The 243793-nt window shown below is 43.4% G+C and overlaps 11 protein-coding genes and 6 gene segments (V, D, J or C); 11 read left to right on the top strand and 6 right to left on the bottom strand.

The window, feature by feature from the left end:
- Window positions 1-12500: 12500 nt before the first annotated feature.
- On the top strand, window positions 12501-15457 carry LOC139341867 (Ig lambda-2 chain C region-like). The segment is given in 3 exon segments: window positions 12501-12540; window positions 14144-14227; window positions 15138-15457. Coding segments are annotated over 3 exon segments (444 nt in total).
- Window positions 15458-20224: 4767 nt separating this feature from the next.
- Window positions 20225-21824, bottom strand: LOC139341868 (Ig kappa chain V region 3547-like). The segment is given in 2 exon segments: window positions 20225-20535; window positions 21797-21824. Coding segments are annotated over 2 exon segments (339 nt in total).
- Window positions 21825-33302: 11478 nt separating this feature from the next.
- On the bottom strand, window positions 33303-34902 carry LOC139341869 (Ig kappa chain V region 3547-like). The segment is given in 2 exon segments: window positions 33303-33613; window positions 34875-34902. Coding segments are annotated over 2 exon segments (339 nt in total).
- An 8329-nt stretch (window positions 34903-43231) lies between these two features.
- On the top strand, window positions 43232-65304 carry LOC139341871 (Ig lambda-2 chain C region-like). The segment is given in 3 exon segments: window positions 43232-43286; window positions 63734-63817; window positions 64736-65304. Coding segments are annotated over 3 exon segments (459 nt in total).
- A 2037-nt stretch (window positions 65305-67341) lies between these two features.
- Window positions 67342-76521, top strand: LOC139341872 (Ig lambda-2 chain C region-like). The segment is given in 3 exon segments: window positions 67342-67396; window positions 75200-75283; window positions 76202-76521. Coding segments are annotated over 3 exon segments (459 nt in total).
- A 5253-nt stretch (window positions 76522-81774) lies between these two features.
- On the top strand, window positions 81775-87804 carry LOC139341873 (Ig lambda-2 chain C region-like). The segment is given in 2 exon segments: window positions 81775-81796; window positions 87485-87804. Coding segments are annotated over 2 exon segments (342 nt in total).
- A 4357-nt stretch (window positions 87805-92161) lies between these two features.
- On the bottom strand, window positions 92162-104247 carry LOC139342472 (serine/threonine-protein kinase PAK 2-like). Of its 4 annotated transcripts, none has more exons than XM_070979588.1 (15): window positions 104012-104247; window positions 99077-99270; window positions 98888-98994; window positions 98190-98337; window positions 98081-98097; window positions 97858-97971; window positions 97599-97722; window positions 97431-97494; window positions 97221-97269; window positions 96836-96948; window positions 96612-96729; window positions 95556-95655; window positions 95233-95429; window positions 94784-94921; window positions 92162-94644 (listed from the first exon to the last, which is right to left on the bottom strand). In XM_070979588.1, exons 2-15 carry the CDS (start codon window positions 99252-99254, stop codon window positions 94558-94560), a joined length of 1554 nt encoding a protein of 517 aa, XP_070835689.1. In that variant the 5' UTR covers window positions 99255-99270; window positions 104012-104247; the 3' UTR covers window positions 92162-94557. The 4 variants fall into 4 exon arrangements, with proteins under 4 accessions (XP_070835689.1, XP_070835692.1, XP_070835690.1 ...); XM_070979591.1 differs by lacking the exon at window positions 104012-104247 and adding an exon at window positions 101049-101227; XM_070979589.1 differs by lacking the exon at window positions 104012-104247 and adding an exon at window positions 99483-99788.
- Window positions 104248-105227: 980 nt separating this feature from the next.
- Window positions 105228-115219, top strand: hltf (helicase-like transcription factor). Of its 2 annotated transcripts, none has more exons than XM_070978994.1 (24): window positions 105228-105365; window positions 105796-105998; window positions 106120-106286; window positions 106473-106615; window positions 106750-106835; window positions 106986-107057; window positions 108080-108271; window positions 108430-108504; window positions 108603-108663; window positions 108816-108893; window positions 109000-109047; window positions 109222-109323; window positions 109431-109522; window positions 109754-109897; window positions 110130-110262; window positions 110393-110528; window positions 111457-111636; window positions 112617-112732; window positions 112914-113095; window positions 113244-113366; window positions 113833-113945; window positions 114054-114234; window positions 114391-114471; window positions 114576-115219. In XM_070978994.1, exons 2-24 carry the CDS (start codon window positions 105801-105803, stop codon window positions 114717-114719), a joined length of 2847 nt encoding a protein of 948 aa, XP_070835095.1. In that variant the 5' UTR covers window positions 105228-105365; window positions 105796-105800; the 3' UTR covers window positions 114720-115219. The 2 variants fall into 2 exon arrangements, with proteins under 2 accessions (XP_070835095.1, XP_070835097.1); XM_070978996.1 differs by having other exon boundaries at window positions 105321-105384.
- Window positions 115220-115231: 12 nt separating this feature from the next.
- gyg1a (glycogenin 1a) lies at window positions 115232-125159 on the bottom strand. The gene is made up of 7 exons (XM_070978997.1): window positions 125018-125159; window positions 122203-122338; window positions 121950-122124; window positions 121570-121732; window positions 119764-119890; window positions 118652-118889; window positions 115232-117156 (listed from the first exon to the last, which is right to left on the bottom strand). Exons 1-7 carry the CDS (start codon window positions 125157-125159, stop codon window positions 116992-116994), a joined length of 1146 nt encoding a protein of 381 aa, XP_070835098.1. The 3' UTR covers window positions 115232-116991.
- Window positions 125160-128877: 3718 nt separating this feature from the next.
- pls1 (plastin 1 (I isoform)) lies at window positions 128878-137079 on the top strand. The gene is made up of 15 exons (XM_070979427.1): window positions 128878-128965; window positions 130201-130361; window positions 130448-130577; window positions 131613-131745; window positions 132214-132295; window positions 133179-133344; window positions 134136-134278; window positions 134362-134457; window positions 134827-135022; window positions 135212-135290; window positions 135977-136091; window positions 136196-136329; window positions 136456-136579; window positions 136706-136839; window positions 136941-137079. Exons 1-15 carry the CDS (start codon window positions 128896-128898, stop codon window positions 137077-137079), a joined length of 1902 nt encoding a protein of 633 aa, XP_070835528.1. The 5' UTR covers window positions 128878-128895.
- Window positions 137080-138180: 1101 nt separating this feature from the next.
- On the top strand, window positions 138181-154837 carry atr (ATR serine/threonine kinase). Its single transcript, XM_070979859.1, has 48 exons — window positions 138181-138322; window positions 138490-138581; window positions 139094-139246; window positions 139368-140281; window positions 140371-140513; window positions 140743-140913; window positions 140999-141162; window positions 141326-141478; window positions 141610-141808; window positions 141889-142145; window positions 142254-142450; window positions 142550-142650; window positions 142807-142978; window positions 143292-143447; window positions 143595-143789; window positions 144217-144312; window positions 144408-144497; window positions 144579-144674; window positions 144815-144945; window positions 145061-145204; window positions 145370-145463; window positions 145607-145732; window positions 145858-146064; window positions 146215-146328; window positions 146437-146552; window positions 146671-146791; window positions 146956-147093; window positions 147175-147346; window positions 147483-147649; window positions 147844-148008; window positions 148352-148443; window positions 148644-148735; window positions 148857-149034; window positions 149143-149328; window positions 149587-149746; window positions 149936-150115; window positions 150346-150488; window positions 150607-150704; window positions 150861-151090; window positions 151266-151400; window positions 151888-152088; window positions 152300-152443; window positions 153017-153167; window positions 153254-153410; window positions 153600-153753; window positions 153910-154061; window positions 154158-154263; window positions 154366-154837. The coding sequence occupies exons 1-48, from the start codon at window positions 138270-138272 to the stop codon at window positions 154537-154539; spliced, it is 7830 nt and encodes a 2609-aa protein (XP_070835960.1). The 5' UTR covers window positions 138181-138269; the 3' UTR covers window positions 154540-154837.
- Window positions 154838-155554: 717 nt separating this feature from the next.
- LOC139342541 (endophilin-B1-like) lies at window positions 155555-162048 on the top strand. The gene is made up of 10 exons (XM_070979683.1): window positions 155555-156127; window positions 156302-156443; window positions 157850-157978; window positions 158069-158202; window positions 158442-158534; window positions 158700-158783; window positions 158888-158911; window positions 159143-159232; window positions 159497-159597; window positions 160223-162048. The coding sequence occupies exons 1-10, from the start codon at window positions 156071-156073 to the stop codon at window positions 160821-160823; spliced, it is 1455 nt and encodes a 484-aa protein (XP_070835784.1). The 5' UTR covers window positions 155555-156070; the 3' UTR covers window positions 160824-162048.
- Window positions 162049-165396: 3348 nt separating this feature from the next.
- Window positions 165397-167803, top strand: LOC139342592 (pentraxin-related protein PTX3-like). The gene is made up of 2 exons (XM_070979786.1): window positions 165397-165965; window positions 166930-167803. The coding sequence occupies exons 1-2, from the start codon at window positions 165830-165832 to the stop codon at window positions 167562-167564; spliced, it is 771 nt and encodes a 256-aa protein (XP_070835887.1). The 5' UTR covers window positions 165397-165829; the 3' UTR covers window positions 167565-167803.
- Window positions 167804-170118: 2315 nt separating this feature from the next.
- slc35g2a (solute carrier family 35 member G2a) lies at window positions 170119-175466 on the bottom strand. The gene is made up of 2 exons (XM_070980076.1): window positions 175166-175466; window positions 170119-171702 (listed from the first exon to the last, which is right to left on the bottom strand). Exon 2 carries the CDS (start codon window positions 171674-171676, stop codon window positions 170321-170323), a length of 1356 nt encoding a protein of 451 aa, XP_070836177.1. The 5' UTR covers window positions 171677-171702; window positions 175166-175466; the 3' UTR covers window positions 170119-170320.
- Window positions 175467-183575: 8109 nt separating this feature from the next.
- Window positions 183576-225888, top strand: stag1a (STAG1 cohesin complex component a). Its single transcript, XM_070978693.1, has 32 exons — window positions 183576-183746; window positions 211460-211677; window positions 212003-212123; window positions 212247-212402; window positions 212546-212642; window positions 212726-212802; window positions 213600-213804; window positions 214115-214266; window positions 214431-214504; window positions 214656-214779; window positions 214960-215058; window positions 215182-215261; window positions 215425-215532; window positions 215718-215832; window positions 216031-216148; window positions 216385-216488; window positions 216734-216826; window positions 217331-217624; window positions 217756-217826; window positions 217943-218111; window positions 219133-219225; window positions 220302-220476; window positions 220605-220744; window positions 221199-221300; window positions 221398-221546; window positions 221861-221989; window positions 222098-222300; window positions 222378-222546; window positions 223141-223257; window positions 223366-223480; window positions 223594-223674; window positions 224313-225888. The coding sequence occupies exons 2-32, from the start codon at window positions 211649-211651 to the stop codon at window positions 224334-224336; spliced, it is 3783 nt and encodes a 1260-aa protein (XP_070834794.1). The 5' UTR covers window positions 183576-183746; window positions 211460-211648; the 3' UTR covers window positions 224337-225888.
- Window positions 225889-226993: 1105 nt separating this feature from the next.
- Window positions 226994-232655, bottom strand: pccb (propionyl-CoA carboxylase subunit beta). The gene is made up of 15 exons (XM_070978694.1): window positions 232380-232655; window positions 231396-231515; window positions 231226-231294; window positions 231086-231142; window positions 230852-230965; window positions 230562-230672; window positions 230308-230416; window positions 229941-230061; window positions 229753-229834; window positions 229531-229654; window positions 229328-229435; window positions 228795-228895; window positions 228117-228215; window positions 227922-228021; window positions 226994-227819 (listed from the first exon to the last, which is right to left on the bottom strand). The coding sequence occupies exons 1-15, from the start codon at window positions 232623-232625 to the stop codon at window positions 227698-227700; spliced, it is 1683 nt and encodes a 560-aa protein (XP_070834795.1). The 5' UTR covers window positions 232626-232655; the 3' UTR covers window positions 226994-227697.
- A 4704-nt stretch (window positions 232656-237359) lies between these two features.
- On the top strand, window positions 237360-238866 carry enpp6 (ectonucleotide pyrophosphatase/phosphodiesterase 6). The gene has a single exon (XM_070979773.1). The coding sequence runs from the start codon at window positions 237360-237362 to the stop codon at window positions 238707-238709; it is 1350 nt and encodes a 449-aa protein (XP_070835874.1). The 3' UTR covers window positions 238710-238866.
- The last annotated feature ends 4927 nt before the right edge of the window (window positions 238867-243793 follow it).

A 243793-nucleotide genomic window follows, 5' to 3' on the forward strand; every position in this document is an offset into this window, starting at 1 on the left:
TTTCTGCTGTGTTGACTGACAGATGTGAGTCCTGCAGTGTTGAACTCACAGGACTATAAACCTTCTCAGTTCACTGGAGGATCAGCTGACCATGCAAAGCCTCCTCTCTATGGAAATCATCTCTCTGCTCACAACACACTCAAGGTAACGCGGATTTAAAATGTTTGAATGTAGCTGTAAAAGCAGATTGTTTGTCCTTCTTAATATAAAACTATTTGTGTTAATACTGTTGGATGTTTGTTACTCTTAGTGGATATTTTCTCACATCAACTGTTTTCTTGAAAAGATGAAATGTTATTCTTCAAATTTAACTTAAAGCTGCATTTTCGAAAATGTCTGAGCGTTTCAGTTTTATTTAGATTCATTGTGGTTCTGCTTGATGACTCTTGTGTTGTGTTCACTGGACCAGTTATCCTCATCATCAGTCTCTTCATCGACCCTCTGCACCTGCAGAAGGTCGTTTTCACTTCAGTCCAACTGAAGGAGGTTTTTGTACAGCTCTGAATCACTGTGTGAACACTCCATAACCATGGTCACCAAGACAGTAGTAATCTCCAGCATCTTCAGCCTGAACACCACTGATGGTCAGAGTGTAGTGAGAACCAGATCTACTGCCACTGAATCGAGACGGAGTTTCTGAGAAGTGAGTTGAGGCTCTGTATATAAGAAGTTTGGGAGTCTGTCCAGGTTTCTGAAGGTACCAACTGAGATCAGCACCAATATCTGAACTCCCTGTGGCGCTGATGGTCACAGTCCCTCCAAGACTAACTGACTTGAATTTGTCAGTCTGAGTCAGAAACTTGTTGGCAGAAGACTCTGAAATGAGGAAAGAAAAACATGTTTAAAGGCATCTGAAGCAGCAGCTCAGGTTTTAAAAGAAGACAACAACAAACATGTTCAAAGCAAAAGTAAAGACGAGAGAAGCGACTGAATTTACTCTGAACATGTTGAAAATCTCTCACCCTGACTCAGAAAACCCAACATGACAATCAGAGTTATTGGCAACATCATCCTGATGCAGTTTTCAGTGTGAGTGCATGAAAACAGTTCAGACTCTCTGTGACACAAGAACTTAAAGTGTGAGGAGCAGTGATGCATCAAAGTCATGCAAATATAGTGAAGAAGGCAAACACACACCTGTTCATGTGAAACAGACACAGCAGAGGTGAGGTGGAGCCACACTTCATCATCTTGACCATCATTCAGACATTAAAGGTCCATCTAGAAAATCTCGACTTTATTTTCTTCTTTATGTTTCATCTCTTCATTGTCAACAATCTCCTTGTCACTTCTTTTTGTTCTCCTTATTAACATATCTATAGCACCCCCTGCTGGCAGACTGGATCAACACTAAACTCAATGTGAGCTGACTGGAGATTTGCGGTGATGATTTTAAAACTTCACTCAATCAGTTTTTTGACCTCAGTAATCTCCCACTTTATATTTGGATGAACACTGTATTTACAAATCTTGATGTTAAGTATTTATGCTGTCTGATTATTGAAAATGACCTGAATGTAATAACTGTATTTTCAAACACAGCAGGAAGCAGCAGACAAGACTGTGCTGACCTCACACAGCAGTGTCTCCTCCATTGTCAATAAACACTCAAACTCAGCAGCAAACGTGACCTGTTGTCCAAACTACTCAGGCTGCTTGAAAGATCCATCATCACCACCAGCCTAAGTACATATAACCTGTAACTACTCATATAACCAGAGAGAGCAGTAATAGTCAAGGGCAAGATTTTTAATTCCACCTCAACATCTGTCTTCAAGACCACAAAAGGAATCCCTGACTCTCCTCCAGTTCTCCTCAGAGTCCTTTCTGCCTCGACCGCAATGATCATCTACCACAGATCACGATTAGCTAAGGAGCCAAAAGGCTAAACACCTGGTTTGGGGGATGGCGACTAACTTTAACTGGTCCCCACAAAGCAAACTATACCTGTATTTGTCATATACACTGAGTTGTGTAGAAGTAACTGCATTTCATTTGCACCTGTTTGGAAAAGGGTTTGATGCTGCATGAACCACCTCAGCAACTCAGCACAACCATCATCTCTTCCAGCACTGATGTGAAACACACTGATCCATCCAGACCTGCTGTTGTGAATCATTTCATCCTTCAAGATGTGGAACAAACCAATACAATCGGGAAGTGGGGGTGTGACTTTTTGAGGTATGATCCATAAGATCATGACATATGATTAAAACTACAAGCCACACCAGCTTGGATGGCCATGATATGTCTAATCATCTCACGTTTGTATTGTAAATATGATGTAAAAGCCAGGAACCAGTTAGCTTATCTTAGCATAAAAACTGGAAACAGGGAGAAACAGCTAGCCTGTTGATGGGCAAGTAAATCATTCCATCAACATCTGTAAGTGTCAGTAATTAAGAGATTCCCATTGGGAAGAGTTTGTGACCCTCGGACAGAGCCAGTCTAGAAGATTCCCCCCTTTGGTGATTATTTGTGCTTCACTAAGCTAACGGGTTATTGGCTGTAGCTTCACATGGAAATATTTTACAAGATTTATTTTTTTCATAATTTCAACTGGCACAACAATCTGTGGGCTGCTGGATATTATAGCAGTGACTTGGTGACATGGAATGAATATAAAAGTATGATAAAAAGATTGGAGGAGCTGTGAATGGATTGAGTGTAAATAGATAATGTTGTTATGGTTTGTGTATTTGCTATTTTGGTTATTTTTTATTGTTTATTTGTTATTTAACAATTACAATGATTGTGATAGGCCACATGGATGTGGCAGTGATATGTGGTATGTTAGATGAGCACCTTTACCTGTGTGGCAGATAGACACAATGAGTGAGAGAGGGGGTGAGTGGGTCACCATACTTTTTGTTGACCGCTGTTTTAAATGCTGTTTGAAAACTGTAAATTATTTTGAGTGTATTATCGCCATGTTATTCTGAGTTTATTGTTTTCCTATAATAAAAGTTATGAATGTATTTATGATTCAGCTTATCTTTCTTTGGAAGCAGAACAAGGCCCTAACTCAGCCTCTCAACGACTTTTACTTTTCAGTTTCCAGTAGGCAAGGCCTAGTCACTACAAAGATGAATACACCATTATATGAGTGTGAATGTGTAGTTTGTGCTTGGTGAGGTTACTGTCAGCTCTGTGTTCAGTGCTCTGTGTCAGAGTCTCTTCCTCTTCAGCAGCTGCAGTCGCTTCCTGCTGTAACAGCTCAGTGTCTCTGCAGTCTGACTGAGGGAGGTTTTTGTACAGCTACAAATCACTGTGTGAACACTCCACCACTGTGTGCACTCTGACAGTAATAAACTGCTGCATCTTCAGTCTGAACTCCACTGATGGTCAAAGTGAAGTCGGAGCTGCTTCCACTGCCACTAAACCGAGCTGGTGTTCCTGAATGTTGTGTGCTTGCAAATTTTATCAAGAGCTTTGGAGGCTGTCCAGATTTCTGTTGATACCAGTGCAAATACTCTCCAGCACTGCTTCTATAAACAGGTTTGCTGGTTTTACAGGTGAGAGTGACAGTGGATCCTGCAGTCGGTGTCACTACTGGAGGCTGAGTCACAGTCACCTGACCGCTGCATCCTGCAGACAAAAACACATCATTCATTTATCAGCACAAAGAAATGAGAGAAAAGGCAGCACATCATGTTTGAAATGTTGCTGAGAGAATCAACCTGTGAAACAGCAGCAGGCCAGCGTCCAGATGAGGATGGTGATGAGAGTCATGCTGCTTGTGCTTTCTGCTGTGTTGACTGACAGATGTGAGTCCTGCAGTGTTGAACTCACAGGACTATAAACCTTCTCAGTTCACTGGAGGATCAGCTGACCATGCAAAGCCTCCTCTCTATGGAAATCATCTCTCTGCTCTCAACCCACTCAAGGCAACGTGGATTTGAATCTTTTGAATGTAGCTGTAAAAGCAGATTTTTATGTTTCGTAAAATAAAACTGTTAGTGTTAATACTGTTGAATGTTTGTGGCAATCAGTGATTATTTTCTAACAACTGTTTTGTTGTTGAAATTTAATTCTGCATATTTAACTTAAAGCAGCACTTTCGAAACTGTCTCTGAGTTTTCAGTTTTATTTGGATTCACTGAGTTTGCTTCGCCAAACATTTCCTGGATCTGTTGTTCACTCTGCACAGAGCAACAAGTGTGCCTCAGCTAAGACTCTCAGAGACGTCAGGTAGCGCTCCTCTTGGATTCATAACCAGCCTGTTACATTTTAATGGATTAAACAAGGAAGAAACCTCAGGAGGGGCAACAAAGGAGGGTCCCTCTCACAGGACCATCAGAAATGCCAGAGATGTCAAGTGCAGAGAAGAGACCAAGAGACTTAAATTACAGTGCAGACAATCAGGGTGACAAATTAGACTGTAAACATACATGAAGAATGTAGATCTGGGAGGTCATCAAGTAACTTTCAAGTGATGAAGACCATGGAGCAGCTGCTGCTACACCACCTGAGGCCACAGGTGCACCACGCCCTTGACCCTCTGCAGTTTGCTTACCAAGAGAAGGTGGGAGTGGAGGATGTCATTGTCTACTTGCTACACCGATCCCTCTTCCACCTGGACAGGGGCAGCAGTGCGGTGAGGATTACTTATCTGGACTTCTCCAGTGCCTTCAACACCATCCAGCCTCTGCTCCTCAGAGATAAACTGACAGAGATGGGAGCAGACTCACACTTTGTGGTCTGGATTACAGACTATCTGACAGGCAGACCTCAGTACTGTATGTGGGGGACTGCAGATCTTACACCGTGGTTTGCAGTACAGGAGCACCGCAGGGGACCGTGCTCTCTCCTGACCTGTTCACCCTGTACACATCTGACTTCCAATACAACTCAGAGTCCTGCCACGTGCAAAAGTTCGCAGACGACACTGCTGTCGTGGGCTGTATCAGGAGTGGACAGGAGGAGGAGTACAGGACGCTGATCCAGGACTTTGTCACATGGCACGACTCCAACCACCTGCACCTCAACGCCACCAAGACCAGGGAGATGTTGGTGGACGTCAGGAGACCCAGGCCTCATCCGGAGCCTGTGACCATCAAAGGGGACTGTGTGGAGATTACCTGGGAGTGCAGCTCTGGACTACCAACACAGATGCTCTGTGCAGCAGTGTGCTGGGGAGACAGCATCAAAAAGAGGGACGCTGGACAAACTGGTGAGGAAGGCGGGCTCTGTGGTGGGCACAGAGCTGGACATCCCAACATCTGTGGCAGAGCGACGGGCGCTGAGCAGGCTCCTGTCAATCATGGACAATCCACTGCATCCGCTGCACAGCGTCATCTTCAGGCAGAGGAGCAGCTTCAGTGACAGGCTGCTGTCACTGTCCTGCTGCACTGACACACTGAGGAAGTCGTTTCTCCCCCATGCCATGCAGCTCTTTAACTCCTCTCAGGGAACGTTAAACATTAATGTCAACGTTCCTCAATGTTCTGACTGGAATCTGTACAACACTCTGTTCAACATGCACCTTCACTTGCATTGTGTTTCCACTGGACATCTGAACTCTGGACATCTCATTTAAGCTCATTTGAACACTTGACCTTTAAACTTGCATTCTGTTGCACTGGCCATCTTCACTTTTAATCCTGTTTGCATTGGACATGTGGACATTTTCACCTTTAACTTTTAATTCTTGGCTTGCTGTGCTTTTAGATTATTTTTTAGATGCCTTTTACTTAAAATTTCTGGAATATGCTGGAACTTGTGAATTTCCCTTGGGGATGAATAAAGTATCGATCTATCGGTCGATCGATCTGTTTATCTTTCAGGAGTCAGCAGACATAAAAGCTGAGCCGCATGACCTACCTCATCTCCACCATGGAGACCTGGAACGAGGCTCGTACTCAGAGGGAGAGAGAGACAAGAGGACAGACTGAAGCTCCTGGAGGATGAAGATCTGAACTTAATTAACTGATGTGACACCACACATGTGACAGGAGAGACAGTCAGATCAGAAATCTCCATCCTGCATGAGAGAATCCAGTCCAGGATGTTACCGCTGCAGTGAGCAGGTTCATGTCCGAGCTGAGTGAAACCAAAAGCATCAAGAAGAGCCAGAAAGGCTTTACTGAGAGCTTCAGAGGCCTCATTCAGCTGAACACTGAAATCACCAAAGACTCAAATCTCATTTCTTCCCTTGCCTGCTTGCTTGCCTTTCTGCCTCTTGATTTTCCTATGTGCTCAGGGGCCATGCTCTCACCTGTCTCACTCCATGCCCTGTCAGTCTGCGTCCTTGGAAAGGATTGGATCTACATCCATCTGACCGACTCCCACTCAAGTCCTCCTCAAGCTCAGAAACTCATTGACTCATTGTTCTCAGTCACAATGAAATACTTTGAATCTTTCTGATCTCACGATGGAAATGCAAGTGATTATGTGGAAAATGAACATATTGCGTTTTCAGTTCTAACAATGATAGTATCGCAGTTCTCGAAACAGGGAAAAAAAATGCATGTATGATATAAATGTGTAGTTTGTGCTTGGTGAGGTCGCTGTCAGCTCTGTGTTCAGTGCTCTGTGTCAGAGTCTCTTCCTCTTCAGCAGCTGCAGTCACTTCCTGCTGTAACAGCTCAGTGTCTCTGCAGTCTGACTGAGGGAGGTTTTTGTACAGCTACAAATCACTGTGTGAACAGATTAGCACTGTTTATATAGTGGTAACTCTGACAGTAATAAACTGCTGCATCTTCAGTCTGAACTCCACTGATGGTCAAAGTGAAGTCGGAGCTGCTTCCACTGCCACTAAACCGAGCTGGTGTTCCTGAAAGTCGTGTGCTTACAAGTTTTATGAGGAGCTTTGGAGGCTGTCCAGATTTCTGTTGATACCAGTGCATATGTTCTCCAGCACCGTCTCTATAAACAGGTTTGCTGGTTTTACAGGTGAGAGTGACAGTGGATCCTGCAGTCGGTGTCACTACTGGAGGCTGAGTCACAGTCACCTGACCGCTGCATCCTGCAGACAAAAACAAATCATTCATTTATCAGCACAAAGAAATGAGAGAAAAGGCAGCACATCATGTTTGAAATGTTGCTGAGAGAATCAACCTGTGAAACAGCAGCAGGCCAGCGTCCAGATGAGGATGGTGATGAGAGTCATGCTGCTTGTGCTTTCTGCTGTGTTGACTGACAGATGTGAGTCCTGCAGTGTTGAACTCACAGGACTATAAACCTTCTCAGTTCACTGGAGGATCAGCTGACCATGCAAAGCCTCCTCTCTATGGAAATCATCTCTCTGCTCTCAACACACTCAAGGTAACGTGGATTTGAATTGTTTGAATGTAGCTGTAAAAGCAGATTTTTATGCTTCGTAAAATAAAACTGTTAGTGTTAATACTGTTGAATGTTTGTGGCAGTCAGTGATGATTTTCTACCAACTGTTTTGTTGTTAAAATTTAATTCTGCATATTTAACTTAAAGCAGCCTTTTAGAAACTGCGAGTTTCTTCTAACTCAGAAAACCCAACATGACAATCAGAGTTATCTGCTCCTCAGAGATAAACTGACAGAGATGGGAGCAGGCTCACACATGGTCGTCTGGATTACAATCTATGTGACAGGCAGACTTCAGTATGTGAGACTGGGGGACTGCAGATCTGACACTATGGTTTGCAGCACAGGAGCACCGCAGGGGACCGTGCTCTCTCCTGTCCTGTTCACCCTGTACACATCTGACTTCTAAGACAACTCAGAGTCCTGCCACGTGCAAAAGTTCGCAGATGACACTGCTATCGTGGGCTGCATCAGGAGTGGACAGGAGGAGGAGTACAGGACGCTGATCCAGGACTTAGTCATATGGTGCGACCCCAACCACCTGCACCTCAACACCACCAAGACCAGGGAGATGGTGGACATCAGGAGACCCAGGCCTCATCCGGAGCCTGTGCCCATCAAAGAGGACTGTGTGGAGATTGTACGGACCTACAAATACCTGGGAACGCAGCTGGATGACAAAATGGACTGGACTGCCAACACAGATGCTCTGTGCAGGAGAGGACAGAGCCGACTGTACTTCCTCAGAAGGCTGGTGCCCTTCAACATCTGTAAAAAGATGCTGCAGATGTTGCCCCCAACTTTGGTAGCAAGTGCCCTCTTCTACGCAGCAGTGCGCTGGGGAGGAAGCATCAAAAAGAGTGACACTACACGTCTGGACAAACTGATGAGGAAGGTGAACTCTGTGGTGGCCACAGAGCTGGACAGCCTGACATCTGTGGCAGAGGAGCAGCTTCAGTGACAGGCTGCTGTCACTGTCCTGCTGCACTGACAGACTGAGGAAGTCGTTCCTCCCCCATGCCATGCGGCTCTTTAACTCCTCTCAGGGAACGTTAAACATTAATGTCAACATTCCTCAATGTTCTGAATGGAATCTGTACAACACTCTGTTCAACATGCACCTTCACTTGCATTCTGTTTGCACTGGACAGTTAAACTCTGGACATCTCATTTAAACTCATTTGAACACTTGACATTTAAACTTGCGTTCTGTTGCACTGGACATCTTCACTTTTAATCCTGTTTACACTCAAAATGTGGACATTTTTACTTTTAACTTTGAATTCTTTACTTGCTGTGCTTTTACATTATTTATTGCATGCCATTTACTTGGAATATGCTGGAACTTGTAAATATCCTTTGGGGATGAATAAAGTATCTATCTATCTATCTATCTATCTATCTATCTATCTATCTATCTATCTATCTATCTATCTATCTATCTATCTATCTTTCAGGAGTCAGCAAACATAAAAGCTGAGCCACATGACCGACCTCCTCTCCACCATGGAGACCTGGAAAGAGGACAGACTCAGAGACGGAGAGAGAGACAAGAGGACAGACTGAAGCTCCTGGAGGATAAAGATCTGAATTTAATTAGAAACTGATGTGACACCACTCATGTGACAGGAGAGACAGTCAGATCAGAAACCTCCATCCTGCATGAGAGAATCCAGTCCAGGATGTTACCGCTGCAGTGAGCAGGTTCGTGTCCGAGCTGAGTGAAACCAAAAGCATCAAGAAGAGCCAGAAAGGCTTTACTGAGAGCTTCAGAGGCCTCATTCAGCTGAACACTGAAATCACCAAAGACTCAAATCTCATTTCTTCTCTTGCCTGCCTTCCTGACTCTTGATTTTCCTGTTTTTCGTGTGCTCAGGTGCGTTACTCTCACCTGTCTCCGTAATGGAAATGCAAGAGATGCTGATGATCACAGTTATTGAAATAGGAAAAATGCATGAATGTGAATGTGTAGTTTGTGCTTGGTGAGGTTACTGTCAGCTCTGTGTTCAGTGCTCTGTGTCAGAGTCTCTTCCTCTTCAGCAGCTGCAGTCGCTTCCTGCTTTAACAGCTCAGTGTCTCTGCAGTCTGACTGAGGGAGGTTTTTGTACAGCTACAAATCACTGTGTGAACACATCAGCACTGTTTATATAGTGGTAACTCTGACAGTAATAAACTGCTGCATCTTCAGTCTGAACTCCACTGATGGTCAAAGTGAAGTCGGAGCTGCTTCCACTGCCACTAAACCGAGCTGGTGTTCCCGAAATTTGTGTGCTTACAAGTGCTATTATGGGCTTTGGAGGCTCTCCAGATTTCTGTTGATACCAGTACATATCTTCTCCATCACTGTCTCTATAAACAGGTTTGCTGGTTTTACAGGTGACAGTGACAGTGGATCCTGCAGTCGATGTCACTACTGGAGGCTGAGTCACAGTCACCTGACCGCTGCATCCTGCAGACAAAAACAAATCATTCATTTATCAGCACAAAGAAATGAGAGAAAAGGCAGCACATCATGTTTGAAATGTTGCTGAGAGAATCAACCTGTGAAACAGCAGCAGGCCAGCGTCCAGATGAGGATGGTGATGAGAGTCATGGTGCTTGTGCCTTCTGCTGTGTTGACTGACAGATGTGTGTCCTGCAGTGTTGAACTCACAGGACTATAAACCTTCTCAGTTCACTGGAGGATCAGCTGACCATGCAAAGCCTCCTCTCTATGGAAATCATCTCTCTGCTCTCAACACACTCAAGGCAACGTGGATTTAAAATGTTTGAATGTAGCTGTAAAAGCAGATTGTTTATCCTTCTTAATATAAAACTATTTGTGTTAATACTGTTGGATGTTTGTGATATTTTCTCACATCAACTGTTTTCTTGAAAAGATGAAATGTTACTCTTCAAATTTAACTTAAAGCTGCATTTTCGAAACTGTCTGAACGTTTCAGTTTTATTTAGATTCATTGTGGTTCTGCTTGGTGACTCTTGTGTTGTGTTCACTGGACCAGTTATCCTCATCATCAGTCTCTTCATCGACCCTCTGCACCTGCAGCAGGCCATTTTCACTTCAGTCCAACTGAAGGAGGTTTTTGTACGGCTCTGAATCACTGTGTGAACACTCCATAACCATAGTCACCAAGACAGTAGTAATCTCCAGCATCTTCAGCCTGAACACCACTGATGGTCAGAGTGTAGTGAGAACCAGATCTACTGCCACTGAATCGAGACGGAGTTCCCGAGAAGCGACTTGAGGCATCATATATGAGAAGTTTGGGAGCCTGTCCAGGTTTCTGAAGGTACCAACTGAGATCAGTGCCAATATTTGAACTCCCTGTGGCGCTGATGGTCACAGTCCCTCCAAGACTAACAGACTTGAATTTGTCAGTCTGAGTCAGAAACTTGTTAGCAGAAGACTCTGAAATGGGGAAAGAAAAACAATGTTTAAAGGCATCTGAAGCAGCAGCTCAGGTTTTAAAAGAAGACAACAACAAACATGTTCAAAGCAAAACTAAAGACGAGAGAAGCGACTGAATTTACTCTGATTGTCATGTTGGGTTTTCTGAGTCAGGGTGAGAGATTTTCAACATGTTCAGAGTTATTGGCAACATCATCCTGATGCAGTTTTCGGTGTGAGTGCATGAAAACAGTTCAAACTCTCTGTGACACAAGAACTTAAAGTGTGAGGAGCAGTGATGCATCACAGTCATGCAAATATAGTGAAGAAGGCAAACACACACCTGTTCATGTGAAACAGACACAGCAGAGGTGAGGTGGAGCCACACTTCATCATCTTGACCGTCATTCAGACATTAAAGGTCCATCTAGAAAATGTTGACTTTATTTTCTTCTTTATGTTTCGTCTCTTCATTGTCAACAATCTCCTTGTCACTTCTTTATGTTCTCCTCATTAACATATCTATAGCACCCCCTGCTGGCAGACTGGATCAACACTAAACTCAATGTGAGCTGACTGGAGATTTGCGGTGATGATTTTAAAACTTCACTCAATCAGTTTTTCTACCTCAGTAATCTACCAATTTATATTTGGATGAACACTGTATTTAGAAATCTTGATGTTAAGTATTTATGCTGTTCTGATTATTGAAAATGACCCAAATGTAATAACTGTATTTTCAAAGACAGCAGGAAGCAGCAGACGAGACTGTGCTGACCTCACACAGCAGTTTCTCCTCCATCGTCAATAAATACTCAAACTCAGCAGCAGACGTGACCTGTTTTCCAAACTGCTCAGGCTGTTTGAAAGATCCATCATCACCACCAGCCTCAGTACATATAACCTGTAACCACTCATATAACCAGAGAGAGCAGTAATAGTCAAGGGCAAGATTTTTAATTCCACCTCAACATCTGTCTTCAAGACCACAAAAGGAATCCCTGACTCTCCTCCAGTTCTCCTCAGAGTCCTTTCTGCCTCGACTGCAATGATCATCTACCACAGATCACGATTAGCTAAGGAGCCAAAAGGCTAAACACCTGGTTTGGGGGATGGCGACTAACTTTAACTGGTCCCCACAAAGCAAACTATACCTGTATTTGTCAAATACACTGAGTTGTGTAGAAGTAACTGCATTTCATTTGCACCTGTGTGAAAAAGGGTTTGATGCTGCATTAACCACCTCAGCAACTCAGCACAACCATCATCTCTTCCAGCACTGATGTGAAACACACTGATCCATCCAGACCTGCTGTTGTGAATCCTTTCATCCTACAAGATGTGGAACAAACCAATACAATCGGGAAGTGGGGGTGTGACTTTTTGAGGTATGATCCATAAGATCATGACATATGATTAAAACTACAAGCCCCACCATCTTGGATGGCCATGATATGTCTAATCATCTCATGTTTGTATAGTAAAAATGATGCTAAAGCCAGGAACCAGTTAGCTTATCTTAGCATAAAAACTGGAAGATTCCCCCTTTGGTGATTATTTATGCTTCACTAAGCTGACAGGTTATTGGCTGTAGCTTCACATGGAAATATTTTACAAGATTTATTTTTTTCATAATTTCAACTGGCACAACAATCTGTGGGCTGCTGGATATTATAGCAGTGACTTGGTGACATGGAATGAATATAAAGTATGTTAAAAAGATTGGAGGAGCTGTGAATGGATTGAGTGTAAATACATAATGTTGTTATGGTTTATATATTTGCTATTTTGGTTATTTTTTATTGTTTATTTGTTATTTAACAATTACAATGATTGTGATAGGTCACATGGATGTGGCAGTGATATGTGGTAAGTTAGATCAACACCTTTACCTGTGTGGCAGATAGACACGATGTGTGAGAGAGGGGGTGAGTGGGTCACCGTACTTTTTGTTGACCACTGTTTTAAATGCTGTTTGAAAACTGTGAATTATTTTGAGTGTATTATCGCTACGTTATTCTGAGTTCATTGTTTTCCTATAATAAAAGTTATAAATGTATTTATGATCTCAGCTTATCCTTCTTTGGAAGACCGTCAAACAAGGCCCTAACTCAGCCTCTCAATGACTTTTACTTTTCAGTGTCCAGTAGGCAAGGCCTAGTCACTACAAAGATGAATACACCATTATATGAGTGTGAATGTGTAGTTTGTGCTTGGTGAGGTCGCTGTCAGCTCTGTGTTCAGTGCTCTGTGTCAGAGTCTCTTCCTCTTCAGCAGCTGCAGTCGCTTCCTGCTGTAACAGCTCAGTGTCTCTGCAGTCTGACTGAGGGAGGTTTTTGTACAGCTACAAATCACTGTGTGAACACATCAGCACTGTTTATTTCATGGTAACTCTGACAGTAATAAACTGCTGCATCTTCAGTCTGAACTCCACTGATGGTCAAAGTGAAGTCGGAGCTGCTTCCACTGCCGCTAAACCGAGCTGGTGTTCCTGAATGTCGTGTGCTTACAAATCCTATTAGGAGTTTTGGAGGCTGCCCAGACTTCTGTTGATACCAGTGCATACACTCATCATCATCGCTGTCTCTATAAACAGGTTTGCTGGTTTTACAGGTGAGAGTGACAGTGGATCCTGCAGTCGATGTCACTACTGGAGGCTGAGTCACAGTCACCTGACCGCTGCATCCTGCAGACAAAAACAAATCATTCATTTATCAGCACAAAGAAATGAGAGAAAAGGCAGCACATCATGTTTGAAATGTTGCTGAGAGAATCAACCTGTGAAACAGCAGCAGGCCAGCGTCCAGATGAGGATGGTGATGAGAGTCATGCTGCTTGTGCTTTCTGCTGTGTTGACTGACAGATGTGAGTCCTGCAGTGTTGAACTCACAGGACTATAAACCTTCTCAGTTCACTGGAGGATCAGCTGACCATGCAAAGCCTCCTCTCTATGGAAATCATCTCTCTGCTCTCAACACACTCAAGGCAACGTGGGACACAAAACCAGGAGAAATACTGTTTGGATTGACACCATCTATGATCTTAATGGAACACAAGGAAATATTTATATTACAAGTGCAGTTGAGGATTTAAGGACAAGTTTGTGTCCACTGTGGTTGGTATGATGTGTCTGTTTGTCTGCCTTTCATTTACTGACAGGGTTCACTGCAGATAAATAATGTCATTCACTTCTTTTTTTTTATGAGTTTGGAAATGATCAGAATTAAAAAGCATCATCTTCATTTAACCAAGTATCAACTGATAGAAAACTGTGAAAAAAAAAAAGACTTTATTACAAGAAGACTGTCATCGTTTGTCTGTCAGGTGCAGAAAACTAAAGAAAAATGAAAGAAATAACCTTCATTTATACAATAATTTCAATCCATATCACTTAAAATGCTTTGCAGATTCAGGAAAATATAATTTTATTTCTGTCAGAGACTTTTTTCAGTGTGTAGATGCTTGTTGACAGTGCAGGAGGTTTTTGTACGGCCACTTCATCAGTTTGTATCACTGTGGTGGACTTTTGGTGGAGGAACCAAACTCATCATTGACTGTAAGTATCACAGATTTATCATTTTTACAACATGAAATATCAAACTTATTGTGTAAAATGAGCTAATTACAAAAGAAATTATTGAAGGTGTTTCAAATGTGTGTATTTATTGTTATTTATCAAACTTGGCTGAAATCGCAATTTGGCTTTCAATGTGTAAAGATTAATTTTAATATTCTGTTTCTGATAATATTAAGGTTAAATAAATGCCAAATAAGTTAAATTTTCCCGTATTTTTATTTTCATTTTAGTTTTTATTCGACAAAATGTACTTGTGGAATTGGTCTTAGGAAAACTTTAATGCTAAAAAATAACACCACATTTCTTAATTTTTAGATTCAAACAGTTATTAAAAGAAAATCTGTCTATAAAACAAATAAGTGAGTTTATCTGTAGATGTAGTCCAGCTGTAGTTTGTGTTCACAGTTCGTTAGTTTAAAGTGGTGAAAAGGAAGTGAAACAGACAGATGACAAAGTCTTTAACTGGATTCAGACATTACATTTTAAAAAACTAGAAAATCATTGAAGGCATGAATTATTTACTGTCAAACATTATAAATTAGACATGAAGATTTAATTTCATGATCATTATTCTCAATATTTCTTTATATTTACACTCATGTTGCATATGATTGTCTAATTCTGAGTGATTTGTGATGAGCGCCTCAGTCGAAGATTCATCAGTTTAAATGTGAAAATGAGATCAAGTTTGAGCATTTAGTTTTATTTGTTAGCGCCTCATTTGGTCCCATCTGTCACCTCCTCTCCTCTGTCTGATCACAGTATGGTGCACACAGCTCATCCACAGTCGTGTTAACCTCTGTCATGTATGCTCAGTGTGTGGTGTTGAGCTGTGTGTCCTACAGTGGGAGTTAATCTGCTCCTCGTGTGTCTCTGCTCTCCCCTCCAGCTGGCTCCACGGTCAGGCCCTCGGTCTCTCTGCTTCCCCCCTCCTCTGAGCAGCTCTCCGGGGGCTCGGCCACGCTGGCCTGCCTGCTGAGCGGCTACTCTCCTCAGGGAGCCGTGGTGAGCTGGGAGGTGGACGGTACGCAGGTGACAGAGGGGGTCCTGAGCAGCTCCGAGGAGGAGAAGAGCGGACGCTACAGCAGCAGCAGCACCCTGAGCCTGAGCAAGGAGCGCTGGATGGAAGGAGAGCTGTACTCCTGCAAGGTCCTCCATAAGGGCCACAGCCAGACCCAGTCCCTCCACAGGAGCCAGTGTGAGGCCTAGAGGGGCCCAGGACAGGAGCTCCGTGCTGGGAGGGAGCAGGAGGAACACACCTGCTGCTCTCATCAATATGACTTTTCATGTTTGCAGAGGAAACTAAAGCTTTGTGTGACAGAGAACAACACTGCTGTAAAGTGTTGGACAACAACGACTTAGAGAGAAATGTGTGTAGCTCAGCAGCTGGATGTGAGTGTGCTTCATAACTGTCATGTTGATGGTTGATGTTTGTGCTAATAAAGCTTGAAGTGATGAACAACTTGATGAAGTGTTTGGTCTTTTATTTCATGAAGAGCAGCAAGAAATTAAATGCTTTTATAACTTCAGCTGATTCGCTCTTGGACCTGTCCCCCCTGGCCTGACCGTCTGCTCAAATGATTGGATCTCTCACATTTGTCTGTGTTACTCTGTTGGAAAGATCATTAAACTGATTCAACTCTTCATCATCTCCCACCTCTTTCTCTGAGTCACAGTGTTTGGGTCTGTTTCTTGATGAAAACCTCACAACTTCAGTGATTGTACAGGTTCAACAAACAAAATGCAACATGTGCGTCTCTGAGCTTTAGTGGTGATGTTCAGCTGATTTTTGTACCTTTGGATGGAGCCAGGCTCGATGGTTACCAAGACTCCAGTCATCACACAAAGCTAAGCTAAGCGGCCACTGGCTGTCGTCTCATGTTTGATGGTCAGAGATGAGAGTGGCATCAGTCAGCAAAAATATGAACAACCTCTGACAAAGATAAATGTGTTTGTTCAAAGGAATAAATGACATGTTCAGAGTTATGTGGATTACGGTGTCAGTGGAAAGAGATGGAAAAACAAATGATACTAATGTGTGGAAAATAAACATGAGATGTTGGTGATCATCACAATGTTAGTTTCACAGGTACTGACATGGAAAAAAACTATGTAAAAATATAAAACACAAATATATGAGTGTGAATGTGTAGTTTGTGCTTGGTGAGGTTACTGTCAGCTCTGTGTTCAGTGCTCTGTGTCAGAGTCTCTTCCTCTTCAGCAGTTGCAGTCGCTTCCTGCTGTAACAGCTCAGTGTCTCTGCAGTCTGACTGAGGGAGGTTTTTGTACAGCTACAAATCACTGTGTGAACACCCAAGCACTGTTTATGTAATGTTCACTCTGACAGTAATAAACTGCTGCATCTTCAGTCTGAACTCCACTGATGGTCAAAGTGAAGTCGGAGCTGCTTCCACTGCCACTAAACCGAGCTGGTGTTCCTGAATGTCGTGTGCTTGCAAATTTTATCAGGAGCTTTGGAGGCTGTCCAGATTTCTGTTGATACCAGTGCATACAGTCTCCAGCACTGCCACTATAAACAGGTTTGCTGGTTTTACAGGTGAGAGTGACAGTGGATCCTGCAGTTGATGTCACTACTGGAGGCTGAGTCACAGTCACCTGACCGCTGCATCCTGCAGACAAAAACAAATCATTCATTTATCAGCACAAAGAAATGAGAGAAAAGGCAGCACATCATGTTTGAAATGTTGCTGAGAGAATCAACCTGTGAAACAGCAGCAGGCCAGCGTCCAGATGAGGATGGTGATGAGAGTCATGCTGCTTGTGCTTTCTGCTGTGTTGACTGACAGATGTGAGTCCTGCAGTGTTGAACTCACAGGACTATAAACCTTCTCAGTTCACTGGAGGATCAGCTGACCATGCAAAGCCTCCTCTCTATGGAAATCATCTCTCTGCTCTCAACACACTCAAGGCAACGTGGATTTGAATCTTTTGAATGTAGCTGTAAAAGCAGATTTTTATGCTTCGTAAAATAAAACTGTTAGTGTTAATACTGTTGAATGTTTGTGGCAGTCAGTGATGATTTTCTACCAACTGTTTTGTTGTTAAAATTTAATTCTGCATATTTAACTTAAAGCAGCATTTTAGAAACTGTGAGTTTCTTCTGACTTAGAAAACCCAACATGACAATCAGAGTTATCTGCTCCTCAGAGATAAACTGACAGAGATGGGAGCAGGCTCACACCTGGTGGTCTGGATTACAGTCTATCTGACAGACAGACCTCAGTATGTGAGACTGGGGGACTGCAGATCTGACACCGTGGTTTGCAGCACAGTCGCACCGCAGGGGACCGTGCTCTCTCCTGTCCTGTTCACCCTGTACACATCGAACTTCTAAGACAACTCAGAGTCCTGCCACGTGCAAAAGTTCGCAGATGACACTGCTATCGTGGGCTGCATCAGGAGTGGACAGGAGGAGGAGTACAGGACGCTGATCCAGGACTTTGTCACATGGTGCGACTCCAACCACCTGCACCTCAACACCACCAAGACCAGGGAGATGGTGGTGGACTTCAGGAGACCCAGGCCTCATCCGGAGCCTGTGACCATCAAAGGGGACTGTGTGGAGATTGTACAGACCTACAAATACCTGGGAACGCAGCTGGATGACAAAATGGATGGACTGCCAACACAGATGCTCTGTGCAGGAGAGGACAGAGCCGACTGTACTTCCTCAGAAGGCTGGTGCCCTTCAACATCTGCAAAAAGATGCTGCAGATGTTGCACCCGACTTTGGTAGCAAGTGCCCTCTTCTACGCAGCAGTGCGCTGGGGAGGAAGCATCAAAAAGAGTGACGCTACACGTCTGGACAAACTGGTGAGGAAGGTGAACTCTGTGGTGGGCACAGAGCTGGACAGCCTGACATCTGTGGCAGAGGAGCAGCTTCAGTGACAGGCTGCTGTCACTGTCCTGCTGCACTGACAGACTGAGGAAGTCGTTCCTCCCCCATGCCATGCGGCTCTTTAACTCCACTCAGGGAACGTTAAACATTAATGTCAACATTCCTCAATGTTCTGAATGAAATCTGTACAACACTCTGTTCAACATGCACCTTCACTTGCATTCTGTTTGCACTGGACAGTTAAACTCTGGACATCTCATTTAAACTCATTTGAACACTTGACATTTAAACTTGCGTTCTGTTGCACTGGACATCTTCACTTTTAATCCTGTTTACACTCAAAATGTGGACATTTTTACTTTTAACTTTGAATTCTTTACTTGCTGTGCTTTTACATTATTTATTGCATGCCATTTACTTGGAATATGCTGGAACTTGTAAATATCCTTTGGGGATGAATAAAGTATCTATCTATCTATCTATCTATCTATCTATCTATCTATCTATCTATCTATCTATCTATCTATCTATCTATCTATCTATCTATCTATCTATCTATCTATCTATCTATCTATCTTTCAGGAGTCAGCAAACATAAAAGCTGAGCCACATGACCGACCTCCTCTCCACCATGGAGACCTGGAAAGAGGACAGACTCAGAGACGGAGAGAGAGACAAGAGGACAGACTGAAGCTCCTGGAGGATAAAGATCTGAATTTAATTAGAAACTGATGTGACACCACTCATGTGACAGGAGAGACAGTCAGATCAGAAACCTCCATCCTGCATGAGAGAATCCAGTCCAGGATGTTACCGCTGCAGTGAGCAGGTTCGTGTCCGAGCTGAGTGAAACCAAAAGCATCAAGAAGAGCCAGAAAGGCTTTACTGAGAGCTTCAGAGGCCTCATTCAGCTGAACACTGAAATCACCAAAGACTCAAATCTCATTTCTTCTCTTGCCTGCTTGCCTGCCTTCCTGACTCTTGATTTTCCTGTTTTTCGTGTGCTCAGGTGCGTTACGCTTACCTGTCTCCGTAATGGAAATGCAAGAGATACTGATGATCACAGTTATTGAAATGGGAAAAATATATGAGTGTGAATGTGTAGTTTTTGCTTGGTGAGGTTACTGTCAGCTCTGTGTTCAGTGCTCTGTGTCAGAGTCTCTTCCTCTTCAGCAGCTGCAGTCGCTTCCTGCTGTAACAGCTCAGTGTCTCTGCAGTCTGACTGAGGGAGGTTTTTGTACAGCTACAAATCACTGTGTGAACACATCAGCACTGTTTATTTCATGGTAACTCTGACAGTAATAAACTGCTGCATCTTCAGTCTGAACTCCACTGATGGTCAAAGTGAAGTCGGAGCTGCTTCCACTGCCACTAAACCGAGCTGGTGTTCCTGAATGTCGTGTGCTTACATATTCAATTAGGAGCTTTGGAGGCTGCTCAGATTTCTGTTGATACCAGTGCATATACTCATTTCCAAGAATGTCTCTATAAACAGGTTCGCTGGTTTTACAGGTGAGAGCGACAGTGGATCCTGCAGTTGGTGTCACTACTGGAGGCTGAGTCACAGTCACCTGACTGCTGCATCCTGCAGACAAAAACAAATCATTCATTTATCAGCACAAAGAAAAATGCTGATAAGTCCTGCAGTCCTGCAGTGTGGAACTCACAGGACTATAAACCTTCTCAGTTCACTGGAGGATCAGCTGACCATGCAAAGCCTCCTCTGTATGGAAATCATCTCTCTGCTCTCAACACACTCAAGGCAACGTGGATTAAATTGTTTGAATGTAGCTGTAAAAGCAGATGTTTTATGCTTCTTAATATAAAACTGTTAGTCTTATTCCTGTTGAATGTTTGTGGCAATCAGTGATTATTTTCTAACAACTGTTTTGTTGTTGAAGTTTAATTCAGCATTTTAACTTAAAGCAGCATTTTAGAAACTGTCTGTGAGCTTGTTTCAGTTTTATTTAGATTCATTGTGGTTCTGCTTGATGACTCTTGTGTTGTGTTCACTGGACCAGTTATCCTCATCATCAGTCTCTTCATCGACCCTCTGCACCAGCAGCAGGCCGTTTTCTCTTCAGTCAAACTGAAGGAGGTTTTTGTACGGCTCTGAATCACTGTGTGAACACTCCACTACCATGATAGCCAAGACAGTAGTAATCTCCAGCATCTTCAGCCTGAACACCACTGATGGTCAGAGTGTAGTGAGAACCAGATCTACTGCCACTGAATCGAGACGGAGTTCCCGAGAAGCGACTTGAGGCATCATATATGAGAAGTTTGGGAACCTGTCCAGGTTTCTGAAGGTACCAACTGAGATCATCATCAATGTCTGAACTCCCTGTGGCGCTGATGGTCACAGTCCCTCCAAGACTAACAGACTTGAATTTGTCAGTCTGAGTCAGAAACTTGTTGGCAGAAGACTCTGAAATGGGGAAAGAAAAACATGTTTAAAGGCATCTGAAGCAGCAGCTCAGGTTTTAAAAGAAGACAACAACAAACATGTTCAAAGCAAAAGTGAAGACGAGAGAAGTGACTGAATTTACTCTGAACATGTTGAAAATCTCTCACCCTGACTCAGAAAACCCAACATGACAATCAGAGTTATTGGCAACATCATCCTGATGCAGTTTTCAGTGTGAGTGCATGAAAACAGTTCAGACTCTCTGTGACACAAGAACTTAAAGTGTGAGGAGCAGTGATGCATCAAAGTCATGCAAATATAGTGAAGAAGGCAAACACACACCTGTTCATGTGAAACAGACACAGCAGAGGTGAGGTGGAGCCACACTTCATCATCTTGACCATCATTCAGCCTTTTATTCAGACGAGGTCGCTTCCAAAGTTTGGAATTCAGGACTTTTTAAATTGTTTCTCTTTATTGTCAACATTCCTGTTTTACGTTTATCTTGTTCCACATGACTTTGGTTTCATTCACAGACAAATGGCGTCCCCTGCTGGCAAGCTGCATCAGTTCATCATCTTGACGATCATTCAGACATTAAAGGTCTTGTCTCTTGTCTGTCTGTCACTTGTCAGTCAAGTCTGTGTCTGTGTTGCTGCAGGGCGTGGCTGGCAGGTTGGGCTCGGCCTCTTGAACACGCCTGCGGCAATCAATCAATCAAAACTCACCTGCTCACTCAGTATATAAGCACCAGGGTTTCAATAAATACTCATCGTATTGTCTGCTTTGCTTCGTGGTAACGACCAGACCTAAACATCTTGTTCAGTACTCTTATCAGTCTTTTGTCTTGCCTGTCCATCTGCCTTTCTGACTGTTTTTGTCCTGTTTGTGCTCAGCTGCCTGGCCCTCACCTGTTATCATCCATGCCCTGTCTGTCTGTCTACTCTCACAGAGAACTTGGACCTGTCAGCGCTCAAGCTCAGTACAACCGACTCTGCCTCATCTGAACTCAGTCTTTGCTTATTTTCATGAAACTGTTAAAACTGTTTGCTGCCACTCTGCCTCTCATCTGCTCACCTACTCAGCCAGCACTCTTCAACATTCAACCACGCCCACCTGTTCAATCACCTGACGCACACCTGGGACTCATCACCAATCAGTACAATACTTAAGCCGCTCTCTTCCACTCACTCATTGCCAGATTGTTCTTCCCCTTCATGTAAGACTCTCCAGCATTGTTCTTTGCATTGCTTTCCTGGTATTGACCTCACCTCTCCCTCACCTTGCCTGTCCTCCACATCCCTGGTCATCACCTTTGCTTTGTGTCTCTGACTACGTCTCCAGCCTTGACCGTTCTGGATTCAAGATTCAGTGGAACTGTTTGTTGTTTGCTTTGCCAAACATTTCCTGGATCTGTTGTTCACAAACATAATATGTTTACAATCTATGAGGAATCTATGAATCCATGAAGAAAGTGGATGTGGGAGGACATCAAGGAATTTTCAGGTGTCACAAAACAGATAAAAGCTGAGCCACATGACCAACCTCCTCTCCACCATGGAGACCTGGAAAGAGGACAGACTCAGAGACGGAGAGAGAGACAAGAGGACAGACTGAAGCTCCTGGAGGATGAAGATCTGAACTTAATTAACTGATGTGACACCACACATGTGACAGGAGAGACAGTCAGATCAGAAACCTCCATCCTGCATGAGAGAATCCAGTCCAGGATGTTACCGCTGCAGTGAGCAGGTTCATGTCCGAGCTGAGTGAAACCAAAAGCATCAAGAAGAGCCAGAAAGGCTTTACTGAGAGCTTCAGAGGCCTCATTCAGCTGAACACTGAAATCACCAAAGACTCGAATCTGCTTTCTTCCCTTGCCTGCTTACCTGCCTTCCTGACTCTTGATTTTCCTATTTTTCACGTGCTCAGGTGCATTACACTCACCTGTCTCTGAAATGGAAATGCAAGAGATGCTGATGATCACAGTTTTTGAAATAGGAAAAATGTATGATATAAATGTGTAGTTTGTGCTTGGTGAGGTTACTGTCAGCTCTGTGTTCAGTGCTCTGTGTCAGAGTCTCTTCCTCTTCAGCAGCTGCAGTCGCTTCCTGCTGTAACAGCTCAGTGTCTCTGCAGTCTGACTGAGGGAGGTTTTTGTACAGCTTCAAATCACTGTGTGAACACTCCACCACTGTGGTAACTCTGACAGTAATAAACTGCTGCATCTTCAGTCTGAACTCCACTGATGGTCAAGTGAAGTCAGAGCTGCTTCCACTGCCACTAAACCGAGCTGGTGTTCCTGAATGTCGTGTGCTTACAAATCCTATTAGGAGCTTTGGAGGCTGTCCAGATTTCTGTTGATACCAGTGCATACACTCATCATCATCACTGTCTCTATAAACAGGTTTGCTGGTTTTACAGGTGAGAGTGACAGTGGATCCTGCAGTCGGTGTCACTACTGGAGGCTGAGTCACAGTCACCTGACCGCTGCATCCTGCAGACAAAAACAAATCATTCATTTATCAGCACAAAGAAATGAGAGAAAAGGCAGCACATCATGTTTGAAATGTTGCTGAGAGAATCAACCTGTGAAACAGCAGCAGGCCAGCGTCCAGATGAGGATGGTGATGAGAGTCATGCTGCTTGTGCCTTCTGCTGTGTTGACTGACAGATGTGAGTCCTGCAGTGTTGAACTCACAGGACTATAAACCTTCTCAGTTCACTGGAGGATCAGCTGACCATGCAAAGCCTCCTCTCTATGGAAATCATCTCTCTGCTCTCAACACACTCAAGGCAACGTGGATTTGAATCTTTTGAATGTAGCTGTAAAAGCAGATTTTTATGTTTCATAAAATAAAACTGTTAGTGTTCATACTGGTGAATGTTTGTGGCAATCAGTGATTATTTTCTAACAACTGTTTTGTTGTTGAAATTTAATTCTGCATATTTAACTTAAAGCAGCACTTTCGAAACTGTCTCTGAGTTTTCAGTTTTATTTGGATTCACTGAGTTTGCTTCGCCAAACATTTCCTGGATCTGTTGTTCACTCTGCACAGAGCAACAAGTGTGCCTCAGCTAAGACTCTCAGAGACGTCAGGTAGCGCTCCTCTTGGATTCATAACCAGCCTGTTACATTTTAATGGATTAAACAAGGAAGAAACCTCAGGAGGGGCAACAAAGGAGGGTCCCTCTCACAGGACCATCAGAAATGCCAGAGATGTCAAGTGCAGAGAAGAGACCAAGAGACTTAAATTACAGTGCAGACAATCAGGGTGACAAATTAGACTGTAAACATACATGAAGAATGTAGATCTGGGAGGACATCAAGTAACTTTCAAGTGATGAAGACCATGGAGCAGCTGCTGCTACACCACCTGAGGCCACAGGTGCACCACGCCCTTGACCCTCTGCAGTTTGCTTACCAAGAGAAGGTGGGAGTGGAGGATGTCATTGTCTACTTGCTACACCGATCCCTCTTCCACCTGGACAGGGGCAGCAGTGCGGTGAGGATTACTTATCTGGACTTCTCCAGTGCCTTCAACACCATCCAGCCTCTGCTCCTCAGAGATAAACTGACAGAGATGGGAGCAGACTCACACTTTGTGGTCTGGATTACAGACTATCTGACAGGCAGACCTCAGTACTGTATGTGGGGGACTGCAGATCTTACACCGTGGTTTGCAGTACAGGAGCACCGCAGGGGACCGTGCTCTCTCCTGTCCTGTTCACCCTGTACACATCTGACTTCCAATACAACTCAGAGTCCTGCCACGTGCAAAAGTTCGCAGACGACACTGCTGTCGTGGGCTGTATCAGGAGTGGACAGGAGGAGGAGTACAGGACGCTGATCCAGGACTTTGTCACATGGCACAACTCCAACCACCTGCACCTCAACGCCACCAAGACCAGGGAGATGTTGGTGGACGTCAGGAGACCCAGGCCTCATCCGGAGCCTGTGACCATCAAAGGGGACTGTGTGGAGATTACCTGGGAGTGCAGCTCTGGACTGCCAACACAGATGCTCTGTGCAGCAGTGTGCTGGGGAGACAGCATCAAAAAGAGGGACGCTGGACAAACTGGTGAGGAAGGCGGGCTCTGTGGTGGGCACAGAGCTGGACATCCCAACATCTGTGGCAGAGCGACGGGCGCTGAGCAGGCTCCTGTCAATCATGGACAATCCACTGCATCCGCTGCACAGCGTCATCTTCAGGCAGAGGAGCAGCTTCAGTGACAGGCTGCTGTCACTGTCCTGCTGCACTGACACACTGAGGAAGTCGTTTCTCCCCCATGCCATGCAGCTCTTTAACTCCTCTCAGGGAACGTTAAACATTAATGTCAACGTTCCTCAATGTTCTGACTGGAATCTGTACAACACTCTGTTCAACATGCACCTTCACTTGCATTGTGTTTCCACTGGACATCTGAACTCTGGACATCTCATTTAAGCTCATTTGAACACTTGACCTTTAAACTTGCGTTCTGTTGCACTTGACATCTTCACTTTTAATCCTGTTTGCATTGGACATGTGGACATTTTCACCTTTAACTTTTAATTCTTGGCTTGCTGTGCTTTTAGATTATTTTTTAGATGCCTTTTACTTAAAATTTCTGGAATATGCTGGAACTTGTGAATTTCCCTTGGGGATGAATAAAGTATCGATCTATCGGTCGATCGATCTGTTTATCTTTCAGGAGTCAGCAGACATTAAAGCTGAGCCGCATGACCTACCTCATCTCCACCATGGAGACCTGGAACGAGGCTCATACTCAGAGGGAGAGAGAGACAAGAGGACAGACTGAAGCTCCTGGAGGATGAAGATCTGAACTTAATTAACTGATGTGACACCACATATGTGACAGGAGAGACAGTCAGATCAGAAATCTCCATCCTGCATGAGAGAATCCAGTCCAGGATGTTACCACTGCAGTGAGCAGGTTCATGTCCGAGCTGAGTGAAACCAAAAGCATCAAGAAGAGCCAGAAAGGCTTTACTTAGAGCTTCAGAGGCCTCATTCAGCTGAACACTGAAATCACCAAAGACTCAAATCTCATTTCTTCCCTTGCCTGCTTGCTTGCCTTTCTGCCTCTTGATTTTCCTATGTGCTCAGGGGCCATGCTCTCACCTGTCTCACTCCATGCCCTGTCAGTCTGCGTCCTTGGAAAGGATTGGATCTACATCCATCTGACCGACTCCCACTCAAGTCCTCCTCAAGCTCAGAAACTCATTGACTCATTGTTCTCAGTCACAATGAAATACTTTGAATCTTTCTGATCTCACGATGGAAATGCAAGTGATTATGTGGAAAATGAACATATTGCGTTTTCAGTTCTAACAATGATAGTATCCCAGTTCTCGAAACAGGGAAAAAAAATGCATGTATGATATAAATGTGTAGTTTGTGCTTGGTGAGGTTACGGTCAGCTCTGTGTTCAGTGCTCTGTGTCAGAGTCTCTTCCTCTTCAGCAGCTGCAGTCGCTTCCTGCTGTAACAGCTCAGTGTCTCTGCAGTCTGACTGAGGGAGGTTTTTGTACAGCTACAAATCACTGTGTGAACAGATTAGCACTGTTTATATTGTGGAAACTCTGACAGTAATAAACTGCTGCATCTTCAGTCTGAACTCCACTGATGGTCAAAGTGAAGTCGGAGCTGCTTCCACTGCCACTAAACCGAGCTGGTGTTCCTGAATGTTGTGTGCTTACAGATCGAATTAGGAGCTTTGGAGGCTGTCCAGATTTCTGTTGATACCAGTGCATACAATCACCACTACACCATGAGGTAACAGGTTTGCTGGTTTTACAGGTGAGAGTGACAGTGGATCCTGCAGTCGATGTCACTACTGGAGGCTGAGTCACAGTCACCTGACCGCTGCATCCTGCAGACAAAAACAAATCATTCATTTATCAGCACAAAGAAATGAGAGAAAAGGCAGCACATCATGTTTGAAATGTTGCTGAGAGAATCAACCTGTGAAACAGCAGCAGGCCAGCGTCCAGATGAGGATGGTGATGAGAGTCATGCTGCTCGTGCTTTCTGCTGTGTTGACTGACAGATGTGAGTCCTGCAGTGCTGAACTCACAGGACTATAAACCTTCTCAGTTCATGGAGGATCAGCTGACCATGCAAAGCCTCCTCTCTATGGAAATCATCTCTCTGCTCTCAACACACTCAAGGCAACGTGGGACACTAAATCAGGAGAAATACTGTTTGGATTGACACCATCTATGATCTTAATGGAACACAAGGAAATATTTATATTACAAGTGCAGTTGAGGATTTAAAGAGAAGTTTGTGTCCACTGTGGTTGGTATGATGTGTCTGTTTGTCTGCCTTTCATTTACTGACAGGGTTCAATGAGGATAAATAATGTCATTCACTTCTGCTTATTGTGAGTTTGTAAATGATCAGAATTAAAAAGCATCATGTTCATTGAACCAAGAATCAACTGATAGAAAACTGTGAAAAAAAAAATGACTTTATTACAAGAAGACTGTCATCGTTTGTCTGTCAGGTGCAGAAAACTAAAGAAAAATGAAAGAAATAACGTTCATTTATACAATAATTTCAATCCATATCACTTAAAATGCTTTGCAGATTCAGGAAAATATAATTTTATTTCTGTCAGAGACTTTTTTCAGTGTATAGATGCTTGTTGACAGTGCAGGAGGTTTTTGTACGGCCACTTCATCAGTTTGTATCACTGTGGTACACTTTTGGTGGAGGAACCAAACTCATCATTGACTGTAAGTATCACAGATTTATAATTTCTACAACATGAAATATCAAACTTATTGTGTAAAATGAGCTAATTACAAAAGAAATGATTGAAGGAGTTTCAAATGTGTGTATTTATTGTTATTTATCAAACTTGGCTGAAATCGCAATTTGGCTTTTAATGTGCAAAGATTAATTTTATTATTGTGTTTCTGATAATATTAAGGTTAAATAAAAGCCAAATAAGTTACATTTTCTCATATATTATTTTCAGTTTAGTTTTTATTAGACAAAATGTGCTCGCGGAATTGGTCTGAGGAAAAGTTTAATGCTAAAAAATAACATCAGATTTCTTATTTTTACATTCAAACAGATATTAAAATGAAATCTGTTTATAAAGCAAATAAGAGAGTTTATATGTACATGCAGTCCAGCTGTAGTTTGTGTTCACAGTTCGTTAGTTTAAAGTGGTGAAAAGGAAGTGAAACAGACAGATGACAAAGTCTTTAACTGGATTCAGACATTACATTTTGAAAAACAACAAAATCATTGAAGGCATGAATTATTTACTGTCAGACATTATAAATTAGACATGAAGATTAAATTTCATGATCATTATTCTAAATATTTCTTTATATTTACACTCATGTTGCATATGATTGTCTAATTCTGAGTGATTTGTGATGAGTGCCTCAGTCGAAGATTCATTAGTTTAAATGTGAAAATGAGATCAAGTTTGAGCATTTAGTTTTATTTGTTAGCGCTTCATTTGGTCCCATCTGTCACCTCCTCTCCTCTGTCTGATCACAGTATGGTGCACACAGCTCATCCACAGTCGTGTTAACCTCTGTCATGTATGCTCAGTGTGTGGTGTTGAGTTGTGTGTTCTACAGTGGGAGTTAATCTGCTCCTCGTGTGTCTCTGCTCTCCCCTCCAGCTGGCCCCACGGTCAGGCCCTCGGTCTCTCTGCTTCCCCCCTCCTCTGAGCAGCTCTCCGGGGGCTCAGCCACGCTGGCCTGCCTGCTGAGCGGCTACTCTCCTCAGGGAGCCGTGGTGAGCTGGGAGGTGGACGGTACGCAGGTGACAGAGGGGGTCCTGAGCAGCTCCGAGGAGGAGAAGAGCGGACGCTACAGCAGCAGCAGCACCCTGAGCCTGAGCAAGGAGCGCTGGATGGAAGGAGAGCTGTACTCCTGCAAGGTCCTCCATAAGGGCCACAGCCAGACCCAGTCCCTCCACAGGAGCCAGTGTGAGGCCTAGAGGGGCCCAGGACAGGAGCTCCGTGCTGGGAGGGAGCAGGAGGAACACAACTGCTGCTCTCATCAATATGACTTTTCATGTTTGCAGAGGAAACTAAAGCTTTGTGTGACAGAGAACAACACTGCTGTAAAGTGTTGGACAACAATGACTTAGAGAGAAATGTGTGTAGCTCAGCAGCTGGATGTGAGTGTGCTTCATAACTGTCATGTTGATGGTTGATGTTTGTGCTAATAAAGCTTGAAGTGATGAACAACTTGATGAAGTGTTTGGTCTTTTATCTCATGAAGAGCAGCAAGAAATGAAATGCTTTTATAACTTCAGCTGATTCGCTCTTGGACCTGTCCCCCCTGGCCTGACCGTCTGCTCAAATGATTGGATCTCTCACATTTGTCTGTGTTACTCTGTTGGAAAGATCATTAAACTGATTCAACTCTTCATCATCTCCCACCTCTTTCTCTGAGTCACAGTGTTTGGGTCTGTTTCTTGATGAAAACCTCACAACTTCAGTGATTGTACAGGTTCAACAAACAAAATGCAACATGTGCGTCTCTGAGCTTTAGTGGTGATGTTCAGCTGATTTTTGTACCTTTGGATGGAGCCAGGCTCGATGGTTACCAAGACTCCAGTCATCACACAAAGCTAAGCTAAGCGGCCACTGGCTGTCGTCTCATGTTTCATGGTCAGAGATGAGAGTGGCATCAGTCAGCAAAAATATGAACAACCTCTGACAAAGATAAATGTGTTTGTTCAAAGGAATAAATGACATGTTCAGAGTTATGTGGATTACGGTGTCAGTGGAAAGTGATGGAAAAACAAATGATACAAATGTGTGGAAAATAAACATGAGATGTTGGTGATCATCACAATGTTAGTTTCACAGTTTCTGACATGGAATAAAAATAAAACTATCTAAAAATATGATATACAAATATATGAGTGTGAATGTGTAGTTTGTGCTTGGTGAGGTTACTGTCAGCTCTGTGTTCAGTGCTCTGTGTCAGAGTCTCTTCCTCTTCAGCAGCTGCAGTCGCTTCCTGCTGTAACAGCTCAGTGTCTCTGCAGTCTGACTGAGGGAGGTTTTTGTACAGCTACAAATCACTGTGTGAACACTGGACCACTGTGGAAACTCTGACAGTAATAAACTGCTGCATCTTCAGTCTGAACTCCACTGATGGTCAAAGTGAAGTCGGAGCTGCTTCCACTGCCACTAAACCGAGCTGGTGTTCCCGAAATTCGTGTGCTTGCAAATTTTATCAGGAGCTTTGGAGGCTGTCCAGATTTCTGTTGATACCAGTGCAAATACTCTCCAGCACTGCCACTATAAACAGGTTTGCTGGTTTTACAGGTGAGCGTGACAGTGGATCCTGCAGTCGATGTCACTACTGGAGGCTGAGTCACAGTCACCTGACCGCTGCATCCTGCAGACAAAAGCACATCATTCATTTATCAGCACGAAGAAATGAGAGAAAAGGCAGCACATCATGTATGAAGTGTTGCTGAGAGAATCAACCTGTGAAACAGCAGCAGGCCAGCGTCCAGATGAGGATGGTGATGAGAGTCATGCTGCTCGTGCTTTCTGCTGTGTTGACTGACAGATGTGAGTCCTGCAGTGTTGAACTCACAGGACTATAAACCTTCTCAGTTCACTGGAGGATCAGCTGACCATGCAAAGCCTCCTCTCTATGGAAATCATCTCTCTGCTCTCAACACACTCAAGGCAACGTGGATTTGAATTGTTTGAATGTATCTGTAAAAGCAGATTGTTTATCTTTCTTAATATAAAAATATTTGTGTTAATACTGTTGGATGTTTGTTACTCTTAGTGGATATTTTCTCACATCAACTGTTTTCTTGAAAAGATGAAATGTTATTCTTCAAATTTAACTTAAAGCAGCATTTTAGAAACTGTCCGTGCGCTTGTTTCAGTTTTATTTAGATTCATTGTGGTTCTGCTTGATGACTCTTGTGTTGTGTTCACTGGACCAGTTATCCTCATCATCAGTCTCTTCATCAACCCTCTGCACCTGCAGCAGGCCGTTTTCACTTCAGTCACACTGTAGGAAGTTTTTGTAGGGCTCTGAATCACTGTGTGAACGTTTCATCACTGTGGTAGCCAAGACAGTAATAATCTCCAGCATCTTCAGCCCGAACACCACTGATGGTCAGAGTGTAGTTAGAATCAGATCTACTGCCACTGAATCGAGACGGAGTTCCTGATAAGCGATTTGAGGTTGTGTATATAAGAAGTTTGGGAACCTGTCCAGGTTTCTGAAGGTACCAACTGAGATCATCAACAATGTCTGAACTCCCTGTGGCGCTGATGGTCACAGTCCCTCCAAGACTAACAGACTTGAATTTGTCAGTCTGAGTCAGAAAATTGTTGGCAGAAGACTCTGAAATGAGGAAAGAAAAACAATGTTTTAAGGCATCTGAAGCCGCAGCTCAGGTTTTAAAAGAAGACAACAACAAACATGTTCAAAGCAAAAGTAAAGACGAGAGAAGCGACTGAATTTACTCTGAACATGTTGAAAATCTCTCACCCTGACTCAGAAAACCCAACATGACAATCAGAGTTATTGGCAACATCATCCTGATGCAGTTTTCAGTGTGAGTGCATGAAAACAGTTCAGACTCTCTGTGACACAAGAACTTAAAGTGTGAGGAGCAGTGATGCATCAAAGTCATGCAAATATAGTGAAGAAGGCAAACACACACCTGTTCATGTGAAACAGACACAGCAGAGGTGAGGTGGAGCCACACTTCATCATCTTGATGATCATTTGGCCTTTTATTCAGACAAGGTTGCTCCCAAAGTTTGGAGTTCAGAACTTTTTAAGTTGTTTCCCAATACAACTCAGAGTCCTTGCCACATGGATAAGTTCGCAGACAACACTGCTGTCGTGGGCTGTATCAGGAGTGGACAGGAGGAGGAGTACAGGACGCTGATCCAGGACTTTGTCACATGGCACGACTCCAACCACCTGCACCTCAACATCACCAAGACCAGGGAGATGGTGGTGGACGTCAGGAGACCCAGGCCTCATCCGGAGCCTGTGACCATCAAAGGGGACTGTGTGGAGACTACCCGGGAGTGCAGCTCTGGACTGCCAACACAGATGCTCTGTGCAGCAGTGTGCTGGAGAGGCAGCATCAAAAAGAGGGACGCTACACGTCTGGACAAAATGGTGAGGAAGGCGGACTCTGTGGTGGGCACAGAGCTGGACAGCCTGACATCTGTGGCAGGGCGACGGGTGCTGAGCAGGCTCCTGTCAATCATGGACAATCCACTGCATCCGCTGCACAGCGTCATCTTCAGGCAGAGGAGCAGCTTCAGTGACAGGCTGCTGTCACTGTCCTGCTGAACTGACACACTGAGGAAGTCGTTCCTCCCCCATGCCATGCGGCTCTTTAACTCCACTCAGGGAATATTAAACATTAATGTCAACGTTCCTCAATGTTCTGACTGGAATCTGTACAACACTCTGTTCAACATGCACTTTAACTTGCATTGTGTTTCCACTGGACATGTGAACTCTGGACATCTCATTTAATCTATCTATCTATCTATCTCTTTCTATCTTAGCTTTGTGTGATGACTCCAGTCATCACCTGTCTCTGTAAATGGAAATGCAAGAGATGCTGATGATCGCAGTTTTTGAAATGGAAAAAAATATATATGAGTGTGAATGTGTAGTTTGTGCTTGGTGAGGTTACTGTCAGCTCTGTGTTCAGTGCTCTGTGTCAGAGTCTCTTCCTCTTCAGCAGCTGCAGTCGCTTCTTGCTGTAACAGCTCAGTGTCTCTGCAGTCTGACTGAGGGAGGTTTTTGTACAGCCACAAATCACTGTGTGAACACTCCACTGTGGAAACTCTGACAGTAATAAACTGCTGCATCTTCAGTCTGAACTCCACTGATGGTCAAAGTGAAGTCGGAGCTGCTTCCACTGCCACTAAACCGAGCTGGTGTTCCTGAATGTCGTGTGCTTACATATTCAATTAGGAGCTTTGGAGGCTGTCCAGATTTCTGTTGATATCAGTGCATATACTCATTTCCAAGAATGTCTCTATAAACAGGTTCGCTGGTTTTACAGGTGAGAGTGACAGTGGATCCTGCAGTTGGTGTCACTACTGGAGGCTGAGTCACAGTCACCTGACCGCTGCATCCTGCAGACAAAAACAAATCATTCATTTATCAGCACAAAGAAATGAGAGAAAAGGCAGCACATCATGTTTGAAATGTCGCTGAGAGAATCAACCTGTGAAACAGCAGCAGGCCAGCGTCCAGATGAGGATGGTGATGAGAGTCATGCTGCTTGTGCTTTCTGCTGTGTTGTCTGACAGATGTGAGACCTGCAGTGTTGAACTCACAGGACTATAAACCTTCTCAGTTCACTGGAGGATCAGCTGACCATGCAAAGCCTCCTCTCTATGGAAATCATCTCTCTGCTCTCAACACACTCAAGGCAACGTGGATTAAATTGTTTGAATGTAGCTGTAAAAGCAGATGTTTTATGCTTCTTAATATAAAACTGTTAGTCTTATTCCTGTTGAATGTTTGTGGCAATCAGTAATTATTTTCTAACAACTGTTTTGTTGTTGAAGTTTAATTCAGCATTTTAACTTAAAGCAGCATTTTAGAAACTGTCTGTGAGCTTGTTTCAGTTTTATTTAGATTCATTGTGGTTCTGCTTGATGACTCTTGTGTTGTGTTCACTGGACCAGTTATCCTCATCATCAGTCTCTTCATCGACCCTCTGCACCAGCAGCAGGCCGTTTTCTCTTCAGTCAAACTGAAGGAGGTTTTTGTACGGCTCTGAATCACTGTGTGAACACTCCACTACCATGGTAGCCAAGACAGTAGTAATCTCCAGCATCTTCAGCCTGAACACCACTGATGGTCAGAGTGTAGTGAGAACCAGATCTACTGCCACTGAATCGAGACGGAGTTCCCGAGAAGCGACTTGAGGCATCATATATGAGAAGTTTGGGAACCTGTCCAGGTTTCTGAAGGTACCAACTGAGATCATCATCAATGTCTGAACTCCCTGTGGCGCTGATGGTCACAGTCCCTCCAAGACTAACAGACTTGAATTTGTCAGTCTGAGTCAGAAACTTGTTGGCAGAAGACTCTGAAATGGGGAAAGAAAAACATGTTTAAAGGCATCTGAAACAGCAGCTCAGGTTTTAAAAGAAGACAACAACAAACATGTTCAAAGCAAAAGTGAAGACGAGAGAAGCGACTGAATTTACTCTGAACATGTTGAAAATCTCTCACCCTGACTCAGAAAACCCAACATGACAATCAGAGCTTTTGGCAACATCATCCTGATGCAGTTTTCAGTGTGAGTGCATGAAAACAGTTCAGACTCTCTGTGACACAAGAACTTAAAGTGTGAGGAGCAGTGATGCATCAAAGTCATGCAAATATAGTGAAGAAGGCAAACACACACCTGTTCATGTGAAACAGACACAGCAGAGGTGAGGTGGAGCCACACTTCATCATCTTGACCATCATTCAGCCTTTTATTCAGACAAGGTCGCTTCCAAAGTTTGGAATTCAGGACTTTTTAAATTGTTTCTCTTTATTGTCAACATTCCTGTTTTACATTTATCTTGTTCCACATGACTTTGGTTTCATTCACAGACAAATGGCGTCCCCTGCTGGCAAGCTGCATCAGTTCATCATCTTGACGATCATTCAGACATTAAAGGTCTTGTCTCTTGTCTGTCTGTCACTTGTCAGTCAAGTTTGTGTCTGTGTTGCTGCAGGGCGTGGCTGGCAGGTTGGGCTCGGCCTCTTGAACACGCCTGCGGCAATCAATCAATCAAAACTCACCTGCTCACTCAGTATATAAGCACCAGGGTTTCAATAAATACTCATCGTATTGTCTGCTTTGCTTCGTGGTAACGACCAGACCTAAACATCTTGTTCAGTACTCTTATCAGTCTTTTGTCTTGCCTGTCCATCTGCCTTTCTGACTGTTTTTGTCCTGTTTGTGCTCAGCTGCCTGGCCCTCACCTGTTATCATCCATGCCCTGTCTGTCTGTCTACTCTCACAGAGAACTTGGACCTGTCAGCGCTCAAGCTCAGTACAACCGACTCTGCCTCATCTGAACTCATTCTTTGCTTATTTTCATGAAACTGTTAAAACTGTTTGCTGCCACTCTGCCTCTCATCTGCTCACCTACTCAGCCAGCACTCTTCAACATTCAACCACGCCCACCTGTTCAATCACCTGACGCACACCTGGGACTCATCACCAATCAGTACAATACTTAAGCCGCTCTCTTCCACTCACTCATTGCCAGATTGTTCTTCCCCTTCATGTAAGACTCTCCAGCATTGTTCTTTGCATTGCTTTCCTGGTATTGACCTCACCTCTCCCTCACCTTGCCTGTCCTCCACGTCCCTGGTCATCACCTTTGCTTTGTGTCTCTGACTACGTCTCCAGCCTTGACTGTTCTGGATTCAAGATTCAGTAGAACTGTTTGCCATGTGCTTTGCCAAACATTTCCTGGATCTGTTGTTCACAAACATAATATGTTTAACAATCTATGAAGAATCTATGAAGGAAGTGGATGTGGGAGGACATCAAAGAATTTTCAGGTGTCACCAAACAGATAATAGCTGAGGCACATGACCAACCACCTCTCCACCATGGAGACCTGGAAAGAGGACAGACTCAGAGAGAGAGACAAGAGGACAGACTGAAGCTCCTGGAGGATGAAGATTTGAATTTAATTAGAAACTGATGTGACATCACTCATGTGACAGGAGAGACAGTCAGATCAGAAACCTCCATCCTGCATGAGAGAATCCAGTCCAGGATGTTACCGCTGCAGTGAGCAGGTTCATGTCCGAGCTGAGTGAAACCAAAAGCATCAAGAAGAGCCAGAAAGGCTTTACTGAGAGCTTCAGAGGCCTCATTCAGCTGAACACTGAAATCACCAAAGATTCAAATCTGCTTTCTTCCCTTGCCTGCTTACCTGCCTTCCTGACTCTCGATTCTCCTGTTTTTCACGTGCTCAGGTGTGTTACTCTCACCTGTCTCTGAAATGGAAATGCAAGAGATGCTGATGATCACAGTTATTGAAATAGGAAAAATGTATGATATAAATGTGTAGTTTGTGCTTGGTGAGGTTACGGTCAGCTCTGTGTTCAGTGCTCTGTGTCAGAGTCTCTTCCTCTTCAGCAGCTGCAGTCGCTTCCTGCTGTAACAGCTCAGTGTCTCTGCAGTCTGACTGAGGGAGGTTTTTGTACAGCTACAAATCACTGTGTGTACACCCAAGCACTGTTTATGTAATGGAGACTCTGACAGTAATAAACTGCTGCATCTTCCGTCTGAACTCCACTGATGGTCAAAGTGAAGTCGGAGCTGCTTCCACTGCCACTAAACCGAGCTGGTGTTCCTGAAAGTCGTGTGCTTACAAGTTTTATGAGGAGCTTTGGAGGCTGTCCAGATTTCTGTTGATACCAGTGCAAATACTCTCCAGCACCGTCTTTATAAACAGGTTTGCTGGTTTTACAGGTGAGCGTGACAGTGGATCCTGCAGTCGATGTCACTACTGGAGGCTGAGTCACAGTCACCTGACCGCTGCATCCTGCAGACAAAAACAAATCATTCATTTATCAGCACAAAGAAATGAGAGAAAAGGCAGCACATCATGTTTGAAATGTTGCTGAGAGAATCAACCTGTGAAACAGCAGCAGGCCAGCGTCCAGATGAGGATGGTGATGAGAGTCATGCTGCTTGTGCTTTCTGCTGTGTTGACTGACAGATGTGAGTCCTGCAGTGTTGAACTCACAGGACTATAAACCTTCTCAGTTCACTGGAGGATCAGCTGACCATGCAAAGCCTCCTCTCTATGGAAATCATCTCTCTGCTCTCAACCCACTCAAGGTAACGTGGATTTAAAATGTTTGAATGTAGCTGTAAAAGCAGATTGTTTATCCTTCTTAATATAAAACTATTTGTGTTAATACTGTTGGATGTTTGTTACTCTTAGTGGATATTTTCTCACATCAACTGTTTTCTTGAAAAGATGAAATGTTATTCTTCAAATTTAACTTAAAGCTGCATTTTAGAAACTGAGCGTTTCAGTTTTATTTAGATTCATTGTGGTTCTGCTTGATGACTCTTGTGTTGTGTTCACTGGACCAGTTATCCTCATCATCAGTCTCTTCATCAACCCTCTGCACCTGCAGAAGGTCGTTTTCACTTCAGTCCAACTGAAGGAGGTTTTTGTACGGCTCTGAATCACTGTGTGAACACTCCATAACCATGGTCACCAAGACAGTAGTAATCTCCAGCATCTTCAGCCTGAACACCACTGATGGTCAGAGTGTAGTGAGAACCAGATCTACTGCCACTGAATCGAGACGGAGTTTCTGAGAAGTGAGTTGAGGCTCTGTATATAAGAAGTTTGGGAGCCTGTCCAGGTTTCTGAAGGTACCAACTGAGATCATAACCAATATCTGAACTCCCTGTGGCGCTGATGGTCACAGTCCCTCCAAGACTAACTGACTTGAATTTGTCAGTCTGAGTCAGAAACTTGTTGGCAGAAGACTCTGAAATGAGGAAAGAAAAACATATTTAAAGGTATCTGAAGCAGCAGCTCAGGTTTTAAAAGAAGACAACAACAAACATGTTCAAAGCAAAAGTAAAGACGAGAGAAGCGACTGAATTTACTCTGAACATGTTGAAAATCTCTCACCCTGACTCAGAAAACCCAACATGACAATCAGAGTTATTGGCAACATCATCCTGATGCAGTTTTCAGTGTGAGTGCATGAAAACAGTTCAGACTCTCTGTGACACAAGAACTTAAAGTGTGAGGAGCAGTGATGCATCAAAGTCATGCAAATATAGTGAAGAAGGCAAACACACACCTGTTCATGTGAAACAGACACAGCAGAGGTGAGGTGGAGCCAAACTTCATCATCTTGACCATCATTCAGACATTAAAGGTCCATCTAGAAAATCTCGACTTTATTTTCTTCTTTATGTTTCGTCTCTTCATTGTCAACAATCTCCTTGTCACTTCTTTTTGTTCTCCTTATTAACATATCTATAGCACCCCCTGCTGGCAGACTGGATCAACACTAAACTCAATGTGAGCTGACTGGAGATTTGCGGTGATGATTTTAAAACTTCACTCAATCAGTTTTTTGACCTCAGTAATCTCCCACTTTATATTTGGATGAACACTGTATTTACAAATCTTGATGTTAAGTATTTATGCTGTTCTGATTATTGAAAATGACCTGAATGTAATAACTGTATTTTCAAACACAGCAGGAAGCAGCAGACAAGACTGTGCTGACCTCACACAGCAGTGTCTCCTCCATTGTCAATAAACACTCAAACTCAGCAGCAAACGTGACCTGTTGTCCAAACTACTCAGGCTGCTTGAAAGATCCATCATCACCACCAGCCTAAGTATATATATATAACCTGCAACCACTCATATAACCAGAGAGAGCAGTAATAGTCAAGGGCAAGATTTTTAATTCCACCTCAACATCTGTCTTCAAGACCACAAAAGGAATCCCTGACTCTCCTCCAGTTCTCCTCAGAGTCCTTTCTGCCTCGACTGCAATGATCATCTACCACAGATCACGATTAGCTAAGGAGCCAAAAGGTTAAACACCTGGTTTTGGGGATGGCAACTAACTTTAAATGGTCCCCACAAAGCAAACTATACCTGTATTTGTCAAGTACACTGAGGTGTGTTGAAGTAACTGCATTTCATTTGCACCTGTGTGAAAAAGGGTTTGATGCTGCATTAAGCACCTCAGCAACTCAGCACAACCATCATCTCTTCCAGCACTGATGTGAAACACACTGATCCATCCAGACCTGCTGTTGTGAATCATTTCAACCTACAAGATGTGGAACAAACCAATACAATCGGGAAGTGGGGGTGTGACTTTTTGAGGTATGATCCATAAGATCATGACATATGATCAAAACTACAAGCCACACCAGCTTGGATGGCCATGATATGTCTAATCATCTCATGTTTGTATAGTAAAAATGATGCTAAAGCCAGGAACCAGTTAGCTTATCTTAGCATAAAAACTGGAAGCAGGGGGAAACAGCTAGCCTGTTGATGGGCAAGTAAATCATTCCATCAACATCTGTAAGTGTCAGTAATTAAGAGATTCCCATTGGGAAGAGGTGTGACCCTTAGACAGAGCCAGTCTAGAAGATTCCCCCCTTTGGTGATTATTTGTGCTTCACTAAGCTAACGGGTTATTGGCTGTAGCTTCACATGGAAATATTTTACAAGATTTTTTTTTCATAATTTCGACTGGCACAACAATCTGTGGGCTGCTGGATATTATAGCAGTGACTTGGTGACATGGAATAAATATAAAAGTATGTTAAAAAGATTGGAGGAGCTGTGAATGGATTGAGTGTAAATAGATAATGTTGTTATGGTTTATGTATTTGCTATTTTGGTTATTTTTTATTGTTTATTTGTTATTTAACAATTACAATGATTGTGATAGGTCACATGGATGTGGCAGTGATATGTGGTAAGTTAGATAAACACCTTAACCTGTGTGGCAGATAAACACAGTGAGTGAGAGAGGGGGTGAGTGGGTCGCCGTACTTTTTGTTGACCGCTGTTTTAAATTCTGTTTGAATGCTCTGAATTATTTTGAGTGTATTATCGCCATGTTATTCTGAGTTTATTGTTTTCCTATAATAAAAGTTATGGATGTATTTATGATCTCAGCTTATCTTTCTTTGGAAGACCGTCAAACAAGGCCCTAACTCAGCCTCTCAACGACTTTTACTTTTTGGTGTCCAGTAGGCAAGGCCTAGTCACTACAAAGATGAATACACCATTATATGAGTGTGAATGTGTAGTTTGTCCTTGGTGAGATTACTGTCAGCTCTGTGTTCAGTGCTCTGTGTCAGAGTCTCTTCCTCTTCAGCAGCTGCAGTCGCTTCCTGCTGTAACAGCTCAGTCTCTGCAGTCTGACTGAGGGAGGTTTTTGTACAGCTACAAATCACTGTGTGAACACATCAGCACTGTTTATATAGTGGTAACTCTGACAGTAATAAACTGCTGCATCTTCAGTCTGAACTCCATTGATGGTCAAAGTGAAGTCGGAGCTGCTTCCACTGCCACTAAACCGAGCTGGTGTTCCCGAAATTCGTGTGCTTGCAAATTTTATCAGGAGCTTTGGAGGATGTCCAGATTTCTGTTGATACCAGAACATAGCCTCACCATCAGACCATCTATAAACAGGTGTGCTGGTTTTACAGGTGAGAGTGACAGTGGATCCTGCAGTCGGTGTCACTACTGGAGGCTGAGTCACAGTCACCTGACCGCTGCATCCTGCAGACAAAAACAAATCATTCATTTATCAGCACAAAGAAATGAGAGAAAAGGCAGCACATCATGTTTGAAATGTTGCTGAGAGAATCAACCTGTGAAACAGCAGCAGGCCAGCGTCCAGATGAGGATGGTGATGAGAGTCATGGTGCTCGTGCTTTCTGCTCTGTTGACTGACAGATGTGAGTCCTGCAGTGTTGAACTCACAGGACTATAAACCTTCTCAGTTCACTGGAGGATCAGCTGACCATGCAAAGCCTCCTCTCTATGGAAATCATCTCTCTGCTCTCAACACACTCAAGGCAACGTGGATTTGAATCTTTTGAATGTAGCTGTAAAAGCAGATTTTTATGCTTCGTAAAATAATACTGTTGAATGTTTGTGGCAGTCAGTGATGATTTTCTACCAACTGTTTTGTTGTTAAAATTTAATTCTGCATATTTAACTTAAAGCAGCATTTTAGAAACTGTGAGTTTCTTCTGACTTAAAAAACCCAACATGACAATCAGAGTTATCTGCTCCTCAGAGATAAACTGACAGAGATGGGAGCAGGCTCACACCTGGTGGTCTTGATTACAGTCTATCTGACAGACAGACCTCAGTATGTGAGACTGGGGGACTGCAGATCTGACACCGTGGTTTGCAGCACAGTCGCACCGCAGGGGACCGTGCTCTCTCCTGTCCTGTTCACCCTGTACACATCTGACTTCCAATACAACTCAGTGTCCTGCCACGTGCAAAAGTTTGCAGATGACACTGCTATCGTGGGCTGCATCAGGAGTGGACAGGAGGAGGAGTACAGGACGCTGATCCAGGACTTTGTCACATGGTGCCACTCCAACCACCTGCACCTCAACACCACCAAGACCAGGGAGATGGTGGTGGACTTCAGGAGACCCAGGCCTCATCCGGAGCCTGTGACCATCAAAGGGGACTGTATGGAGATTGTACGGACCTACAAATACCTGGGAGTGCAGCTGGATGACAAAATGGACTGGACTGCCAACACAGATGCTCTGTGCAGGAGAGGACAGAGCAGACTGTACTTCCTCAGAAGGCTGGTGCCCTTCAACATCTGCAAAAAGATGCTGCAGATGTTGCACCTGACTTTGGTAGCAAGTGCCCTCTTCTACGCAGCAGTGCGCTGGGGAGGCAGCATCAAACAGAGTGACGCTACACGTCTGGACAAACTGGTGAGGAAGGTGAACTCTGTGGTGGGCACAGAGCTGGACAGCCTGACATCTGTGGCAGAGGAGCAGCTTCAGTGACAGGCTGCTGTCACTGTCCTGCTGCACTGACAGACTGAGGAAGTCGTTCCTCCCCCATGCCATGCGGCTCTTTAACTCCACTCAGGGAACGTTAAACATTAATGTCAACATTCCTCAATGTTCTGAATGAAATCTGTACAACACTCTGTTCAACATGCACCTTCACTTGCATTCTGTTTGCACTGGACAGTTAAACTCTGGACATCTCATTTAAACTCATTTGAACACTTGACATTTAAACTTGCGTTCTGTTGCACTGGACATCTTCACTTTTAATCCTGTTTACACTCAAAATGTGGACATTTTTACTTTTAACTTTGAATTCTTTACTTGCTGTGCTTTTACATTATTTATTGCATGCCATTTACTTGGAATATGCTGGAACTTGTAAATATGCTTTGGGGATGAATAAAGTATCTATTTATCTATCTTTCTATTGATCGATCTATCTTTCAGGAGTCAGCAAACATTAAAGCTGAGCCACATGACCGACCTCATCTCCACCATGGAGACCTGGAAAGAGGACAGACTCAGAGACGGAGAGAGAGACAAGAGGACAGACTGAAGCTCCTGGAGGATGAAGATCTGAACTTAATTAACTGATGTGACACCACACATGTGACAGGAGAGACAGTCAGATCAGAAATCTCCATCCTGCATGAGAGAATCCAGTCCAGGATGTTACCGCTGCAGTGAGCAGGTTCATGTCCGAGCTGAGTGAAACCAAAAGCATCAAGAAGAGCCAGAAAGGCTTTACTGAGAGCTTCAGAGGCCTCATTCAGCTGAACACTGAAATCACCAAAGACTCAAATCTCTTTTCTTCCCTTGCCTGCTTGCCTGCCTTCCTGACTCTTGATTTTCCTGTTTTTCATGTGCTCAGGTGCATTACACTCACCTGTCTCCGTAATGGAAATGCAAGACATACTGATGATCACAGTTATTGAAATAGGAAAAATGTATGATATAAATGTGTAGTTTGTGCTTGGTGAGGTTACGGTCAGCTCTGTGTTCAGTGCTCTGTGTCAGAGTCTCTTCCTCTTCAGCAGCTGCAGTCGCTTCCTGCTGTAACAGCTCAGTGTCTCTGCAGTCTGACTGAGGGAGGTTTTTGTACAGCTACAAATCACTGTGTGAACACCCAGGCACTGTTTATGTAATGGAGACTCTGACAGTAATAAACTGCTGCATCTTCAGTCTGAACTCCACTGATGGTCAAAGTGAAGTCGGAGCTGCTTCCACTGCCACTAAACCGAGCTGGTGTTCCTGAAAGTCGTGTGCTTGCAAATTGTATTAGGAGCTTTGGAGGCTGTCCAGATTTCTGTTGATACCAGTGCAAATACTCTCCAGCACTGTCTCTATAAACAGGTGTGCTGGTTTTACAGGTGAGAGCGACAGTGGATCCTGCAGTCGGTGTCACTACTGGAGGCTGAGTCACAGTCACCTGACCGCTGCATCCTGCAGACAAAAACAAATCATTCATTTATCAGCACAAAGAAATGAGAGAAAAGGCAGCACATCATGTTTGAAATGTTGCTGAGAGAATCAACCTGTGAAACAGCAGCAGGCCAGTGTCCAGATGAGGATGGTGATGAGAGTCATGCTGCTTGTGCTTTCTGCTGTGTTGACTGACAGATGTGAGTCCTGCAGTGTTGAACTCACAGGACTATAAACCTTCTCAGTTCACTGGAGGATCAGCTGACCATGCAAAGTCTCCTCTCTATGGAAATCATCTCTCTGCTCTCAACACACTCAAGGCAACGTGGATTTGAATCTTGTGAATGTAGCTGTAAAAGCAGATTTTTATGCTTCGTAAAATAAAACTGTTAGTGTTAATACTGTTGAATGTTTGTGGCAGTCAGTAATTATTTTCTACGACTGTTTTGTTGTTGAAATTTAATTCTGCATATTTAACTTAAATCAGCACTTTCGAAACTGTCTCTGAGTTTTCAGTTTTATTTGGATTCACTGTGGTTCTGCTGGATGACTCTTGTGTTGTGTTCACTGGACCAGTTATCCTCATCATCAGTCTCTTCATCAACCCTCTGCACCTGCAGCAGGCCGCTTTCACTTCAGTCAAACTGAAGGAGATTTTTGTACGGCTCTGAATCACTGTGTGAACACTCCACTACCATGGTAGCCAAGACAGTAGTAATCTCCAGCATCTTCAGCCTGAACACCACTGATGGTCAGAGTGTAGTGAGAACCAGATCTATTGCCTCTGAATCAATTCAATTTCAATTCAATTCAATTTTATTTGTATAGCGCCAAATCACAACAGAAGTTGTCTCAGGACACTTTCCATATAGAGCTGGTACAGACCAAGCTCTTTTATCTACAAAGAAACCAACAATTCGAATCGAGACGGAGTTCCTGAGAAGCGATTTGAGGCTCTGTATATAAGAAGTTTGGGAGCCTGTCCAGGTTTCTGAAGGTACCAACTGAGATCATCATCAATGTCTGAACTCCCTGTGGCGCTGATGGTCACAGTCCCTCCGAGACTAACAGACTTGAATTTGTCAGTCTGAGTCAGAAAATTGTTGGCAGAAGACTCTGAAATGAGGAAAAAAAAACATGTTTGAAGTCATCTGAAGCAGCAGCTCAGGTTTTAAAAGAGGACAACAACAAACATGTTCAAAGCAAAAGTAAAGACGAGAGAAGCGACTGAATTTACTCTGAACATGTTGAAAATCTCTCACCCTGACTCAGAAAACCCAACATGACAATCAGAGTTATTGGCAACATCATCCTGATGCAGTTTTCAGTGTGAGTGCATGAAAACAGTTCAGACTCTCTGTGACACAAGAACTTAAAGTGTGAGGAGCAGTGATGCATCAAAGTCATGCAAATATAGTGAAGAAGGCAAACACACACCTGTTCATGTGAAACAGACACAGCAGAGGTGAGGTGGAGCCAAACTTCATCATCTTGACCATCATTCAGACTTAAAGGTCCATCTAGAAAATCTCGACTTTATTTTCTTCTTTATGTTTCGTCTCTTCATTGTCAACAATCTCCTTGTCACCTCTTTTTGTTCTCCTCATTAACATATCTATAGCATCCCCTGCTGGCAGACTGGATCAACACTAAACTCAATGTGAGCTAACTGGAGATTTGCGGTGATGATTTTAAAACTTCACTCAATCAGATTTTTGACCTCAGTAATCTCCCACTTTATATTTGGATGAACACTGTATTTACAAATCTTGATGTTAAGTATTTATGCTGTTCTGATTATTGAAAATGACCCGAATGTAATAACTGTATTTTCAAACACAGAGGAAGCAGCAGACGAGACTGTGCTGACCTCACACAGCAGTGTCTCCTCCATTGTCAATAAACACTCAAACTCAGCAGCAAACGTGACCTGTTGTCCAAACTACTCAGGCTGCTTGAGAGATCCATCATCACCACCAGCCTAAGTACATATAACCTGTAACTACTCATATAACCAGAGAGAGCAGTAATAGTCAAGGGCAAGATTTTTAATTCCACCTCAACATCTGTCTTTAAGACCACAAAAGGAATCCCTGACTCTCCTCCAGTTCTCCTCAGAGTCCTTTCTGCCTCGACTGCAATGATCATCTACCACAGATCACGATTAGCTAAGGAGCCAAAAGGCTAAACACCTGGTTTGGGGGATGGCGACTAACTTTAACTGGTCCCCATAAAGCAAACTATACCTGTATTTGTCATATACACTGAGGTGTGTAGAAGTAACTGCATTTCATTTGCACCTGTTTGGAAAAGGGTTTGATGCTGCATTAAGCACCTCAGCAACTCAGCACAACCATTATCTCTTCCAGCACTGATGTGAAACACACTGATCCATCCAGACCTGTTGTTGTGAATCATTTCATCCTTCAAGATGTGGAACAAACCAATACAATCGGGAAGTGGGGGTGTGACTTTTTGAGGTATGATCCATAAGATCATGACATATGATTAAAACTACAAGCCACACCAGCTTGGATGGCCATGATATGTCTAATCATCTCACGTTTGTATTGTAAATATGATGTAAAAGCCAGGAACCAGTTAGCTTATCTTAGCATAAAAACTGGAAGCAGGGGGAAACAGCTAGCCTGTTGATGGGCAAGTAAATCATTCCATCAACATCTGTAAGTGTCAGTAATTAAGAGATTCCCATTGGGAAGAGTTTGTGACCCTCGGACAGAGCCAGTCTAGAAGATTCCCCCCTTTGGTGATTATTTGTGCTTCACTAAGCTAACGGGTTATTGGCTGTAGCTTCACATGGAAATATTTTACAAGATTTATTTTTTTCATAATTTCAACTGGCACAACAATCTGTGGGCTGCTGGATATTATAGCAGTGACTTGGTGACATGGAATAAATATAAAAATATGTTAAAAAGATTGGAGGAGCTGTGAATGGATTGAGTGTAAATACATAATGTTGTTATGGTTTATGTATTTGCTATTTTGGTTATTTTTTATTGTTTATTTGTTATTTAACAATTACAATGATTGTCATAGGTCACATGGATGTGGCAGTGATATGTGGCAAGTTAGATGAGCACCTTTACCTGTGTGGCAGATAGACACGATGTGTGAGAGAGGGGGTGAGTGGGTCGCCATACTTTTTGTTGACCGCTGTTTTAAATGCTGTTTGAAAACTGTGAATTATTTTGAGTGTATTATCGCCATGTTATTCTGAGTTCATTGTTTTCCTATAATAAAAGTTATAAATGTATTTATGATCTCAGCTTATCCTTCTTTGGAAGACCGTCAAACAAGGCCCTAACTCAGCCTCTCAATGACTTTTACTTTTTGGTGTCCAGTAGGCAAGGCCTAGTCACTACAAAGATGAATACACCATTATATGAGTGTGAATGTGTAGTTTGTGCTTGGTGAGGTTACTGTCAGCTCTGTGTTCAGTGCTCTGTGTCAGAGTCTCTTCCTCTTCAGCAGCTGCAGTCGCTTCCTGCTGTAACAGCTCAGTGTCTCTGCAGTCTGACTGAGGGAGGTTTTTGTACAGCTACAAATCACTGTGTGAACAGAGCAGCACTGTTTATATAGTGGTAACTCTTACAGTAATAAACTGCTGCATCTTCAGTCTGAACTCCACTGATGGTCAAAGTGAAGTCAGAGCTGCTTCCACTGCCACTAAACCGAGCTGGTGTTCCCGAAATTAGTGTGCTTACAAATTTTATTAGGAGCTTTGGAGGCTGTCCAGATTTCTGTTGATACCAGAACATATACTCTCCATTACTGTTTCTGTGAACAGGTTTGCTGGTTTTACAGGTGAGAGTGACAGTGGATCCTGCAGTCGGTGTCACTACTGGAGGCTGAGTCACAGTCACCTGACCGCTGCATCCTGCAGACAAAAACAAATCATTCATTTATCAGCACAAAGAAATGAGAGAAAAGGCAGCACATCATGTTTGAAATGTTGCTGAGAGAATCAACCTGTGAAACAGCAGCAGGCCAGCGTCCAGATGAGGATGGTGATGAGAGTCATGCTGCTTGTGCTTTCTGCTGTGTTGACTGACAGATGTGAGTCCTGCAGTGTTGAACTCACAGGACTATAAACCTTCTCAGTTCACTGGAGGATCAGCTGACCATGCAAAGCCTCCTCTCTATGGAAATCATCTCTCTGCTCTCAACACACTCAAGGCAACGTGGATTTGAATCTTTTGAATGTATCTGTAAAAGCAGATTTTTTCTTTTTCTTAATATAAAAATATTTGTGTTAATACTGTTGGATGTTTGTTACTCTTAGTGGATATTTTCTCACATCAACTGTTTTCTTGAAAAGATGAAATGTTATTCTTCAAATTTAACTTAAAGCTGCATTTTAGAAACTGTCTGTGAGTTTGTTTCAGTTTTATTTAGATTCATTGTGGTTCTGCTTGATGACTCTTGTGTTGTGTTCACTGGACCAGTTATCCTCATCATCAGTCTCTTCATCGACCCTCTGCACCTGCAGCAGGCCGTTTTCACTTCAGTCAAACTGAAGAAGGTTTTTGTACGGCTCTGAATCACTGTGTGAACGCTCCATCACTATGGGCACCAAGACAGTAGTAATCTCCAGCATCTTCAGCCTGAACACCACTGATGGTCAGAGTGTAGTGAGAACCAGATTTACTGCCACTGAATCGAGACGGAGTTCCTGAGAAGCGATTTGAGGTTGTGTATATCAGAAGCTTGGGAGCCTGTCCAGGTTTCTGAAGGTACCAACTGAGATCATCATCAATGTCTGAACTCCCTGTGGCGCTGAAGGTCACAGTCCCTCCAAGACTAACAGACTTGAATTTGTCAGTCTGAGTCAGAAAATTGTTTGCAGAAGACTCTGAAATGAGGAAAGAAAAACATGTTTAAAAGCAACTGAAGCAGCAGCTCAGGTTTTAAAAGAAGACAACAACAAACATGTTCAAAGCAAAAGTAAAGATGAGAGAAGCGACTGAATTTACTCTGAACATGTTGAAAATCTCTCACCCTGACTCAGAAAACCCAACATGACAATCAGAGTTATTGGCAACATCATCCTGATGCAGTTTTCAGTGTGAGTGCATGAAAACAGTTCAGACTCTCTGTGACACAAGAACTTAAAGTGTGAGGAGCAGTGATGCATCAAAGTCATGCAAATATAGTGAAGAAGGCAAACACACACCTGTTCATGTGAAACAGACACAGCAGAGGTGAGATGGAGCCACACTTCATCATCTTGACCATCATTCATACATTAAAGGTCCATCCAGAAAATCTCGACTTTATTTTCTTCTTCATGTTTCGTCTCTTCATTGTCAACAATCTCCTTGTCACTTCTTTATGTTCTCCTCTTTAACATATCTATAGCACCCCCTGCTGGCAGACTGTATCAACACTAAACTCAATGTGAGCTGACTGGAGATTTGCAGTGATGATTTTAAAACTTCACTCAATCAGTTTTTTGACCTCAGTAATATACCACTTTATATTTGGATGTTTGGAACACTGTATTTGGAAATCTTGATGTTAAGTATTTATGCTGTTCTGATTATTGAAAATGACCCGAATGTAATAACTGTATTTTCAAACACAGCAGGAAGCAGCAGACAAGACTGTGCTGACCTCACACAGCAGTGTCTCCTCCATTGTCAATAAACGCTCAAACTCCAAACTTCCAAACTGCTCAGGTTGCTTGAAAGATCCATCATCACCACCAGCCTAAGTACATATAACCTGTAACCACTCATATAACCAGAGAGAGCAGTAATAGTCAAGGGCAAGATTTTTAATTCTACCTCAACATCTGTCTTCAAGACCACAAAAGGAATCCCTGACTGTCCTCCAGTTCTCCTCAGAGTCCTTTCTGCCTCGACTGCAAAGATCATCTACCACAGGTCACGATTAGCTAAGGAGGCAAAAGGCTAAACAACCGGTTTGAGGGATGGCGTCAAACTTTAACTGGTCCCCACAAAGCAAACTATACCTGTATTTGTCATATACACTGAGGTGTGTAGAAGTAACTGCATTTCATTTGCGTGACTTTTTGAGGTATGATCCATAAGATCATGACATATGATCAAAACTACAAGCCACACCAGCTTGGATGGCCATGATATGTCTAATCATCTCATGTTTGTATAGTAAAAATGATGTTAAAGCCAGGAACCAGTTAGCTTATCTTAGCATAAAAACTGGAAGCAAAAAACAGCTAGCCTGTTGATGGGCAAGTAAATCATTCCACCATCATCTACAAGTGTCAGTAATTAAGAGATTCCCATTGGGAAGAGTTTGTGACCCTTGGACAGAGCCAGTCTAGAAGTTTCCCTCTTCAGTGATAAACTAATCTAACGGGTTATTGGCTGCAGCTTCACATGGAAATTTTTTCAGTTATCCATAACTTCAACTGGCACAACAATCTGTGGGCTGGTGGATATTATAGCAGTGACTTGGTGACATGGAATAAAAATAAAAATATGTGAAAACTACTGTAGGAGCCATGAATGGATTGAGAGTAAATCGATAATGTTGTTATGGTTTCTGAATTTGCTATTTTGGTTATTTTTAATTGTTTATTTGTGATTTAATAATTACGATGATTGTGATAAAAGTTATGAATGTATTAATGATCTCAGCATATCTTTCTTTGGAAGCACATCACACAACTGTCAAGCAAGGCCCAACCTCAGCCTCTTAGCGACTTTTACTTTTCAGTTTCCATTAGGTTAGACCAAGTCGCTACAAAGATTAAATACACCAGGATATGAGTGTGAATGTGTAGTTTGTGCTTGGTGAGGTTACTGTCAGCTCTGTGTTCAGTGCTCTGTGTCAGAGTCTCTCCCTCTTCAGCAGCTGCAGTCGCTTCCTGCTGTAACAGCTCAGTGTCTCTGCAGTCTGACTGAGGGAGGTTTTTGTACAGCCACAAATCACTGTGTGAACACCCAAGCACTGTTTATGTAATGTTCACTCTGACAGTAATAAACTGCTGCATCTTCAGTCTGAACTCCACTGATGGTCAAAGTGAAGTCGGAGCTGCTTCCACTGCCACTAAACCGAGCTGGTGTTCCCGAAATTCGTGTGCTTACATATTTTATGAGGAGCTTTGGAGGCTGTCCAGATTTCTGTTGATACCAGTGCATACCCTCCTCTCCACCACTGTATGTATAAACAGGTTTGCTGGTTTTACAGGTGAGAGTGACAGTGGATCCTGCAGTCGGTGTCACTACTGGAGGCTGAGTCACAGTCACCTGACCGCTGCATCCTGCAGACAAAAACAAATCATTCATTTATCAGCACAAAGAAATGAGAGAAAAGGCAGCACATCATGTTTGAAATGTTGCTGAGAGAATCAACCTGTGAAACAGCAGCAGGCCAGCGTCCAGATGAGGATGGTGATGAGAGTCATGCTGCTTGTGCTTTCTGCTGTGTTGACTGACAGATGTGAGTCCTGCAGTGTTGAACTCACAGGACTATAAACCTTCTCAGTTCACTGGAGGATCAGCTGACCATGCAAAGCCTCCTCTCTATGGAAATCATCTCTCTGCTCTCAACACACTCAAGGCAACGTGGATTTGAATCTTTTGAATGTATCTGTAAAAGCAGATTTTTTCTTTTTCTTAATATAAAAATATTTGTGTTAATACTGTTGGATGTTTGTTACTCTTAGTGGATATTTTCTCACATCAACTGTTTTCTTGAAAAGATGAAATGTTATTCTTCAAATTTAACTTAAAGCTGCATTTTAGAAACTGTCTGTGAGTTTGTTTCAGTTTTATTTAGATTCATTGTGGTTCTGCTTGATGACTCTTGTGTTGTGTTCACTGGACCAGTTATCCTCATCATCAGTCTCTTCATCGACCCTCTGCACCTGCAGCAGGCCGTTTTCACTTCAGTCAAACTGAAGAAGGTTTTTGTACGGCTCTGAATCACTGTGTGAACGCTCCATCACTATGGGCACCAAGACAGTAGTAATCTCCAGCATCTTCAGCCTGAACACCACTGATGGTCAGAGTGTAGTGAGAACCAGATTTACTGCCACTGAATCGAGACGGAGTTCCTGAGAAGCGATTTGAGGTTGTGTATATCAGAAGCTTGGGAGCCTGTCCAGGTTTCTGAAGGTACCAACTGAGATCATCATCAATGTCTGAACTCCCTGTGGCGCTGAAGGTCACAGTCCCTCCAAGACTAACAGACTTGAATTTGTCAGTCTGAGTCAGAAAATTGTTTGCAGAAGACTCTGAAATGAGGAAAGAAAAACATGTTTAAAAGCAACTGAAGCAGCAGCTCAGGTTTTAAAAGAAGACAACAACAAACATGTTCAAAGCAAAAGTAAAGATGAGAGAAGCGACTGAATTTACTCTGAACATGTTGAAAATCTCTCACCCTGACTCAGAAAACCCAACATGACAATCAGAGTTATTGGCAACATCATCCTGATGCAGTTTTCAGTGTGAGTGCATGAAAACAGTTCAGACTCTCTGTGACACAAGAACTTAAAGTGTGAGGAGCAGTGATGCATCAAAGTCATGCAAATATAGTGAAGAAGGCAAACACACACCTGTTCATGTGAAACAGACACAGCAGAGGTGAGATGGAGCCACACTTCATCATCTTGACCATCATTCATACATTAAAGGTCCATCCAGAAAATCTCGACTTTATTTTCTTCTTCATGTTTCGTCTCTTCATTGTCAACAATCTCCTTGTCACTTCTTTATGTTCTCCTCTTTAACATATCTATAGCACCCCCTGCTGGCAGACTGTATCAACACTAAACTCAATGTGAGCTGACTGGAGATTTGCAGTGATGATTTTAAAACTTCACTCAATCAGTTTTTTGACCTCAGTAATATACCACTTTATATTTGGATGTTTGGAACACTGTATTTGGAAATCTTGATGTTAAGTATTTATGCTGTTCTGATTATTGAAAATGACCCGAATGTAATAACTGTATTTTCAAACACAGCAGGAAGCAGCAGACAAGACTGTGCTGACCTCACACAGCAGTGTCTCCTCCATTGTCAATAAACGCTCAAACTCCAAACTTCCAAACTGCTCAGGTTGCTTGAAAGATCCATCATCACCACCAGCCTAAGTACATATAACCTGTAACCACTCATATAACCAGAGAGAGCAGTAATAGTCAAGGGCAAGATTTTTAATTCTACCTCAACATCTGTCTTCAAGACCACAAAAGGAATCCCTGACTGTCCTCCAGTTCTCCTCAGAGTCCTTTCTGCCTCGACTGCAAAGATCATCTACCACAGGTCACGATTAGCTAAGGAGGCAAAAGGCTAAACAACCGGTTTGAGGGATGGCGTCAAACTTTAACTGGTCCCCACAAAGCAAACTATACCTGTATTTGTCATATACACTGAGGTGTGTAGAAGTAACTGCATTTCATTTGCGTGACTTTTTGAGGTATGATCCATAAGATCATGACATATGATCAAAACTACAAGCCACACCAGCTTGGATGGCCATGATATGTCTAATCATCTCATGTTTGTATAGTAAAAATGATGTTAAAGCCAGGAACCAGTTAGCTTATCTTAGCATAAAAACTGGAAGCAAAAAACAGCTAGCCTGTTGATGGGCAAGTAAATCATTCCACCATCATCTACAAGTGTCAGTAATTAAGAGATTCCCATTGGGAAGAGTTTGTGACCCTTGGACAGAGCCAGTCTAGAAGTTTCCCTCTTCAGTGATAAACTAATCTAACGGGTTATTGGCTGCAGCTTCACATGGAAATTTTTTCAGTTATCCATAACTTCAACTGGCACAACAATCTGTGGGCTGGTGGATATTATAGCAGTGACTTGGTGACATGGAATAAAAATAAAAATATGTGAAAACTACTGTAGGAGCCATGAATGGATTGAGAGTAAATCGATAATGTTGTTATGGTTTCTGAATTTGCTATTTTGGTTATTTTTAATTGTTTATTTGTGATTTAATAATTACGATGATTGTGATAAAAGTTATGAATGTATTAATGATCTCAGCATATCTTTCTTTGGAAGCACATCACACAACTGTCAAGCAAGGCCCAACCTCAGCCTCTTAGCGACTTTTACTTTTCAGTTTCCATTAGGTTAGACCAAGTCGCTACAAAGATTAAATACACCAGGATATGAGTGTGAATGTGTAGTTTGTGCTTGGTGAGGTTACTGTCAGCTCTGTGTTCAGTGCTCTGTGTCAGAGTCTCTCCCTCTTCAGCAGCTGCAGTCGCTTCCTGCTGTAACAGCTCAGTGTCTCTGCAGTCTGACTGAGGGAGGTTTTTGTACAGCCACAAATCACTGTGTGAACACCCAAGCACTGTTTATGTAATGTTCACTCTGACAGTAATAAACTGCTGCATCTTCAGTCTGAACTCCACTGATGGTCAAAGTGAAGTCGGAGCTGCTTCCACTGCCACTAAACCGAGCTGGTGTTCCCGAAATTCGTGTGCTTACATATTTTATGAGGAGCTTTGGAGGCTGTCCAGATTTCTGTTGATACCAGTGCATACCCTCCTCTCCACCACTGTATGTATAAACAGGTTTGCTGGTTTTACAGGTGAGAGTGACAGTGGATCCTGCAGTCGGTGTCACTACTGGAGGCTGAGTCACAGTCACCTGACCGCTGCATCCTGCAGACAAAAACAAATCATTCATTTATCAGCACAAAGAAATGAGAGAAAAGGCAGCACATCATGTTTGAAATGTTGCTGAGAGAATCAACCTGTGAAACAGCAGCAGGCCAGCGTCCAGATGAGGATGGTGATGAGAGTCATGCTGCTTGTGCTTTCTGCTGTGTTGACTGACAGATGTGAGTCCTGCAGTGTTGAACTCACAGGACTATAAACCTTCTCAGTTCACTGGAGGATCAGCTGACCATGCAAAGCCTCCTCTCTATGGAAATCATCTCTCTGCTCTCAACACACTCAAGGCAACGTGGATTTGAATCTTTTGAATGTATCTGTAAAAGCAGATTTTTTCTTTTTCTTAATATAAAAATATTTGTGTTAATACTGTTGGATGTTTGTTACTCTTAGTGGATATTTTCTCACATCAACTGTTTTCTTGAAAAGATGAAATGTTATTCTTCAAATTTAACTTAAAGCTGCATTTTAGAAACTGTCTGTGAGTTTGTTTCAGTTTTATTTAGATTCATTGTGGTTCTGCTTGATGACTCTTGTGTTGTGTTCACTGGACCAGTTATCCTCATCATCAGTCTCTTCATCGACCCTCTGCACCTGCAGCAGGCCGTTTTCACTTCAGTCAAACTGAAGAAGGTTTTTGTACGGCTCTGAATCACTGTGTGAACGCTCCATCACTATGGGCACCAAGACAGTAGTAATCTCCAGCATCTTCAGCCTGAACACCACTGATGGTCAGAGTGTAGTGAGAACCAGATTTACTGCCACTGAATCGAGACGGAGTTCCTGAGAAGCGATTTGAGGTTGTGTATATCAGAAGCTTGGGAGCCTGTCCAGGTTTCTGAAGGTACCAACTGAGATCATCATCAATGTCTGAACTCCCTGTGGCGCTGAAGGTCACAGTCCCTCCAAGACTAACAGACTTGAATTTGTCAGTCTGAGTCAGAAAATTGTTTGCAGAAGACTCTGAAATGAGGAAAGAAAAACATGTTTAAAAGCAACTGAAGCAGCAGCTCAGGTTTTAAAAGAAGACAACAACAAACATGTTCAAAGCAAAAGTAAAGATGAGAGAAGCGACTGAATTTACTCTGAACATGTTGAAAATCTCTCACCCTGACTCAGAAAACCCAACATGACAATCAGAGTTATTGGCAACATCATCCTGATGCAGTTTTCAGTGTGAGTGCATGAAAACAGTTCAGACTCTCTGTGACACAAGAACTTAAAGTGTGAGGAGCAGTGATGCATCAAAGTCATGCAAATATAGTGAAGAAGGCAAACACACACCTGTTCATGTGAAACAGACACAGCAGAGGTGAGATGGAGCCACACTTCATCATCTTGACCATCATTCATACATTAAAGGTCCATCCAGAAAATCTCGACTTTATTTTCTTCTTCATGTTTCGTCTCTTCATTGTCAACAATCTCCTTGTCACTTCTTTATGTTCTCCTCTTTAACATATCTATAGCACCCCCTGCTGGCAGACTGTATCAACACTAAACTCAATGTGAGCTGACTGGAGATTTGCAGTGATGATTTTAAAACTTCACTCAATCAGTTTTTTGACCTCAGTAATATACCACTTTATATTTGGATGTTTGGAACACTGTATTTGGAAATCTTGATGTTAAGTATTTATGCTGTTCTGATTATTGAAAATGACCCGAATGTAATAACTGTATTTTCAAACACAGCAGGAAGCAGCAGACAAGACTGTGCTGACCTCACACAGCAGTGTCTCCTCCATTGTCAATAAACGCTCAAACTCCAAACTTCCAAACTGCTCAGGTTGCTTGAAAGATCCATCATCACCACCAGCCTAAGTACATATAACCTGTAACCACTCATATAACCAGAGAGAGCAGTAATAGTCAAGGGCAAGATTTTTAATTCTACCTCAACATCTGTCTTCAAGACCACAAAAGGAATCCCTGACTGTCCTCCAGTTCTCCTCAGAGTCCTTTCTGCCTCGACTGCAAAGATCATCTACCACAGGTCACGATTAGCTAAGGAGGCAAAAGGCTAAACAACCGGTTTGAGGGATGGCGTCAAACTTTAACTGGTCCCCACAAAGCAAACTATACCTGTATTTGTCATATACACTGAGGTGTGTAGAAGTAACTGCATTTCATTTGCGTGACTTTTTGAGGTATGATCCATAAGATCATGACATATGATCAAAACTACAAGCCACACCAGCTTGGATGGCCATGATATGTCTAATCATCTCATGTTTGTATAGTAAAAATGATGTTAAAGCCAGGAACCAGTTAGCTTATCTTAGCATAAAAACTGGAAGCAAAAAACAGCTAGCCTGTTGATGGGCAAGTAAATCATTCCACCATCATCTACAAGTGTCAGTAATTAAGAGATTCCCATTGGGAAGAGTTTGTGACCCTTGGACAGAGCCAGTCTAGAAGTTTCCCTCTTCAGTGATAAACTAATCTAACGGGTTATTGGCTGCAGCTTCACATGGAAATTTTTTCAGTTATCCATAACTTCAACTGGCACAACAATCTGTGGGCTGGTGGATATTATAGCAGTGACTTGGTGACATGGAATAAAAATAAAAATATGTGAAAACTACTGTAGGAGCCATGAATGGATTGAGAGTAAATCGATAATGTTGTTATGGTTTCTGAATTTGCTATTTTGGTTATTTTTAATTGTTTATTTGTGATTTAATAATTACGATGATTGTGATAAAAGTTATGAATGTATTAATGATCTCAGCATATCTTTCTTTGGAAGCACATCACACAACTGTCAAGCAAGGCCCAACCTCAGCCTCTTAGCGACTTTTACTTTTCAGTTTCCATTAGGTTAGACCAAGTCGCTACAAAGATTAAATACACCAGGATATGAGTGTGAATGTGTAGTTTGTGCTTGGTGAGGTTACTGTCAGCTCTGTGTTCAGTGCTCTGTGTCAGAGTCTCTCCCTCTTCAGCAGCTGCAGTCGCTTCCTGCTGTAACAGCTCAGTGTCTCTGCAGTCTGACTGAGGGAGGTTTTTGTACAGCCACAAATCACTGTGTGAACACCCAAGCACTGTTTATGTAATGTTCACTCTGACAGTAATAAACTGCTGCATCTTCAGTCTGAACTCCACTGATGGTCAAAGTGAAGTCGGAGCTGCTTCCACTGCCACTAAACCGAGCTGGTGTTCCCGAAATTCGTGTGCTTACATATTTTATGAGGAGCTTTGGAGGCTGTCCAGATTTCTGTTGATACCAGTGCATACCCTCCTCTCCACCACTGTATGTATAAACAGGTTTGCTGGTTTTACAGGTGAGAGTGACAGTGGATCCTGCAGTCGGTGTCACTACTGGAGGCTGAGTCACAGTCACCTGACCGCTGCATCCTGCAGACAAAAACAAATCATTCATTTATCAGCACAAAGAAATGAGAGAAAAGGCAGCACATCATGTTTGAAATGTTGCTGAGAGAATCAACCTGTGAAACAGCAGCAGGCCAGCGTCCAGATGAGGATGGTGATGAGAGTCATGCTGCTTGTGCTTTCTGCTGTGTTGACTGACAGATGTGAGTCCTGCAGTGTTGAACTCACAGGACTATAAACCTTCTCAGTTCACTGGAGGATCAGCTGACCATGCAAAGCCTCCTCTCTATGGAAATCATCTCTCTGCTCTCAACACACTCAAGGCAACGTGGGACACAAAATCAGGAGAAATACTGTTTGGATTGACACCATCTATGATCTTAATGGAACACAAGGAAATATTTATATTACAAGTGCAGTTAAGGATTTAAGGAGAAGTTTGTGTCCACTGTGGTTGGTATGATGTGTCTGTTTGTCTGCCTTTCATTTACTGACAGGGTTCACTGCAGATAAATAATGTCATTCATTTCTGCTTTTTATGAGTTTGTAAATGCTCAGAATTAAAAAGCATCATGTTCATTTAACCAAGTATCAACTGATAGAAAACTGTGAAAAAAAATGACTTTATTACAAGAAGACTGTCATCGTTTGTCTGTCAGGTGCAGAAAACTTAAGAAAAATTCTCTTCTCAGTTCACTGGAGGATCAGCTGACCATGCAAAGCCTCCTCTCTATGGAAATCATCTCTCTGCTCTCAACCCACTCAAGGTAACGTGGATTTAAAATGTTTGAATGTAGCTGTAAAAGCAGATTGTTTATCCTTCTTAATATAAAACTATTTGTGTTAATACTGTTGGATGTTTGTTACTCTTAGTGGATATTTTCTCACATCAACTGTTTTCTTGAAAAGATGAAATGTTATTCTTCAAATTTAACTTAAAGCTGCATTTTAGAAACTGAGCGTTTCAGTTTTATTTAGATTCATTGTGGTTCTGCTTGATGACTCTTGTGTTGTGTTCACTGGACCAGTTATCCTCATCATCAGTCTCTTCATCAACCCTCTGCACCTGCAGCAGGCCGTTTTCACCTCAGTCAAACTGAAGGAGGTTTTTGTACGACTCTGAATCACTGTGTGAACGCTCCACCACCATGGTAGCCAAGACTGTAGTAATCTCCAGCATCTTCAGCCTGAACACCACTGATGGTCAGAGTGTAGTGAGAACCAGATCTACTGCCACTGAATCGAGACGGAGTTCCTGAGAAGCGACTTGAGGCTGAGTATATAAGAAGTTTGGGAGCCTGTCCAGGTTTCTGCAGGTACCAACTGAGATCACCACCAATATCTGAACTCCCTGTGGCGCTGATGGTCACAGTCCCGCCAAGACTAACAGACTTGGATTTGTCAGTCTGAGTCAGAAACTTGTTGGCAGAAGACTCTGAAATGGGGAAAGAAAAACATGTTTAAAGGCATCTGAAACAGCAGCTCAGGTTTTAAAAGAAGACAACAACAAACATGTTCAAAGTAAAAGTAAAGACGAGAGAAGCGACTGAATTTACTCTGAACATGTAGAAAATCTCTCACCCTGACTCAGAAAACCCAACATGACAATCAGAGTTATTGGCAACATCATCCTGATGCAGTTTTCAGTGTGAGTGCATGAAAACAGTTCAGACTCTCTGTGACACAAGAACTTAAAGTGTGAGGAGCAGTGATGCATCAAAGTCATGCAAATATAGTGAAGAAGGCAAACACACACCTGTTCATGTGAAACAGACACAGCAGAGGTGAGGTGGAGCCACACTTCATTGTGCTGACGATCATTTGGCCTTTCACTCAGACGAGGTCGCTCCCAGAGTTTGGAATTCAGGACTTTTTAAGTTGTTTCTCTTCCACATTCCTGTTTTACGTTTGTCTTGTCCCGCATGACTTTGGTTTCATTCACAGACAAATGGCGTCCCCTGCTGGCGAACTGCATTGCTTCATCATCTTGACGATCAATTAGACATTAAAGGTCTTGTCTCTTGTCTGTATGTCCCTTGTCAGTCAAGTCTGTGTCTGTGTTGCTGCGGGGCGTGGCCGGCAGGTTGAGACCAGTCTCCTGAACACACCTGCACACACTCATCAATCAAGACCCACCTGCTCACTCAGTATATAAGCACCAGGGTTCCAATCAGTACTCGTTGCATCATCTGTCTTGCATCGTAGTAACAACCAGACCTGAACATTGTGTTCAGTACTCTTGTCAGTCTTTTGTCTTGCCTGCATCTGCCTTCCTGACTGTTTTTTTCCTGTTTGTGCTCAGGTGCCTGGCCTTCACCTGTTACCACCCTTGGACCTGTCAGCACTCAAGCTCAGTACAACAGACTCTGCCTTGTCTGAATTCATTCTTTGCTTATTTTCATGAAACAAACTGTTTACCTCCTCCTGCCTCATCTGTCTGGTCCTGGTACCTCAGGTCATAGACTTAGACTCACTATATACATGTATATTAAAAGAAAGAGCAGAATATTGTGACATATACAGTGTGTAAAAATAAACAGCAGGAATACACACTGAGATTACTGTGAAGTGTATTCATGAAGAATGACCTGAGGTGTGAACAGAAGTTTAAAAATGCTCATTTTGAGCTCAGCAGTCTGATGATCTGGGGGACAAAGGCTGTTGCAGAATCTGTTGGTCCTGCACTGAATACTGCAGAACCTCTTTCCAGAGGCCAGCAGGGAGACCAGACCATGGTGGGGGTGTGGGGAGTCACTGATGAGGTTTCTGGCACGGGACATGCAGCGTTTAGGTGCGATGTCCTGAATGGAGGGGAGAGAAGTCCCAATGATTGTTGTCCCTGATATTTCTTCTATGTTACATTCATTAAAGTGGAATGTGCTGATATCGGACCCCAGACCATGCTGAAGAATCAGGTCATTTTTCAGTACAGCTTTGGCATGTAGACTTACCAGTCAATGAAGTGTTTAGTGGAACAAGAGTATTTCTATCGTTAGAATATTTTAGGGGTCTGTGCATGTACAATATAGTGTTTGGATACATTTGTGATTATCATAGATATTTTGTTTGTAAAATGATGGAATATAATGAGCTTCAGAGGTATGTTATGCTGATTTTTTTTTTATTATTTATTTATTTATTTTTACCTCAGGACAGAGCCAGACTAGTTCTTTACCTCGGCATTTTTAAGCACCAAGAAGCCTGAATGCTAAGCTAAGCTAATGCCAAGCTAAGATAATCTAAGCTAACAGGCCACTGGCTGTAGGTTCTTATTTAACGGACTGTGGTGATATGCAGTTTCCCCTCCTTTTCCCTTTCGTGTCTTGTGTTTGTCCTCTCCCTCTGTCTCCAGTCTGTCTGGTGTGTGTGTGTGTGTGTGTGTGTGTGTGTGTGTGTGTGTGTGTGTGTGTGTGTGTGTGTGTGTCCCTGCAGGGTGTGGCTGACAGGTTGGGCTCGGCCTCCTCCTCCCCTGAACGAGCTGCACTCAATCATTGAATCAAGACTCACCTGCGGCCACAGTGAATAAGCACCAGCTCTCCACTTCCTGAATTGTCTGTTAATCCACGTGGTAATGACTGAGACTCCTGAAGAAACGCCAAAGTATATTTCTGCTTTCTTCAATTCAATTCAATTCGAATTGATTTAATTCAATTCAATTCAATTTGTATAGCACCAAATCACAACAAAAGTTGTCTCAGGACACTTTCCATATAGAGCTGGTACAGACTGAGCTCTTTTACAGAGGCCCAACAATTCCCTAATGAGCAAGCACTTGGTGACAGCAGCAAGGAAAAACTTCCTTTTAACAGGCAGAAACCTCAGGCAGAACCAGACTCTGGGTGGGCGGCCATCTGCCTCGACTGGTTGGGTGAGAGAGAGAGAGAGAGAGAGAGAGAGAGAGAGAGAGAGAGTGAGACAGACAGACAGACAGACAGACAGACAGACAGACAGACAGACAGACAGACAGACAGACAGACAGAAATGCAGTCAGAGAGAGTGAGACAGACAGCGAGAGACAGACAGACATGCAGTCACAGTAACAGTGACAGTGGATGTAATAGCAGTTGCAGTGGGTGTCAGGCAGGGCCATGGCAGGAGACGTAGCTGTAATCCACAATCCAGATTCAGCCACTGTTCATGGGAACCTGCGAGATGACAAAGCACAAAGCACTTTCTTCCCTTGCCTGCTTGCCTGCCTTCCTGAGTCTTGATTTTCTTATGTGCTCAGTTGCGTTGCCCTCACCTGTCTCCGTAATGGAAATGCAAGTGATACTGATGTCCAGTCAAGGCCAAAATTATTCATCCCCCTGGCAAATTCTGACTTAAAGTTACTTTTATTCAACCAGCAAGTTTTTTCTTGATTGGAAATGACACAGGCGTCTCCCAGAAGATAATAAGACGATGTACAGGAGGCATCGTCGTTGTGGAAAAAAATATTTCTCAGCTTTTATTTACATAAAAAGTGGCATGTCCAAAATTATTCATACCCTTCTCAATAATCAATAGAAAAGCCTTTATTGGCTGTTACAGCAATCAAACGCTTCCTATATTTGCTGACCAGCTTTTTGCATGTCCCCACTGGTATTTTTGCCCATTCGCCTTTAGCAATGAGCTCCATCTCTTTCAGGTTGGAGTCTCCTTGCCATCACCCTGATCTTTAGCTCCCTGCACAGATTCTCACTTGGATTCAAGTCAGGACTCTGGCTGGGCCACTGCAAAGTGTTAATGTTCATGTTTTTGTCTGTCACCACTGTTGCTGTGTGTGTTTTGGGTCCTTGTCGTGCTGAAATGTCCACAGGTGCCCAAGGCCAAGCTTCTCTGTAGACTGCCTGATGCTGTTGTTGTTGAGAATCTGGATGTATTGCTCTTTTTTCATGGTGCCGTTCACTTTGATTAGGTTCCCTGGACCATCAACTGAAAAACACCCTCAAAGCTTTAGGTTCCCACCACCATGTTTGACAATGGGGATGGTGCTCTTGGGGTTGAAGGCTTCTCCTTTTTTACGCCAAATGAAGAATACATCACTGTGGCCAAACAATTCAATTTTGTTTCATCTGACCATAAACCAGAAGACCAGAAGTCTTCTTCATTGTCCAGATGAGCATTTGCAAAGGCCAAGTGGCCTTTTGTGTGCCATATCTGGAGAAGTGGCGTCCTCCTTGGTCTGCATCCGTGGAACCCAGCAGTGTGCAGTGTCCGTTGGACTGTCTGCCTTGAGACATTGCCACCGGCAGAGCCCATATTCACCAGGATGGCCCTGGTGATGATTCTTTTTCACCTCTCTCACTATCCTCCTGGCCAGCACAGGTGTCACTATGGGCTTCCGACCACGTCCTCTGAGATTTTCCACAGTGTGGAACGTCTTGTAATTTTTTTAATAATACTTTGCACTGTAGCCACTGGAACCTGAAAACATTTAGATATGGCCTTATAGCCCTTTCCTGTCTTGTGAGCATCCACAATGCACAGCCGCGGGTCTTCAGTGAGCTCCTTTGTCTTAGCCATGACTGTCCACAAACCAACTGCAGAGAGCTGTTGTTTTTCACTTTTTGAGTTGATTAAAAGCTGAAAGATTAACAGCTGTTCCCAATGAATCAGGGTTAGGATGCTTAAGAACAGCTTGGACTATTTGGAATGGTATAGAACTTTGGATTTTCCCATAGACTGTGACAGTTTGCAAAGGGTATGGATAATTTTGGACATGCCAGTTTTAGTTCAAAAGTAAATAAAAGCTGAGAATTTTTTTTTTTTTTCCACAATGATGCCTCTTGTACATCGTCTTGCTGGTTGAATAAAAGTAACTTTAGTTCAAATTTTGCCAGGGATATGAATAGTTTTGGGCATTATTGTATATAGAAGAATGAACATAATGGATTGTTGGTTTTAACAAAGATTGCATCACAGTTTTTGAAATTGGAAAAATGTTTGAATGTGAACATGTAGTTTGTGCTTGGTGAGGTTACTGTCAGCTCTGTGTTCAGTGCTCTGTGTCAGAGTCTCTTCCTCTTCAGCAGCTGCAGTCGCTTCCTGCTGTAACAGCTCAGTGTCTCTGCAGTCTGACTGAGGGAGGTTTTTGTACAGCCACAAATCACTGTGTGAACACATAAGCACTGTTAATTTGATGGAGACTCTGACAATAATAAACTGCTGCATCTTCAGTCTGAACTCCACTGATGGTCAAAGTGAAGTCAGGGCTCCGTCCACCACCACCAAACCGAGCTTTTGTTCCTGAATGTCGTGTGCTTACAGATCTAATTAGGAGCTTTGGAGGCTGTCCAGATTTCTGTTGATACCAGTGAAGACATGGACTCCCAGCACAATATAAAGTAACATGTTGGCTAATCTTGCAGGTGAGAGTGACAGTGGATCCTGCAGTCGGTGTCACTACTGGAGGCTGAGTCACAGTCACCTGACCGCTGCATCCTGCAGACAAAAACACATCATTCATTTATCAGCACAAAGAAATGAGAGAAAAGGCAGCACATCATGTTTGAAATGTTGCTGAGAGAATCAACCTGTGAAACAGCAGCAGGCCAGCGTCCAGATGAGGATGGTGATGAGAGTCATGGTGCTTGTGCTTTCTGCTGTGTTGACTGACAGATGTGAGTCCTGCAGTGTTGAACTCACAGGACTATAAACCTTCTCAGTTCACTGGAGGATCAGCTGACCATGCAAAGCCTCCTCTCTATGGAAATCATCTCTCTGCTCTCAACACACTCAAGGCAACGTGGGACACAAAATCAGGAGAAATACTGTTTGGATTGACACCATCTATGATCTTAATGGAACACAAGGAAATATTTATATTACAAGTGCAGTTGAGGATTTAAGGACAAGTTTGTGTCCACTGTGGTTGGTATGATGTGTCTGTTTGTCTGCCTTTCATTTACTGACAGGATTCACTGCAGATAAATAATGTCATTCACTTCTGCTTATTGTGAGTTTGTAAATGATCAGAATTAAAAAGCATCATGTTCATTTAACCAAGAATCAACTGATAGAAAACTGTGAAAAAAATGACTTTATTACAAGAAGACTGTCATCGTTTGTCTGTCAGGTGCAGAAAACTAAAGAAAAATGAAAGAAATAACTTTCATTTATACAATAATTTCAATCCAGATCACTTAAAATACTTTGCAGATTCAGAAAAATATGATTTTATTTTTGTCAGAGACTTTGTTCAGTGTGTAGATGCTTGTTGACAGTGCAGGAGGTTTTTGTACGGCCACTTCATCAGTTTGTATCACTGTGGTGGACTTTTGGTGGAGGAACCAAACTCATCATTGACTGTAAGTATCACAGATTTATCATTTTTACAACATGAAAGATCAAACTTATTGTGTGAAATGAGCTAATTACAAAAGAAATTATTGAAGGAGTTTCAAATGTGTGTATTTATTGTTATTTATCAAACTTGGCTGAAATCGCAATTTGGCTTTCATTGTGCAAACATTAATTTTATTATTGTGTTTCTGATAATATTAAGGTTAAATAAATGCCAAATAAGTAAAATTTTCTCATATATTATTTTCAATTTAGTTTTTATTAGACAAAATGTGTTTGTGGAATTGGTCTGAGGAAAAGTTTAATGCTAAAAAATAACATCAGATTTCTTATTTTTACATTCAAACAGTTATTAAAATAAAATGAAATGAAATCCATTTATAAAACAAATAAGTGAGTTTATCTGTAGATGTAGTCCAGCTGTAGTTTGTGTTCACAGTTCGTTAGTTTAAAGTGGTGAAAAGGAAGTGAAACAGACAGATGACAAAGTCTTTAACTGGATTCAGATATTACATTTTGAAAAACAAGAAAATCATTGAAGGCATGAATTATTTACTGTCAGACATTATAAATTAGACATGAAGATGTAATTTCATGATCATTATTCTAAATATTTCTTTATATTTACACTCATGTTGCATATGATTGTCTAATTCTGAGTGATTTGTGACGAGTGCCTCAGTCGAAGATTCATCAGTTTAAATGTGAAAATGAGATCAAGTTTGAGCATTTAGTTTTATTTGTTAGCGCCTCATTTGGTCCCATCTGTCACCTCCTCTCCTCTGTCTGATCACAGTATGGTGCACACAGCTCATCCACAGTCGTGTTAACCTCTGTCATGTATGCTCAGTGTGTGGTGTTGAGCTGTGTGTCCTACAGTGGGAGTTAATCTGCTCCTCGTGTGTCTCTGCTCTCCCCTCCAGCTGGCTCCACGGTCAGGCCCTCGGTCTCTCTGCTTCCCCCCTCCTCTGAGCAGCTCTCCGGGGGCTCGGCCACGCTGGCCTGCCTGCTGAGCGGCTACTCTCCTCAGGGAGCCGTGGTGAGCTGGGAGGTGGACGGTACGCAGGTGACAGAGGGGGTCCTGAGCAGCTCCGAGGAGGAGAAGAGCGGACGCTACAGCAGCAGCAGCACCCTGAGCCTGAGCAAGGAGCGCTGGATGGAAGGAGAGCTGTACTCCTGCAAGGTCCTCCATAAGGGCCACAGCCAGACCCAGTCCCTCCACAGGAGCCAGTGTGAGGCCTAGAGGGGCCCAGGACAGGAGCTCCGTGTGTGTGTGGGTGGGGGAGCAGGAGGAACACACCTGCTGCTCTCATCAATATGACTTTTAATGTTTGCAGAGGAAACTAAAGCTTTGTGTGACAGAGAACAACACTGCTGTTAAGTGTTGGACAACAACGACTTAGAGAGAAATGTGTGTAGCTCAGCAGCTGGATGTGAGTGTGCTTCATAACTGTCATGTTGATGGTTGATGTTTGTGCTAATAAAGCTTGAAGTGATGAAAAACTTGATGAAGTGTTTGGTCTTTTATTTCATGAAGAGCAGCAAGAAATGAAATGCTTTTATAACTTCAGCTGATTCGCTCTTGGACCTGTCCCCCCTGGCCTGACCGTCTGCTCAAATGATTGGATCTCTCACATTTGTCTGTGTTACTCTGTTGGAAAGATCATTAAACTGATTCAACTCTTCATCATCTCCCACCTCTTTCTCTGAGTCACAGTGTTTGGGTCTGTTTCTTGATAAAAACCTCACAACTTCAGTGATTGTACAGGTTCAACAAACAAAATGCAACATGTGCGTCTCTGAGCTTTAGTGGTGATGTTCAGCTGGTTTTTGTACCTTTGGATGGAGCCAGGCTCGATGGTTACCAAGACTCCAGTCATCACACAAAGCTAAGCTAAGCGGCCACTGGCTGTAGTCTCATGTTTGATGGTCAGAGATGAGAGTGGCATCAGTCAGCAAAAATATGAACAACCTCTGACAAAGATAAATGTGTTTGTTCAAAGGAATAAATGACATGTTCAGAGTTTTGTGGATTACGGTGTCAGTGGAAAGTGATGGAAAAGCAAATGATACTAATGTGTGGAAAATAAACATGAGATGTTGGTGATCATAACAAATGTTAGTTTCACAGTTGTTGACATGTAATAAAAATAAAACTATGTAAAAATATAAAACACACAAATATATGAGTGTGAATGTGTAGTACTGAAATGACCAAAGACTCAAATCTCATTTCTTCCCTTGCCTGCTTGCTTGCCTTCCTGACTCTTGATTTTCCTGTTTTTCACGTGCTCAGGTGCGTTACGCTCACCTGTCTCCATAATGGAAATGCAAGAGATACTGATGATCACAGTTACTGAAATGGGAAAAATGTATGATATAAATGTGTAGTTTGTGCTTGGTGAGGTTACTGTCAGCTCTGTGTTCAGTGCTCTGTGTCAGAGTCTCTTCCTCTTCAGCAGCTGCAGTCGCTTCCCGCTGTAACAACTCAGTGTCTCTGCAGTCTGACTGACGGAGGTTTTTGTACAGCCACAAATCACTGTGTGAACACTCCACTGTGGTAACTCTGACAGTAATAAACTGCTGCATCTTCAGTCTGAACTCCACTGATGGTCAAAGTGAAGTCGGAGCTGCTTCCACTGCCACTAAACCGAGCTGGTGTTCCTGAAAGTCGTGTGCTTGCAAATTGTATTAGGAGCTTTGGAGGCTGTCCAGATTTCTGTTGATACCAGTGCATATAGTCTCCAGCACTGTCTCTATAAACAGGTGTGCTGGTTTTACAGGTGAGAGCGACAGTGGATCCTGCAGTCGGTGTCACTACTGGAGTCTGAGTCACAGTCACCTGACCGCTGCATCCTGCAGACAAAAACAAATCATTCATTTATCAGCACAAAGAAATGAGAGAAAAGGCAGCACATCATGTTTGAAATGTTGCTGAGAGAATCAACCTGTGAAACAGCAGCAGGCCAGCGTCCAGATGAGGATGGTGATGAGAGTCATGCTGCTTGTGCTTTCTGCTGTGTTGACTGACAGATGTGTGTCCTGCAGTGTTGAACTCACAGGACTATAAACCTTCTCAGTTCACTGGAGGATCAGCTGACCATGCAAAGCCTCCTCTCTATGGAAATCATCTCTCTGCTCTCAACACACTCAAGGCAACGTGGATTTAAAATGTTTGAATGTAGCTGTAAAAGCAGATTGTTTATCCTTCTTAATATAAAACTATTTGTGTTAATACTGTTGGATGTTTGTGATATTTTCTCACATCAACTGTTTTCTTGAAAAGATGAAATGTTACTCTTCAAATTTAACTTAAAGCTGCATTTTCGAAACTGTCTGAACGTTTCAGTTTTATTTAGATTCATTGTGGTTCTGCTTGGTGACTCTTGTGTTGTGTTCACTGGACCAGTTATCCTCATCATCAGTCTCTTCATCGACCCTCTGCACCTGCAGCAGGCCATTTTCACTTCAGTCCAACTGAAGGAGGTTTTTGTACGGCTCTGAATCACTGTGTGAACACTCCACCACCATGGTAGCCAAGACAGTAGTAATCTCCAGCATCTTCAGCCTGAACACCACTGATGGTCAGAGTGTAGTGAGAACCAGATCTACTGCCACTGAATCGAGACGGAGTTCCCGAGAAGCGACTTGAGGCATCATATATGAGAAGTTTGGGAGCCTGTCCAGGTTTCTGAAGGTACCAACTGAGATCAGCACCAATATCTGAACTCCCTGTGGCGCTGATGGTCACAGTCCCTCCAAGACTAACAGACTTGAATTTGTCAGTCTGAGTCAGAAACTTGTTGGCAGAAGACTCTGAAATGGGGAAAGAAAAACAATGTTTAAAGGCATCTGAAGCAGCAGCTCAGGTTTTAAAAGAAGACAACAACAAACATGTTCAAAGCAAAACTAAAGACGAGAGAAGCGACTGAATTTACTCTGAACATGTAGAAAATCTCTCACCCTGACTCAGAAAACCCAACATGACAATCAGAGTTATTGGCAACATCATCCTGATGCAGTTTTCAGTGTGAGTGCATGAAAACAGTTCAGACTCTCTGTGACACAAGAACTTAAAGTGTGAGGAGCAGTGATGCATCAAAGTCATGCAAATATAGTGAAGAAGGCAAACACACACCTGTTCATGTGAAACAGACACAGCAGAGGTGAGGTGGAGCCACACTTCATCATCTTGACCATCATTCAGACATTAAAGGTCCATCTAGAAAATGTCAACTTTATTTTCTTCTTTATGTTTCGTCTCTTCATTGTCAACAATCTCCTTGTCACTTCTTTATGTTCTCCTCATTAATATATTTATAGCACCCCCTGCTGGCAGACTGTATCAACACTAAACTCAATGTGAGCTGACTGGAGATTTGCAGTGATGATTTTAAAACTTCACTCAATCAGTTTTTTGACCTCAGTAATCTACCAATTTATATTTGGATGAACACCGTATTTACAAATCTTGATGTTAAGTATTTATGCTGTTCTGATTATTGAAAATGACCCGAATGTAATAACTGTATTTTCAAAGACAGCAGGAAGCAGCAGACGAGACTGTGCTGACCTCACACAGCAGTGTCTCCTCCATTGTCAATAAACACTCAAACTCAGCAGCAGACGTGACCTGTTGTCCAAACTACTCAGGCTGCTTGAAAGATCCATCATCACCACCAGCCTCAGTACATATAACCTGTAACCACTCATATAACCAGAGAGAGCAGTAATAGTCAAGGGCAAGATTTTTAATTCCACCTCAACATCTGTCTTCAAGACCACAAAAGGAATCCCTGACTCTCCTCCAGTTCTCCTCAGAGTCCTTTCTGCCTCGACTGCAATGATCATCTACCACAGATCACGATTAGCTAAGGAGGCAAAAGGCTAAACAACCGGTTTGAGGGATATCTTATCATCTCATGTTTGTATAGTAAAAATGATGCTATAGCCAGGAACCAGTTAGCTTATCTTAGTATAAAAACTAGAAGCAGGGGGAAACAGCTAGCCTGTTGATGGGCAAGTAAATCATTCCATCAACATCTGTAAGTGTCAGTAATTAAGAGATTCCCATTGGGAAGAGTTTGTGACCCTCGGACAGAGCCAGTCTAGAAGATTCCCCCTTTGGTGATTATTTATGCTAAACTAAGCTAACGGGTTATTGGCTGTAGCTTCACATGGAAATATTTTACAAGATTTCTTATTCATAATTTCAACTGGCACAACAATCTGTGGGCTGCTGGATATTATAGCAGTGACTTGGTGACATGGAATAAAAATAAAAATATGTTAAAAAGATTGGAGGAGCTGTGAATGGATTGAGTGTAAATAGATAATGTTGTTATGCTTTATGTAATTGCTATTTTGGTTATTTTTTAATTGTTTATTTGTTATTTAATAATTACAAAGATTGTGATAGGACACATGGATGTGGCAGTGATATGTGGTAAGTTAGATCAACACCTTTACCTGTGTGGCAGATAGACACAATGAGTGAGAGAGGGGGTGAGTGGGTCGCCGTACTTTTTGTTGACTGCTGTTTTAAATGCTGTTTGAAAACTGTGAATTATTTTGAATGTATTATCGCCACATTATTCTGAGTTTATTGTTTTCCTATAATAAAAGTTATGAATGTATTTATGATCTCAGCTTATCTTTCTTTGGAAGCGCGTCAAAACCGTCAAACAAGGTCCTAACTCAGCCTCTCAGCGACTTTTACTTCAGTTTCCATTAGGGTAGGCCTAGTCGCTACAAAGATGAATTCATCATTACATGAGTGATTTTCCCATGTACTCAGGTGCGTTGCCCTCACCTGTCTCCATAATGGAAATGCAAGTGATACCGATGTATATGGGAAATGAACATAATGGGTTGTTGGTTCCAACAATGATTGTATAACAGTTTATGAAATACCCGAAGAGATGGAGATTTCCCATTGAGTTACTGCAGGACACAGAATTTATAAAATTTGCCAAAACACGTATTAACAACTATTTTGAAATTAATCTTAATCAGACTGACGCCTGTGTTAGATGGGAGGCATTTAAAGCATATATCAGAGGGGAAATTATTAGTTTTACGAAATCTAAAGCCAAAAAACAACGTATGGAAATGGAAACAATTGAAAACCAAATTAGATTGCTAGAACAGGAATTGTATAATAATTAGAATCAGCAGAAAGCAAAGGACTTACAAATTATGAGAGCTAAATATAACAAATTATCTATAGGAAAAGTTGCAAAAAATTTAATGTGGCTAAAACAATCTTACTACGATCAAGGAGAGAAATGTGGTAAACTGTTGGCTTGGCGAAAAAACAGTCAGACAGAGCGATTAATAGCATCAAGACACCTACAGGTGATATAACTTCAGATCCACTGGAGATTAACCACGCTTTTAGGGATTTTTATGAGACCTTGTATACATCAGAACGAACAGATGATTTAGACCGTCAAAATTCTTTTTTGGATCAATTGGGATTTCAGACTTTGTCAGAAAATGAACAACAGGAGTTGGATTGCTGTCTAACAATTAAGGAATTAGCAGAAGCCATTCAAAGTATGCAGAGTGGAAAAGCGCCAGGGCCAGACGGCTTTCCAATTGAATTTTACAAGAAATTTGGGGAGAAACTTCTGGCCCCATTATTGGACATGTATAAGGAATCCTATACAAAAGGAATACTCCCTCCATCTTTGAGACTTGCAATAATAACTTTAATTCTGAAACCAAGCAAACCATCAAATGAATGTTCCTCTTTCAGACCTATTAGTTTGATGGGATGTGATGTCTTGGATTGCAGCTGCGTCTCCTGCCTTGGCCCTGCCTGACATCCACTGCAACTACTACTACTGTTATTACATCCACTGTCACTGTTACTGTGATTGCATGTCTGTCTCTCTGTCTCTCTGTCTCTCTCTCTCTCTCTCTCTCTGACTGCATTTCTGTCTGTCTGTCCGTCCGTCCGTCCGTCCGTCCGTCCGTCCGTCCGTCCGTCCGTCCGTCTGTCTGTCTCACTCTCCCTCTCTTGCTCTTCCTCTCTCACCCAACCGGTCAAGGCAGATGGCCGCCCACCCAGAGTCTGGTTCTGCTCGAGGTTTCTGCCTGTTAAAAGGAAGTTTTTCCTCGCCACTGTCGCCGAGTGCTTGCTCATGGGGGAATTGTTGGTTTCTTTGTAGATAAAAGAGCTTGGTCTGTACCAGCTCTATATGGAAAGTGTCCTGAGACAACTTCTGTTGTGATTTGGCGCTATAGAAATAAAATTGAATTAAATTGAATTGAATTGATATTAAAATACTCTGCAAGGCCTTAGCCAGAAGACTGGAGTTGTATCTCCCTCGCCTCGTTGATAATGATCAAAATGGCTTTGTCAAAAATAGACATGGATTTCATAATATTCAACGTGTTCTGAATATAGTGTATGCAAAATACAATTCTAGAGATACAGCTGTGTTATCTTTAGATGCACGCCAAGCCTTTGATAGGATTGAATGGGGTTTTCTTTTTAATGTGCTCCCACGGTTTGGAATTGGTGCAAATTTTCTGAGATGGATAAAGCTCTTGTACACAAACCCAACTGCTGAAATATTGACCATTATTAATATTTCTAAGCCATTTACTCTTCACCGATCAACTAGACAAGGGTGTCCGTTATCGCCTTTGCTATTTGTGTTGGCTATTGTGCCCTTGGCTATGGCCATAAGAGCTTGTGAAGGCATTGTGGGCATAAATATTGGAGGATATGAACATCACATAGCCTTGTACGCGGATGACATAATTATTTTTTTTAACAAACTTAAAAGATAGTATCCCCCAATTAGTGAACCTAATTGAAGCATTTGGAATCATATCAGGATATGAAATAATGTTTTTGAATGAAAATGAAAGATTACAGCCAATTGTAGATACACCATTCGCAATTCCCAAAGAAGGTTTCACATATTTAGGTATTAAAATTAGTTCTGATGTAAAAGAAACAGTTTCTTTAAATTTTGACCCCTTGGTGGACGAGGTGAGGGAGATGCTAAACCGATGGACCAAGATGCCTATATCCATGATTGGTCGCATTAACATAATCAAAATGTTAGTCTTACCAAAGTTTCTGTATCTATTTCAATCACTTCCGCTTGCTTTACCTGACACCTTTTTTCATAATATCAATAATATGCTGAATCAATTCATATGGAATGATAAAAAGCCCAGACTACAACTAAGGCTATTATACTTGCCATATGAAAGAGGGGGGCTTCGGCTCCCCAATCTAAAACTCTATTATTGGGCCGCTCAGCTAATGACAGCCATGTTTTACTTCTCAGCGGCTTCTGTTCCTGCTTGGGTGACTATAGTGGAGGCATCAACACTTGGACTTCCTCTTAACCTTTATTTATATTCAGCGAGTGTCAGAAAGCTGGTTAAACAAACAAAAAACCCTTTTCTTCGAAATACCATTTCGGTGTGGTACTCTGCACACAAACACATCGGATTGCGCCATGCACATGCGTCTCCTGCCTTGGCCCTGCCTGACATCCACTGCAACTGCTACTACTGTTATTACATCCACTGTCACTGTTACTGTGATTGCATGTCTGTCTCTCTGTCTCTCTCTCTCTCTCTCTCTGACTGCATTTCTGTCTGTCTGTCTGTCTGTCTGTCTGTCTGTCTCACTCTCACTCTCTTGCTCTTCCTCTATCACCCAACCGGTCGAGGCAGATGGCCGCCCACCCAGAGTCTGGTTCTGCTCGAGGTTTCTGCCTGTTAAAAGGAAGTTTTTCCTCGCCACTGTCGCCAAGTGCTTGCTCATGGGGGAATTGTTGGTTTCTTTGTAGATAAAAGAGCTTGGTCTGTACCAGCTCTATATGGAAAGTGTCCTGAGACAACTTCTGTTGTGATTTGGCGCTATACAAATAAAATTGAATTGAATTGAATTGAATCAGAGACACACCAATATTATCACAGTTTACCCCTATATGGGGCAATAACTGTTTTATACTGGGTAGAGCAGATGGTGGATTTAGGATGTGGTTGAATAAGGGTATTGAAAAAATTTCAGATTTGTATATAGAAGGCAACTTGATGTCATATAACCAACTGTGTGAGAAATATGATATTCCAAAAAAACACTTCTTTAAATATCTCCAGCTGAAACATTTTATTTTATCTATGCATAAACAATCGCTGTCTGTACCTCCACTAACGAAAATTGAGGAAGTGACTCTATCTCACATGGATGGTAGAGGACAATTTTCATTGTTCTATGAGTTAATGTTAACACATTCAAAAGAATCATCTTCCAGAAAGATGGAGGCATGGATAATTGATATAAAGGAGGACATTCAGGTAGCTGACTGGGAAGGGGCTTGTTCTAAGGCTCAGACCCAGTCTGTTAATACCAAATTTAAGCTGCTACAACATAAATGGTTGATGCGCACTTATCTTACACCCTGCAGGTTGAACCACATATACCCTATTGTACCTGATACTTGTGTGAAATGTAGAGAAGCAAAAGGCACCTTAATTCATTGTTTATGGGAATGTCCAAAAATATACCAATTCTGGAAAAATGTATTACACTGTGTGGGTCTCGTAGTTGGAAGAGATGTCCCTTTGCGAGCCAAAATATGTTTATTGGGAATATACCCTGAGAACTTTGTTGTGTCTCAACAGCAGTCACTGCTTATTGACTTTGGGCTCTTACAAGCCAGAAGGATAATAGCATTAATGTGGAGAAATGTGGACACACCTTCTATCGGAAAGTGGACATAGGAACTGATGAACTGTCAGGCGTTGGAGAGATTAACATATATTGTAAAAAAGAAAGAAAAGAACTTCGTCCACTTGTGGAGACCTTATATGGACTTTCTGGAAACTCATGACCTTGCAGTGTGATTACTCATATGACTATTATTGTTATTATTTGTGTCTGTTTGACTTTATGTTTTTTTGTTTTTTGTTTTTTGTTTGTTTGTTTTGTTTTGTTTTGCTTTGCTTTGGCCAGATTGGGGGATAATATATAATATTTCTCATGACATTAGTCAAATTGTCAAAATTCAATTCATGTGCTGAAAAATATGCTTAAAAAAATAACAGTTTATGAAATGAGAAAAATATATGAGTGTGAATGTGTATTATTGTTTGTGCTTGGTGAGGTTACTGTCAGCTCTGTGTTCAGTGCTCTGTGTCAGAGTCTCTTCCTCTTCAGCAGCTGCAGTCGCTTCCTGCTGTAACAGCTCAGTGTCTCTGCAGTCTGACTGAGGGAGGTTTTTGTACAGCTACAAATCACTGTGTCAACACTCGAGCACTGTTTATATAGTGGAAACTGTGACAGTAATAAACTGCTGCATCTTCAGTCTGAACTCCACTGATGGTCAAAGTGAAGTCGGAGCTGCTTCCACTGCCACTAAACCGAGCTGGTGTTCCTGAATGATGTGTGCTTACAGATTTAATTAGGAGCTTTGGAGGCTGTCCAGATTTATGTTGATACCAGGACATACAATCACCATTACACCATGGAGTAACAGGTTCGCTGGTTTTACAGGTGAGGGTGACAGTGGATCCTGCAGTCGATGTCACTACTGGAGGCTGAGTCACAGTCACCTGACCGCTGCATCCTGCAGACAAAAACACATCATTCATTTATCAGCACAAAGAAATGAGAGAAAAGGCAGCACATCATATTTGAAATGTTGCTGAGAGAATCAACCTGTGAAACAGCAGCAGGCCAGCGTCCAGATGAGGATGGTGATGAGAGTCATGCTGCTTGTGCTTTCTGCTGTGTTGACTGACAGATGTGAGTCCTGCAGTGTTGAACTCACAGGACTATAAACCTTCTCAGTTCACTGGAGGATCAGCTGACCATGCAAAGCCTCCTCTCTATGGAAATCATCTCTCTGCTCTCAATACACTCAAGAAACGTGGGACACTAAATCAGGAGAAATACTGTTTGGATTGACACCATCTATGATCTTAATGGAACACAAGGAAATATTTATATTACAAGTGCAGTTGAGGATTTAAGGAGAAGTTTGTGTCCACTGTGGCTGGTATGATGTGTCTGTTTGTCTGCCTTTCATTTACTGACAGGGTTCACTGCAGATAAATAATGTCATTCACTTCTGCTTATTGTGAGTTTGTAAATGATCAGAATTAAAAAGCATCATGTTCATTTAACCAAGAATCAACTGATAGAAAACTGTGAAAAAAAAAAGACTTTATTACAAGAAGACTGTCATCGTTTGTCTGTCAGGTGCAGAAAACTAAAGAAAAATGAAAGAAATAACCTTCATTTATACAATAATTTCAATCCATATCACTTAAAATGCTTTGCAGCTTCAGAAAAATATGATTTTATTTCTGTCAGAGACTTTTTTCAGTGTGTAGATGCTTGTTGACAGTGCAGGAGGTTTTTGTACGGCCACTTCATCAGTTTGTATCACTGTGGTACACTTTTGGTGGAGGAACCAAACTCATCATTGACTGTAAGTATCACAGATTTATCATTTTTACAACATGAAAGATCAAACTTATTGTGTGAAATGAGCTATTTACATCAGAAATTATTGAAGGAGTTTCAAATGTGTGTATTTATTGTTATTTATCAAACTTGGCTGAAATCGCAATTTGGCTTTCATTGTGCAAACATTAATTTTATTATTGTGTTTCTGATAATATTAAGGTTAAATAAATGCCAAATAAGTAAAATTTTCTCATATATTATTTTCAATTTAGTTTTTATTAGACAAAATGTGTTTGTGGAATTGGTCTGAGGAAAAGTTTAATGCTAAAAAATAACATCAGATTTCTTATTTTTACATTCAAACAGTTATTAAAATAAAATGAAATGAAATCTATTTATAAAACAAATAAGTGAGTTTATCTGTAGATGTAGTCCAGCTGTAGTTTGTGTTCACAGTTCGTTAGTTTAAAGTGGTGAAAAGGAAGTGAAACAGACAGATGACAAAGTCTTTAACTGGATTCAGATATTACATTTTGAAAAACAAGAAAATCATTGAAGGCATGAATTATTTACTGTCAGACATTATAAATTAGACATGAAGATGTAATTTCATGATCATTATTCTAAATATTTCTTTATATTTACACTCATGTTGCATATGATTGTCTAATTCTGAGTGATTTGTGACGAGCGCCTCAGTCAAAGATTCATCAGTTTAAATGTCAAAATGAGATCAAGTTTGAGCATTTAGTTTTATTTGTTAGCGCCTCATTTGGTCCCATCTGTCACCTCCTCTCCTCTGTCTGATCACAGTATGGTGCACACAGCTCATCCACAGTTGTGTTAACCTCTGTCATGTATGCTCAGTGTGTGGTGTTGAGCTGTGTGTCCTACAGTGGGAGTTAATCTGCTCCTCGTGTGTCTCTGCTCTCCCCTCCAGCTGGCTCCACGGTCAGGCCCTCGGTCTCTCTGCTTCCCCCCTCCTCTGAGCAGCTCTCCGGGGGCTCGGCCACGCTGGCCTGCCTGCTGAGCGGCTACTCTCCTCAGGGAGCCGTGGTGAGCTGGGAGGTGGACGGTACGCAGGTGACAGAGGGGGTCCTGAGCAGCTCCGAGGAGGAGAAGAGCGGACGCTACAGCAGCAGCAGCACCCTGAGCCTGAGCAAGGAGCGCTGGATGGAAGGAGAGCTGTACTCCTGCAAGGTCCTCCATAAGGGCCACAGCCAGACCCAGTCCCTCCACAGGAGCCAGTGTGAGGCCTAGAGGGGCCCAGGACAGGAGCTCTGGTTGGGGGGAGCAGGAGGAACACACCTGCTGCTCTCATCAATATGACTTTTAATGTTTGCAGAGGAAACTAAAGCTTTGTGTGACAGAGAACAACACTGCTGTAAAGTGTTGGACAACAACGACTTAGAGAGAAATGTGTGTAGCTCAGCAGCTGGATGTGAGTGTGCTTCATAACTGTCATGTTGATGGTTGATGTTTGTGCTAATAAAGCTTGAAGTGATGAACAACTTGATGAAGTGTTTGGTCTTTTATCTCTTGAAGAGCAGCAAGAAATTAACTGCTTTTATAACTTCAGCTGATTCACTCTTGGACCTGTCCCCCCTGGCCTGACCGTCTGCTCAAATGATTGGATCTCTCACATTTGTCTGTGTTACTCTGTTGGAAAGATCATTAAACTGATTCAACTCTTCATCATCTCCCACCTCTTTCTCTGAGTCACAGTGTTTGGGTCTGTTTCTTGATAAAAACCTCACAACTTCAGTGATTGTACAGGTTCAACAAACAAAATGCAACATGTGCGTCTCTGAGCTTTAGTGGTGATGTTCAGCTGATTTTTGTACCTTTGGATGGAGCCAGGCTTGATGGTTACCAAGACTCCAGTCATCACACAAAGCTAAGCTAAGCGGCCACTGGCTGTCGTCTCATGTTTGATGGTCAGAGATGAGAGTGGCATCAGTCAGCAAAAATATGAACAACCTCTGACAAAGATAAATGTGTTTGTTCAAAGGAATAAATGACATGTTCAGAGTTATGTGGATTACGGTGTCAGTGGAAAGTGATGGAAAAACAAATGATGGTAATGTGTGGAAAATAAACATGAGATGTTGGTGATCATAACAATGTTAGTTTCACAGTTTCTGACATGGAATAAAAATAAAACTATCTAAAAATATAAATCACACATATATGAGTGTGAATGTGTAGTTTGTGCTTGGTGAGGTTACTGTCAGCTCTGTGTTCAGTGCTCTGTGTCAGAGTCTCTTCCTCTTCAGCAGCTGCAGTCGCTTCCTGCTGTAACAGCTCAGTGTCTCTGCAGTCTGACTGAGGGAGGTTTTTGTACAGCTACAAATCACTGTGTGAACAGATTAGCACTGTTTATATAGTGGAAACTCTGACAGTAATAAACTGCTGCATCCTCAGTCTGAACTCCACTGATGGTCAAAGTGAAGTCAGTCTTGCTTCCACTGCCACTAAACCGAGCTGGTGTTCCTGAATGTTGTGTGCTTACAAGTTTTATTAGGAGCTTTGGAGGCTGTCCAGATTTCTGTTGATACCAGAACATAGCCTCACCATCAGACCATCCATATACAGGTGTGCTGGTTTTACAGGTGAGCGTGACAGTGGATCCTGCAGTCGGTGTCACTACTGGAGTCTGAGTCACAGTCACCTGACCGCTGCATCCTGCAGACAAAAACAAATCATTCATTTATCAGCACAAAGAAATAAGAGAAAAGGCAGCACATCATGTTTGAAATGTTGCTGAGAGAATCAACCTGTGAAACAGCAGCAGGCCAGCATCCAGATGAGGATGGTGATGAGAGTCATGCTGCTTGTGCTTTCTGCTGTGTTGACTGACAGATGTGAGTCCTGCAGTGTTGAACTCACAGGACTATAAACCTTCTCAGTTCACTGGAGGATCAGCTGACCATGCAAAGCCTCCTCTCTATGGAAATCATCTCTCTGCTCTCAACACACTCAAGGCAACGTGGATTTGAATCTTTTGAATGTAGCTGTAAAAGCAGATTTTTATGCTTCGTAAAATAAAACTGTTAGTGTTAATACTGTTGAATGTTTGTGGCAGTCAGTGATGATTTTCTACCAACTGTTTTGTTGTTAAAATTTAATTCTGCATATTTAACTTAAAGCAGCATTTTAGAAACTGTGAGTTTCTTCTGACTTAGAAAACCCAACATGACAATCAGAGTTATCTGCTCCTCAGAGATAAACTGACAGAGATGGGAGCAGGCTCACACCTGGTGGTCTGGATTACAGTCTATCTGACAGACAGACCTCAGTATGTGAGACTGGGGGACTGCAGATCTGACACCGTGGTTTGCAGCACAGTCGCACCGCAGGGGACCGTGCTCTCTCCTGTCCTGTTCACCCTGTACACATCGAACTTCTAAGACAACTCAGAGTCCTGCCACGTGCAAAAGTTCGCAGATGACACTGCTATCGTGGGCTGCATCAGGAGTGGACAGGAGGAGGAGTACAGGACGCTGATCCAGGACTTTGTCACATGGTGCGACTCCAACCACCTGCACCTCAACACCACCAAGACCAGGGAGATGGTGGTGGACTTCAGGAGACCCAGGCCTCATCCGGAGCCTGTGACCATCAAAGGGGACTGTGTGGAGATTGTACGGACCTACAAATACCTGGGAGTGCAGCTGGATGACAAAATGGATGGACTGCCAACACAGATGCTCTGTGCAGGAGAGGACAGAGCAGACTGTACTTCCTCAGAAGGCTGGTGCCCTTCAACATCTGCAAAAAGATGCTGCAGATGTTGCACCTGACTTTGGTAGCAAGTGCCCTCTTCTACGCAGCAGTGCGCTGGGGAGGCAGCATCAAAAAGAGTGACGCTACACGTCTGGACAAACTGGTGAGGAAGGTGAACTCTGTGGTGGCCACAGAGCTGGACAGCCTGACATCTGTGGCAGAGGAGCAGCTTCAGTGACAGGCTGCTGTCACTGTCCTGCTGCACTGACAGACTGAGGAAGTCGTTCCTCCCCCATGCCATGCGGCTCTTTAACTCCTCTCAGGGAACGTTAAACATTAATGTCAACATTCCTCAATGTTCTGAATGAAATCTGTACAACACTCTGTTCAACATGCACCTTCACTTGCATTCTGTTTGCACTGGACAGTTAAACTCTGGACATCTCATTTAAACTCATTTGAACACTTGACATTTAAACTTGCGTTCTGTTGCACTGGACATCTTCACTTTTAATCCTGTTTACACTCAAAATGTGGACATTTTTACTTTTAACTTTGAATTCTTTACTTGCTGTGCTTTTACATTATTTATTGCATGCCATTTACTTGGAATATGCTGGAACTTGTAAATATGCTTTGGGGATGAATAAAGTATCTATCTATCTATCTATCTATCTATCTATCTATCTATCTATCTATCTATCTATCTATCTATCTATCTATCAGGAGTCAGCAAACATAAAAGCTGAGCCACATGACCGACCTCCTCTCCACCATGGAGACCTGGAAAGAGGACAGACTCAGAGACGGAGAGAGAGACAAGAGGACAGACTGAAGCTCCTGGAGGATAAAGATCTGAATTTAATTAGAAACTGATGTGACACCACTCATGTGACAGGAGCACACACAAAACATGTTTAAAGGCATCTGAAACAGCAGCTCAGGTTTTAATAGAAGACAACAACAAACATGTTCAAAGCAAAAGTAAAGATGAGAGAAGTGACTGAATTTACTCTGAACATGTTGAAAATCTCTCACCCTGACTCAGAAAACCCAACATGACAATCAGAGTTATTGGCAACATCATCCTGATGCAGTTTTCAGAGTGAGTGCATGAAAACAGTTCAGACTCTCTGTGACACAAGAACTTAAAGTGTGAGGAGCAGTGATGCATCACAGTCATGCAAATCTAGTGAAGAAGGCAAACACACACCTGTTCATGTGAAACAGACACAGCAGAGGTGAGGTGGAGCCACACTTCATCATCTTGACCATCATTCAGACATTAAAGGTCCATCTAGAAAATCTCGACTTTATTTTCTTCTTCTTCTTCATGTTTCGTCTCTTCATTGTCAACAATCTCCTTGTCACTTCTTTATGTTCTCCTCATTAACATATCTAAAGCACCCCCTGCTGGCAGACTGTATCAACAATAAACTCAATGTGAGCTGACTGGAAATTTGTGGTGATGATTTTAAAACTTCACTCAATCAGATTTTTGACCTGAGTAATCTCCCACTTTATATTTGGATGAACACTGTATTTACAAATCTTGATGTTAAGTATTTATGCTGTTCTGATTATTGAAAATGACCCGAATGTAATAACTGTATTTTCAAACACAGCAGGAAGCAGCAGACGAGACTGTGCTGACTTCACACAGCAGTGTCTCGTCCATTGTCAATAAATACTCAAACTCAGCAGCAAACATGACCTGTTTTCCAAATTGCTCAGGCTGCTTGAAAGATCCATCATCACCACCAGCCTCAGTACATATAACCTGTAACCACTCATATAACCAGAGAGAGCAGTAATAGTCAAGGGCAAGATTTTTAATTCCACCTCAACATCTGTCTTCAAGACCACAAAAGGAATCCCTGACTGTCCTCCAGTTCTCCTCAGAGTCCTTTCTGCCTTAGCTAAGGAGCCAAAAGGCTAAACACCCAGTTTGAGGGATGGCGACTAACTTTAACTGGTCCCCACAAAGCAAACTATACCTGTATTTGTCAAATACACTGAGGTGTGCAGAAGTGAAAAAGGGTTTGATGCTGCATTAACCACCTCAGCAACTCAGCACAACCATCATCTCTTCCAGCACTGATGTGAAACACACTGATCCATCCAGACCTGCTGTTGTGAATCATTTCATCCTACAAGATGTGGAACAAACCAATACAATCGGGAAGTGGGGGTGTGGCTTTTTGAGGTATGATCCATAAGATCATGACATATGATCAAAACTACAAGCCACACCAGCTTGGATGGCCATGATATGTCTAATTATCTCATGTTTGTATAGTAAAAATGATGCTAAAGCCAGGAACCAGTTAGCTTATCTTAGCATAAAAACTGGAAGCAGGGGGAAACAGCTAGCCTGTTGATGGGCAAGTAAATCATTCCATCAACATCTACAAGTGTCAGTAATTAAGAGATTCCCATTGGGAAGAGTTTGTGACCCTTGGACAGAGCCAGTCTAGAAGATTCCCCCCTTTGGTGATTATTTATGGTAAACTAAGCTAACGGGTTACTGGCTGTAGCTTCACATGGAAATATTTTACAAGATTTGTTATTCATAATTTCAACTGGCACAACAATCTGTGGGCTGCTGGATATTATAGCAGTGACTTGGTGACATGGAATAAAAATAAGTATGTTAAAAAGATTGGAGGAGCTGTGAATGGATTGAGTGTAAATAGATAATGTTGTTATGGTTTGTGTATTTGCTATTTTGGTTATTTTTTATTGTTTATTTGTTATTTAATAATTACAATGATTGTGATAGGTCACATGGATGTGGCAGTGATATGTGGTAAGTTAGATGAGCACCTTTACCTGTGTGGCAGATAGACACAGTGAGTGAGAGAGGGGGTGAGTGGGTCACCATACTTTTTGTTGACCGCTGTTTTAAATGCTGTTTGAAAACTGTAAATTATTTTGAGTGTATTATCGCCATGTTACTCTGAGTTTGTTTTCTTATAATAAAAGTTCTGAATTTCAGTTTCATAAGTGAAGTAAGAATGCATAAGAGAGGAGGCAGAGTCGCCATTTTGTTTAATGATAGTATTCAATGCAAGAGTCTCTTATGGTCAGTTTGAATCTTTTGAGTATGTTGCCATTTAATCAAAGTCTCCCTGTCGATCATTTTTTGTAACTACAAACCCCTAAAATACAATGCAAAGTTTTCTGATGAGTTTGCCAATCTACTGTCTGTTGTTTGTATTGATTTTGACTGTGTTGTGTTAGTGGGTGACTTCAACATTCATGTTGACATTCTCAAAGATGAATGTGCTAAAGAACTTTTAAACATTCTGGATGATTTTGACCTATCTCAGCACGTAACACATTCAACACATAACATATTAGATTTGGTTATCTCCAAAGGGCTTAATATCTGAGGTTGTGGTGAGGATGTTGCTCTTTCTGATCATTACTGTGTGTCATTTAAAATGGCCACATCTGCTATTCTTAACAAAAGTGGAACAGAGGTAATCAAAAAGCGTTATATTAATGATAACACGTGCAGTCTTCACTCAGTCTTTTACACCATCACCAACACTGCCCTCAGCTTCAACTGATGACCTTGTAAATAGTTTCAGTTCCAAAGTTATGACTATATTGACTCCATCGCCCCAATTAAGACCAAAATTTTGTCAGGAAGGAAAAAGGCACCTTGGAAAAACACCACACCAGTCAAAGTCCAGAAAAGAGTCCGCAGACAGGCAGAGTGCAGGTGGCGAAAAACCAAACTCCAGGTTCATTATGAGATTTACAAAAACAGTCTCCACACCTATAACCATGAACTAAAGAAGGCAAGGCAAGCATTCTTCTCAGAGATTATCAACAGAAACTGTAATAATGCCCGCACTTTGTTTTCTGTTGTGGATAGACTGACAAACCCCACAGCATCAGTCCCTCCTGAACTGCTATCCAACAAGTCATGCAATGATTTTGCAGCCTTTTTTACAGATAAAATGTCAAGGATAAGACAAACAGTGAGCAGCTTCAGCTCAGGCAAAATGATCTGTGCCTTCTTGTTCTCCAGTTAATCTAGCACATTTTAACCTTCTAGAGCAGGCATGTCAAACTCATTCCACAAAGGGCCATGTGGCTGCAGGTTTTTCCTCCAACCAATCAAGAGCACACAGTCTGACCAATCAGCTGTCTGAAGACTGAGATCAGCTAATGAAATGAGTCAAGTCTGGTGTGCTGCTGCTTGGTTGGAAAGAAAACCTTCAGCCACTCGGCCCTTTGTGGAATGAGTTTGACATGCCTGTTCTAGATCATACAAGGCTGAAAGAAACTGTATCACAGTAAAAATCCACAACATGCTGCCTTGATACTCTGCCAACAAACTTTTTAAAAAAATGTTTTTCATTGCATAGCTCCATATGTGTTGCAGATAATAAATAATTCTCTTCAGTCCGGTCAGTTTCCCCAGGCCATGAAAACTGCAGTAATAAAACCTCTCCTAAAAAAAACTAATCTGGATGCTTCAGTAATAAGTAACTCCAGGCCAATATGAAATCTTCCCTTTCTAGGAAAAATTATTGAAAGGGTTGTTTTTCAACAAACACATGCTTTCATGATGCAGAACAATCTCTTTAATGCATTTCAGTCTGGATTTCATCCACACCACAGCACTGAGACTGTACTTATCAAAGTTTTGAATGACATACATCTGAATAATGATGCTTCCAAAACCTCAGTCTTAGTATTATTAGATCTCAGTGCTGCCTTTGATACAGTTGATCATGACATACTTCTTGACAGACTGGAAAAGTGGGTGGGACTTACTGGCACTGTATTACACTTGTTCAAATTCCCTTTACAAGATAGAGACTACTTTGTGTCAATTGGTGAGCATGTGTCTGAACGAAAAAAGATGATGTGTGGAGTGCCACAAGGGTCCATTCTTGGACCACTTCTTTTAAATATCTACATGTTGCCCCTAGCTCAGATTATGGAGCGTCATAATATTTCCTATCATACTTACACAGATGATACACAACTTTATATTTCTGTGTCACATGACATCACATGACTACAGTCGTATTCATCAAATCAATGAGTGGATGTGCCAGAATTGTCTTCAGCTTAATGCAGATAAGACAGAAGTGATTGTATTTGGCCCCAAAAATGAAAGGTCAAAGATCAGTGCTCACCTCAACTCCATGTCACTGACAACAACAGATAAAGCCAGAAATCTTGGTGTAATTATTGATTCTGACCTGAATTTTAACAACCTTTTAAAGCTCATTACCCAATCAGCCTTCTACCACCTGAAAAATATAACCAGAATTAAGGGATGTCTGTCCAAAGAAGACATGGAAAAACCTGTTCGTGCATTCATTTTCAGTAGGTTGGACTATTGCAATGGAGTCTTTACTGGCCTAAACAAAAAAAACAAAAAAAAAGAATTAGGCAACTACCGCTGATTCAAAATGCTGCTGCACGAGTCCTTACAAACACCAGAAAAATGGACCATATCACACCAGTCCTCAGATCACTACATTGGCTTCCTGTGAGACAAAGAATAGACTTTTAAAACTTATTGTTGGTCTACAAAGCATTAAATGGTCTAGGAGCAAAATACATTCTACATCTATTAGCTCCATATGAAGTATCCAGACCCCTCAGGTCATCAGGGACAGGTCTATCGTGTGTTCCCAGAATGAGAACCAAACAAAGTGAAGCAGCTTTCAATTATTATGCTCCTCACCTGTGGAACATTCTCCCTGCACACCTGAGGTCTGCACCAACTGTCAGCTCATTTAAATCAGGGTGGAAAACATTATTATTTGCTACAGCTTTTACTTAAAGTAAATATATCTGCTCAATAATTTTAATCATTCTAAAGGCTAAATTATTTTTCTTTTACTGGCTTCTGTTTTTAATTTTCCTTTAAATGTATTTTATTTTTCTATTCTCTTCTAATTTCTTTCTTTCTCTCTTTCTTTGAAATGGATGACTTTGATGGATTTTTATGCTTCTGTAAAGCACTTTGAATTACCTGGTATATGAATTGTGCTATACAAATAAAATTGCTTTGCCTTGCCTTGCCTTGCCTTGCCTTGCCTTGCCTTGCCTAAAAGTTTTTATGATCTCAGTTTATCTTTCTTTGAAAGCAAGTCATACAACCGTCAAACGAGGCCCTACCTCAGCCTTTCAGTGACATTTACTTTTTCCAGTAGGCTAGGCCTAGTCGCTACAAAGGTGAACACACTATTATATGAGTGTGAATGTGTAGTTTTTGCTTGGTGAGGTTACTGTCAGCTCTGTGTTCAGTGCTCTGTGTCAGAGTCTCTTCCTCTTCAGCAGCTGCAGTCGCTTCCTGCTATAACAGCTCAGTGTCTCTGCAGTCTGACTGAGGGAGGTTTTTGTACAGCCACAAATCACTGTGTGAACACTCCACTGTGGTAACTCTGACAGCAATAAACTGCTGCATCTTCAGTCTGAACTCCACTGATGGTCAAAGTGAAGTCAGATCTGCTTCCACTGCCACTAAACCGAGCTGGTGTTCCTGAATGTTGTGTGCTTACAGATCGAATTAGGAGCTTTGGAGGCTGTCCAGATTTCTGTTGATACCAGTGCATTCTCTCAGCTCCATAACTGCGTCTATCAACAGGTTTGCTGGTTTTACAGGTGAGAGTGACAGTGGATCCTGCAGTCGATGTCACTACTGGAGGCTGAGTCACAGTCACCTGACCGCTGCATCCTGCAGACAAAAACAAATCATTCATTTATCAGCACAAAGAAATGAGAGAAAAGGCAGCACATCATGTTTGAAATGTTGCTGAGAGAATCAACCTGTGAAACAGCAGCAGGCCAGCGTCCAGATGAGGATGGTGATGAGAGTCATGCTGCTTGTGCTTTCTGCTGTGTTGACTGACAGATGTGAGTCCTGCAGTGTTGAACTCACAGGACTATAAAACTTCTCAGTTCATGGAGGATCAGCTGACCATGCAAAGCCTCCTCTCTATGGAAATCATCTCTCTGCTCTCAACACACTCAAGGCAACGTGGGACACAAAATCAGGAGAAATACTGTTTGGATTGACACCATCTATGATCTTAATGGAACACAAGGAAATATTTATATTACAAGTGCAGTTGAGGATTTAAGGAGAAGTTTGTGTCCACTGTGGTTGGTATGATGTGTCTGTTTGTCTGCCTTTCATTTACTGACAGGGTTCACTGCAGATAAATAATGTCATTCACTTCTTTTTTTTTTATGAGTTTGGAAATGATCAGAATTAAAAAGCATCATGTTCATTTAACCAAGTATCAACTGATAGAAAACTGTGAAAAAAATGACTTTATTACAAGACCACTGTCATCGTTTGTCTGTCAGGTGCAGAAAACTAAAGAAAATGAAAGAAATAACCTTCATTTATACAATAATTTCAGTCAAGATCACTTAAAACGCTTTGCAGATTCAGGAAAATATTATCTTATTTTTGTCAGAGACTTTTTTCAGTGTGTAGATGCTTGTTGACAGTGCAGGAGGTTTTTGTACGGCCACTTCATCAGTTTGTATCACTGTGGTGTACTTTTGGTGGAGGAACCAAACTCATCATTGACTGTAAGTATCACAGATTTATCATTTCTACAAAATGAAAGATCAAACTTATTCTGTAAAATGAGCTAATTACATAAGAAATGATTGAAGGTGTTTGAAATGTGTGTATTTATTGTTATTTATCAAACTTGGCTGAAATCGCAATTTGGCTTTCATTGTGCAAAGATTAATTTTATTATTGTGTTTCTGATAATATTAAGGTTAAAAAATGCCAAATAAGTGACATTTTCATGTATTTTTATTTTCAGTTCAGTTTTTATTAGACAAAATGTGCTTGTGGAATTGGTCTGAGGAAAAGTTTAATGCTAAGAAATACATCAAATTTCTTATTTTTACATTTAAAAAGTTCTAAAAATTGAATTAATCTATAAAACAAATAAGTGAGTTTATATGTACATGCAGTCCAGCTGTAGTTTGTGTTCACAGTTCGTTAGTTTAAAGTGGTGAAAAGGAAGTGAAACAGACAGATGACAAAGTCTTTAACTGGATTCAGACATTACATTTTGAAAAACAACAAAATCATTGAAGTCATGAATTATTTACATTAGATTACATTAGATACATTAAATTAGACATGAAGATTAAATTTCATGATCATTATTCTAAATATTTCTTTATATTTACACTCATGTTGCATATGATTGTCTAATTCTGAGTGATTTGTGATGAGTGCCTCAGTTGAAGATTCATCAGTTTAAATGTGAAAATGAGATCAAGTTTGAGCATTTAGTTTTATTTGTTAGCGCTTCATTTGGTCCCATCTGTCACCTCCTCTCCTCTGTCTGATCACAGTATGGTGCACACAGCTCATCCACAGTCGTGTTAACCTCTGTCATGTATGCTCAGTGTGTGGTGTTGAGTTGTGTGTTCTACAGTGGGAGTTAATCTGCTCCTCGTGTGTCTCTGCTCTCCCCTCCAGCTGGCCCCACGGTCAGGCCCTCGGTCTCTCTGCTTCCCCCCTCCTCTGAGCAGCTCTCCGGGGGCTCGGCCACGCTGGCCTGCCTGCTGAGCGGCTACTCTCCTCAGGGAGCCGTGGTGAGCTGGGAGGTGGACGGTACGCAGGTGACAGAGGGGGTCCTGAGCAGCTCCGAGGAGGAGAAGAGCGGACGCTACAGCAGCAGCAGCACCCTGAGCCTGAGCAAGGAGCGCTGGATGGAAGGAGAGCTGTACTCCTGCAAGGTCCTCCATAAGGGCCACAGCCAGACCCAGTCCCTCCACAGGAGCCAGTGTGAGGCCTAGAGGGGCCCAGGACAGGAGCTCCGTGCTGGGAGGGAGCAGGAGGAACACACCTGCTGCTCTCATCAATATGACTTTTCATGTTTGCAGAGGAAACTAAAGCTTTGTGTGACAGAGAACAACACTGCTGTAAAGTGTTGGACAACAACGACTTAGAGAGAAATGTGTGTAGCTCAGCAGCTGGATGTGAGTGTGCTTCATAACTGTCATGTTGATGGTTGATGTTTGTGCTAATAAAGCTTGAAGTGATGAACAACTTGATGAAGTGTTTGGTCTTTTATCTCATGAAGAGCAGCAAGATATTAAAGCTTTTATAACTTCAGCTGATTCACTCTTGGACCTGTCCCCCCTGGCCTGACCGTCTGCTCAAATGATTGGATCTCTCACATTTGTCTGTGTTACTCTGTTGGAAAGATCATTAAACTGCTTCAACTCTTCATCATCTCCCACCTCTTTCTCTGAGTCACAGTGTTTGGGTCTGTTTCTTGATAAAAACCTCACAACTTCAGTGATTGTACAGGTTCAACAAACAAAATGCAACATGTGCGTCTCTGAGCTTTAGTGGTGATGTTCAGCTGATTTTTGTACCTTTGGATGGAGCCAGGCTCGATGGTTACCAAGACTCCAGTCATCACACAAAGCTAAGCTAAGCGGCCACTGGCTGTAGTCTCATGTTTGATGGTCAGAGATGAGAGTGGCATCAGTCAGCAAAAATATGAACAACCTCTGACAAAGATAAATGTGTTTGTTCAAAGGAATAAATGACATGTTCAGAGTTATGTGGATTACGGTGTCAGTGGAAAGAGATGGAAAAACAAATGATACTAATGTGTGGAAAATAAACATGAGATGTTGGTGATCATCACAATGTTAGTTTCACAGGTACTGACATGGAAAAAAACTATGTAAAAATATAAAACACAAATATATGAGTGTGAATGTGTAGTTTGTGCTTGGTGAGGTTACTGTCAGCTCTGTGTTCAGTGCTCTGTGTCAGAGTCTCTTCCTCTTCAGCAGCTGCAGTCGCTTCCCGCTGTAACAGCTCAGTGTCTCTGCAGTCTGACTGAGGGAGGTTTTTGTACAGCTACAAATCACTGTGTGAACACCCAAGCACTGTTTATGTAATGTTCACTCTGGCAGTAATAAACTGCTGCATCTTCAGTCTGAACTCCACTGATGGTCAAAGTGAAGTCGGAGCTGCTTCCACTGCCACTAAACCGAGCTGGTGTTCCCGAAATTCGTGTGCTTGCAAATTTTATCAGGAGCTTTGGAGGCTGTCCAGATTTCTGTTGATACCAGTGCAAATACTCTCCAGCACTGCCACTATAAACAGGTTTGCTGGTTTTACAGGTGAGCGTGACAGTGGATCCTGCAGTCGATGTCACTACTGGAGGCTGAGTCACAGTCACCTGACCGCTGCATCCTGCAGACAAAAACACATCATTCATTTATCAGCACGAAGAAATGAGAGAAAAGGCAGCACATCATGTATGAAGTGTTGCTGAGAGAATCAACCTGTGAAACAGCAGCAGGCCAGCGTCCAGATGAGGATGGTGATGAGAGTCATGCTGCTTGTGCTTTCTGCTGTGTTGACTGACAGATGTGAGTCCTGCAGTGTTGAACTCACAGGACTATAAACCTTCTCAGTTCACTGGAGGATCAGCTGACCATGCAAAGCCTCCTCTCTATGGAAATCATCTCTCTGCTCTCAACACACTCAAGGCAACGTGGATTTGAATCTTTTGAATGTAGCTGTTACAGCAGATTTTTGCTTCTTCATATAAAACTATTTGTGTTAATACTGGTGAATGTTTGCGACAATCAGTGATTATTTTCTAACAACTGTTTTGTTGTTGAAATTTTATTCTGCCTATTAACTTTACGGTGCACTTCAGCAACTGGGAATTTGTTGCAGTTTATTTAGATTCATTGTGTTTCTGCTTGATGACTCTTGTGTTGTGTTCACTGGACCAGTTATCCTCATCATCAGTCTCTTCATCAACCCTCTGCACCTGCAGCAGGCCGTTTTCACTTCAGTCACACTGAAGGAGGTTTTTGTACGGCTCTGAATCACTGTGAGAACGTTGAATCACTATGGTAGCCAAGACAGTAGTAATCTCCAGCATCTTCAGCCTGAACACCACTGATGGTCAGAGTGTAGTGAGAACCAGATCTACTGCCACTGAATCGAGACGGAGTTCCTGAGAAGCGATCTGAGGCTGCGTATATAAGAAGTTTGGGAGTCTGTCCAGGTTTCTGAAGGTACCAACTGAGAGCATAACCAATATTTGAACTCCCTGTGGCGCTGATGGCCACAGTCCCTCCAAGACTAACAGACTTGGATTTGTCAGTCTGAGTCAGAAACTTGTTGGCAGAAGACTCTGAAATGAGGAAAGAAAAACATGTTTGAAAGCATCTGAAGCAGCAGACAACAACCAACATGTTCAAAGCAAAAGTAAAGATGAGAGAAGCGACTGAATTTACTCTGAACATGTTGAAAATCTCTCACCCTGACTGTGAGGAGCAGTGATGCATCAAAGTCATGCAAATCTAGTGAAGAAGGCAAACACACACCTGTTCATGTGAAACAGAAACAGCAGAGGTGAGGTGGAGCCACACTTCATCTTTTCTATGTTGTTTCCTTGCAATCTTTTCCTCTTTCCTCATCCACACATTAACTGGTATGTGGTGCCCCCTGCTGGCAAATGGATTTACACTGGACACAGCAACCAACACTGTTTGACTCACTCTGATCTGATCAGGTGATACATTTATAGTGAATAATTGTACAGTAGCAGACAGGCGGGCATGCAAACCCATCTCAATGTGTTATCTTGTCACATTCATGGAGGCAGGTATAAATCATAGCCTACATGTTATACAGGTTATATTAGGTTTTTCTATTACATTTTTTATTAAACTTAAATCCTGGAACCAGACCACTGTGCACAGACATAAATGCACTACTGAAGCACAACAAAGAAGACAAATCTAACATGCTGTATGTCTGTTCTGAGTCTTGACTTTCGTTATAAATTTACCTTATATTACTACACATCAGAAATACATCTACCACATCTGCTACAGTCATCTCTGATCCAAGCTGCCTTTTTTTCTTAGTGAGAAAGACTGGGTGTATAACTGAACATCTGGAGCTGTAAAAGGGAACCAAACCTGACTGACAGGGCCATGAGTTTCACTTCCCCTTTAACTGAGGATGAACTTCCTGAAGTCTCTGTCGGTTGCAGTTGTGCTTTGGGTGACTGTGCTATATTTAGATGAACAGTGGCACATCTGAGAATCTCCTACAACAGGTCAGAGCTGCAGCACAGCAATCCATAAGCTGACGGAGGTGTTTGTGCAACTTTAGTCAAGTCAATCAACTCAAGTCAAATCAATCAGTGTCTCACTCTGAATGTGGGCAGACACTGCTCTTTGTAGTTGCATCTCTTTGTAGTTGTCTTGTATCTCTTTGTAAGTTTTGCATCTCTTCCCAGTTGTTTTGAGTTTCTTTGTGGTTGTTTTGGATCTATTGGGGCTGATTTGTGTCATTTTGCATCTCTTACGTTCGTGTCCCTTTGAGGTCCTTTTAAAGTTGTTTTCTGCCTCTTTAGACTCATTTTGCGTCTCTTTGAACTTGTTTTGTGTCTCTTTGTAGATGTTTTGTATCTCTTTGAAACAGTTTTGTGTCTGCAGTCATTTTGCTTCTCTTTGAAGTCATTTTGTGTCTCTTTGGGGTTGTTTTGCATCTCTTCAACATAATTTTGTGTCTCTTTGAAGTCTCTTTGGGGTCATTTTGCATCTATTTGTTATTTTGCGTCTCTTTTTGGTTGTTTTGGATTTCTTTGTTGCCAATTTGTGTCACTTTGTTGTCATTTTGCATCTCGGTTTCATTTTGTTTCTCTTTGAAGTTGTTTTGTCTCTTTGCAGTCATTCTGCTTCTCTTTGACTTTGTTTTGTGCATCTGTTGTCATTTTGCGTCTCTGAAGTTCTCTGTTGTAGTTTTGTCTCTTTGAAGTTGTTCTGTGTCTTTTTGTGGTCATTTTATGTATCTGTGGCAGTTTACAAAGGAGAGAGAAAGCACTGCATAGCTCTGATGGCTGATCCGATGGGCATTCTTTGGAGGTGCAGGTGTTGGTGATCAATAAAACAAGATCCAGGAAGTCTTGCCTAATACTAACTGGTGCAGACAACCAAAAACCTATGCACTTTGTCTTAAATATATGTCTTAACATATATATCTTTGATTTTGTGTCTCTTTGTAATTGATTTTGTTTGTCGGTCACTTCAAACAGGAGCTCTCTCCCTTTGGGCCCCTCTGCCCAGCAGGCCCATTCAGTGATACACAAACAAGCCTATTCATGTCAATCTTTAATAATAATTTACACACTATATGGCTTTTTTAACACCAGAACTTTCATGATGAACAACACATTAATTTTGAACGGTGCAATCATCCGTATTGCACGTATAACTGGAATGTGTGTTCTGATCAAAAGTCAGGTAACAGTGTATTCCAGCCTGTTAATAGTATTTGCAAGTATTCAGTACTGCTGAGTACCATATGAGTGGGTTTTACTGCATCATATATCTGTTAAAGGCACATTTAATAGTTTTTTAACTGCTTTCCAGTGATTGTCTAAACTTGTTGGGGAATTAGGTGTAAACCAATCTCATTTGGTACTTAAAGCAGATTAAAACAAACATTAATTTCCAAATACTGCTTGACTCAGGTCTGGCTCGAGTGTCTCAGGCTTATCAATACATTTTATGGTTGGAGTCCATAAATGCACAATACAGGGAACTGAGGATGATCTGGTACACAAAAACAAGTTGAAAAACAAATTTGTCTCCGGCTGTGTTAGTTACAAATATAAAACAATGATATACATACTTTAAAAGCCATTAAAAATACAGGGCATCACGAATACATAATATACAAAAAAATAAGTCTTCGTCCAGTTTAACACATTCAGACAGAAAAATTTATACAGTATTTGTGTTGTACTCGCACCAACACACCAAAAGGCACAGCTAAAGACAAACAGAACATTTAGAAGAAACATCATAGTCATAGAAATGAAGCTTTTAGGTACAGTAAGCAAGAATTCAAGGCAATTTTTGATGCAGTAAACATCAGAGAGGTTTGCATATTTTGCAGAAGAGCCTGCACAGAGAGGTTACTAGCAGAGTTGCATGAAGTGTGACTCAGATTAATGATTGTGTGGCTGCCTGGTAAAACCCTAAACTTCCACCAGAGGGCTGAAACCCTTAACAAAAAATAGTCTGGAAGTTTTGATATACTGTTAAAAAAATAATTGAAAGTTTCATGTACAAAAACAGACTTAAATACCATTCCTTTGACTGGAATGCCTTAATTTTCAGTAATATAGGGTCAGACAAGGACGCTGGTATGGCTTTTTCCACTGAACAAAGACTGTACTGTCTAGTGCTGGGCCACAGTACAGCACTGTACTGGTACACTTTGGTCGTCCATGCCAGTTTCAAAACTGTTGGACCCTTTCGGGCTGTACATGTGTAACCATGGAAAACGGCTGGAAAGGTTCCAGTCTCTCCACACACCAAGATCCAAGAATCCTCACGATCTTTGTCTCTCAACATGATCACGTTTGCTCAATTCATAAATCTTCTTTCTGATACACAAAATTAAAACTATTCAATGATTTCCTCATTTACAAAACATCCAAAGGCTGAAAGTATCTCCAAAGTGGACAAGCTAGAGGAAAGTAAATCGTAGGCTTTGTCTAAAAGGGCTGTGTCCGCCCACACTTTTGCCTAACAGTAATTCACAGAGCAATTCAGCGTTAAAAGTAGTGAGAAGTTAAGAGGCAGACCAGAAGACTCCTAAGTAACTACCTGCTGCAAATAATGCACCTTATTTTGATCCAATCAGCTCATCAACAAATCAATATAATCCAGTAACATCAGAGATGATGGTCTGCACAAATTTCCACTAAGAACTTGAAATATCTTATCCTTAATATCTTATTTAACTGTCACAGACAAGTCAATTGTCCACCAATCACTGCAGAGAAAGTAAGTGAGTCCACTCATAAAACATGATGTCATCTATGTCAAAAGGGTCAACCACAGCCCGGCTCTCAGCAGCTTCGTGAACAGGTTTTAAGAGCTGACTTTTAGTTCGCAACTTTTTGTGCCTTTAGAGCAGGCATGTCAAACTCATTCCACAAAGGGCCGTGTGGCTGCAGGTTTTTCCTCCAACCAATCAAAAGGATGCAGTCTGACCAATCAGCTGTCTGAAGACTGAGCTCAGCTAATGAAATGAGTCAAGTCTGGTGTGCTGCTGCTTGGTTGGAAAGAAAACCTTCAGCCACTCGGCCCTTTGTGGAATGAGTTTGACATGCCTGCTTTAGAGGATTCCTGGAGGTAAGATGGGATTCTTTGTGAATATCGTGTAAAGAGTCTCGAACCTTTGCAAGACCGAGTCAGCACTCCTGGTTTTCATACTGTGGTAACCAATGTCAACATCAATAACACACACGTGCTGTGACTGCAACAAACAGACAGCACATTATGGCTGAGTGAGGCTTTAGAACAAGGCACAAAGGTAAGACAGGTCAGTGCAGAGACACTGGGAGGAGTGGAGAGGCATTTTGTGACCCTTTGAAAAAACACGAACACGAGCAGGTTGCTGATGGTCATCGTACGTAGACCAGTAGAAGGTGATGGTTGTTTTGGCTGTCTTTAACACTTGTGGTCTTCAGAGGCTGGGATTTAGCGGTTGCTCCTCATGGCCTCCTTGGCTGCCAGGATGAGCGGGGTGAGGCTGGACAGAGGCTTGGCCAGCTTCAGGAATGGGTGCTACAGACAGACAGATAGATAGACAGAAATATAGTAAGTTTAGGAATGAAGCCCATTTTCAGGATTAACTTTGAAGAATATGTGCACATCAGGCTAAATTCCTATATTGAGGCAGCATGAGTGTGTAGGCCTCTTCTACCTGCAGCAGTTCTCTGCCTGATCCTCGTTTCTCCACATCCATCTCCAGACAGCGGGACAAGAAGGATTTGAAGACAGGGGACAGCTTCTCTGGACTCTGCAGCTCAGGAGTCCCATTGGTGGCGATTAAATACAATGCCTAAGACCAGCACAGCAGCATGTCAGAAAATATAAACTTGAAGTATTGCAACCTGTAGACTCTTGCTACCATGTGACAGATAACAAAACATGTCTAGTGATGTATTTTTTGTCATGAAACTTGGTCTAAAACAGTTTAGTTTCACATAATACTGAGATGATTGATCATTTAAGACATTTATTAAACCACAAATGTATTTTAAATTACACATCTTGACTATTCAAAAGATTTCCGATTCCAAAAATAATCATTACACACTCACAAACACCAAAATAGCCGCATGTCCATTCTGTATACCAGCACACACTCACCCTGAGAGGGTTCTCGTTGAGATATGGAGGCTCTCCTTCCACCATCTCGATAGCCATGATCCCCAGAGACCAAATGTCCACTTTGGGTCCGTAGGCTTTCCTGGTCACCACCTCTGGAGCCATCCAGTAGGGGGTCCCCACCATGGTGCTGCGTTTACTCTGCTCTGGGGTGATCTGGGCACAGAAGCCAAAGTCAGCTGCAAAGAGAGGAAGAAAAACCGGTTGAGATGAGTTTATTCATGGCAGATGAAAACACGGTGAGGCATTCAGTCAGAAGTGTACAGTATGTGCCTCTGTGCATGTTTGCGTGTGCTCTCCCTCACTGAGTTTGACTGATCCGTCCATGCCCAGCAGTACGTTGTCACTCTTGATGTCCCTGTGGATGACCTGGTTGGCATGAAGAAACTCCAGAGCCTGAAGGACCTGGACGCAGAAAGGGAGGAAGTTGAAGGTTAAAGGACTTCCAAGACAAATACTTGAAAATTTTGAAAAATATATATCGATTTTTGATATTTTTGTATGTTTTGGTAAAAGAAGTGAGGGACTCAATTCATGGAATTTGTTCATTATAACAAATAGTTGAACGCTTATTTGTCAGCTAGCCTGAAATCAGTCACTCTTATGTATGTCAGAATCCTTGACCTTGGAGTAAAAAGACAAATCTATGAAACTCCCTTCATTTACATTACCACTTCATTAATTACTGAAATTCAGAAAACAGCAATACTTCATGTGTAGACTTTATGTGTATAATCAAGTAATATTGGTAACATACAGGATACATGATATCCTGCACACGCAACAACTGTGTGCCAAAATTAATAAATAGCTTTAGAGATGCAATGATCAGCTGTTTAAACTAAGGTACTCTGAGGAGATTTTGACCACGAGCAACGCTGTGGAACAACTCAGGCATGAGACCTACAGGTGGCGGTAATGCACAGAAGAACACAGCAATATGTCAACAGGAGGATGAAGAGGGCTGCAAGCCAGCATTTATGGATGAACGTACACGATGCAGGCTTCAAACATTTAATAAAAATGGGCTTCGCAAACGTTTTCTGCAGCCTGTGAAGCTGTGCATTATCTGAGCTGCAGCTTCTCTTACTAGTGTTTATTTGCACCCAAAATTTCAACGGGTCCAGTCATGGGCCGAGACAATTCCTAATGAAGAAAGTGCTTTTAATTGTACTACTAAACATTGGATGAAAAATGTGTCCCGGGGAGATTTTGGCCAGTTAAGTCTGTTTTCCAACTCCGACCCTGCGTTCCATTGTTCTGTAAAACCACATGGGATCTGCTGAGACCTTCGTTGGATATGTGAGACTTGGATTGTGTGACACAGACTGTTTTTCGAAGGTCTTTTTAATTAGACCTACCTCTCTGCAGACGGCGGCGATCTGAGCCTCGTCCATGCACGTCTCCGTCACAACATCAGTCAGTGAGCCACCGGCCAGGTACTCCATCACCACGAAAAGCTCGTCTCCTACCAGGAAACTGAAAATGCGCACGCACACGGTCGCATCAAAGCAGTCACTCACAGCTGTTGCTGTGGATACAGACTGTATGTTTCTCTGTACAGTGAGTGTCAGGTCAGTGTTACCTATCTACAAAGTTGACAATGTTGGGGTTCTTCAGCTCCTTCATGACCAGGATCTCATTGATAATTAGCTCCTTCTTTGGCTGCTTCTGCAAGTTGATCTGCTTGATGGCCACCTGCAGAACACAACATCCTGTAAATGTGGTGCCGCCGATACGTGTAATCATTGTGGGTAATTACAAGACACAACTAGTTAGCTTGCAGCGCTTCTTGTCTTCTTGTTAGTCCCTGAAATTTGAACGATGGGAGATGTGCAGGCTCCAAGAGAAAACATTGATAATTAAATAAATCTCAGAAATACCGGTATTGAAACAAAGACAGCTTCTCCGATCTGCAGTACTAATTCTCAATTCTGAAGTAACTCAAGATCAAGATGAAGCAACTTTACCTCTTGTCCTGTGGCAACATCTATGGCTGTGAAAACTGTGCCAGATGCCCTGAAAGTGGAAAAACAGTCAGATGTGAAATAAAGGGCTTTTCCTTATTTTTTGTACTATTGCAACTATTTTTTTCATTGTCCATTGTACACAATTAATTATCAGTTTGGACCAGCATCCTGCTGAACAGCTTCCGTCTAGTTCCCTGAATTCTGACTCACCCCTGGCCGATCTTCTCATAGCGAGTGTATTTCTTCTTAGGATCTCCAATACTGACAATGGTTCCTAGGAGTCACAAAAAAAAAAAAACGTTAAGTCAGCTCAACTGGAGCCAAAATTAAATGCGGCTGTGCCCGCAATGTGTCACTTCCACTGTGTGTTTCACATACTGAGCTTCTCCATGATCTCCTCATCAGTCATCTTGCCTCCCTTCTTCTTCTGTCTGTCAGCTGCTTTAGAGGCGGCGTCTCCCTCTGGAGCGGGGAGTGGATCTATCACCGACCTCGTGTACACCTGACACGACACAGGACAGAAAAATATTGAAAAAATAAGTTCAAAAGAGGCTAAAAGTAACAAGTAAATGCCTAAAATCATAGATCCTCATGTATTTTGACATCACACAAACACAGTATTGTTCTGTTGACTCACTGATTTTGTGTGTTCTGGCCGCGGTGCCACAACTGGAGGTGGTGTATCGTCATCGTCGTCATCGTCTCCATCCTTGCTGCCTGACGGGGAGGTCGCCGTACCCTGCTTGCCTGGCTGCAACAGCGAGTATACATAGTTTAAACAGAATCTCAGTGAGAAAGTGCAGAATGTGTTGGATGTAATGTCATGAATGAGAGCAGAGGGGATGAGTTTAACTACTCACCGACTGTGAGTCTTTATCTGAAAGAGATAAAGTGTAAGGACAGAAGGAGTGAGTCTGTGCAGGTACGACATTGGCTTTTCATTTATGTGTCGGCCAAAAGAAAACTGACCCGAGGCAGAAAAACTGAGGTATTTCTGTTTTCCACTGGTGGAGTCGTAGAACTTGAGAATGTCGAGGACGGCCTGAGGATTCTGTTTCTGCTCTGATTTGCTGATGTTGGAGGTTTGAAGGAGACGTGCCCACTGCTCCGGCATGCCCTGGACGAACAAACGCACGCACACACATTGAAAACATATACAAAGATCTATAGACAGCACACACATATGAAGCTCCTGTGGCCAGGCGTCAACTTTAAACTGATGACTGGTGGCTCTCCATCCAATATCCCAACATAAAAAACACATTTTTTAAATTAAAAGCTTTTTGAAGAATGAAACAAAGGATGGCATAAAAAGGGTAAAGCTGCATGTGTGAAAGAATCACAAATGTGTGCTCATGTTTCCTTTCTGGGCTCACTAATACAACAGCTGCAATAATCTCATGCTAAAACTAGACCTGCCACTCACAATCAAACAAATATATATAAATTATTTTGTAAGTGACTCAAAAGTCATCTGAAACCTGTTGCACTTGTGCTTTGCTTGAGGTCAAACTGAGCTTAATTATAACACAAGGGTTTGTGAAGATTTACACATCACTGCATTAAAACAAGTTGCAGCACACAAACTAGACAAAACTGACAAAGCTAATGTTAGCCTGTTAATATGTGACCTGTAAAGACTGAAGAATAGAAGGCCAGATACTTACAGTGAACTCTCCAGTGACAGCATCAAAACCCACATGGATGGTGTGTTCAAAGTCAGAGGGGGAGGAGATCTCAGGCCTGTCCTTGTCCCGGTCCTTCTTCCTGCCTCCTGCAGGTAAAGGTCAGGGGTCGGTGTGTTGGTCATCCAGTGTAATGTATGTGGAGGTTTTTTTTGTATGTGTGTCACTCACCTTTCTCTGAGGCAAACATGGAGATGATCTTGTTTCTGGACTTTCTCTCCTCAGGTACAGACGGCAGCGGCCGAGAGCTGTGATTGGCCGACTGCGAGTCCTTAGGTCCTCCTCCTTGGCTGCTCATCCTGACAGGGGGGGCGGGGGGCTTGTCCTCACACACTCCGCTGTCACACATCTACACACACGTACACCTGCACAGACAGGATGAGACGCACAAATCACAATGCATAAAAGGAGCCCAGTCAGTCTGCTGCATGCCCAATCACCGGTTCACTTCTTCCTGTTTTCTCACATTTCACAATGCTGGCCGAAGCTTACCATGTCAGCCAAAAATGCTACTGACTACAGAGAGACGCAGAGAAGCAAACCACTCAACAAGAAATTAAGAAGAACTCACACAGACCTAAATAGTCCACCCATGGCACAATCTGTGGATCAGCGGCGAGTTTTGGAGCGAAGGGAACAGAGAGAGTGAACAGGAAGCAGCGCTGAGAGGCGAAGTGACGTGTTGAGTCTCGCTCAACGTTAGAAATGAATGAGGAAGGAAAGGAGGCAGAGAGTCAGAGAGAGAGCATGTGAGTGGGTGACTGAGAGTGGTATGATAACTGGAGTTAAAGGGAGAGAAGAACCTCCGAAGAATAAAGAAACCTCAGACACATGATTCAGAGTCGAGCACTGGACTGGAAAACACTCTCTACACTTTTTAATGCACCAGATTTATCTGAAAGCTACCAGCTACTTTTCACATTGTGATTCTCTGATATTTACATAAAATTGAATGAAAAGCTTATAATGTAAAACACATTATTGTATTAAAGAAGTGGTTTCCAATCTCTCTGGCCTGTTCAGGGTCCCCGTGTCCCCTTGTTAACACTTCCAAAGACACATTATTTCATCTAAATAATTGTTTGAGGCCCAAAGAGACAAAAGCGTCCAATCTTTCCTAATAATAACAACAACAATTGTGTGGCAGAACTTCTTCTTTCCTGTTTCCATAAACCGTCTCACAACCACTCAGATGTAAACTGTGACCCTTTGGAGGGCTCAGACCCCGGGGATGGCAACACTATCATGTTACTGATGCATCAGTATTAATAACCTCATAATACTACATCAAACATAGGATATACTTCAGTGTGAAGCATTTTCACTTATCAAATTCTGAGTTTTTGTATTGTTTTCTGATTTGAGTACTTCCTCTTCCACTGGTTGATACTCTGCTGTTATCCATTACCCTAATATGGTGATAACTGAGATTCTAGATACACACACACACACACCAAACCCTCAACCACCAAAGCACCTTTTTCAGACTTGCAGAGCAAGCACTTCAATCTACTTCAGCCTGCATTGTTGGTGACATCACAGACAGGAAACAGGAAGCAAACAAAGGTTTCCTCACTTCCTGTGTCTGCCTGCTGATGACACAGCGTGCATTAAACCCGGATGACAGACGTGGCTCAGGTAGGTATGCCTGTGACCTCTTTTTCACATACGTGCAACAGCTCTGCTGACCTGACTCAGCTCTCACACAAAACACTGCTAAATGAATGAGAAGATACCCTGATACAACGCGTGAACCAACACACACAACATTAGTCCATGGAGAAAGCCATTTCACATGAGCCGATTTGTCCCATGTAATAGGGACACAAGCTGAAGACACATCAGCAGGAACTTGACTCAATGCTGTATTTCCCCTTCACTGCATCATTTCTAAAACACCCATTGCACGGTGTGTCTGACACGCTATGATGGAAGCCATCCCAGCTATCACTGCCACTGGCTTTACTGTGCATGTAGTTAAACACTGCAAACTTTCCCAATGTGGCACGAGTCAGATCATTACAACAACACAATGATAAGTTAGTCCACCTCCAGAGAATGACACGCTCCTCTACCCATCTTTACACCCCCAAGCGTCTTTTCAAAGCCTTCGCCTCGTTCATACGAGCTGCTGAGTACTCACCTGTTTGTTGCCTCTTCTGCGTCTCACAGAAGACCAGGTAAACAATGAAAACAGCCGTATTCCCAGCCAGTGTACGCAGCTCTCCACTCCACAGCTCATCTATCCACTTAGCTCTCACTGAGTCCTGACCCGTCTTTCTCTCTTTTCAGCCTCCTCTGGGCAGGTCTAAGCAGGCTGCCTCATTCCTCAGCAATTTTGGATGGGACAAGTGTATTCTTGCCCCGACAGGATAAAATTAGGCCCAGTCCAGCCTTAATGTGCATTTTCAAAGTCGGTGTGTGTGTGTGTGTGTGTGTGTGTGTGTGTGTGTGTGTGTGTGTGTGTGTGTGTGTGTGTGTGTGTGCTGGGTGCCGGCTGGCCAAGCAGAGACAAGTTGTCTCTCAGTAGGAATTCCATAGCCACAGGGCTGCAGGGGTTGGGCGTGTTGGGCATGCGCGCGCACACACACACACACACACACACACACACACACACACACACACACACACACACACACACACACAGTTCTTCCACACGAAGGCCCCGTCTCACACACACATTCCCTGGCCTAAAACACACTCCCCTTGCCAACAGGGCTCCATTGTGAGCACTTGAACCTCTTTTTCTGCAGCTTCGAGCCGAGCTAACTGAGCGCAGCAGGAAAAACACCGAGGCGAGCGGGCAGGTGCGCACACCAGCGCTGCAGGCTACACGCTCGTGTGTTTACAGAAGGGCACACTCCCTGTTACTGCTGAAACGATTTGCCCGCACCAACAGACAATTCTGATCATGTAAGTCATTAATCAAGAACAAACACCAAGGATTTGCTGCAGGTCTTAATTCCATGTTTTTACCGAGAAAGTGCTGAAAGCCTGTACTTTCCTTGCCCAGCACCACATGGCAGACAGGTACTGTGCTTATTTAGCATCAAAGGAGTCACTGAAGGTCAAAACAGAGCAAACCGCAGATTTAATGTAGGGCTTACATTCGTCAGGTGGACACAAACATGAACTGGAACGAATGCCATGAATGCATCAGATCTGCTGGACCTGTAAATAAGCCAGTGTTTGCTAACAAGTTCACTGCCTCAACTTTGTAAGGCGATAATGTCAGTTTTGTTTTTACAGCCTGCTGCACTGCCCCCAAGTGGCCAAAAACATCAATTCATGCAGGTTTAAATCCAAAGTAAAGTACACCTTTATCATTTGGGAGTTCCAGCTTTGGTCTTGTGAAATGAAAAAAGGCGTCTGTGCAGAAATGTGCTGGCGTTTCTCAAAATAAGGTATCGAGTTAAGTACAATTTTGGTGTCAGATCCTAAATTTGGGTATCAATACCCAACCCTGTTCAAGATTCAATCTGAACTGGGTGAAGGGGTCAAATGTAGGTTTTACTTGGTTTGAGGGGACCCAAAACAAAAAGGTTGAGAAGGACTTCATTATAAAAGAGAGTGAGCAATCATGAGACAATGCTTTTGTTCTGCTAACTTGTTGTGTGGAGAGGCAGCTAATGGTTTTTGGCAAATATTTTTACAATTAATCATGCTAATCCTTCAGTCCATACAGTTTTATACACTACTACATGCTCGAGGAGGAACACAGAAAATTGCTGCTGGTCATTTTCCTGTAAAACAACCACTCGGCTTATTGACCAACACACTCAGATGTGGATTTCCTTTGCCCTCACATTCCTGACTCTATGCTTTTATTTTTTCTGATTCATTCCCTCCAACTCTGCATGCCTGTTTACCGCACACACTATTTTACATCCAGACGGCGTCAAACTTTCTCCCTCATCTGTTCTCGATTCACAGAGACTCTCTTGTCATCATGGCTGTCACATCCCTCTCTGCCTTTTATGATTTCTATTCCTCATTCTCCTCACTCGCTGCATCAGAGCACTTTCTATTCCCTGTGGCTGGCCGCCATCAAGGGAAACCCACTTCCTCATCCTGGAACTCCCCGAGTCCCAGAGGGTCACAGGACCAGGCCGGCCAACCAGAGCGCTGCAAACACAGCCGTCGAGCTGTTTACAGGAAGTGGACAGCAAGCCTTTTGTATTCAGCTTCTATAAAAGGAAATTCTGCGGATGACTTCCTGGAAGGAGTGATGAAGCCGACACACATGCACACATACACACACATCTCCTTTCATTCACTAACACAGAAACAGACAGACAGACACACACAAACACACTCTGTACTCAGTATGTGCACACACACGCACTGGCTCAGCTCACTACCATCTACAGTCACTTCACAGATTATTGGTGTGGTGGTGAATGAAGCGTAAACACACACTGCCCAGCTGCACGCCCACACTGGACACCTTATCCTGTTATTCAAACAGCTGCCTCACCCCTGTGTCAACATTTGGACGAATCAAATCACCAAACTGCCCACCTGAAGTCCCAGAAGTTGACTCCACAGCTTGGACCAGGTACAAAACTCGCCTCGGGTCTCACAGTCAAACTCTGTTAGTCCCAGGGTCTTGTGGATGAATGACTCAGTGTACCTGCAGGATTACCACTCCGGGCTGTCACAGATTCATGCAGTGATGTGTTTACAGGCAAGCCCACGAGTCCAGACTCCCTCAGTGAAACCCACATTGGTCCATTATATCATCTGCCTACATGATGGTCTGCAGGCTTTTTAAAGCCTTCCGCGCTGCCAGGAATACAAATCTGATGTCCTCAGTGGCAGGTAAGCTTCTGTTGTCAGGTATTACACATTTATAAGGTAGCAAAAGTGGTTGGTACTTCGGTTTAAATTAAAAAGAAGGCAGGCCACAAATCCCACTAACACCAAGATCTGGATCTCTCCCCTGCTCTACTTTATTTTTATCCCTTTAAGAAACCAGCGTCTCCAGGAGGATGTCACTCAGTCTGAACGCTTCCCGTGCCTAAAAAAGTCATTAGTACCCAAACTTTTACTAAATAAGCAACTCATAAGTTAGACCAACTGCTAAATGAACAACTCTAAACTCACCGGTTGCTGTCAACCGCAAAAATATCAACCGCACTCCGGCCAGACTCCCGAAACTCCGCCCCGTCTCCGCTGATTTCCTCTCCGCTTAAAGCCCAGATTTGACGCTGAGATTTCACAAACTAGATGCGAAAAAAGCTATTGTCTTAAATAATACACACTTTATTCCTCTCTCTGTCTCCGCTCAGCCTCTGCCTGGTTCTTTGCTTGACCCGGGGAGGAGCCTGGCCGAGAGGAAGCGGAACGTCGTAAAATTAAACCGAGAGGAATCGGAACCTCGCGGCTTCCGTAGCGCTCATTGGGCAGAAGTCAAAAGGCGCGGAAAACGCAGTTACTAAAAGCTGCAGTAGCTTGTGTGAGCTGCGTGAGCTGTGTATGTAAATGGACACAACACCGGAAACACGGTGACTTTGACTTCAGAATAAAATCAATCTATTCTATAGACCTATAGGAGAGGACTCTGATAATAGTAATATATTTTTTCAGTCAATAGTAGGCGAAGCAGGTTATTTTCATGATAAAGTGATTAATTGATTTGTCAATAAAATGTCCAAAAATTGCCTAAAAATACAGGTCACAGTTTCCCCGAGTGTAGGATGACATATTCATATTGCCTATTTGTCTGACTAACAGTTAAAAACACAAAGACATTCAGTTTACAGGGATGTAAAACAGACAAAAGTACATTGAAAGCTGCATTCAGCAGCAACTCAAACAATACATCAGTTAATTATTGCCAAGTAAGCTCGCCTTTGCTGAATTTTCTGACGTTCAACTAATCAATGATTCAATAAATTGTAGTTTTAAGTAGACTGTAGCTCTATGAAACACCAAACTGATTGCACAAAGCGCATACACCATGTGTCATCTGGGCTTAATTGTGTCAGTGAGAAATCAGATGATATATCAACTATTGAACATTAGAATTGTACTGACCTGACTTTTTTTTTTTTTTTTAGATCAGATATCAATTAGATATTCGTGTATATCTAAAAAAAAATGTACTGGATACAAGTTGAAATATTGGCAGCTGTTACATTAACAATGTTATAAGTCCATATAAACATATACTGCAATTTACTATTTATTTATTTATTTATTTATTTATTTATTCATTCATTCATTCATTCATTTATAAATATTAACATGTGTAGACAACAATTTGTTGTAGCATTATAATGTCAGAAATAAGAGTTTATTTTGGAGGGCACTACCAGAAGTTCTCACTGAGTGCAGCCAACTTGACACTTCCTGATTTACTAAACATCATTGAGAAACGTTAGCGCAAACCCCAAAAAACAACAACGCAGGAGAGACAGTCCTCTCTGAAAAGTCGACAACCACCGAAGAGAAGGAAGTACGAACTTCTTAATTACGTTAAATCACACATTATAGATTATATACACACATTACCGGACAAGATAGCGCACAACCAGGAGCTAGCAGTCTAATAACTCAAACCAGCCGTTAGTATTGACGCCAAACATGTAGCATTAACGGTAATGCTCTTAATTAGCTTTCTTTAACTGCTCAGCTATCATTAAAGTGCAGTGTCGTATGTTGATGTTATTTAATGAAGCGAAGGATAGTTCAGTCATTTGGCTAGCTTGCTTTACTCTTTAGCAACATTTAGTTCAAACAACCTGCAGCTCCTTCTGTGTGCACCCAAAGGACAGGGTCTTACGGCTTGTGTTGTCAGTCGAAGCTGCTCTCCACCGTGTTAATTTATTTCCTTGTTGCCTGTGTGTGAATGTGTTTTTGTACGTCTCTGTCCGTGTGTGCTCCAGGTGTCATGCTTTCCCGCAGCTGGAGGTTCGGTTGGGACCGGTTCAGAGAGGTGAACCTCTTCTCAGACCTGAGTGAGACCCACGCAGAGACTCTCTCTCAGGCCATCCGAGCTGCAGCGTCTGAGGAGCCGGACGCAGACGGCAGCGTGCTGTTTGGCCAGCTGCAGGGCACTGTGGTCGGCCTCAGATATTACACCGGGGTGGTGAGGATCAGTCAGGGTCGCCTTTGCTCCCCCAGTACACTAATTCACAAAGGAGACAGTACAGGTCTGCCTTGAACTGCTTGACAAAACCTTAAAATCATCTGTTTGTCTCTCTGGATAGGTGAATCAAGGGGAAATGGTCGGTTTGGTGCGAGAGCCCCAGAATCCATACGACTCCAATGCAGTGATGGTCACCAACGTTTATGGCAACCAAGTGGGTCACATCAAGCGGGAGCTGGCATCAGCATTGGCCAGCATCATGGACAGAAATTTTGCTAAAGTAGAGGGGTGAGTACATTGTTATTGGGCTGTCAGTTGAATGTCAGAAAGGCAGAGATGGACGGTGAAGTGAAAGCTTCTCCCCATAAATATCTGTGTTTGATAGATGCATTCAGAGATGCACTCTAGTCCAGTGGGTTGAACACGATGAGTGATTTTGTGTTTGTGTGTATCGTCGTCTTGTTCCTGTGTCAGGGTGGTACACTCAGGGACGAAAAACAAGTTCGCCATGCCAGTGATGCTGTCCTTCTGGGGGAAAGAAGAGGACAAAACTACTGTGAGTCAGATCATGGCACGTCGCGGATATAAACTGAACACAGGTGGAAAGACAGCAACAGGTACAAACTCAAATGCACTCAACCGAAAACCTCACATTTATCCATGTAGCCCACATTGTTGCATTAAAGGGTTAGTTTTCAGTCACTAACTTCACTGTTTATGTGTGTCTGCACCGTTGTGTGTTTCATTTCAGGTGCAAATCAGAAACCGTATGATCGTCAAGGTGCTTATGCATTGGCTTCTAAAAAAGGTTTGACCATCCCACTAACTCCAGAGGAGGTATATATATCTCAATATATTTAATGTTGTACAATGTTTGATGAGCATGTTGTGGATAATTAATATATTTATGCTAATTATGTTGAATGTGTACACGTATGCAGTCGTGTAATGCAGTCATTCTTAACTGTGTACTCTTTTATCTTTCAGCTTAAGAATGCGTTTGACAACCTTTTTGAAGGCTTGATGGAGAGTAAAGATGGAGAGCAAGAAGCAGCCAAGGTATGTATTTGAACTGTCTGTCTTTCTGTTTGTGGTCCACGTTTTGTCTTCATGTGTATTTCTTACAGCTCTCACAACAAGTATGTCAGTAACTAGTGATTTTGCCAGCTGGGGAGTGGGTAAGTGTTTATACGGCAGGGTTAATTGAATGTAGAAGTGTGAAGTGGAGGTTTGTCTTGCAAGGATTTGGATGACTGATTGATCGATTGTTTTCCAGAATTCTCCCACCGGGTAGGGATGTGGACTTGATGTGAGGTTTGTGTGGGTGGAGTTGTTTGCTTCACCAGCAAAGGGTGGAGATTGTTATTTGCGGCATGTTTATATGTGACTGTGAGGAAGTGATTGCACTGTTGGCGTGTCAACAGGGTTTTTTTTTGTTTTTTTTTACACTGGTAGGTGTATAATACCGATGCATGAGGTCAGTGAGGCTCATATGTGGTTAAACTGATCAGCTTGCTTTTTTTGTTATTGCTGTGAATCTTTTTGTTGTGATGTGTTCAGCTGGTAGGTGAAGTCACCGGGATGCTGAGAGGTGGTGTCTGTTTTTCCAGTTGAGTAGAATCATTTTGTTGGTTATTATTAAGGCCATCAAAGGTGGTTGTTTGTAGCTGAGTGGTTGTGACAGAGGGAGAGACTGTGAAGCTGCAACCCCCAATCAGAGGATAATTTATGAGTAACACTTCTCCAGCATGTTGTTTCTTATTGTTTGAATATTTCTTTCTGTCCACTCAGTGGAGAGCAGTGCCCAAAAGTCTGTTTCCCAAGAACATTGGAGCCCTTCAGCTTAGAGTTTTTGCTACTGGTCATTTGTAATACTGCTGATTTAGAGACTGAAGCTTATTCTAAAATTGGACTCACAGTCGCTCACTGTGGGTTTAAACATCAGATAAAAGTATGTGGCATGAACCATGCCACTACCCTCTTTATCTTGCGTCTTCTCACCTTTGAGTTATCACCATCTTGCACCCCGAAAAACCAGTAGTGCAGCTTCATGGTGAACACGCAGCCCTTTTTCTCTGCAGGCTGTGGGCACTCCTCTCCTGCCTCACCAGAAGCAGGCGCTGTCCTGGATGTGCACTCGAGAAAACAAATCTGCGTTGCCGCCCTTCTGGGAGAAGAGAGGCGAGCTGTACTATAACAGCCTCACACACTTCTCTGCCAAAGAAATACCGGAGAGAGTTCGCGGGGGAATACTGGCGGATGACATGGGACTGGTGAGTAACACAGATACAGACTTATATTTTTACATCAGTAAAATGTCAGAAAAATGCTTTTTTTTTTTTCTTCGTTTACGTTTACAAAAACAGCCCTCACACTGATGTGATCTAAGTAGGCATGAGTCAACACTAAAAGCCCTGTTTGCATTTATCAGGGAAAGACTCTGACAACCATCGCTCTGATCCTCACCAACTTTCACAAAGGAAAGCCTCTGCCCGTGGAGAAAAGTGTAAGTGCCTGTGCCTGAATGTGGATTCTTCTCAATGGGTGTGCAGTCTGAATGACTCGTGTTCAACCACTATAAAGTGCTTGTTTACATGTGCGCAGGAGGAGCAGACTTCACCTGTCAAAGCCAAACCTAAACCACAGGTGGCCTCCAAGCTGGAAGGTACTCTCAACTTTCAATGAAGTACCTGCTGCAGATTTGCTATTTTTTATTTTCCTCTTCTCTTTCTGTGTGTGTGTTGGTGGGAAGACCACACATGCTTGTATGCAAGAAAACAGAAAGAGCAGTAAGGTGATGTGGTGTCTTTGTTTCAGGACACAGCAGTGCAGGACTGAGTGATGCAGCTGCTGATTCACCAGACGTAGAGGAGACTGTGGAGAAGTCAGACAAAAGTAAGATGATTGTCATGTCCATGTATATCATTTTTTAACTTCTTCTTCTTCCTCCTCCTCCTCCATGTGGCTTACATGCATTTTTACCTGACGTCTCCACTTACAGGTACGAGCAAAGGAAAGACGAAAGCCACTAAACGAAAGCCCAGTAAAGGTCCAAGCCCAGTAAACTCTTTGTGTTTGCATGTTGAAGTGATTGTGTGAGAGGCAACCTTCTTGAAAAGAGCAGTGATTGGTGTTTTGAATTTCATTGGGGTGGTACAAGTCAGTGCTCTTGTTATTTGGCTTGTATACACTAAATGAAGTCAGTCATTAATTTTACCTGCAGTATTGCTGGAGGATCTGGACTTTGCTGCAGCACTGGGTGGCTCAGCATCAGATACAGGATCGAAGAAGAAGAAAACTACCAAGAAGCCCACTCCCACACTCGGTGAGTTCAAGCAGTATATGTTTGCCTGCTGGTTTCTGCTTGACATACTGTATTAATCTTTGCAGAAGCAATATTTGAGATGTTTGTGAACCTTTTGGTATGTGCAGATGTGGAATCCCCCATCGCTGAAAGTGCAGAGGACTTATCAGCTAGAACGACTCTCATCATCTCCCCACTCTCCGTGCTCAGCAACTGGCTGGTAGAAATACAGCGTTACGCAACAAAACATACACAAAAAGATGCATCCTGTCACTGAACTTCAGCTACATACTGATTATTAGCTTGATGGCTCTTTTTGAACCTTTTTACATACTGTGAGAGAACAAGCCATGTTGGTCATTTTCTAAACATTTGACAAAGGAAATGCCATATTCAGTGCTACCTTTCCATCCCTGGAGTCACGTTTTCCTCCTCTCCTTTGTGTGCACAGGAGCAGTTTGAGCAGCATGTGCGCGCTAACGTGAAGCTAAACGTGTATCTCTATTATGGCCCAGATCGCAACAGGAACAAAGAGTTTCTGTCCTCTCAGGACGTGGTGATCACCACTTACAACGTCCTCTCAGCCGACTTTGGGGTGAGTGTACATGGGTCACATCTGTAGCTGCTAGATGAGCCAAGGTGTTCTCACAGAAGAGGAACATTGGAGGCAGAGTTAGTATGGTGGTGCAGGCTGTGTGTTGATTTATTTGGATGAGCAAAATCCTCTAATAGCGGCAAATGAATGTCTGTCCTCAAATGGTCTGTATGTTCCATTCAGTTGAGGCGCATGTAATTTTTTTAGCGACAAAGTGTTCCTTCCCTTTCAGAATAAGAGTCCCCTCCATGGGATCAATTGGTTAAGGGTTGTGCTGGATGAAGGCCACATCATAAGAAACCCCAATGCACAGATGAGTAAGGCTGTCCTCAATCTAAAAGCTCAGCGGCGCTGGATTTTGTCAGGTATTACTGCACCTTATCACACACACACACAGACAGCAGCATGTGAATATACATACATATTTGGACATGGTGATGATAGTCCACCACAAATAATCATTTTGACTGAGTATCCATCCATCCATCCATCCAGGTACTCCTATCCAGAACAGTGTGAAGGACCTGTGGATGCTGCTGGCCTTCCTGCGCCTGAAGCCCTTCGATGTGAAGGAGTGGTGGAACAGAGTGATCCAGAGACCTGTTACTCAAGGAGACAGGGCCGGCCTGCAGTGAGTGCTCACGGACACATTATTAATACTACAGCAGTGTAGTAGTGATACACCAGAGGGTGCTGTTTGCTGTAAGTGAGCAGTGATAGCAGTGACAGTCAGTCTGAGGGAAATTATTGCTGAAGTGCAGTCATAAACGTACATATTCTTCATTTTTACAGTTGTTGTTGTTGTTGTTGTTGTTGTTGTTGTTGTTGTTGTTGTTGTTTTGTCTTATCTGTACATAGATGTACTGAGTGCATTTCTCAGTGTTTTTTGTTCCGAAACAAGGGTCCACATTTTTGAGGGTGTAATATGTTGTGCACTCAAGAACGTTCTGGCTGAACCCGTTGTTATTAGGGTAACTTTACAATTTTCAGTGTGTAGGTTGCTATCTTGGAGGTTGTTGTTTCCCCATAGCGACAGGGCTTTTGAAAACAGTAACACACAGATAGCAGAGAAGAGGGGACTCCTGCCTGAAACAGGCAGCCAATGACAGGCTTATTCCAACAGTCAGGATCCAGTGAGTCAGACGAGGGCAACTTAAGTAAATTTGACTTGAAGTTAATCACAGCCTTTGGAGATGATGATAGACTTCTTGCTTGTTGCTGTTCCTGCTAACAAACAGAACCAGTTTTATAATCCAAAGTGACTGTGCTGGCTGCCTTTCAGTCAGTTTAGACCTTACAAAAGTCTATGTGCACTTTTTCAAATTCTAATTTCATATATATGAATAGATAATATGTCAGACATCTGAGTCGTGACATTCCTACCAATGACGTTCAGAAGTTCTCTTGTAATTGATCAGTGCAGTTTGTTGTTTTACAGGGTTGCAAAATGTGTTCACAAGCTATGTCCCTACTGTAGCAAGTTTGCCATTTTGGTCAGTATGCAGGCATTTGTCTTATTATACTATTTATAATCAGATTTTAATAAATACTGTGTGCAGGAACCTTCAGACCCTGGTTAAGTGCATCACCCTGCGGCGGACCAAGAGCAGTGAGGTGAACGGGCGCCCCCTGGTGTCCCTGCCTGAGAAGTCAGTGTGTGTGGAGCAGGTCGAGCTGAGCCAGTCGGAGAGAGAGGAATATGAGCTGGCACGGAAGGAGGGAAGGAACACAATCAGCAGGTATGTGCCATCGTCAAGTACATGCATGTTTGAATGAATCGACAGATTAGGACTCAGATTGACTGGTAGTTAGTCAATGATGTTCATAGTAGTGCTGTCAGGCGATTAAAAAAATTAATCTAATTAATTACAGGATTTGTAATTAATTAATCTAATTAATCGCATTTTAATCTCATATCTGCTAAAGGTCCCCATATAAAGAATTTGAATTCTAGGACATTACAATTCACTGACATTCACATTACAGCTGGTGAATTCTTTTCATCACTGTAGCTGGAAATTAGAGTCAGATGATGCTATCTGAAACGCCTCTTTTAGGCCCTCGTCTTCCACGATTGAAATCGGCCTGCAATCAGCAGCAACCCACTTTGCGATTGAGTTTGTCAGTTTTTCTGTCGTGGCTTTGCTCATTCGTTTTCCTAACTCAGCAAGTGTGGGTTGGCGCAGTGAGCTCACGGTAGCACTAGCGGCACTAGCAGCAACTACATGTCTAGCGTTTAAATGATAATTCAGGCTGGAGCTGCTACGGTGATAGGAAAATTATTTTTTACACAAGGTACAAATCACTGCGTTCTTGTTAATAGTCCCGTCTTTGTTCTTTTTATAAATAAACTTGCCGTTCAAAGGTCCAAGTAGGCTTGCCTCGCTCTCCGGTGTCGCATCCATGTCTGTTGTCACCCTGCTTTTGACTAGTGGTGCAGGTAGGATGCAGCCTATGGGTCACTCAAATGGCCAAATTTAAAATGCTCGCGCATTGACTTGCCACTCATGATTAATTGCGTTAATTTTTATAGCACGTTAATTTGCAGCGTAATTAATTAATCTAATTAACGCATTAAACTGACAGCCCTAGTTCATAGATGTCAGTTAGATATTACAAGGGTTTTTTTTTTTGTTTTTTGTTTTTTTTGTTTTTTACTGTTAACTGTTGCATAGTGCTGCGTTTTTCTTTAACCTGTCTTAACTGTGTTTGTGTATAGATATGTAGCTGAAGGGACAGTCTTGAGGAATTACGCAGATGTGTTGGCCATCCTGATGAGGCTTCGACAGCACTGCTGCCATCCAGATCTGCTGGCGAAAACATCACCAGACCTGGGTATAGCATAGCTTCTGAACCCTGGGGTCACTTGAAATGTGTTTGTTTGTTTTGGCCATACATGATAAGCACAGAAGTCCAATAACAACTTACCCTGATATTCTTACCCTAATCCTAATCAATCATTTTCACACTAAGGCATCATTTTCATATGTAATTTTATCATATATTTTGTCTGTAGGTGCTGCAGCAACGCCTGCAGAGCTGCGGGAGCGTCTGATAGAGAAGCTGCGGTTGGTGTTGGCCAGCGGCTCTGATGAGGAGTGCTCTGTGTGTCTGGACTCTGTCCGCCTGCCAGTTATTACACACTGCGCCCATGTTTACTGCCGGCCCTGCATCGCCCAGGTTATCAGCAATGAGCAGGTACATGTGCCGCCCACAGCAGGCAGCAGGGGTTTGCGATCTAATTCTCATTTGACAGTTAAGTTTTCAATTCTATGTAATCAGTTATTTAGCTGCCACTTATTACGGATGCATCTTTTATGCGTGCTGTGTACGTGTCTGTGCATAGGAAGGAGCACGCTGTCCTCTCTGCCGAACTGAGATCAAGACCAGCGAACTGGTGGAGTTTCCACAGGAGGAAATCGAGGAGGAGAACAGTTCCAACTCTGAGAAGTGGAGAACAAGCTCGAAGGTACACAGCACGTACACAGGCTGCAGAATGAACCGGGGGATAAAAATAGTGAAAACTCTGTGGACCTCTGAAAAATGCACAACACTATTTTTCTAAACCTTAAAAGGAAACATGCTTGAGTTGGACTTTTGCAAGATGTTCTGCAAAATCTTCCTTACAAATCATTTCAGTGTTTTGTTACATTCATACCTTTGAGTGCTTAATGGAAAATAAAATACACAAATACAGAAATACTACCTTGACTTCCAGCATTCCTACTATCAAGATAACCCCAAAAGCCTTCAAGCATGAGACCTACTGGAATCACTTTAAAAAGTCTCAGCTTATCTTCTGATCCTGGTGTTTCTGTGACTCTTTCCTGAATTCTTGAGTCAGAATCAGTGTCCTTCATACCGTGACAGTGATGGAAAATGGGCTTGTATGCTTCCACATGTTGGTCCTCTAAAGTTCGTGACTGTCTCCTCAGGTGCAGGCCCTGATGGGAAACCTGCTCAGGCTGCGATGTGAGGACAGTAGCGTTAAGTGTTTGGTCGTCTCTCAGTTTACTCGCTTCCTCACCATACTGGAGACTCCACTCAGGTAAAAGACGCATTCAAAGAGGAAGCACCAGCAGCTCTTCAGCAGAATATCCGTCCTGTTATTTGTGGCATTCCTCTTGGCGTGACTGCCCTCCCTCCTCTTTACCAGAGAGCATGGTTTCCGCTTTGTGCGCTTGGATGGCACCATGAGCCAGAAGAGGAGGACTCAGGTCATCCAGGAGTTTCAGAGCTCTGCAGCAGACAGTCCCACCATCATGCTTCTGTCACTCAAAGCTGGAGGGGTGGGGCTCAACTTGACCGCTGCCTCTCATGTTTACCTCATGGACCCTGTAAGTACTGATTTTGGCCAGAAACCAGATACATTCACACGTTGTGTTCGACCACATGAAGCAACACACAAACTAATGTTGATCATGAGACAGATGAAATCAAAAAGGGAAAATGTTTTCAGGACTCTCCTGAACTGTAATCACTGCGTGTTTTAGGCATGGAATCCTGCTACTGAGGAGCAGTGCATCGACCGCTGCCACCGTCTGGGACAGAGGAGGAAAGTCTTCGTCACCAAGGTCAGAAAATCATGAAAACGTGTGTTTGTACCATTGTTAAAATGATTTTTCATCACTGACGGGAATATGTTGCTTGTATTTTTATTTTGTGTGTGTTTCTGTAGTTCATTGTGAAGGACTCGGTGGAGGAGAGCATGGTGAAGATCCAGAGGCAGAAGCAGGACCTGGTGGAGAAGGCCTTTGGCTCCACAGACACCGACAGGAAAACGTCTCGCATTGAAGACATCAAAGCTCTGATGGAGCTCTAGACGTCCGTCAGTGGACCCGAACTCATGCACTGGAAACACCAACACTTGAGTCGTCTTTGAACTGTTTTAACAGTTGGACATTTCCTTTTCTGAGGGTCTCACAGCTCACATCTGAAGCGTACAGAGAATTTTTGTGCACACTGTCAATGTTTTGTTTGATCTCTGTAAGTTGTAAATTCTTCTTTTTATCTACTTCTGTTTAACGCTTTGATACTGATTCATTTACAGGACTAACGTGTGGAATGCCAATCATTAAGGTGTTCTGGAAAGCAGGTGACCTACACACATTTATAGTGACTGTACACAGAGCAGCTTGCGTTTTAGAAAGGGCTTAAATGTGAGGATTTGCTGCTTTTCTGTTTGTCACAGGTTGGACAAAAAGGTTAAAAAGGTCACTCTTTTTTTGTATTTTGAGACATTTCATTGACTAAATGATGTATTGCTGCCCTACATCCAGTCAGTATTAGAGTAAAGAAGTGAAACTCATGACAGATGGGATGGATAAATGGTGATTTTTTTTCCCCCACCAATTCTTTATTAGCTCTTCAACAGGGATGTACAGTTAACAGCTGGGTCAAAGGACGGACCTGCATTAACCAGTGTCACTACGATTATGCTCCACTTCCACGCTCATGCATGTTCAGGATTCAGCAGGCTGACAAGATTAGAAATATTGCATATGGACTTTTCTCTCAACCCCGTCAGCCATAGGAGTGTTTGATGGAGTGAGGAGAGAATTATTATTGTTAGGAGTTACAGATCATAATTTAAGGGCACACAGCTGGAGTGAAGTAAAGGAGGTATTGGCAACAGGAAAAGAGTGACTCAGCAAAGTTCAATTTGTGCTACGAGCAGCAGTTACAGTAAGTGAGGTTTTGTAAACAGTAAACGGCAATAAGGCAGCTGGTAACACTACAGACAGGAAGTGACGAAACAGGTCATGGCACAAAGATATACTGATGTGGGTCTGGCAGGAACATAACATGCAGGGCACGAGTACAGAGAACATGTCTGAGGAGCACAAAAATACATACAAAACTGACTTATCAACATCACTTTAGGATGTGGGTGGAAGTGCTTCATTACTGACCCACGTTTTAACCGTGCCATGCAAATACAACACAAAACAGCCCTGACCCTAACACAATACCAGACGTTACGAAGCTGAAGTCACAGTAAGCTGGTGCGTGTCCGAGGCACAGCTAGGGACGTTTATTTATGTACTCCACTGAGGTGGACACTGATCAAAGCGAGGTTTTCACAACTGGCTGAAAAGGAGAGCAGGGACTGTAAGAGGGAAGTGTTGCATATCTGCTTCAGAGTGGTTTAGAGAGTTATTGCAGGAAAGGAGCTGTGGTAACAGAAAGCCCAGAAACAACTTGCCACAGGCTTTGCCCACGGCCATTTTCCCCAGTTTCATTGTTGCTGAAAGTTTCCACAGGTTAGGAAGACTGAAAACATCTCCATCAGGTGCACAAGAACACTTTAAGGAATAGTCTGAGATTTTGGGGAAGTAATCTTAAGCTTATTCACTTTCTCCCTGAGAGCTGGATGAAAAGATTTTACCACCTGTGGTGTTAAATTTGCCGTATTACATGTTTTTCTCCAGGATGTCGAAGTCATGATTGGTTAGTGCTCATTGCCTGTGTTGGTTGGGTTGGTTAGGTTTTTTTTTTTTTTTTGGGGGGGGGGGGGTTAGCGTGCAGAGTAGCGTGACTTGTGCCTTCACCATCCTAGTGAAAAAATTAAATGGAAACTCAGGCCATTTGCTAAGCAATCATCAGGCTCCAGGAAATTAACATTTTTACACTTAATGCAAGAATTGAGTTGCGGGTGGGAAGATTTTAATACCTTTTAATACCTCAGTGCCAGCAAGTAGCTGGTTGGGGAAGGGGCGGTCACCACTTTTATATCCAACACTGATGGTTTCCAGTGTTTATGCTAAGCTAAATTAGCTAGCTGCTGGCGGTAGCTTCATATTGATCCACCAACATGTGAGTGGTATTGATCTTCTCATCCAACTCTGCAAGAAAGAAAATGAGCGCATTTCAAACTTGTCATTTGAGCGTAGAAAAGTGAATGGTAAGAGGGGGCATTGTGTTAAACTCTCCATCATTCAAACACACACTGACAGGATGCAGAGAGTGAGGCATTCACCCAGTCACCTGCTAATCAAGCCCCTGCGATTGGCTGAGCAGCGCTTCGGCCCCCCCCCCACACACACATAGAGCTTCAGCTGGTGCTCTCTCTGTCACGCTTCCTCGCCTGGCCACTACTTCAAGAAGGAGTCAAGCTTCCGCTCGATGTTGGCGAAGGAGTCGTCACCCATGTAGTCGATCTGGCCCTCTTCCCAGCGCTGCTTCCTCTCCTCTGATGAAACCTTCTGGGGAGGACCACAAGGCGCCGGCTGCTCTCTCACCTCCTCATGAAGCTTACACTGCGTGACAGACAGAGTGAGAATGAATGAATCATTATTACACAAGACAGGAGGAATACTTTATAAGGACAGGTTTCTCTGGGACCGGCCCTGCTCGGCTGAGCACTCTTTCTATGCTTAAGACACAATCAGTACACGTAAGTGTTTCATCAGAAGAGGCAAAGTACAAAGAAGGCATTTTTGCAACATGTGGCAGATAAGAGCTGAGTGTGTTTCTAACATCTAGAACAAGAAAGGTTTTGCTTCCCACAGTAGAAGTACACTCAGTAAGACAATACCAGTCAAAACATGCCAGACACACTAATTTCAAGATTAGGATTTTTTTTAGAAAAAGAACATGTATCATACTTCACTGAAAAGTCAGTTCTCATTCTCTGTGCACCGCAAACTTAAAGCTTCCACATCGCACTCATGTAACTAATGTAATCAGACAACTGTGATGTAATGCAATCACGCCAACGCATACATGTCTCAACTCAGATTTGAGGTGAGCCATGAGAAACTTGACAAAGATAAATGTGACTCTGGAATGAAAACCTTCTGCTTCCACATGAAGATAAGATAGGATTAAAAAAAAGAAAAACTGACTTCATAAGCAATAAAACACAAACATATTTACTGCAGTAAATGCAAACTGCAGTTTGGGAATTTTTACTGCGACAGCCCAACCTGGTCTGGTATGACTGGTAGCTTAGGGTGGCTAATGTTAGCAAACTTTGGGATTTGGGGAAATTCATTTATTAATATATTATGCAATTGCCACTCTTGGCCACTGCAGCCACTGTTCAGCAGAAGTGGGACACTAAGCAATAATAAAAAAAAGTCCTAAATTTTCAGGGCACGTTTGGTTTGCAGATTGAAAAAACTTGAGCCCGTGCGAACGTCAGAAGTGTCTCCGTGAAACCAAGGTGCTGCCTGCAGAAACTTGCCAGTGTGACACAACATGGCACGGCTCCAGGTAATTGGGCAAAGCTGCAGGTTTTGGCAGCCAAAACCCGTTTTTGACTAACTGTTTCACTGCCGCCCTATTACAACAGGCATCAAGGCAACTTCCTGCTACACTGTGAAGTTCTGAACAGTTGTTTGAGGCCTGGCACCCTGCAGGTTTCACTGACAACAGCTACCCATTCAGTCATGACAACAGAGATGACTGGAAATACCAGCCGCGACCAAGACAACTTTTGGCAACAGACTGGTGCTGAGGAATGTGGAACCAATCAACTTTTCCTCGTTACTGTGACAACTAAAACTTTTATCTGATGCTCAAGAATCAAAGAAAAAGCTTTGACATGTGGCACTTCCACCCCTCGGTAACGGCAAACCATGACAGATTCACGCATTTTAAATACGAGGCAGAGAAAGGAGAGGTCACCTTGTGATTGCAGGTTTTGACACAGTCAGGACATGCCAATTATGCAACAGGCTAAACACATATTCACACACAGTCACAGCCACCCTCATTTATGTTTCGACACATGCACGGCGGCTGACATACGTCCTCGTTCGCCTCCACGAAGCCGCTGCTGAAAGGAGTGTCCCTGTAGGCCCGCTGCAGTAAAGGCAGCACAGATTTGGCGTACAGCTTCCACCACATGACCAGGTAGTCGGGGTGCAGCTGGCCCTGGTCGGGGGACAGGGTGTGACCTTTGACCTCGCCCTTCTGAGCGTCGTAGGAGTGGTTCCATGGCTTCACCTTGCCCAAGAAGTGCACCACCTTGGCGTCATGGCCGTAACTGAAAACGCAGCAGATGAAGAGAAAGAGATATTAACTCCCACAGTACTTGCTGATGGCTGTTGCAGGCGACATTGATGACTGGAGAACATGGTACTGCTAAGTATTCAAATGTAGCTCCTCTTTTTTGAGCCGGGCAGAATGTGTGTTGTGAGAGGTTTCAGCAGCTCCTTGAAATTCAACACCCAACCACAGACAAACACACACACACAAATACGCAATCTTTGAACTAACCTTGGATAAGCTTTATGCCACCTAACACACAAACATCCTGAAGTTTATCAAGGAAATCGACAGAATCAGGACAAAAAGACTTCTACATGTGAGCGTATGAAGAAACCATGTGTGTGTTTTTGTTTTTATATCCCAGTGGGGACTTTAACCTGACTTCACACTTATGAGGACCTTCTGTCCCCATGGGGCCAAAGTTGAGGTCCTCACAGGTGCAGACTGCTTTTTACAGGGTGAAGACTTGGTCAGGGTTAAGGTTCACTTATAATGGTTATTGTTGGGGGGGGGGGGGGTGAGACCAGGTATCACGTTGTGGGGACAAAAATCTGTTTACACAGTCACATTGTGGGGACTCACCTGCCTTACGAGGACAAAATGCAAAGGTCCCCTTAATGTAAATCGTTAAATTTTAGGGTGAAGACTGAGGATAGGGTTACGGGTTAGGTAAGGTTGGGTTAGGTATAGGCTTAGAAACAGGCAAATAGTGGTTATGGTAGGTTAGGGTAAGGCTCCAGGAAATGAATGTAAGTCTACGTAATGTCCCCACAAGTGATAAAACACAACGTGTGTGTGTGTGTGTGTGTGTGTGTGTGTGTGTGTGTGTGTGTGTGTGTGTGTGTGTGTGTGTGTGTGTGTGCACTCACTGTTTGAAAGCTGGCAAGTAGGAGTAGATGGCTATACTGCTGAGGTTATAGATGAAAGGAAGGTGTTTGGAAATATCTGCCGTCGCCCAGGTATTGAAGAAACTGTTGAGAACCCCCTGGTCTCCCCCTGCAGACAAGAACAGCACACACACACAAATACGCTCAGAATCATAGTTTTACACATCACTTCCTGGTAAAGTACATGCAAAGTGAAAGACAGTCCAGAGCTCTGTTTGGGCAAAATAAACAAGGCCACATTTGGGACAGTAGTAGTCACATGGGAATGATTCTGTATTTTTGCTATGAGCAAAGGGTCGGGGGTGCAACAAGCTAGTGAATGACATAAAATGTTATTTTTATTCCAGTTACATTTACCATATGTGGCGTCTCTCCTCTGGCACACTGCAGTGCATATCTGAATGGTCAACACCGCACACACACACACATAGCACACATTCCTTTCAGCCAAGTATAAATAGAAACTGAAAAGCGTCGGCAACGTTGTGAGACGACGGCACAGAAAGTGAATGAAGACATTATCCAACCACAGCACAATAGCTAACAGCTAACAGCAGACAATGAGCGGGATGAGGAACAAGGTTAGACCAAGTCAGTGTGTGTGGAGAGAGAGAAATGTTTGGTGTGGTCTTGTATTTGATTCATATTCACACTGTCCAGGGCTTATAAATAAAAGTGGAAGAAAGCCATATACACAAGAATTCATGTATTCAAATGCACGCAGTCCAACCTCTTATCTTCCAGAGTTAGAGATTAAATCCAAGTCTCTGTAACTTTAGTAAAGGAAGATGAACTTTTAGCCTTTATATACCTTTTTTTTTTTGGTGTTCACACCAGTATTGATACCAGTGCATTAGCACCTATGGTTCTACTAATGACCGACTATTGAGTCTAACTTCCATCCATCCATTTTCTATACCGCCTATCCCTTTCGGGGTCGCGGGGGGGCTGGAGCCTATCCCTGTCAACGGGCGAGAGGTGGGGTACACCCTGGACCGGTCGCCAGTCGATCGCAGGGCTAAGTCTAACTTCTCATGCAAAATAAGATTTTTAGCCATGAAATTTCGTACACTTACACGTTCCCCTCAGGATGGATTATGATAATACCCCCTGACTACTTTGCCCAATACTTTTGTTAATGACCCAACACCATAAATACATCCCCTCATCTGTACTTTGTGTTTAGTGCTAATTAGCAAACACTAGCATGCTAACATACTAAATCATAATCAGACAACAAACCTTTAGCAGCATTTCTGTAAGTGTGCCATTGTTCTCAACTGCAGTCCTTTGGCAAAATGTTTTGAAACCTACAGTCATAAATGCTAATGTTAGCATTTTAGGGCAGCGGTGGCTCTGAAGGTTTGATCCCCGGCTTCTCCAGTCTGCGTGTGGAAGTGTCCTTGGGAAAGATACTGTACCCCAAATGACATTAAGGCTTATAGAGGGGTGTGTTTGGAGGTGAGGGTGCCTTGATAGACCTGCAAACAGCTTCAGCACTCAGCCGTGATGGTTGTTGCTTGTTTATGTCGAGCAAATTGCTCAAATGTAGACTCTCTTGCTTCTAAAAACTGAACCTGCATGCTCCAAAACTCCCTTCAGAAGTCTGTGGTTGTGGTCACATGCTGTTTTGCAGATTATACTTGCAACAGTCAGAACCCATCATCGCTCAAGAAAACACTTCATTTTTCTGTGCTTCAAAACTGATATCAGTGTCTGTCTCCTGTACTTATAAAACCTTTGCTCTCACTTTGAAGGACAGAAGAAAAAACAACACTCGGGTCTCACCGTCAAAGCTGCCGTTTTCACTGCAGAACGCGAGCAGCTTCTCGTGCGTTTCATTGGAAGGCGTGAAGACGAACACGCCGGAGTTGAAACAGTCCGGCCAACCAGGATCTGGCGCTGCAGACAGTTCCTCTCTCTCAAAGAGTTCATCTATATTTGACAGCACCTGAATGCAGTCAGATAAATGTTACTTACTTACTCAGACGTGTTGAGTTTCATCAATCATGTTTCCACAACAGTGATTTGAAACTTTGCAGAAGTCTGAGGCCAAAACGCAGAGGAAACATTCATCAGTGGTGAAACACTATATCACTGCATGATCGCAGGTTTTAGGGATAAAACCTAGAATAAACTTTTTCTGCTATTGTCAGGTTTTTCCTCACCAGAGTGTCCGCGTCCATGAACACACACTTGCTGTAGTGTGTGAGCGTCCAGCAGTGCAGTTTGGTGAACGTCACTCCCAGGTCCGGACGCTTCATCAGGGACAGATGAGCCGCATCACCCGAGTCCATAACGTCCACCACACACACCTCGTCAAAGATAGAGCGCATTGCATCCCTACAACACACGCGGGATGACTTATGTGAGTGTGTGTACTGGATATAATTTGTGCCTGATTAAAGGCTAAAGAGTTACCTGCAAGGTTCTGTAACATGAGGTCCTATGAGTGCGACCAGCTTCCTGGTTGTGTTGTGGTTGTGTAACGATTGGCCGAGAACCATCGCTCCCTTGGCGTAGCTGTCATTTGTGGCCAGCGTCACAAAAGCCTGGTCTGCATGGAGAAACACACACAAACACACACACACACACACACACACACACACACACACACACACACACACACATCCATCAGCACGTTCTCATACAAGTGTCATCACTTCATGCCTCTTCTGTCTAAAACCTTTTCAGGGCCTTTTAAACCAAGCTTTAGAATTCATTTTGCTCACAAGGAGCAGGGTTAATGATGTGTTTACTGATAGCGAGATACACCAGTCACTTCATGTGCAAAAACCATTTAAGGGTTAATGAAAAGTCCATGTATGACAACTCCTGGTGCTTCCCCAACTCTCATGCACGCTGCCTATTTTGTATAGGCTCATATTCTGCACAGTAGTGTTAAAGTAACGAGTGACCTATTAATCATGCTGGTGATTAAGATAACAAAGTGACGGCAGTTGTGTAAACATGCAATTATCTGTGTATCTTAAAAGATACTGTGCAGCTTTTTTCAAGCAGTCAGCCACTGCTCCAGCCCCAGCATGTCTAATTCATCTGCAGGCCTGTTGTGTGAAATTCAGTGTCTGATGAGTCCCCCCATGCATATATTAGCAACAGCAGGGGGCACACTGTGTTGCTCCAGTGAAAGTGGGCCCAGAGCCAGCAGATAGTATTCATCAAGCTGGATGTGTGCCTCGCAAGGGACCTCTGGGAAACCTGATCAGAGGCAGCGCTGTACGGTTGCTGAGGGCTGTTTCAAGGAACTTTTAAGTGACTATCAAAAGAGCGTAAGGCCGGTCTCACCAACAAGGCCGTACAGGAAACATGTGCTGTGTTCCCACACAGTTATAGCATGTGGCTGCATATAAAAGTACGACCCCCACAGCTCAGGGTCTGACACGTCTCAGAATTAGCAAGACAGATATTTTTCACATTTCACACATTGTGGTAAAATCTGTTTAAAATGTCAGTCAGTGGTGGTAATGTTGAAAGGATTTTAAAATATAAATGAGTACACTGATGAATAATGCGCAAAATACAGTTGTTTATCTTCGTCAGATTTGTAGTTGTTTGCAAAAAACGCAGAAATGCATGTAAAGTGTACATTAGAGACATAAACACCTTTCCTGTATGTTATTTCAGATTAATGTAGAATTTTTTTTATATTGTTACCGTTATCAAAACTCATTATAAAGTGAGTTTTTTTTCCAAGGGGCCATATTAATAGTTATACACTATAAAAGTGTGACACTATTAGACTTTTATAGTATTAAAAAAGGCCACACACTGTGCTGCACGTAGGCACCGAGAAACAACTAGTCAAGTTTGTCCAAGACCCCACATTGATCCAGGAAGTTCATAGTGTTTTCTTTAAAAAATAAAAGCATACATGAGGTATGGAATAAAGTTACATTTGAACAACTGGGGCAGGTTTGAGATATTTAGACAACTGACAGAAGTTTTACTTTTTCAGCAAGTGTGTACAAGACCATAGCTGTGCACGGACTAGTTAGAGTGGAAAAAAAAAAAGACAGTTGACATGTGACATCATGCGTGAGTAAGCAGGGCCTGATTAACCCTTTAGGGTTAAGGTGTCATGTTGAGATTGTGTGTTTCTGTCCAACAAGCAGTCTAAACCTAACAATGTTCAGTTAGTGTCAAAAAGGATGAAGAAAACCATCAAATATTCACACTGGAGAAGCTAAACCAGTTAATGTTTGACATTTTTGATTAAGCACACATTTATTCATTTAAGGAATATGCATATTTGCTTCCTTACCAAGAGTGAGAAAATCAATCTCTCACGCAGCTCGCAGTCTTTGTGCTAAGCTAAGCTAACCGGCTACAATTTACATGGAGAAATCATCAATGCTGGTAAAGCAATGTCAGTGATTTCCACTTACCCACTTTGTGACACCAGATGTTCAGTGTCACAATCTGCACTTCCACTTTAACTTCAGTCTGACTTCACTTTGACTGTGTAAACACTAACCAGACCTCAACATTAATGCTCGACCAATATTGTCTAATCAGATGAACTGATGCTGCTGCAAATGTTGGCCGATAACTTACAAGAACTTCAGCAGCAGAGTCAGAGACTGCACCGACAAGTTTATTTATCAAACGTAAAACGTTCCACCATCTTTATCACAGTTTTATAATAACCACATTTAAAGGCAACTTTATCAAAAATGTTTTTTGATGTGTTCATTTTCTGATTCTTCAAAATCTCCCATATTGATGTCAGTGTCAGCATCAGTTGGGCTAAAATCAAAACTCTCACACCAAAATGACAAAAATCAATGAAAAATACGAATTTTGAAGAGAATATTAAAGTTTTTCTCAACAGAATTCTCCTTCTTTTACATTTTGTGTGCCAGCACTAGTTGCATTCAACAAGGTTTAATTTTGAAATATGGAACCGGATGTGCTCCTCTTGTTGATCGGCAGCTTTACTTCGGTCCAAACCACTGCAGCAACTCATCAAATCAAACACATCACAATCTTTCAAACATCCACAGCAGTGAGTACACTACGATCACACCTCACTGCCTCATCTCCGTCCATATCCGAGCAGCAGTGAGCGTTACAGCAGAGTTTTCTGCAGCGTTGATTAAATTCGCGATATTTCGGGAGAAGAGGGTAGTTCGCGCAGCCCGTCCGGTCCGGAGTGGCCGTGTTCCGGTAACAGTGTGGCGGCTGCGAGTGTCGGCGGAGCCCCAGAGTGTCTTACCTGACATGGCGCTCTGAGGAGGGTCCGCCGGGGCCGCGGGGGTCGTGATGGGACAGACGAAGGGTTTGCACTGCGAAGGGCAGAGCTTCAGCAGCTGGGAGCAGTCCAATACAGGAATTAAGCCCCACATTTTCCGGGTCATGTGACCAGTGACAGCTGACACGCCCCCCTGCGTGCTCTCCCCCTCCTCCCCCAGAAATATATATGAATAAAGCTGTCTTTGTGTTCACGAATTTCCTCTATGTTTTCCTTTAGATATCATTGCAAAGTTAATACGATCAAAAATGTTTAATCTCATTGTATGAAACTTGAATTAACTTTCAAAAATATAACATATATAACATAAGTTCATATTGACAAGTTCATATTGACAATAAACCACAAATTTAAACAAATAAACATGCTAGTTTGAAAATGCAACCTTTGATGGTCTCTTTCCTGCAGAGCTGCACTGAATTGAGAAATAAAGAGCATCCCAAGAAGAAGTCATGCAGGTGACACAATGATACAAACCTGTTAAGGAAGCTTAAGAAGGGTGTGGAAACAAGTTGTTTGCAACAACTCAGCAGCATGATGATCTTCACTTCTCTGGTCTGTTTTTCTTACAAAAAAAGAAAAACAAGAATATCCTCTTCACTCCACCGTCTTGAGTCAGCACTGCCTCTGAGTGGTGATCACTTCACATTGCAGCTCAGTGAAGCATCAAGGATGGGCGTGCAGGTGGGCGTCGAGGTGAAATCTGATGAATGTCACACTCATGTGTGCAAATGTGCAATCCAAGAAACAGTCCGCTTGAGTTGAGTCACACAAGTAGATCAAAGCAAAGCTCTTATCACAGTGTTTATCAGCATGCACTCACTAGCTGCTGCTGGCACTGCATTTTTGTTTATTATAGCACCCAGTAACTCCTTCAACGTACATATGAGCATGTGAGTATAGTTTTAAGGCAAACCTTTAAGAAAAGGAAGCTTAAAATGACAAATGGATTGAAAAGAGGGCTGCAAAGACAGAGGGCTGCTGGGCTTGACTGTTTGGGCTTATTTCTCACTTGTTTCTCACAATATTTCTCATATTTGGTCACTAAACATCTAGATTTCCTCTTTTTTTGTCAGTGGAATTTGTTTTAGCTCAACTGAAAATCAACCTAAAACAATCCTTTATCAATATTATTAAATTGTATAAATTCAGACTATTTAGGCTGTTTTATAGTCTCTTTGTGTGCTCGTATGCTTGTGTGTGCTGCATGTCTGTGTTCCTGCGCATGTGCCCTGAGGAGCCACTGAATAATGCAGGAGGCTTACGAGAAAGTCTTTGGCCGGCTTCTTACACTTTTACACCGACAACTGATCCTGGCTCAGGGTCCACAACCCAAACCAAGGCTGGTGCATGAACAGCTGGAGGTGGAGCGCTTGCCTGAGACCGGCAATCAGGAGCAGAGGGTAACCGGAGAGCACCTCAGACTCACAGAGTGAAACCAGGTTGATCAGGTGTCTGAGGAAGCCCTGGAGCTGTGTGGATGCAGACGCAAAATTAAGACTCTGTGTGCAAACAGAGAGATATTGCGCACATTGTGCCTCGGTTTCGGCCTGATTATGGGACCACGCGTGCCTTTTTGAGCAGCACTACAAGTGAAAGGAGAGACTGGCTGAGAAAAGAAGGGGAGGCGAAGAAAAGAAAGACAGTGAAAGGGGTTAATAGAAAAGGAGATAAATGAGAAAAGGGGCCCAAAACTGATTCTGAGTCTGCAACAAGCTGATTTTCTGCTTTGGACCATAAGCTCTTCAGCCGGCCTGGAAGTGAAAGTAAGCTCCTTACTTCTGTTGTTTCCTTACATTACAGTTTGAATATTCTTAATTATAGATAAACTTTGCTGCACAATGTAAAGTTGCCAAACTCTACTATACTACAGCTACAGACAGATGTTGTCTGGATGTTTCCTCACTTAAACATACAGGTCAAACAGCACTGGTTTAGGATGTAAAAAGGGATGAAGGCAAGAAAATAAAAAAGCATAATTGGCTAGGTTTTAAGGTAATGCCACATGAGTCGACGCTGCAGTAAAGCGTCAGTGTTGCTGGGACGTGGAGCAGTTTCATCTAAGTGATGCAGTTGGCTCAGTGCCTCAGGTTACAAGGCATCGTGTGGCAGTGAGGCAAACTATTCAGACCAACACTGGCCTCATGTTTTAAACATGTTTGACAGAGATGCAAAATGTAAACATGTGACAAAAGACCTCCTGACTTTGGAAAGAATCCTTCATCCCAAATGTGTTTTTTCTACACAATGCAGCAAGAGGAACGATACAAAATATTGCATGAAATAGACATTTTGGGCAATGCACTCATTCTAATTCTATCATCTATGTATGTCATCTAGGCACATTGCAGCTATGTAGAATGAGGGATTGTTGCTGGCTATTTGGGAAACTGGAGCAACAAGTAAAGCATGAAACGATTCAATTTGAGATGGATTCATTGCTTAATGCAAGAAGCAGAAATGTGTCAAAACAACAGATAAACTAGGTAAAGTGGCAACCAACTAAGACAGAAATTTGCCACTAAAGATATGAAAGAAGAGCCAAAGCAGCACCTGCTGCCGCTGTACACTGTAGACTGCGGATTTGCCATAAATGCTATTTAATTGCCCTTTGTTGTGTTTTTCTTTTAGTTTATTTAGTTGCTTTATTTTTGCCTTTGTCTTCTGTTCCCAGCTATTTTCCTCACACAATATATTGTGCAGCCATTATAGTAATTTAAATTTTCCATGCTGTCTCCACTAAGCCTGTGCACTTCAGCTGCAAATCAGCGACCAGAAGAGACAAACAGATGAAGCTCTCTTTATAGACAATAACACGATGACACAGCTGAGGTGTTAAATGTTAACCGTTAGATATGTCTATCCCAGGGTCCAGGCAGGACAAAGGTCCACCGGCAGAAAGACTCTCCTGACTGACTCCTCCTCGGAGAGGTAATCAGCTCTCCAGAGCTTCCGCTTTGTCCCGGTCTGCAGTCTTGCAGAGCTCTGGAAGACTCAGGTCGTGTAGCCAGTCCAGCAGAATCTACATCAAGAGGCTCGTAACCCAAGACAGGGCCAACAGGAACCACACAGACTTTTTTGGAGGTACTTGTCTCTGTTTTGGTCTCATGCTGTCTTTCCTTTGTCTTTCTCAAAGAGATTCTAAGTGAATATATGTGTTTACCGCACTGAAAGAAGCCCGCAGGTCCTTTATCTGAGTATACGTACTGATACAACAATGTAAAAATCAGTTATCATACCATGCAATCATACTTCAGCAAAAGTACAGATGTTTTATCTGTAAAATACACTGAAAGTATCAAAAGTAAAAGTACTTGATGTGCAGTAAAATCTCCGTTGTGCCTGATGAAGTGTTAATTATTGGATTGTTGGTACAGATGCATCAGTGTATAGGCATCACTTTACTGTTGTGGCTGTTCGAAGTGGTTCCCAACCAAGAGGTCAGGTTTTGAGGTCACAAACCAAAACGATTGTGGACCGCTGGATGGTGTATTTTAGGCATTTTTCTGATGGCTTTTAATTAAGATTATTATTCTTATTCTGTAAAGTGACTAGTAACTACAGCCGTCAGATAAATGTGCTGGACAAAAAAGTACAATGTTTGCCTCTGAAATGATGTGGAATACAAGTACAACTAAAATGAAATGCAGATACTCAAGTAAAGTGCAAGTACCTCATAATTGTTCTGAAGCACAGTAACTTTCCATAACTGCTTCCCTGTTCAGTCGACATATCGTTGAATCTTGTAAAGAGCTTCCACTTTGAGTCCTAATCATGTGTGTGTGTGTGTGTGTTTGTGCTGGTGTGTGTCCATGTTTCAGGTACCCAAATCAGAAGCTACTATGTCGAATCATGTCACACATATTTCCCGAGAGGACCTGGATGATCTCAGAGAGGCCTTTAATAAAATTGGTGAGTTTCACGCACACACACACACACACGCACACATGCACATGCACACACACCTGACCACTTGTATTGACAGGAATTTCTGAGCACAGTAAGAGTTTTACAGCTGACCGTAAGGTATGACTCTTATGTAAGAGATTTTTATGGCTCTGGCTGATGAGCAGTATGTGTACTCTGTGTGTGAGGAATTTCCAAAGGTAATTGTAAGATTTTATCAGTCGGTCATGAGTGTCTAATTACAAACATACACCGATGATACGGAGCAATATAAGTAATGCAATGGCCTCACACTTTCATATCACAGTATGATATAGCACAAGGCACAAAAGATAAACAGTGGGTGAGATTTTGTCCACTTTAAAACCATGTGTAACACTTTATTTTACTGGTCCCAGTTAATTTCAAACAAAATAAATGGAAATTAAAAGAAAAGGTCTTCAGAGGCCTATGTAATTTGCCACTAATTGTAAGTAGAATGAAGACGGGGTGAATTAATATTAATTGGTACAAATCCAATTAAATGAACTCAAAGTAACGGCTAAAATTTGAGCATCAAACTTTTAAGTGTGGCATACTTTAGCTGTGTGTGGATGGTGTTAGCAGGAGGGTCAGGTCAGCCTGTTTAGTCACTTGTGAGGTTTTATCATATGTAGTGTTGGGTGAGCAAAGATGGCAAAAATCTGAGAGAAAAATACAATAAAAGTATTTGCATGTGTGCTAACATTTGTCATTTCTGTCCAGTTTAAATATTTCTGTTTTCACAAGTGTTTACTACTGTTACAATCTTCATTTGCCATGTTAACATGCTAACATTAGCTAATTAGCGCCATGCTAACATTAGCTAATTAGCGCCAGTACTTACTCATAAACCTGGACATGGCATCGGCTGAAAATTTGTCCACAAAAGCAGACAGAAGACCATGAATTGCCAACTAAATTGCGTGATAATACATCCAATAATTGTCAAGATATTTCTAGTGTAGGAAATTACAAAAAAGACCTAATTAAAATCAATATTAGTCTTTACTCTCCCTATTATCAGCACCATATTACATATATCAGGAATTCTAAGGAATTAAAAACCTGTTAATAAAACATTACCAGTCTTTTGTTTGTCCTTGCTTTTATCACCTGTGTATAATATTTACCCATAAATACTGAGCTCATGAGTTTCACATTGATATTTGTGAAGCATATTGACTCAGTGTATCTGTGTGTGTGCTGCTCTGTGTGTTCAGATATTGATAACAGCGGCTACGTGAGTGACTTTGAGCTCCAGGAGCTGTTCAGGGAGGCCAGCTTCTCCCTGCCGGGCTACAGGGTGCGAGAGATCATCGAGATCTTCATCGCCGGAGACACCAACAAGGATGAGAAGATCAGCTTTGAGGAATTCGTGGCTGTGAGTTCTGATGCAAGATTGTGCTGCAAATATGCGAATGCACTCACCCAGCCATGCACGGAGTAACTCGGCCTGTCTGTGCTCAGATCTATCAGGAGCTGAAGAGCAAGGAGTTCAGCGAGACGTTCAGGAAGACCATCACCAGGAGAGATGGGATCCGCTCCTTCGGAGGAATGTCAGAGAACTCCAGCGAGGGAACGCAGCACTCCTACTCTGGTGAGAGAGTATGCATTGTGTGTGCTGGTGTGTGTTCATACAGGTTCATAATTACTGCATCTGCGGCTGACACACACATGCATTTATGACTAGTTTGTACCTTTTATCTGGGAAAAATATTCCATCTTTTGCACGTTTGCCAAGCTGGGTCTCTTTGTCTAGATCCAAACAAAATGTTCTGTGATCCATCAGACTGTGATCTGATTGAGATGTTCAGCTTTATTTCCACTCCAAACATTTTTATCACTCGTGCTTTAGTTTGTTACCAAACATGTCCCCTTAGAATTGAGATTTTGACAGCTGTGATGTGGGTGAACTGAAATTTATGACCCAAACCTGATGACCCTGTTGGGACTCCTGGGCATTTTCCAGTACCTATCAAAATAAAGCATGTGATAAAAACTGCAGTGTTTACAGCAGCAACACAGCTGGAGATCACAGAATCAGATGGGTCACAGGACAGTGTAAGGCTGGCTACCCTGATAGCAAATATACAAGACTTGCAACTTTATTAAAACTTTGTTCTGCATGAGGAGGGAAACTTTTTGCATTCAGATTAAGAATTAAGAACACCTCCAGAACAGTTTTGTTAAAAGACCATCTGGGTTTTGCAAACATTGATATTTTTAAAGGTATTTATTTTTCAGAAAATCAGATGCTAGCTCCGAAGCTGTTCACATACTCTGTACATGTGACAAATAATGAATGTTCATTCTGAGGCACTGCTTTACTTTAACTCCCCATATTTAGCATTCATAATCAGCAAACATCCAATCAATCCAAACGTTTAATTAAGGTGTACTGCACTGCACTGTGGTGCAGTTGTAAGCCTGTGGGCACCTGTAAGTGCTGCCTGCTGTATAAACAGATAATAAATGATAATACACTAAAACACAATTGTCATAATATAAGAAGTACTACTTGTTGACAAATGCTGTTATGTGTGTGTGTGTGTGTGTGTGTGTGTGTGTGTGTGTGTGTGTGTGTGTGTGTGTGTGTGTGTGTGTGTGTGTGTGTTTGTGTGTGTGTGCTTAGATGAGGAGAAGGTGGCATTTGTCAACTGGATCAACAAAGCCTTGGCCAGAGATCCGGACTGCCAACATCTGCTGCCCATGAGCCCTGACGATGACAGTCTCTTCACCTCTGTCCGTGATGGCATCCTGTTATGGTAACCCACACACACACACACACACACACACACACACACACACACACACACACACACACACACACACACACACACACACACATTACATCCCCTTTCTCTTCTGTTCTGCTGATTCCTGTAATTCTTTGCAAATAAAACCAGAAAACACCTAAAATGTGACCGAGGAACAGGTGGAATCAAAGCTACTGGACCAGAAATGTAAATGTAAAGCATTTTATTGTCGTACACGGAAAAATGGAATGACTATGAAAGGAAAGATTGTTTCAATCTCTTCTGTGACAGTAAATTGTAAAGCAGGAATGCCGTGACTCAGATTTATTGTAGTTTTTATAGTAGTTCAGGCCTTGTCATTGCTGTTTCATCACATGACGGACGGTAATTTACAGAGACTGCTGCCGTGAGAATCTGGAGTTGCACACATTGTCTAACATGTTGATTCATCCACTCACACACCTTGTTCTCCAACAGCAAGATGATCAACCAGTCTCAGCCTGAAACCATTGACGAAAGAGTCATCAACAAGAAGAAACTTACCACCTTCAAAATGACAGTGAGTGGTAGCATTTCATAAGACACACACTGCAAATAAGAAGGAATTTCTTGTGCATTGTGCGTCTATCTACCTGAAAGGACAGAAGCATCAGATGTGTAATAGCCATATCATCAACAAAAGGAATTGTTTGACATTTGGGGAAATATACACATTTGTGTTCTTGCTGCAGACTGCAAATGAGAAGATCAGCAGCTACCGCGGCAGCTGGTTAGCTTAGCTTAGCATGAATGCCACAAACAGGGGGAATATAGTAATGATTCTGTCTAAAGGTCACATAATTCAAGGTGCTGGTAGATAAAAAAAATTTTTTACCTTTGCACAGAGCCAGACGAGCTTTTTCCAATCGTTTTCCCATCTTTATGCTAAGATAAGATAAGCTGAGCTAACTGGCTGCAGCCTCACTTTAAACTGGCAGATATGAAAATGGTATCAATCTCCTCATCAAACACTCTTGAAATAGTGGAATTTACTTGGTTCTATTTAGCAGTTGGCCAAAAAAAATGCCTCTTAACCAATTCTAGTATACTCCACGTATATATGGATGTAAACTAAGACAGTATCAGTATACGTGCAGATCAAAATATGTGGACTCTGCAAAAAGAGCTTGTAATATATTAACTTTTACTGCATTTTTTCTTTTTTATATCACTTATGATTCTGCCGTTTGCTCCTGTGTAGAGAAGTCAAGAAAGACAGACTCAAATCTTTGACCTTTTATTTTTCGGTGGTTGTTCATGCATCCAGTCATCCCGCCTCTAAGAGAAGGGTGCTGCATTTGATTTATTATTATTATTTGGAGGATTCAATCACAGTCTTGCTGAGCTGTTGTTAAGCTATTAAATAGCTGACAATGAGCGAAAAATGAATGTGCGGTTTGTAGGAGAACCTGGTCCTGGCTCTGAACTCGGCCTCAGCGATCGGCTGCACGGTGGTGAGCATCGATGCCCATGGTCTGATGGCTGGGAAACCCCATCTGGTTCTAGGAATGCTCTGGCAGATTATCAAGGTTGGCCTCTTTGCTGATATAGAAATCAGCAAGAACGAAGGTCAGCACACACACGCACGCACACACACATTCACTCACATTAATCTCATAGGTACACTATTCTAATCTAACTATCTAATCTAGACAGAAGCAGATTCATGCTTTAAGTATCATAAGTTTTAAGGCTGAATCAATTGTTGCTGTAATTATCACTTATCACTCAGATAATAAAGACATTAACAAATAAATACTTAAATTCTAGTAATCATTTACTCCCTCTCTTCACTTGCACAACTTACGTTTTCACTTTGTGAAAAACAAGAAAAAGCACAATGATGCTACACAGAATTGTATAATTCAGGCCTTTATGTCAGGCTGGCACATTCACACAAAACAGGAACATCCCACTTTAATCCAACTGCTCACTGATTTCTAGACATCCAACCTGTGACGAGAGGTCCCGAGATTTGGGATTTAGGACATTTTTGTCTTATTTTGGGTGAAACATGATCATTTGAATTTTGTATGGCAGCTTTTAAATCCAAACAAAAGGAGCAGAGGATGCAGCCACTTTCCGTGCTTTCTGCACTTTTAACACATTTGAAACCCTGACGGTGGGTCTTTTTGCTCAGCCTCCACCCCTGTTTAACATATACGTATAACTCACTGTTAAATTTCATTCCATCCAATTTGTGTATTCTTGAATATATTTGATAAAGCTGACAATGAGAGGTGGTTGATGTTCCCCTCTTGCACACGCAGTATGAGTGCTTGAATTGAAAACATCAGACAGATTTAATAAACCATGCCATTCAACGTTTGATCCTAACATTCGGACACGTGTGTCTTTAGGTCTCATTAACCTGCTGATAGACGGGGAACATCTGGACCAACTGTTGGCTCTCTCCCCTGAAGAGATGCTGCTCCGCTGGGTCAACTATCATCTACAGAACGCTGGAACAGCGTCCATCAGCAACTTCAGCGAAGATATTAAGGTTCCCCTTCAGAACACACTCATACGTGAACACAAATACACAAACACGCGAGCCTAACACCTTCTCGTACTCGACCACTGTAGGACTCGCGAGCCTACTTCCACCTGTTGGACCAGATCACCCTTCATGCAGAGAAGGAACACAGCATGAGTGTCAAAATCGACATGAGCGGCCTCTACGTGAGTAGTTTTCACATTATGTTCATCAGAGGTGGAAGAAGTACTCAGATCTTGTACTTAAGTAAAATGTGATCATCACTTTAAAGCTGAAGCTGGTAAAGGCGGTTTAACTACCTTTTATAGTTCATCTGCTGGCTAGCTAGTGAATTTCTCCTCTGGGATCAATAGAGTTTTATCTTAATCTGTAATATTACATCATAATTTATTTTTTTTATTACATTTTGTATTATTAAAGTAAAGCTGCAAAGTGACTTGTAGCTAAAGTCGTTACATTAATACTGCAGCAATGTTTGCCTCTGAATCGTAGTGGAGGACAAGTATGAGGTAACTGTACTTTAAGTAGGCGTCTGTGTTCATGTGTATGTGTAGGAGCATGACTTGGACCACAGGGCTGAGCTGATGCTGCAGCAGGCGGCCCGGCTGGACTGCAGACAGTTTGTTTCTCCTCGAGACATCACATCTGGAAACAGCAAACTCAACTTGGCCTTTGTGGCCAACCTGTTCAACATGCATCCCACTCTGCAGAGTGTTCACATGAACGGCATAGAGGGTGCACACATAGAGGGTGAGACGCAGACACAACCCAGTAAAAAGCCCTGGAAATAAATGTTCCAGGGTGTGACAAGTTATGGCAGCCATAAATCTGTGTGTACTGTCTGTGAGCCATAGCTGAAGCTCAAAGATTCCCATCAGCTGACAGTAACTATACGGGAACAGAGAAGCTGGTCTTTATCACGTCTTTATGTCTGTCCAGGTGAGACCAGAGAAGAGAAGACATTTAGAAACTGGATGAACTCTCTGGGTGTCTCTCCATATGTCAACCACCTGTACAGGTACATCATCAGTTACACATTAATGTGGTTAACCTTATCAGGGATTTTAACATTGCACAGCAAACCATTTATACTTCAGGGCTGCCCAGGCGAGCAAAAGCAGTGCCCTCTTTCTCCCTCTCTAAACTTGTTTCTGAAAGGTGCCACATAAATAAAGATTAATGTTATTATTTTAGTAGTAGTAGTAGTAGTAGTAGTAGTAGTAGTAAAGTATTCTACTGGTAGACAGAGCAGTGTGCCTTGCTCAAGGGTTCAAGCTGAAATGATATTACTTAATTTACTTAATTTACCAAATCACAACAGAAGTTGTCTCAGGACACTTTCCATAGGGGACAGGTGACGACGCTCTTAATCTACAGAGAGGCAACATGAGCTAACGCCTGGCAACAGTTTTACAGCCTCTCTTATCAGCCTCCTAATCTACAACCAATCATCAGTTTACTTTACAGTTTTTTCTCTGTAGTAGTAGTAAAATACTGAGGCCGTGAGTCTATGTGACCCGGGGAAATCAGATTCTACGTTAATTTACTGATTTTCTTTGGCCCAAGAGTAATCCAATTTGAACATATAGAGTCTAAAATATATTGGATTTAGCCTAATGTAATGTAATCTAACTCGTCGTGCTCCTGAGAGACGGGCATACATATTGCATGTTCCTCACTTTGTCTGTGTTCTGTCCTCTGCAGCGACCTGTGTGATGGTTTGGTGATCCTGCAGCTTTTTGAGAAGATCAACGTGTATGTGAACTGGAAGAAAGTCAACAACCCGCCGTATCCTGCCCTGGGGGCCAATATGAAGAAGGTGTGGATAATTTGAATGCACAAAATAGAAAGTTAGCGAGCAGAAAATAAACATTTTGATGGGAAAGTTAAAGGAACATAACGCTGTTTTTCTTCATGTCGTAGCTGGAGAATTGTAACTATGCTGTGGAGCTGGGCAGGGAAGTCGCTCACTTCTCTCTTGTCGGCATCGGAGGGGAAAACTTGAATGAGGGGAGTCCAATGCATACGCTGGCACTGGTCTGGCAGCTGATGAGGAGGTACATGCACCATCAGCAGCTTTGGGACATGTCACCAGCTGTAGTTTGTTATTTGGAAAGACAAAGTTTTCCATTTTGAGTCAGTTTCAGTGGTTTCAGTTGTCTTTCCTGCCTGTGATCCTTCAGGTACATAGTGAGGGTTTTGTCAGATCTGGGTGATGGAGAGAAGGTTGGAGATCATGTCATCCTCAACTGGGTCAACACTACTTTGAGCCAGAAACACAAGGAGATGCAGATCAGCAGCTTCAAGGTGTGTGTGTGTGTGTGTGTGTGTGTGTGTGTGTGTGTGTGTGTGCATGCGTGCGTGCGTGCAATGTGTATTTGAGTAAACACAAGGCTGCATTTGTATTTGAATCTGTTTCCCTGTTTTCTGCAGGATGACCTGATCTGCACTGGTCTACCAGTGATTTATCTGATCGACGCCATTGCTCCCAGTACAGTCAGGTGGGACATGGTGAGGACAAGCGAGACAGGACAGCTGAGGAATGCCGATAAACTCAGCAATGCCAAGTAAAAGACAAACTCTCAATGTTTTTACGTCTTCCTGCAGCCTTGTATTTGTCACTAAGTCATCATCTCCTCACTCCGCTCACTTCCTGTTCCTCTTCCAGGTATGCGATCTCACTGGCTCGTAAGATCGGAGCTCGTGTCTACGCGCTGCCGGACGATGTGGTGGAAGTGAATCCCAAGATGGTGCTCACGCTGTTCGCCAGCCTCATGGGTCACGGTTTGAAAAAGGTCAAGCAGTGAAAGAGACCTGACACCTGGAAACCAAGCAGCGATATACTTTACATCTTTTTCTCATCATTGTAATTTCTTTTCTTTGACCTTTAACCCTTGTGTGATCACCAGACAGAGTGAGACAAACTGTCATTCTGTCTTTTTCATGAAAAGAAAAGCTGGAAATAATTTATCATCAGCAAAGCCACTGCAGTTTTTTGCTGTCTGTGATTTTAGCGAACAATTGTTCTTTGCTATATTATTCAAGAGGACACTACATCTATCTGCTGCCACTGCGACATGACCAGAAAAAGAGATGGAGCAGAGGGAAAAGCAGAATCATACATACACACTCACCCCTTATGTCTGTAAATGTTGTGCATTTAATATTGCTATTTAATTCTTTAAAATTATCTATTAAATGCACTGAACAGCCTTGTGTGTGTTTGTTTTCTGTAGATACAAATTCTGTCATAACTTTCTGATGTTTAAACCAAGGAGATTATAACACCTGTCAGTCCATAAGAATATCACTGAAGCCACTGATAAAGTGACTAAACAGTACAATATTTACAAGAGAATTAGGCCATAATTTCCTGTTCAAGTACAAATTTAGTATCGAATGTACTTCAATGATAATAGACATGGAAATAAAACAAATGTTTATTTGATTTTAGAAGGTTTGACTTAGACTTGTATGACTGTATGAGTCATATGACAGTCAATATCTACAACACACTATAATGTGATTTTGAAATGTTCAACCTTAGTAAAATAAACTTTCGTATGTTGGCCATAAAAGTGAGTCATTGAATTCATTAATGCATCAATATTTTTTTAAAAAGTAGATTTTTATGCTCATACTTTTTTTAATGCATTACTTTGACTTGCAATACAGTATTTCAACACGGTGATATTGCTACAGTATGTTTACACAAGACTGGCACCACTGTGTACGGTATTGCGTCACTATATGCGAAGCAATTCACACATCCTTCGCTAGGGGGAGCAGTGTACAGTTCGCGTTTCCACAGAGGGGTGTACTGATCCTTGTTGGCTGCCGTAGCAAAACAACTACGTCATTTTGGAGCGAAAGTTTTCGAAAGACTCTATGGGATGGGCCGAGCGTGCAGACGTGTGCTGCTAAAAATTACTTGAGAAATGCCTAATATTTTGTTTTGAAGAAATTGTTTAAATAGCGACACCAAGCTATTGTAAAAATGGAGGGACTGGAGATGTCTGCGATGATACCGGCTCTTCAGGAGCTAGCTAGGTGAGTACCGGCTAAAGGTGGCTAAGCTAACCTATTAGCGAAACTAATGTCAGACTGAAACTGCTTTAGGTTGCATTAAGACTTTTCTTTTATGTATAAGCTGCTCAGTGAATTAAAACCTTCGCTGTCTACATGCATAACGTTAAAAATCATGTTGGTATCTGCAGTGCCAGCGCGTCTGAGTACGACCAGGCGGTGCAGAAACCTCGACAGATCCTCTGTCAGTTCATTGACCGGATACTGACGGATGTGGATGTCGGTAAGTCTGACACCTGACAGTACTGCACAGTATAGTGTTAGTATAGTTGCTGTTTTGTACCTTGACCCGTACTTACTAGGGCTGTTTGTTTGTCGTTGGTGGGGGTTTTTTCTTATGCTCTGGACTCTCCCCAAATGTTCAGTTTATGCCTCGATGCTTGACAATATAAGACCAGCAATCCACTTGGGGCTGTGCCAGCAACTACCTGTCACTCTGTTTTACATCTCTGAAATCCCTTGACTAGCATTTACAATCAAATTCAATGAGTTTAAACAATCATGTTCTATATTGATTGACCTGACAAAGGCTCTATTCAGTTAGAGATTAATCAAGTTATTTATTACACCATAAAGTGAAATAAAGTAACAACATAAGTAATGTTCATGACCTTTAGCAGTTCGATTGTTTTGTAGCCTCTCAGATTGATTTGAGTGATTAGTCAGGACAGAAGATAAAAGCAAAGAAAGTTTTGCCACTTGGTTAATCTAAGCTGTTGTCTGTGTGTCCTCCAGTTGCTCTTGGTCTGAATAAGAAGTCCAGCTCAGAGCCGGCCTGTGTGATGCTGCTGGACTTTGTGCAGCATATAATCAAATCCTCGTCTCTGATGTTCGCCAACCCTGCCTGCCAGCCTGCCGAGTACCCGGACACCACACAGAGCTGTACTGGTACGAGTTGCTCCTCAAAAATCAGATGAAAATGTTAAAAACTCTTTCCCATCTATATTATCATTTCGTGCTTCTCTGTCCCCTCCACATCTGATGTTTCCTCTTTCCTCCCTTGATTCAGACTTCAGTAAGTGGGTGGCGGTGCGTTTGCTTCGTGTGGCAGCAGCTCCAGACTGTGATGTCATCCACGGGCGGGTGTCCGCTGTGTTGTGCTCTTTACTTCATACTCTGAGAGCCAGAGCGCCATTCATCTGCAGCCGCCTCACTCAGGACCTCATTTTTCTGGCCGAGGACCTCAGCAACATCCTGTATGCACATATTGCCTCGCTGGCAGGAAAGGGTCACAGCCTGGGCATTGACACACAGAGCCGATGGCCCGTGACACTCGAGTGCTTCAGGATCTCCCCTCTTTGTGCCGCCTCGTACCTCACCCCCTCTCCCCTTGTCCTCTCCTCACCTGCTGCCCTGGAGTCGCTGACCGCCGTGACCATCAGTGTCATAACTGATGCCCTGAGAGGAGTTGTCTCCCGTCATGACCTCAGTGTGGCCTGGGAGACGGCCTGCTCCTTCCTGGCCAATGGCAACACCAGGCTGAGGAAGATCTCCATGGTGATGCTGAGACGCCTGGTGGAGCTGGGAGGGTTTCCTGAGATGCAGGGCCAAGAGTTCTTCACGGCGTACCTCCAGTTGCTGGAGACACACTCCGACACACACGCAGCAAACGCAAACCTAGTTGAGAAACATCCTTATGAAGGAGAGCTGCTACACTTGACTCGCTGCGTGTTTCAGTCATCTGTTGTCTCCCGCTCCCACTTTGAGCCCATTTATCTCTCGCAGATGTTCGAGTGTGTTTGTGCTCTTGGAGGGGCGGGTGTCAGGTTGGGGACGGAGGTAACCAAATCTCTCTGCTTGCTGTTCGGGTTCTCGCTCTCTGTGGCCATAGTTTATGAAAGTACTGCATTTTTAAGAAGGCAGCGAGTCACAGAGGTCTGCAGGACGCTGGCGTGCACCGTTGGAACAGAAAATCAAGCTGAAGTACGATTCCCTTCTTTTCTTTTTAAAATCTCATAAAACCTTTTCTCTCTCACCCTCTTTATAATATCTGCGGCGCCTGTGTTTTGCAGTGCGCAGAGGGGTTTCTCCAGGCTGCGCTAAAGGCCGAGACTGCGGCGGTGATGCAGAAGTCAGGTGATGGAGAGACCGCTGCAAAGAAATCCTGCAAATCTGCCTCCAAGTCAGTCAGCAAAACAACAAAGACTTCATCAGAGTGAGTTCATAAACTGCACAACTGGGTTCTATTATAGAAGTAGTCCAGTGGTCTGATTTAGTGGTGTAAAAGATGCCTTAGTGCATTGTATCATAGTATATAGTGAAATGCAACACGGCACACATGGTTGCTCACACAGTGGTTTCTAGGAATTGGTTGTGAATCTGTATCATAAATCAATGCAGCAGATTTCCTGTATTGAAATGCTTCTGTGTCTCTGCGTCTTGAGTGAGGTGGACATGCGTGTTCGCAGTGAGGTTTGGGCTGTGGTGAACAGTCGGCTGGAGGAGCTGCTGACCGTTCTGGACTCCGCCGAACCTGAAACCACACAGACTCTCTCTGCTCTGGAGGGTCTGGCCCTCATCCTCCACCTGGCAGCCCTCTGCTCTTCTCCCACCAGGTAACAGGTAACACCAGGTCACTCTCTTTCTTTAGTGCTGCTGTTTTGTACTCTTTCCCATTTCTTTCTCTGTCTTTGTTGACAGTCCCTCTCCTCTCCTCTGGGTGTCCACTGAGACTCTGGGTAGGGCCCTGAAGAGCTGTCAGTCAGCGTTAGAAGGAGGTGCTCAACCCGTCTCAAACCAGGACTATTTCCAGTCTGCTGTCAAGACCACTTTGGGGATCCTGGACTCTGTCCTCTACCTCACAAGTAAGGATATAAACACCCACAAAGACACATTATACACGCTGTTCCTGTGTTTTATATTTGTTTGCTGTGTTAATTATTTACTGTTGTTGTTCAGAAATCAACCCAAAACACATCTCTCCAAGTACAGTCTATTGATCGCGTGTGTCTCTGTGTAAATGTCTAGTGAGCAGCTCCAGAGAGGATGGCCTCCAGCGACAAGTGTGTGCACTGCTGTCTCTTCCCTGGGTGTGTGAGAACAAGTCTGTCTCAGCCTATCAGAGTGCAGGATTCCCCTCCTGGCTGCCCACCTTCGCTCACAGACTCAGCTTCTGTTACTGTGAGTATCCTCTGCATCCTTTTTATGAAGTCAGGGCCTAAAAAAACAGTTTAATAATGGCTATAAAATTAATTTGGGGCCATTTCCACTGTGAAAACCTGATTGACGTCAAGCTGTGTGTGTTTTTCCAGCACCTCAGATCCAAGCAGACTATGTGTCCCTGCTGGCCCTTCTGCGTCGTGGGGTGTGTGAGACTTGGCGTGTGTGTGTGTTTTCCAAGACGCTGCAGAGTCCAGATGAGGTGGTGAGAGCGGCGACAGTCAGGGCCTTCCCTCTTCTTCTTCACCGCCTGGGAAGCACACACCACAAGCTCATCGGCACTACTCTGCTGTACGTGCACATATACTTATAAACAGCACGATCACAGACTTTTGTCATCATGTTCATGGTGTGCATGTGACTGTTTGCAGTTCCAGGCTGGAGGACAGCTCAGAGCAGGTGAAGAAGGAGCTTGCCAGGATCATCGGCCAGCTGAGTTGTATCCAATCAGAGCTCTCCCAGCTCAGTGACACACACGTAGAATCCAGTCGTCTTCCTGAGATCCTCTGCCACCAACTCAGCCTTGCAGCAGAGCATGCTGGGAGCACTTTTCCATCCCTCAGGGCGACTGTTGTCAGACCCTTCCTGCCCCTGCTCAGACAGAAAATTCCAAGTAGTGTTAAACAAGGTCTTTTTTTCTTTTTCATCTGCTACGTTGTTCCATATCAATTCAAGCTTCATATCGAGCTTTGGTGGTATTTTATATTATTTCATCTTATATATTTCACCTTCTTAGCTTTTCTAGAAGCTCTGCCTCACCTCTGCCAGCATGTGAACCTGGTTGGTGGAGACAGCGACTCCCGGGCAGTTCTCTGTGCTCTGATTGGTCTAATGGAAGACTCGGATCCAGCAGTCAGAATACGCTTCAGCCAATCGGTGCGTTTCCTGCTTAGAGAGACAACCAGAAACTCCGAGCATGGCTCTCTGAGTGAGGTGAGCAGTTCGAACATCATAAAACCATCATTTTCATTGTAAATGTGTGATTACTGAGCAGAATGTTCATATTAATCTGAGTTTTATATGTCATCCAAGCTCCTGGTTGCACGTCTTAAAGAGGCTTTCAACAATGCTAAACTCAGCAGAGATGACGAGCTGCGCAACACTCTCATCCTCACCACAGGAGAGATTGGCAGGTACAGGTGACCCATTTTGTCTTTAGTGATACATAAATTCTTTTTAACTCACGTCTTTCATCTTTTATTGCCACTGAAATTTTCATGAATGAAGACAGTTTGAAAAGTTTAGTAGAAAAACAGGGTTTTGGTTGACGTTCTCTCCTCTCCTGTCAGAGCGTCTCAGGGCAGTCTGGTGTCATTCTCTCTGCTGCGGCTGCTCCACTGTCTGCTGTCCAAGTCGTCCCCGGTGTCTGTAGCTGCCTACACCCAGATCCGAGCCCTGGCCACTGCCAAGGGTCTTAAGCTTCAGACCCTCTTCAATCAGTACAAGAACCCTATTTGCCAGGTATAAAATCCTTCATGCTGCTGTGATAGACTTGGACTATAAGCCCTATTCTCATTTTATTCTTTCTTATATCTGAAATGAAGAAATTTAAGATTCTCTGTCCATAATATTATGAATAAAAGAAAGAAATATTAACAATCCTCAATAATAAAACATATGCACCATGGCTGTCTGTAATGCTTTAGTTTTCACCAGCAGTTCTGTCCATTGTTTCAAACGTCTCGCCTGGATTGCATTGAGATGAATATAGTTTTTAGGATTTGGTGACGTAAAGTCAAACTGGCTTTACTTTTTCTTCCTTCTGTGTGTTTAGTTCCTGGTGGAGTCGCTGCATTCACGTCATGCGTCGGCCTTGCGGAGCACACCGGATCAGGGCAGCGAGTCAGCCAATCAGAGAGAGCTGGCCCTGGACATCCTGGCTCAGATCGCGCACGCTTTTGATTTCCCAGACCTCCACCGCTTCCTCACTGTACGTCATCCACGCAACTACACAAAGCACATTCAAACAGTGCAGTACACAGTACACACAGTGTGCAGTGTGAGTGTACACTGTATTATGTTTATGTATGTGTGTCTTTATAAGCATATACGTTTCTGTGCATACTTGTATATGCAGAGGACGCTCCAGGTGCTCCTGCCGTACCTGGCAGCCAAGGCGAGCTCCACTGGCTCCGCCCTCATCCGTACCCTGGCCAATGAGCTGAAGGCAAACAGGAGAGAGATCCTGATCAACAACTTCAAGTATATCTTCAGCCATTTGGTCTGCTCCTGCACCAAGGAGGAGCTAGAGAGAGCTTTCCACTACCTGCAGGTAATTATCGTCTGCACATTCAAGCTACAGGAAAGACAACAGAGCAGGTAGTTACACTGTCAGCATGTTTCAGCTCATGGTCGTAGTGTTGAGCAGTGACTTTAGATGATAGATCATTACTCAACACCAGCACATTTGCATTTCCAAATGCTGTGATTCACCACTATGCAAAATAAATAATAGAAATAGACGTATTCCATCCCTAGGTCGCCCTCACCAAACTGAATCTAATAGCTTTAATGATTTAAAGTACTTAAGTCCATCCACATTGGCAAAAGCAGCCTTTGGAGGAAGCTGATATTAAGATTGGTCAAAAACTCAGGAGTATTAATCACATATGAAAACAGTTTGGCCGTGGGGTGATGAAGCGAGTGGCTTAAATGGCTTAGCAGACTGATTTATGTTTGCTTTTCTCATGTTCACCCAGAGCGAGACAGAGATTGAACTGGGCTCTCTGCTGAGGCTGGACTTCCAGGGTCTTCACAACGAGCTGCTGCTGCGCCTGGGAGAACACTACCAGCAGGTCGACACACACGTATTAACACAAGTATATATTCTCGTTGTGCTTGAGTGCACACGTGTCAGAAATTAATTAGTTTCTGTGGTTTACCATTGTAGGTATTCAATGGTCTGGCGATCCTGGCTTCCTTTGCATCCAATGATGACCCGTACCAGGGCCCCAGAGACATCACCACCCCAGAACGAATGGTACGAGTCAGACTTACCATAGAGTGTAATATTTATGATGATGATTAGCAAGAATCTGTATTTTCCCTCATTGTGCGACAGGCAGACTACCTGCAGCCGAAGCTGCTGGGAATACTCGCCTTCTTCAACATGCAGCTGCTCAGCTCCAGCGCAGGAGAGAAGGACCGCAAGAAGCTGGTGTGTGATCCACAGCTCAGAGCCCCTTTAATAACTGATATCTGAGAAAGTGTCCTGTCAGTGAGGGAGTTCACAGAGCTTCTGTTTTCAGTGTTACTCAGCGTGCGTGGTGTAAAACTGTCCCTCTGTTTGGTGTGCAGGCACTGATGAGTGTCATGGCTCTGATGCGACTGATGGGCTCCAAACACATCAGCTCCGTCAGGGTGAAGATGATGACGACGCTCCGCACAGGCCTCCGATACCGAGATGACTTCCCTCTGCTCTGCTGCCAGTCAGTACTCACACTTTAAGCTCACAAAGAAACTGCATGTCAGTGGTGTGTTGCTTCTGCTAGCTCAATCCCATCAATCTGATTCTGTATTAATTCCTTTCTCCTGTTTGGACAGGACGTGGGAGTGTTTTGTGAGGAGCGTGGAGCCGGCACACCTGGGCCCTCTGCTGAGTCATGTTATTGTTGCGCTCCTCCCCCTGATCCCACTGCAGCCCAAAGAGACTGCTGCTATTATACGCTTCCTGATACTGGACAACAGGTAACACCTTTTAAACCTCCCAAACTGGGCCTGGATTTTTATAACCTCAAAAATAGTGTTTGAGTTTTATGTACACTGGCTGACAAATGGCAAAAAACAAAGGAAAAAAAGAAATCAGCTTAACTTAATTTTAGGTGTTATCAAATTCAAATTGTCTTCACGCAGGGAAGAAGTGAACGACTACCTCCATGAGATTTACTTTCTGCCCGACCACCCTGAGCTGAAAGACATCCACACCGTGCTGCAGGACTACAAGAAGGTCAGTATGGCCAAGAGTATCATCACGACGATGAAGTAAATGAAGCATGCAGATGGAGACGAGGGTCATTGTTTGACATCAGTGATGTTATAGATAAAAAATAACCACTCAATGATAAAAATACTACATCTGGTTCCCCTCAGCTGACAGCCAGCAGCAGCGACCTTGCCGCAGCGCTGCAGCTCTCCATGAGAGCCGTTCAGCATGAAAACGTCGACGTCAGGATTCATGCGCTGACCAGCCTCAGGGACATGATGCACAGCAAGCAGGTACGCAACCATTCTCCAATAACTTAACTCTGAAAGGACCAGAGCTGCAGTTTACTGACTGTACTTTAACTCACCACAATCTTCCCATGCGAGAAAAACATTTCTTTTCGTGCTGTGGACTGCAGGAGTGGCTGCTGCGGCAGGTGTGTGCGAGTGAGGCGGTGGAGCCGGTCATCTCCAGTCTGGTGTCAGTGCTGCTGAAGGGCTGCCAGGACTCATCCCCAGAGGCCAGGCTCCTCTGCGGGGAGTGTCTGGGGGAGCTGGGGGCTGTGGATCCTGGACGTCTGGACCTGTCGCACACACACACCCATGGCGACCGCAACACCTTCGTAGTAAGACTAAGCTGTGCATGTATAAAAACATGAACAGTATGTAGCTTGTAACTTTGGCACATATTGTATTAATTTTACAAAGAAAGAATTGATCATATAAAGTTACTTGACTTCCAGTTTGAGGATAAAAGGACATTTTTCTGTGAACAGAGTGGAGTTGATGATCCCAACTTCGCCCATGACCTGCTGACTGAACTGACCAGAACATTTCTGGCTTACGCCGATGACGTGAGAGCGCAGGACTCTGCTGCATATGCAATACAGGTACACACACGCGCTAGATACACACACTCGACACTGTGTGTGCCTTTCTCTCTTTTTGGCTCATGTCTCATATATAATGCTGTATGTGTTTGTGTCGGTGCACCGCAGGAGCTGCTGTCCATCTTTGAGTGTCGTGAGGGTCGAACCGACTCACCAGGGCGCCGTCTGTGGAGGAGATTCCCAGAGCAGATTCAAGAAATACTGGAACCACACCTTAACAGCAGGTACTCCAGTTTACACACATACACTCACAGCACACATATACTCTGATTCTGTCACATATAATTTAGAAGATCTCCTCTCTCAAGTTATTTTTCTTCTCTTGTCCCTCTTTATCTCCAGGTATAAGAGCAGTCAGAAGGAGGTCAACTGGTCGAAGCTGAAGAAGCCGGTGTACTTGAGTAAGAGAGGCAGCAAATTCTCTGATTGGTCAGCCACCTGGGCCGGATACCTCATCAGCAAGGTAAGCTTATTTATTTTTAGCTTTTGCAGAGCCAAACTGATGGATCATGCAAAGGTTTCGAGTAAATTGAGACCATTCAAGACAAATGATGCATTTTGTCTCAACAGTGATATTCATTTTTCTTTCAAATCAGAGGTTTTATGACCTGGTTTTATGTGTTTTAGGTGAGGCATGAGCTGGCCAGCAGAGTGTTTACCTGCTGCAGCTTCATCATCAAACATGACTACAAGGTCACCATCTACCTGCTGCCTCATATTCTGCTCTACATGCTGCTGGGCTGCACACCTGCAGAGCAACAGGAGGTGAGAACACATCTGCATCCCTTGATCTTACACAAGGAGTCGATTGGGGTTTTTTTCTGTATTAAAAACACCTGCTTCCAGGTAACCGAGGAGATGCTGGCCGTGCTGACAGAGGGTGATGGACGAGGAGGGGGGCCTTGTCAGGAGACAGCCTCCAGCCTATCACAGCTCAGCATTCAGACAGTGTTCAGCATGTTGTCTCATCTCACACAGTGGAGCCGCCACATCCTCTACTCCAAACCCAAAAACAACGGTTAGTCAAAAGTTAGTTATTCTCTTAGAAGTATTTACGTCTTAGTTTCACCTCAGTAAAGGCATGTATCCTTGTTGTTCAGTGACCTGCATGATTAACTGAGGCTTCATGTAAAAACTAACATGTCCTCCTGCAGAGAGTGGGGACTATCAGCGTGTGGTGGCCTTCCTGAAGGGTATTCCTCAGGACGTTCTGGCCAAGGCCTCTCTGCGATCCAGAGCGTACACTCGTGCCCTCATGCACTTTGAAGCATACATCTTAGAAAACAAAGAGAACATCCAGGACCATCTCACCTTCCTGCAGGTCACAATCGATCAATACAGCTGAAATCTAAACCACAGTGTTATATTTTGTGTCTAATGCGGCAAATACAATCAGGCTGAAGTTCAGAGCAGAGGAATATGCTCCACATCACATTGTGATGCTGCTAAAAGTTGATAATATTTATCTATTGCCCTGCCCTTGTTAAAGCCCTCTCTCGTGATTGGCTGTTGCAGACGCTGTACGCTGCAATGCATGAGCCCGATGGAGTGAGGGGGGTCAACGCCCTGAGGAGGGAGGAGCCGTCGCTACGGGAACAGATACTGGAGCATGAGAGCATCGGCCTGCTCCGAGACGCAACCGCCTGCTACGACCGGGCCATACAGCTGGAGTCAGACCAGGTAGACACACGCACACACACACACACACGTTGTAGAGCTTTGCTATATGTACAAACAATGAAAACTTCTAGAACTATACAAACTGTAGAAACTTCCAAAAACTTCCAAAATCTCCTTCATGATTCATGTATAAACTGTAGAATGTACGCAGTGCTGCAGCATGCTGATAATCTATGCTACCACTTATATTTCCACACGTGTGTTCACCGTAGAGCGTCACCAGAAAAAGGCTGCGTGTCATCAGCTTTGTTACTTAAATCTTTTGGGCATTTTTCATCTCGTGGTCCTCCGTGCTGTCAGCTGTTGTATCTTCCCTGTTTCACCGTTGTCCCTGTGCGTGTAGATCGGCCACTATCATGGGGTGATGACATCAATGCTCGGCCTGGGACAGCTGTCAACAGTCATCACTCAGGTCAATGGCGTACTGGCCAACAAGTGAGACGCGCACACACTCACATTATGGTCCCTCTCATTCTCACTGAAGGTGCTTTTTGATGTAAGATAAACACACTTTAACCGAAACCTTAGAAGTAAGACTTTCTTTTATGTTCATGTTAATCTTATGATTTGAGCTCTTGATGTTTTCTTAAGTCAGTTATGATCCACTGAATCTGCCCTCATATGTGCTCATTTAGGCATCAGTGGAAGTCGGAGCTGAACACCTACAGAGTGGAGGCAGCCTGGAAGCTCGGACAGTGGGACCTGCTGGACGATTACTTGAGCTCAGGTAATAGAATACACAGGAGATCCTTGAAAGCTGCAACAGCTCGAACCATTGGTGGTAAAATATGGCAGCAGTATATAACTACTTAATGACTAAAAGTTTTGCCCTGCTGTTGTGTCTCCAGACCGTCAGTCCAGTACTTGGGGTGTGCGGCTCGGCCAGTTGCTGCTGTCGGCTAAGAAGCAGGATGCAGAGGCTTTCTACGAGAAGCTGAAGCTGGTGAGGAAGGAGCAGGTCGTCCCTCTGTCTGCAGCCAGTTATGAGTGTGGAACCTACCAGAGAGGATACGAGTACATCATCAGGTCTGTGTGTCTGCGTATTCTTGGATGTTTCTTTCTTTTGTTGGTGCAGTCGATTCCTGCTTGTCAGTCGCAATAACTGAATCTGTGTGTCTGTGTCGGTCTGATTAGGCTCCACATGCTCAGCGAGCTGGAGCACATGTTCACTGAGCTGCAGAAGCAGAGGGAATACTCCACCCCCAGCCTCAGCCAGCTGCCTCCTCATTGGTCAGATCGGCTGGAGATGACCCAGAATTCCTTCAGGGCCAAGGAGCCAATCCTGGCCCTCCGCCGGGCGCTGTTCAGCCTGGGACCACAGTAAGGATGCAGAAACACCCGCAGCCAAACAGTCCCACACACACAGTCTCACTATATTTTTATTAGTAACTTAATCTTAAATAGCTTCTGTGGACATTATCCCACCATGAAATCAGCGACAGTACAATGATCATCTCTCTCCTGTGTATTAATTCAGGCCACTGTGTTTGTCTCTTGTGTTTCCTGTTGATTAAAAGCCATCTGAGCTCCTGATTAAAATGCGAATCTGAAACAAAAGGCCTCGTGTTTGCTCTGCAGGCCTATGAGCCAGGAGCTGGTAGGCGAGTGCTGGCTGCAAAGTGCCCGGGTGGCCAGAAAGGCAGGACACCACCAGACCGCATTCAATGCACTGCTGAACGCGGAGAACACACACCGGGCCGAGCTGGTCACCGAGAAGGCCAAGTGGCTTTGGTCCAAGGTAAAACCAACCTATAAATTCAACCAATATGCAGTGCATATGGATGTCAGCTGATGCATGTTGGCAATGCCAGGTTATTCACCTTCACCTTCTCTTCAAAATTTAGTTATTTTGGACGGAAACTATTATTTTTACACATACAAACACAAACAACGACACCAGTAAAACCTTCTGTTGGTCCGTCATCAGGGCGATGTGCACCAGGCCCTCATCGTCCTGCAGAAGGGCGTCGCCCAGTGTTTCCCTGATGATCAGCCCCTGACGGACCCTCGCAGTCTGCAGACCAAAGGCAAGGCCATGCTGCTGGTGGGACGCTTCATGGAGGAGACAGCCAACTTCGAGTCCAACGCCATCATGAAGGCATACAAGGTAACCTCTCTGATTTCTGCAGAGGGAATAAACCACTGCAGGGAAATAAATGTTAACCTTCTTCTTTGTTTGTCACTGCCTTCAAAGTCGAGGTGAAAAGATTAGTCAGTCATGATCGGCTGTTAGCTGTAGCCCTGCTTTAAAAGTGTGTGTGTGTGTGTGTGTGTGTGTGTGTGTGTGTGTGTGTGTGTGTGTGTGTGTGTGTGTGTGTGTGTGTGTGTGTGTTTTAGGATGTGACAAACCTTCTGCCTGAGTGGGAAGATGGAAACTTCTACCTGGCAAAGTACTACGACAAAGTGATGCCAATGGTGACTGATAACAAGCTGGAGAAACAGGGAAACCTCATCCGATACATTGTCACGTACTTTGGAAAGTAAGTTATCGCTCTCTCTGCTGATATCCAGAGCTGAGATCGTGCTGCTTTACTCCACTGAAGACTCGTTAGATTCATCATCGGCCATTTCAGCTAAGTTTGGCTGTTTCCCTCCCAGAGCTTTGCAGTTTGGAAACCAGTACATCTATCAGGCCATGCCTCGCATGCTGTCTCTCTGGCTGGATTTTGGAGCCAAAGTGTGTGAGTGTGAGAAAGGTGGGTGGCCAGGAGTGTAAAATAAAGATGGACACACACACGCACACACGCACACACACACACACACACACACACACACACACTTACCACTGGTGTCTGGCTAACTCAAGAAAAACACGTAAACACATTCAAACATTACGTATCCCTCCACCACAGCCGGGCGAGCAGACAGACAGATGCGACAGGAGCTGGGGAAAATCAACACGGCGGTGAGCGAGCACTGTGCCAACCTGGCACCGTACCAGTTCCTGACCGCCTTCTCCCAGCTCATCTCCAGGGTGTGTCACTCCAGCGACGAAGTCTTCACCGTCCTCATGACCATCGTGGCCAAAGTCTTCCTTGCGTACCCCCAACAGGCCATGTGGCTGATGACTGCTGTCTCCAAGGTGTGTGCATACTGCATGTATGCCGCTGTGTGTGAACTCTGACTTATGTATTTATTTCCTTTCCTTAACAGTGAATTTTATTACTTAACAGATCAGTTCCCTGTACAAACATTACAAATATTTTATGTGGTGATGATTCAACCCTCCTCCTGACTGTGTTCTGTTTTGTTTTCAGTCTTCTTACCCCATGCGTATGAACCGCTGTAATCAGATCCTTAAGAAGGCCATCAGTCTTAAACAGTCTCTGGAGAAATTCATCGGCGATGCCAACAGGCTGACTGACAAGCTGCTGGAGCTCTGCAACAAGCCGGTACATGCAGACACACACACACACACATTATATAACGTTATATAATACATTACATATTACATGAAGTTTACAATTCCAGCCTCTAGTAATTTTACCCATATCAAGGTTGCCTGAGATGACAAATGTTTTATAATTGTCAGTATGGATTACTCTTTATTAGGTCCTCATGAAAGTAAAAAAGTGTGTGTTCTTCTGTGTTTCATGGCACACACTCTGTTTTATGGTCCTAACCTTTTGATGAATGCATGTTGTGTCATGATCAGTGGAGTGTGGAGCCATAACATTAAAAAATAGTGGTTCATATTTATCAGAGGCTCGCTAGAAAATCCTCTGAAGTGAATCTGGACCAACACATTTTATTGCTATGCGAGATTAGGTCAAATAAACATTTATTGATCCCCCTCAGGAGCAGCGGTGCTTGCAGAAGGGACACATAAAAAGAAAGTATATAAAGGTAGCAGTCTGTGTGTGTTCATGTGTTTTTCAGGTGGATGGTAACAGCACCACCCTCAGCATGAGCGTTCACTTCAAGCAGCTGAAACGTCTGGTGGAGGAGCCCACCTTCAGCCAGATCCTGATCCCGCTGCAGTCGGTCCTCATTCCCACGCTCCCCTCTACTGGCGGGGCGAACACACAGCACGACGCCTTCCCCGGACACTGGGCGTACCTGGACGGCTTTGAAGACAGCGTAAGAGAAAAGAGAAAAAGGCGGATGATTGTTGCTTGTATCTGTTTGGCAGGAAGGTCTGAGAATACTTTATGGTTCTGTCTCGCCAGCCGAGGTTACTAAGACATTTTCACTGTCATACAGTGACATAAATCAGGTTATATGATCATAGAAATCATCTTGAGGTGGTACAAGCCTCGTAAACCTAACCTGCACATGTGTGTGTGTGTAGGTGGAGATCTTGGCCTCCTTACAGAAGCCTAAGAAGATAAGTCTGAAGGGTTCAGATGGGCGGAGTTACACCATGATGTGTAAACCTAAAGACGACCTGAGGAAGGACTGCAGGCTCATGGAGTTCAACTGCCTCATCAACAAGGTGTGTGATGAGCCTGATTTATGGGAATGCAAGGTGTATTTGTACAGTCTTTCAATGGATTACACTGCTGGTATATTGAGAGGAATCTGTTCCTTCACGCATGTAATAGACATTTAATTTAATATTAGTAATCCATGTCAGTGTTATACACCACCAGTTATTGTAGGCTCGTATTTACTATCTAACGCATATATATTGTAATGAGATCAGGCTGAACAGTGAGTAATAAACAACAATAATTCAATGATAATTATGAAAAGAGACACATTTAAAGTATCTTTATATGATTAAGTAAGTCTGAACAGAAATGGAGGGAAAAGACCTTTTTATGGTACATGTTATTATATTTATCTGTTTATAAAATGTACACACGGACTCACATTTAGCATACGTCCTTTTACTTTCCAGCTTATTACGTTTGCATGTGTGATCTTATTTTTTTATTTATTGCAGCCTCAAGAATTATAAAGATTAATCAATGTACACGATGTGAACAGTAACTGAGCATCCTAACAAACATAAGTAAAAATGTGTACATGCTTTTATTGTGTGTGTGTGTGTGTGTGTGTGTAGTGCCTGCGTAAAGATGCTGAGTCAAGGCGGAGGGAGCTACATATCTGTACCTACGCTGTGATTCCCCTCAACGAGGAGTGCGGCATCATCGAATGGGTCAACAACACCTCCGGGCTTCGGCACATTCTCACCAAGCTGTATAAGGAGAGAGGTATCATCCAGATGAAGAGATAAACAAACTGACGGCTCAGTCAATGTGGTGAAGTCATTTAATGTGCTCATATTTTTGTGTTCAAGGTATCTACCTGTCGGGCAAAGAGCTCAGGAAGCTCATGCTGCCAAAGACGGCTCCCTTTGAGGAGAAGCTGCGAATCCACAAGGAGGTGCTGTGTGCTCGACACCCCCCTGTGTTCCACGAGTGGTTCCTCCGGACCTTCCCTGACCCCACATCATGGTACGACCCCACCTGCAGCTCTCCTACAATTACATTTATGAGGCCACTGTCTCACATGCAGTATCAATAATCTGATTCATCTTGATTTAAAACGTTTCTGGATGCTTATAAAAAATTTGAGTTGAGGTTTAAAGTTACATTTATGATCCAGTAATATTCACAGATGAGACTTTCATTGCGTGTTCACAGGTACAGCAGCCGCTCTGCGTACTGCCGCTCCACCGCCGTGATGTCCATGGTGGGCTACATCCTGGGTCTGGGAGACCGCCATGGAGAAAACATCCTCTTTGACTCTTTAACCGGGGAATGTGTTCATGTCGACTTCAACTGCCTCTTCAACAAGGTCTGTGTCCAAAAATATGAACTAATTAGGAGTAATTTCTATTATAAACCTTCCAATAGAAATCATGGAAAATCTTCTGTATTATGTTTTCATGTACTACTTTTTCTCTCGTCCCCCTTTTCTCACACATTTGCTCTTTCTCTCCCTCTCCACTAGGGGGAGACGTTTGATGTGCCTGAGGTGGTTCCCTTTCGCCTGACGCAGAATATGGTCCACGCCATGGGGCCTATGGGCACTGAGGGTCTCTTCAGGCAGGCCTGTGAGGTCACCCTGAGACTAATGAGAGACCAGAGAGAACCACTCATGAGGTACACACACATAAATGCTTTATAGAATAATGATTATATATCTGGTGACTGTGCTCACAGGCAAATTCATATTGTGTTTTTCTCTGTGTGCTTAAGTGTTCTTAAGACTTTCCTTCATGACCCACTGGTGGAGTGGAGCAAACAAGCCAAAGGACTTTGTAAAACTCAGGCCAACGAGACAGGGGAGATAGTTAATGAAAAGGTGCGTGCATCTTACGTCCATTCAGAGCAGCATGCATGTCTAACACAAACTATAAATGTCACATTTCATCATCTCGTCTTTCCCCCCCTCCTCCTCTGCCAGGCTAAAACTCACGTGTGCGACATCGAGCAGCGTCTGCTGGGAGTAATAAAGAGCAGGAATAAAGTGCTGGGTTTACCGCTGTCCATAGAGGGACACGTCCACTACCTCATACAGGAAGCCACAGATGACAAGTTGCTCTGTCAGATGTATCTGGGCTGGGGGCCTTACCTGTAGAACACACACCTGTGTTTCAAAAAGAAAGGCAGTCAGCTCGGGAGAATTTTACAAGACAACTTCCAGTGCCCTGATGTGGCTCCAAGCATGGATGGCAAGTGCAAAGAAATATTTGCACATGAATAATGCAAAAACTTCTCCTACACTGGTGGCTGTTTGTTTAAAAGCTCTTTATAATGCCATTTGTTTGTTCTAGCACTTCCATCATTGTTTAGTTTCCTGTTTTCTGGGAACACGGGATATTTATTGCATTGTTGCACATTCTCTTGTAATAAAGGAATTGTTTTGATTTTGTAGGTAAATGCATCTGTGTGAAGTGTGTCTTCTAATCTCTTAACCCTCCTTAGATTGTTTTAATCCCTTCTATGTGTGTTTTTCTCCTCGTGCACACACCCACTGGTCCAATCAGCTCACCTTTTTTCACAGGAGCACCAATTGGAGCAAAGTGTGCGCTTATGAAAGCCTTAAGAGGCTGAAGAAGACTGGGTGAGGATAGTAGTATGAAGTAAGTGAGCAAGAGTTTTGTTGTGCAGTCATGCATTCAGATACTCAAAAGGTTACTGTGTTTTTCATCATTACTTTTCTCATTTTTGTCAATGCATGGCTGCTGTTGCAGCTTTTTATGGATTCAAGCCTTTAATATTTCTTTGAAGTCAATAAGAGCTTTTCAAATCAGCATTGGATACCTGCATTTTTTGAGGACGTCTGTGAGTGACTTTACTGTTTTTACATTATGCAGCATGGCAAGATTATCTTTGCAGGACTGTGCTGGAGCTCCTCTTTGGGAAAACAACAAGCAGAGTGCTCATTTATGTCAAAATGAACTGCAATCATTTTTCATCAGAATAGTTCATACAGAAAAGTACCAAATGATGAGTTACATTTTGCTGTTAATGTCTTGTTTTTTTTTTATGTTTAGTCATTGAGTCGTGTGGGTGTGTTGGGATTATGCTTTTATTATGAAAGTCGCTACAGGAAGTATGGACGCTCTTTTTTCTACCGTTATGATACCTTCAGTTATGTTTTTGTCCGTGTTTTCACCCGGTTAAAGACCGCTACCAAAGCCAGTATGTGTACAGCTAGTTAGCTGTCCAATAGACTAGTGTTTTCAGGTTTCCGTTACACGGTGCAGTGATGCCAGCGGTTAAGGCAGCAAATTCAAAACCCTACAGGAAAACGGAGATAACCGAATAAATGAATAGACGCTGATTTACTGAATGTCAGCCGTTACGGTCAAACCGAGGGTGTAACGTTAGACCAGTTGTACTTGTGGGAGGGAGCGCTCAGCATGGCCGGAGGATAAACTCAGCAGCTCACGCAGGTGCTTCCGTCGTCTTCATGTGCTCGTCTGGTCGGTGTTAACGGACCGTAATCTGGCAAACGGAGTGGTGGTAAACAGTCGAGGCCATGACGAGGTCAGCTGGCTTTTGTTGGTCACTGTGCTTTTTCTAGCTAACGCTAACGTTAGCTTTGGACTGGTGACGTTCTGTCGTGAGCAGTGAGGACAGCGCGCGACCTTGGAGACGTTGCCATGGATTTGACGCGGTTGGCTGTGGATGCCGGTCAGTTCATCAACCGGGCTGTTCAGGTAAAAAGACCACCAGAAAAACACATGCGACATGTTAATTAGTCAAAAAATTACATGTGGTCAGCGATTTATTGTTATTGAGCAGCACTGTACTGTAGTTCTTTAAGAAAATGATGAAGTAATAAGTGCGTAGCGGGTTTTTTAAGTAGTTGTGGTGTTATTCTTCCACGGCAGTACACGGGGGAGAGTCTTGGCCAGGCGGACAAGACAGAGTTGGACCCCGGGCTAGAGGAGCTCCTGGCCCGGGCAGACGCAACCAAGATCTGGACGGACAAGATAATCTCCCAGACTGAGGTTTTACTGCAGCCCAACCCCGGTGAGAGACAGAAAATGGTTTATTTATTCGTATTTATTTTTTGAAGTGGTCCGCAAGCACCTCATTTATGAAGTCTCAGTTTAATCATTGACACCAAATGTTATCGCTGTTTTTGTCCGAATTAGTTCATGTCTTAACTAAGTCACTAATACGCAGTACATTTCCATTATACTCCATTATACTTACCTCTCTTGTACATGGAGAGAAATGATCTACCTGTATTTATGTATAAGAAGTCATTAAATGTGTTGGTGTGGTTTCAATGATAATTCATGTCAGCGTCCCGCATGTGTTACTTGTACATTTACTGTGTTGTACTGCACATCCAGATAAATTGACTTACACATTTTGTCCTGATAAAGCCACCATCATCATGTTCATCATGTTCATCATCATCAAATCACAACCAGCTGCAGACATCAGCAACAAGTGGGCTCCAGGCCAGCCATTATGGTCTCCTTAAAAGCGCTGAATGATGACTAAGGTTTTACCTCTGGGACCCAGTGTTTCAGCTCCATTTGCCTTCCTACGGTCTGCGCTCTTCTGTTTGCTTTGACTGTAATTGGCCTGTTCAGATGAGTCGGGATGGTCTTTCTTTTGCCTGTTTGAATCCAATTACCTCGCATAATGGAATTACCAGTGGATGTGGTCTGTAACCTATCAAATAAAGGGGCCATTCAGCTGCCAGAAATAATAATCTTGTATGTTTGTTTGTCAAGAATATATTTGCAGATCATGTCATGTTTATGGACCGAGGGCTTTTAGTCTCGCTGAAGAATAGTTGCTGTTTTCCTGAGGTTTACCTCATGGGCTTATGGCAAGCAACTACCTACTGATCAAGTAGCCTTTTTAGTGATATTTAACGGGATGCTTTGACTGTTAATGTCCTTTTAAAGTGCCCTATCCTGACACCTGCTTTTGAGACCAATTCTAAGGTGTTTCATGAGGTTTTGTTTGTTTACCCCTGCATCTTGGGTGATCCGGTCAGAGGTGGACAGCTCTAAGGGTCTAAGTCCACACCTGGCTTTACAATGCATTTCCAAATGCCTTGCAAGTGACCACAGCTTACCCTAACTCAACAACTGACAACATTGAGCTTGAGCATCTTTTTTTTATTTATGGAGTCTGTGGACTTTCCCCACAGGTGACAGAGAAGTAGCCTATAATGGTTACTGTTTACTGTTTAACTTGTTTACCATCAATGAAATTGTCCTTTTTCACGAATTTAGTGTAAATGGTGAATTTGGGCAGGTAAGATGCACTTTAGACATAGCATTTGCATTCACACCTGTACTTCAGGCTGTCCACTTGTGATCAGATCACTCAAGATGCAGGTTAATGTCAGGTGTACACAGGGCCCCAAAACCCTGGAACCTGAATTGAGCGCTCTGATCTGTGATGAACAGGAGCACGGTTAGAGGACCGGCTGTACGAGCATCTGGACTGGAGCGTCCCACCACGTCCTCGTGCACATGAGGTGCTGTGTGACCAAATGACCCAGGCTGGTCTGGAGATAGGCTCCAACACACCCTATGGTGAGTACATGATATGATATGGTTTACATCACATCAGTGAATATGTTGCAGAGGTGCTTGGTAACAATAACGCACAATTAATGTGTTCAGGAATGGCTCTGCTCAGGTGTGGAGAGGCTCATAAGCGGCTTGGCGAGGCGGAGAAGAACTTTGTCCAAAGCACTAACATCCACTTTCTCACCCCTCTGAAGAGTTTCACTGAGGAGGAATACAGAAACATACAGGTAACACACGCATGAACAAATACACACACACACACCCTACACCACTGTGATTGAAGCACTTAATTGCAGATTTTAGATGTCTCACTCTCAGTTACTTCTTCTGGAATCTGTGTTTTAAATGGTTTGTATCCATGTTTTTTTTAATAAGTGTGTGTGTGTGTGTGTGTGTGTGTGTGTGTGTGTGTGTGTGTGTGTGTGTGTGTGTGTGTGTGTGTGTGTGTGTGTGTGTTTTTTCATAGAATGAGAGCCGGATGTTGGTGAATAAGCGTCTGGACTTGGACATAGCACAGACCAGGCTGAGGAAAGCCCACGAGGCCGACCGAGAGGCCAGAGTGAGTTATGGTGTCTCAACCTTCACTTGATTAGAAACACTGGCTTTAAATACATATCAGTTATCTTCAGTGTGTTTGTCATACCTGCACAATCCAAAAACACACCAAAAATCTAATATAATGTCCTTTCATTGCACTTTCCTGCTTTTTCACATCCGTTATCAGAACCTGAATGCAAACCCACTGGACGATGACTACTTGTCTCAAGTCTCCTACATGTTCAGCTTCCTGCGTGTTAAATGGCTAAAGGTCAGTGATGCTAAAACGACATGAACACTGACGGACACAGCCAAGCTTGCAGTTTGGTCCTTGAGTAAGTCATTTGTCCTCTTCTGTCTCTCTCATCCAATCAGATATGGGCTCAGGAAATCTCTCAGGTGAGTTCATGTTTATCGTTGCATGCATGCAGGATCCAGCAGTTCTAGAATTGTATAGCACATTGTGTTGTCCAATAGCAGTTTTCTCTCTATTGTTTAGTTCATTTAGACTTAAGCCCTTCAGGGATTTGGATTTTGCTAATGGGAAATTTTCAGAAAAAAAGCTCAGCATAATTAGAAAGACCATATAACGGTTATTTTGTGTGTGTGTGTGTGTGTGTGTGTGTGTAGGCAGAGATGGAGCTGAGGATCTATCAGAGTCTGTTCGATCGGCAGTCAGAAATGACAAGACGAGTCGTGGAAGGAATCAGCAACACTCATGTGTGTATATGAATGTGTATGATATAAATTCTAACATGAGCTGTATACTCGTACAGTACATACACAACAAAATAACCAATGCACGGCAAAACTCTATGTTGTTTTCTGTTTTAGGAAATAGAAATTTACTCTAGTGTGCCAATGAATATCTCCTCACATAGAGAGAATCCGTTCTGTTAAAATGTCGCTTTTAACAGATTGTTTTAACTCTTCATGTCGATCATCTGTCTTGTGGTTTATGTGACTTGTGTTGTTGTTTTCCAGACCAACCACATGCGGAGCCTCATGGACTTTGTGGAGGCTCAGGCCTGTTACTTCGACCAGTGTAACCAACACGCTCAGGAGCTTCAGAGACAGCTGGCCAGGTGTGTACCGCTGGTTTTCAACCCGGGGACTAAATCTTGATATGGCGAAACTGAAGCATGGAAGTCCCACGTTGTTTTGGAAACACCAATATGAGTTTAAAGTTTAGAGTTAAGTTTTCTGACAGTTTTCTCACACAGCATTAATCGAGCTTTCCAGTGAAAACCATGTGCCTCCAATTATGAGGGTTTTAATGAAGCATTCCTTAATGGGTTGAGAAAAAAAAATTTTATTTCTTAATCTTTATAAAAATAATAATAAAAAACAGAAAAAGCGCTGCTTTTTTCTGAAGCTCATAAAAGTTAATATTTTTGAGATATGGGGTTTTCAAACTGCACTCTGAGCGAGCAAAAAGGACTTAAAGCTATTTTCAACAGAAACGGCCAATTCAGAAGCTAAATACCACTGCAAAATGTACATCTTTCGCACAACATGGGGTGCAATCCATTTTTTGTTTTATTATTATTCAAAGCTGTAACCCAGTTGGCAAAGAAGATGCCCAACTTTGCTAGAAAGATGTATTTGCCGGAGCCAGGACATCTGGTCTCCCGAAGAGCACAAGACTATTGAGAATCATTTTTAAAGCAAATTCATTTTGGTTGCTTGTGATTTTGCTTCTCTTTACAGCATTCCAGCTGTCCTCTGCTCCAATAACTGGCAGTCAGCAGTCAGTAATGCAGTTAATCAGCCATCAGCAAGCAACCACGAAGCCAATGAGCCCGTCGGGTTAAATCAAGTCACTCCAGTTCCCGTAGTCGTCCACCAACTTCCAGAATTCGACCAGGACTCGTGGACCTTAAGTTCACCGCCCGGAACTGAAACCTCTGTGACCTCGCAGCTCCCCCATCAGACAAATAACAACAACAACAACAACACCTTTTCCGCTGATGGCCAGGCAGCCAGCCAACGTTCAGTCAGTGACCCAACAGGCAGGATCTCGACACTCAGCAGATCGAGTGACGGAGCAGCAGCTGCAGTGAGCAATGGTGCAGGTAGTCTGACAACAGCTGGCCCACCTTCCGAACTCGGCGCAACCTCAGATGAGTCTCACGCTGCAAACGCAGTAGCTAGTGAGACCTTAACGACCGACAACGTGGTTGTAGAGACCCTGACAACCAATGGCATGGCAGCTGAGCCCCAACCAACCAGTGAAACAGTAGAGCTGCCCATCATTAATGGTGTAGATGTCCTGGAGTCATCATCAGACAGTCAGGCTGTGGTTCAATAGAGACAGATGTCTGGTGGGGGATTTGGCGCCAGGCCAAAGACATGTGAGCAGGGATGGACTTTGCTCGGAGCTCCAGCTGAGTTCGTCCGGCGGTAAACGGGATTGGAGATCCAAGAATACGGACTGTATTAGAAAGGAACAGATACACAATCATTGTAACATGTGGTGCAGTTAAAACTAACTTTAATTAATCCCATAGGCAAGATAATGTGAAGTGGTTGTGAAAGTGCTTATTTTTCTAAACGTGATATAGTGCCACAATTAATGTAGCCTTTAGCCATATTCATATATTATTCATGTTGTGTGAAAACGTTGACTGCCGAGCATCAGTCTCTCAGTGGATGTGTAATACTTCCTCGCCTCAGGCCGGGAGACGAGGCCTGACTGTTACATTTGTCGTGCGCGATTGTAAATCGTCAGTCTGTGGAACTAAATCCTCATTTTTTACATTTAGCTAAAATGAGAGAACTAACGACGCTTTGTGCCAAGTGTATGTGTGCGTCCGTCTTCCCATGTGAGTGTCTCCGTGTCCAAGTCTGCCAGTGACCCATGTTTACGGCTTCCCCAAACCTGTGACACCTTTAAAGAGAGGTGTGTGTATATGTACTCTGACTCTGCCACCTCCTGACTCATTTTGGTACAAGTTGAGGTCATTTTCCATACGAACCTTGTTACTTGTGTGTGTGTTGGGAAGTCCAGAGAGGTGACAAAACACCAAGCTGAACAGGACCTTTATGCTGCAGTATAAAATATTTTCCCTATACATAGTGTGGGTGTTTTCCCCCCAACACACACACTCAAATCACATATTCACTTTTACCCTTTTACCCCCTTAAATCCCTCACTAGGTGAAACGGGTAGAACTTTCCATGTCCAGATGTTGTTCATTTTCTTTGTGAGAGCAGGCTTGCTCTGCTGTGGTGTGGGTCTGCTCTGGGGACCCTGGATGGAAACACACCAAATGTAGCTCTGGTCCTACTGATGTAATCGCCCTCCAGCTCTGAGCTCTACGCTTTTGTCCCAATACGTAAAGATGTGTGTGTGTTTGTATGGATAGCAGTATTCTCTGTTGTAGCTGCTGCCAGTTTGAAAGCGTGTAAACGCAGTCGTAATTCAGTCACATGTACATCAAGCTGATGTCAGTGCGAGGCTGGAGTTTTCTCTTGATCCATGTGAAGCTGTGGAAATAAATATGCAAACTCTGAGGTCACGTCAGTCAAAACCGAATGTGTATCCTGTCTTTGTTCTCCTGTCGAGGTGTTTCTGTTGTTAAATCCCCGTTCAGATCTGCTGCTGGCGTACCAGCCAAACCTCCCGACCTAGATTCACACACACAGCGATGTCCAGGTTGAGGTTTTGATTAGGCTTCCCAGGGCAAGTCTAGTAATATTTAAAATTATGCTTACACAATGTGAAGCTTGCAGTAATGCTTTGCTTCCTTCACTGATTGTAGTAATATTCAAAATATTAACATGTACACAAACACGCCAAAAACATGCAATGTGTGTGCGCATCTATTTTGCTCCCTCTTCTTCACCTCTTTCCAGTCTGAGGCAGATAAGATCGATTAAGCTCAGGTTATGTGATATTGATCTGAGTACAGTTAGAAGGCCTGCAGTTCAATAACACCATCATGTCTTAGATTACAGCACTATATCAGCTCTGTATGTCCGAGGGGCCTCACACGAGGCACAGCCAGCGCTTAAAAACAGATTCAGTCGTGTTTTGTTCCTGCAGCTTTCCCATGACTCAGCAAAAGAAGAGCAGAGGAGTGCTTTTCAGCCACACTGATACAGCAATTTCCTGGTATGTTTCCAACTTGTTTTTATAATTTCCGGTATGAACCTTGTTTGTCAGCAGCGCTCTGATTTTCTGCTCATGTGATACAGGAAGGAAGCGGAAGCTAAAATGTTGTTTTGCAGGTCGGGTTAACATGAGTGAGTTATGAAATCAGATAAAGGAAATTGGGATGTTTCTAATTATATTTGGCTTGGTCCTTTCCTCTACCTGAGGAGCACAGAGAGACAATGTTTGTATGTAGAGTCATGTACCATTTCACTACACTGGTTTTGAATTCTGCCAGAAATACCGGATTAATCCATTTGAATTGTTTTTCCAGCCTATTCCACATGGCTGGAGCTGAACACAGGAAGGCTTTGGTTGGTGTGAGTGGTTTTGATTTGGTGACAAATCAAATGTGCTGCAATGTCCTGAGTCCAACCCACAGAAAAACTGTGCTGATACGTTCATGTACAACTAACGACTATAATTAACAACCTGTAAAAGGATGGTGGCAACCTGCTTCCTCTTAGCTTGAATTATTTATTTAAAGAGAAATTAAAAGGGGCCAAGCACAACGTCTTGAGATACTCCACTTCGGACAGTAAGCCAGTTTGAACTGTGCCCATTCACTCTGACACATTGAGTCCTAACTGAGCGATCATGTAACCTCAGCCTCAGCAGGCCATGTTCCACAGTGTTAAAGTCTTGTTTTAGCTCTGATATCTAATATTTGGATTCTTAACTGTGTCTGTCACTGCACTGTTTTTAGAAATCATTAAGCTAGACCATAATCATCAACTAATACACTCCTTTTAACATTACACATTATTATAAATGGGCTATATTCATACAATGGCTCTATTGTTTTACAGCATACTGTAATTCAGTCATATCTCCATGGTTTCCTCTCCTTCCTACATATTGGGGATAAAAAACAGGATACACCCAGTTCTCATAAAACTGGCCTGTGTTGGCTGACTTTGCTGTTAGTCCGCGGTTTGTTCATCATTAAAGTCCTGCTGCTGTTTTAAACCGTCTGTTTTTAGCTAATGTGAGCTCTGCTGACACCACCCATTGTCCCATTTTCCTCTGCATCTCTGGTTTTGTCAGGACCATCCAGACGACAAGATCTGCTCCTCTTCCTCCTTAAATCCAACATGCATCGTCCGTCCCTCTGCCAATTTCCCTTTCCATCTTCTTCATCCTTCATCTCTCATCACTCCTGCCCCTCGCTGCCAGCTGGGAGTGATTTGTGTGACAGCTAAGCTGTAGGTGTGGTGTGCAGGTGGGGGTGGTAAGCAGCGTCTGGTGGCTGCTGATAAATGTAGCTCCTCTTTTATGGAGTCATGATGACCTAAATAGAAAGATGACCTATAGGGAGAAATAAAAGGCGGATGCTTCAGGTGGGCATCAATGAGCAGAAGATGACATCACCAGCTGATTCAGGCATGTATACACACTGAGTTTCCAATCACATCTGTGAGGTCTAGGATATACATTTAATGCTCTCCTGATGGGATCCTAATTGCTTCCATTTTTGTGAAACTGGGCCAGGGAAATGCACACCTTTGCTCACAGTGAGGTATTTTTGCTGCAATGAGGAAAGGAAAAACCCTACAAATTTCCTGTGTCCTTCTGTACCTTTCCTCACCAACTGTCCACCTCTCACTTTCTGTCTACCTCTTCCTCTGCAGGTTCTCTCTTTTCCTGAGATAAACCTGCCTGCTCCCACCCCAATTAGTCCCTCTGCTACAATTAGAGCCCAGCAGACAGGGAAAATAAAACACAGTCACTGGCAGACATGCTGACATCTGCGGGGGGAGCTCAGCCTGGACGTCTGCAGAGAGTAGAGAGGTCAAGGTTTTTCCTCTGACCTTGACATGTCCTACTTCTGCTTCTTAACACCTGTTGACCAGAGCCCTGTGTCTTTAAGAGTCATCTGTTCAATAACTCCTAATTCTTCTTCCTGCAATGTTTAATTGACAAAGTAACCAGGCAACAAAATGCAATCACAGCCAGTGTTGCTGAGCAGCAAAGTTTTATTTTAACTGGTAAAAAAAAGCTAATTGAAAGCTTAAAATATAACACAGATTCTGCGATGTTGCAGCTTTTTTTGGTAAAGGGATTTGGTGTCAATGCACAGAGCGAGGACTGGAAGAGGCCGACAGACCTCAGAGAGAGAGTGAGGATTGAAATGTCCTGTGCACACAGTGTAAATATGGCTGTAGGGGATTTAGGAATGAAGCCCATCATAATGGTGTCCTTCTTTTATTGATGAAAGATGATCTATTTTTAGGGATCATTAGATTTTGGTCAAGTTTGGCTACTGTAAAAGAAGAAATCAGTTCATATTGTACATATTGCCCATTTCTATGCAGGTATATACATAAATGTAAGTTTCCTATATAAATACAGTGTTTTCTTTCATTATTACCACTGCTGAAGCGTTTCCTTCTATGTTCTCTATTTCCAATTTGATTTCTTATGTCATTTATGCAATTTCTAAAGCTTGAAGGAGGCGACAACTACATTTCAATGAATGACAATGAAGCTGAACCTCAAATCTTTAATAATACAGAGATATTTAAGTGAAGACACTTAAATTTGTCTGAAAGAGATTTTACATAGTACAATTACCTACCTCAATACCTCACACAGACACCTTGAAAATGAAACTTGCAGGATAATGCTAAATGCTAAAACCCAGACCTGACCTGTATGTGAGGCTGTACAGTAGCAGGTGATGGATGTTCCTAAAATGTCATATAGTCTTGTTTTAAAGAAAGTTCTTTCAAGCATCTGAAACATCCATGTTTAAACAGTTTTTCTTCTACCTGGTGGGTCTTCCTTTCCCCCCGCTTCACTCCTCTGTTGCTCTCCTCTCTCCATCATTTTCTTTTCAGCCTAGCATTCCCCACTCTCCTGTAACTCCCCCTCTCTTTCCCCATAATGCCCCTATTTCCCACTCACTTTGACTTTTGACACATTACCTCCACTGAAGCATTACTCACCCAACCTCCACAGCACCCCCACCTCCGTCCCACCCTCCTTAACTCCCCTCCTTCCTCCCTGGCTATAAACTCAGCACCCACAGCAGTTGGCTCAGTGTGGGGAGCTTTAAAGGGGGTGAAGAAAAGAGGAGAGAGAGCAGTTGGAAAACTGGGTGACAAACACCTGATCTTACCAGATATTTCTGCGAAAAGCAGCACATTCAGAGCTGCATCATGCATGTGTCGACGACCTGGCGGGTGCTGTGTGTGCTTGGCTTCGTGGGTGCAACCTTGTGTGTGAATGAGGCTGAGTATGAAGGGAACTACGCCGACAACTACGACAACGAGATCTCTCAGGCCCAGCGGGAGGGTGAGTTCTGTTTATCTATCCTTTTGTTCCTTTCCTGTTTGGACAGATGGCTCATTGTGAAGAATTTGTCTCCAGCTGCCGTTCCTGATTTCGTTAAGCCAATAAAATCATTCTGAGGCATTTTGATTAAAAATTCATCAACACACTCTGATTTACTAGTCTAGATTAGCTAAGTAAACACGTCCTGCAAGGGTCTGCTGTTGGTTCACTACATGCACAGACAAGAACATTCCTGCCAGTCCACATTATCATGTGCATTTTTATACAGATGATGCTTAGCTTCCATGCGTGTGCAAACAGAGCAAGAAAACTCTAAACACTAATGTTGGAAATTGAAATCCCTCAAATCCTACCAACATTTAAGATTAAAACCTAGTGAACGCAACATGTAATGTTTGTAATGTTGTTGTAATGCAACTACTGTGGTGTCTATGTAAATTGTATGTGTAGTCAGTAACACTTAACAGTACAGCCAAATAATACAGTAAAACTGGTTCCTGGTACTTTAAGGATGGCACTGTGGGAGAAATCAACTGGGCGTGTTATAAGAGTGAAATTACAAAGTGCATATTGTGTTCTTTATTGTATATTGCGACTATGTTGTGAGCATACATAAAAGCTGGTCGGGACTCTTTTTAACAGCTATAACGCCTGCTTTTATCAGGTGGACACCCAATTTTTTGGCAGGGAAACCTCAACTAATAGCTGCCATGAGCAAAGGGCAAACCAGAGTTTAATGTAGATAATTCATAAGGAGCGGCACCTACATGTAGTCAGTCCAAAAGACATAAGGTCCATCTGTAATTCAAGATTTGTAATACGCTGGATAATTAAGCGTAACCAGATTAAAGAAATGAAATAAATGTTGATGTTTTGGATATGTTTGGTTTATGTTAATGTTAATAACTTATCAGCTGACAGTGGGACTGTATTGTTGATGCATCCCTGTGGTTGTTGTCTACAGAAGAAACTCCAACCACACCATGCCAGGCTGCGGAGTTCTCTCGCTGGGACAAGCTTTTCATCGCTCTGGAGGACTCCCACATGAGGCAGACCATGCTGCTGGAGTCTCTGGAGCAGTGCTGTAGAGGAATGGTCTCTCTCAGGGCCCAGGTGGACAAGCTTGCTAAGGGGACAGGGCAGCAGTGTCTACCCAGCCTGGAGTCAGCATGCAGGGCGCAGGCAGAGCAGGTGAGAGTCAGGCTGCAACAAGGCTTGGCGGAGCTCAGGGAAGAGGGAGCAGAGAGGGAGAGGAGGTTAAACGTGACCTTGCAGCACCTCCTGCACAGCAGCCATGAGGGAAATGCCCGTCTGAAGCAGCTGGAGGAAGGTAGAGGCCACAGAGTGGTGCCATCGAGAGCAGCGGACAGCAGAATGGGCCAGCAACCAACACTTGAAGGTTTGGGAGCAGCATCTGGCTCGGGGATGAAGCCATTCCCATCTGTCCTGACGGAACAGGAAGTGAGTCCACCTCTGGACATGGCCACAATGGAAAGAGCCCTGGTTGCCCTAGTAGCAGAGCTGCAGAAGGTTCACCTGCAGCTGAACAGAGTGATAGAGCAGGAAGGAACACTGAGGAAGGACAGAGGAGACACATGAATTGTCCAGAGGGAAAAAAATAATACATGATTGACTGGGGACACTCCAGTGATGATGATTTTGCACATACTCGTTTTTTTAATGCACTCTTAAAGGGCCTTTTCTACAATAAAGCTTGTTTATTTCTGGTGACAATGAATTTAAATGTACCATAAATGTTGTGGGTTGACTATAATTAATAAAAACTTATTAAACAACCTAATCAGCCTCATGGAAAGGTTTCCTCCCTCCTCCCACATAGTAATCAACTCATTTTCATGTGTTTATGCACATGCCTACACTTTCATTTGTCTGAGTCAGTGCATCCGGGCACGTGCCAGAGTTTGCACCACTACCTCAGTGTTTGTGTAGTTGTGGCGATGTCTGCAAATACCCACAACCGCAAAAAAGTGTGTGAAAGGTTTTGGATCGTGATTAATTCTGGGCAGACCTCACCCTCTCATTAGCTGCTTTAAGAGTCTGTATGCTAAGAGGCCGCGACTTAACAATGCTCCGAGTGTTTTTGATTTATGAAAGCCTGCCACAGCTGTTACACAGCAGCCCATCCCTCCCGCAGCCGCGCACACATACACACACACACACACATATGTGGCCAGTGGCTGGTGGTGACTGAAGGTACTTTCCATGTATTTTATAGTTTCAGTCTTTAGTCCCAGATCACCTCTTCATTCATTTTTTAAATATTTATGCTTTAGTTTTGTGGATTTTTACTAGAGCCACAGAGGAAACTGAGCAAACGAGGAAGCAGAAAGCGAGAAAAGGGTGAGTATTTCTTCAGTGATGGAAGAAGTATTCAGATCCTTAACATAAAGCTCCAGTGTGTGGGATTTAGGAGAATCTATTAGCAGAAAACGATTATATAAGTATGTTTTCATGAGCTTGCCGTCACCTGAAAATCTGTTTTGTAACCTCAGAATGAGCTCTTTATTTCTGCAGATGGAGCAGGTCTTCTTCCACGGATTCCACCATGTTTCTACAGTAGCCCAGAACGGACAAACCAAACACTGGCTCCTGAGAGCGCCTCATGTTTCCACAAGTTTCATGGTCACTGCGGATCCTCCTACACGCTTGGAACAGGAGGGGCGAAGCAACAGGTAATTCTGTTACAATCTGCAACTTCACTGCTAGATGCCACCAAATCCTACATACTGGTCCTTTAAGTAAAAGTATCACAGTGTCAAAATACTGCGCTAAAAGTATTATCTGCAAAATTTGCCAGAGGTGTTCTGCAGCAGAAAGACCCCAGTCAGTGATAGATTGTTACATACCATATAATTAGAATTATTATATTCACCTGTAAGCAGTATAGTAGTATAGTAGTAGTTTATAGCAAAACATCATAATTTACAAAATGGTCATATATTGTATGTAAAATGTTAACCTGTAGAGTAAAAAAGTACATTATTTTCCTCTAAAATGTAGTAGCAGTATGCAGTAGCATAAAATGGAAGTACACACGTTAGGTACAAGTACTTCATGATTGTGTGACTAAATGTATGTAGTCACAGTCCACCTCTGGGCAACAAAGAACATTTGAAACGTATGTGCGTTTAATTAGGCCAGCAGGCTGACATCACATGAGTATTTTCACTAATGAAATGCTCACAACCGTGGCATGAATGCATACTTGTGTCTGCGTCGCTGTGTATGTGTGTGTGCGTGCACCTTTCCTTGTAAATCTGCAGCTGTGTGGAGAATAACAGGCAAGATCTTAAGTCTTTTTTCTTCACAACAAGCAAAAATCAGAGGAGCGTCGAGGTGGAGTAACAAGGATAGTAGTTATACCTCATGTCCAGATTGCCTGCTACACCTGTTTCTGCATCATATCCAGCACACACACACACACACACACACACACACACACACACACACACACACACACACACACACACACACACACACACGGGGGTCTGTTCAGCGCAGGTGCACTTGTTATCATTAAAGGTCTCCATCTGTGCAGTTTGTGTGGGGATTTTAGTGAATGGAAGATTTGTCATATTTCATTTTGTTGCTTCATTCATTTGGAAAACAGAGAAAAAGAGACATGGGGGGGGGGGGCAGGAGGCTGATGATGAGGGAAGAAAAGCAGAGTGACGGTGCGTGAGTGTCTGACAGGTCGTTCTTAGACATAACAACTGTTCCTCACTCATAGACCGATGTTTTTATCAGCCAGCTGGCCAGACACAGCACAATACCCAGCCGCCATCGGCCTCGCTCTCTGCCCTGGCTTCCTTCTCTTTCATCTCCGTTTCGTCATCTGCCATCACTCTCCTTTCTCTCCTGCTTCTTATCTGTATGCCAATCCCATCATCCTGTCCCTCTCTACCCACCATTTATCTTCTCGCACTTCTCTCTTTCCTCCCATTTCCTGTCTTTTCTCTCTCTCTCTCTCTTGCCAGCAGCCAAATAGATGGCATCAGTCCTTGGCTAACCCTCAGCTGGCTGGTAAAAGCGACTGACATTACAGTCTTGTGAAGTGTAGCCAATATACGCAAACACACACAAGCACTCTTAAGGAGGCGAGATACTGATTACAAGGGGCTACAGGAATGGGTTGTGTTCATCAGAGAGATTTTAATATCACGTCACATAGTCACTATAACACACAACACAATATTGGCACTTTCCCAAAAGCAAAAAGGACAATACAAAATAGATAAAGCTCCAATAAACATTTAACAGTCTCTTATGTACATTGGAACTGATGTCATGAGGGAGGGAGTGAGGGGAAGAGACGGTGTGCAGTGGAGAGTTGTCTATTTGATGGGTGAGTCCAGAATCTCCTCGTACTCCTCCCTTTGGCGGCGCCCTCCCCCGCGAGAGGGTAGCAGCTTCATCGCCACCAGCCAACCAACGCTCAGTATGACCATCACGTTCCCAACGACTTCTGGCGCAGTGGGAGCCAATGGCAGCACGGCCAGATGCAGCAGCATGGCGACAGGTACCTCCAGGCTCTGAGAGGCGGAGACCAGAGCCGGGTGGAGTCGGGTGAGGGCGTGCGTCATTCCCAGAAAAGCTGCCACCGAGCAGGCGACCAGGCCCAGGACCACGCCCCAGGCTGGGGCGCTCACAGGCCAAGACCATCCCTCCTGGAGCAGAACCAAGGAGGCCGGGGCGAGCAGGCAGCCCGTCCAGCTCACGGTGAACAAAGCTGTACCCACTCCCACCCTCTCCTTCAGGGAACGATACCCAACCAGCGCCAGAGCCATCCACAGCCCCGCGAGGGCCGACAGAGACCAGCCGAACGCACCCCTCCAGAACGCAACCGGGCTAGTCGGTGCACCTGAGTTGCTCTCGTCTTCTGTGGGAAGCAACACAAGCCCCAAACCACACAGTCCTGCAGCTATGGTGATCCCGTCGGCCAGTCCCAGCCTCTCCTCCAAGAGCAGGAAGGCCAGGGTTGCCGACAGCGCCGTGGTCGACAGGCGCCAGGTCGTCATGCCGTTTCCAGGAGAGACGAAGGTCAGGGAGGAGTAGGCGCAGCAGAGAGAGAGAGAGTAGGCGATGCCGTAGCAGAGCAGACGTAGACGATACCCCTCTGGTCCGAATGGGTTCTCCCCCCTGTGCAGTGGTACAGCCACAGAGAGCAGCTGGACGATGGACCGAACCAAGAGCAGAAACAGGGGGCCCAGGCTGAAGTGTTCGGAGGCCAGGCGGGTCAGAACAATCAAACAGCCATGAGCCAGCGCCGCACCGACCAGCCCCACCCAGGTGAGCCGAGACGCGGACACAGAAGCCTCTCCAAAACTGGCCAGCTGTTCCCCTACCCCTCTCCCTGACCCCTTTGCTGCTCTGGCTCCCGCCTCGCTCCCATCTCCTCCCCCAGCAGCCTGAGGTTTGACGGTGGCATCTCTGTCTTTGGAGCCAAACAGAGTCAAAGGCCACCTCTTGCCCTCCGTCAGCTGCTTCCTGTCGGACGTCTCTTCCAGGAAGGAGCCAAAGTCCTCAAAAGACGGTGCGTCATCGTAGCCTTCATCCCCAGGCTGGGGGAAGTGGGTGTGTACCCCAGGTTGAGGGGAGTAGGGGGTGTGCGTGGCGTATTTGGCTGTGACAGTGTGAGGGTGGATCTTTACTCTCTTCTTAGAGCTGCCCAGGAGGTGAGTGGACTCCATTTTAAAACTTTAATGAAGACAGACACCTACGAGAGACGAGAAAGGACATGTTTAGAGCCACATAAAATATATTTACACACACACACTCGTTTTTTTCCCTCATGCTGCCCCTCTCCGGGATACTGCATGATATCTCATATATCTTTAATATCCCGGATAACAATATGAGTGACTCACATCCTCCCATGTGCCCCCCGTGTTTGGTAGCGAATGTACGTAAGCTCTGCCCGTCTGAGCAATCACCAGTTTAATTGTTTTTCCTGTGTGATTAGAGTTCACATAAAGTTCATATTAGCAGAGTCGTGCAGCACCATAATGGCAGATTAGCACAGCTATTATTGCTCCTTTTCGTCTTCTTGGACGACATGACCTTCAAGGGTAGTAAGAGATTGTTGCCAATGACAGTTACGTAAGCAAGTGCTTCTTGCCTCATTTGTCTTTTATCTCTCTCTGTCTACTTTTTCTGTCTCTCTCCTTCCCTTCCCCTCCCTCACTCTACACATTCATGCAGGGGAAATATAGAAGCATTGTTCGCATCAGTTCTCTGTCTGTCAAAATGTTAGATCTGTCAGATTTTACAGAAATAACAGGCATACAAATCACGCATCCCGTGCCTCACCCCCCTTTCTTTTCTCCGACTTTGTAACTTTTCCCTTCAAGGTCCTGCTCCACGGATGATTGACCTATAACTGATGTAGTAATATGTCTCTGCAGCAGAACAATACAGTCATGCAGGTGCTATACAGCACATACCCACTGCTGCATTTCAGGTTGTAAAACGCTCAGCAGCCCCCCGGTTTCATTGGGAATGTGGAATATTTATTCATGCAGAGGCACATGGAGCAAAGAGTACAGTTTTCCTGGGGTTGCAAAGTATTACTCATCAGTAATGTGGCTTCTTGTCTTCATTGTATACAAAAGAATTTCATACATGTGCAAGTATAGAAGCATGTACTCTGCCAGTACTTCTTGCACTCTGTAGAACTGCTATTAAAAAAAAATTACATAAACAATAGTCAAATGAATAAAGCAGAATAATAGGTGCTGTTTTTCTTGCAATATTTCTTATGAATGAAGAATTTGTGAGCTGTTATTTGCAATGAACTGAACGTCACATTATCACAGCAAGTGAAACACACCTTCACTATGCACACACTCAATCTAAGTGGCAATTCAGTCACAACATGTGATTTAGCAACAGGGTTAACCGTCTGCAGCCATGCTCCCTGTGCGGCTCCACTTAGGCACTGCGGTGATTTGAGCTAAATGCTAATGTTTACCATGTTCAACGTGTTAGCATGCCAAATTAGGACAGCGCCAAACATTTAAAAGAATACATGAGAATACCAGCAATGTGCAGCATGGATGAAATCGTTGATCACAGTGTAAGAAATGTTACATATGATATGATGTTTATCACGAAAGATAGACGGTTTATGGATAAAATAACTCAAAGATCTGTTTGTGGCAAATCTATCGTAGCAAATTAAACAGCTGACAAACTAGGTTATGTCATCACATTAATTGAAAACTCATATACACAATGATAAAAACCAAATGTTGCCACAGGCAGTCCTGCACACTGATTGCCCACAATGACCTTATGCATGCTACCATATAACCTGTGTGACCAAATCTCTGACAGAAAAATATATAGGCCCTCATCACATCACCCAATTACCACACAGGAATGGCAAAGGCGCATCAGGCTCTTAACAGCATTCCAGTTTCATTGTATTTTCCTGAGTTTAAAGGTCAGGATGAATGATCCGGCTGCAGCAGGCAGCTCGCTGCTGTTGCTCACACCTTTGGTGGTGCAGTCCTTTTGATTTGGTAGTAGCATGGGGAGCCAGTGAATTTGTGGCTGCCTGGAAGGCCTTTACTCTCCCTGGAGATGTTGAGCTTTCCCACGAATCAGCCTGAACTGCCCTGTTACAAATTACAACAGCTCGGAGGGTCATGGTGTGAGTGCTGGCTTCAGCTGTGTGCTTCCCTCTGGCTGATGGCAAAATCGCTCTAAAATATGAGTTGAAAAAGTAGTACAGACTTGAAAGTGAATTATTCTTCCAACTGTTCAGCCTCAATTAACTCTGTCTCACATCACCTCTAGCACTAAAGCACTAAAATAATGGTGCTTCAATCTGGATTGACTGCAACTGTGGCTTGGTTTCACAACTCCACCGCCCGCTGAATAAAGTAAAAAAAATAACCACAGGGATGAGTTTTCACTGATGACACTTGAGGAGATGTCATCATTTACTCTCACTGAATGGTAGACAGAGAGATGGAAACCTGATCTGCTGCTCTGTGAAACCACAAAGAGCCAAAAGAGATCAGGATGTTCCTGTCTGACTCTTCTCACTCAGTAATATTTACTGTTCTGGATGATGCAGCCTACCTCTGCAGTGCTGCTGCTGCCGCCGCCACTGCTGCTGCTCTCCAAAGCTTGTTTCACACCTTACACAACCTTAAACTGAGCTGCTACGAGCCGACACCAAACCTGCACAGAGTGCGGCCAGCAGCAGGTAAAGCTTTGATTGCTGAATCAGACAGGAGAAAAAAAAACAACTGTTCACCGTCCTCCTGGTGCGTTTATGTGCATCTTCTATAGTCTTACACGCTTTTAAAAGCAATAACATCTTTGATATGGACTATTAATAGGACAATCACTTTATGAATGGCACTCCAGCACTATTAATAATCGAACAGCCTGAAAGCATGATGCAGATGTAAAACTGATGAAATCTAATATATTGCATAACCTATCACTTGATGTAAATATATATATAATATATGTGGGTGTGTGTCTTTTGCTTAAGGCTGTTATATTTATCGAGTAAATCCATCTGTGTGTGTGTGTGTGTGTGTGTTTAAGTGAGTGGGTGTGCATAGTTAACATCTCTCTCTAAGAGAGATGTTATTCTCAAGGTTATCTCGGTTCCTCGGTGATGCGCCCCTGTGACGCCAGAGGGTTGACACACACACACACACACACACACACACGCACACACACACACGCGTACGCGCACACACACGGTGGGAAACAGGAGCGTTGTGCTGTACGTGTTGTGAGTCAGTTTAACAGTGGTTTAACATCGACAAAACATCACATCTCTGCTGGAGTCGACGGTTCGATCCCCGCCGCTGGCACACTATGAGGGTTGTTTTTTTTTCAGCATCCATCAAACAGTATGTGTGTATTATGTTGTGACCGGCAATGACAGTCCGACCCGTGACTCATGACGAATTCTTGAATGGCGAGAAGCGCGCGCTCGCTCACGCTCCGCATGCGCCCGCAGATTGGCACGCGACAGCTCGGTCAATCAATGAACCCCGGCGGAGTCTGCAGGTTGTTTCCCAGTTAGTGTTCTGCTGCAATTTCGTGTTATTGCATAACGTGGTCCGATCAATAAACCACCAGGTGGGTTATTTACAGCGTTCACTTAGTGTTTAAAAAAAAAAAAAAAAGCCTCATCCGCCTCAACTCACCTGCTCTCCCGCAAACCAGCGGATCCCGCCGGGTTCAACTTCAGTCTCGGTCAGCCTCAGTCATTCACCGAGCATCTCCACCTCCATCACCTCTCCTCGGCCATTTGTTCTTCTTCTTCTCTTGCCACCACCCTCTCTTCGTCTCTGTCCTGCGGCAAGTCTCCTCAAGGGCACCGCGACGCGCCTCAGCCCGGCCAGACCGCGGCACCTGCGGCCACCTTCACTTCACTCTGCGGGGGGGGATGTGGGTTTTGTGGCGACCTGCTGCCGCACGTCCATCCCTCTGAGCGCTGATACAGATGCTCCTCCTCAGCTTGGTCAAAGAGCGAGAGAGAGAGGGGGGGGGGGGGGGGGCTAATCATAACGTCTGAGCATGCGTGACACCAGCACTATATCTTCCTGATCTTTGTATATTATGTCATCCCACTCTGTGTGTATGTGTGTGTTAGAGAGAGAGAGAGAGAGAGAGAGAGAGAGAGAGAGAGACCCTTATGTTGAATCTGGGGGGGGGGGGGCATAGACCATAACCACTCATGTGTGTGTGTGTGTGTGTGTGTGTTTTAAGAACAGAAATAGATTTTTTCTTATCTCCCTCTTATTCAAATTAGGTATTTTTTTGCCATCCTGCCTCGGGACTCTTACATCAGCTCTCCCAAAAGTCCATTTTTTTCATGTGTATGGTTTGTGGCAATTTGATTAATTGCTAATTAGTTTGGGAATATGCACCATTAAATCACAATAGCATGGCCTTTACACCCTTTACACACAGGCCCATATTTGCAGACGGGCCAAACACTCATTATTTAAGACTGCACTGTGCTCATATGGATATATAATAAGCAGATTTCTAGACAACAGTGTGCTTCCAGCTTTGGTGACAGCCTTTGGGATGGCAGAAGTCCAGTTAATTAGGACTTGCCTTGGGACTTGGGAAATGTAGGGTGGGTTAGGGTTCACCTCCTGGGCACTGCCGAGGTGCTTTTGTGCAAACAGCTGAACCCCTAACTGCTCGATCTGACATCTCTCCATACATTAAGTCATGTGCATAAATCCTGTTAGTGTATGTGTGTATGTCAGGCCTGTGTGTGTAAAAATAAAACTGAGTTTCCCCTTGAGGGATTAATAAAATATGCCTCCTTCTTCTTCAGAGAAGAATGTGTCTTATTTCTTGTTCCACCGTGATAATGCCCTTGCACACAAAGCCAGATCCATATGGAAACCAGCTTGCTGTGGAACAACTTGACTGGCCTGCGCAGAGCCCTGACCTCAACCCCATCCAGCACCTTTGGGATATAACAACTGCAAGCTGGGCATTATCATCATTGGACGACCTCACTCGTGCTCTTGTGGCTGAATGGGAGCAAATCCCTGCAGCCATGTTCCAAAATCTTGTGGAAAGCCTTCACAGAAATAAGACTGGAATAACATGTCGACATGTGTGTGTAAAGTTTAGGTGTCTGTCCGCATAATCAGCTGTGTAATGTAGTTTAAATCTGAATGTAATGCAACATGCAGTTTGCATGTTATCATGTCTCTATCTCCCTCTGAGTGTGAAAGCTGTGCTGCCTCCTCTGTGTTCGTGTGTCCTCCTTCCTCCTACAAGGTCTCCAAATTGCTCAGTCATCCTTCTGGATCCACGTTCCTCACATATAGACACATGGCTTGGTAGATTTTGGGCTAGAAAATAAAATTTGACTTGATTCTGTAATGCTGTAGCAGTGGTGAGATTAGATAAAGAGGAGGCAGATTTTGAAGGAGCTCGGTGTGTGAGGTTCTTGACCCACAAACGCTGCAGAACCTCACACACTTTCATCCATTTGCAAGCTGACAGTAATTGCTTTGACATTCTGCTGCCGCAACACCTGCGTGCGCCGCTTCGTTTCGAGCTGTATTAACCTTTGCCAAATGCAGCTGTGTTCACTCTTAGGTGGGACCTTCATACTGTAAGAAGCCTCCAGCTGCTGCTACTCTTTTCGCTGGCCAACATCTCCACTGGGACCATGGGAGATGCACAGCGGTCAGTATTAAGATCAAATACAGTATGCACCCATACGCATATGATGAGAGGTAAAATATGTCTCTCCATCTTCACTAATTGCCCCAGATATTTGGATTGTGGAAGTAATACAGCCAATAAACATAAGCAACGATTGATGGAACAAAGGTAACCCGTCTCTGTGCTGCACGCTTTGCTTTTTCTGTACAGTGTCCAAATGACTGCCGTGGACAGTGGGCAGGTTTCCTTGCCAACCAATTACTGGTGATTTCTCCAATAGGCTCATTCGTCTGTGATGAGGATATAACAGATATCATTGTCAACAGTGCCATTTGATACTTGTAAACAATTGATGGATAATCTGTACTGCAAACTAGTGACTACTGCTTCAATTAAATACAATTAAGTATTAAGTAGACATAAAGCAATATCAGCATTCATCAACAGTCATGTCTCTGGCCAACCAACAAATGTAAGTCTGATATTAAATTCCCTTTAAGCTGTGATTTGGTCATTGCTAATTCCTTAAGGGAAATTTCAGGCTCTTTAACATCTAATTGTTATCCAGCTAGTCGCTAACTTTGTCTATCTGCCGAACTCCCGGCTAATCCAAAAGTGGGCAAAGAGGTGGAGCCCATAAGTAGAGACCCAAACAGTTTTTTATTTACCAAGCATAAACATGTTTATGTCTGCTGTAAAGTTGAGCATTTTAATATGGAGGTTTATGGGGATTGACTGACTTTTGGAGCCAGACTCAAGTGGCCATTTGAAGAACTGTGCTTTTTGACCCCTCGACCTTGTCTTAATTTTTCAGCCCTGGATTTTGCCCTTTGGTGCAGTGTTTTTTTGGTTTCTTTGTAACTTTCGCCCTAAACACAGCTGCCTGTTGTAGCTGAAAATGAGGTTGACAAATGTGGCGAGACAGGACCTAAACAGTACATGAGCGGGCCATAAAACCAAAACAATCAGCTGATGTTAAAGTTGCTAAAATGCTCCTTATAGAGCAAATGTGAAAGTGCAGCGTCGGGTGATAATTCTCTGTGTTTGTAATGACAATCAGCCCCTCCCACATTAATCATAATCATTTCAGCCATTATTGATTTAAAAATAGACGTGCAACTTGGATTTTCTCCTCAAAGGTTTACTGCAACTCTGTAAACACAGATCTCATCTTAATTAGATGACACCTCCCATTTAAAGACCATTACCAGCGTTTTACCTTGCAGCAGTGCTTTCAGAGTCTGTGCTCTCGTTGGAATATAACAGGGATTATGGATGCTCATAAACTACCCTGCCTCATCTCATTCAGAAGACAGAATTTGAGCTTACTCTCAGGAGCCCTGTTCTCCTTAAAAATCACAAACAGCATTATGTAAATCAGGGATGTCAGACTCTAAACTTGGACTCTTTTATTTATCTAACACAGCTGGCATAATGTTTTCACATAGCTGCCAATGAAATGCCGTCTCGGCTGGTGAAGTGACTTCAATATGGACAAATGGAGTGCAGGTAGAAAAAGTTAATTTACTTGTGTGCTGTTCCTGGGGCTATTTCTGTAGTGGCAAGACTCCTCAGAGAGATGCACGGTGGTCCAGAATTTAACTGACATTTCTTTCTTTTTCTCCTCCATGGATTTGCTTCCAGCTATTTCTCTGAGGATGAGGACGAGTATCTAGTGTTTCCATGGTTACAGTGAATAAGAGACACTTCGGACCCAGCTATTTAGGGCACTGTTTAAACCCCATCGACTGCTCTGTGGCCAGGTTTTTGGGAATAGGTTCGTCATATCTGCACTCGGAGGTGCAGCCTTCAGAGAGGGAATGGTGACTTGCTGTGATAAGAATATGCTAAGTGAGGCTGAGATGAGCTGACAGCAGGGAGGCAGTGGAGAGGGAGGGAGGGAGGGAGGGAGGCGAGAGGAGGGGAGACAAGAGGAGTGTAGTGGGGAGAAGAGGGAGGCGATGGAGGGATGCAGAGAGGCAGGATCCAGCAGCTCTCTGTGCTGTCTGCCTCTCTTGCTCCATGCCTGGTCATGATGAAATGAATTATAGAGCATGGTGGAGGACAGAGCGGCAGCTGGAAGAGAGACTTTGAGTGCGCTAAATTTGGGTTTTTCATTTAGCGTCTCTGCTGCAACCTCAGCTATGTGGGAATCTTTCCTCCTCGGGCTTCCTCTCAAACAAGCATCCATGTCTGCTTCTCACTTCAGCACACGTAGGCTGAGACGTTTCTCTGCCAGTTTCACACTTTTTGAACGCATCGTGATTCTCAGTCTGTCAGTCAGATCATTCAAGGACATTAAAATTATTATTTTTTTGACAGTTTAATTAACAGTCTGGTGCTTTCTGTGACAAATAAACAATCACTGGTGTAGATTTTAAATCAGCATCAGTCAATATTCCTCACAGTACTACCCATCGCTCTGTCTCGGGGGAATTAAGTGGGTCTGCATGTGGTGTTGATGAACAATAAACAGGATGTCATTATTCAAAGGCAGGGTCCTTGGATGTCTGAGCGCTTGTTCTCATTACAGCAGGACCTGATGAGAGCAGAAATAAGCCAACCGCAACCGCAGACAGGACACATTCATCACCGGGCCTCCACGGTGGAGGTGAGGAACGATGGAGGTAAGAGAGAAAAGTGGACAAAACACCCCTGATGAGATTAGGATGGGGATTAAAATGAGGATTTATGGAAATTAGGAGCCTGGGCTGGTGTTGTACGACACAAACACACACAAAGCAGCAAAGACAAACAAACCCTCGGCTCTGTCCGTGATATGTGTGTGTCCAGTGAGGGAGGTGGACGTGACGGCCTGGTTCACGAGTGAGGTTCGTGATAGACTGTAATGTTTTTCCAGCTAATATAGCACTCTGCCTCTCATACATTTTGCATTACCACAGCGGTGAAAGGAAGAGAGAGGGGATGGGGAGGGAGGGTAAGAGCAGGAAGAGACAGAGGGGAGGCAAAATGTGAGAGAGAGTCAGAAACAGGGTGTCAGAGAGGTTGCAGGCAAAAAAAAAAGCCTCAGGAGTGAAAACGCTGCGAGCGAGGTCAGAGGAAATTAAAAATAGAGCAGGCGCGCAGACGTAAAGCAGCCATGTAAATCTTCTGTGTTAGTCAGCAGCCCCAGCAGAGATGAGACAGAGCCGAGAATAAAACAGGCCTTTATTACAAAGCTCTCAATGCGTCAAATGAGCGTGTTTCAGCATGAGTGAAGAGGGAAGGTCTGAAATGAGACGTCACATGTTTGGAGATGTCAGTGCTCTTGGCTGCTGGAGTGAGAACCTGCCATTACCTTGACGGTCTAAAAGCCTTTGCTGCGCCGATGCCGCACCAGACAGCCTCTGTTGCCATGGTTACAGCCCTGAGATAAGTTTTTGGACTGTGGAGGATGCACTCATTGAGCGCGTCGCATGTGTGCAGTCCTAGCACGGCCATGTTTGCCACAGTTTCTCAAAAATCTGCGTAGAAACTCAAAACTGGGGCAAAGGGATCCAGACGTTGTGATGCAGGCGCCGTGGAAGTCTGCTGGTTATGTAACTCAACGCTGCACCATAAAGTGCTTAAAAAGTAAGGTGTAGTCTGAGCGAAACACCTACAAAGGCTAAAATACTGGGAGGATTTGAATCAGACTAAGCTGGGAAAGTGTCTGCAGAACAAGTTTAACTGTTCACGTTGAGGATTTTTGCCCGAAGGAAAACCGGCGCAATGCACTGCAACACCCTGCACAGCATCCACTCGTCTGACTTTGTCTGAGCATGAACTGAAAAAAAAAAAGTACAAGACGAGAGGATAATCAGCCAGACAAGCGGTGTATGTCGTGTTTGTGTGCCTGTTCTGAGCCATGATTGTGTAATCCATTGCAAATATAACTGCTCACATGTGGAAATCCTTAAATCAGTGTACACAATTACAGCAGCCAGAGGGTACAATAATGTTACTGCTGGGGTCAAAATATATATGATATATTCCCATAGAGACACGTGCATTAATGCATGTTTAGAGATTTGAACCAAGGTCAAGAAACAATTTCTACACCTGCTGAAATTGAAATATTGGCAGATTTGCCTGCAAAGGATTGCTGCAGAACACAGATGATGCAAAGATATTTTGCCGTCCCTCCAGCGATGCTCTGACATGCAGCTGATCCTCCTCCCACTTTGCAATACGGCACTAATGTCATTCATGTTCGTGTTTTTTATGGACGAACACATCATGGTAACCCCTGCTGTTCTGACCCACTTCTTACGTCTTTGACTAATGCTGGTAATGTCTGAACAGACTGTACCTGTGCTCCAGAGAAGGACAACAGGAGCATCTGAGCATTAGAGAAGAATAATTTTGAATGCTTTCCAGCTTTAATGAATCCTACAACCTGGTAAACAAACTTAAACAGGCTACTGGTAAGCAGCTCATCCGCCATGAAAGACTCAGACCTGCTGAACCGCTCAGGGGTCAAAAACACTGAATTCCTGCATTGTTGCTTTTCTGCAGCTGACCTCTGACCTCTCAGTAAAACGGGGAAATGACAAAAGATTTTCTTTATGGGAATCAACATACATGTGAGTCATTCCACTGGTTTGGATCTCCTGAACAGCTGAGGAGACGCAGATGAGGCGTTTCTTGAAGTCGCCTTTAGCGAGGCGCTTGTGTGGAACTACACAAAAAATGACGACAGTTACATTCATATATTGTTCACACGCTGACAATCTTTAAATGTTAATTCATTCATGTGTAAGGTTATTGGAAATAACATAAACAATGAAGGTTTTACATCTTTTTGTCCCCATTTGGTTTCTCAGAGCTCACACACAATGTGACAAAATGTTTCACATAGGATTAATTCAAAGGAATTACAAAAAGGGTGCCTTCATTATAGCTTTTGACTGTTCAATGCATTTGGCACCTGTGGAATGCCTCACCACACCAACCGTGAGACAATAATAATGTCTGAATATGTGTGTGTCTGTGTGTGTGTGTGAGAGAGAGTGTGTTTGTGTTTGCGAAATAACCCTGAGGGGTGGATCTGGCTGCAGCTTTTATGAGGAAGACGTGCTGTTGCTATGGCAAACAACAGGGCGTCCGTAAAAATGAAACAGCGCATTTGCGTGTTTGTGTGTGTGAGACGCTGCCTTATGTATTACTAGGATTTAAAAAAAGAATATTTATCATCCTCTCTGTTTGTTTCATGCACACACACACACACACACACACACACACACACACTCACACACATATACGTAATGCAGGTGTTTGATATCCACTTAATGACTCTCAAATGGGACTAATATAATTAAGTGAAGCCTCTGTCTCCATCTCTGCCTTTGTGGCAGTATCAGGCCATAGCGAGCGGGAGTGAGTGATGTGCACGCATCCAGGCTTTGTAATTGGGTTTACGTTCATCCAATTCCAGCAAAAAGACCTCGCGAAGACAAATGGCATAGGAGTTAAGCCGTTGGCACACTCTCTCCTTTCTCTCTCTCTCTCTCCCTCCAGCTGAGGTGGAGAGGCAGAGCTGGAAAAACACAGAGACAGAGGTACAGAAAGCATCAAACAAACCCCAGGTCAAAGGTCATTAACGCGCTGACGTGAGCTTTTCAAGCTGGGTGATTTTGGTGTTGTTTTGCTCAATTTTGGAAACATCCCCCTTAATGTCTCGGTGCAAACACGTGCTCCACAGCGCATTTAGCTGCAAGTATTAGCTGATCACAAATTAAAAATTAATCTGCGACTCTTTTGATGAATAATACATCGTTTCAGTCATTTTCAAGCAAAAATACCAAACGTTTACTGGTTCCAGCTCCTCCTGTGTGAAGCCTTGCTGCTTTTCTTTGTCACAGATGATGGTAAATTACATTTCTCAGGGTTTTGCATTGTTGGTCAGACAAAACAAGACATTTGAAGACTGCATGTTGGGTTCTGGTGAAATGTGACAGGCGTTTTTCACTGCTTTTTGGCGTTTCATACAGTTAATGATGAAAATTCACAATTATCATTAGTTAAGTCACATGGGCTCCACTGTATCATATCAATATATCTCCTATGCTATTCAACAATGATCCCGTGATGTTTTTATAATCATAGTCGTTGTAAATTTTAATATCTTGCTGTAATGTGTGCATACAAACAAATCAGTAATATCTGTGTGGTGTCTTGGGGGATTCCCGCCCTTTATGGAGTGCTTTATATGTTGTAATTTAATTAGACAGTTTTGTCAAATTAATCATTGAACTAAGAGAAAAAGGGGAGTCTCTGTGCTCCAGTGCGCGTCCCCGTGAGTGTTGTGTTGGCGGGGTCTTGCGGTCCCTCCCTTCCCGTGCTCGCCCTCCCGGAGGCGCGTGTCCGCCGCGGCCCGGTGTGTCCGCCAGGGGGCAGCTGTGTCTCGGTCTGAGGCTGCGCCGCTCCCGCTGCATCACAGAGAGGAAAATACCACCAGATGGCGGTTTAGGATTGCTGCTCTTCTCTCAAGGCGCGGTTCCGCTCGCACGGCCAATTTTCAATATTAAAATACGCACAATATTAAAACGAAAATCGATTTATTATTTCGGAAGGCGATAATCGATTCGGGGATGGTCGCTAAAGGTGAGTGTCTTGTGTTTTTGTCGTGTTTTGTGCGATGGGAAGGGAGACGGAGCACAGATTAAAGATGGTGGACACAGACAGGGAAGACTGGTTGGTTGGGGGATGGGCGTTAGCGGCTAACGGAGGTGAATGTGCTTTCTCTCTCTTCCTCAGTTACATTATAGCCTAGCAGAGCCGTTAGCTTGCGAGCTAGCCCCCAAAATTTCGGCAAGACAACTTGCTAAAGGGGCAAGTGGTTGCCGCAGCGCCGGCCTGTTTTGCCACCAATTTCCACCCGGTGCTGGAGTTTGGCTTGTCAACAAATAAAGAGCCATGCGGTGTGACGTGCTTTCGTGCTCTTTACAGGCAGGATTCAGAGCATCACCTTCCCTCATTTGCTCAGCCGTATTATGATTGTACGTTACAGTATTGCCCTCCTGCCGTGCGGTGCTTTGGTTTGTCATCAACGCCACGTTGTCTGTGACTTAGTTGTCACCGACCTCTGGCAGTTTTGCTTTTTGCATACTCAGATGTGAACAATGTGAGATATGAACGTTTTTCCTTGTTGGTACTTTTTTTTCCCCCCCGTGTCAACCTCAGCATCCCAGCTCCCTTCCTGCCTTCAAGTTTTCAGAGTAGTGGTGACTTTCCACGCGGCTGATAAACATGTTGCTTTTTTTAATGAATGACAGCACGTGATTGCTCTTAAATGTAGTGTTTGCAGGCTGGGCTCGCGCATGTTTCACAACATTATTATGGCGCTTCTCTCCCCTTCCCGCCCCCTTCTGTGCGGGAAGCAGGCAACACTGAGCGGGGAAACATGAGTCACATTAGGGGGGATGGGTTCCACCAGCCGTCCCCACAGGTCTGAATGGGCTCCACCGGCCGTCCCTCCCCTCCCGCGCTGACCTGTGTGCGGCCCACCCTGTGCAGTGCAGCTAGGGATAGTTCACAGTGGGTCAGAGTGCCTGCTGGCAGCCTGCATAAATCTCAGATTGTTGCATAACTGCTTTGTTTACAGTCAGCCATGTGATTTTTTTTTTTTTTTCTCATCCAAGCTGTCTTGGATTGCTATCTGGAACCGGCTTGCCTGCCAACTTGTCTTCCATTATGGCTCAGTGTTTCCACCCCTTACTGCACAAGCCATATTTCACTTATCCTGCAGAACAAGTTGAGATTAATGATGGCCCTTGTTTGCTCTCTGGAAACAGTTTTCATGCTGTTTTTGACATATGTAATTTTTTTAAATGAATGGCAGGCAGATGAAAACATAATATGAATGAACGTTGTCTGCAAGGTACAATTATTGTTAGCAAATATTTCCATAACCACATTCTGAATGTGCATGTGAAATGTAGTCTTTCTATGATTGTATGGCATGAAATAGTTGTAGCTCTTGAAGGGAAAATAGCTACCATGGACTAAAGAGTATGGCAAAATGTTTGATTGTTGATTGTCTTTCATTTGAAATGATCATATTTCCCAGCCCGTAATATTATTTATTGAGTTTTCAAGTTTTCATGAAGTACCTGCCTGTTTTTATATTTGTGTTCCACAAAAAAAAAAAAATGGGAACAATCTGATTGAGGCTAACAAATGGATCCTCGTCCATTTAGAAAATGGAAGTGAATGTGAGTCTGTGTGGAAGTTTTACAGTTGACACTGTTTAGCTGAAAATATCCTGAGAGCTCTTTCATTGCGTCATCGGGATCCTTCGGTGTGACACGTATATTTTTGAGGTCCTCCCCTCCCACACACAACACACACTGTGACCTTTGCCCCTCTTCCATGTGCAGCAGGCCTCATGTTTTGATCTCTAGAGCAAGTAGTAGTCAGATTACACTGCAGAGGTTTTTTACTTTTTCATCAAAGAGCACAAATGGGCTGTTATCTGTCGCTGTAGTGCTTGGACTCACTAAAACACACAATTACAGTTGTATTATAGACAGAAACCATTAAGGAATACACACATTATTTGGCTCCTAAATTGTTGGTTTAGACGTATCAACATCAATAGGAGTGCTCCGTGTTTTGGCTTGATAAAACAAGGTAATCATAAACAGCTTTATCCCTGAAGATTATCACCATAGCCTCTCTGAACATCCACACAGTTTTCATTTCAGATTGTGGAAGAAAGTGATAAATATTCAGTCAAACACCTGCCTGTCATCGCCTTTGATTCGGGGACGGAAGTGTTTGAAGCTGACATTCAGTGGCTGATGTGAAGAGCATGTCACTGTATAAACCTTTAGATAACATTGAGGGTTAACAGAAATGGTGACTAATCCCTCCTCCTTCCTCTTTCCCTTGCAATGCTTGGCTCTTTGCCCTGGCCTATAAAAGACTGAGATCCCCATAATGGTTGTTATCAGTTGTATATACACATACTGGAGTTTGTTGTTGTCATGTAAATGGTAATAGTGGATTGTAGGGAATATGTAATGCGTGTTTGTTTTGAAGAGAAGCGGTTGAGGCAGCTGCTGTTAAGAAAAGCAAATGGCTTGTACATGTGCCACAAAGAAAATGTATTTTGTAAATGGCTCCCAATGAATGCAAGATACGGACGGAAGAGTTCGAAGCTCTGGAGCTTTGTTCGTAAAGTTAGCATTTTAAATCAACATTTCACTGCTGCAGGTCTTTTTTATTATTATTATTTTACTTGATTTCATTCTGTTTAAAGCCAGTATTCCTGCACAGTTGCAGATAAAGATTAGGCTGCATAAATATTATTAATATTGCACTGTTTGTAGTATTAGATTCCAGTGGTGGTCATGTAGGATTGTTTCTTACTCGTGTGATCCAATTTCCAATAACTCCAGAGCGCTGTAAAGTCCAAAAGTCAAAATCTGTTAAAAAAAAAACAAAAAACAACCACAGACAGTCATTTCCAAAGTTCACAACATCTTTTTATGTCATGAAATTGAATGCTTGAATCCACGCTTGTTGGCATTTAGCCATTCAAAAATAACATTTTCACTGTAATTAAAAAAGTGCCTGCTCTCCCACTTGCTGCACACAAAGGGAGGCAGGCGCCTGTGTTAACGTGGCCGTCCGGCAGCAATCTAACGGCAGCATAATTACATTTACACAGAAAGAAAAATCTCTTTCAGGTCTAACACTATTGAAGTAAATTACTTCCGTTGTTACCAAAACAAGATATTAGGTGTCTGCATTATTGCCATTTCTTTACTATTTCTTCATTATTTTCTGCCTTTATTGGATTAGCCTGCTGCTTCTTGCGTTTATGATGGCGAAACTGACAAGTTATAGTCATTAAACAAAGCTGATTTAATTCAAAAAGCATCTCATTTAATCTGATGAATCACTTCAGTCAAACTGAGCATTGTTTTTATTTGAATGACGTCATAAAATATGACGAAGCTTCATTTGAAAACCTCAGTAGACGCCTCAAATGTAGAAAAATTCTTAACAGTTATTAACGAGCATTGTTAAAGACAATGAATCTAATTGAATAGAGCAGGCCTGGCTCCCGTGTAATGAGTTGAGCCATATAATAGTTACTAAGCCAGAGGCTCCCACCACTCAGCTGCAGTGCACTTTTTGTCCGAGCCGTACGCTTATAATGACACAGCTGAGTAGTGTGTGTAACGGGTTTGACATTTGTCAGAGCCTATTACACGGTGACCTCAATTCAAGATGTTGGCTATAGAAAGAACAGTAATTCCTGCTCCTTTTGTCCAGCCTTTGGCGGTTTTTAGCACCGTCAGAAGAAGGTCAAAGAAAAACCTGTTATTGCTGCCATCGTACAACACATCTTTAACCAGTGACTGAAAAGAAGCACAATGATTTTAGACGGTTGCACTCAATATAATACAGTTTTCTTCAAAATTATGTGTGAAAATAATAGAAAAAGGCATATATACAATACTTTGGTGCATTGGTTCAGCGTTATAGAAGCATTTTACATAACAGGAAGCCCAGAGGTTTCATATAATTCAGTGCTTTGTATGCTAAAATGACACAAGCATATGCATTTTACACCTTATTTTCCATGCGATGTAATGGTACTACGGGAGTGTGAGTGTTATAAGCCCTGAAGTCTGCTCACGTCAATGTGAAAACACACCTGTGTGAAGCTTTCTAAAATAGTTTTGTCACCCCTGGCTGGTTTGAGGCGTTCCTTGTTGTGTGGTTTCCTGTTATGTAATTAGCTGTGTTACTGTTGTCTGTCACTTTTTTCTTTTTTTGTGTGTGTGCAGAGCAGCTCAGGTCAAGTCAACAGTAAGATAGCTTTAAAGCCAAGATGAATTTGTTTACTTAACTGTAAGCGACTGAAATGAGGTCCAGGCAGCAGGAGTTCGGAGCATTTTCTTCTTTTTTATTCATCCCCAGTCGTGGAGAAGCAGCATCATAGGCAAAATGAAAAATCTTATTAGATGCATTATAAAAAAAATGAATGAAAATGCCAACTTCTTTTTGAACACCAAGCCTCACTTGCACATGCAGAAGCTGGACAAATTGAATTGCTGGCATTAATAGTAGTAATATCTTTAACAGCAGCAGGTTTCTGTGGGTTAACTTAATAGTTTCTGTATGTTTTCTCACTTACTGCTTCAGCAGAATTTGTAGATTCATTGGCCTCACATCTGTAGCCTCATTACACAGACATTAGAGCGATGTCACCTATTTGCTCTGACCTTTTTAAAGCCATTACACAGAAAACTCCGGCACCATTAAGTTAAATATTGATTGTTTGGAAATGTTATGCGCCGCAGATTGCCATCGTCAATGAAGAGATGCCAAAGTGTAAAGAGCTGCTGGCCAAGAAATGTATTTCATTAAGTGCCTATTTGTGGGTGTGATCCTTGGCAACATATGCCATTAATTGTTCATGCACGACTGCTTATCTGTCGTAGTGATCACCGCGATTAGTCTGTTAGCTCATGCTCAGGGTGGACGCATATATAAAGCAAAAAAAGCTGCGTTCAAGTACAGTCATCAAGCCCTCCGTAACTCAAAAAGGACAACAAGGTTACAGAAGCAGCTGGTGACCACAGCACGTGCACAGGCTGGGAAGGTTTCCCCTGTAGATGTTTATGCACACATCAAAATGCATTACATGGATTTCTGGCTTGTATTCAAAGCGATAATGCTGTGCTTTGCAGATGGCCGCAGCTCATCTTTAACCACACTACAAGCATACAAAGCATCACTAAGTCAACTTTGCTGTGCCGATCGGGAAGGAAAATGTTGTATTGTCAGACAGCGCAGTAATGCAGTGTTGACATAATGACGGGTCAGATAACGAGATGACAGCCGATTCTATTTCAGCGCCATAAGAGAGGTAGACTCTGTAGTCAGGGGGGTGTTTGTTAAGGTAATCCCATTCAGCCGTCAGGTTGAGCAGTAATGAGATGAGGTGCGTCATGTCATGTGCGGATATGTGTGCGTGTTAGTGTGTGTTTCAGAGGTGTGTGATGTCTCCCTGGTGTTCCTCCATGGCTCAGTGGTTGCTAGGCTGAGCAAGCTGCTTTTACCTGCAGCTAAAGCACAAGTGTGTTTGCTGATGCAGGCAAGCTACCAGCTGGCACTGGCCATGACTAGATGTATAAAGAGTCAGAGATGGGAAAACAATACCAAGGCCTCACTTTCCAACGTCAGCTTGTTTCTTTTTAAGTCCATATTAAAAAAAACTCACAACCCGTCCTTTGACGGAAATACTTGCAGTTAGCTTCATAAGTGGATTCTTGGTTTCTTGTGCAGCTTCTTTTCATGTTTAATATTGCAAACTTCAATACTGAGTCTGATTTAAGTTGTTTTTTTCTTTTAACAAATCCTCCTACTTTGGCTGATCTAACTCCCCTGACCTTGAAAATCTGTGCGTTAGCCAGCTTCACTCTGATCTCTCTGAATAGATGTGAAGATGTAAAGTAACACTTGAAGTCCAACTTAAATTGCATTTTATTTTTTCTGCTACAGCATATATATCTGATCTCATAGGTTTGCATCCATTCAGGATAGATTTAGCTCTCTGTCTACATAGATGGAGACCTTTTATTTCAATACAGCCAGTGAAATCTTGCAGACAGCAGCAACATCAGCGTTCTATCATAGGCAGATTAGGCGGTCACACTGAGCCAGACAGCAGCTACACAGACTCTGAACAACAAGCCGCATTAGCTCTCCTGCTAAAGTCTTAATTAATTAGTCTTAACCACTGTCAGTTCGCAGGCGAGATGGCTCATTAGCTGCTCAGCTGCAAGATGTTCAACAGCATGTAAGTGCAGCAAATGTCGAAATGTCACGATTGTCCGGTTAGGTTCCCAATATTATTCAAAAACTGCAACCTGTGCTCATAAATGAGGCGTTGTTGGAGGTTAAACTGCAGCGGTAGTTCTTAAGTGAAAAGTATTTGCATATTCATAGATTCTGGGGTTTTCAGTGAAGGAGAAACAGTAGACTAAATGTAATTTAAGAATTTTTAACCAGATAATTCAACTTTTTTTGTGGAAAACCCACCACAGCCACAAGCTACTACTCACAGCAGAGTATTTTTTCATAAAATTTTGGACTTTTACAGTTATTGCAGTAAGTAATTTTACAGTGGAGTTTTGCCTCTTGTGTTTAAGTACATGTATTTTCTCCACCGTTGTCTGTGCTCTCACAGCAGCCTCCAACTCCATGGTAACACAACACAAAAATAAACATTAGCATTGCTGTAGTTCTGAATGGTGCAAACGCAATAATGTGTTAATTTGGTGCCTTTTGATCTCGTTAAACCACAAACTTTCCTCCCATCAGCATCATAATCTGTGAAAGATTTCCATCACTTGAAAAACATCCAGTTAAAATACCAAAGCAGTGGTTTGTTTCCATTACAGTGCAGCTTATATGAAAGGGTGAAATCAGTGCTACTACAGTGCATGAGCGTCAGAAATGTGAAGTTCAAAGAAATATTCAACAGCTAATATTTGATTAAATAAAATAAATCACCTCAGAAGGTGAAATGATTGAAAATGATGTATTTTGGCTTTCACAGGGAAAAAAGTCTAGTTCCCTACATTCAAACAGGATGTTTAGATGGATGTTTTGGTTTGTCTCTTCTGCCTTCTGCTGCTAGGACAGCGAGGAAGCGTTGCGCCGGCCTGTGTTTGGATTGCCTGCTCTGTTGAGACTGACGGCAGTTCATTTTTACATCAGCGCTGTAAAGTGGAGCTTTGTAGACTGGAACACCTTATTAAAGACTGAGCCTCAGACAGATGGCTCAAAGAAAAGGCTGCCACCAGTGCTTCACTCACACTGAACGCTGCGTAGAGTTTAAGGAGGTGCGAACAGGGAGCCTTTGTGTGGAGACGCAGATGCAAGTCTGTGTACATGATGTTCAATGTAGTACTTCTAATATGACATTGTGCATAAAAATGTCAATATTTGGCATTTATAAGACATTATAATGTGGTTGAAAATGTTTGTGAATGTCTTTTTTGACAGCTTTAACTCCTCCTGTGAGGCCTCCACAAGTGGTGTATGAATGAATCATGAATGACAATATGGTAAAACACAGCTGTAGTTGGGTTTTGGAGGATATGTTAAAATGTTCCAAGCAGATATTGCAGTTATATTCGAACATTACCAATCTGTTCACACCCCCCGACCCCCTCAGCTTCAGTTGGAGATGTGTGCGAGCGATGGGTTTGCTATATTCAAACAAAATAAACTCACAAAATCTCAATAAGGAAATATTCATGCACCTGTTTTTGTTATTAAACTTTAAAACGTTCTTTGGAGGCGTTGATCAAATTAGCAAAGTACAACAACAGAAGTCGCCCAAACAAAACAGTCAGCGATGAGCCCAGCCATATTTTTCCAATCATCCAAGGATGCAGAGTCTTTATAGGAGCTACGCTTGCTGATAAATACTAAAAAGCTGGATTATAGTGTATTATTAAATGTTAATATAATCCTTATCTATGCTCAAATGGAAGGGTTGTTAATGCATTTTGGTTATCATTGACATCTCAAGTAGCATATTATTAGTTAGTTTAGTGTCTTTCCAAGCGCTAAACTGCAAAATAATATGAGTTTAATGCAAACAAGAAATACAAGTGATAAAAATGAAATGGTAAAATAGGTAAAAGTAACAAATAAGACAGATAAGAGGGAATACGAAACATGAATACAAGTTAAAGAGCTGCTCTCAGAGCATCTGGCAGGCTGTTCCAGCATGAAAACCAAACGCCAGCTCACCAAATACTGTTCATTTGTCAGTTTCCTAATTCCTGGGTGGAAAGAATTCCTTTTGGAGCTCTGGCCAGCAACATGGTCGTGAAGAGAAAGTCCTGGATTTGCATAAACATTGATTGAGATATGTGAGTTGTATCTGTAATCCTGGGGGAGCACAGTCCTTTTTTCTATATATATATATATATATATATATATAAATGGAAAAGCAAGGTTATGATACACTATTGATCTCTATCACTATTGAGTGCCTCCACGTTCAAAGACAGTTTGACATGTTGCTCATACAGACGTGATGTTTCAGGGGCTAAGTCAAATTCTCACCTTGAGTTTTGGAGGGTTTTGACTTTGACTTTGGATTTACGTTTGTCAGAGCAGCCAGATCTAAATCTGGCAACGGACCAGACCCGCAAATCCTCCAAGTGTCATTTATCCAGGTGAGGTTAACAAGCAGCTTCAAGCACCGGCGAATACCACCTTCTCAGCATCAGCTGTGGCAGTGTGTGTCTCAGCGGTCAGTGTTATTTGTACACACTCTTATTTAATATTGATTCACTGGCCTGTGCCAAGCCAGTTCTGTGGTGGAGAGTGGAAATGAAGTGGTTGCAAGAAGAATGGAAATTTCAGCAAAGTGAGCTTCAAGGCAGGGTTTTCTCACAGGTCTGGAAACTGTAATGTTACAGTTAAATACACATATTTATTGGAGACAGACATCATGAAAAACCTGGTCACATGAGTCTGCGCATAAGAGCTGAGGTCTGGGAAAGTAATTTAGAGAAGGAAAAGGGACTCATGGCTCGAAAGTTGGTTTGATTTTGGGACTGTGCCATCGAAACTGTGTTGTCTAGTGTACACATTTCCATGGATTTAAGATGAATCCCTTTGAGGTCTCATGCAAGTGGCTAGATTTCCTCACAGCACTGGCCTGAGACATCACTGCTTTGCATCAGTCAGACCCCATCTGCTCTCTCAGCCTGTGTACAGAGGATTAAGGGGTTTCCCTGCCCATACTGGCTGACTCCAACAGATTATTTACCCGTAAACCTCCTTCCTTATTCCCCACTGACTCACTGACTGCATATTATCCTGCCAGCATTGTCCACGTGTAAACCAAACAGTCTGACACAGTATCAGACAAACCTGCTGCAAACAGCCTCCAGTAGCAGTTGACAGTTGCAGATGCTGGCCTTGTGCACAGTGTCTGACATAATTACTAATTGACTAATGTGATACATTTAGTCATCGATGCAGTTTTTGTCTGATTTGTAGTAGATAAAGTAAAAATATTCAGTGACCAGTTCCTCCCTCTCTCATAGATGATGAGTGCATGTTCATCATGGTACCACTGTTATTGTAGACTAGGATTGCATGTAAAAATCATCATGCATGAAGCCTGTGAAATGTCAAATAAGTAGAAGAAAATGCCCGTTGCAAGTTCTGAGGAGACAAGGTGACTCCTTGAAACGCAGCAAGTCTTCACATTTAAGACTATTGTTTTTTGATTAACAAATAATCGATGATCAGGATCATCGTGGGATTTCTGTCCCTCAACTAAGTGTTGCATCTTTATCATGGACACGGTGTCATGGTAGCATCTTATCGTGATTCACATCGCTCATCTGCAGTCACGATTTACCTGCAGTACATACTAATTTTCTGCTTGGGATTGACTGATTGGTCTCTCCTGCTCGACTCTCTGTGCTCGTAGCCCAGCCAGGCCTGTCAACCCCAAAATAACTGCCAAGGGCTCAGTGGTGCAAGCTGTAGGGCTGCAGCTAACAATAATTTCATTCCGGTTTCATACTGTTAATGTGTTTATTATTAGTATTAATGAACTGATTAATCACTACGTTTGTGAAATTGTAAAAAAAAGCCCAAGGTGACATGTTTAAAGAGCTAGTTTTGAACTAACAAACCCAAAGATAATCAATTTCTAAATGACTTAAACAATTAATCATTGATCAGAATATGTGCCTGCTGATTTCATGTCGATCGACTAATTAAAGTTCCTTATCCTTCAGCTCTAGGTTAAACTGTCCATGATTAATTGTCTCTCTTTATCTCATTGTTGTGTCTGAAGCGCTCAGATAGCAGCCAGAACTGTTGCATGTCCCTCAGCATGAACAGACGTTCATCTGAAGACATTACGACTGTGAATCCAACATGTTGTTGCTTTCTTCGCTCCTTCTCCTGCTCTTTGTGTCACACACCTGCTGGGGACTTACATAGTCGACCTCCTTGAAGCATTGTTTTAAATCAGCCATCTGGTTCATTCAGAGCTCGCTAACCTCTTCTTCTGATTCCCTCAGCCTTTATCTGGCCAGTCTCCGCTGCCTCTGCATTATTGCTGTAAAACAGCGTTTTCATTTCATTTATTTTTCTCCGCTTTGACATCTGCCGGCTCAGATTAGCAGGCTTCTCGCGCTCCTGTGAAATCTTCAACGTGCCGCTAGATCATTTGGAAGTAATAATGGGTGTGAGGACTAATGGCCTCCGCGAGGGCTGTGTGTAAGTCTGTGTGTGTGTTTATTAGTGTGTGTTCGTAGCCCCCCCCCCCCCCCCCCCCTTCCCCCTCTATTAGAAGTGAATGCGAGGCAGACTCAGAATCAGGGCCAAGGTGAGAGAGGGAGCCCAGACAGATGAGAGAAGAACAAATGAGTCTGTTTCTCTTTTTCTGCTCCTGCTGCTCTTCCCCTCTGTGCTGCTGTCACACTTTCTCCCTTTCTTTCCCCACCTTACCCCTCCTCCCATTTGCCCCTTCACTCTCCATAACCCCCCCTCCGGTCCCTCCTTGCTCTTGCGGCTCCATTTTGCGTCAGCTGCAGCCAAGCAGGCAGCCATTGCACAGAGAAGGGGGGGGAACATCCGTTGCCTCTTCTGTCTCTTTTATGTCGTTCCATAGCCTTGCACTTTTTTTTCCCTCTTATGATCTATTTATCCTTTATTCACAGAGGTAGTTCTCAGGAGATTGGAGGGAAAAAAATCTAGATCTTATCAGTTTGTGCAGTTCACAGAGCATCCTTCCCCTCCCCTCCTCTTTGCTAAGATCAGGCTTTGTGTGCTGCAGAGAATGAGCATACAGTAGTTTGTGGCAATAACAGATGGCTGTGCATTGCTTGTGCGTGTGTGCGTGCATGTGTGTGTGTGTGTGTGTATGCGTGTGTGAGCATGTGTGTGTGTGTGCATGCAGAGACATGACTATGTGTCTGAGTCTGTGACTGTCTGTGTCGGATGGGTAATCTCCCGTGTGACATAATCATAATCTGGTTAAACCAGACGGCCACAGTTGGCCTCAAGGCTGTTCCACATTATAAGGCCAAGGCTCTTTGGTCTCTCTATGTATGAAGGCTGGCAGCATGATAAAGTGCAATTATTGTCTTGGTGGTTCAGGTTGTAGCAGTGGCCCAGAGGGACCGATCGTGGTTCAAGCTCTCAAGTCAGGCTCTCGTTGGCCTTCATTGTGCGAGGTTTCAGAAGCATGACCGCTTGCTGATTATTTTTATTCTTCCTTTGTAGTAGTTCAGGGTTTTATGACCATCCTGCGGTTTGTTTTGACTTCGGCTTGAGATTCCAGGTGGTTTCATGCTTCGGTTCATCACAAGAAGAAATTAACTTGGCATATTCACCAGGGCTGCAAACGATTATTTTATCTGCCGTTTAATCTTACTTTCTTTATAAACATATTTTAAGTACCACAATCTAATTCTCATAGCAGCATTTTTGGCTGCAGCAGACAGCTGTTTTCATTGAAAAACCCACTATACGCTACTTGCTCAGCACCAAAGGGCAGAAAGACAAAGTCAGTAAGCAGCTGCTGAATATAGTGGAGCATTTAGTAGCTAAGTAGCCAGATATTTCCCTGAGGAGTTGATGGAGACCAAAAACAGCTAAAATGAGAGTTAAAATTGGACTTAACATTTGCTAGGTGGCAAGCAAACACAACTCCAAACAAATGCGAATGTTGCTCTGTTATATGCTCGATTTGTAAAGAAGCTACTGATTGCTGGTGGGTTAGCCATATCAACTGCTGCCCAGCTGCTGTGACTTTGTCTCTTCAGATGTTTCTCGGGCTTGTAAGTGATGTACATTCTTGTTTTTCACTCTTTAAACGCCTGAAGATCAGTAATGGCACACTCTCCACTGCTTCACACGTCTGGCTGTAAACACATTGAGTGTTACATATTTTCCAGGCATGAGGAGAGAGCAGAATGCATTTGTGGCAGCAGGGAGATTTCAGTACTGTCTTTAATGTGGCATTTACTGAGGCACCCTTAATGAGAAACACTGAGTGCATACCATATCATTGAAAAGCAGTATGGATGAATGACAGTAGTAGCCATTACCTCATGTTTGCCTTGTACCAGCTTTAACTGCATGTTTTTGAATTGCACAGAAGTGAAGGACACGTATTTCAATTATTTGCTCTGGGTTGTGAAGGCTTTAACATCGCTTTATTACCATTTTAATTTGAGCTGGCAGGTGCGAGATTGAATGCATCGCCAGACCAAGCTGGAGCTCTGCCTGTTTGCAGTTGACAGCACTTAATTTCTGCAACCTCAGAGAGCCTTGGTGAGAAAGTATGCAAGGCGTCATGCAGTTTAGGTTGAGAAGTGCGTATGAATTAAAGGCATTTCCAGTGTGTGACATATGCCTTTGGTCTGCTGAATTGCACAGGAGAACTTCCTGTTTGTAGTTGGTTATTGGTGCAGCATACAGATCATGCAGGTTACTGCCTGCTGTTGTCATCTTCTGTTTCTGCTCTTTTTTCACAGGTTGTCTGATCTTTCAGTGTATCTATACCTGTTTGTGTCACATCTGCCTCAATATTTCTTACCTGGCTGCTTCTCTGTCTCTGACTGGAATACTTTGTGCTTACTGATCTGAAGCAGTTTTCCAGTTGTTGTCCACACATTAACAGTGGCCAGTGAGCACAAAGGCATATGAGCTCAAAGCTTGTTTCAAACATGCACCCCTGGACGTTATTTTAATGCCAGTTTAGCATGTTTGTCTCATGTCTGAAAAAGCATCCTGGTCACAATCAGTCATGATGGCAGTCTTACTACGCTGTCCACATGGCACAAGTCTGAATAGAATGCAGTTGAACATAAACCTTGCAGCAGCACAAGGTAAAGCATGCAGAGAGAGATTAAATGCACGTCTTGCACGACTTTGTAAAATTACTGTAATAACAGTATTATCTCAATTGTCTCTTATCTATAAAAGCAGTGGAATAAACCAGAAAACACAGTGAAAAGGGCCAATTTTAAGGAGTTGAGGAGATCGATCTTCCCTATCGATCTACAGTTTTCTGCTCATGGTGGAGTAACTGGAGTAGCAGAGGTTAAAAACCCTCTCACAATAATAATCAGACCAGCAGTCTGTCTGTGCATCTCCAGGTTTATTCAGGCAAACACACTTTACGTACAGCAAATGGGAGCAAATTAACGCCCTGTCATTCGACGCTTGAGTGCTGTCGGCTATTTTAAAAGCGTCGGCAGAATCCACTGTGAAATAACATCAAATGAGGCATCAGCTGATTTGATATTTAATGTAAAAGTTTTGATAAACCTACGCAGTCAGTTGAGTGGTTTTCAAGAAAGCTGCAACAGCGGAGGCCAAGCAATTGACCTGTTCTGAATGAATGTGCACGTTTTGAACGGGCGCTGCACTAATTTGTTACGGCTTTAACTGCAAAATATTTTTTTCTCAGTCAGTGAGGCGGCCTGTGAGGGAACAGTGATGTGTGTGTGTGTGTGTGTGTGTGTGTGTGTGTGTGTGTGTGTGTGTGTGTGTGTGTGTGTGTGTGTGTGTGTGTGTGTGTGTGTGTGTGTGTGTGTGGATGACAAAATCACTTTATGAAGATGAAGCTAGCAATGTAACATATTGAAAAGGGCTCAAGGCATAGTGTACTGTACATTACAAGATGCAATTGGACTGATGGTGCACATGTAAAAATCATTCGTGTTCTCGCTTTTCTCTCTCTGCACACTTCCCCTCAGACGCAAAGTAGGATTTTGAAAGCAGTTAATTTAGTCAAGCAAATATTACACAACATTACGCATCTTTCCCAGTCTTTGGTTGCTCCTGTCCCAACCTGTTTGAAACGTGTTGCTGCATCAAATTCAGAATGAGCAGATATTTACAAAAATCAGTGAAGCTGATGAGGTCAAACATTAAATATATCAGAGCTGCGACAGTTAATCGATTAGATGTCAACTGCTAAATTAATCGGCAAGAATTGAATTGAAAATCAATCAATGGTTTGTGTATTTTTTTAACACAACTCCAACTTCTTAAATGTGAATGTTTTGTGGTTTCTTTAATCCTCTATGACAGTGAATGGAATATTTTTGGCTTGTGGACAAAAAGGCATTTGAGGCTAAACCAAACGTATATTCAGACTTGAAACCTGACGTAAACCAGTCCTTTCTGCCCATAGTCAGTTTGCTTCATTTCCACTGTCGAATCTGTGATAATTAAATTAAGGCTCTACTCTGGCTATAAAAAGCATTGCTCCATTAACACATTTAGGATGTTGGTTTTTTCCTCTAGTTTCATGCTGTGGTTTGAATTCACACACATGCTCCAGAAAGGTCAGTTACAAGCCTTCTCCCACCACGCCACCTAATAGGACTTGTGTTAAACACTGTGTATATTCTTCACCATGAACAAGGACTCTGCTCTATCACTTTCCTTCTCTTACTTTGTAGTCGAAATGAGGCTTTTATTGCAGACTGCCACACACCTTTAACCCAAACTGTACCATGGATCAAGGCTGAGTCTTTTGGCCTATTGCTGCATGTCATCCCCTCTTTCTTTCCCTCTTACCTTTCCTGTCTCTCTCCGGCTGTCACTATCACAAATGCGGCACAAATGCCAAGAATCTTTACAAAAAAACCCCAACGAATAATATAATGTCAGGCGGTTGGAGAAATCACGGTGCTGTGAACCATAAAGGCTTTCATCGCACTATGATCTGTATGTGGTTAGTCATTATGTCCGGGTGCGTGTCAGCTGGCTCAGTTATCACTGAACGTTAAACAATAAAAAGCAGTGAGTGAAAATGTCTTTATCTCGCTAATTTTCTCCCTCTGAGAGTATTACAGTCTCTTTCTGCGCATTTAAAAGCCGCTCACGCTCTTCTATCAGTATTTGTCCCGCTGTTAGAGCTCCATGAAGTCTCTTTTCATTTTTGTGCTGTGGAAAAAAAAATGCTTTTAAAGGTTGGACAACCCTGATGCTTCTAAATTGTATGCACATTTTGGAAAATTTTCTGCATTTTACACTTGAGTCCTGCGATTTTGTCCGTGTTTTCTGCCTTTGTGGACTCACAGGGCCCTGCATGATCTTTTTTCCCCCTTTGATGTATTTTGCAGATCTGAACTGTGGAACTGGCGCTCTGTTGCAATCAGATACCAACATGTAGAATGAGCGCTACCCTATCTGATGCAGCAGGACTCCTGGCTGAAGCATTTTCAGTAAAAAACCATAGCCCATGCTCAGTATGACAAGCAGAGCGGGGTTGGGATGACTGAAATATTTAGAGGTGGCATGTTTTACTAATCACACCGTTTCATGGACCTCGTCGGCCCTGCAGCCCCAGAATGTTAAAACTGAGCAGCAGCTTATTCAGAGTCGAACTGCTGACTGGATGTTGGCGTCTCGCCAGAGTTTCTGTAGCACAGAAAAGTCCTCAGATTTACCAGTTTTCCCCTGGTGGTTTGCAATGACAGGCACTATACTACGATATTTAATTACAGAAGTACATCATATGGCAGTTACAGCCACTGGGCGCCTAGTCACCTGCGAGTGCTTCTGCTTTAATTTATGTAGCACCTCAAAGCTTCTCACTGAGTCTTACAGGCATGATGCGTACGACCTTGGCCAGTTTATCTCATGAAAGCCATAATATACAGTATGCCCTGAGTCTACTGTAGCTGTTGAAAGCAGGCAGAAAAATTAGTTTTTGATGTGATTTTTTTAATTTTTTGGCAGCAATGTACCAGCTTTTGTACGCCCATGAAACCGATTAATTTAAATTCTTTCATTGGCACGGACTCATCTTTGATTACATTGGCTGCTTGATGTAATTAATGATCAGCCAATGCAATCTCTCAATGGCCTTTGACTAGAGTTGGGTATTTATTGTCAGTCCTTTGTTGAATATTGTGAGTACATGTACAAGTACGTGCACGTGCATCGGCTGGAAACATTGCATGATCCCAACAACTGGAAGCTGAAATGTGTATTGAATACAACATTAAAACAAAGATTAAAATTCAGTGGAGAGATATATCAGAATAACAATGTCCTAAGCAGCGTGAAGTTTGATGGCAGCTGTTTCCCCCTAAGAGTAATCGCCCTTTTTGGCGTTACATGCAAAGATGTGAGATGGCTCAGTGTTTTATTATCAGAGGCAGTGGTACAGTGAGGAAATTGTCTGTTCTTGTTCTGCGGCTCAGAATTACACATGCAGCTGTCGGACGTGATTGCAGGCTATTTGTCTTACTTTCAGCTGCTGTGATGTATTTTACAACACATGCTGAAGATGTCTGGAGGACTGTGTGACATCTAACCCGGTGGTTCCTCTGGCATTTGTAGGAAACAACTCATTCAGCTCTGGCAGACAGGATTTTATTCACTTAAATAGATGATTTCCTCCTTTATCATTTCCTCCTTTTTTTCATCACCTTCTATCATTTCATGCAGGCTGATTATCCTTGAAACTCAAGAACACTTACACAAACATATACCATGCATACAGTCAGATGGTCAAAGCGCAGTATGAGGCTTTGCTGCGTTCTTGGTGCTTTCAGGGCGCTGTGTCACTTTGACCTGCTGTCTGGTGGATTGACCCTCTCATTTTCCAGTAATGGGATGATCCCTCAGGCCAGCAGGTCAGCCAAGATTCAAGTAAGTTGAATCCGTTCAAATCCATCTGGGTTAAACTAGTCCACTGGCCTTGAGCGCCCAGCGTTCACCCCTGACACTACTGCGCTTCTCGTCAGGGATACACCACACATGAGTACAGACCCTGACTCTGCCGGTTCCCCCTTACAACATGTTAACGGCGTCACAAAGTGGTGGTGGTGAAAGTACATGGAGGAGACCACAGTGTGAGGCGATAACACGGTGTGGTTTACAGTTACAGGTAACAGCCGAGGCTGATTTAGGTTAAATTCTCCACAAGCCGAAGGTGTCAAGATAGACGATTTTGAGAAAATAATCGACGTGGTAAACGGCCATCGAGCAGAAACTGACTTGAGGTCTGTTCTGAGTATGTTGCTACGGAAACCAGCCTTGTAAAGATGAGTGCTTTGCAAGGGGTTAACATCCAACATCCATTCAATCTTCTTTTTTTTTTTAAACAAATGAGCGGGCCAAATCACTGCGCAGATGACGTTTGAATGTCGAGCGAGAGAAAGAGGCGTAAAAGTTAATCCTTGTCAGCTGGGTGTAACATCAGCTCAGCAAGTGAGCAGCAGCTGTATGGAGAGACAAAGTTAAGCAGCTTTAGTCCGTTTGAGCTCTACGTCTGCTGAGCCTATGGCTGTGATACGAAGACGGAATAAAACCGTCTTAGTTTCTTCAACTTGAATTGTCTTCAGTCTGACCCATCAGTAGTTCATCAAGTAGCGAAGTGGGTACTTTCCTCTTAAGTGGCCTTTACTCTTGCCAGACTTCTGCTTCCTTAAAGGACACTGATATGACTTGAACACTGAATATTTGTCTTGAGTCATGCTTTGTAATCTCCCTAAATATCTTCTTTATGGCACATTAACTTTACCCTTTTGCCTGTCTGTGTGAGGAGCTGAGGAGGTTTTGAGGAAACACACTTCCCTGTGGCATTCGGTTGTGCTGCTATCTGTGTGTGACTGTGCTCTTTACTTTAAGAGGCCCGTAGGAGTAGAATTATTTTGCAGATATGTTGAGCAGTGGAAGCAATGATGCATGGCATTGTGGTAGAAGGGGAATTGCTTCTTAGCTGTACGGAAATGTTTAGTTTAGTTTAGTTTAGTTTTGTTTTTTTTCGTCCGTTACACAAGTATCTGAGAAATCCTTAAAGGAATAAGTGTGGGGTTTAAGTTTGAGTATTGGACACTGATTGAGTAAAAACAGTGTGCCTCAGTGAAGGTTTACTAAAACAGACAATAATGTCATGTCATGTGGAAACCAATCAAGAATGTACCTGGTTTTGGACTATCTGATCTCATGTGGATGCGTCACAGATGATCGTTTTCATCGAATTATTAGCTTCCTTGCTTGACGTGATCAGGTCGATTCCTGGACAAACCCCGACTTTGAGAGCACTCCTGTCCTGCCCTGCTACTCTGCAGCTGGTTGTCATTTGCTTTTTGGGGAATCTTTTTTTTTTTTAATCAAGGAAAACCAGTTTTTCACCAGTCTGAGTCATGACACGAGCTGGACAGAAACAGAATGACATGTGAAAATGATTATGACTTCCTTCCTAATCCTGATTTGCAAATGTCGCTCGCTCTTCTTCAGTTTCAAGTTCCTCTTGAAACTGAAGCATTTCTGCTGAAATGTCTGTATGTCTCTGCATGTTAGTTATGTGCGCCTCCTGCATTTGTAATGAACTTGTCGAGAGTCCTGTTGACACCTCTTGTGGAGAGGTGGCACACTTCAATGTTTTGCTTTGTGCCGGCTGCCTACCTTAGGCCACACAAACTCTGGAAAAAGCAGGCAAATTATGTATTGTGGCTTAATTACCATGACAATAAATGCACTGACTTGTAAACAGCTGGTAACTGTGTGACAAAACACAACAAGCAAGCTTTTCTATTTGGCCTTTACGTGCCAGCACAGTGAATGAGATGAATATTTCTTTGTGGATTTCACAGCATTAGGATGCATTTATCTCTGTCAGGTTGTTTTGAGTCATTTTGCAAGTCATTTCCATATAAATGACCAACATACTACACAAAGATTACATTTGTTCTGGCTTACTCTCCAAAATAATTTGTTCAGTTCATCTTTCCCATTATTTGTTGGTTTTATTTTGTCTGTTGTTCTGCTCTAATCGCGTTTCATAATTGCACATATTCCCCTCATAGGTGGCCCCAGTGGGAAGTGTTATTGCCGAGCTTTACTCACCAATGCAGGATCACAGTCTCACAAAAACAACAATAAAAAATCTGATTTATAATCACAGTATTATTAAGACAAAAAGATTTTAATGATACTTGTTTGAGCCCTCTCACACATTAGCACATAAAGAACAATGTAAAGCTGATCTGGCTGATCTGCACCGTAAAATGTGAAGTTTGTGTTCGATGCAGCACTCCAGGTGTGACAGAACCAGTGACCATCAGTCATAACAGAGGGCATATACAGAACATTTCCCTGAAATAGCGATGTCCTTTCCCATCTTCTTCAATCTAATCAATCTGGTCAAGTCAAGACACTAAGTTATCTCATTTAAAACCCAGTGATATGGTTTTAGTGACCTTCTGAACTAATATCCCATCGATAGTTGAGTGCAGTGGCATCAATTTGGCTTCACTGGTAGCAACACATACAGGACAACATGTACAGAGTGCTTCCTTTTTCTTTCTTTTTTTTTATTAGTGGTGAATCCAGTCTTGGTTTTTTCTTTCTCAAACGCAGTACAATTGTAGCCCACAGTGCTGGAAACAGGGGCTCAGTCTCTAGAGATAACGGCCAATTATAGCAGATGCAGTGCAGGTTATAGCTGTCAGAAGAATCGGCCAGCAGGGACCATGACAGCAAGGAGGTGTGTGTGTGTGTGTGTGTGTGTGTGTGTGTGTGTGTGTGTGTGTGTGTGTGTGTGTGTGTGTGTGTGTGTGTGTGTGTGAACTGAGATTTCAGAGAAATATTTGCAAGATCAGCCATTTCTGCCATCACCACCTTATTGTTATCATCTGTTAAGCCTCATTTGTGGTGCTTTAAGACATTTGAATAGTTAAAGGGAACGATTAGTATCAAGTGCACTTCAGTGCTTCGAGTATTGTACATCGTGTTGCGAATCTACCTGTAATGAAAATGTTGAGCCCCCACGGCTGCTGGCACCCACCTTGCTGAAGTGTCATCGTTACAAATGATGCTGTGTCGTTAAAAGCTGCTGTAGCACTGTAGTGCGATTGACCCTGCACTCTGTGATCTGCCTGCAGAAGGAGGGAGATAAGTTTCCTTTGGGGATCAGTGAAATAACACAAAACGATAAGTTGTACCCTGTTTTCTTCCCTGTTGCCATAATGCTGTAGCTGTTGTTTCAGTACAGAGCAGTTACAGTGTGCTGTGAAAGTGCCATTTTGCTAATTGCTATATTCCCTTAATGCTGTTTTTATACTTGCCTAGAAACACAAGTGGTATTTTAAAGGTAAGAAATGATAAAGCCAGGTTATTCATTACTATTTCCAGTCCAAAAAAAAAGAAAATCTCTTCCTCAGTTGAGGGATGTGACAATGAAAGACATTAGCTGTGGTGAGAGGCACTTTGTAAAACCAGATTTATGACTTTCCGTCAAGGTCTTTTGGCTGCGTCACCATACAAGCCTCTGGCACTGGAAATGATATATTACTTCGAATAGGATTTCACCCGTTTACTGTCACTGCACCACCGCATTGCTCACTGGATGCGTCATACATAATCAGGTTGTGTCATGCATGCATTATACCCATAGCATATTTCTGGTTATGCTCTATCATTAGCTTAGCTGTGAAGCCTGAGGGCAGAGGTTTGCCTCGGGAAATTATTTTGCCTACTTGAACACAAACTGTAAGTTTGGCTGGCTGTTAGAAAAGGACCCTAATGCCATGCAGTCACTCTATAGCCAAAGTAATCCTGTTTCTTACTTCGTTTCTGAATGCTGGCACACCTGATGAAAAACTCTGCACTGTAAATGGCTTTGCAGGATCACATAATACTAATATGTGCAGCGTCACTGAGCCTATTTTCAACTTGCTCCTCATCGTGTGCACCATCAATAACTTTTTCTCCTCCTGCTCGTACCATTGAGCCTATTCACAGAGCCATTGAAACACCCTGATGCAGAAGTTGTTCAGAAAACAGTCCTGCATTGAAGAAATACAAAGGGCTGCATTGATTGGGGAGCTGTTGTTTCAGGTACTGGTGACAGGATGATATACACTTGAGGAAGGCGGGTGTGAGTAATAGATCTATTTGTTGGAAGGCTTATCACATGCCAAAACCAAGGCTCTGTTGCTTTATTCTCTTGCACCCTCCATGAACCCTCTGCGTCGAGGCCTCATTGAAATTAATGAGGGAGCTGTGGGTTATTTGCAATGAAACTGTGTTTACTGACACAGTTTTACAAAGTGTTCCAGAGCTCATGTACTAATCTCCTTTATATAATCATGTGTTCACAAAGCGATGAACCTCGCTCCAACCTTGCTTGTGAGCGACTGAGCCTTTCCAGGATGCCCCTTTCATACCCATTCATGATACTATCACCTGTTACCAATCAGCCTGTTTACCTGTGGAATGTTCCAAACAGGTGTCTTTGGAGCATTCCACAACTTTCCCAGTCTACATGTTGCTGCGTCAGATTCAGAATAAGCAGACAAAATTAATTTAAAAATGAATACATAATTATTGGCATTATTAGCAAATGATCACATTCTGTTATGTTTTACACAACCTCCCAGCTGTTTTGGAATCAGGGTCGTACCACTGAGACGATAACGAAGTCCAGTTTGAGTAATAAATGATTGAGTTTGAAGGTGGTCACAGTGGTTTTGAAAATGCACTGCTTACTTTACAAAGTTATCTACCAGAAATGTGCACTGCAGTGACATTGGCCACGTTGCACTGAGGCAAAAGTTTTGTCGTTGGGTGTATTGTTGTTTTCATTTTACCAATAAATCTCCTCCATGGATTGTGTGACTACACTGTTTTGAGGCAAAGATTTCTTGCAAAGTTTTAACAGTGTCATGAATGGTTACCGTAAGGAAGTGAACAGCAGGCTAATTCAAGTGACAGCTGTGTGTGAACATCTTCGGATTTGTTTCAGGGAGACAGAAACTCATCTGAAAAAACTTTCTCCAGCACTGGAGGAGTCCTGTAAGAGTCTGTAAGTCAGATTTCATGGAGCGCTGATTGGATCTGTAACTGGTCCCGTTCTGCCCCCCCCCCCCCCCCCCCCCCCCCCCCATGGTCCCTCCTGTCTCCACTCAGCCAATCAAATATGCCGTCACCGCCGGGCTTATGACCCACACCGGTTGCTATAGCAACGCCTGCCTGCCTCCCAGAGAACATGTCACGCATGTTAAGTGGTTCAGATGCTCACTCGTTGTCTCTCTGTCTTACACTCTCTTCTCTCTTAAACACACACACACACACAGATTATGAAGTGACTGCAGACCACAGATAGTTAACATGAGGGTTTGTTTTAGTGCCTCTGAAGCAGCACTTACAACTGCACCGCCTAACCCCCAGTGTTTCTCTTTAAGCATGAGTGGCTCCAGCTTAGTGCTGAATATCTCAACACTAAATTAATTTCTTACCATGAAATAGATACAGTGCTATAAAAGTTTAGTGTGTAAAACTGGACTCAAACTTGCGTGACATGTGCAGGTGTCAGTCGTGCAGCATTTGTTGCGCACAGTTTAAAAGTTTGTACTGTTCTTGAACATCTCAGCAAAATACTTAAACTGCTTTACTGTCTGTGTCAACCTAAAGCCTGTGAAGGAATTTGTTCAGTTTTTGGACTCACTCACACCTCAGCGTCAGAGCACACTTCATGACTTCCTCCTAAGTCCATATTACATTTTATAAGGCTATTAGCTCATAATGTTCCCCGTAAACTGTACCTGCTGACCTGGTCTTTACGGTTGAAGTAGCTACATGAAGTTTTATTATTCTAACCAGACTGTGATTTATTTTATTTATTTTGGGGTTTGTAGTAGCTTTAGTCCAGGTGAGGTTACTGGGGAGTTTTCAAGCTCCCCTGATCCTCTTTGACACTCCTTGAGAAGAAATGTGCAGACATAAACACAGTCTGTCACACCACCTGATACGTCAGGGCAAATGTTTTGACCGACCAGCGACCAGCCGTCTGTCTGCATTCCTGTGGTCAGACCTAAAATCCTCTACTGGCAGGGTTTTAAGTAACTGCGTGTGCCTTTCTTGCACTATTTGATGTAAATTGTTAAATTTTCTTACGTTTCTTCATTCCCTAATGCTGCATCCTCAGAAATCAAGGCTACATTTACGCAAGATACAGTTCGCACACGAACGAGGGGGGCAGTGTGGGGATGGAAACAGATGCCCGTTAAAGCGGTGATAATGGCAAACCGCCCTGCTGAACTGACTGTGTGTGTTGTGTGTCCATTCGGAAATACTGACGGTGTTTCTCATCTTCAATTTCTCACATCGGGAGAACGAGACAAACATCCTGACCTTTGTCACGATGTGCTTGATACCTGTCAGTTTTTCTGCCATGAGTTCCCACAAGAGTAGCCTCCTTGAGTTTTGCCATGTTTATTGTTTAAAGTTTCAAATATGGAAGTGTGAGTGAATCTGAGCTCTCTGCTTCGCCCTCTAGTGGTGTCCTCCAGTAACACTTGTACTACATAGGCAAGTATGTGAACAGTTACGGTCACGGCACAGGCTACATGTATATTTGGTTAAAAAGGAAAGAATAAAAATTTCACCTTGTGGGTTTTGGGCAGCTAGTCAGACAAAACAAGACATCTGAACTAGGATTTCCTCTCGAAGCTTGCGTGACAACATTGATCAGTTAACAGAGATAACAAAGAGAGAGAACAAAGCTCAGCTCAGGGCCAGGACTGTCACAGCGCCGGCAAAATGTACTGAACAGAGTGCGCCAGAAAGTGGCATTACATGTATTATTCATTATTCTCCTCTGCTAGTAACTGTTATTTTAAAATTAGTGTTTTAAAATAACAGTTTAGTTAGTTTATTTATTGGGAGAGTTTGTTTGCATCCATGCCATTAGAGTCAATGATATTGAATGGATAAATGGGCGAGAGGTGCAAAGTGAGTGCAATTTATAGCTTCCCTCCTGTCCTCTGAAACTGAGGAACAGTTCAGGAGACTCACTGCAAATTATTCATAGCCTCCTGTTGAAAGCTGCTACAGTCTGTGTGTGTGTGTGTGTGTGTGTGTGTGTGTGTGTGTGTGTGTGTGTGTGTGTGTGTGTGTGTGTGTGTGTGTGTGTGTGTGTGTGTGTGTGTGTGTGTGTGTGTGTGTGTGTGTGTGTGTGTGTGTGTGTGTTTGTGCGGGTGTGAGGAAGCCAGAGAGAGTAACAGTGTGGTGAGAAAATGAGGAAAGCCAATGTGCATCGAGGATTATTTAGTTGTTGGTCGATAATGGGTCAGGCAGGCTCTCTCACACACGCACACACGCACACACACCCTTTCCCAGTTCCTCTAATTCTGTGTATTTCAGGGCCGAGAAAATAATGTGACACAAGGACTGACTCAAATGAAGTGTGCTTCTGTCCCTTCGGAGAATGATAATCTGATGATGAAAGGGACTCTGAGGCATGTCGGGGTAAAAAATAAGAGCAAGCAGCTGAGATACAACAGTCTGAAGTAGAGAGGGATGAGGGTGGAGGTGGGGTTGGCATCTCCGGCAGTGGAGGGAAGAGTTAGCAGATGGGACAGTGGTGAAATTACATAATAAGAGCAGGCCTGCCTTCCCTGTTTCGTGCTCTGAAGCTGCACGTCTTTAAACCAGTTATGTGTCATTATTAATTAGTTCTAACCAGCCTTAAGTGTCTGTGATTGGAGGAGAAATGTCATTTCACCGTGCACATGCTGTCTTGTATCTACATCTTGATTACTTCCAGCTACAGCTGGCTCTCGAAGTGTTTTAGTGGGATTCGCTCGCAAATCAAAATCACTCAAGGTGATTAGATGAGATTAAATGAGGTGATAATTCATTAACAGCGGCATGTTTGGTCATTGCCCTGTCAACTGCAGACAGACACGGATAGTCTAGACCCTCAGGTGTTTCTTCTGTGTCGCTTTCTCCACTTTGTTTACCTACGCTGGTTACAGTTGACACGTGGTTTTTAGCAGCCATGTGATTTTTGTTTTCTCATGTGTGTAGGTGGAATATCTGTTATCTAAATTAAGGGTCATGATGTCAGTTAGCACATTTTAATTCTTAAATTTTGTGTTGAATGTATTGTAGTGTTTGACGAGAATGAAAGCGTATATCGTATACAGTGTTTTATTAAAGGTTAATGGTCGCTTTACTTTCTTTTAAAATGTTTTGTAGTCAATTAGGGGCTTGTTATTCTTTCTTAGGGTCATTTAAACAAGTATTTGAAAGTTTTAAATCTATTTGAATATAAAAAGGAGAGAAAAAAAGCCTTGCACGCTTCATGTACTTCAGGGTCGGAGGTGCAAGATAAACACAGCACTGAAGCTTTTTCTCTCTTTATTCACCTGTTTATATGCTGATGAAACTTGTACTTTGATTCCAGTATTCTGTGTCTGTTTCTCTGCCACCTTTTTCTCTGATCACGTCAGCATCTAAATTAAATTTTGCACCAAAGACTTTTATTGAAAACTCAGCTGACTCGCAGGATCACGTCTGAGTTTTCACTTTATTCAGTTTGTTTTCCCAGATGTCAGCCTTTGCATATTTCATGCTCCCTAACATATCATTAAGTATCCTTATAATGCTGACACAGAGCTGATGTGGGCAGAGGGAGAAACACGCTCGGGTAACACATACTGATTTTAGAAAGCAGGTGGATTTGTCATCTCTGTTATGGCATTTTATGCAAATTGACTCAAGTTTTTGCATGCTGTGCCTCAGACGGCCAGGATTATTTCCCTCAACATTTATGTCTGCAGCCGCGTCAGCACATTCGAGCCCCTTTATCCTTTTGTAGGTTTAATATCAGTGCAGCAGGAATATTAAACACCAAAATCGATCGGAGGCTTATGTGCATGCAAGCAGGTCAAACCCCAGCCTGTGGTCCCGGCCTATTGAAGTCTGAAAAAGGCCATTTTTGATTTTATTAAATATTAACTAGACGCCACTCTAAAGTAGTGACTTTACAAACAGATTCTGTGGTTGTAATGATTAGAATCCTGTCTTCACCTTCACTGTGACTCTCACTGCGTTGCCTATCAGATGACAGCCTGACTGTGTGAGAGCAGTGAGCCAGACAGATGACTGTGTGTGTGTGTGTGTGTGTGTGTGTGTGTGTGTGTGTGTGTGTGTGTGTGTGTGTGTGTGTGTGTGTGTGTGTGTGTGTGTGTGTGTGTGTGTGTGTGTGTGTGTGTGCGCAGTTCAGTGTGGTGAAACAGAGGGCTCTCCTGCCAATGCTATTCCTCAGTACAAACACTGTGTGGAAGACTGTATTTAAATACACACTCTCTTAGCCTGCCCCCTACTGTTGCCCAGACCTACTTTCAAACACACATGTATACACTCACACACACTCTGGGGAAAATAATACCCTTAAAACACTTTGCAGATGACCAGAACTGGACTGGAACTGAGCTGTGAGTTAAATGAGTGTTAAATGATTTTTCGAAGTCCACTTGTCCCAGTTAAAACTCAATTAAGCAGTTTGGAGATAGACTTAGGGCAGAGGACTTTGTGGATCATACTGCCTCTTGTGGTGAAGAGCGGCATTACTCCTCCTTTGCTCTTTGCTCTCATTAGCATATGAAGAGGTCAATAACTAATATTATAATTAACTTCGCCGCCACTCGTCTGGATGGGAATTTACCCTCACCATTAGCCATGGCTGCAAGACATTTTGAGGTGGTTTCATTGAGTTTTCATTGTTTGTGGCACCTTTCACAAATTTTCACAACTCAGAATAGGACTCCTGGAAATTATATTTATCTCCAACTTCTCTCTAACAAAGACTTTTATTATTGTTTAATTTTTTTGTAGAGACAAGGATTTGATTGTACTTTCACAGAGTTTAAAACGCTGTAATGTCACACTTTAAGCTCATCTTACTCTTAATTTGATAAAGGAAACTTACTTAGTTTATGCATTTTGGTAAAATCCTAACACTTTTCAGGCGTATTTTTGAGATTGTTGAACAACAACACTCCTATGTACAATTCCTCACTATATCCAGCAATATTTTGCAGCTGTAGTTCTCAAAGTGGCCAGTTGGTGTCCTCCTCTCCCCATTTCCGCCTCCCCAGCCTCATCGACCAGAGTGAAAGATTGAACTGTCTCTGCTTTCAGTGACATTTTACAGTTCTGACACTTGACGTTCAGCCTTCACACATCACATAATCTGTCAGGTGTTAACTAATGTTAAAAACAACTCGAAGCAGCCATTTGTCACAGTTTTATTTTAGAAATCATCAGTGATATGAGGCAGTCACTTCATTACCTCCTTAAAAACTCAACCCCTTTAACATCTAAATCAGGTTTCTGTTGATGAGCACATGTTTCACTGTTGTGCAAACATATCTGCAACAGAGCGTATGTACCAATTATGGTTATTACTGGTTGCATTTGTTTTGAAATGAATGTTTAAATAATCATTTTCTCTCTTTCTCCGTGTTTTTTCTTTCCAGGAGCTGAAGAGAGCTAAGTGCCAGCAAGTTGAGTGCAGCCCGTCCTGGAGCCTCTCCTCCCTACCCTTTCCTGAACTTCCCCCCATCCAAGCTGCTTTCTTGTGCCTCCATCTTCGGACCTGAAACACACTCAGTCCTGAGGACACACATAAGAGTTACACACCTCACCTCCACCCCCACTTTACCAGCATGATCACCTCGGAGCTTCCCGTCCTCCAGTGAGTCAAACACACAGTTTGCAGAGAGAGAAAATTGCATGCGTTTACAGAACTGTAGAAAAAAACAACTTTGAATCCCCATTTGCAAAAAAAAATGGTGCTCTTCACCCTTTGTTTTAAACTTGTGACTGACTCACATTTGTTGCTGCATAAACATATGGCCTTTACACAATTGACTGTTTCAGTATTTATACTTCACTAAAACAAGCAGTTTGGTTTGATCTTCGCTTCATCTGTCATTTTGGATGTGAGCATTCCTGCTTTTCTGTGGACGAATAAAAGCTTTTGAGTTCACGTGAGTCATGTATGAGTTTTGCTCTCTTAGGGACTCATCCAATGAGTCTGGGGCAACAGACGCAGTGGGCTTAAGTATGAGCATGAGTGAGATGGAAGATCCTGAGCTGAAAGGCAAGAAGAAGAGAGGGAGGCCAGGAAAACAAGCCCCGGTACGAGTCTGTGTCACTGGAATATTGTGTGTGTACCTGACTGTGCATACGTCTGCTTCTTGTGTGAATGAGTGTTTGGGTGCTTTGTTTCCTTCCTGTCTCATGACACCTCCGTGCCCACAGACATCCAATAAGAAGCCTCGGAAGTCACCGACAGACAAAGCCATGGGCGTCACAAGAGGGCGGGGGAAAGCCAACGGTGTGGCTCAGCATAATGGAGACGGCGGAGACCCGGTCACCCTGTTCGAGGTGGTCAAACTGGGAAAGAGTGCCATGCAGGTGAGTGGAAAGATGTGTCCAGGCTGAAAATGCAGATAAATTCCGTTGTTGTTGCTTATATCTCACAAGCTGTGGAAAACAAATTTTTCTAATGCAGAAGACATTTTAAAATCTCACTGTTGTGTGTTTGCGTGTGTGTACAGTCCGTGGTGGACGAGTGGATCGAGTCATACAAACAGGACAGAGACTTGGCGCTGCTGGACCTCATCAATTTTTTCATCCAGTGCTCAGGATGCAAAGGTAGGACTAGCGAAGCCACCGCATCTTAACGAAATCAGTGTGTCAAACAACTGGGTTAAACCCTGTTATTGTTCTGTAACCAGGCACCGTGAGGATTGAGATGTTCAGGAACATGCAGAATGCAGAGATCATCCGCAAGATGACTGAAGAGTTTGACGAGGTAAGTGCCTGCTTTAGTCAGAGATTAACACTCAGTGTTAAAGCTACTATTATAGGAACATTACATTTGTTGTAATGGAAAAAGTCAATACTTTAACAGGCCAAGTAGGCTAACTGCTGGCAGCTACCCGCTCAGCAGAAAACAGGCCAGCTCTGCATGGCTCTTCATCCTCATCCTTGCCAGCAGAGGAAAGCCAACCCGAGATCCACTCTCATTTTGCAACTAGCTTTGACCGCTTGGCGTTTCGACCTAGCACCTGGTCGCTACCTCTTTATAAAGTCCTGATCTCACCTGCTTGCTGTTGGCTGGAGCTACACACCCACTGCCCAAAGGTTGCAGCTCAGCAACATCCCAAAAACAAAAAGAAAATAAGGAAATACAGGCAAAGGGCAGCAGTCAGATAAATGCACCGCCACACACTCCTAGTAGGTCATAAGTGATGATTTGTACGAGTCTATACATTGTTATGAAGATGGTGCATAGTTTGACATTAATGACATGCTTGTCGTGTAATTAGTTGCAAGAATGTGGTGTATTTATTAGCAGGGCAAATACGTTGCTATTCTCGAGCTATGGCACAGTGTGTGCAGGAATAATCCTGAGTTTGTCCGCTGTCTGAGCAGAAGAGAGCCGATATTTCTTTAGCTCTTACACTGAGTCAATGATGGGACAGTCTGTTGCTTTCACTGCCTGCAGGGAAATTGTTTGTCTTGCCCAAAATCCCTTCAGAGCACAGAGGCTTGAACCGGATGACTCTGATAACCGATAACGAAGCCTCTCTATGTTTGTGTCAACAGGACAGCGGGGATTACCCTCTCACCATGCCAGGGCCCATGTGGAAGAAGTTCCGCTACAACTTCTGCGAGTTCATCAGCGTTTTGATCCGCCAGTGTCAGTACAGCATCATCTACGACGAGTACATGATGGACACGGTGATCTCCCTCCTCACCGGGCTGTCCGACTCTCAAGTGCGAGCCTTCAGACACACGTCCACGCTAGCAGGTAATGACACGGCTTGATGGCCAACACTTCTTATCATTACAGTTACGAGACGACATTAATTTGTACACACGTTGCTGAACAGTGATTAAATGAGATACTCACACCTCCTAATTGGCCAGTAGTGCATCTTACAGGTAATGACGGCAAATATAAATGTGTTCACTCCTGTTAAAAACATTTGTCTTTACAGATAATAAAGATATTAAAAATAAGAAAGATTAATAGTAGAAGATTTCCCATGAGGAAATGCCTGAAGCATTTCAGTGTGTATTCATCACTCTGTCTTGTGTGCATTGGTGTCTCTGCGCAGCGATGAAGCTGATGACAGCGCTGGTGAACGTGGCGCTGAACCTGAGCATTCACCAGGACAACACCCAGAGACAGTACGAGGCAGAGAGGAACAAGATAGCCGGCAAACGAGCCAATGAGAAGCTGGAACTGCTGCTACAGAAGAGGAAGGAGGTCGGTCAGATTTGATATTTAAAGGCAGATCTCAAAGTGTAGTGCTGAGTCCAGAGCTGTATAAGCAGATTTTCATGCATAGCCAGAACGAACACTTTGGCTGTGCAGATCAAAATGTCCACAGGCTCTCGTGTCTGTAACTTTGTTTTTTTTTCTCTTTACAGCTTCAAGAAAACCAAGATGAAATAGAAAATATGATGAACTCCATCTTCAAGGGAATCTTTGTGCATCGCTACAGGTACGGTTGTCATGAGGCTGAACAGCAGCCTGAATAATAATGATGACCACAAACATTCATGATGTGTGTTGTTGTCTGTCATAGCAGTTCAGAGCCTCAGTGGTCTGAATAAGAATGATGATGATGGTGATTGTACTCTTTTTTTTTCCAGGGATGCGATTGCTGAAATCCGAGCCATCTGTATCGAGGAGATCGGGGTGTGGATGAAGATGTACAGCGATGCTTTTCTTAACGACAGTTACCTGAAATATGTCGGTTGGACACTACACGACAGAGTAAGAGCTCCGTCACACTCTTTTTCTCACATTCCTTCAAGACTTGGTTGATGCTTTCTTGATGCTTTGATGCAGAGCTGCTGAGCTGATTCAGTGGGTCGGATGGTGGAGCCCGTCAGGATCTACTTTTCTTCGAGAGGTTTTGAACTGTCTCTCTCTCTCTCTCTCCGTCTTTTTCAGCAAGGAGAGGTGCGTCTGAAGTGCCTGAAAGCTCTGCAGAACCTGTACACAAACAGAGAGCTGTTCCCCAAGTTGGAGCTTTTCACCAACCGCTTCAAGGTAACAGCTGAAAACAAGAACATTGAAGGCACTCAACAGCAGCACTGAGATTTCATGTTTTCTGCTTTGTGCTCTGCTTATTTATCCCAGCTCCTTCCCTGTTCATGATCTCTGTTTTGACAGGACCGTATAGTATCAATGACACTGGATAAGGAGTACGATGTGGCTGTGGAGGCCATCAGACTGGTCACACTCATCCTGCAGTGAGCAACATTCATGCTTTTCACTTTATCCCTTTATGCGTTTAATACATTCAGTTTCATGTTACTCTCATCATTATTTTTTATTCTCGTACCGTGAGGAGGCGCTGAGATCGATTTTCGAGTCTGTGTGTTGAGTGTGACTCCTTTTGATGATCCGCCACAGGGGCAGTGAAGACGCCTTGTCCAATGAGGACTGCGAGAACGTCTACCACCTGGTTTACTCCGCCCACCGACCCGTGGCCGTCGCTGCTGGAGAGTTTCTGCACAGGAAGTGAGTTCATCCTGAGGTTTCTCCCAGTTTATCTGAAACTGTTAAGACTTAGAGACTTCAAATAATGTCAAACTGTACTTTTAATTGGATCTTATTTGTCATTCAATGCTGAGTTTCTAATGTTTCTGGATTTATCTTCTCTCACCATCTTTCCTCTTTTTCCACTTTCTACTTGTGTCCATCAGGTTGTTCAGTCGTCATGACCCACAGGCAGAAGAAGCGCTGGCTAAGCGCAGAGGCAGGAGCAGTCCCAACGGGAATCTCATCCGCATGCTGGTGCTCTTCTTTCTGGAGAGCGAGGTAACGCTCACACTGGTGCATTTCATTGCTAAGAGAATAAAAGGAGCAAAAGATGATCTTCATTATCCCTTCCTGGTTGACAGTTGAAAGGAATATTAATTAACTTTACTGGCACAGTAAATTGAATGACATGTGTCAAATTTTTACACCATGCCTGCAAAGCTTGATCATGCGCTAAGGTTCTTTCTGTGTGTTTAGCTCCATGAGCATGCAGCCTACCTGGTGGACTCATTGTGGGAAAGCTCTCAGGAGCTGCTGAAAGACTGGGAGTGTATGACTGAGCTTCTGCTGGAGGAGCCTGTACAGGGAGAGGAGGGTGCGTTTCACACACATTGTTTTTATTCTCTTAGTCTTTAAGCCTATGACATGGTGTAAGGCTACCTCTCGTCATCTCAGCCGAAAAACCAGCCAGAAGACATGATGCAATGAAACCTTTTTCCTTGAAACTTTTTGTGTTTCTGACTTTCTCTGACTTTCTCTCCCCGTTGTGTTTCTCTCTTCTCTATCTGTCTCTCTCTCCTTTGCCCTGAATCCGTCTGTCTGTCTCTGCAGTGTTGTCAGACAGACAGGAGAGTGCTCTTATAGAGCTGATGGTGTGCACCATCCGACAGGCAGCAGAGGCACACCCACCTGTCGGCAGAGGCACCGGCAAACGGGTAGGTCAAGTATACACACTGGACACCGGCAACGCTCTTTCAGCTTTCACCTTGAATTGTACGTGAGATGGGTTGAAGGTGAGACTGATGAGATGAGAGAGCGGGTGAAGATACCTGGTTGGTCACATTCAGAGGGCAAAATACTCCACCCAACAAAAGAAAACCGCGGTTTTATGACCCTTTTCCTGCCTCTTTTTTACACCCGCTGCTTCATTTGACCTAAAGTTTTGTGTCTGCACGTCCAGGTGCTGACAGCGAAGGAGAGGAAGACCCAGATAGACGATAAGAACAAACTGACAGAGCACTTCATCATGGCTCTGCCCATGCTCCTGTCCAAGGTAAGACCGTCCTGAAAGCCAGGCTGCACAGGGCCGGCGACAGACAGGCTGGTGACACTCATTAACGACTGGGCTGGCTGACTGATCTGTTTGTCGAAGTTATTGATCGCTTATGTAGTCATGGGAAGTGTTATTAAATGTACGCCACACTGGACAAATGTGCTTGCTAAATACTTAAAGATCCCCTCCAGGCATGTTTTAAGACAATATAAAACACTGTACTTGTGTTGTTTCCAGAAAAAAGGGCTATAATCTTGTTAAAATTTTAAAATTGCACCATTGGCTTCATACTCGTAGGTCAGCCCCTTTAAAACTGGATGTTCAGTGAACACAGAGAAACTTTGCACTTTCAGCAGATGAACGTGAAAACAGCCTTTTAGTGTCAAACTGCACAGTATCAGGTGTTGATTGAATGGCTCTCTCTGACTCTTTTCTGCCTCTCTATGTCTGCTTGTCACTTTATTTATTCATCATACTCCCCCTGATCATCTCCTTCCTCCACAGTACCAGGCAGACTCAGAGAAAGTAGCCAACCTGCTGCAGATCCCTCAGTACTTTGACCTGGACGTGTACAGCGCCGGGCGCATGGAGAAGCACCTGGACGCCCTGCTGAAGCAGATCCGGCTGGTGGTGGAGAAACACATCGAGACAGACGTGCTGGAGGCCTGCAGCAAGACCTACAGCATCCTCTGCTCTGAGGAGTACACCATCATGAACCGCGTGGACATCGCCCGCTCACAGCTCATCGACGAGATGACGGACCGCTTCGCGCACTCTGTGGAGGAGCTGCTGCAGGAGGTATGAGGGAAAAGGACAGGAAAAATCTCTCTTACACGGGCTACATGTCAGTGTTTTCTCTTATTTATTCTGTGTGTTTTAGTGAGTAGCAGAGAGTCTTTGTGCACTGACAGGTGTTTGTTATTCTGCAGGCTGAGGAGGCCGATGACGACGATATCTACAATGTTTTATCTACTCTGAAGAGACTCACAGCCTTCCACAAGTAAGACTCTCTCTTCACTTCTTACTTTCCATTAATTTAATAATTAGTATTTTCCTAAAGCCCAACATGAAATAGCTTTTTCTCTCTGACTTACACTCCACTGTTTCCCTCCTTAGTGCTCACGACTTGACGCGGTGGGATTTATTTGGGAACTGCTACCGGCTGCTGAAGGCGGGCATCGAGCAGGGCTCCATGCCGGAGCAGATAGCCGTCCAGGCCCTACAGTGCTCCCACTACTCCATCCTGTGGCAGCTGGTCAAGATCACAGAGGGAGCTCCCAGCAAGGTGCTGCACTCATCTCACTTACAGAGCTTTAACACCACAGGCTCACAGATCCCAGGTTTATCCTCAATCAGCAGCTCAGAGATAAGACTGCAGGGGGACAGGAGCTTATCTGTATTTCTGCACCCCTGATTTAGGGCCTTTACCCTCGGTCCCAATCTCATTTTAACACTTAAACACAGCACAGAGGCATCAGATCCTAAGGCTGTTATTATGTGGTGGACTGATGCCCGAACCTCCAAGACAGTTTCACCTCTATTCTGTTGCTGGGAAATAGCCTACAGGACAGCTGAAGGACAGTCTTTTTAGCTCAAGTTCAATAGTTCTGCACTCTGACCAACAGCAGCTAATGCAGGATAATGACTTCCCATGTACTCCAATTATATGTCATTAATTCTTCACTATTAGCTGCAGCTGCAGATTTGGTCAATAATTTTAAAGTTTAAGCCTTAAAGAATTAACAAATATTCATAATGAGAAGCTGGAACTGGCTCGTGACTTTCGCTAAAAGAAAAGGACTTAAATGATGTCAAATTTATTGCTGATAAATTTTAAACCCTTTAAAGCGATTAAAGCTTGAATTTATGATCCTGCAGAGTGAGTGAGTCCAGTTTTGAAACAAGAAGCCAATATAACTATAAAATGCAGTCGACACCTGTAGTTACAACACATACTGTTTGCTGCATTATAAGTGCATTAGTGACCCGGACTGGCAGAGTGTCACGAATAAAAAAAACTTGATCTTCATTAGCTGATTGGTCTGCCGCGTCTGGCTGTGCTCTGTGAGCCTTTGACAGACTCCACCACGGCAACACAGAGCGTATCGACTCCTCTGCCTCAGCGGAGCAAGCCGATGATTTATTGAAATCATTAAAGTTCGATTACTTCATTGGAGCAGTTAGCTGGGTCGAGACGTTTAGCCTGATTGATGCTGCTGTTTAATATCGATTTCTGTTAAAGTGTGGCTAAAGTCTGACTGTCTGTCTGTGTGTGTGTGTGTGTGTGTGTGTGTGTGTGTGTGCAGGATGACCTGGTGGCTCTCAGGAGAGTCGTGAAGTCTTTCCTGGCTGTGTGTCAGCAGTGTCTGTCCAACGTCAACACACCAGTCAAAGAACAGGTAAGAACACACACCTGACACGCGCCTCAGCGTGTGATGTGCTGGAGTGATGAAACAGTTTCTGGGGATTTCATTTCATCCTGGAGATTATCCATCCATCCATCCATTTTCTATACCGCGTATCCCTTTCGGGGTTGCGGGGGGTGCTGGAGCCTATCCCAGCCGTCAACGGGCGAGAGGCGGGGTACACCCTGGACCGGTCGCCAGTCGATCGCAGGGCACAAACACACAACCATTCACACTCACACTCACACCTGAGGACAATTTTACAGTCACCAATTAACCTAGAGCATGAAGACAACAGAGTGGACGCGCTGCTGGGTCTTCTTGTTGATTGCAACACAGGTGCTCTTTGGATACTTCAGGTACTTTGCACTTACTTCTCAGGTGAAGGGCTTGTTGCATAGGTCTAAATGTCTCAGTAAAAAATCAAAAAATAACAAGCCTCCTTCAAAAACACCAAGGCACACTGTAGAGCTTGTGTGAAGTTAAAATGCCTTTATTTTACATGGCAAAACTGGTCCAAAAGAGTTAAAAAAAAAAAGACCAACGTGTATCGACCAACATAGGTCTGGATATACTGGGTGTGTGTTCTGACAGGGAACTTCCCACCTACTCAACTCATTAGTGTAACACAGCATAGGTGTGCAAGTTACCCCAGTCTGACCCTGATGAAGACCTATGTTGGTCGATACGCGTTGGTCTTTTTTTTTTTTTTAACTCTTTTGGACCAGTTTTGCCATGTAAAATAAAGGCATTTTAACTTCACACAAGCTCTACAGTGTGCCTTGGTGTTTTTGAAGGAGGCTTGTTATTTTTTTAGACATTTAGACCTATGCAACAAGCCCTTCACCTGAGAAGTAACCTAGAGCATGTTTTTGGTCTGTGGGAGGAAGCCGGAGTGCCCGGAGAGAACCCACGCGTGCACGGGAAGAACATGCAAACTTCACACAGAAAGGCTCGACCCGGGAATCGAACCGCCAACCTTGTTGGCTACCTGCTGCGCCACCGTGCAGCCCTCCTGGAGATACTGGAAAAATATAAATCTTAGCTCTTCGTTTGTGCCCCTCACTCAGGCGTTCATGCTTCTCTGCGACCTGCTGATGATCTTCAGTCACCAGCTGATCTCCGGCGGCAGGGAAGGCCTGCAGCCGCTGGTCTTTAACCCGGACAGCACTCTGCAGAACGAGCTGCTCAACTTCGTCCTGGACCACGTCTTCATCGACCAGGACGACGAGAGTCAGAGCATGGGTGAGAGGCCGCCCTGTGTGGGGTCCATGCTTGTTGTTTTAGGAATAACACAAGGATGAGATAAGCTTGAAGTTAGTTTGAAATATCAACAAAACGCCTCCCCTTAATGCCTCTCTGTCTGTCTGCAGAGGGAGACGAGGAGGACGAAGCCAACAAGATCGAGGCTCTCCACAAGAGGAGGAATCTGCTCGCGGCTTTCTGCAAGCTCATCATCTACGACATCGTAGACATGCCCGCTGCCGCTGACATCTTCAAACACTACATGAAGGTGGCTGCGGCTTCTGCACCTGACACAGTGACATGATTTAAAATAGTGAATCTGATTGAAGAAATGCAGTTCTCTTTATTCCTGAGTTTAGATTGCATAACAAATTCTGCAGCAATTTCTCACCACAGTAGCTTTGATTTCCTGAAGTTTGTGCTTGTTACATAAGAAAATGAGACTTCTTCAGGGTGTCACACATCTTGGTAATTGTCAGTAAGATGAGGCAGAGAAGTGAACTGACAATAAGTGGATAAGTACAATGATGATACAATAGAGAAGGAAATAACTGCTTGATGGGCGAAAAGATTGTAAACACAAGGAGCTTTGAAAGATGTAGATGTTTTTTCCCTTTTAAACAAACAAAAAAGTAGCTTAAGTTTCTGTGATTTTATGAATGCATATTGTGCTAAACTGTGTCTTCTTGCTTGTTTTTAATTGTTTTGTTTCTCTGCCGCAGTACTACAATGATTATGGCGACATCATCAAGGAGACTCTCAGTAAAACCAGACAGACGGACAAGATCCTCTGTGCAAAGACCCTCATCCTCAGTCTGCAGCAGGTGAGCCACTGAACTCATGTTTTCCTGAGTATTGCATGTCAGAAATAAAAAGAGAGAGCGCTTTCCTCACAAACACTTTTCCTTGTGTGTGTTGCAGCTGTTCAACGAGCTGCTGCAGGACCAGGGGCCCAACCTGGACCGAACGTCGTCTCACGTCAGCGGCATCAAGGAGCTGGCCCGCCGCTTCGCCCTCACCTTTGGCCTGGATCAGATCAAGACCAGAGAGGCTGTTGCCACGCTGCACAAGTAAGACTATGAGTGTTCTCTAAGGGGGGGCGCTAGACTGGACTCAGAGCTGTAAGTTAAGGAAGCTTAAGCTGAGGTTAAGGCGAGTTTGAAAGCCATGAGGATTTAGAGAGTCTGCAGCTCTATCTGAATGATGCTGATTTGAGTCTGGACACGGGATGCTGGAGATGAAAGTGGACATTTTTAGATTTTAAGTAAACAGATATTTTCTTCTATCGAAGTCCAAGAAGTTAATAGTTTTTTTCATTCGTGTCTTTTTATTTAATTGTCTTTCCTCACTTCTCTGTTTCTCCCTCTGTCTCGTTTCCTATCAGGGATGGAATAGAGTTTGCATTTAAGTACCAGAATCCTCGAGGACCAGAGTTTCCTCCCATCAACCTGGCCTTCCTGGAGGTTCTGAGCGAATTTTCCTCCAAGCTAATCCGCCAAGACAAAAAGACAGTGTAAGTACTCCATTCCAGCTTTTTTCCACCGAAGTCTGTCACCTAAAGCTTTCATAATGTCATTTCAGAATCAATGAATTTATGCCAAAATGCCGTATGTCCCCTCAGCCACTCGTACCTGGAGAAGTTCATGTCAGAGTCAATGTCGGAGCGTCGGGAGGACGTGTGGTTGCCGCTCATCTCCTACAGGAACAGCCTGCTGACGGGAGGAGACGAGGACCACATGTCCGTCACGTCGGGCTCCAGCAGCAAGACTGGCTCGGTCCGCAGCAAGAAGGGGCGACCGCCGCTACACAAGAAACGCATCGAGGGTGAGGAGACGACGCAGAGATGAGCGAGACTCGGGTTATGTGGGACAGAACTGAACTTTCCATGTGTTCGTTTTCAGAGGAGAGTAGCGTCGAGGGCTCGTGGATGATGCGTAATGACACTCTTCAAACACCGGGGGCGCTGCAGACTCCTCAGCTCACCTCCACAGTCCTCAGAGAGAACAGACCAGCAGAACACATGCCAGACCCGGACTCAGAACCCGGATCAGAGAACGACTACGTACACAAGTGAGTGTATCCACATCAGGAAAGCTGATTTTCATCCGTCAAAGAGCGACAGTGGTGGAAGAAGAGCTCCAATCTTTTACTTCAGAGTAAAAATACTCTTTCTGTATTCCTGCATAGTCCTGCATTCAAGTTTTCACTCGCTAGCACCAAAGTACTACCATCAAAATATACTTACAAGTACCCAAAGTGATGCATTAATGTGAACATCACTGTAGTATTGAAGCTGGAATGTGGAGCTCCTTTAAAGTACTTTATGTACTTTGAGTAGCTGCTGAATTTCCCCTGATGATCAATAAGTCTTAACTGATAATAATACATCATATAGTCTGCAACGTTACTAAAGGTATTCAATTAATGAAATGGAGTAAAAAGTGCAATATTTCCTTCTGAGCTGTAGTGTTGAAGAAGAAAGTAGCATGAACTGGAAATACTAAATTACAAGTACCTCAAAATTGTTTTCAAGTACTGTACTTGAGTAAATGATACTTAGTTACTTTCCACCATTGGTAAAAGACAGACAAGATTAGTCTCAGTCACCGTCTTCTATTGGCTTACGAACACATGTTGAACTCAACTCCGTCTTTCTGTCCTCAGTCCTCAGATGCAGATGTCGTGGCTCGGCCAGCAGAAGATGGAGGAGGTGAACAGAAAGGACCGGACGGGCATGAACTACATCAAGTCACGCAGCAATCAGGGCGTCCGGCAGACTGTGTAAGCGGGTTGGAGAGGAAGGAAGAGCTCATAAGAAGGAAGAGGACACACAGACGGACACACTGCAGCTTTACTGATTGTGTTGTTTGTCTCGCTCTTTCCCGTTAGGCGTGGGTTGATGGAGGATGACGCGGAGCCCATCTTCGAGGATGTGATGATGTCATCGCGGGGCCAGCTGGAGGACATGAACGAGGAGTTTGAAGACACTATGGTGATCGACCTGGTGAGCAAAGTCGTTTGTTTTGTGAAGTTCCACAGAAAGACGTGAGGATACGTCAGGATTCATTTTCTGAAGTCAGTAATGAAATGTCTGAATTTTGGCGTTTGTCCTTCCAGCCGCCATCGAGGAACAGACGTGAAAGAGCGGAATTAAGACCGGACTTCTTTGACTCTGCAGCGATGATTGAGGACGAGTCGGTATGTAAAAACAGAACTGAACCGATTAGTCAGTTAATTGATTAGTTAACTAAATTAATCTGTGGCTGTTTTGCATGTTTTTTAAGTGAAAAGTAAAAAATCTCAGCTTCCAGCCTCTGAAATGTGTTTCTTTAAAACACGTTCAATCTTTAAACAACACAAATACGAGTTAGTTTCATTATTTTCTGACCAAACGATTAATTGGGAAAATACGGAGCCCCTAAAGTGCCACAAAGGAAGAAAAAAAAACTATATCGTGCGCACAAGATACTAAATCGAGCGTGGGAAATCACTGTATCCCAAGCGGACGTTTTAGTATCTTGTGCGCACGATAAAGTTTTTTTTTTTTCTTTTTTTTTCTTCTGCACAAAATGATCCGAAGGTTAATGTACAATGTAATCATCATCGATAGCTAGTTGCAGCCCTTTGTATAAATCAGTATCTCAAACTACAACTAGACTTATTCACATAAGATTTTAAAGCCACCCTACGTAGATTGGAACTTTGAAGTCGGCTCTGGCGCCCCCTTGTGGTGACCATAGAAGACGCCTTGGCAGATAGCGAGTGCGCTGGCTCCTGCAGGGTTGCAGCTGGAGATTTTCTTGCCTTAACAGTCGCTCTCCTCTCCGGTGTTCCAGGGTTTCAGCATGCCCATGTTCTGATCCGGGAAAAGGCGAAGATCCTGAGCTCAGGATCCTTATCAGGAGTAAACACACGTGGGGGAGGGGTGGGATGTCACACCCTCATAACCTGCCAATCAGACTCTTAAGAAGAAGAAAAAAACATTGTTGAAGTACTTTTCTCTTTCTGTGAGACGTGATGGAGGGACGTTTGTCAAGCGGAGCTGCTGATGAATCCCGCCTCGGCTGGATCTCACCTGGAAGCGCGAAGCCGACGATCCAGAATATTCTCCAGAGTCTTGTTCGGATTATCCAAGAGCTCCGTCACGCTCCTGATCTTCCTCCTCCTCTTCCTCCTCTTCAGCCTGTTGGTTTAGCTTGTTAGCTCTGATGGCGCTGCCGGCCGATGAGTACTCACAGTTTTTACGGTCCCCCGGTACACGGATGTACAGTCGTTTGCTCCCGATCGGCAGCACAGAGCAGCGTGACACTCTGTACAGCCCCCCCCACCCCACCCCCTTCTTTTGGTGTCGCACTTCAATCCGTCTGGTTAAATCCAACATAGAGAGGATCTCAATACTAAATGTTCTATATCTTTGCTCTTGTTACCACCCACCGACTCCCCCCTCCCCTCCTCTCTCATCCGAGTCCTTGTGTGCGGTGGTGCTGGTGTGTGATGTGTGTGTAAAGTGTTGGTGGTGATGATGACAGTGGAGTACACGCACGCCGCCGAGGTCGGCAGCAGCAGACCGACCTGGAGGAAGTGATGTAACTGTCTGTGTGTGACGTCAAAGCAAAGCGAGTGTTGTCATTTGACGGGGAAGCCACACAACCCCCCCCTCCCCTTGGACAGAAGCCCCCACCCTCTCAGATTTCGGACATGTTCTGCACACACCCGCCCTCGAATAACGGCTTTTTGAAGTTAAAGGTTTTAAAAAAAAGACAGTAAACATATTTTGAACTCTGTAGCTTTAGTACTAAAGTTTTAAATCAAGTGTGTTTTTGTTTTTGTCTGATGTTTGTACAGTTTTTTCTTGAATATGTATCTTGTTTGTTGCCAAATTGTGGCCTACATCCTTGCGGTATACTCCGGCCCCTCCCCCGACACCTGTGACTCATATCTAACGGTCGGCTCGGATCGTCGCTGTGGGATCGCAGCTTTTTAAGCGCCGTACGGTCTGATTGTAATCGTTCCACAGTTCAGTGTTACGGCAGATTATCTGTTAGGTTTGTTCATTTAACAGGTCAGGTCACGTTGAGTTTCGGACACATGCCTCGAGTGTTGGTTCAAGATTTGTTGTTATCATATCCAGTGCAGTGATGGTCTCTGTCTGACAGGTTTGTTTGAATGTGTTTCGAATGTTTCCGGCCATATCGTCGTTCACCCACCTTCGTCTGTTGATCAATCGTTTTCCCTCGGCTGGCTTGCAGTCCTCCTGTAAATATCAGAGACAATTGGATCTTTTCTGCAGTGCAGTTGACATCAGTCGCCCTTAAAATGCTCTAAAAAGCCTGTTTTGGTTTTTTTTTTTTGGTTTTTTTCTGTGAACCTAAATTCTTTTTAATAAAATAAAATCTGTAATCGATTTATGGAGCAGCGTTTGCGTGTGTGACTTTGTTTCACGTTAAAACAGCTGCATTTTCACCGCAGAATGTAACTTTGTTGAGCTCGACAGTTGATTTCTCGTCTCGAGGGTGAGTTTCTCGCTCGTTCTGGAGCTTTCAGGGGTTTCACGTCATCTTCATCAGCAGTGATGAAACTTCAGGTGTTCAAACTTTGCATGACTTTCAGCTCCTGTAATTCTTCTCGTCTGTGTTGACTGTTAAAATGTTCAAACGTTCGACAGCAGCCTGGCTGGTGAGGACCATGTGATGAGGTCGAAAGCTCCGGAACAAGCAGGTCAGTGAACGCTGAGTTAACGTTTTTTCAAATGTAATAAAGTCAGTATTACAGCATACATTAGCCTGTAGATTCATCTGAGTTGAGATGGAGGAAATGAAGCAAATTAATCACACGAGTATCCTTCACCCATCTCAGGAGCACCTGATGCCAAACTTTATTTTCCTGTAAGATCAGAAACTTTACAGCTGAACTGAAACAAAACAAGGAAATGGTCTTAATTGTTTGTGAATGTCTAAGTTCAGTTTCAGTTATATAACCACGATTCCAAAAAAGTTGGAAACAAACTGTGTTTACCAACAAGTTTCCTGAAGCGTTCCTGAGCTCATGTATTAATACGCTTTATCCATTCATGATACTGTCACCTGTTACCGATCGACCTGTTTACCTGTGGAATGTTCCAAACAGGTGTTTCTGGAGCATTCCACAACTTCCCCCGTCTACATGTTGCTGCGTCAGATTCAGAATAAGCAGATATTTGCAAAATTAATTAAAAAATGAATACATAATTATTGGCATTATTATGTTTTACACAACCTCCCAGCTGTTTTCCCAGCTTTAGTTGCTCCTGTCCCAACTTGTTTGAAACGTGTTCAAATCAATTTCAATCAAATTCAGAAGAAGCAGATATTTACAAAAAATCAGTGATGTTGATGAGGTAAAAACAAATGTGTGTAGGTAAAAAGAAAAAAAAATACTGATGATCACATTGTTTAGTATCTCAGCTTTTCTGCAATCAGGGTTGCACCTTGATTTCTCTCTCACACTCACACACAGTGGATAAAACACTCCCTTATTTCAATCCATGTCAGTTTATTCATTTAAAACCAATGCTACAGGGATTACATCCATATAGATATTTGTCATGTCTTTTGAAAAACATTAAATTGTCTACAAATAGAAACGACTGCATTGCTAAAAGTAAACAAAAGGCATGTTTTGAGTCCATGATTTATTTTACAAACGGCAGAGCAGAGCCTGCCGGACAGAGAAAGGCACAGCTCCAGGATGTCAGGGTGATTTTTTTTTTTTTCTCGTCAAATACAGGGAGTGTGTCTGAAAGCGCAAACTACAACACAAACCAGAACCCTTCAGAACCACATACAGAACAACTTTGGAAGCTCACGTGACAACACTTTCCACTAAAACCATCATGTTGACAGTCGCCCGTCTTTTCAGCGCCGATACGTAATCTGCCCTTTCAGACGCAGTCTTGTTCTCAAAATATTAAATTGTACTGACAACAGCGACCAATATGGCCGCCGCTGACGCGGTGATGACATTAAATGTGTGTGTGTGTGTGTGTGACAGCTGTAGTGCACTGTTCAGGTAAAATGTGTGTGGGATTTTCCTGTTCACATGTTGCATGTCAGTGGTAAGGATGTAAAGCTACACGCACTGCCGTCACGGCGTACCACCGCAGTCCATCTGAGCGTGACGTCAGCGTCAGGAGAATCCCACAGCGAGTGCCTTCAGATGGCGCTGATGCGGAAATGGCTCGCTTCACAGAGGAATGTTGGCGTGTTTCTTCCAGGGGTTGACCTGCTTCTTGCTGGCCAGCACCTCCAGATCGCTGCAGATCTTCTTGCGAGTGGTCGCCGGCTCGATGATGTCGTCCACAAAACCTGAAAATAAGCGTTTGGCCGGTGAGACGGCGTCTAATGCGTCGATACTGTTTGCATTTGTTTAAGCTCGTGTGTGGATGACAGCGAGAAGCGAGAGTTCACCTCTGACAGCAGCTGGGAAAGGGTTGGCGAACTTCTCCACGTACTCCGCCTCGGCCTCGGCCTGGTTCTCCTTTCCTCTGAAGATGATCTGCACAGCGCCCTGAGACAGCAGGAAGACAAACAGATCAACACACCGTCAAATCAAAAAGGACGGACAGAGAGAGACAAACTGAAAAATAAATAGTGCGTTTGTACCTTAGCACCCATGACGGCGACCTCAGCTGTGGGCCAGGCGTAGTTCACATCTCCTCTCAAGTGTTTGGAGCTCATCACGTCGTAGGCTCCTCCATAAGCCTGGAACACACACACACGTTAGGCTTTCATCACTTGTGGGGACATTACATAGACTTATTCATTTCCTGGAGACTTACCACAACCATAACCACTACTTGCCACCCTAACATTTAAGGATTTACGTTGTGGGGATCTGCATTTTGTCCCCACAATGTGACTGTGCAAACAGATTTATGTCCCCACAACATGAGTAATACATGGGCACACACACGTATGAACACACAAGTGTGTCACGTCTCATATCTATGTACAGTGTACAACATTATTCTGACTTCTTACCCATTCGTTTTTTACTTACACTATAACATTACTTCTCTAACCCTGCACACCTGTTTAGATCAAAGCAATACTTCTTTGCATGCAGCGAGTGCAGCTACAGAGATTTACAGTATCATGACTTTTACTGTGAAGCAGCTGCAGGAAGTGTTGAGTTCACTGAGCTCGGTTTATTCTAACATCAGGAAGGTGGTCTAAATCTGCATATGAACAATTCTGTGACAAGGTGAGCAGCACCTGACTGGTACCCCACCACTGTTTAAACTGGTCCCAGATCAGCCTCATCTTTTTGTTCACACACACCTTTCTGGTGATGATGGTGATTTTCGGGACGGTGGCCTCTGCAAACGCATACAGCAGTTTGGCTCCATGTCGGATGATGCCTCCGTACTCCTGAGCGGTGCCTGTTGACCACCATCACAGCACTTATGAGTAATGGGTATGATGTGAAGTGACAGACATGACATCTTAATGCAAGGAAAACTTCTCCTTACATGTAAATTAGTCCAGTTTTTGCCATGTGTGTTAGGTCATAATGTGGCCAGATTAGCCATCTGTCTTACTCCAGACTGAAAACATGCTACTATAGTATGTATTTACTGTAAGTGTGAGCTTCTTATTTACGTTCCCTGAGCTGGCTGGCAAATATTTCCAGCTTTTTGTGCAGGTGGATTGTTCCATCTGTACACAAGCCTCAACAGGAAGATAAAAACATTCTGCTCCCTGTATTATTAACAGCAGCTGGTAGATTCACTGGAGAATCGAAGGTCAACGTCCAAACATGACTGAAATATAAATTACAAGTGTGTGTGCACAGGGAGACTTTCAAAGCATACCTGGCAGGAAGCCCGGCACATCCACAAAGGTGATGATGGGAATATTGAAAGCATCACAGAAGCGTACAAAGCGAGCTCCCTTCACTGAGGAGTTGATGTCCAGACAACCTGATGAATGAGACAGAAATGAAGGAGACTAAAGACACACCAGAGGAGATTATTAATCCACAAATGGTTCTGGTATTTTATCTCTTCTTACTTACCAGAGGCCACTTTGGGCTGGTTACCCACGATGCCTACAGTGCGCCCGTTCATGCGGGCAAACCCCACCACAATGTTTTTGGCGTAGTTGGGCATGATCTCAAAGAAGTCCCTCTCATCCGCTATCTGAAGACACAATGAAAGGAAAGCTTCACTACTTGCAGAAATTAAATGATGATGCTGCTCATATTAGTGTGTGCGAGTGTGTGTGTGTGCGCACGTACTGCATGAATGATGTCCAGCATGTCGTAGGCTTTGGTGGACTCAAACGGGACGATGGTGTCCAATGACGGCACCAGACGATCGCTGGAAAGAGAACGTGATATCAGACATTGGAGTAAAAACAGATGATTGAGGTGAATGAAGAGGTGATTGGCTGTTCTGTAAAGTGGAGGTAAAGGTGATTGGTCACCTGGGGTCGTGGCACTCCCTGATGGGGGAGGGATCCTGATTGCTTAGCGGCAGGAAGTTGAAGAACTCTCGCATTTTGAGCAAGGCTTCGACGTCATTCTCAAACGCGTGATGAGCCACTCCTGAGGGCAGGACAGGAGACGCTTTTTAGACCATGAAGACAATCTTTCAGCTTGAGTCTCTTTGAGTTGTTGCGCACTGTTGATGTTGATGTGACCAGTAATCCTGGATCATCTCTCACACGCTCACAGTTTGAGAAATGTAGCCACTGGGATGCGACAGAGCCACTGGCTACTAACATTTCCAGCAGCCTGAGATTGAGTTTGGAAGCGAAGGCGTGAAAAGCTTTTAGACTCAAACTAACTCACCAGACACGGTGGTGTGAGTTTTGGCTCCACCGAGCTCCTCTTGAGTCACGTCTTCGTTGGTGACAGACTTCACGACGTCGGGTCCTGTGATGAACAGGTATGACGTGTCCTAAACACGCACAGATGTCAGGCTAAGATGTGTGCATGCTCGTGTCCACAATTAGCTAAAATTAGCTGAATGCTAACTCTGTGGCAGCTGATGGCTTCTCTGTGGCACAAATGAAATGAAGTGCTGTATCTGTGCAGCTCCTTACCTTCACCATGAAGGTGAAGTCTGTCAGGGCGGGGGAGTACACAGCTCCTCCTGCACAGGGACCCATGATGAGGGAGATCTGAGGGATGACTCCTGAAGCCAACACATTCCTCTGGAAAAGGAGGAGGTTTTGTTTTTACTTTTTAATCTATGGTGTCGTTACACCCTTCCTGCCAACATTAAACACAATCATTGTGAGGTGCCTTCAGTGCGAGCCACCCGCTCACAGCTCCAAGAGTAGGATTTTGATATTATGATTTCAGTGGCGATGTGCAGAGGCTCTGTACAAACCAGGAATATATCTGCATATCCAGCCAGAGACTCCACTCCTTCCTGGATCCGAGCTCCTCCAGAGTCATTCAGCCCGATGACGGGAGCTCCGACCGTCATGGCCTGGTCCATAATCTGAGCACAGAACGTTTAGATGAGCGTGTGGAAAGTCTGAGATCACACAGGAAGAAGTAATACTCTCATCGGTGACAAACACGGTCACAGAGTCAGTGTCAGTATCTCAGATTTGTTTACCTTGCAGATCTTCTGTGCGTGAGCTCCAGACAGACTGCCACCAAACACTGTGAAGTCCTGAGAGAAACACACAGAGTATGACACAGGCTGCCGCGTACTGACACCATGATGGATTCTTACAGCATCATCACACATCGTACCTGACTGAAAACATAAACCAGCCGGCCACTGATCCTGCCTCGACCTGTCACGACGCTGTCACCCGGGAACTACGGCAACCAGAAACAAAGATACGACCATAAACATTTGAAACCCCAGACGCGGGAGCGCTTTCTGAAGCACGACGTCGCTGAGATGAGCGACCTCTTACCTTGTTACTATCCTGCTCCATGCCAAAGTCGGAGCAGCGATGCTCCACGAACATGTCCGTCTCCACAAAGGAGTCGGGGTCCAGCAGGAGCTCCACTCGCTCCCTTGCTGTCAGCTTACCCTGCAACCCATAACAGGAAGATACCACACGTTCAAGAGAGAAACACATGAAAGAACACTGTGTTTGTGTGTTATGCAGATACAAACCATGACGCAGCACAAATTTATCAACCGTGTGGATGCTGACCTTTTAATATCTCTGGTTGCATTTGGTCACCAACGTTGTGCACCATTATCACTTTTTTAATGAGTTTTTCCAGTTATTTAATTTGCTGGATTAACCAAAAATAGTACTGTGTTCTGTTTATAACCTGAAATTATTTCTCCACCATTTCCCTGCAAATCTGATGACATCGCCATATATATTTTTATATCATATACCAAATTACGTATGTCTACATAGTTTTATCACCTGCTTCTATAGTGCACTGACTATGCGTGGATTTCACTGAGCAAGACAGAGAAACATCAGCTGTTAAATTAACTTAAGCCCATAAACATCACGATCACACTGTAATATGTCACAGTATGGAAAGCGTTAGCGTCAGACACGCTGGACAGTGGAAATGTGTGCCTGTGGGAATATTTTTTGGATTATCAACATTAAACCTGCCAACTAAACCTTCTTCCTGGAGTGGGCGGGATTTGCATCTTTCCCAAGGGCACTGGAGCTCGGCAAGATTGGTTACCGAGTAACAGCTAACCCTCGCCGGGGTCAGAAAGTTGGATTTAAAGGTCACTTAAAAGTGTGTGAGGAGGAAAAATAAACACTTCAACAGCAATGATTTAGAGCTCTCGAGCCAGACGTTTTACACAACTGCTGGAGTAAGCTGTCTGTGTATTTAAAGCTTCACGTTACGGACACCTGCTATCGTAAAAGCAAGTTAGCATAAAAAGACAGAAAGTTAATGTTGGCTAACTTTACCCTTTTGTGTTGAGCATCTATTCTCTTCTGACCTCCCCCGACGAGCGCCGCCTTCCGTTTCTTGTCAATCCTCTCCTTGACGGACAGGTGGCTGACACAGTACCAGCGACAGTCCCGTGCAAGGTTAGTCTGCGGCACTGCAGCGGCGACTGCGCCATTTTTCACAGGCGCTAAACTCCTGAAAGATGCCCTCAACCCGTTTAACAGCCCGCAGCTGCTTCGGGCCACACTGAGCGCCGCCATCATTGCTCTGCGTGTTCTCTGCAGACAGCGGGCGGAAATGAAAGAGAGAGATTTGAGCCAATAGCGAATAGGGGGCGAATTCTCACAGCCAATAAGGAAGAGGAATTTTGTAGCAAGGGCGGATGGGCGGGACCTGCAGGGTGTCAGGTTTTCCTGTGTTCATCGTGGCCTGTAACCTGGAAAGTTATTGCAGAGGATCTCTTTGCCCTGAGTTTTGCTTGTCAGGAACATCCTGCTCGAATATTAGGACCTCTTTCGCTATTTTCCATGGGACTATCGCAAGGTGATCTGTCCTGGGATCCTGGGTAAGGGCTGCCAGACAGGTTAAACACAAGGCAAAGATTTTTTTTTTTTTTTTTTTTTTATCATGCTATGCATTAAATTACTTTGGCAGTACTTTTTCAATTGTAGAGACCAGGGACGGATAGACCATCTGGCATAGCGGGCAATTTCCCGGTGGGCCGACGTGCTATTTGGGCGGATAGTCGGCCACTTCTTTATTTTAAATATTGGTCTCTGACCAGCCCATAATACTAGACAGTCGATCAGCGGCCGATTGACATTGGGCTGCCCAATCACATCGTTAAACACCAACCCCTTTCGCTTTGGTCTAGCCGGCATAATGCAGTTGGCAAAAAAAAAAAAAAAGTCAGCGGGAATTTACTCGGGACCGACCGGGAAATTTCCCGGGACATTGCTGGAACCGACCCGGGTAAGTACCGGGTCGGATTTCGGGTTGGATGCTGAAAAACTCATTCATGCCTTTAATTCAAGCTGACTCGACCCAGCTGTTATCATCATCATCATTATTATCATCAGTGTGTGTCCCGGGTCGGATCCGGGACACATAATTATTATTATTATTATTATTATTATTATTATTGGTGTGTGTGTGTGTGTGTGTGTGTGTGTGTGTGTGTGTGTGTGTGTGTGTGTGTGTGTGTGTGTGTGTGTGTCGGGTCAGATCCCGATCCCAGATCATGCCTTTAATTCAAGCTGACTCGACCCAGCTCTTATCATCATTATTATTATCATCAGTGTGTGTCCCGGGTCAGGTCCCGGGTCAGATCCCGGGTCGGATCCCGGTTGTTGTTGTTGTTATAATTATTGTTATCATCATTAGTGTGTGTCTCTCTGTGCGGCCGGTACCAAATGGCCCACGGACCGGTACCAGTGCTGTTCAGTATGTTCTGTGTAAAATTTCAACAGTTTTAAAAACATTTGTCAGGGGTGATGATGAAGATACGGGTATGATGTATTGATATAAGGCGTCCTTAAACAGAGTGTCTCACCCTCAAGTGCGCAAAGTGCAGATATCTGTAAGGGGACCTTCTTCTGAAGTCCTCCAGGATCTGTCTGCCGGGGACAGGGGACTGCAAGGCGGGGAAGTGCGCCCTGCACTTCTTCTGACAGGACGCTCTCATCATAACGTGCCAGTGGACGCGGAGACCCCGGTTTCCTGCGTCCCCTTCACAGGGACGGACTGACTATCTGGCATAGCGGACATTTTCCCGGTGGACCCACGTGCTAAAAAAAAGTTTGTTCATAACCACCGACCGGCCCTCGACACACGCTGGTTTGCGGCCCATAAATTATTCTTGACGGGCTCATCTCGCCCGTGAAACACTTCCACTCTTTACGTCGGTAACGTAATCTGTTAGGATCTTCGAAAAGAGAGGAGAGAAAACGAAAAGGAGGTGCAGAGAAACTGCGAGACAAGAAGAAGCTGGCTCTATAAGAGACGGTTCTGCCGGCTGTGGGGGACACGCTAACCTGTCCTAACCTGTCCTACGCCTCGAGGATTAACAAAGGTGTGGTCTTTTTTTTTGTTTTGTTTTGTTTTGTTTTGTTTTATTTTGTTTTGTTTTTTGTTTTTGTTTGTTTGTTTATCTTTTGAAAGAGGAGGGATTGGTGGCGGATCTGATAGCTAGCGGTTTTACCGTTAACGGTGTTTACCTGCAGGTTTCCACGCTCGCGGCGCCGTCCACCCGGTTCACAGTGTCAGGTGTTCACCCGTTTATTTCCAACGAGGTTTTGGGGAAAGAGTTGCAGCGTTTTGGGAAACTGGCGAGTGGTTTTCGGACTGTGGGCCTGGGCTGTAAGAGTGAGAAACTGAAGCATGTGCAGTCTTTCAGGAGACAGATGTTTATGTTTCTGAACTGTCAGTCACAGTCGCTGGACGTTTCCTTCAGAGTAAAACACGGGGAGGGACACTGCATGGTGTATGCGAGCACTGGGAGCATGAAGTGTTTTGAATGTGGGGCACAAGCGGATGGCCTGTCCTCACAGGCGGACTGAAGAGCGCTCTGAGACGGCCGTCGGTAACTCCGGGCCGGCGGAGGAGCGCTGCTCTGCCCGGTGATTCTGCTCCCCGCGGGGGTGACGCCGCGGCGATCGAGTCCGACACCGAGGCAGGAGAGGTTGGGACAGCTAGGGGAGAGGAAGGTGCAGAGGAGGGGTCAGTAGCGGGATGAAAGCCAGTGAGTGGAGGAAGTGAGGAGAGCAGTGAGAGAGGTCAGGAGGCAGGGTCTGACCCAACCCAGTCTGCAGCAGCGTGTGATGGGGGGGGCTGCTGGTGATGATGAGGAGGAGGAGATGGAGGATGTTTCTGACCGCGCCTCTGCTGCAGACTCTCTGGGTGGAGATCTGTACACACCTCGATGGGTCATTTGGAAAGTCTGTTAAGGTATCTGACTTTTTTCCAGATGCAGGGAAGTTTATAAAGATAGTGGGTGTGGATTTACTGGAAGAGGAAAAAAACATTTCATGTGACAAACTTGAGAAAGAGCCTCAACCCGAAAAGAGCTTCAGGAAGATTAAAACTTAATAAGTAAAACATGATGAAGTTGCTGCACTGGGGTTTTCTCCTGTTGCTGGTTTCTCTACCTGTTTGCTCTCTCTCTCTCTCTCTCTCTCTCTCTCTCTCTCTCTCTCTCTCTCTCTCTCTCTCTCTCTCTCTCTGGGATGCATAGGGTGAGGATGGGCAGTTTGAATATTAATGGGGGGAGGGATCAGCAGAGGAGGGCAGTTATCTCTGAAATGCTCTCACAGAAGAGGTTAGATGTAGTTTTCCTGCAGGAAACGTACAGTGATAAAGATAATGAGATAGACGGGGGACTGTGGTGGAAGGGCCAGTATGTTTTATCTCGTGGCACAAATTTCTCTGCGGGTGCAGCCATTCTTTTTTCATCAGGGCTTGATATAAATGTTATATCCACCATAGAGATAGTGACAGGCAGGGCTTTGGTTGTCAGGGCAGAAGAACAGGGCATTCATTTTTGTTTCCTCAATATCTATGCTCCTAATCTGGGCTCAGATAGGCTGGATTTGTGTGTAGTGATGGGGGGAGACTGGAATTGCACCACAGAGTTCACATTGGACAGAATAGGACAGGAACCTCACTTGAGATCATCCACTACGTTGTCCCAGATTACTTTAGAGTCAGATGTTGTGGATGTATGGAGGCTTAAACATCCCAGAGCTAGGCAGTACAGATGGGTTAGAGTGGTGGGCGGGAACATGAGTGCAGCCAGGTTAGATAGATTCTATATGACAAGGAATTTCTGCAATAGGCTTTGGAACAGTCACATCTACAGTTTTACCGATCATCATCTAGTCACATTAGATATTCATGTTTCACCAACCACTAAATGCAGCTCATATTGGCATTTTAACATTAATCTGCTTCAGGACAGTGATTTCTGTTAGAAGTGTGAGGATTTTGGGGTAATATGGAGGGCAAGGAAGGGAGATTTTGAGTCTCTGAGTCAGTGGTGGGAAGTAGGAAAAGCACACAGGTGTTTTCTGTCAGCAGTACACCAGTCATTCCACAGTTGCAGTTAAAAGAGTAATGCAGGGGTTGGAGACAGAAATCAGGGATTTGGAGAATAAGTTATCCACACATGGCAGTGTAGATGGTCACAGGCTTCAGCAGAAGAGACAGGAAATGGGCTCTGGATAAATGGACGGGTGACCACCAGTGGAGGATTGTACATGGGGCCATAGCTACAAACAGGCATCTGGTGCACCTCAATCCTGACACAGTTCTCAATCTGAAGCAGTCTTTCATTTGTTTATTCAGCGTTCTAGGTTGGCAGAGCTTTTCAGACTGTTAGACATATGGTTTCAGGGTTTGGGGGGAACAATTTTCTTTTTGTCTTTTCATTTATGGTCCACGCTACTCGGTCAAGAAAAAAGCTGTACACACACTTATTAACGTCATTTCAGGACAGGCAAAGCTGGTGATTTGGAAGACAAGGAAAACCCGTCTGAGGGGTGAGGGGACTGAGGATGTGGTTCTGATGCTGACTGGGATGCCGGCAGCTCGGCTCAGAGTGGAGTTCGAGTTTTACAGGCTGATAAATAAGGCTGACATTTTTGAGAACTTGTCAGGGGTGCAGGATGTACTGTGTTCGGTCATTGAGGACTCTGGTTTTAAATTTTTGAGAGTTGATGGTCGTGCTTGGCTGTAACATTTGATATCAACAGAAAGTAACTTGTAAGGACGACTGGTTTTTATATTGGATTGTATTTTTCTTTTGTTTTGTTGGTTTTCTTTGTTGGTTTTGAGTCGGAAAATTTAGTGGTGGATTGGTTGTGTAACTTTTGTTGTTGATGTGATCCGCTTTGTGGCATTTTAAATAAAAAATCCCTCTCTTTCTCTCTCTGTATGCCTCCCTGTAGGACCGCCACTGTCACCGCTGTCTGCTCAGCAGCAAAGCACGAGGCACAACTACCATGTCACCGAGGCAGAAACCTGCGTGCCCCCTGCATCTCTTACTGCTGCTGCTGCTGCTCGGAGCGGGCCAGCAATGTCTCGCGGCCCGCCCGTTGCTCATTTTCCTGATCGATGGGTTCCGTTATGACTACATGGATGACCTGCACATGCTCCCCGGATTTCGCGAGATTGTGGGAAATGGGGTGAAGGTGGACTACATGACTCCAGACTTCCCGAGTTTATCATACCCTAATTACTACACTTTAATGACAGGCCGTCACTGCGATGTTCATCAGATGACTGGAAACTACATGTGGGATGAAGCCTCCAAGAAGGAGTTTCTGATCGGGACCAACCCTGACAGCCGGTTGCCTCTTTGGTGGGATGGATCAGAGCCATTATGGGTCACCCTGCAGAAGCTGGGAAAGAAGGTTTTTATGTACTACTGGCCTGGCTGCGAGGTGGAAATTCTGGGTGTCCGTCCATCATTCTGTGAGCAATATGTCTATAACCCATCTGAGAAAAACCTCACAGACTCCATTGTGAATGCCCTCAATGTCCTGAGGTCAGGACAAGCTGGCATGGCAGCAATATATTATGAGAAAATAGATGTTGAGGGCCATCACTTTGGGCCAGACTCTCATCAGGTCAGATCAGCTGTGCAGCAGCTGGATCTCGCCATGCAGACACTCAACAGCAAAATCAAAGAGAAGAACATGGTGAACCAGCTGAACGTTGTACTTTTTTCAGACCATGGTATGACAAAGATCCAGTGGATGGAGAAGGTTATTGAGCTGGACAAGTACATCAACATGTCAGACATTTTTAAGATGATGGACAGAGGAGCAGTGGTCAGTGTGTGGCCCAAAGATAACAAGTACAAAGAGGTGTATGCTGAGTTGTCCCAGGTCCCTAACATGCATGTCTATGCCAGACAAGAGATCCCTAAACGTTTCCATTTCAAAGGAGGGAAGTTCGTATCCCCCCTGACGCTGGTGGCTGAGCCAGGCTGGTTTATCGCTGAGAACAAGGCAAAACTCCCATACTGGAAAAATGACTCTGGGGAGCCCTCAGCATGGCAAAATGGCTGGCATGGTTACGACAATGAGTTCCTCGACATGAGAGGTTTTTTCTTGGCAACAGGACCTGACTTCAAGCGAAATGTTCGTGCGGCTCCAATTCAAGCAGTAGATGTCTATAATGTGATGTGCTGGACGTTGGGAGTGGAGCCTTTGCCAAATAATGGGTCCTGGACTCGGGTAGAGTACCTCCTGAATGGCTGCGATGCTCCCTTCCAGCCCACAGCCCTCTGGACCTGCTATTTGATTTTGTTAGGAGCGCTGCTGAAACTATGGGACTCAAATATTTAACAGTTCAGTGTTTGCAGCATGTAATGGTCATTAAAAATGATCTGCCCGAAGGAGTTTTAACACTGAATCCTGCAGAGCTTAAAGTATTTGAAAGGAATGGAAAAGAAGTCTTAAAAGACCTTGAAATTGTGCCAGGACCTCATGCCAACTTCCTAAATGGACCAGGAAGAAGACCATCCTACATGTCTACAACACCTTAGAAAGAAAATCCATTCTGAATCCTGATGCTGATGTTGCCTTCTTCTGAAATACGTAAAAGCCAGAAATATATATTAGGGATCATGATGTAAGGTATCATTTTTAAGTTGGTAAAGAACAAATACATATAGAATATGTTTTCATACCTAATCTTTTCAGACACTGTTCTTTCTTTTCCATGCTGCGGTTCTTTTAAAATCTGTCAGTCTGTGTGGTGGATAAGTATAACTGAGATGCTTATTGTGATCAGATGTTTTTATTCAGCTATTGCTATCCTTGTGTTAGATCTGTAAAACCCTGTATGACACACATTTTGTGAAAAGTGCTCTCTCTCTCTCTCTCTCTCTCTCTCTCTCTCACACACACACACACACACACACACACACACACACACAGAGGATGCCTTCACTTGTTTGTTATAGGAGGAGTCCTTTAGGGGATGACTTTACTTGCATCCCTTTTCCTTGGTAAATTCACAGTTGATGTAATACAAAAGACACAGATGATCCTCTCATTCTCAGGTTGTTGTTGTTGTTACCATTATTATTATTATTAGTAGTAGTAGTAGCAGTAGTAGTAGCAGTAGTAGTAATATTATTCGTGTGTGCGTGTCCGGGTCGGATCCGGGTCTGGTCCCGGGTCGGACCCGGGTCTGTTCCCTGGAATTTACCCGGACCAACCCGGAACTTACCCGGGACCGACCCGGAAATTTCCCGGGACTTTATCGGGTCCGACCCGGGACATTGCCGGGACCGACCCGGGTAATTTCCGGGTCGGTCCGGCAATGTCCCGGGTCGGACCCGGGTAGGTACCAGGCCGGTCATTGCTGAAAAACTGATTCATGCCTTTAATTCAAGCTAACTCGACCCAGCTGTTATCATCATTATTATCATCATCAGTGTGTGTCCCGGGTCGGATCCCGACTTGCATTATTATTATTGTTGTTGTTGTTGTTGTTGTTGTTGTTGTTGTTGTTGTTGTGTGTGCGCGCGCGTGTGTCGGGTCAGATACCGATCCCAGATCATGCCTTTAATTCAAGCTGACTCGACCCAGCTGTTATCATCATTATTATCATCATCAGTGTGTGTCTCGGGTCGGATCCAGCCCGGGTTGTTGATATTATTGTTGTTAGTGTGTCCCGGGTCAGGTCCCGGGTCGGATCCCGGTTGTTGTTGTTATAATTATTGTTATCATCATTAGTGTGTCTCTCTCTGTGCGGCCGGTACCAAATGGCCCACGGACCGGTACCAGTGCTGTTCAGTATGTTCTGTGTAGAATTTCAATAGTTTTAAAAACATTTGTCAGGGGTGATGATGAAGATACGGGTATGATGTATTGATATAAGGCGTCCTTAAACAGAGTGTCTCATCCTGAAGTGCGCAAAGTGCAGATATCTGTAGGGGGACCTTCTTCTGAAGTTTTTTTTATTTTAAATATTGGTCTGACCAGACCATAATACCAGACAGTCGATCAGCGGCCCGATTGACATTGGGCTGGCCCAATCAAATCATTAAACACCAACCCCTTTCGCTTTGGTCTAGCCGGCATAACACACTCGGCAAAAAAAAAAAAAAACGTCAGCGCAACAGTTTGTTCATAACCACCGACCGGCCCTCGACACACGCTGGTCTGCGGCCCATAAGTTATTCTCTTCACTGACACGTGACGGGGCTCATCTCGCCCAATCATATCATGAAACACTTCCACTCTTTTACGTCGGTGACGTAATCTGTTAGGATGTTCGAAAATGGAGAGAAAACGAAAAGGAGGTGCAGAGAAACTGCGACACAAGAAGAACCTGGCTCTTCAAGCCAACGCTGCCAGTTGCGCAAAATTTCTGATATGTTTGCCACATCAGGGCCTTCATCAGCTCCCGTGGCCGATGACAGCGGTGGTGGCGACACTGAACAGGGACCTGCGGGAAGCTGGACTGCTTTCCTCCTTTCTGACAGGATTCACACACTCCGGCGCTGACTAGTCTCTCTCTCTCTCTCTCTCTCTCACACACACACACACACACACACACACACACACACACACACACACACACACACAGAGGATGCCTTCACTTGTTTGTTATAAGAGGAGTCCTTTAGGGGATGACTTTACTTGCATCCCTTTTCCTTGGTAAATTCACAGTTGATGTAATGCAAAAGACACAGATGATCCTCTCATTCTCAGGTTGTTGTTGTTACCATTATTATTATTATTATTATTATTATTAATATTAATAATATTAGTATGTGTGTGTCTCGGGTCGGATCCCTTTCCGGATTATTATTATTATCATTATTATTATTAGTAGTAGTAGTAGTAGTAGTAGTAGTAATATTATTAGTGTGTCCGTGTCCGGGTCGGATCCGGGTCTGGTCCCGGGTCGGACCTGGGTCTGGTCCCTGGAATTTACCCGGACCGACCCGGAAATTTCCCGGGACTTTACCGGGACCGACCCGGAAATTTCCCGGGACTTTACCGGGACCGACCCGGGTAATTTCCGGGGTCGGTCCCGGCAATGTCCCGGGTCGGACCCGGGTAGGTACCAGGTCGGTCAATGCTGAAAAACTCATTCATGCCTTTAATTCAAGCTGACTCGACCCAGCTGTTATCGTCATTATTATTATCATCATCAGTGTGTGTCCTGGGTCGGATCCCGACTTGCATTATCATTATTATTATTGTTACACCCACCGCAGGTCACTAGCACCAGAAATAACGATTAGCCATGAGGTATAGAAAAGTATTTATTTATTACCAGTAACTTTACAATTATGTTCGATAAGCCATTGTCACACTTAATCTTCTTGCGGTTAATCCCCAGTCAGACTAACCCGGGCAGGGGCTGGAATATGTGAAAACACACCTTTTCACCCTGTTAACAAGGCTTGTACACGGAATAAATACACTCCAATCCCAAGCTTAAATCGAAGATTTACACACATGCAAAAACAGTTACACTACAGAAGGGTAAACACACCGTAAGCCTGCCGTGACCACCCGACCGGGATCGACCCATTAAAGATAAGTGTTTGAATGGGGGAAACAAGCCGAACAAAGAAAATCAGACAAACAAACGAAAAACAAAGAAAAATAAAAAACTAGTCCGCCCCAGGGGCAATACCCAGCTCTTTTGCCCGCTACCGGCACACTTGCCGAGGCGGACTAGGCAGAACAAAAAACCCCCAAAAAGAAAATAAAACTAACAAAAACTGTCTCACGGCAAGAGCAGCAAATGGACCACTGATGCCCTGCGGAGGAACAAACACCAATCAACAATTTATTAACCAAACAAAAATACATCTTTAATTTCGACCACATGTTAAAAACTACATAACTAAAACTTTAAAATACCTGGTACGTCGATCTATTTCGACATCAACTACCAGCCGCCTTTAACCCAGCAGGGATTGAAACAGGTCTGAAATACACAGACACAGTAAATACAACATATGTTCAAACTACACAATATAAGACATATAAAAAACACAGAAAGAAAAGCCTACCACTTATTCCTGCACGCCAGCTTTCCCTGCATACCGGCGTGGAATGAGGTGTGCACCAGCCTCACTCTGCCTGAACACCTGCTGCCACCTGTGTTCCTCCTGCAGGTAGCCTTTTATCGCTGACGTGACTAATTAACACACCTGCCCCCTTTCCTACTCTATGCCACCCACCACATTATTATTATTATTATTATTATTGGTGTGTGTGTGTGTGTGTGTGTGTGTGTGTGTGTGTGTGTGTGTGTGTGTGTGTGTGTGTGTGTGTGTGTGTGTGTGTGTGTGTCGGGTCAGATCCCGATCCCAGATCATGTCTTTAATTCAAGCTGACTGGACCCAGCTGTTATCATCATTATTATTATCATCAGTGTGTGTCCCAGGTCGGATCCAGCCCGGTCTAGCCGGCATAATGCATTCGAAAAAAAAAAAAAAATCAGCGCGAGAGTTTGTTCATAACCACCGACCGGCCCTCGACACACGCTGGTCTGCGGCCCATAAGTTATTCTCTTCACTGACACGTGACGGGGCTCATCTCGCCCAATCATATCATGAAACACTTCCACTCTTTTACGTCGGTAACGTAATCTGTTAGGATGTTCGAAAATGGAGAGAAAACGAAAAGGAGGTGCAGAGAAACTGCGACACAAGAAGAACCTGGCTCTTCAAACCAACGCTGCCAGTTGCGCAAAATTTCTGATATGTTTGCCACATCAGGGCCTTCATCAGCTCCCGTGGCCGATGACAGCGGTGGTGGCGACACTGAACAGGGACCTGCGGGAAGCTGGACTGCTTTCCTCCTTTCTGACAGGATTCACACACTCCGGCGCTGACTAGTCTCTCTCTCTCTCTCTCTCTCTCTCTCTCTCACACACACACACACACACACACACACACACACACACACACACACAGAGGATGCCTTCACTTGTTTGTTATAAGAGGAGTCCTTTAGGGGATGACTTTACTTGCATCCCTTTTCCTTGGTAAATTCACAGTTGATGTAATACAAAAGACACAGATGATCCTCTCATTCTCAGGTTGTTGTTGTTGTTACCGTTATTATTATTATTATTATTATTATTATTATTATTATTATTATTATTATTATTATTATTATTATTATTATTATTATTAATAATAATAATAATAATAATAATAATAATAATATTAATAATATTAGTATGTGTGTGTCTCGGGTCGGATCCCTTTCCGGATTATTATTATTATCATTATTATTATTATTAGTAGTAGTAGTAGTAGTAGAAGTAGTAGTAGTAGTAGCAGTCTCTCTCTCTCTCTCTCTCTCTCTCTCTCTCTCACACACACACACACACACACACACACACACACACACACACACACACACACACAGAGGATGCCTTCACTTGT

This window comes from Chaetodon trifascialis, chromosome 14, assembly GCF_039877785.1.
Source record: "Chaetodon trifascialis isolate fChaTrf1 chromosome 14, fChaTrf1.hap1, whole genome shotgun sequence".
Classification (NCBI taxonomy): domain Eukaryota; kingdom Metazoa; phylum Chordata; class Actinopteri; order Chaetodontiformes; family Chaetodontidae; genus Chaetodon; species Chaetodon trifascialis.

Excerpts from the sequence above, each read along its gene's own strand:
- LOC139342472 (XM_070979588.1), bottom strand. The coding sequence starts at position 99,254 with ATGTGTGACAGCGGAGTGTGTGAGGACAAGCCCCCCGCCCCCCCTGTC. Across the intron at positions 97,495-97,598 it reads GGAGATCATGGAGAAGCTCA|GAACCATTGTCAGTATTGGA; the intron begins GTATGTGAAACA and ends TGTGACTCCTAG. Across the intron at positions 94,922-95,232 it reads TCAACGAGAACCCTCTCAGG|GCATTGTATTTAATCGCCAC; the intron begins GTGAGTGTGTGC and ends TGCTGGTCTTAG.
- hltf (XM_070978994.1), top strand. The coding sequence starts at position 105,801 with ATGCTTTCCCGCAGCTGGAGGTTCGGTTGGGACCGGTTCAGAGAGGTG. Across the intron at positions 106,836-106,985 it reads TCCCACTAACTCCAGAGGAG|CTTAAGAATGCGTTTGACAA; the intron begins GTATATATATCT and ends TTTATCTTTCAG. Across the intron at positions 113,946-114,053 it reads ATACTGGAGACTCCACTCAG|AGAGCATGGTTTCCGCTTTG; the intron begins GTAAAAGACGCA and ends CCTCTTTACCAG.
- gyg1a (XM_070978997.1), bottom strand. The coding sequence starts at position 125,159 with ATGACCCGGAAAATGTGGGGCTTAATTCCTGTATTGGACTGCTCCCAG. Across the intron at positions 122,125-122,202 it reads CATGTTACAGAACCTTGCAG|GGATGCAATGCGCTCTATCT; the intron begins GTAACTCTTTAG and ends CGTGTGTTGTAG. Across the intron at positions 121,733-121,949 it reads TCATGGACGCGGACACTCTG|GTGCTGTCAAATATAGATGA; the intron begins GTGAGGAAAAAC and ends GACTGCATTCAG.
- pls1 (XM_070979427.1), top strand. The coding sequence starts at position 128,896 with ATGTCGAATCATGTCACACATATTTCCCGAGAGGACCTGGATGATCTC. Across the intron at positions 135,291-135,976 it reads TATGTCAACCACCTGTACAG|CGACCTGTGTGATGGTTTGG; the intron begins GTACATCATCAG and ends TGTCCTCTGCAG. Across the intron at positions 136,580-136,705 it reads TGCAGATCAGCAGCTTCAAG|GATGACCTGATCTGCACTGG; the intron begins GTGTGTGTGTGT and ends TGTTTTCTGCAG.
- atr (XM_070979859.1), top strand. The coding sequence starts at position 138,270 with ATGGAGGGACTGGAGATGTCTGCGATGATACCGGCTCTTCAGGAGCTA. Across the intron at positions 143,790-144,216 it reads GAGCTTTCCACTACCTGCAG|AGCGAGACAGAGATTGAACT; the intron begins GTAATTATCGTC and ends ATGTTCACCCAG. Across the intron at positions 153,168-153,253 it reads CAAGCTGTATAAGGAGAGAG|GTATCTACCTGTCGGGCAAA; the intron begins GTATCATCCAGA and ends TTTGTGTTCAAG.
- LOC139342541 (XM_070979683.1), top strand. The coding sequence starts at position 156,071 with ATGGATTTGACGCGGTTGGCTGTGGATGCCGGTCAGTTCATCAACCGG. Across the intron at positions 156,128-156,301 it reads TCATCAACCGGGCTGTTCAG|TACACGGGGGAGAGTCTTGG; the intron begins GTAAAAAGACCA and ends CTTCCACGGCAG. Across the intron at positions 158,535-158,699 it reads AGGCCGACCGAGAGGCCAGA|AACCTGAATGCAAACCCACT; the intron begins GTGAGTTATGGT and ends ATCCGTTATCAG.
- LOC139342592 (XM_070979786.1), top strand. The coding sequence starts at position 165,830 with ATGCATGTGTCGACGACCTGGCGGGTGCTGTGTGTGCTTGGCTTCGTG. Across the intron at positions 165,966-166,929 it reads CTCTCAGGCCCAGCGGGAGG|AAGAAACTCCAACCACACCA; the intron begins GTGAGTTCTGTT and ends TGTTGTCTACAG.
- slc35g2a (XM_070980076.1), bottom strand. The coding sequence starts at position 171,676 with ATGGAGTCCACTCACCTCCTGGGCAGCTCTAAGAAGAGAGTAAAGATC.
- stag1a (XM_070978693.1), top strand. The coding sequence starts at position 211,649 with ATGATCACCTCGGAGCTTCCCGTCCTCCA. Across the intron at positions 217,625-217,755 it reads TGGAGGAGCTGCTGCAGGAG|GCTGAGGAGGCCGATGACGA; the intron begins GTATGAGGGAAA and ends GTTATTCTGCAG. Across the intron at positions 221,301-221,397 it reads TCATCCTCAGTCTGCAGCAG|CTGTTCAACGAGCTGCTGCA; the intron begins GTGAGCCACTGA and ends TGTGTGTTGCAG.
- pccb (XM_070978694.1), bottom strand. The coding sequence starts at position 232,625 with ATGATGGCGGCGCTCAGTGTGGCCCGAAGCAGCTGCGGGCTGTTAAAC. Across the intron at positions 229,835-229,940 it reads AGGGAGTGCCACGACCCCAG|CGATCGTCTGGTGCCGTCAT; the intron begins GTGACCAATCAC and ends TTCTCTTTCCAG. Across the intron at positions 229,436-229,530 it reads CCAGCCCAAAGTGGCCTCTG|GTTGTCTGGACATCAACTCC; the intron begins GTAAGTAAGAAG and ends CTCATTCATCAG.
- enpp6 (XM_070979773.1), top strand. The coding sequence starts at position 237,360 with ATGTCACCGAGGCAGAAACCTGCGTGCCCCCTGCATCTCTTACTGCTG.